A 288358-nucleotide genomic window follows, 5' to 3' on the forward strand; every position below is an offset into this window, starting at 1 on the left:
ACTCTCACCCGTGAACATTTTTGACCTACAGAACTTCGCAAAATGTCCTCTTTTACCACAAGTGTTGCACAAAGTTTTTAACACAGGGCAACTTGAAGAATTGGCTAAATGACTAAATTGTCCACATCTGAAACAAGAAAACCTATTTCCAGGATTAGCATTAAACATAAGACATAGAATTCTTCTTCTCTACATTAACATTAGATTTTTGTTTAACTTGACAAACAACTTCCTCAACTTTTTCTTCACTTTTATTTTCTACCGTAGATGTCTTCTCTTTTTCACCTTTCAATTCTTCAACACATTTAGTCATATGTTCCACTTGTTTTGCAATAACTAAAACTTCATCCAGTGGTGGTTCGTCCTTCAACCACAATTCTTTTCTTATGTTGTCATGGGCACATCTCAAAACAAATTGGTCTCTTATCCTCTCATCTAAAGTTTGACCAAAATTGCACGAAGAGGCTGATTTCCTTAAGACAGAAACATACTCTTCTACAGTTTCATCTTTCTTCTGTTTCCTTAAACCAAAATGATACCTCTCCATTATGGTACTTAGTCTTGGTAAATAGTGCCGATCAAGTTGAACAATAGCAATTTCATATTCATTTAGATTTCTTTGTTCTGCCGCACTGAGTTCAGGTAAATGTTCCAAAACTTCTTGACCCTCTCCACCCAAACAATGCAAAAGTAAGGAATGTTTACGTTCAGCACTTAAATTAGTTCCACAAACTCTTGCATAATTTGCAAAAAATGTTTTCCACTTCTTCCATTTAACATTTGGTTCACCAGGACTGGTCAAGAAAAAAGCTGGTTGCGTAACATTTTGCATCTTTCTCTTTTTTTTTTTAACCAAAAAATATATTGAATAATAACCAAATAGCTTATTAATACTTGGATTATTTCTTAACTTAGACAAAATATGTAATGTCAGAATGTATGTTCTTTTTTTTTTTTTAAAACGTAAAATCTGAGTTTTTTTTATTTCGTGTGAATGAACCTTTCCTTTATGACTCCATGGGGCATTAAATGTTCCAATTTAATCTTCAAAACGAGCGAAGCTGATTAAATAATGTGCTCAATACACATCTTTTAAAAGCTCTTCTTCAAATGCAAGCCTAAAGCCAAACAACATCACTGAAGCGCAAGTACCAATTGCTTGAACCGCCGTGAAGAGACAGGTTCAGTTGCGCTGAGACGTCACAAAGGGTGTGTCACATCACTGACACGCAGAGAAGGAAAACAATCAGTCACTGGCACGCAGCGCGGGGCACGTTCACCACGTCAAATTCTGCTCGCGCTTACACCGTTAAATGCCGCTCGTGCACACAACATTAAGGCTTGCTCGCGCAAGAGTCTTCCTTCCTCCTTAAATCCTCCCGATTTTCTTTTTTAAATAAACAAACCTCCCGCCATACTCCTCACCATTAACTCTTTGAATCAAGTTAACTTCTGATTTACTGCCGCTGGGAAGACAACGCTTCACTGGATATCAACAGCCGCTGGAGGAGCGATTACGGCAGGAGACTCAGCTTCGAGTTATCTTTTGTGTTGAGGTGATGTTTCTCCAATCGTCGCCAATTTATGTGGTGTCTTCTAGTTAATAAATTAACACACAGGAAACAGAAGATCTTCTGCGTAGGTTTTATTAAACCTCAGCCACAAACGCCCAGAGTCAACTGACTCGCGTCACGAACCACATTCCACAATACAGAACATCGGAAAAGAATCAAGAAACGTAGGTAAGAGGTAAATTAAAGAAACAGGGGAAAACAAAGAGGGAAGCATAATATAACAACAAGCTGCCTCCTGGCGAGAGCCCCGGCACTTATTCCTAACAAGTTAACTGCCACTGAGCCCGCATTCCTGCAGGAGGTGACCAGGTGACGCGAGAGAAGTGGCCAGGCGGGAACAGCTCACGCGCTGATTACTAAACGCTTCGAGGCACTGCCGCAGACGGGGCGCAGTCTGAGGACTTCCTGACCTTTGAGACGGCCTCTGCGTGGGCTCGGCATGGACTGACGCAATGCAATGCCAGTGAGGCAAGTGATGCAGAGCGCACTCAGGGCCAAGCCAGGCCAGTGGTCAGCAGCGGGGACCGCGGGCACCGAGCAGCAATTAGAACCTGTTTTCACCATGGGGTGTAACCCTCAAGTGCCCGCGAGATGCTCTGACGGAAGCTTTTGTGACCAAACTTAGTGCAAAGATCTCGTGTTGTACTACTGGCTCAGCTGTCATGCGGCCTCGCGTCAGGCCTGACTCCTTTCACCAGTCCTACCTTATCAGTCGATAAAATTCACTTGCAATAGAATGTTGCATTTTGGGGCTAGTAGTTTCACTTTTAACATTGTGTGAATGGATCATCATATCAGCACACAAAGGGTTGCCTGAAGAGCCAGTACTGCTTTGGACTGGTCAAGGGGCCACTTGAGAGTATGTACCAGGCCAGGTGTGAATATCTCGCCCAGTCCGACCTTTCCATTCTGACACATATGGTAATAGCAAAAACTAAAGTACCAGAATGCAAGAAATGTAGACATTTACGTACATGTGGATGGGGTAAAGTAATGTCTCTGCTCAGCAACTCTAATTAAACTGACCCCTACACTTCTACAACAGGTGCACTAGCCAACCAAGCTTTCTTTAAAAGGCAGATGAGCACAAGACGCTGTTAATGAGTCCCTCGTATGTAACTTTAGGGTGTTTTTTAAAACGAATCCGGGTACCATTACATATATATTTGTATATAGACATGCACACACACATACAGACCCCATATATTTTTCTCTGAAAAAATATTAGTGATATAACATAGTTAGATATCAAACTAATGTTTACAAACAAAAAACACTGAATCTCAGCAGTTATAGTTTACTGAGCTAACTAAAACTTGCAACCCTGCCATGCAGTGCGTATTATCTCACAAGACATGTTAAATTACATCACTGATGACTTCACTGAATGCACCAGTCATATACAGCATATATTTACTGAGTGAAAATGTGTGGGTGCATAGCATAGAAAAATAGCAAATCTTGGAGGTGTGTGGTTGCACGTGATGAAAGTTACATCACTGAAGTTAGGGATGCAAGCATCACTCCTTTTAATATAGCCTTATAGCCCGCCGTAGAGGGCTATACCGGCTATTAAAGGCCCTCTCCAGCGTTAAAGGCCCCGAGCCGAAGGGCTATAAGGCTATTAGAACATTCTGTCATTTTGTTCACAGCCAGAGTTGTAAGCAGGGTGTAGCCTAATGCCAAAGCCTGTTCCAAAAAGCATTGCACAGCATCGCCTATGCTGTGTGGCACAGGACCTTCTATCAGGGAGCATTGCACAGCATCGCCTATGCTGTCTGGCACAGGACCTTCTATCAGGGAGCATTGCACAGCATTGCCTACGCTGTGTGGCACAGGACCTTTTATCCAAGAGCATTAGCACAGCATTGCCTACGCTGTGTGGCACAGGACCTTCTATCCAGGAGCATTGCACAGCATCGCCTATGCTGTGTGGCATAGGGCCTTCTATCCGGGAGCATTGCACAGCATCGCCTACGCTGTGTGGCACAGGACCTTCTATCAGGGAGCATTGCACAGCATCACCTATGCTGTGTGGCACAGGACCTTCTATCCGGGAGCATTGCACAGCATCGCCTACGTTGTGTGGCACAGGACCTTCCATCAGGGAGCATTGCACATCATCGCCTACGCTGTGTGGCACAGGACCTTCTATCTAGGAGCATTGCACAGCATTGCCTACGCTGTGTGGCACAGGACCTTCTATCAGGGAGCATTGCACAGCATTGCCTATGCTGTGTGGCACAGGACCTTCTATCAGAGAGCATTGCACGGCATCGCCTACGCTGCGTGGCACAGGACCTTCTATCTGAGAGCACTGCTCAGCATTGCATATGCTGTGTGGCACAGGACCTTCTATCCGAGAGCACTGCACAGCATTGCATATGCTGTGTGGCATAGGACCTTCTATCTGGGAGCATTGCACAGTATCGCCTACGCTGTGTGGCACAGGACCTTCTATCCGAGAGAATTGCACAGCATCGCCTATGCTGTGTGGCACAGGACCTTCTATCCGGGAGCATTGCACAGCATCGCCTATGCTGTGTGGCACAGGACCTTCTATCCGGGAGCATTGCGCAGCATCGCCTATGCTGTGTGGCACAGGACCTTCTATCCGGGAGCATTGCACAGCATCGCCTACCCTGTGTGGCACAGGACCTTCCATCAGGGAGCATTGCACAGCATCGCCTACGCTGTGTGGCACAGGACCTTCTATCAGGGAGCATTGCACAGCATCGCCTATGCTGTGTGGCAGAGGACCTTCTATCAGGGAGCATTGCACAGCATCGCCTATGCTGTGTGGCACAGGACCTTCTATCAGGGAGCATTGCACAGCATCGCCTATGCTGTGTGGCACTGGAGCTTCTATCCGAGAGCATTGAGCAGCATCGCCTATGCTGTGTGGCACAGGACCTTCTATCCGGGAGCATTGCACAGCATCGCCTATGCTGTGTGGCACAGGAACTTCTATCCGGGAGCATTGCACAGCATCGCCTACGTTGTGTGGCACAGGACCTTCTATCAGGGAGCATTGCACATCATCGCCTACGCTGTGTGGCACAGGACCTTCTATCAGGGAGCATTGCACAGCATTGCCTACGCTGTGTGGCACAGGACCTTCTATCAGGGATCATTGCACAGCATTGCCTATGCTGTGTGGCACAGGACCTTCTATCAGGGAGCATTGCACGGCATCGCCTACGCTGTGTGGCACAGGACCTTCTATCCGAGAGCACTGCTCAGCATTGCATATGCTGTGTGGCACAGGACCTTCTATCCGAGAGCACTGCACAGCATTGCATATGCTGTGTGGCATAGGACCTTCTATCTGGGAGCATTGCACAGTATCGCCTACGCTGTGTGGCACAGGACCTTCTATCCAAGAGAATTGCACAGCATCGCCTATGCTGTGTGGCACAGGACCTTCTATCTGGGAGCATTGCACAGCATCGCCTATGCTGTGTGGCACAGGACCTTCTATCCGGGAGCATTGCGCAGCATCGCCTATGCTGTGTGGCACAGGACCTTCTATCCGGGAGCATTGCACAGCATCGCCTACCCTGTGTGGCACAGGACCTTCCATCAGGGAGCATTGCACAGTATCGCCTACGCTGTGTGGCACAGGACCTTCTATCAGGGAGCATTGCACAGCATCGCCTATGCTGTGTGGCACAGGACCTTCTATCAGGGAGCATTGCACAGCATCGCCTATGCTGTGTGGCACAGGACCTTCTATCAGGGAGCATTGCCCAGCATCGCCTATGCTGTGTGGCACTGGAGCTTCCATCCGAGAGCATTGAGCAGCATCGCCTATGCTGTGTGGCACAGGACCTTCTATCCGGGAGCATTGCACAGCATCGCCTATGCTGTGTGACACAGGACCTTCTATCCGGGAGCATTGCACAGCATTGCCTACGTTGTGTGGCACAGGACCTTCTATCAGGGAGCATTGCACATCATCGCCTACGCTGTGTGGCACAGGACCTTCTATCAGGGAGCATTGCACAGCATTGCCTACGCTGTGTGGCACAGGACCTTCTATCAGGGAACATTGCACAGCATCGCCTACGCTGTGTGGCACAGGACCTTCTATCAGGGAGCATTGCACAGCATCGCCTATGCTGTGTGGCGCAGGACCTTCTATCAGGGAGCATTGCACAGCATCGCCTACGCTGTGTGGCACAGGACCTTCTATCAGGGAGCATTGCACAGCATTGCCTATGCTGTGTGGCACAGGACCTTCTATCAGGGAGCATTGCACTGCATCGCCTACGCTGTGTGGCACAGGACCTTCTATCCGAGAGCACTGCTCAGCATTGCATATGCTGTGTGGCACAGGACCTTCTATCCGAGAGCACTGCACAGCATTACATATGCTGTGTGGCATAGGACCTTCTATCTGGGAGCATTGCACAGTATCGCCTACGCTGTGTGGCACAGGACCTTCTATCCGAGAGAATTGCACAGCATCGCCTATGCTGTGTGGCACAGGACCTTCTATCCGGGAGCATTGCACAGCATCGCCTATGCTGTGTGGCACAGGACATTCTATCCGGGAGCATTGCGCAGCATCGCCTATGCTGTGTGGCACAGGACCTTCTATCCGGGAGCATTGCACAGCATCGCCTACCCTGTGTGGCACAGGACCTCCATCAGGGAGCATTGCACAGTATCGCCTACGCTGTGTGGCACAGGACCTTCTATCAGGGAGCATTGCACAGCATCGCCTATGCTGTGTGGCACAGGACCTTCTATCAGGGAGCATTGCACAGCATCGCCTATGCTGTGTGGCACAGGACCTTCTATCAGGGAGCATTGCACAGCATCGCCTATGCTGTGTGGCACTGGAGCTTCTATCCGAGAGCATTGAGCAGCATCGCCTATGCTGTGTGGCACAGGACCTTCTATCCGGGAGCATTGCACAGCATCGCCTATGCTGTGTGGCACAGGACCTTCTATCCGGGAGCATTGCACAGCATCGCCTACGTTGTGTGGCACAGGACCTTCTATCAGGGAGCATTGCACATCATCGCCTACGCTGTGTGGCACAGGACCTTCTATCAGGGAGCATTGCACAGCATTGCCTACGCTGTGTGGCACAGGACCTTCTATCAGGGAACATTGCACAGCATCGCCTACGCTGTGTGGCACAGGACCTTCTATCAGGGAGCATTGCACAGCATCGCCTATGCTGTGTGGCACAGGACCTTCTATCAGGGAGCATTGCACAGCATCGCCTACACGGTGTGGCACAGGACCTTATATCAGGGAGCATTGCACAGCATTGCCTATGCTGTGTGGCACAGGACCTTCTATCAGGGAGCATTGCACGGCATCGCCTACGCTGTGTGGCACAGGACCTTCTATCCGAGAGCACTGCTCAGCATTGCATATGCTGTGTGGCACAGGACCTTCTATCCGAGAGCACTGCACAGCATTGCATATGCTGTGTGGCATAGGACCTTCTATCTGGGAGCATTGCACAGTATCGCCTACGCTGTGTGGCACAGGACCTTCTATCCGAGAGAATTGCACAGCATCGCCTATGCTGTGTGGCACAGGACCTTCTATCCGGGAGCATTGCACAGCATCGCCTATGCTGTGTGGCACAGGACATTCTATCCGGGAGCATTGCGCAGCATCGCCTATGCTGTGTGGCACAGGACCTTCTATCCGGGAGCATTGCACAGCATCGCCTACCCTGTGTGGCACAGGACCTCCATCAGGGAGCATTGCGAAGTATCGCCTACGCTGTGTGGCACAGGACCTTCTATCAGGGAGCATTGCACAGCATCGCCTATGCTGTGTGGCACAGGACCTTCTATCAGGGAGCATTGCACAGCATCGCCTATGCTGTGTGGCACAGGACCTTCTATCAGGGAGCATTGCACAGCATCGCCTATGCTGTCTGGCACAGGACCTTCTATCAGGGAGCATTGCACAGCATTGCCTACGCTGTGTGGCACAGGACCTTTTATCCAAGAGCATTAGCACAGCATTGCCTACGCTGTGTGGCACAGGACCTTCTATCCAGGAGCATTGCACAGCATCGCCTATGCTGTGTGGCATAGGGCCTTCTATCCGGGAGCATTGCACAGCATCGCCTACGCTGTGTGGCACAGGACCTTCTATCAGGGAGCATTGCACAGCATCACCTATGCTGTGTGGCACAGGACCTTCTATCCGGGAGCATTGCACAGCATCGCCTACGTTGTGTGGCACAGGACCTTCCATCAGGGAGCATTGCACATCATCGCCTACGCTGTGTGGCACAGGACCTTCTATCTAGGAGCATTGCACAGCATTGCCTACGCTGTGTGGCACAGGACCTTCTATCAGGGAGCATTGCACAGCATTGCCTATGCTGTGTGGCACAGGACCTTCTATCAGAGAGCATTGCACGGCATCGCCTACGCTGCGTGGCACAGGACCTTCTATCTGAGAGCACTGCTCAGCATTGCATATGCTGTGTGGCACAGGACCTTCTATCCGAGAGCACTGCACAGCATTGCATATGCTGTGTGGCATAGGACCTTCTATCTGGGAGCATTGCACAGTATCGCCTACGCTGTGTGGCACAGGACCTTCTATCCGAGAGAATTGCACAGCATCGCCTATGCTGTGTGGCACAGGACCTTCTATCCGGGAGCATTGCACAGCATCGCCTATGCTGTGTGGCACAGGACCTTCTATCCGGGAGCATTGCGCAGCATCGCCTATGCTGTGTGGCACAGGACCTTCTATCCGGGAGCATTGCACAGCATCGCCTACCCTGTGTGGCACAGGACCTTCCATCAGGGAGCATTGCACAGCATCGCCTACGCTGTGTGGCACAGGACCTTCTATCAGGGAGCATTGCACAGCATCGCCTATGCTGTGTGGCAGAGGACCTTCTATCAGGGAGCATTGCACAGCATCGCCTATGCTGTGTGGCACAGGACCTTCTATCAGGGAGCATTGCACAGCATCGCCTATGCTGTGTGGCACTGGAGCTTCTATCCGAGAGCATTGAGCAGCATCGCCTATGCTGTGTGGCACAGGACCTTCTATCCGGGAGCATTGTACAGCATCGCCTATGCTGTGTGGCACAGGAACTTCTATCCGGGAGCATTGCACAGCATCGCCTACGTTGTGTGGCACAGGACCTTCTATCAGGGAGCATTGCACATCATCGCCTACGCTGTGTGGCACAGGACCTTCTATCAGGGAGCATTGCACAGCATTGCCTACGCTGTGTGGCACAGGACCTTCTATCAGGGATCATTGCACAGCATTGCCTATGCTGTGTGGCACAGGACCTTCTATCAGGGAGCATTGCACGGCATCGCCTACGCTGTGTGGCACAGGACCTTCTATCCGAGAGCACTGCTCAGCATTGCATATGCTGTGTGGCACAGGACCTTCTATCCGAGAGCACTGCACAGCATTGCATATGCTGTGTGGCATAGGACCTTCTATCTGGGAGCATTGCACAGTATCGCCTACGCTGTGTGGCACAGGACCTTCTATCCAAGAGAATTGCACAGCATCGCCTATGCTGTGTGGCACAGGACCTTCTATCTGGGAGCATTGCACAGCATCGCCTATGCTGTGTGGCACAGGACCTTCTATCCGGGAGCATTGCGCAGCATCGCCTATGCTGTGTGGCACAGGACCTTCTATCCGGGAGCATTGCACAGCATCGCCTACCCTGTGTGGCACAGGACCTTCCATCAGGGAGCATTGCACAGTATCGCCTACGCTGTGTGGCACAGGACCTTCTATCAGGGAGCATTGCACAGCATCGCCTATGCTGTGTGGCACAGGACCTTCTATCAGGGAGCATTGCACAGCATCGCCTATGCTGTGTGGCACAGGACCTTCTATCAGGGAGCATTGCCCAGCATCGCCTATGCTGTGTGGCACTGGAGCTTCCATCCGAGAGCATTGAGCAGCATCGCCTATGCTGTGTGGCACAGGACCTTCTATCCGGGAGCATTGCACAGCATCGCCTATGCTGTGTGACACAGGACCTTCTATCCGGGAGCATTGCACAGCATTGCCTACGTTGTGTGGCACAGGACCTTCTATCAGGGAGCATTGCACATCATCGCCTACGCTGTGTGGCACAGGACCTTCTATCAGGGAGCATTGCACAGCATTGCCTACGCTGTGTGGCACAGGACCTTCTATCAGGGAACATTGCACAGCATCGCCTACGCTGTGTGGCACAGGACCTTCTATCAGGGAGCATTGCACAGCATCGCCTATGCTGTGTGGCGCAGGACCTTCTATCAGGGAGCATTGCACAGCATCGCCTACGCTGTGTGGCACAGGACCTTCTATCAGGGAGCATTGCACAGCATTGCCTATGCTGTGTGGCACAGGACCTTCTATCAGGGAGCATTGCACTGCATCGCCTACGCTGTGTGGCACAGGACCTTCTATCCGAGAGCACTGCTCAGCATTGCATATGCTGTGTGGCACAGGACCTTCTATCCGAGAGCACTGCACAGCATTGCATATGCTGTGTGGCATAGGACCTTCTATCTGGGAGCATTGCACAGTATCGCCTACGCTGTGTGGCACAGGACCTTCTATCCGAGAGAATTGCACAGCATCGCCTATGCTGTGTGGCACAGGACCTTCTATCCGGGAGCATTGCACAGCATCGCCTATGCTGTGTGGCACAGGACATTCTATCCGGGAGCATTGCGCAGCATCGCCTATGCTGTGTGGCACAGGACCTTCTATCCGGGAGCATTGCACAGCATCGCCTACCCTGTGTGGCACAGGACCTCCATCAGGGAGCATTGCACAGTATCGCCTACGCTGTGTGGCACAGGACCTTCTATCAGGGAGCATTGCACAGCATCGCCTATGCTGTGTGGCACAGGACCTTCTATCAGGGAGCATTGCACAGCATCGCCTATGCTGTGTGGCACAGGACCTTCTATCAGGGAGCATTGCACAGCATCGCCTATGCTGTGTGGCACTGGAGCTTCTATCCGAGAGCATTGAGCAGCATCGCCTATGCTGTGTGGCACAGGACCTTCTATCCGGGAGCATTGCACAGCATCGCCTATGCTGTGTGCCACAGGACCTTCTATCCGGGAGCATTGCACAGCATCGCCTACGTTGTGTGGCACAGGACCTTCTATCAGGGAGCATTGCACATCATCGCCTACGCTGTGTGGCACAGGACCTTCTATCAGGGAGCATTGCACAGCATTGCCTACGCTGTGTGGCACAGGACCTTCTATCAGGGAACATTGCACAGCATCGCCTACGCTGTGTGGCACAGGACCTTCTATCAGGGAGCATTGCACAGCATCGCCTATGCTGTGTGGCACAGGACCTTCTATCAGGGAGCATTGCACAGCATCGCCTACACGGTGTGGCACAGGACCTTATATCAGGGAGCATTGCACAGCATTGCCTATGCTGTGTGGCACAGGACCTTCTATCAGGGAGCATTGCACGGCATCGCCTACGCTGTGTGGCACAGGACCTTCTATCCGAGAGCACTGCTCAGCATTGCATATGCTGTGTGGCACAGGACCTTCTATCCGAGAGCACTGCACAGCATTGCATATGCTGTGTGGCATAGGACCTTCTATCTGGGAGCATTGCACAGTATCGCCTACGCTGTGTGGCACAGGACCTTCTATCCGAGAGAATTGCACAGCATCGCCTATGCTGTGTGGCACAGGACCTTCTATCCGGGAGCATTGCACAGCATCGCCTATGCTGTGTGGCACAGGACATTCTATCCGGGAGCATTGCGCAGCATCGCCTATGCTGTGTGGCACAGGACCTTCTATCCGGGAGCATTGCACAGCATCGCCTACCCTGTGTGGCACAGGACCTCCATCAGGGAGCATTGCGAAGTATCGCCTACGCTGTGTGGCACAGGACCTTCTATCAGGGAGCATTGCACAGCATCGCCTATGCTGTGTGGCACAGGACCTTCTATCAGGGAGCATTGCACAGCATCGCCTATGCTGTGTGGCACAGGACCTTCTATCAGGGAGCATTGCACAGCATCGCCTATGCTGTGTGGCACTGGAGCTTCTATCCGAGAGCATTGAGCAGCATCGCCTATGCTGTGTGGCACAGGACCTTCTATCCGGGAGCATTGCACAGCATCGCCTATGCTGTGTGGCACTGGAGCTTCTATCCGAGAGCATTGAGCAGCATCGCCTATGCTGTGTGGCACAGGACCTTCTATCCGGGAGCATTGCACAGCATCGCCTATGCTGTGTGGCACAGGACCTTCTATCCGGGAGCATTGCACATCATCGCCTACGCTGTGTGGCACAGGACCTTCTATCAGGGAGCATTGCACAGCATTGCCTACGCTGTGTGGCACAGGACCTTCTATCAGGGAACATTGCACAGCATCGCCTACGCTGTGTGGCACAGGACCTTCTATCAGGGAGCATTGCACAGCATCGCCTATGCTGTGTGGCACAGGACCTTCTATCAGGGAGCATTGCACAGCATCGCCTACACTGTGTGGCACAGGACCTTATATCAGGGAGCATTGCACAGCATTGCCTATGCTGTGTGGCACAGGACCTTCTATCAGGGAGCATTGCACGGCATCGCCTACGCTGTGTGGCACAGGACCTTCTATCCGAGAGCACTGCTCAGCATTGCATATGCTGTGTGGCACAGGACCTTCTATCCGAGAGCACTGCACAGCATTGCATATGCTGTGTGGCATAGGACCTTCTATCTGGGAGCATTGCACAGTATCGCCTACGCTGTGTGGCACAGGACCTTCTATCCGAGAGAATTGCACAGCATCGCCTATGCTGTGTGGCACAGGACCTTCTATCCGGGAGCATTGCGCAGCATCGCCTATGCTGTGTGGCACAGGACCTTCTATCCGGGAGCATTGAACACATCTGGGTCAGTAACATTCAAACTTAAGATTGGTCCTTAGAATGAAAGGGAAAACAAGTACCAGCAGAAGCCTTCAATAGAGTGAGAAAGTGAGCGAAAGGACACAAGGATTGAGTACCCACTCAGTCACAGAATGAGAAAGAGGCAGTGTTTTAACAGTACTGCAGAAAGTAGCAGTGGATGATGAAGTGAGAAGGCAGGGAGCAGCTGGTAGGCACCTTGTTGCATCCACTCACTTTGGCCAAAGTTCAGAGTATAAAATGTAGATAAGAGTTTTACAGAATCCATTTCGAAATTTCCTTTGTCATTCTGCTTAGAAAATAAAAGTGATAATATAGAGAATAATGCCTAACGTAAAGCTTCATATGGCACCTTTATTAGCCCAGAATGGAGCCGAACTTGGGCCTTAGCAAAGCCACGCCTCTCCTACTGCGGTTAAAGCCAAGTATACAGCTTAGCATGGCCACACCTCTACCAGAGCAGAAAAAAAGTATATTCTACAGCTTAATGTGGCCTCATCTCCACCAGAGCAAAATAAAGTATGGTTTTACAGCTTAGCATGGTCACGATTCCAACAGCACAGGGTAAATTCAAAAGTACAGCTTAGCATGACCGTGGCACCCTCAGAGCAGAATAACGTCTAACTTAAAGCTTACCATGACCACAACCCCCAATCTAGGATAAGGTCTAATGGTCAGCTTAGCATGGGCAGAGCTCTGCTGGTAAAGAATAAAACATTCTACAGCTGAGCATGGTCACACCTACGCCAGCACAGAATACATTCTCATCTAAAGCTTACCATGGCCATAGCCCGACAGGCCTGACCTCAAGCTTAGCATAGCCACACTCCAACAGACCTGACCTCAAGCTTAGCATGGCTACACACAGACCTGACCTCAAGCTTAGCATGGCTACACACAGACCTGACCCTAAGCTTAGCATGACTACACTCCAACAGACCTGATCTCAAGCTTAGCATGGCTACACACAGACCTGACCTCAAGCTTAGCATGACTACACTCCAACAGACCTGACCTCAAGCTTAGCATGGCTACACTCCAATAGACCTGACCTCAAGCTTAGCATAGACACAGCCCAATAGACCTGACCTCAAGCTTAGCATGGCTACACACAGACCTGACCTCAAGCTTAGCATGACTACACTCCAACAGACCTGACCTCCAGCTTAGCATGGCTACACACAGACCTGACCTCAAGCTTAGCATGGCTAAACTCCAACACATCTGACCTCAAGCTTAGCATAGACACAGCCCAACAGACCTGACCTCAAGGTCAGCATGGCTACACTCCAACAGACCTGACCTCAGGCTTAGCATGGCTACACTCCAACAGACCTAACCTCAAGCTTAGCATAGACACAGCCCAACAGACCTAACCTCAAGCTTAGCATGGCTACACACAGACCTGACCTCAAGCTTAGCATGACTACACTCCAACAGGCCTGACCTCAAGCTTAGCATGGCTAAACTCCAACACATCTGACCTCAATCTTACCATAGCCACACTCCAACAGACCTGACCTCAGGCTTAGCATGGCTACACTCCAACAGACCTAACCTCAAGCTTAGCATAGACACAGCCCAACAGACCTGACCTCAAGCTTAGCATAGACACAGCCCAACAGACCTGACCTCAAGCTTAGCATAGACACAGCCCAACAGACCTAACCTCAAGCTTAGCATGGCTACACACAGACCTGACCTCAAGCTTAGCATGACTACACTCCAACAGGCCTGACCTCAAGCTTACCGTAGCCACACTCCAACAGACCTGACCTCAAGCTTAGCATAGACACAGCCCAACAGACCTGACCTCAAGCTTAGCATGGCTACACACAGACCTGACCTCAAGCTTAGCATGACTACACTCCATCAGACCTGACCTCAAGCTTAGCATGGCTACACTCCAACGGACCTGACCTCAAGCTTAGCATAGACACAGCCCAACAGACCTGACCTCAAGCTTAGCATGGCTACACACAGACCTGACCTCAAGCTTAGAATGACTACACTCCAACAGACCTGACCTCAAGCTTAGCATGGCTACACTCCAACAGACCTGACCTCAAGCTTAGTATAGACACAGCCCAACAGACCTGACCTCAAGCTTAGCATGGCTACACACAGACCTGACCTCAAGCTTAGCATGACTACACTCCAACAGACCTGACCTCAAGCTTAGCATGGCTAAACTCCAACACATCTGACCTCAATCTTACCATAGCCACACTCCAACAGACCTGACCTCAAGCTTAGCATGGCTACACACAGACCTGACCTCAAGCTTAGCATGGCTAAACTCCAACAGACCTAACCTCAAGCTTAGCATAGACACAGCCCAACAGACCTGACCTCAAGCTCAGCATGGCTACACTCCAACAGACCTGACCTCAGGCTTAGCATGGCTACACTCCAACAGACCTAACCTCAAGCTTAGCATAGACACAGCCCAACAGACCTGACCTCAAGCTCAGCATGGCTACACTCCAACAGACCTGACCTCAGGCTTAGCATGGCTACACTCCAACAGACCTAACCTCAAGCTTAGCATAGACACAGCCCAACAGACCTGACCTCAAGCTCAGCATGGCTACACTCCAACAGACCTGACCTCAGGCTTAGCATAGACACAGCCCAACAGACCTGACCTCAAGCTCAGCATGGCTACACTCCAACAGACCTGACCTTAGGCTTAGCATGGCTACACTCCAAAAGACCTGACCTCAAGCTTAGCATGGCTACACTCCAACGGACCTGACCTCAAGCTTAGCATAGACACAGCCCAACAGACCTGACCTCAAGCTTAGCATGGCTACACACAGACCTGACCTCAAGCTTAGAATGACTACACTCCAACAGACCTGACCTCAAGCTTAGCATGGCTACACTCCAACAGACCTGACCTCAAGCTTAGCATAGACACAGCCCAACAGACCTGACCTCAAGCTTAGCATGGCTACACACAGACCTGACCTCAAGCTTAGCATGACTACACTCCAACAGACCTGACCTCAAGCTTAGCATGGCTAAACTCCAACACATCTGACCTCAATCTTACCATAGCCACACTCCAACAGACCTGACCTCAAGCTTAGCATGGCTACACACAGACCTGACCTCAAGCTTAGCATGGCTACACACAGACCTGACCTCAAGCTCAGCATGGCTACACTCCAACAGACCTGACCTCAGGCTTAGCATGGCTACACTCCAACAGACCTAACCTCAAGCTTAGCATAGACACAGCCCAACAGACCTGACCTCAAGCTCAGCATGGCTACACTCCAACAGACCTAACCTCAAGCTTAGCATAGACACAGCCCAACAGACCTGACCTCAAGCTCAGCATGGCTACACTCCAACAGACCTGACCTCAGGCTTAGCATGGCTACACTCCAACAGACCTAACCTCAAGCTTAGCATAGACACAGCCCAACAGACCTGACCTCAAGCTCAGCATGGCTACACTCCAACAGACCTGACCTCAGGCTTAGCATGGCTACACTCCAACAGACCTAACCTCAAGCTTAGCATAGACACAGCCCAACAGACCTGACCTCAAGCTCAGCATGGCTACACTCCAACAGACCTGACCTCAGGCTTAGCATAGACACAGCCCAACAGACCAGACCTCAAGCTCAGCATGGCTACACTCCAACAGACCTGACCTTAGGCTTAGCATGGCTACACTCCAAAAGACCTGACCTCAAGCTTAGCATGGCTACACTCCAACAGACCTGACCTCAAGCTTAGCATGGCCACACCTCCCTCAGCAATGTGTGACACTCAGAATGACTGGATGGCGAGGGGCGAATGAACCACAGAATCTGATAAGGCTCTCGAAGAAGCAGCCAGAGTTCACAATACATCTATTTACACACGGTCGAGGGACCGTCATGCAGAAACATACTACATTCTTTCATGAGATGGTCACAGACAATAATACAACTGATAAGGTTCGGAGGGTTCCCAAAGGGGCATCAGAGCAGCACGGTAAGATAGCCATTATATTCCAAAAATTCAATCTTTGTAAAAAGAATAAAATAACTGGCCCGCCTCTAAGCCTCACGTTATAGACTCTACATACAGAGCCTTAGTACAGAAGAGTACTGAGCCCGAAGCCGATCTCAGGTGCTGCAGCTGAAAAAAGCAACACATGTCCGAATCCGTGGGCCTCCTCTGGTGCTCCAGCGCAGTCCGCACACAGTACCCCGGGTCAGTGTCTGCTGCCCGCATACACTGCTTTGAAACTCAAATTCTTCTGTCATCCGAAAAGTTGCTCTTCATTCGGTACTTTGAACTCCTCTGAAAGACTAGCACCAATTTCTTTTTAAATGTAGCTTTGAATTGTACCTAACCCTAACACTTCGTGTTTAATCTTTCACGCTGTGATTCAAGATGTCATGAATTGGTGCAGGATGTTGCAAACAGCGACTAGAGGATGATGCAGGGCTTTTTGTCCTTAAAGGGGTTCTCCGACGTTGGTACCCCAACCAACAAGGGGTCATTCTTGGCATTCTGCTCACAGTAGTTCATGAGATCGACGGCTGCTTTGGAGACCTGTAGAAGACAGGCAAAACAGGAGCTAAGAATGACAGACAAGGAGAGATGGCCACATTCAAGGGTGAAGGCTGCAAGAAAGGAATCCATGGCAAAAGCATCACTAAGATGTTGAGAAAGGAAAATGTTACTGACCTCTTACACAAGCATCACATCTCCTCTGCTGCAGTGGATAATTCTGCCACTAGTGCTTCAGTAGAAATGGGGGCAGGAGTACTCAAGGGTGTAAAGAGCTACTCCTTAGAAGGACTCACCAGCCCGCTAGCAGTGTCCTCAGCTCTCCGCCTTGACTCGGTCCAGACTGCGATTCCACTACTGAGTTTGGAAGAGTGAAAGGCGTCGGGAGAAAAAGAATTTGGGAACCAGAGAAACATCTGTCAAAGCATGTTCCAGAGCTACAGACGTTTTTAACATGACTCCATCACAAATATAATATTTCTAACTGTTATTAGATTTTTTTTGTTGTATTTAGTTTGGACAAAGACGTTTAAATGTTGCCCCTGGCGGAAAAAGTGGTGCCAATGTATAGACTTACACACCGGGTGTCATCTAGATTTTCTATGGCGAGACAATGATGATATCTGATACAAAATCTGTGTCCTTCCTGGGCCAAGATACTGAAATCACGATAAGAAAAAGCCTGTGCTGCACATGCCTCAGTGTCGGGCAGAGATCCACCCTCAACTCTGCCTCAGTGTCGCCCAGAGATCACCTGCCTCAGTTTCAAACAGAGATACTCCCTCGACTCTGCCTCTGTGTCGGTCAGAGATACACCCTCGACTTTGCCTCAGTGTCGGTCAGAGATACACCCTCGACTCTGCCTCAGTGTCGATCAGAGATACACCCTTGACTCTGCCTCAGTGTCGATCAGAGATACACCCTCGACTCTGCCTCAGTGTCGGCTAGAGATCACCTGCCTCAGTTTCAAACAGAGATCCTCCCTCGACTCTGCCTCAGTGTCGGTCAGAGATCGTCCCTCGACTCTGCCTCAGTGTCGGTCAGAGATCCTCCCTCGACTCTGCCTCAGTGTCGGTCAGAGATCCTCCCTCGACTCTGCCTCAGTGTCGGTCAGAGATACACCCTCGACTCTGCCTCCGTGTCGGTCAGAGATACACCCTCGACTCTGCCTCAGTGTCGGTCAGAGATCCTCACTCGACTCTACCTCAGTTTCGGTCAGAGATCCTCCCTCAACTCTGCTTCAGTGTCGGTCAGAGATCCTCCCTCGACTCTGCCTCAGTGTCGGTCAGAGATCCTCCCTCAACTCTGCCTCAGTGTCGGTTAGAGATCCTCCCTCGACTCTGCCTCGGTGTCGGTCAGAGATCCTCCCTCGACTCTGCCTCAGTGTCGATCAGAGATACACCCTCGAATCTGCCTCAGTGTCGGTCAGAGATCCTCCCTCGACTCTGCCTCAGTGTCGGTCAGAGATCCTCCCTCGACTCTACCTCAGTGTCGATCAGAGATACACCCTCGACTCTGCCTCAGTGTCGGTCAGAGATACACCCTCGACTCTGCCTCAGTGTCGGTCAGAGATACACCCTCAACTCTGCCTCAGTGTCGGTCAGAGATACACCCTCGACTCTGCCTCAGTGTCGGTCAGAGATACACCCTCGACTCTGCCTCAGTGAATTTGAATTTAAAGGGATTTGTATAGCGCTCGTACACCTGGGGGTTTCTTGGCGCTAGTGTCGGTCAGAGATACACCCTCGACTCTGCCTCAGTGTTGGTCAGAGATACACCCTCAACTCTACCTCAGTGTCAGTCAGAGATCGTCCCTCAACTATGCCTCAGTGTCGATCAGAGATCCTCCCTCGACTCTGCCTCAGTGTCGATCAGAGATACACCCTCGACTCTGCTTTAGTGTCGATCAGAGATACACCCTCGACTCTGCTTCAGTGTCGATCAGAGATACACCCTCGACTCTGCTTTAGTGTCGATCAGAGATACACCCTCGACTCTGCTTCAGTGTCGATCAGAGATACACCCTCGACTCTGCCTCAGTGTCGGTCAGAGATCCTCACTCGACTCTGCCTCAGTGTCGGTCAGAGATCCTCCCTCGACTCTGCCTCAGTGTCGGTCAGAGATCCTCCCTCGACTCTGCCTCAGTGTCGGTCAGAGATCCTCCCTCGACTCTGCCTCAGTGTCGGTCAGAGATCCTCCCTCGACTCTGCCTCAGTGTCGCCCAGAGATCACCTGCCTCAGTTTCAAACAGAGATACTCCCTCGACTCTGCCTCTGTGTCGGTCAGAGATACACCCTCGACTTTGCCTCAGTGTCGGTCAGAGATACACCCTCGACTCTGCCTCAATGTCGATCAGAGATACACCCTTGACTCTGCCTCAGTGTCGATCAGAGATACACCCTTGACTCTGCCTCAGTGTCGATCAGAGATACACCCTCGACTCTGCCTCAGTGTCGGCCAGAGATCACCTGCCTCAGTTTCAAACAGAGATCCTCCCTCGACTCTGCCTCAGTGTCGGTCAGAGATCGTCCCTCGACTCTGCCTCAGTGTCGGTCAGAGATCCTCCCTCGACTCTGCCTCAGTGTCGGTCAGAGATCCTCCCTCGACTCTGCCTCAGTGTCGGTCGGAGATGCTCCCTCAACTCTGCTTCAGTGTCGGTCAGAGATCCTCCCTCGACTCTGCCTCAGTGTCGGTCAGAGATCCTCCCTCGACTCTGCCTCAGTGTCGGTCAGAGATCCTCCCTCGACTCTGCCTCAGTGTCGGTCAGAGATCCTCCCTCGACTCTGCCTCAGTGTCGGTCAGAGATCCTCCCTCTACTCTGCCTCAGTGTCGGTCAGAGATCCTCCCTCGACTCTGCCTCAGTGTCGATCAGAGATACACCCTCGACTCTGCCTCAGAGTCGGTCAGAGATACACCCTCAACTCAGCCTCAGTGTCGGTCAGAGATACACCCTCGACTCTGCCTCAGTGTCGGTCAGAGATACACCCTCGACTCTGCCTCAGTGAATTTGAATTTAAAGAGATTTGTATAGCGCTCGTACACCTGGGGGTTTCTTGGCGCTAGTGTCAGTCAGAGATACACCCTCGACTCTGCCTCAGTGTTGGTCAGAGATACACCCTCGACTCTACCTCAGTGTCGGTCAGAGATCGTCCCTCAACTATGCCTCAGTGTCGATCAGAGATCCTCCCTTGACTCTGCCTCAGTGTCGATCAGAGATACACCCTCGACTCTGCTTTAGTGTCGATCAGAGATACACCCTCGACTCTGCTTCAGTGTCGATCAGAGATACACCCTCGACTCTGCCTCAGTGTCGGTCAGAGATCCTCACTCGACTCTGCCTCAGTGTCGGTCAGAGATCCTCCCTCGACTCTGCCTCAGTGTCGGTCAGAGATCCTCCCTCGACTCTGCCTCAGTGTCGGTCAGAGATCCTCCCTCGACTCCGCCTCAGTGTCGGTCAGAGATACACCCTCGACTCCGCCTCAGTGTCGGTCAGAGATACACCCTCGACTCCGCCTCAGTGTCGGTCAGAGATCCACCTTCGAGTCTGCCTCAGTGTCGGTGAGAGATCATCCCTCGACTCTGTGTCGGATGGAGGTCCTCCCTTGACTCTGCCTCAGTGTCGGTCAGAGATACACCCTAGACTCTGCCTCAGTGTCGGTCAGAGATCGTCCCTCGACTCTGCCTCAGTGTCGGTCAGAGATCCTCCCTCGACTCTGCCTCAGTGTCGGTCAGAGATCCTCCCTCGACTCTGCCTCAGTGTCGGTCAGAGATCCTCCCTCGACTCTGCCTTAGTGTCGGTCAGAGATATACCCTCGACTCTGCCTCACTGTCGGTCAGAGATACACTCTCGACTCTGCCTCAGTGTCGGTCAGAGATCCTCCCTGCACTCTGCCTCAGTGTCGGTCAGAGATCCTCCCTCGACTCTGCTTCATTGTCGGTCAGAGATCCTCCCTCGACTCTGCCTCAGTGTCGGTCAGAGATCCTCCCTCGACTCTGCCTCAGTGTCGGTCAGAGATCCTCCCTCGACTCTGCCTCAGTGTAGGTCAGAGATCCTCCCTCGACTCCGCCTCAGTGTCGATCAGAGATAAACCCTCGACTCCGCCTCAGTGTCGGTCAGAGATCCACCTTCGAGTCTTCCTCAGTGTCGGATGAAGATACTCCTTTGACTCTGCCTCAGTGTCGGTCAGAGATACTGTGAGAAGTTGGCCTGATATGCAGTGCTCACTATTCTAGTGATCACTATGTATCAGTCCAAACAACCCTTATTGATGATTGGTTGTAAGTCAACCTGATAGACCAGCTATCCTAGTAGCATGGATACGAGCAGTCTTCGGGCTAAACTCTAGAGGGCGTGTTAAGCCAGCTGTTATACCATCACATATACCCCTTGAACACCAAGTGAAAGGACACCACAAAAGTGTTATGAAAATAAACAGTGTATTTATTTAGATCACAACAGCCCTGTACTCTTTATGAGGACAGGGTACTAAGCACACAACAAAACTCTTACGAAAATACTTAAGTTAGCACAGTTTACACAAATGCCCGAGGGGCACACAAAACCATATACTATGAAAGTGGAATGCGAAATTACTAGCAGGTAAGTACTGGACTAATAGGCTTTGGAATCGCTAGGACTTGACTACTGAACCTTCAGATTACGAATAGGAGGCCTAGGGGACTCGGGTGCAGAGTGTGCACTCTCACGCGGGATGCGGGTTGCTCCTCTTTTGGAAGGGAGCAAGGGCCAGTCTGGAGCAACCAGACTAGCAGTGGTGATGTCGTCGGTCGTCGTCGGGAAGGCCACAAGCCAGCGGGCTAGTAGCCAGACAATGCGGTGAGCAGCAAAAAGCAGAAGGGCCCCACGCAGATCGTGAAGATGCTGGGGGGCTGGACTTCGGTGCTGGAGCTGCTCAGGGTCGGGGCTTCTCGGACCCCAAAGCACTCACCAGAGGATCCCTCGGCGGTCGTGCTGGATAGAAGTCGTGCAGTTCTGATGATAGCCGGTCCCTCGAGGTCTCGTCGCACCTACGGGTCTCAGCTTAGCTGTAGATGTAGGTAGAGGTCAGAGGTGCCAGGGAAGCCGGGTCTCGTCGAGCTGGTCAGTCGGATTCCGGAGGAAGGACTTGCAGCAAACCGCAGTGTTCTTTAGATGGTGCCTGCGGGTGCAGGGTGACTACTCCTTAGCCACAAGGGAGAAATCTTGAGCAGAGTCTTGAGTTCCTTTCGTAGAAAGTAGTTCTTGATTCAAAGATGATCTAATTTGGAAGGGGGCCCGCTCCTAACTTTGTACTAGGAAAAGGGGTTGACCCGGTGACTAGGTCCTGCCTGTGGGTGGGACTAGGTGGGGGGTGGTTACACCCCTTTCCCATGCCGGGCTTTCCCCAGCTCAGGGGCTGGTGTGCCCCTGGAACTGGTTCTAGCCGGCCTATGCACAGTGAGCACCGGGGTGCCACTTGCAGTCACCTTCCTGTAAAGCCCTGCCTACCCAGGATACACAAAACCCTGTCTGGGATGGTGCTAGCACCGCCCCTGACAGGAAACCCTTTGTCCAAGCTCCCCTCGCTGGAAGGACTCCCAGCTGTAGGGGGTCAGACTTGTGTCTGTGGTGGCTGTAGGAGAGTAGGGTCTGCAATCCTATGATCACCCAGATTTTTTGCTTTTGTTTCACTGGTTTACGACTTTGTCTGGCTGTGGGCCTGCCAATCAGACCCACAGCCTGGCTGTTCTCTCTCTAAATTACAACATGTACCCTAGGTGCATTTACCAATTGGTACTGGGCCACCTTATCAGACCCTGTAACTCAGGGCATAGGTGTACCCAGGGCTGCCAGGGGCTGCAGCATGTATTATGCCACCCCTGGCTGGCCTCCTAAATTTGACACAACTGGCTGCATGACAGCCGGGGCAAAGTCGTGTAATCACCCTTTGCTGTAGGTGTAGTATACCTATACCTAACCCTAAAATGGACACACAGATTCCTATCAGTCACTCCTATGGCAGGCCTTAACAATCCTGAAGGCAGAGTGCTTGGAATCGTGTGAGCTGGTGCTCTGGCATGAGCTGAGCCTGTCTGCAGCTTGCGGAACCAAGTCCTAATAGCTGTTCCATGATATCGCATACCATATACTCTTAAAGTGCATTATAATCCTCGCGGTTAAATGCTAACTTTGGTATTGCTTTATCAAAACATGTCGAGTAAGGTGTCATACGATTTGGAATACTAACCCCTCGCCAATTCTGGCGACGGGGTTAGCATTCCACCCTTCTAGAGGGACACGACATGTATGTAACTGTGAACCCCGGTTAAAGTTAACTAAAGCCTCAGCTCCACAAAATGGATGCTGCCACCACAGACACGAGTCTGACCTCCTGCTGCTGGGAGTCCTTCCAGCGAGGGAGGCTTGGACAAAGGGTTTCCTGTCCGGGGCGGTGCTAGCACCATCCCAGACATGGTTTTGTGTATCCTGGGTAGGCAGGGCTTTTCAGGAAGGTGACTGCTGAGTGGCACCCCGGTGCTCACTACGCATAGGCCAGTCAGAACCAGTTCCAGGGGCACACCAGCCCCTGGCCTGGGGAAGTCCGGCAGGGGAGAGGGGTGTAACCACCCCCCTCCTGGTCCCACCCATAGGCAGGACCTAGTCACCGGGTCAGCCCCCTTTTTTAGTATAAAGATGGGAGCGGCCCCCCTGTTCAAATTAGATCATCTTTGGAATCAAGACACGACTTTCTGCGAAAGACATCAAGATTTCTTCATCAAGATTCTCCCTTGTGGCTAAGGAGTAGTCACCCTGCATCCGCAGGCACCATCCTAAGAACACTGCGGTCTGCTGCAAGTCCTTCATCACGAATCCGACGACCCAGCTCGACGAGACCCGGCTTCCCTGGCACCTCTGACCTCTACTCACCTCTACAGCAAAGCTGAGAACTGTGAGTGCGACGAGACCTCGAGGGACCGACGATCGCCAAGACTGCACGACTTCTTTGTAACAAGCCCACCGAGTCTTCCACTGGTGAGTGCTTTGGGGTCCGAGAAGCCCCAACCCTGCGCAGCTCCAGCACCCAAGATCAGCCTCCCTGCATCTCCACGATCTGCGTGGGGCCCTTCTGCTGTTTGCTGTGCACCGCGTTGTTTGGCTACTAGCCGGCTGGCTTGTGGCCTTCTGAACGACGCCCGACGACATCACTGCTGCTGGTCTGGTTGCTCCAGACTGGCCCTTGCTTCCTTCTTCAAGAGAGGCACCCCGGACCCTCCTGGTCCACTCCAGACGCCATTTTAGGTCCACCGCGTGGGCTTGAATTTGCCAAGGCTTTGTTGCCCAATCCTGGGTCCAGCGACGCCGACAGCTTCAATCTTCGTGGGACAGCTCGCTCCTCCATCCTGGTCGCAGACAACGCCTCCTGGTCCGTGAGATCTGCGAGCACAGCGTCACCCACTCACCTAGTCGAGGTGGCTACCCTCCGGTGCCCTCCTGGTGCCCACTGACTACTGGCTAGTAGTCTCGAACTTGGTCCCCTCTGCTTTCAAGTGTCATCTTCCATCGATCCAGGCTTGGATCCACCGAACTTTCTTCACTGGTCGCCTGCCAGCAACTTCTTTCTTCCTGGCTCCTGGTCCGTCTACGAGGATTCCCGACGTCTTTTCAGACCTATGCAGCTGCAGCCCCTGGGCTAGGTAACTTCGGCATTTCGGTGCCCCAGCATAGCCTCACTATCCAAGGGTCCGAATCCACTTTCGTTTTCCTCCTACCAGGTCGGGTTCACCCGAGAACACTAACTTTGTCATTACTAGCTACCATAGACTTTGTCCCGCATCCCGCGTGAGAGTGCACACTCTGCACCCGAGTCCCCTGGGTCTCCTAGAAGTAATCTGAAGATTCTATAGTCAAGATCTAGCGATTCCAAAGCCTATTAGTACTGTACTTACCTGCTAGTAATTTCGCATTCCACTTTCAGAGTATATGGTTTTCCGTGCCCCTCGGGCATTTGTATATACTGTGCTAACTTAAGTATTTTCGTAAGAGTTTTGTTTTGTGCTTAGTACCCTGTCCTCATAAAGAGTACAGGGCTGTTGCGATTCTTAATAAATATCTTGTTTATTTTCATAACACTTGTGTGGTGTCCTTTCACTGGGTATTCAAGGGGTATATGTGTGGTATAACAGCTGGCTTAACACGCCCTCTCGAGTCTTTAGCCTTAGACTGCTCGTATCCACGCTACTAGGATAGCTGGTCTATAAGGTTGACTTACAACCAATCATCAATAAGGGTTGCTGGACTGATACATAGTGTTCACTAGAGTAGTGAGCACTGCTTATCAGGCCACCTTCTCACAGTGGCAGCATCCATTTTGTGATGCTGAGGCTCTAGTTAACTTTAACCGGGGTTCAGGGTTACATACATGTCGTGTCCCTCTAGAAGGGTGGAATGCTAACTCCGTCGCCAGAATTGGCGAGGGGTTAGTATTCCAATTCGTATGACACCTTACTGGACATGTTTTGATAAAGCGATACCAGAGTTGGCATATAACCGCGAGGATTATAATGCACTTAAGAGTATATGGTACGCGTTATCATGGAACAGCTATTAGGACTTGATTCCACAAGCTGCAGACGGGCTCAGCTCATGCCAGAGCACCATCTCACATGATTCCAAGCAATCTGCCTTCAGGATTGTTAAGGCCTGCCATAGGAGTGACTCACAGGAATCTATGTGTCCATTTTAGGTTTAGATATAGGTATACTATATCTAAAGCAAAGGGTGATTACACCACCCTGCCCCAGCTGTCAAGCAGCCAGTTGTGTCAGATTTAGATGGCCAGCCAGGGGTGGCATAATACATGCTGCAGCCCCTGGTAGGCCCTGGGTACACCTATGCCCTGTGTACAGAGTCTAATAAGGTGGCCCAGTACCAATTGGTAATGCACCTAAGGTAGATGCTTACAATTTAGTGAGAGAACAGCTAGGCTGTGGGTCTGATTAGCAGGCCCACAGCCAGGGAAAGTCGTAAACCAGTGAAACAAAAGCAAAAAAATCTGGGTGATCATAGGATTGCAGACCTTACTCTCCTACATGACCCCCCCCCCCAAACTTTGGGACAATAAACTAACCTTGACCAGGTGAGTCTTCTTGCTCTAAGTGGAAATACCTGGAGAGCCCATCTGCATTGCCATGATCAGTGCCAGGTCTATGCTCCACTGTAAAGTCCATCCCCTGTAGGGAAATGGACCACCTAAGCAGTTTGGGGTTTTCACCCTTCATCTGATTTAGCCACAAGAGGGGCTTATGGTCTGTCTGAATCTTGAAATGAGTGCCAAACAAGTATAGCCTCAGTTTCTTCAGGGCCCAGACCACAGCAAAGGCCTCCCTCTCAATAGCTGACCAATTTTTCTCTCTGGGGGTCAGCCTTCTGCTAATGAAAGCAATTGGCTGGTCCTGACCATCAAAATTCAGTTGAGATAGAACAGCTCCCACACCCAACTCAGAAGCATCTGTTTGGACAATGAATGGTTTGGAGTAGTCTGGACTCTTGAGGATAGGTGCTGTGCACATGGCCTGCTTTAGGTCATCGAATGCTTTCTGACAGCCTGCTGTCCACTGAACCTTTTTTGGCATTTTCTTACTTGTCAGTTCATTAAGTGGAGTCACAATTAATCCATAATTTCTGACAAACTTTCTGTAGTAACCAGTCAGGCCCAAGAAAGCTCGAACCTGAGTCTGGGTGGTTGGAGGAGCCCAGTCCCTGATTGACTGTATTTTACTCTCCAGTGGTTGAACTTGGCCTCCACCTACAAGGTGGCCCAAGTACACAACCTGTGTCTGCCCTATCTGGCACTTTGTGGCCTTGATAGTGAGACCTGCTGCTTGCAGTGCCTCTAACACTTTCCTCAGGTGGACCAGGTGATTCTCCCAGGTGGAACTAAAGACAGCTATATCATCTAGATATGCTGCACAGAAGTCATCCAGCCCAGTGAGAACATGATTCACCAACCTTTGGAAGGTGGCAGGTGCATTTTTCAAACCAAAGGGCATTACCACAAATTGATAATGCCCACCAGGGGTAGAAAATGCTGTTTTGGGCTTGGCATCCTCAGCTAACCTGATTTGCCAATACCCAGCTGTCAGGTCAAATGTACTTAAGTAGTTGGCAGAAGCCAATCTATCTATAAGCTCATCTGCCCTTGGTATTGGGTGGGCATCAGTCTTAGTGACTGCATTGAGACCCCTGTAGTCTATGCAGAACCTCATCTCTTTCTTACCACCCTGGGTGAGAGGTTTTTGCACTAGAACTACTGGACTAGCCCAAGGGCTATCTGAGGGTTCAATGACTCCCAACTCCAACATTTTCTGCACTTCTGTTTTGATGCAGTCTCTAACATGATCAGGCTGCCTGTAGATTTTACTCTTAACTGGCAAGCTGTCCCCAGTGTCAACCTCATGGGTACACCAATTGGTTTGGCTGGGTGTTAGAGAGAACATATGCCTGAAAGATTGAAGAACTTGTTTGCAATCTTTCTGTTGATGTTCAGAGAGGCTGCCACAAAAGACAACACCATCTACTGATCCATCATCAGGATTCTGAGTGAGCAGGTCTGGGAGAGGGTCACTCTCTTCCTCCTGTCCCTCATCTATGGCCATGAGCAAGCTCATGTCCTTCCTGTCGACATATGCTTTGAGCCTGTTAACATGGAGCACCCTGTGGGGGCTCCTGGGAGTTCCAAGGTCCACCAGGTAGGTGACCTCTCCCTTTTGCTCAAGGATTGTGTGGGGCCCAGACCATTTGTCTTTGAGTGCTGCTGGGGCCACTGGCTCCAACACCCACACCTTCTGTCCAGGCTGATACACAGTCAGGACAGCCTTTTGGTCATGCCAAGCTTTTTGGAGTTCTTGGCTTGCCTTAAGGTTTTCAGATGCCTTCTCCATATACTCAGCCATCCTGGAGCGGAGACCAAGTACATAGTCCACTATGCTGGTTGCAGGCTTTTTGAGAGGTCTCTCCCATCCTTCCTTCACCAAGCACAGGGGTCCTCTTACAGGATGCCCATACAAAAGTTCAAAAGGGCTGTAGCCAACCCCCTTCTGTGGGACCTCTCTGTAAGCAAACAGAAGGCAGGGAATCAGGACATCCCATCTACGCCTGAGCTTTTCAGGTAGTCCATGAATCATCCCTTTTAGGGTCCTGTTGAACCTTTCAACAAGCCCATTGCACTGTGGGTGATAGGGTGTGGTGAACTTGTAGTTCACACCACATTCCTTCCACATAGCAGTTAGATAGCTTGACATGAAGTTTGCACCTCTGTCAGAGACAACCTCCTTAGGGAAGCCCACTCTGGAGAACACTCCAACTAGGGCCCTTGCCACTACAGGTGCTGTAGTGGTCCTAAGTGGAATAGCTTCAGGATACCTGGTGGCATGATCCACTACCACCAGTATAAACTTGTGCCCTGATGCCGTCTGGGGTTCCATTGGACCAACAATGTCAATCCCCACTCTTTCAAAGGGCACCCCCACCACATGCATTGGTATAAGGGGGGCCTTTGTTGTGCCACCTGACTGACCACTGGCTTGGAAAGTGACACAGGAGCGACAAAACTCCTTGGTATCTTCATTCATATGAGGCCAGTGAAAGTGTGAGACAAGCCTGTCCCAAGTCTTTGTCTGGCCTAAGTGTCCTGCTAAGGGAATCTCTTGGGCCAAGGTAAGAAGGAAACCTCTCTGAGACAAGGGGATAACCAGCCTCCTGGCCATGCCAAGCTTGGGGTCTCTTGCCTCAGTGTACAGGAGTCCATCATCCCAGTATACCTTGTGGGTACCTGTGGCGTTCCCAGCAGCCTCAGCAGCAGCCTGCTGTCTGAGGGGTTCAAGGGAAGGGCAGTCTAACTGGTCCTTCCCCAGGTCTTCCCTTGAGGGGCCACCTGAACCCAGAAATTCAACTTGATCAAGTTCGAACTCTTTAGGCTCAGTTTCCCTCAATGCCTGTAGGTCAGCCTCCTCTGAGACTTGATCCACAACCTGGGGCAAGGGGGAAGGCAATGCCTTAACCCTACTGCTCTTCTTCTTGGAAGGTGGCTGGTCCATTGTTCCAGGATCCAGCACCTGTTCAGTGGGGCATCTTCTGGCCTGTGACCTAGTCACAGCAAGCACATGTGCTGGCAAGCCTAACATCTCCATGTGAGTCCTATGCTCCACTTCTGACCATTGTGATGACTCCAAATCATTGCCCAACAAACAATCCACTGGGAGGTCTGAACTAACTACAACCTTCTTTTGGCCACCTACCCCTCCCCAGGAGAAAGCAACAATTGCCATACTATGGCTGGTAGTGACATTGCTTGCATTGGTCACCAGGAAATCTGTACCTGGCATGATCTGTCCAGGGTCCACAAAGTTAGGTGTCACTATTGTGACACTGGCACAAGTGTCCCTATAGGCCTGAGCCATTTTGCCATTGATAAAAGGTGTCTGTCTGTATTTGCCCAAAGTATTGGGACTTACATCAGGGGATATATCCACATCCCCTGTACAAACAAGGACAGCCTGAGTGAGTGTGCCAACTAAGTTGTCATACCCCTCAGAACCCAAGGTTAACCCAACTAGTCCCTTGGGAGGTGCACTACCACTGCTGACTGTACTAGGGGGCACAGGTGCCTTAGGGGCTGCAGTGGCAGGAGTCTGCCCTCCTCCTTTCTTGGTGCACTCACTAAACCAGTGAGTTTTACTTTTACAGTACTGGCACCACCTTTTAGACTGGCCTTCTTGAGTCTTCTTCTTCTGGGAAGCCTGACCCCCACCCTCTTTGGATTGTTGGGGACCTGTCGAAGACTTCTGGTCATTTTCACCTTTAATATCTTTACCCTTCTAGTCTGCTTTCTTCTAACCACCCTGGTTCTGGCCCTGGTTCTGCTTAACTCTTGTTCTGACCCATCTGTCTGCCTTCTTTCCCAATTCTTGGAGAGAGGTCAGATCTGAGTCAACAAGATGCTGATGCAACAACTGGTTCTGACAATTGTTTAAAATTTGTTCTCTCATGATCGAATTGTACAATCCTGTATAATCAGTAACCTTACTGCCCAGCAACCAGCCCTCCAAAGCCCTAGTGGCACAATCTACAAAATCAGACCAATCCTGAGACTGAATTTTCTGGGTATCCCTGAACAGCAACCTGTACTGCTCAGAGGTTAGGCCAAACCCATCAATCGCTGTGTTCTTCAGGACATGGTAATTGTTAGCATCCTCAGCTCTAGTAGTGAGGAGCTTATCTCTACCTTTACCTTCAAAGGAGAGCCACAAGATAGCTTCCCACTGACTTTGGGGAACACCCTGCACAGTGCAGGCCCTCTCCAAAGCAGTTATCCATTTGTGGATGTCATCCCCTTGTTTAAAAGGGGGCACTATCTTACTCAGGTGTCTTGTATCAAAACTCCTGTCCCTATTACTAGGTATAATGCTGCCACCAGTGGGTTTTGTCCCACTCAATTCTTGCTCTCTAGCAAAGGCAAGTCTCTCTTTGGCCAGGGCAAGTTCTTCCCTTTCAATCCTCAGATTGACTTCACTCACTTTAGCTTCATACACTCTCCTCTGAGGGGATGTCATCCCTCTGTGAGAAGATGTCTGAGAGCCATTGGTTCGAATGGATCTGTTAGAGCCTCTGGAAAGAGACCTAACTCGTCCATTCCCAATGTTAAGCTGGCCTGAGAGTGGGCCTGGGGGTCCCCCAAATCCATTCTCATGCCAACTTAAGTTGGACCTGGTTAGTCTACTGACCTCTCCCTGTCCTTTGTCTGCCTCATCCTCAGATGGCTCTGGATCCTCATCCTCCTCTTCACCTTCTGCAGAGAGATGAATGAGGTCAGGGTCACCTGTGGTTCCCTCTAGGGCAGGCATAGTCCCATCTGGATTAGAAGGGTCTGGGTTACCAGCCCTCCTGGCATCATAAGTCTCTAAGAGACCAATCAGAAATGGGATTGTAGGGTTAGAACCCTGTTTCAGCTTCCTGGAGGTACACACTTGTCTCATCTCCTGGAAGCAAGAGCAGCATATCTGGAAGTGACCAGTGGAAGGTCGACTGACACAAGGGGAGACTCAGAGTTTCCTCCTTTGTCTGACATGCTGATTCTAGTGTGGTGTAAGTGATGCACCTACCTACACTATATGTTTGCCTACTGATCCCTTGCTAAGAGTTGTAGCCAAGGTGTGCTAAGCCTTGAGGAGCTACAACAGCTGGTTCAGTAGAACTCAGAGTATTCTAAGCGAAGTTATATGTACCTGGAGTACCTATGTGATCTTTCACAAGATATTCTTAGGATACGTGTGGTAAAACAACAGCAAGCTCAAATCCCAACCGCTGCTCACCAATGTGAGAAGTTGGCCTGATATGCAGTGCTCACTATTCTAGTGATCACTATGTATCAGTCCAAACAACCCTTATTGATGATTGGTTGTAAGTCAACCTGATAGACCAGCTATCCTAGTAGCAAGGATACGAGCAGTCTTCGGGCTAAACTCTAGAGGGCGTGTTAAGCCAGCTGTTATACCATCACATATACCCCTTGAACACCAAGTGAAAGGACACCACACAAGTGTTATGAAAATAAACAGTGTATTTATTTAGATCACAACAGCCCTGTACTCTTTATGAGGACAGGGTACCAAGCACCCAACAAAACTCTTACGAAAATACTTAAGTTAGCACAGTTTACACAAATGCCCGAGGGGCACACAAAACCATATACTATGAAAGTGGAATGCGAAATTACTAGCAGGTAAGTACTGGACTAATAGGCTTTGGAATCGCTAGGACTTGACTACTGAACCTTCAGATTACGAATAGGAGGCCTAGGGGACTCGGGTGCAGAGTGTGCACTCTCACGCGGGATGCGGGACAAAGTCTATGGAGGCTAGTAAAGCAAAAGTTAGTGTTCTCGGGCGAACCCGACCTGGTAGGAGGAAAACGAAAGTGGATCTGGACCCTTGGATAGTGAGGCTATGCTGGGGCACCGAAATGCCGAAGTTACCTAGCCCAGGGGCTGCAGCTGCATAGGTCTGAAAAGACGTCGGAATCCTCGGTGACGAACCAGGAGCCTGAAGAAAGAAGTTGCTGGCAGGCGACCAGTGAAGAGAGTTTGAGTGATCCAAGCCTGGATCGAAGATGGATGACACCTAAAAGCAGAGGGGACCAAGTTCTTATTCACTAGCCAGTGAATAGGTGGGCACCAGGATGGCACCGGATGGTAGTCACCTCGACTAGGTGAGTGGGCGACGCTGGGCTCTGCCGTCTCACGGACCAGGAGGCGTTGTTGGCGACCAGGATGGAGGTGCGAGCTGTCCCACGATGGTTGATGCTGTCGACGTCGCTGGACCCAGGATTGGGCAACAAAGCCTTGGCAAATTCAAGCCCACGCGGTGGACTCAAAATGGCGTCTGGAGTGGACCAGGAGGGTCCGGGTTGCTCCTCTTTTGGAAGGGAGCAAGGGCCAGTCTGGAGCAACCAGACTAGCAGTGGTGATGTCGTCGGGAAGGCCACAAGCCAGCGGGCTAGTAGCCAGACAACGCGGTGAGCAGCAAAAAGCAGAAGGGCCCCACGCAGATCGTGGAGATCCTGGGGGGCTGGACTTCGGTGCTGGAGCTGCTCAGGGTCGGGGCTTCTCGGACCCCAAAGCACTCACCAGAGGATCCCTCGGCGGTCGTGCTGGATAGAAGTCGTGCAGTTCTGATGATAGCCGGTCCCTCGAGGTCTCGTCGCACCTACGGGTCTCAGCTTAGCTGTAGATGTAGGTAGAGGTCAAAGGTGCCAGGGAAGCCGGGTCTCGTCGAGCAGGTCAGTCGGATTCCGGAGGAAGGACTTGCAGCAAACCGCAGTGTTCTTTAGATGGTGCCTGCGAGTGCAGGGTGACTACTCCTTAGCCACAAGGGAGAAATCTTGAGAAGAGTCTTGAGTTCCTTTCGTAGAAAGTAGTTCTTGATTCAAAGAGGATCTAATTTGGAAGGGGGCCCGCTCCTAACTTTATACCAGGAAAAGGGGCTGACCCGGTGACTAGGTCCTGCCTATGGGTGGGACTAGGTGGGGGTGGTTACACCCCTTTCCCATGCCGGGCTTTCCCCAGCTCAGGGGCTGGTGTGCCCCTGGAACTGGTTCTAGCCGGCCTATGCACAGTGAGCACCGGGGTGCCACTTGCAGTCACCTTCCTGTAAAGCCCTGCCTACCCAGGATACACAAAACCCTGTCTGGGATGGTGCTAGCACCGCCCGGACAGGAAACCCTTTGTCCAAGCTCCCCTCGCTGGAAGGACTCCCAGCTGTAGGGGGTCAGACTTGTGTCTGTGGTGGCAGCATCCATTTTGTGATGCTGAGGCTCGAGTTAACTTTAACCGGGGTTCAGGGTTACATACATGTTGTGTCCCTCTAGAAGGGTGGAATGCTAACCCCGTCGCCAGAATCGGCGAGGGGTTAGTATTCCAATTCGTATGACACCTTACTCGACATGTTTTGATAAAGCGATACCAGAGTTGGCATATAACCGCAAGGATTATAATGCACTTAAGAGTATATGGTACACGTTATCATGGAACAGCTATTAGGACTTGATTCCGCAAGCTGCAGACGGGCTCAGCTCATGCCAGAGCACCAACTCACATGATTCCAAGCACTCTGCCTTCAGGATTGTTAAGGCCTGCCATAGGAGTGACTCACAGGAATCTATGTGTCCATTTTAGGTTTAGATATAGGTATACTATATCTAAAGCAAAGGGTGATTACACCACCTTGCCCCAGCTGTCAAGCAGCCAGTTGTGTCAGATTTAGATGGCCAGCCAGGGGTGGCATAATACATGCTGCAGCCCCTGGTAGGCCCTGGGTACACCTATGCCCTGTGTACAGAGTCTAATAAGGTGGCCCAGTACTAATTGGTAATGCACCTAAGGTACATGCTTACAATTTAGTGAGAGAACAGCTAGGCTGTGGGTCTGATTAGCAGGTCCACAGCCAGGGAAAGTCGTGAACCAGTGAAACAAAAGCAAAAAAATCTGGGTGATCATAGGATTGCAGACGCTACTCTCCTACAGATACACCCTCGACTCTGCCTCAGTGTCGGACGGAGATCCTCCCTTGACTCTGCCTCAGTGTCGGTCAGAGATCCTATCTCGACTCTGCCTCAGTGTCAGTCAGAGATCCTATCTCGACTCTGCCTCAGTGTCAGTCAGAGATCCTCCCTTGACTCTGCCTCAGTGTCGGTCAGAGATCCTCCCTTGACTCTGCCTCAGTGTCGGTCAGAGATCCTATCTCGACTCTGCCTCAGTGTCAGTCAGAGATCCTATCTCGACTCTGCCTCAGTGTCGGTCAGAGATCCTATCTCGACTCTGCCTCAGTGTCAGTCAGGGATCCTCCCTTGACTCTGCCACAGTGTCGGTCAGAGATCCTCCCTTGACTCTGCCTCAGTGTCGGTCAGTAATCCGCCCTCGACTCTGCCTCAGTGTCGGTCAGAGATAGACCCTCGACTATGCCTCAGTGTCGGTCAGAGATCCTCCCTCGACTCTGCCATCAGTGTCGGTCAGAGATACACCCTCGACTCTGCCTCAGTGTCGGTCAGAGATACACCCTCGACTCTGCCTCAGTGTCGGTCAGAGATACACCCTCGACTCTGCCTCAGTGTCGGTCAGAGATACACCCTCGACTCTGCCTCAGTGTCGGTCAGAGATACACCCTCGACTCTGCCTCACTGTCGGTCGGAGATACACTCTCGACTCTGCCTCAGTGTCGGTCAGAGATCACCTGCCTCATTGTCGGTCAGAGATCCTCCCTCGACTCTGCCTCAGTGTCAGCCAGAGATCCTCCCTCGACTCTGCCTCAGTGTCGGTCAGAGATCCTCCCTCGACTCTGCCTCAGTGTCGGTCAGAGATCCTCCCTCGACTCTGCCTCAGTGTCGGTCAGAGATACACCCTCGACTCTGCCTCAGTGTCGGTCAGAGATACACCTTCGACTCTGCCTCAGTGTCGGATGGAGATCCTCCCTTGACTCTGCCTCAGTGCCGGTCAGAGATACACACACGACTCTGCCTCAGTGTTGGACGGAGATCCTCCCTCGACTCTGCCTCAGTATTGGACGGAGATTCTCCCTCGACTATGCCTCAGTCGGAGATCCTCCCTCGACTCTGCCTCAGTGTCGGTCAGAGATCCTCCCTCGACTCTGCCTCAGTGTCGGTCAGAGATCCTCCCTCGATTCTGCCTCAGTGTCGGTCAGAGATACACCCTCGACTCTGCCTCAGTGTCGGTCAGAGATACACCCTCGACTCTGCCTCAGTGTCGGTCAGAGATACACTCTCGACTCTGCCTCAGTGTCGGTCAGAGATCACCTGCCTCATTGTCGGTCAGAGATCCTCCCTCGACTCTGCCTCAGTGTCAGCCAGAGATCCTCCCTCGACTCTGCCTCAGTGTCGGTCAGAGATCCTCCCTCGACTCTGCCTCAGTGTCGGTCAGAGATCCTCCCTCGACTCTGCCTCAGTGTCGGTCAGAGATACACCCTCGACTCTGCCTCAGTGTCGGTCAGAGATACACCTTCGACTCTGCCTCAGTGTCGGATGGAGATCCTCCCTTGACTCTGCCTCAGTGCCGGTCAGAGATACACACACGACTCTGCCTCAGTGTTGGACGGAGATCCTCCCTCGACTCTGCCTCAGTATTGGACGGAGATTCTCCCTCGACTATGCCTCAGTCGGAGATCCTCCCTCGACTCTGCCTCAGTGTCGGTCAGAGATCCTCCCTCGACTCTGCCTCAGTGTCGGTCAGAGATCCTCCCTCGATTCTGCCTCAGTGTCGGTCAGAGATACACCCTCGACTCTGCCTCAGTGTCGGTCAGAGATACACCCTCGACTCTGCCTCAGTGTCGGTCAGAGATACACCCTCGACTCTGCCTCACTGTCGGTCAGAGATACACCCTCGACTCTGCCTCAGTGTCGGTCAGAGATCCTCCCTCGACTCTGCCTCAGTGTCGGTCAGAGATCCTCCCTCGACTCTGCCTCAGTGTCGGTCAGAGATCCTTCCTTGACTCAGCCTCAGTGTTAGTCAGAGTTCCTCCCTTGACTCTGCCTCAGTGTCGGTCAGTAATCCGCCTTCGACTCTGCCTCAGTGTCGGTCAGAGATAGACCCTCGACTATGCCTCAGTGTCTGTCAGAGATCCTCCCTCGACTCTGCCTCAGTGTCGGTCAGAGATCCTCCCTCGACGCTGCCTCAGTGTCGGTCAGAGATCCTCCCTCGACTCTGGCTCAGTGTCGGTCAGAGATACACCCTCGACTCTGGCTCAGTGTCGGTCAGAGATACACCCTCGACTCTGGCTCAGTGTCAGTCAGAGATACACCCTCGACTCTGGCTCAGTGTCGGTCAGAGATACACCCTCGACTGTGGCTCAGTGTCGGTCAGAGATACACCCTCGACTCTGCCTCAATGTCGGATGGAGATCCTCCCTTGACTATGCCTCAGTGTCGGTCAGAGATACACCCTTGACTATGCCTCAGTGTCGGTCAGAGATACACCCTTGACTATGCCTCAGTGTCGGTCAGAGATCCTCCCTCGACTCTGCCTCAGTGTCGGTCAGTAATCCGCCTTCGACTCTGCCTCAGTGTCGGTCAGAGATAGACCCTCGACTATGCCTCAGTGTCTGTCAGAGATCCTCCCTCGACTCTGCCTCAGTGTCAGTCAGAGATACACCCTCAACTCTGCCTCAGTGTCGGTCAGAGATACACCCTCGACTCTGCCTCAGTGTCGGTCAGAGATACACCCTCGACTCTGCCTCGGTGTCGGTCAGAGATACACCCTCGACTCTGCCTCAGTGTCGGACAGAGATCCTCCGTCGACTCTGCCTCAGTGTCGGACAGAGATCCTCCCTCGACTCTGCCTCAGTGTCGGTCAGAGATCCTCCCTCGACTCTGCCTCAGTGTCGGTCAGAGATCCTCCCTCGACTCTGCCTCAGTGTCGGTCAGAGATCCTCCCTCAACTCTGCCTCAGTGTCAGTCAGAGATCCTCCCTTGACTCTGCCTCAGTGTCGGTCAGAGATCCTCCCTTGACTCTGCCTCAGTGTTAGTCAGAGATCCTCCCTTGACTCTGCCTCAGTATCGGACGGAGATTCTCCCTCGACTATGCCTCAGTCGGAGATCCTCCCTCGACTCTGCCTCAGTATCGGACGGAGATTCTCCCTCGACTATGCCTCAGTCGGAGATCCTCCCTCGACTCTGCCTCAGTGTCGGTCAGAGATCCTCCCTCGACTCTGCCTCAGTGTCGGTCAGAGATCCTCCCTCGACGCTGCCTCAGTGTCGGTCAGAGATCCTCCCTCGACTCTGGCTCAGTGTCGGTCAGAGATACACCCTCGACTCTGGCTCAGTGTCGGTCAGAGATACACCCTCGACTCTGGCTCAGTGTCAGTCAGAGATACACCCTCGACTCTGGCTCAGTGTCGGTCAGAGATACACCCTCGACTGTGGCTCAGTGTCGGTCAGAGATACACCCTCGACTCTGCCTCAATGTCGGATGGAGATCCTCCCTTGACTATGCCTCAGTGTCGGTCAGAGATACACCCTTGACTATGCCTCAGTGTCGGTCAGAGATACACCCTTGACTATGCCTCAGTGTCGGTCAGAGATACACCCTTGACTCTGCCTCAGTGTCGGTCAGAGATACACCCTTGACTCTGCCTCAGTGTCAGACGGAGATCCTCCCTCGACTCTGCCTCAGTGTCGGACAGAGATCCTCCCTCGATTCTGCCTCACTGTTGGTCAGAGGTACACCCTCGACTCTGCCTCAGTGTCGGTCAGAGATGCACTCTCGACTCTGCCTCAGTGTCGGTCAGAGATACACTCTCGACTCTGCCTCAGTGTCGGTCAGAGATCACCTGCCTTATTGTGGGTCAGAGATCCTCCCTCGACTCTGCCTCAGTGTCAGCCAGAGATCCTCCCTCGACTCTGCCTCAGTGTCGGTCAGAGATCCTCCCTCGACTCTGCCTCAGTGTCGGTCAGAGATCCTCCCTCGACTCTGCCTCAGTGTCGGTCAGAGATCCTCCCTCGACTCTGCCTCAGTGTCGGTCAGAGATCCTCCCTCGACTCTGCCTCAGTGTCGGTCAGAGATCCTCCCTCGACTCTGCCTCAGTGTCGGTCAGAGATCCTCCCTCGACTCTGCCTCAGTGTCGGTCAGAGATCCTCCCTCGACTTTGCCTCAGTGTCGGTCAGAGATCCTCCCTCGACTCTGCCTCAGTGTCGGTCAGAGATCCTCCCTTGACTCTGCCTGAGTGTCGGTCAGAGATCCTCCCTTGACTCTGCCTCAGTGTTAGTCAGAGTTCCTCCCTTGACTCTGCCTCAGTGTTGGTCAGTAATCCGCCCTCGACTCTGCCTCAGTGTCGGTCAGAGATAGACCCTCGACTATGCCTCAGTGTCGGTCAGAGATCCTCCCTCGACTATGCCTCAGTGTGGGTCAGAGATCCTCCCTCGACTCTGCCTCAGTGTCGGTCAGAGATCCTCTTATCTTATCTTATCTTAAGGGATTCTTGTATAGCGCACTGACACCGAAAGGTTTCCTGGCGCTGGCTGAGTGCCAATGAGATGAGGAGACGGGGGTCTAGCCAGTCTGTGTGAAGAGGTGAGTTTTCAGGAGTTTTCTGAAAGCCAGAAGGGAATTGGCAGATTTAAGAGGGAGAGGCAACTGGTTCCAGAAGGCGGGGGCAAGGTAGGCAAATCTGCGACCGCCGTTTTTTTTTAGTTTGGTAGCAGGGACAGCTAGCAAAAGGCGATGGGAGGAACGAAGATTGCGTACCGGACGGTAAGGAATGACCAGTGATTTGAGAAAGGCAGGGGAGGTCCCGAACACAGCTTTGAAGGTCAGGCAGCCGATCTTAAATGCAGTCCTCTGCTCCACCGGCAACCAGTGGAGTCTGTGAAGCAGTGGTCTCGCGGATTGCCACTTCGGGGTTTTATAGGCCAGCCTTGCTGCTTGATTCAGTACAATCTGGAGCCTATTAAGGAGGAATTTAGGTAGGCCGTAGTACAGGGAGTTTGAAAAATCCAGGCGGGAGAGCACCAGGGCAATCAGGACTTGTATCAGGGCCTCTGGTGTCAGGAGATGGGAAACTTTCCTGATTTTTCTGAGCTGGAACATACATGAGGACACAACCGCGCCAACCTGAGGCTTAAGAGAGAGCTCCGAGTCAATTATGACCCCGAGGCTCTTTGCTGACTTAGCCGGGACGGGCGGGGAGCCGAGCTCAGTTGGCCAGAACTGTGGGCCCCAGTGAGTGAGACTGTTTCCTGGAAGGATTAACTCAGTCTTCCCCGGGTTCAATTTAAGCTGGTGGGAGTTCATCCAATGTTGGATGTGTAGCATCACTGCTTGACAATCGAGGGCTGCATTGGGGGTGTTAAGCGGGAAAATGATTTTCAGATCGTCTGCATAGTTGAATACGGTGATATTCCACCTCTTCAAGGAAAAAATGAGCGGCTGAAGATAGAGATTAAAAAGCAGAGGGGACAGGGACGATCCCTGAGGCACTCCGCAGATGGATGGGACCTGTGCGGCTGTGAAGGGACCAAGCCGGACCGCCTGCATTCTGCCCGACAGGAAGGATTTGAGCCAAGCAGAGGCCAGGCCTCGGATGCCGGCTTGCTCGGCACGGTGGATAAGGATGTTGTGGTCCACCGTGTCGAACGCAGCCGACAGATCCAATAAAACGAGCGCCTGTGATGTCCCTTTATCGGCATTAGCCCTAAGCGTATCCATGACTGCCAAGATCACAGCCTCGGTGGAATGGGCTGGTCTGAACCCAGCCTGATTAGGTTCGAGAAAGTTGGAACGCTCGATGAATTCAGATAGGCAGCTAGTAACTCAACTCTACCTCAGTGTCGGTCAGAGATCCTCCCTCAACTCTGCCTCCCTCAACTCTGCCTCAGTGTCAGTCAGAGATCCTCCCTTGACTCTGCCTCAGTGTCGGTCAGAGATCCACCCTTGACTCTGCCTCAGTATCGGACGGAGATTCTCCCTCGACTATGCCTCAGTCGGAGATCCTCCCTCGACTCTGCCTCAGTATCGGACGGAGATTCTCCCTCGACTATGCCTCAGTCGGAGATCCTCCCTCGACTCTGCCTCAGTCGGAGATCCTCCCTCGACTCTGCCTCAGTGTCGGTCAGAGATCCTCCCTCGACTCTGCCTCAGTGTCGGTCAGAGACCCTCCCTCGACTCTGCCTCAGTGTCGGTCAGAGATCCTCCCTTGACTCAGCCTCAGTGTTAGTCAGAGTTCCTCCCTTGACTCTGCCTCAGTGTCGGTCAGTAATCCGCCCTCGACTCTGCCTCAGTGTCCGTCAGAGATAGACCCTCGACTATGCCTCAGTGTCGGTCAGAGATCCTCCCTCGACTCTGCCTCAGTGTCAGTCAGAGATACACCCTCAACTCTGCCTCAGTGTCGGTCAGAGATACACCCTCGACTCTGCCTCAGTGTCGGTCAGAGACACACCCTCGACTCTGCCTCAGTGTCGGTCAGAGACACACCCTCGACTCTGCCTCAGTGTCGGACAGAGATGCACCCTCGACTCTGCCTCAGTGTCGGACAGAGATCCTCCCTCGACTCTGCCTCAGTGTCGGTCAGAGATCCTCCCTCGACTCTGCCTCAGTGTCGGTCAGAGATCCTCCCTCGACTCTGCCTCAGTGTCGGTCAGAGATCCTCCCTAAACTCTGCCTCAGTGTCGGTCAGAGATCCTCCCTCAACTCTGCCTCAGTGTCGGTCAGAGATCCTCCCTCAACTCTGCCTCAGTGTCAGTCAGAGATCCTTCCTTGACTCTGCCTCAGTGTCGGTCAGAGATCCTCCCTTGACTCTGCCTCAGTGTTAGTCAAAGATCCTCCCTTGACTCTGCCTCAGTATCGGACGGAGATTCTCCCTCGACTATGCCTCAGTCGGAGATCCTCCCTCGACTCTGCCTCAGTATCGGACGGAGATTCTCCCTCGACTATGCCTCAGTCGGAGATCCTCCCTCGACTCTGCCTCAGTCGGAGATCCTCCCTCGACTCTGCCTCAGTGTCGGTCAGAGATCCTCCCTCGACTCTGCCTCAGTGTCGGTCAGAGATCCTCCCTCGACTCTGCCTCAGTGTCGGTCAGAGATACACCCTCGACTCTGCCTCAGTGTCGGTCAAAGATACACTCTCGACTCTGCCTCACTATCGGTCAGAGATCACCTGCCTCATTGTCGGTCAGAGATCCTCCCTCGACTCTGCCTCACTGTCAGCCAGAGATCCTCCCTCGACTCTGCATCAATGTCGGTGAGAGATAGACCCTCGACTCTGCCTCAATGTCGGTGAGAGATACACCCTCGACTCTGCCTCAGTGTCCGTCAGAGATACGCCCTCGACTCTGCCTCAGTGTCGGTCAGAGATCCTCCCTCGACTCTGCTTCAGTGTCGGTCAGAGATCCTCCCTCGACTCTGCCCCAGTGTCAGTCAGAGATACACCTGTAGGAGAGTAGGGTCTGCAATCCTATGATCACCCAGATTTTTTGCTTTTGTTTCACTGGTTTACGACTTTCTCTGGCTGTGGGCCTGCCAATCAGACCCACAGCCTGGCTGTTCTCTCTCTAAATTACCACATGTACCCTAGGTGCATTTACCAATTGGTACTGGGCCACCTTATCAGACCCTGTAACTCAGGGCATAGGTGTACCCAGGGCCTACCAGGGGCTGAAGCATGTGTTATGCCACCCCTGGCTGGCCTCCTAAATTTGACACAACTGGTTGCATGACAGCTGGGGCAAAGTCTTGTAATCACCCTTTGCTGTAGATATAGTATACCTATATCTAACCCTAAAATGGACACACAGATTCCTATCAGTCACTCCTATGGCAGGCCTTAACAATCCTGAAGGCAGAGTGCTTGGAATCGTGTGAGATGGTGCTCTGGCATGAGCTGAGCCTGTCTGCAGCTTGCGGAACCAAGTCCTAATAGCTGTTCCATGATATCGCATACCATATACTCTTAAGTGCATTATAATCCTCGCGGTTAAATGCTATCTTTGGTATTGCTTTATCAAAACATGTCGAGTAAGGTGTCATACGAATTGGAATACTAACCCCTCGCCAATTCTGGCGACGGGGTTAGCATTCCACCCTTCTAGAGGGACACGACATGGAAGTAACTGTGAACCCCGGTTAAAGTTAAACGAAGCCTCAGCTCCACAAAATGGATGCTGCCACCACAGACACGAGTCTGACCCCCTGCAGCTGGGAGTCCTTCCAGCGAGGGGAGCCTGGACAAAGGGTTTCCTGTCGAGGGCGGTGCTAGCACCGTCCCAGACAGGGTTTTGTGTATCCTGGGTAGGCAGGGCTTTACAGGAAGGTGACTGCTGAGTGGCACCCCGGTGCTCACTACGCATAGGCCGGTCAGAACCAGTTCCAGGGGCACACCAGCCCCTGGCCTGGGGGAAGTCCGGCATGGGAGAGGGGTGTAACCACCCCCTTCCTAGTCCCACCCATAGGCAGGACCTAGTCACCGGGTCAGCCCCCTTTTTTAGTATAAAGATAGGAGCGGGCCCCCTGTTCAAATTAGATCATCTTTGGAATCAAGACACGACTTTCTGCGAAAGACATCAAGATTTCCTTCTTCAAGATTCTCCCTTGTGGCTAAGGAGTAGTCACCCTGCATCAAGCGGGCACCATCCTAAGAACACTGCGGTCTGCTGCAAGTCCTTCCTCAGGAATCCGACGACACAGCTCGACGAAACCCGGCTTCCCTGGCACCTCTGACCTCTACTTACCTCTACAGCCAAGCTGAGAACTGTGAGTGCGACGAGACCTCCAGGGACCGACGATCGCCAAGACTGCACGACTTCTTTGCAACAAGCCCACCGTGTGCTCCACTGGTGAGTGCTTTGGGGTCCGAGAAGCCCCAACCCTGAGCAGCTCCAGCACAGAAGATCAGCCCTCCAGCATCTCCACGATCTGCGTGGGGCCCTTCTGCTTTTGCCTGCTCACCGCGCTGTGTGGCTACTAGCCGGCTGGCTTGTGGCCTTCTTCACGACGCCCGACGACATCACTGCTGCTGGTCTGGTTGCTCCAGACTGGCCCTTGCTTCCTTCTTCAAGAGAAGCACCCCAGACCCTCCTGGTCCACTCCAGACGCCATTTTGAGTCCACCGCGTGGGCTTGAATTTGCCAAGGCTTTGTTGCCCAATCCTGGGTCCAGCGACGCCGACAGCTTCATCCATCGTGGGACAGCTCGCTACTCCATCCTGGTCGCCGACAACGCCTCCTGGTCCGTGAGATCTGCGAGCACAGCGTCACCCACTCACCTAGTCGAGGTGACTACCATCCGGTGCCCTCCTGGTGCCACCTGACTACTGGCTAGTAGTCTCGAACTTGGTCCCCTCTGCTTTCAGGTGTCATCTTCCTTCGATCCAGGCTTGGATCCATCGAACTTTCTTCACTGGTCGCCTGCCAGCAACTTCTTTCTTCCAGGCTCCTGGTCCGTCTACGAGGATTCCCGACGTCTTTTGAGACCTATGCAGCTGCAGCCCCTGGGCTAGGTAACTTCGGCATTTTGGTGCCCCAGCATAGCCTCACTATCCAAGGGTCAGAATCCACTTTCGTTTTCCTCCTACCAGGTCGGGTTCGCCCGAGAACACTAACTCTGTGAAATCTAGCTACCATAGACTTAGTCCCGCATCCCGCGTGAAAGTGCGCACTCTGCACCGAGTCCCCTAGGCCTCCTAGAAGTAATCTGAAGATTCTATAGTCAAGACCTAGCGATTCCAAAGCCTATTAGTACTGTACTTACCTGCTAGTAATTTCGCATTCCACTTTCAGAGTATATGGTTTTCCGTGCCCCTCGGGCATTTGTATATACTGTGCTAACTCAAGTATTTTCGTAAGAGTTTTGTTTTGTGCTTAGTACCCTGTCCTCATAAAGAGTACAGGGCTGTTGTGATTCTTAATAAATATCTTGTTTATTTTCATAACACTTGTGTGGTGTCCTTTCACTTGGTATTCAAGGGGTATATGTGTAGTATAAAAGCTGGCTTAACACACCCTCTCGAGTCTTTAGCCTTAGACTGCTCGTATCCACGCTACTAGGATAGCTGGTCTATAAGGTTGACTTACAACCAATCATCAATAAGGGTTGCTGGACTGATACATAGTGTTCACTAGAATAGTGAGCACTGCATATCAGGCCACCTTCTCACAACACCCTCGACTCTGCCTCAGTGTCGGTCAGAGATACACCCTCGACTCTGCCTCAGTGTCGGTCAGAGATCCTCCCTTGACTCTGCCTCAGTGTCGGTCAGAGATACACCCTCGACTCTGCCTCAGTGTCGGTCAGAGATACACTCTCGACTCTGCCTCAGTGTCGGTCAGAGATCACCTGCCTTATTGTCGGTCAGAGATCCTCCCTCGACTCTGCCTCAGTGTCGGCCAGAGATCCTCCCTCGACTCTGCCTCAGTGTCGGTCAGAGATCCTCCCTCGACTCTGCCTCAGTGTCGGTCAGAGATCCTCCCTCGACTCTGCCTCAGTGTCGGTCAGAGATACACCCTCAACTCTGGCTCAGTGTCGGTCAGAGATACACCCTTGACTCTGGCTCAGTGTCGGTCAGAGCTCCACCTTCGACTCTGCCTCAATGTCGGATGGAGATCCTCCCTTGACTATGCCTCAGTGTCGGTCAGAGATCCTCCCTCGACTCTGCCTCAGTGTCGGTCAGAGATCCTCCCTTGACTCTGCCTCAGTGTCGGTCAGAGATCCTCCTTCGACTCTGCCTCAGTGTCGGTCAGAGATCCTCCCTCGACTCTGCCTCAGTGTCGGTCAGAGATCCTCCCTCGACTCTGCCTCAGTGTCGGTCAGAGATCCTCCCCCGACTCTGCCTCAATGTTGGTCAGAGATCCTCCCTTGACTCTGCCTCAGTGTCGGTCAGAGATCCTCCCTTGACTCTGCCTCAGTGTTAGTCAGAGTTCCTCCCTTGACTCAGCCTCAGTGTCGGTCAGTAATCCGCCCTCGACTCTGCCTCAGTGTCGGTCAGAGATAAACCCTCGACTATGCCTCAGTGTCGGTCAGAGATCCTCCCTCGACTGCCTCAGTGTCAGTCAGAGATACACCCTCGACTCTGCCTCACTGTCGGTCAGAGATACACTCTCGACTCTGCCTCAGTGTCGGACAGAAATCCTCCCTCGACTCTGCCTCAGTGTCGGTCAGAGATCCTCCCTCGACTCTGCCTCAGTGTCGGTCAGAGATCCTCCCTCGACTCTGCCTCAGTGTCGGTCAGAGATCCTCCCTCGACTCTGCCTCAGTGTCGGTCAGAGATCCTCCCTCGACTCTTCCTCAGTGTCGGTCAGAGATCCTCCCTCGACTCTGCCTCAGTGTCGGTCAGAGATCCTCCCTTGACTCTGCCTCAGTGTCGGTCAGAGATCCTCCCTTGACTCTGCCTCAGTGTTAGTCAGAGATCCTCCCTTGACTCTGCCTCAGTGTCGGTCAGTAATCCGCCCTCGACTCTGCCTCAGTGTCGGTCAGAGATAGAACCTCGACTATGCCTCAGTGTCAGCCAGAGATCCTCCCTCGACTCTGCCTCAGTGTCGGTCAGAGATCCTCCCTCGACTTTGCCTCAGTGTCGGTCAGAGATCCTCCCTCGACTCTGCCTCAGTGTTAGTCAGAGTTCATCCCTTGACTCAGCCTCAGTGTCGGTCAGTAATCCGCCCTCGACTCTGCCTCAGTGTCGGTCAGAGATCCTCCCTCGACTCTGCCTCAGTGTCAGTCAGAGATACACCCTCGACTCTGCCTCACTGTCGGTCAGAGATACACTCTCAACTCTGCCTCAGTGTCGGACAGAGATCCTCCCTCGACTCTGCCTCAGTGTCGGTCAGAGATCCTCCCTCGACTCTGCCTCAGTGTCGGTCAGAGATCCTCCCTCGACTCTGCCTCAGTGTCGGTCAGAGATCCTCCCTCGACTCTGCCTCAGTGTCGGTCAGAGATCCTCCCTCGACTCTGCCTCAGTGTCGGTCAGAGATCCTCCCTCGACTCTTCCTCAGTGTGGGTCAGAGATCCTCCCTCGACTCTGCCTCAGTGTCGGTCAGAGATCCTCCCTTGACTCTGCCTCAGTGTCGGTCAGAGATCCTCCCTTGACTCTGCCTCAGTGTTAGTCAGAGTTCCTCCCTTGACTCTGCCTCAGTGTCGGTCAGTAATCCGCCCTCGACTCTGCCTCAGTGTCGGTCAGAGATAGACCCTCGACTATGCCTCAGTGTCAGCCAGAGATCCTCCCTCGACTCTGCCTCAGTGTCGGTCAGAGATCCTCCCTCGACTTTGCCTCAGTGTCGGTCAGAGATCCTCCCTCGACTCTGCCTCAGTGTCGGTCAGAGATCCTCCCTTGACTCTGCCTCAGTGTTAGTCAGAGATCCTCCCTTGACTCTGCCTCAGTGTCGGTCAGTAATCCGCCCTCGACTCTGCCTCAGTGTCGGTCAGAGATAGACCCTCGACTATGCCTCAGTGTCGGTCAAAGATCCTCCCTCGACTCTGCCTCAGTGTCGGTCAGAGATACACCCTCGACTCTGCCTCAGTGTCGGTCAGAGATACACCCTCGACTCTGCCTCACTGTCGGTCAGAGATACACTCTCGACTCTGCCTCAGTGTCGGTCAGAGATCCCCTGCCTCATTGTCGGTCAGAGATCCTCCCTCGACTCTGCCTCAGTGTCAGCCAGAGATCCTCCCTCGACTCTGCCTCAGTGTCGGTCAGAGATCCTCCATCGACTCTGCCTCAGGGTCGGTCAGAGATCCTCCCTCGACTCTGCCTCAGGGTCGGTCAGAGATCCTCCCTCGACTCTGCCTCAGGGTCGGTCAGAGATCCTCCCTCGACTCTGCCTCAGTGTCGGATGGAGATCCTCCCTTGACTCTGCCTCAGTGCCGGTCAGAGATACACCCTCGACTCTGCCTCAGTGTAGGACGGAGATCCTCCCTCGACTCTGCCTCAGTATCGGACGGAGATTCCCCCTCGACTATGCCTCAGTCGGAGATCCTCCCTCGACTCTGCCTCAGTGTCGGTCAGAGATCCTCCCTCGACTCTGCCTCAGTGTCGGTCAGAGATCCTCCCTCGACTCTGCCTCAGTGTCGGTCAGAGATCCTCCCTTGACTCTGCCTCAGTGTCGGTCAGAGATCCTCCCTTGACTCTGCCTCAGTGTTAGTCAGAGATCCTCCCTTGACTCTGCCTCAGTGTCGGTCAGTAATCCGCCCTCGACTCTGCCTCAGTGTCGGTCAGAGATAGAACCTCGACTATGCCTCAGTGTCAGCCAGAGATCCTCCCTCGACTCTGCCTCAGTGTCGGTCAGAGATCCTCCCTCGACTTTGCCTCAGTGTCGGTCAGAGATCCTCCCTCGACTCTGCCTCAGTGTTAGTCAGAGTTCATCCCTTGACTCAGCCTCAGTGTCGGTCAGTAATCCGCCCTCGACTCTGCCTCAGTGTCGGTCAGAGATCCTCCCTCGACTCTGCCTCAGTGTCAGTCAGAGATACACCCTCGACTCTGCCTCACTGTCGGTCAGAGATACACTCTCGACTCTGCCTCAGTGTCGGACAGAGATCCTCCCTCGACTCTGCCTCAGTGTCGGTCAGAGATCCTCCCTCGACTCTGCCTCAGTGTCGGTCAGAGATCCTCCCTCGACTCTGCCTCAGTGTCGGTCAGAGATCCTCCCTCGACTCTGCCTCAGTGTCGGTCAGAGATCCTCCCTCGACTCTTCCTCAGTGTGGGTCAGAGATCCTCCCTCGACTCTGCCTCAGTGTCGGTCAGAGATCCTCCCTTGACTCTGCCTCAGTGTCAATCAGAGATCCTCCCTTGACTCTGCCTCAGTGTTAGTCAGAGTTCCTCCCTTGACTCTGCCTCAGTGTCGGTCAGTAATCCGCCCTCGACTCTGCCTCAGTGTCGGTCAGAGATAGACCCTCGACTATGCCTCAGTGTCAGCCAGAGATCCTCCCTCGACTCTGCCTCAGTGTCGGTCAGAGATCCTCCCTCGACTTTGCCTCAGTGTCGGTCAGAGATCCTCCCTCGACTCTGCCTCAGTGTCGGTCAGAGATCCTCCCTTGACTCTGCCTCAGTGTTAGTCAGAGATCCTCCCTTGACTCTGCCTCAGTGTCGGTCAGTAATCCGCCCTCGACTCTGCCTCAGTGTCGGTCAGAGATAGACCCTCGACTCTTCCTCAGTGTCGGTCAGAGATCCTCCCTCAACTCTGCCTCAGTGTCGGTCAGAGATCCTCCCTTGACTCTGCCTCAGTGTTAGTCAGAGATCCTCCCTTGACTCTGCCTCAGTGTCGGTCAGTAATCCGCCCTCGACTCTGCCTCAGTGTCGGTCAGAGATAGAACCTCGACTATGCCTCAGTGTCAGCCAGAGATCCTCCCTCGACTCTGCCTCAGTGTCGGTCAGAGATCCTCCCTCGACTTTGCCTCAGTTTCGGTCAGAGATCCTCCCTCGACTCTGCCTCAGTGTTAGTCAGAGTTCATCCCTTGACTCAGCCTCAGTGTCGGTCAGTAATCCGCCCTCGAGTCTGCCTCAGTGTCGGTCAGAGATCCTCCCTCGACTCTGCCTCAGTGTCAGTCAGAGATACACCCTCGACTCTGCCTCACTGTCGGTCAGAGATACACTCTCGACTCTGCCTCAGTGTCGGACAGAGATCCTCCCTCGACTCTGCCTCAGTGTCGGTCAGAGATCCTCCCTCGACTCTGCCTCAGTGTCGGTCAGAGATCCTCCCTCGACTCTGCCTCAGTGTCGGTCAGAGATCCTCCCTCGACTCTGCCTCAGTGTCGGTCAGAGATCCTCCCTCGACTCTTCCTCAGTGTGGGTCAGAGATCCTCCCTCGACTCTGCCTCAGTGTCGGTCAGAGATCCTCCCTTGACTCTGCCTCAGTGTCGGTCAGAGATCCTCCCTTGACTCTGCCTCAGTGTTAGTCAGAGTTCCTCCCTTGACTCTGCCTCAGTGTCGGTCAGTAATCCGCCTGTGAGAAGGTGGCCTGATATGCAGTGCTCACTATTCTAGTGAACACTATGTATCAGTCCAGCAACCCTTATTGATGATTGGTTGTAAGTCAACCTTATAGACCAGCTATCCTAGTAGCGTGGATACGAGCAGTCTAAGGCTAAAGACTCGAGAGGGCGTGTTAAGCCAGCTGTTTACCACACATATACCCCTTGAATACCAAGTGAAAGGACACCACACAAGTGTTATGAAAATAAACAGTTATTTATTTAAAGATCACAACAGCCCTGTACTCTTTATGAGGACAGGGTACTTAGCACAAACCAAAACTCTTACAAAAATACTTAAGTTAGCACAGTATATACAAATGCCCGAGGGGCACGAAAAACCATATACTCTGAAAGTGGAATGCGAAATTCCTAGCAGGTAAGTACAGTACTAATAGCTTTTGGAATCGCTAGGACTTGACTAGGGAATCGTTAGATTACTTCTAGGAGGCCTAGGGGACTCGGGTGCAGTGTGTGCACTCTCACGCGAGATGCGGGACAAAAGTCTATGGTAGCTAGGAAATAGAAAGTTAGTGTTCTCGGGCGAACCCGACCTGGTAGGGAGAAAACGAAAGTAGATTCTGACCCTTGGATAGTGAGGCTATGCTGGGGCACCGAAATGCCGAAGTTACCTAGCCCAGGGGCTGCAGCTGCATAGGTCTGAAAAGACGTCGGGAATCCTCGTAGACGGACCAGGAGCCGGAAGAAAAGATGCTGGCCGGTGACCAGTGAAGAAAGTTCAGTTGGATCCAAGCCTGGATCTCGAAGATAGATGACACCTGAAAGCAGAGGGGACCAAGTTCGAGACTACTAGCCAGTAGTCAGTGGGCACCAGGAGGGCACCGGATGGTAGCCACCTCGACAAGGTGAGTGGGTGACGCTTGACTCGAAGATCTCACGGACCAGGAGGCGTTGTCGGCGACCAGGATGGAGGATCGAGCTGTCCCACGAAGATGGAAGCTGTCGGCGTCGCTGGACCCAGGATTGGGCAACAAAGCCTTGGCAAATTCAAGCCCACGCGGTGGACCTAAAATGGCGTCTGGAGTGGACCAGGAGGGTCCGGGGTGCCTCTCTTGAAAAAGGAAGCAAGGGCCAGCCTGGAGCAACCAGACCAGCAGTCGTGAAGTCGTTGGGCGTCGTTCAGAAGGCCACAAGCCAGCCGGCTAGTAGCCAAACAACGCGGTGCACAGCAAACAGCAGAAGGGCCCCACGCCGATCGTGGAGATGCAGGGAGGCTGATCTTGGGTGCTGGAGCTGCGCAGGGTCGGGGCTTCTCGGACCCCAAAGTACTCACCAGTGGAGGACACGGTGGGCTTGCAGTAAAGATGTCGTGCAGTCTTGGCGATCGTCGGTCCCTTGAGGTCTCGTCGCACTCACGGTTCTCAGCTTGGCTGTAGAGGTGAGTAGAGGTCAGAGGTGCCAGGGAAGCCGGGTCTCGTCGAGCTGGGTCGTCGGATTCGTGATGAAGGACTTGCAGCAGACCCCAGTGTTCTTTAGGATGGTGCCCGCTTGATGCAGGGTGACTACTCCTTAGCCACAAGGGAGAATCTTGAAGAAGAAATCGTGAAGTCCTTTCGAAGAAAGTGGTATCTTGATTCCAAAGATGATCTAATTTTAACAGGGGGCCCGCTCCCATCTTTATACTAAAAAAGGGGGCTGACCCGGTGACTAGGTCCTGCCTATGGGTGGGACTAGGTGGGGGGTTGTTACACCCCTCTGCCATGCCGGACTTCCCCAGGCCAGGGGCTGGTGTGCCCCTGGAACTGGTTCAGACCGGCCTATGCGTAGTGAGCACCGGGGTGCCACTCAGCAGTCACCTTCCTGTAAAGCCCTGCCTACCCAGGATACACAAAACCATGTCTGGGACGGTGCTAGCACCGCCCCTGACAGGAAACCCTTTGTCCAGGCTCCCCTCGCTGGAAGGACTCCCAGCTGCAGGGGGTCAGACTTGTGTCTGTGGTGGCAGCATCCATTTTGTGGAGCTGAGGCTTCAGTTAACTTTAACCGGGGTTCACAGTTACATACATGTCGTGTCCCTCTAGAAGGGTGGAATGCTAACCCCGTCGCCAGAATTGGCGAGGGGTTAGTATTCCAATTCGTATGACACCTTACTCGACATGTTTTGATAAAGCAATACCAAAGATAGCATTTAACCGCGAGGATTATAATGCACTTAAGAGTATATGGTATGCGATATCATGGAACAGCTATTAGGACTTGATTCCGCAAGCTGCAGACAGGCTCAGCTCATGCCAGAGCACCATCTCACACGATTCCAAGCACTCTGCCTTCAGGATTGTCAAGGCCTGCCATAGGAGTGACTGATAGGAATCTGTGTGTCCATTTTAGGGTTAGGTATAGGTATACTACACCTACAGCAAAGGGTGATTACACAACTTTGCCCCAGCTGTCATGCAGCCAGTTGTGTCAAATTTAGGAGGCCAGCCAGGGGTGGCATAATACCCGCTGCAGCCCCTGGCAGCCCTGGGTACACCCATGCCCTGAGTTACAGGGTCTGATAGGGTGGCCCAGTACCAATTGGAAATGCACCTAGGGTACATGGAATCCATTTTAAAGAGAGAGCAGTAGGCCTGGGGTCCTGAATGGCAGGGTCCCAGGTCGACTATGTCCAAAACCAGCTAAAACACAGGGCAAAAAGTTGGGGGCAACCATAGTCAGGATGTACCTTCCTACACCGCCCTCGACTCTGCCTCAGTGTCGGTCAGAGATAGACCCTCGACTATGCCTCAGTGTCAGCCAGAGATCCTCCCTTGACTCTGCCTCAGTGTCGGTCAGTAATCCGCCCTCGACTCTGCCTCAGTGTCGGTCAGAGATAGACCCTCGACTATGCCTCAGTGTCGGTCAAAGATCCTCCCTCGACTCTGCCTCAGTGTCGGTCAGAGATACACCCTCGACTCTGCCTCAGTGTCGGTCAGAGATACACCCTCGACTCTGCCTCACTGTCGGTCAGAGATACACTCTCGACTCTGCCTCAGTGTCGGTCAGAGATCCCCTGCCTCATTGTCGGTCAGAGATCCTCTCTCGACTCTGCCTCAGTGTCAGCCAGAGATACACCCTCGACTCTGCCTCAGTGTCGGTCAGAGATCCTCCCTCGACTCTGCCTCAGGGTCGGTCAGAGATCCTCCCTCGACTCTGCCTCAGTGTCGGATGGAGATCCTCCCTTGACTCTGCCTCAGTGCCGGTCAGAGATACACCCTCAACTCTGCCTCAGTGTAGGACGGAGATCCTCCCTCGACTCTGCCTCAGTGTCGGTCAGAGATCCTCCCTCGACTCTTCCTCAGTGTGGGTCAGAGATCCTCCCTCGACTCTGCCTCAGTGTCGGTCAGAGATCCTCCCTTGACTCTGCCTCAGTGTCGGTCAGAGATCCTCCCTTGACTCTGCCTCAGTGTTAGTCAGAGATCCTCCCTTGACTCTGCCTCAGTGTCGGTCAGTAATCCGCCCTCGACTCTGCCTCAGTGTCGGTCAGAGATAGACCCTCGACTATGCCTCAGTGTCGGTCAAAGATCCTCCCTCGACTCTGCCTCAGTGTCGGTCAGAGATACACCCTCGACTCTGCCTCAGTGTCGGTCAGAGATACACCCTCGACTCTGCCTCAGTGTCGGTCAGAGATCCTCCCTCGACTCTGCCTCAGTGTCGGTCAGAGATCCTCCCTTGACTCTGCCTCAGTGTCGGTCAGAGATCCTCCCTCGACTCTTCCTCAGTGTCGGTCAGAGATCCTCCCTCGACTCTGCCTCAGTGTCGGTCAGAGATCCTCCCTTGACTCTGCCTCAGTGTCGGTCAGAGATCCTCCCTTGACTCTGCCTCAGTGTTAGTCAGAGATCCTCCCTTGACTCTGCCTCAGTGTCGGTCAGTAATCCGCCCTCGACTCTGCCTCAGTGTTGGTCAGAGATACACTCTCGACTCTGCCTCAGTGTCGGTCAGAGATCACCTGCCTCATTGTTGGTCAGAGATTCTCCCTCGACTCTGCCTCAGTGTCGGTCAGAGATCCTCCCTCGACTCTGCCTCAATGTCGGTGAGAGATACACCCTCAACTCTGCCTCAGTGTCGGTCAGAGATACACCCTCGACTCTGCCTCAGTGTAGGACGGAGATCCTCCCTCGACTCTGCCTCAGTATCGGACGGAGATTCCCCCTCGACTATGCCTCAGTCGGAGATCCTCCCTCGACTCTGCCTCAGTGTCGGTCAGAGATCCTCCCTCGACTCTTCCTCAGTGTCGGTCAGAGATCCTCCCTCGACTCTGCCTCAGTGTCGGTCAGAGATCCTCCCTTGACTCTGCCTCAGTGTCAGCCAGAGATCCTCCCTCGACTCTGCCTCAGTGTCGGTCAGAGATACACCCTCAACTCTGCCTCAGTGTCAGATGGAGATCCTCCCTTGACTCTGCCTCAGTGGCGGTCAGAGATACACCCTCGACTCTGCCTCAGTGTCGGTCAGAGATACACCCTCGACTCTGCCTCAGTGTCGGTCAGAGATACACCCTCGACTCTGCCTCAGTGTCGGTCAGAGCTCCACCTTCGACTCTGCCTCAATGTCGGATGGAGATCCTCCCTTGACTCTGCCTCAGTGTCGGTCAGAGATACACTCTTGACTCTGCCTCAGTGTTGGACGGAGATCCTCCCTCGACTCTGCCTCAGTCGGAGATCCTCCCTCGTTTCTGCCTCACTGTCGGACAGAGATCCTCCCTCGACTCTGCCTCAGTGTCGGTCAGAGATCCTCCCTCGACTCTGCCTCAGTGTTAGTCAGAGATCCTCCCTTGACTCTGCCTCAGTGTTGGTCAGTAATCCGCCCTCGACTCTGCCTCAGTGTCGGTCAGAGATAGACCCTCGACTATGCCTCAGTGTCGGTCAGAGATCCTCCTGTGAGAAGGTGGCCTGATATGCAGTGCTCACTATTCTAGTGAACACTATGTATCAGTCCATCAACCCTTATTGATGATTGGTTGTAAGTCAACCTTATAGACCAGCTATCCTAGTAGCGTGGATACGAGCAGTCTAAGGCTAAAGACTCGAGAGGGCGTGTTAAGCCAGCTGTTTACCACACCTATACCCCTTGAACACCAAGTGAAAGGACACCACACAAGTGTTATGAAAATAAACAGTTATTTATTAAGAATCACAACAGCCCTGTACTCTTTATGAGGACAGGGTACTAAGCACAAACCAAAACTCTTACAGAAATACTTAAGTTAGCACAGTATATACAAATGCCCGAGGGGCACGGAAAACCATATACTTGAAAAGTGGAATGCGAAATTACTAGCAGGTAAGTACAGTACTAATAGGCTTTGGAATCGCTAGGACTTGACTATAGAATCGTTAGATTACTTCTAGGAGACCCAGGGGACTCGGGTGCAGTGTGTGCACTCTCACGCGAGATGTGGGACAAAGTCTATGGTAGCTAGGAATTGCAAAGTTAGTGTTCTCGGGCGAACCCGACCTGGTAGGAGGAAAACGAACGTAGATTCTGACCCTTGGATAGGGAGGCTATGCTGGGGCACCGAAATGCCGAAGTTACCTAGCCCAGGGGCTGCAGCTGGATAGGACTCAAAAGACGTCGGGAATCCTCGTTGACGGACCAGGAGCCTGGAAGAAAGAAGTTGCTGGCAGGCGACCAGTGAAGAAAGTTCGGTGGATCCAAGCCTGGATCGATGGAAGATGACACCTGAAAGCAGAGGGGACCAAGTTCGAGACTACTAGCCAGTAGTCAGTGGGCACCAGGAGGGCACCGGATTGTAGCCACCTCGACAAGGCGTGTGGGTGACGCTGGGCTCGGAGATCTCACGGACCAGGAGGCGTTGTCGGCGACCAGGAAGGAGGATCGAGCTGTCCCACGCAGATAGAAGCTGTCGGCGTCGCTGGACCCAGGATTGGGCAACAAAGCCTTGGCAAATTCAAGCCCACGCGGTGGACCTAAAATGGCGTCTGGAGTGGACCAGGAGGGTCCGGGGTGCCTCTCTTCAAGAAGGAAGCAAGGGCCAGTCTGGAGCAACCAGACCAGCAGCAGTGATGTCGTCGGGCGTCGTTCAGAAGGCCACAAGCCAGCCGGCTAGTAGCCAAACAACGCGGTGCACAGCAAACAGCAGAAGGGCCCCACGCAGATCGTGGAGATGCAGGGAGGCTGACCTTGGGTGCTGGAGCTGCGCAGGGTCGGGGCTTCTCGGACCCCAAAGCACTCACCAGTGGAGGACACGGTGGGCTTGTTGTAAAGATGTCGTGCAGTCTTGGCGATCGTCGGTCCCTCGAGGTCTCGTCGCACTCACGGTTCTCAGCTTGGCTGTAGAGGTGAGTAGAGGTCAGAGGTGCCAGGGAAGCCGGGTCTCGTCGAGCTGGGTCGTCGGATTCGTGATGAAGGACTTGCAGCAGACCGCAGTATTCTTTAGGATGGTGCCTGCGGATGCAGGGTGACTACTCCTTAGCCACAAGGGAGAATCTTGATGAAGAAATCTTGAAGTCCTTTCGCAGAAAGTCGTGTCTTGATTCCAGAGATGATCTAATTTGAACAGGGGGCCCGCTCCCATCTTTATACTAAAAAAGGGGGCTGACCCGGTGACTAGGTCCTGCCTAGGGGTGGGACTAGGAGGGGGGTGGTTACACCCCTCTGCCATGCCGGACTTCCCCAGGCCAGGGGCTGGTGTGCCCCTGGAACTGGTTCAGACCGGCCTATGCGTAGTGAGCACCGGGGTGCCACTCAGCAGTCACCTTCCTGTAAAGCCCTGCCTACCCAGGATACACAAAACCATGTCTGGGATGGTGCTAGCACCGCCCCGGACAGGAAACCCTTTGTCCAAGCCTCCCTCGCTGGAAGGACTCCCAGCAGCAGGAGGTCAGACTCGTGTCTGTGGTGGCAGCATCCATTTTGTGGAGCTGAGGCTTTAGTTAACTTTAACCGGGGTTCACAGTTACATACATGTCGTGTCCCTCTAGAAGGGTGGAATGCTAACCCCGTCGCCAGAATTGGCGAGGGGTTAGTATTCCAATTGGTATGACACCTTACTCGACATGTTTTGATAAAGCAATACCAAAGTTAGCATTTAACCGCGAGGATTATAATGCACTTAAGAGTATATGGTATGCGATATCATGGAACAGCTATTAGGACTTGGTTCCGCAAGCTGCAGACGGGCTCAGCTCATGCCAGAGCACCATCTCACACGATTCCACGCACTCTGCCTTCAGGATTGTCAAGGCCTGCCATAGGAGTGACTGATAGGAATCCGTGTGCCCATTTTAGGGTTAGGTATAGGTATACTACACCTACAGCAAAGGGTGATTACACAACTTTGCCCCAGCTGTCATGCAGCCAGTTGTGTCAAATTTAGGAGGCCAGCCAGGGGTGGCATAATACATGCTGCAGCCCCTGGCAGCCCTGGGTACACCTATGCCCTGAGTTACAGGGTCTGATAAGGTGGCCCAGTACCAATTGGTAAATGCACCTAGGGTACATGTTGTAATTTAGAGAGAGAACAGCCAGGCTGTGGGTCTGATTAGCAGGCCCACAGCCAGAGAAAGTCGTAAACCAGTGAAACAAAAGCAAAAAATCTGGGTGATCATAGGATTGCAAACCCTACTCTCCTACAATGAGGACCAGTTGTCAGGGGATGAGGCAGATAAGGGACAGGTAGAAGTCAGAAGACTAACCAGGTCCAACTTAAGCAGGCATAGGAATGGTACTAGGGGACCCCTGGGGCCACTCTCAGGCCAGCTTAACATTGAGAATGGACGAGTTAGGTCTCTATCAAGAGGCTCTAACAGATCCCTTCAAACCAATGGCTCTCAACTCTTCTCACAGAGGGATGAATTCCCCTCAGAGGAGAGTGTATGAAGCTGAAGAAAGGGCAGTCAAACTGAGGATTGAAAGGGAAGAACTTGCCCTGGCCAAAGAGAGACTTGCCTTTGCTAGAGAGCAAGAATTATGTGGGCTACAGCCCACTGGTGGCAGCAATAAACCTAGCAATAGGGAAAGGAGTTTTGATACAAAGCACCTGAATAAGATAGTGCCCCCCTTTAAAGAAGGGGATGACATCCACAAATGGATTACTGCTTTGGAGAGAGCCTGCACTGTGCAGGGTGTTCCCCAAAGTCAGTGGGCAGCTATCTTGTGGCTCTCCTTTGATGGTAAAGGTAGAGATAAGCTCCTCACCACAAGGGTGGAGGATGCTAACAATTACCAAATCTTGAAGAATACACTGGTTGATGGGTTTGGTTTAACCACTGAACAATACAGGATGCTGTTCAGAGACACCCAGAAAACTCAGTCTCAAGATTGGACTGACTTTGTTGATTGTGCCACTAAGGCTTTTGAAGGCTGGCTACTGGGTAGTAAGGTTACTGATTTTAAAGGATTGTATAATCTAATTATGAGGGAGCAAATCTTAAATAATTGTCAGAACCAGTTATTACACCAGCACCTGGTAGACTCTGATCTGACCTCTCCACAGGAATTGGGTAAGAGGGCAGACAAATGGGTCAGAACCAGGGTTAGGCCTAAAAACCAGGGTGGTGACCAGAAAAAGGAATCAACCAAGGCTCAAGAGAAGGGTGGGGATAAATCCACAGAGAAGACTTCCCAAGGGCCCCAAAACTCCAACAAGGGTGGTGGGTCCCAGAACACTCCTTCAGAACAGAAGAAACCTTATTGCCATACCTGTAAACAGGTGGGTCACTACAAAAGTGATGCCAGTTGCCCTAAAAATGGTAATAAGGGAAATATACCCCCAGGTAATACTCCTAAACCTCCTGTTACCACTAGTGGTAATCCCCCAGGTGGTGGGAGTGCCCCCAAGAATGTGGTAGGCATTACTTTGGGCAATCAGGAGGACTATGGCCTAGCCACGTTCCCTGACCACACTCTTGTCTGTGAGACTGGCATGGGGTTTGCCAACTTCACTACTGGACTCCACATTTTGGGAAAGTATAGACAGGAAGTTTTAGTGAATGGTCAGAAAGTTGAGACACAGGGGCCAGCCTCACCATGGTGAGTGACCATCTGGTCCCCTCTGCTCAACTGACCCCTGGTTTTACTTATCAGGTGACAGACATTCATGGAGTGAAGAGAAGGCATCCCATGGCAGTAGTCAAGCTCAGCTGGGGTAATGTCACAGGGCCCATGAGAGTGGCAGTGACAGATAACCTACCTGTAGATTGCTTACTGGGGAATGACCTGGAACTCTCAGCATGGGCTGAGGTGGAGCAAGAAACTCACTCCAGAATGATAGGCCCATCCAGACAGGTTAGTGGGGCAGTAATAGCTACAGCCCCAGTCCAAGCACCATTCCTCCCTGAAAAGGGTGGAATGGCAGTGGTAGCCACTGTCCAGGCTCAGACAGACTTTCCAGAACAGGATAGGAGGGCTGTGACAGTCACAGCCCAAACACAAACTGAGTGCCCTCCTGAAAAGGTTGGCAAGGTTGAAATGGTCTCAGCCTCTACTCAAACAGACAGTGAGTGTTTGAAGCCTAAAACAATGGATCACTCCACTCAAACAGAGAGCATTGAGGAGGAAGAAGAGTCTTCCCCCTCCCAGACACTAGGTGAGAGCCAGCCTCCTCAGGGAACTGACTCTACCCCTGTTGAAGGAACTGCCCCAGAGGTAGTCAGGCCTAGCCTGGCAGAGCCCCTGATGGCAGTGGACCCTTCCCAGGTGGGACCCAGTCTGGAGCAGGTAACCTGCACCTCTCTACCCTGCCACAGTCAGCCCAGGGCTGAAGAGGTCAGGGAGGCCAGTGGTGGACCCCAAAGGGCCCCCTGTCCAAAAGAACCCCTTAATCAACAGATTAGGATCACTGAAGCTGGTAAACCTAGCCCAGTGAAAATAAAACAGACTCCTGAGGGATCCCCCTTAAAAGTAGTTAGGGACCTCCCACAGCTGGACACTGTTGGGCACAGCCAAACATGGGGCCTAAAAACCCCCGACCTGACCTGTCCCTCCGGTAAGCCAAACAGAGGGACTCAGCCTCCAGCTTTAGGTAGCCAGAGGCTGACCCTGAGAGCTCAGTGCATCTCAGCTAAAGAAAGGAAGGCACACATGATGGATGGTGATTGGAGGAAGTTGAGCCCAAAGGTAGAGGAGCCTCACTTCAGCACTCCATCCCAGCATCAGCCTTCTTCTTTCCCAAGACACACCAGAGACAGAGATTCCCTATGGTGGAGACCCTCAGATACCCTTAGGGTGAGGGGTTGCCTAGTGGACCATGACACAGGGGGAAACCAAGCCAGAGCTGGTCCTTCCTTATATGGCCACTTAGGTAATAGAGGCTTACCTGGACAAGGATAGCCTTATCTCCTTTCGTAATGGGGGGGGGGGGGTTGTGTAGGAAGGTACCTCCTGACTATGGTTGCCCCCAACTTTTTGCCCTGTGTTTTAGCTGGTTTTGGACATAGTCGACCTGGGATCCTGCCAATCAGGACCCCAGGCCTACTGCTCTCTCTGTAAAATGGATTCCATGTACCCTAGGTACATTTCCAATTGGTACTGGGCCACCCTATCAGACCCTGTAACTCAGGGCATGGATGTACCCAGGGCCTACCAGGGGCTGAAGCATGTATTATGCCACCCCTGGCTGGCCTCCTAAATTTGACACAACTGGCTGCATGACAGCTGGGGCAAAGTCGTGTAATCACTCTTTGCTGTAGATATAGTATACCTATATCTAACCCTAAAATGGACACACAGATTCCTATCAGTCACTCCTATGGCAGGCCTTGACAATCCTGAAGGCAGAGTGCTTGGAATCGTGTGAGATGGTGCTCTGGCATGAGCTGAGCCTGTCTGCAGCTTGCGGAACCAAGTCCTAATAGCTGTTCCATGATATCGCATACCATATACTCTTAAGTGCATTATAATCCTCGCGGTTAAATGCTATCTTTGGTATTGCTTTATCAAAACATGTCGAGTAAGGTGTCATACGAATTGGAATACTAACCCCTCGCCAATTCTGGCGACGGGGTTAGCATTCCACCCTTCTAGAGGGACACGACATGTATGTAACTGTGAACCCCGGTTAAAGTTAACTCAAGCCTCAGTTTCACAAAATGGATGCTGCCACCACAGACACGAGTCTGACCCCCTGCAGCTGGGAGTCCTTCCAGCGAGGGGAGCCTGGACAAAGGGTTTCCTGTCCGGGGCGGTGCTAGCACCATCCCAGACATGGTTTTGTGTATCCTGGGTAGGCAGGGCTTTACAGGAAGGTGACTGCTGAGTGGCACCCCGGTGCTCACTACGCATAGGCCAGTCTGAACCAGTTCCAGGGGCACACCAGCCCCTGGCCTGGGGAAGTCCGGCATGGGAGAGGGGTGTAACCACCCCCCTCCTAGTCCCACCCATAGGCAGGACCTAGTCACTGGGTCAGCCCCCTTTTATAGTATAAAGATGGGAGCGGGCCCCCTGTTCAAATTAGATCATCTTTGGAATCAAGACACAACTTTATTCAAAAGGACTTCAAGATTTCTTCATCAAGATTCTCCCTTGTGGCTAAGGAGTAGTCACCCTGCATCCGCAGGCACCATCCTAAAGAACACTGCGGTCTGCTGCAAGTCCTTCATCACGAATCCGACGACCCAGCTCGACGAGACCCGGCTTCCCTGGCACCTCTGACCTCTACTCACCTCTACAGCCAAGCTGAGAACCGTGAGTGCGACGAGACCTCGAGGGACCGACGATCGCCAAGACTGCACAACATCTTTACACCAAGCCCACCGTGTCCTCCACTGGTGAGTGCTTTGGGGTCCGAGAAGCCCCAACCCTGCGCAGCTCCAGCACCCAAGATCAGCCTCCCTGCATCTCCACGATCTGCGTGGGGCCCTTCTGCTGTTTGCTGTGCACCGCGTTGTTTGGCTACTAGCCGGCTGGCTTGTGGCCTTCTGAACGACGCCCGACGACATCACTGCTGCTGGTCTGGTTGCTCCAGACTGGCCCTTGCTTCCTTCTTGAAGAGAGGCACCCCGGACCCTCCTGGTCCACTCCAGACGCCATTTTAGGTCCACCGCGTGGGCTTGAATTTGCCAAGGCTTTGTTGCCCAATCCTGGGTCCAGCGACGCCGACAGCGTCTATCTTCGAGGGACAGCTCGATCCTCCTTCCTGGTCGCCGACAACTCCTCCTGGTCCGTGAGATCTTCGAGCACAGCGTCACCCACTCACCTAGTCGAGGTGGCTACCATCCGGTGCCCTCCTGGTGCCCACTGACTACTGGCTAGTAGTCACGAACTTGGTCCCCTCTGCTTTCAGGTGTCATCTTCCATCGATCCAGGCTTGGATCCACCGAACTTTCTTCACTGGTCGCCTGCCAGCAACTTCTTTCTTCCAGGCTCCTGGTCCGTCAACGAGGATTCCCGACGTCTTTTGAGTCCTATGCAGCTGCAGCCCCTGGGCTAGGTAACTTAGGCATTTCGGTGCCCCAGCATAGCCTCACTATCCAAGGGTCAGAATCTACTTTCGTTTTTCTCCTACCAGGTCGGGTTCGCCCGAGAACACTAACTTTGCAATTCCTAGCTACCATAGACTTTGTCCCGCATCTCGCGTGAGAGTGCACACACTGCACCCGAGTCCCCTGGGTCTCCTAGAAGTAATCTAACGATTCTATAGTCAAGTCCTAGCGATTCCAAAGGCTATTAGTACTGTACTTACCTGCTAGTAATTTCGCATTACACTTTTCAAGTATATGGTTTTCCGTGCCCCTCGGGCATTTGTGTATACTGTGCTAACTTAAGTATTTTTGTAAGAGTTTTGGTTTGTGCTTAGTACCCTGTCCTCATAAAGAGTACAGGACTGTTGTGAATCTTAATAAATAACTGTTTATTTTCATAACACTTGTGTGGTGTCCTTTCACTTGGTGTTCAAGGGGTATATGTGTGGTAAACAGCTGGCTTAACACGTCCTCTCGAGTCTTTAGCCTTAGACTGCTCGTATCCACGCTACTAGTATAGCTGGTCTATAAGGTTGACTTACAACCAATCATCAATAAGGGTTGCTGGACTGATACATAGTGTTCACTAGAATAGTGAGCACTGCATATCAGGCCGCCACCTTCTCACAGGTGCATTTACCAATTGGTATTGGGTCGCTCTTGTAAGTCCTTGTACAGTGTACCATAGGTACCCAGAGCATAAGTGAACCCAAGGCCTACCAGGGGCTGCAGCATGTATTATGCCACCCCTGGCTGGCCATCCAAATCTGACACAACTGGCTGATCAGTGGAGAAGTGTGGCTCAGGGGTTAGAGGCGGCAGACCCGGAAGCTGAGATCGGCCCTGGACCAGGGTTCAATTCCCCGCCCCGACGGGGGTTGGGCTCAATAATTCCACGGACTCGATAATTCTCGCTCCGGTGCCTACTCGACTCACGGGTTCACACTCTGCGACTCTGGGCAATAGCTTGCTTAATCTCCACAACGGCCCCTCGCGGCGGGATGCCTGGCTTTCACCTTGTGGATACCCTGCCGGGGTATCTCACAGGGGAATACCAGGACGGGTTCCCTAAGCAAGCGCATAGATGCCTGCGATGTGGGCGATTTGCGCTAAATAAATACATGTACATTTACATTTACATCAATCAGCTGGGGCAAGGTGGTGTAATCACCCTTTGCTTTAGATATGGTATACCTATATCTAAACCTAAAATGGACACATATACTCCTATAAGTCACTTCTATGGCAGGCCTGAACAATCCTGGAGGCAGAGTGCTTGGAATTATGTGAGATAGTGCTCTGGCATGAGCTGAGCCTGTCTACAGCTTTCGGAACCAAGTCCTTTAGCTGTTTCGATGATAACGCTATACCATATACTCTTAAGTGCATTATAACCTCACGGTTATTGCTAACTTTGGCATAGCATTATCAAAACATGTCGAGTAAGGTGTCATACGAATTGGAATACTACCCCCTCGCCAATTCTGGCGACGGGGGTAGCATTCCACCTTTTTAGAAGGACACGACATGTACCTAACTGTGAACCCCGGTTAAAGTTAACCCGAGCCTCAGCATCACAAAATGGATGCTGCCACCACAGACACAAGTCTGACCTCCTGCTGCTGGGAGTCCTTCCAGCGAGGGAGGCTTGGACAAAGGGTTTCCTGCCTTGGGAGGTGCTAGCACCACCCCAGACAGGATTTTGTGTATTGGGTAGGACAGGGCTGAAAGGAATGAGACATGCCCGGGGCACACAAGGTGTCCCTGTGCATACACCGGTCCAAACCAGTTCCTGGGGCTCTCCAGCCCCAGCTCTGGCGCAAGACCGGACAAAGGATAGGGGGTGTAACCACCCCCCTTCCTGGTCCCACCCATAGGAGGGACCTAGTCGTAGTACAGCCCCCTTTAGCAAGATAAAGGTAGGAGCTGGTCCCATTCCAAATTAGATTAATCCTGAACTGAAATTCTGCAAGAAGAAACTCTGGACTTCGACATTCTGCTAAGAGGACTGAAGAAATCTCCCTTGTGGGCAAGGAGTGTCCACCCTGCACAAGCAGGCACCATCAAGCGTCCAGCGGCTTCACTTTGTCGTCTTCTCTCGAGGATCCAGACTTCAGAGCCAGACGAGACCCGGATTCCCAGACCTCTCCGACCTCTACCTACATATGCAGCACAGCTGAGATCCGTGGGTGCAACGAGACACGTGGGACCGGCCATCTTGGAAGAAACTGCAGCTCGCTTCCAGCACGACTTCCGAGGTAACCTCAACAAAGTGCTTTGGGGACTGAGAAGCCTCAGCCCCGAGCAGCTCCTGCACCGAAGACCAGCCCTCCAGCGTCCACGAGATCTGCGTGGGGCCGTTCTGCCGGTTTGCTGCTCGGCGCGTTGTCTGGTCACTTGCCGGCTGACTAGTGGCCTCCTAGATGACGATCCACAACATCAACACCGCTGGTCTGGTTGCTCCAGACTGGCCCTTGCTTCCTTCCAAAAGAGAAGTACCCCGGACCCTCCTGGTCCGCACCAGACGTCCTTTCCACTCACCGCGTGGGTTGCCTTTGCCAAGGCCTGTTGACTCCAAATGTGGATCCAACACCGCCGACAGCGAAAGCCTGCGTGGGACAGCTCGTGCCTCCATCCTGGTCGTCGAAGACACCTCCTGGTCCACGTGGCTGCAGAGTCAAGCGTCCACTCTTCACCTGATCGAGACAACGACATCTGGTTCCTTCCTGGTTCCACTCCAGTCACTGGCTAGTGACTTTGAACATTGTCCCCTCTGCTTTCAGGTCTTCAGCATCTCTGATCCACCCTTGGATCACACCGGACATCTTCCTCCTGGTCGCCTGCAGCATCTTTTCTTTCAGGCTCCATAGACTTCAACGCAGAAACCAGACACGACTTCGCACCTATGCACCCGCAGCCCGTGGGTGAGGTAACAAGAGCATTTTGGTGCTTAAGGGTAGATAGACTCTCCTAGTGTCAAGTTCCACAGTCATTTTAGTCCTATCTAGTCAGGATTGTCCGTACTCACCTTTTTCTTGAACTGTACTGTCCATAGCATCTCGCGTGTGAGTTCACACTCTGCACACGCGTTCCGTGGGCCTCCTATTACTTACCTAAAGTTAGGATAGTGTAGTCCCAGCGATCCTACAGCCTCTGGACAGCTCCATTCCTACTATCGACTTTCACAATCCACTTACTTAGTATATGGTTTGTTGTGCCCCTAGGGCAACATTGTAATTGTGCAACTTAAACATATTTTTCTTAAGAGTCTTGTCATGTGCTTAGCCCTCTGATCTCATAAAGAGTTCAGAGGTGTTTGTTAGTTAATAAATATCTTGTTTATTTTCATAACTACCTGTGTGGTGTCCCTTCATTTGGTATTCAAGGGGTTATATGTGGTAAAACAGCTGGCTTCACATGCCAAAAGAGTTTAGCCTAAGACTGCTTTGTCCATGCTACCATTAGGATAGCTGGTCTATAAGGTTGACTTACAACCAATCACCATAAGGGTTGTTTGGACTGATACAAGGTGATCACTAGAATTAGTGAGCATCATATATCAGGCCAACTTCTCACACTAAACTTGACTGTCTACCATGCTCTCTGAGTCTACTGGGATTATAGAGTGTAATAATTCCAGTAGCCCATTCTGGCCTATGGAGAGTAAGTAGCCTTACAAGAGTGAAAAACAAAAATGGCTGTAACACACTATTAGGTCATGCCACACACACCAGGGCATGTCCTACCTTATGCTTACAATGCACCATGCCCTTGGGCCTACCATAGGGGTGACTAACATGAAGTTAAGGGAAGGTTTAGGGACTGGCAAGTAGGTGTACTTGAGCAGTTAGCATGACAGTACCAGACTGCACGCAGGTTCTGCAATGGCAGACCTTAGCCACATTTTACTAGGCCGCTTTTGTGGGTGGTGTAGGAGAGTAGGGTCTGCAATGCTATGATCACCCCAGATTTTTGCTTTTTGTTTCACTGGTTTACGACTTTTCCTGGCTGTGGGCCTGCTAATCAGACCCACAGCCTAGCTGTTCTCCCACTAAATTGTAAGCATGTACCTTAGGTGCATTACCAATTGGTACTGAGCCACCTTATCAGACTCTGTACACCGGGCATAGGTGTACCCAGGGCCTACCAGGGGCTGCAGCATATATTATGCCACCCCTGGCTGGCCATCTAAATCTGACACAACTGGCTGCACGACAGCTGGGGCAAGGTGGTGTAATCACCCTTTGCTTTAGATATAGTATACCTATATCTAAACCTAAAATGGACACATAGATTCCTATAAGTCACTCCTATGGCAGGCATTAACAATCCTGAAGGCAGAGTGCTTGGAATCATGTGAGATGGTGTTCTGGCATGAGCTGAGCCTGAATCAAGTCCTAATAGCTGTTCCATGATAACGCGTACCATATACTCTTAAGTGCATTATAATCCTCGCGGTTATATGCCAACTCTGGTATCGCTTTATCAAAACATGTCGAGTAAGGTGGCATACGAATTGGAATACTAACCCCTCGCCAATTCTGGCGACGGGGTTAGCATTCCACCCTTCTAGAGGGACACAACATGGTAGTAACTGTGAACCCCGGTTAAAGTTAACTCGAGCCGCAGCATCACAAAATGGATGCTGCCACCACAGACACAAGTCTGACCCCCTACAGCTGGGAGTCCTTCCAGCGAGGGGAGCTTGGACAGAGGGTTTCCTGTCAGGGGCGGTGCTAGCACCATCCCAGACAGGGTTTTGTGTATCCTGGGTAGGCAGGGCTTTACAGGAAGGTGACTGCAAGTGGCACCCCAGTGCTCACTATGCATAGGCCGGCTAGAACCAGTTCCAGGGGCACACCAGCCCCTGAGCTGGGGAAAGCCCGGCATGGGAGAGGGGTGTAACCACCCCCCTCCTAGTCCCACCCATAGGCAGGACCTAGTCACCGGGCCAGCCCCTTTTCCTAGTATAAAGTTAGGAGCGGGCCCCCTTCCAAATTAGATCATCTTTGAATCCTGAAACTACTTTCTACGAAAGGAACTCTCGACTTCTTCTCAAGATTTCTCCCTTGTGGCTAAGGAGTAGTCACCCTGCACCCGCAGGCACCATCTAAAGAACGCTGCGGTTTGCTGCAAGTCCTTCCTCCGGAATCCGACTGACCAGCTCGACGAGACCCGGCTTCCCTGGCACCTCTGACCTCTACCTACATCTACAGCTAAGCTGAGAACCGTAGGTGTGACGAGACCTCGAGGGACCGGCCATCATCAGAACTGCACGACTTCTATCCAGCACGTCCGCCGAGGGATCCTCTGGTGAGTGCTTTGGGGTCCGAGAAGCCCCGACCCTGAGCAGCTCCAGCACCGAAGTCCAGCCCCCCAGCATCTCCACGATCTGCGTGGGGCCCTGTTATGGTCGACTTTTCCGACCCTTTTTAGAAAGAGGATGATGGAAGATGACTCCAGCCTATTACCCTTGTAGTATAGGGATTAGGACTATAAGTAGGACCTATCCATGAGGCACAGTAGTGCATTTTCGTACACTTTTCTTTAGATCAGGGCTTATAAACTTAAGCTAGGGGATAGATATATAAGTGTTAGTGATGATCCATCCTTTTGCAAGAGTGTTAGTATATCTTCTATGGGGTTATGCGTATTTTGGGCCTTGTAGGCCTTAAACGGGACAGACTCCATCTTGCCCTCTGCCTGGTAGCTGGAGAGGCTTTCTAGGACAAGTGTAATGTTTTAGTTTCGAGGTGTTGTTCGCTTGGAGAGAACCGGTTCAGGCTGGCCCTTATCGAAAGACTGTATTTTTCTCCACTCCGAAGACACAACTCCAGGCCGGCCGGCTGGGAACATGTCCTTGGTACGGGGAGGTACAAGAATTTGGTGGGCGGCAGGTTACTGGCCGTAACTTTCCATGAAGGGACAGGTTTTGATATTAGCGAAAGTGTTAGGCAATGAGTCAGTTAGTCTGTAGGCGGTGTAGGAAGGTACCTCCTGACTATGGTTGCCCCCAACTTTTTGCCCTGTGTTTTAGCTGGTTTTTGACATAGTCGACCTGGGGCCCTGCCAATCAGGACCCCAGGCCTACTGCTCTCTCTGTAAAATGGATTCCATGTACCCTAGGTGCATTTCCAATTGGTACTGGGCCACCCTATCAGACCCTGTAACTCAGGGCACGGGTGTACCCAGGGCTGCCCGGGGCTGCAGCATGTATTTTGCCACCCCTGGCTGGCCTCCTAAATTTGACAAAACTGGCTGCATGACAGCTGGGGCAAAGTCGCACTATCCAAGGGTCCGAATCCACTTTCGTTTTCCTCCTACCAGGTCGGGTTCGCCCGAGAACACTAACTTTGTCATTACTAGCTACCATAGACTTTGTCCCGCATCACGCGTGAGAGTGCACACTCTGCACCCGAGTCCCCTGGGTCTCCTAGAAGTAATCTGAAGATTCTATAGTCAAGATCTAGCGATTCCAAAGCCTATTAGTACTGTACTTACCTGCTAGTAATTTCGCATTCCACTTTCAGAGTATATGGTTTTCCGTGCCCCTCGGGCATTTGTATATACTGTGCTAACTTAAGTATTTTCGTAAGAGTTTTGTTTTGTGCTTAGTACCCTGTCCTCATAAAGAGTACAGGGCTGTTGTGATTCTTAATAAATATCTTGTTTATTTTCATAACACTTGTGTGGTGTCCTTTCACTTGGTATTCAAGGGGTATATGTGTGGTATAACAGCTGGCTTAACACGCCCTCTCGAGTCTTTAGCCTTAGACTGCTCGTATCCACGCTACTAGGATAGCTGGTCTATAAGGTTGACTTACAACCAATCATCAATAAGGGTTGCTGGACTGATACATAGTGTTCACTAGAATAGTGAGCACTGCATATCAGGCCACCTTCTCACAGGCGGCAGCTAGCCGTTAGCATCTATGCCATTAATTATTTTCAAGGCAGACAATCGCCATTTTGAAGTCCGAGAAAGATTTTGAAACCGAGACTCTCTGAGAAAGACTGAAGGAGAAATAGCGTGGAGCGCACAGAGACAGAGAGAGAGAGAGACGGTAGCTAATAGCGAGCAAGATTCCAGTGACTTGGAGGGAAGCAGAGGAGATTGAGCATAGCGGTGCAGACGTGTACCCGTGACTGCTGAGGTGTGATTCCGAGACGAGCCAAGACACAGAGACGAGAAGGGAACCTAGATGACTGCAGAACCCCGACTTCATATTAACCAGGTGATCTCTGCCCTTTCCTTGTTAAGCGCGCGTTCTAACCTTTACTTTTCTTTGCAGAATATACATTGTGTAGTATTGTGTTTATTTTTATTGTAATAAAACACCCCAGTTCTTAGTGAACCGACATGTGCCTTGTATTCTTGTTCAATCGGGGTAACCTTGTCTTCTAGTCAAACATTATTTTCATGAACGGATGCGAATCCCGATCAGGTAAGAGATGATTGAGAAATGAGGGAGAAAGGGGACATTTGATGTCAGGAGCAGAAGGTACATATTGCAATTTGGAAAACCATACCCATTTTTATTATCGTAGTTTTATCCCGAGTAGATAATAAAAGACTTCATCCCTAAGTGTTCATAGGAAAGTGATTGTCGTTGGTACACGGCGTTAATGAGAGCACCTAAGATAGATGGTGTGTAGGTCTGCCGGATTGCGGACCGTGTGTGAATGAGAACACCGGAAGGATACGGTGTGGAGGTCTGCAGGATTGCGGACCGTGTGTAAATGAGAGCACCGGAAGGATACGGTGTGTAGGTCTGCCGGATTGCGGACCGGGTGTAAATGAGAGCACTGGGACTGCAGGCCCATGTGTGTAGACACGCCGGATTGCGTGTCGAGTGAGCACTGAGGGAGATCAGTGTGTAAGAGTATATAATCAGACCTGCCCCAGGGTAGATTAGTCTGGGCCTAAGTGGCCGCGAGACTAGTTGGTGTGAATAGGATATTGTAGAAAACCTATGCATGTTTATTGCTATTTTCCCCATCCTTAGGTACGAGATGTACATACATATATCTATACCCAGTGTAAATACGTTCTAAGGAGGGAGGTGGTTACTTTCCGGCTGGGTTAGAGGGGCTCCTAGGAGCTGATCCCATCTGGTCCGAAAATCTGGTCGGTACAACTGGTGTCACGAACTGTTTACGAAGCCTGTGTGCGCTGTATTGTTTTCATCTTGCTGGTTTTCGCTCGGCTCGTACGTGTTTTCTTTGTTTATAATTGTGTATATATTTTTTGTGTGTCAAAATGTTTTCGAAAAAATCGAAATCTACTTTCAAGTTGCCTATGGATATTCCCGGCTGGGAATCAACGCCTTATGAGGCTTTGGCCCGTGTGTGGGCCGATTCTACTGGTTTGAGTGAGAATTGGACTTCTTGTTTGGAGCAGGCGGAGCCCGCTGATGTGGTTTCTTGCTTGCAAAAAGCGCCAGTAGTGAAGGGTGATGAGCTTCCTATTTTAGAACGCAGAGGTTGGATTGTGCTGACTGCATACAGAATGCTTCATGAGAAGTTTGTTAAATTGCAGAAGCGGTTTGTGGATATGGAAGAAAAGTTTGTTGAAGTGCAGAATGCGCATACTCTTTTGCGATGTCAGAATAAGTTGCTTGCCGACAAACTTGAGACTCATCAAACTATAGCCGAAAGGGCTGCAGTGCGCATTGCGAAATATAAATACAGACACCGTCGTGGTCGTGTGTCTACACGGAAAGTGCGTCTGGTCGTGGCTAAAGCCGGACTGGATTGGAACCCCGACGAGTGGGATGGTAATATCTGGGATTCAAATGATTCTGGCTCCTCGGCTGAGGAGAGTGACAAGCGCGAGTCTTCTCGCTCCGGTCGTGATTGTAAATATGCTTCTTGTGACAAAGACGACTTTTCTGGCGACCGTGGTCGCTCTACCCATTCTGATGACGTATTACGCTCTGATTGTTCTTCTAAATCTAAGGATCGGGCTTCCTCTGAGGCTCTTCCGGAGGTTTCTGCTCACCCTGTGTTTCGACGCAAATTACAACAGGCTCCTGGTATGCCGAATGGTATTCATTTGGATAGTATTGAAGATTTTACTCAACAGGAAGTTAGTGACATTTTACAACGATTTCGACAACGGCCCGGTGAAACTTTGTTTACTTGGATGGTGCGCCTTTATGAACTAGGTGCGGCCGGTATTATGCTTGATGCTGGTGATTGTTTAAGTTTTTGCTCTTTGAGTTCCGATTCTACTGTACAAGATCATTTTCGAAATTATAATGGTGCTGGCCAAATTAGTTTGCTCCAGCTTGCGAATGATGGCTGTAACCATAAATACCCTACTGAATCTGATTGGCCTGCCAATGACAAGCCATGGTACACTTTGCGCGATGCGTCGCAACGTTTGAAAGAGGAAGTGATGAAAACTGCGATTTTTCTCAGTACTTCTGATAGATTGTTGGATGGTCTTTTAACATCTTCTGTGCGCAATCGCATTATCCGATCTTCGCCTGTTGCTTACAAGCAGGTTATGATGACTTTGTTGATTAATCAAACTGGCAATCCTTTATCTATGGTGCTTGAATCTGTTCGTCAACTTGGTGAGTTGGGTGAATGGTTTAAACCTGAGAGGCAATCTCGACCCGAGGGTCGTACAGCTGGGGATTATAAATTCTCTAGACGTGATATGTTTCTTGCACTTTTGGCTGATGGTATGAAAAGGGAGGACATTGACGGTGAACCTAATAATCGCTTATGGGAGTTGTTTCGTAAGCGTGGTTTAGATCGGAAGGAGGGTGCCCGTCGTGTACGAAAGAATGATTGTGATCGTGGGTCCGATGGCAGTGGTGATGAGAGGCGTCGTGTGGATGCTGATCGCCGTGATGACCGGCACTATGAGCGTGATGTTTCTCCCCGCCGTGAAAGCATAAGGGTGAGAGAGGGAGAGAGAGACAGGGGGAGAGATGATCGTGTGAGAAGGTGGCCTGATATGCAGTGGTCACTATTCTAGTGCCCACTATGTATCAGTCCAGCAACCCTTATTGATGATTGGTTGTAAGTCAACCTTATAGACCAGCTATCCTAGTAGCATGGATACGAGCAGTCTAAGGCTAAAGACTCGAGAGGGCGTGTTAAGCCAGCTGTTTACCACACATATACCCCTTGAATACCCAGTGAAAGGACACCACACAAGTGTTATGAAAATAAACAGTTATTTATTAAAGATCACAACAGCCCTGTACTCTTTATGAGGACAGGGTACTAAGCACAAACCAAAACTCTTACAAAAATACTTAAGTTAGCACAGTATATACAAATGCCCGAGGGGCACGGAAAACCATATACTCTGAAAGTGGAATGCGAAATTCCTAGCAGGTAAGTACAGTACTAATAACTTTTGGAATCGCTAGGACTTGACTAGGGAATCGTTAGATTACTTCTAGGAGGCCTAGGGGACTCGGGTGCAGTGTGTGCACTCTCACGCGAGATGCGGGACAAAAGTCTATGGTAGCTAGGAAATAGAAAGTTAGTGTTCTCGGGCGAACCCGACCTGGTAGGGAGAAAACGAAAGTAGATTCTGACCCTTGGATAGTGAGGCTATGCTGGGGCACCGAAATGCCGAAGTTACCTAGCCCAGGGGCTGCAGCTGCATAGGTCTGAAAAGACGTCGGGAATCCTCGTAGACGGACCAGGAGCCGGAAGAAAAGATGCTGGCCGGTGACCAGTGAAGAAAGTTCAGTCGGATCCAAGCCTGGATCTTGAAGATAGATGACACCTGAAAGCAGAGGGGACCAAGTTCGAGACTACTAGCCAGTAGTCAGTGGGCACCAGGAGGGCACCGGATGGTAGCCACCTCGACAAGGTGGGTGGGTGACGCTGTAGCGCGAAGATCTCACGGACCAGGAGGCGTTGTCGGCGACCAGGATGGAGGATCGAGCTGTCCCACGAAGATAGAAGCTGTCGGCGTCGCTGGACCCAGGATTGGGCAACAAAGCCTTGGCAAATTCAAGCCCACGCGGTGGACCTAAAATGGCGTCTGGAGTGGACCAGGAGGGTCCGGGGTGCCTCTCTCGAAGAAGGAAGCAAGGGCCAGCCTGGAGCAACCAGACCAGCAGAAGAGATGTCGTCGGGCGTAGTTCAGAAGGCCACAAGCCAGCCGGCTAGTAGCCAAACAACGCGGTGCACAGCAAACAGCAGAAGGGCCCCACGCAGATCGTGGAGATGCAGGGGGGCTGATCTTGGGTGCTGGAGCTGCGCAGGGTCGGGGCTTCTCGGACCCCAAAGCACTCACCAGTGGAGGACACGGTGGGCTTGCAGTAAAGATGTCGTGCAGTCTTGGCGATCGTCGGTCCCTTGAGGTCTCGTCGCACTCACGGTTCTCAGCTTTGCTGTAGAGGTGAGTAGAGGTCAGAGGTGCCAGGGAAGCCGGGTCTCGTCGTGCTGGGTCGTCGGATTCGTGATGAGGGACTTGCAGCAGACCGCAGTATTCTTTAGGATGGTGCCTGCGGATGCAGGGTGACTACTCCTTAGCCACAAGGGAGAATCTTGAAGAAGAAATCGTGAAGTCCTTTCGAAGAAAGTGGTATCTTGATTCCAAAGATGATCTAATTTTAACAGGGGGCCCGCTCCCATCTTTATACTAAAAAAGGGGGCTGACCCGGTGACTAGGTCCTGCCTATGGGTGGGACTAGGTGGGGGGTGGTTACACCCCTCAGCCATGCCGGACTTCCCCAGGCCAGGGGCTGGTGTGCCCCTGGAACTGGTTTAGACCGGCCTATGCGTAGTGAGCACCGGGGTGCCACTCAGCAGTCACCTTCCTGTAAAGCCCTGCCTACCCAGGATACACAAAACCATGTCTGGGACGGTGCTAGCACCGCCCCTGACAGGAAACCCTTTGTCCAGGCTCCCCTCACTGGAAGGACTCCCAGCTGCAGGGGGTCAGACTCGTGTCTGTGGTGGCAGCATCCATTTTGTGGAGCTGAGGCTTCAGTTAACTTTAACCGGGGTTCACAGTTACATACATGTCGTGTCCCTCTAGAAGGGTGGAATGCTAACCCCGTCGCCAGAATTGGCGAGGGGTTAGTATTCCAATTCGTATGACACCTTACTCGACATGTTTTGATAAAGCAATACCAAAGATAGCATTTAACCGCGAGGATTATAATGCACTTAAGAGTATATGGTATGCGATATCATGGAGCAGCTATTAGGACTTGATTCCGCAAGCTGCAGACAGGCTCAGCTCATGCCAGAGCACCATCTCACACGATTCCAAGCACTCTGCCTTCAGGATTGTCAAGGCCTGCCATAGGAGTGACTGATAGGAATCTGTGTGTCCATTTTAGGGTTAGGTATAGGTATACTACACCTACAGCAAAGGGTGATTACACGACTTTGCCCCAGCTGTCATGCAGCCAGTTGTGTCGAATTTAGGAGGCCAGCCAGGGGTGGCATAATACATGCTGCAGCCCCTGGCAGCCCTGGGTACACCTATGCCCTGAGTTACAGGGTCTGATAAGGTGGCCCAGTACCAATTGGTAGATGCACCTAGGGTACATGAGGTAATTTAGAAAGAGAACAGCCAGGCTGTGGGTCTGATTGGCAGGCCCACAGCCAGAGAAAGTCGTAAACCAGTGAAACAAAAGCAAAAAATCTGGGTGATCATAGGATTGCAGACCCTACTCTCCTACATGACCCCCCCCCAAACTTTGGGACAATAAGCTAACCTTGACCAGGTGAGTCTTCTTGTTCTAAGTGGAAATATCTGGAGAGCCCATCGGCATTGCCATGATCAGTACCAGGTCTATGTTCCACTGTAAAGTCCATCCCCTGTAGGGAAATGGACCACCTAAGCAGTTTGGGGTTTTCACCCTTCATCTGATTTAGCCACAAGAGGGGCTTATGGTCGGTCTGAATCTTGAAGTGAGTGCCAAACAAGTATGGCCTCAGCTTCTTCAGGGCCCAAACCACAGCAAAGGCCTCCCTCTCAATAGCTGACCAATTCTTCTCTCTGGGGGTCAGCCTTCTGCTTATAAAAGCAATGGGCTGATCCTGACCATCAAAATTCAGTTGAGAAAGAACAGCTCCCACACCCAACTCAGAAGCATCTGTTTGGACAATGAATGGTTTGGAGTAGTCTGGACTCTTAAGGATAGGTGCTGTGCACATGGCCTGCTTTAGGTCATCGAATGCTTTTTGACAGCCTGCTGTCCACTGAACCTTTTTTGGCATTTTCTTACTTGTCAGTTCATTTAATGGTGTCACAATGGAACCATAGTTCCTGACAAACTTTCTGTAGTATCCAGTCAGGCCCAAGAAAGCTCGAACCTGAGTCTGGGTGGTTGGAGGAGCCCAGTCCCTGATTGACTGTATTTTGCTCTCCAGTGGCTGAACCTGGCCTCCACCTACAAGGTGGCCCAGGTATACAACCTGTGTCTGCCCTATCTGGCACTTGGTGGCCTTGATAGTGAGGCCTGCTGCTTGCAGAGCCTCTAACACTTTCCTCAGGTGGACCAGGTGATCCTCCCAGGTGGAGCTAAAGACAGCAATATCATCTAGATATGCTGCACAGAAGTCATCCAGCCCAGTAAGGACTTGATTCACCAACCTTTGGAAGGTGGCAGGTGCATTTTTCAGACCAAAGGGCATTACCACAAATTGATAATGCCCACCAGGGGTTGAAAATGCTGTTTTGGGCTTGGCATCCTCAGCTAACCTGATTTGCCAATACCCAGCTGTTAAGTCAAATGTACTTAAGTAGTTGGCAGAAGCCAATCTATCTATAAGTTCATCTGCCCTTGGTATTGGATGGGCATCAGTCTTAGTGACTGCATTGAGACCCCTGTAGTCTACGCAAAACCTCATCTCTCTCTTACCATCTTGGGTGTGAGGCTTTGGCACTAGAACTACTGGACTAGCCCAAGGGCTATCTGAGGGTTCAATGACTCCCAATTCCAACATTTTCTGCACTTCAGTTTTTATGCAGTCTCTAACATGATCAGGCTGCCTGTAGATTTTACTCTTGACTGGCAGGCTGTCACCAGTGTCAACCTCATGGGTGCACCAATTGGTCTGACTGGGTGTCAGAGAGAACATATGTCTGAAAGACTGAAGAACCTGTTTACAGTCTTTCTGTTGATGTTCAGAGAGGCTGCCACAAAAGACAACACCATCTACTGACCCATCATCAGGATTCTGAGTGAGCAGGTCTGGGAGAGGGTCACTCTCTTCCTCCTGTCCCTCATCTATGGCCATGAGCAAGCTCATGTCCTTCCTGTCGACATATGCTTTGAGCCTGTTGACATGGAGTACCCTATGGGGACTCCTGGGAGTTCCAAGGTCCACCAGGTAGGTGACCTCTCCCTTTTGCTCAATGATTGTGTGGGGCCCAGACCATTTGTCTTTGAGTGCTGCTGGGGCCACTGGCTCCAGCACCCACACCTTCTGTCCAGGCTGATAAACAGTCAGGACAGCCTTTTGGTCATGCCAAGCTTTTTGAAGTTCTTGACTGGCCTTAAGGTTTTCTGATGCCTTCTCCATATACTCAGCCATCCTGGAGCGGAGACCAAGTACATAGTCCATTATGTTGGTTGCAGGCTTTTTGAGAGGTCTCTCCCATCCTTCCTTCACCAAACACAAGGGGCCTCTCACAGGATGCCCATACAAAAGTTCAAAAGGGCTGTAGCCAACCCCCTTTTGTGGGACCTCTCTGTAAGCAAACAGAAGGCAGGGCATCAGGACATCCCATCTACGCCTGAGTGTTTCAGGTAGTCCATGAATCATCCCTTTTAGGGTCCTGTTGAACCTTTCAACAAGCCCATTGCATTGTGGGTGATAGGGTGTAGTGAATTTGTAATTGACACCACACTCCTTCCACATAGCAGTTAAATAGCTTGACATGAAGTTTGCACCTCTGTCAGAGACAACCTCCTTAGGGAAGCCCACTCTGGAGAACACTCCAACTAGGGCCCTTGCCACCACAGGGGCTGTGGTGGTCCTAAGTGGAATAGCTTCAGGATACCTGGTGGCATGATCCACTACCACCAGTATAAACTTGTGCCCTGATGCTGTCTGGGGTTCCATTGGACCAACAATGTCAATCCCCACTCTTTCAAAGGGCACCCCCACCACAGGCATTGGTATAAGGGGGGCCTTTGTTGTGCCACCTGACTTACCACTGGCTTGGCAAGTGACACAGGAGCGACAAAACTCCTTGGTATCCTCATTCATGTGAGGCCAGTGAAAGTGTGAGACAAGCCTGTCCCAAGTCTTTGTCTGGCCTAAGTGTCCTGCTAAGGGAATCTCATGGGCCAAGGTAAGTAGGAAACCTCTCTGAGACAAGGGTACAACCAGCCTCCTGGTCATGCCAGGCTTGGGGTCTCTTGACTCAGTGTACAGGAGTCCATCTTCCCAGTATACCTTGTGGGTACCTGTGGCGTTCCCAGCAGCCTCAGCAGCAGCCTGCTGTCTGAGGGGTTCAAGAGAAGGGCAGCCTAACTGGTCCTTCCCCAGGTCTTCCCTTGAGGGTCCCCCTGAACCCAAGAATTCAACTTGATCAAGTTCAAACTCTCTAGGCTCAGTTTCCCTCAATTCCTGCAGGTCAGCCTCCTCTGAGACTTGATCCACAACCTGGGGCAAGGGGGAAGGCACAGCCTTAACCCTACTGCTCTTTTTCTTGGAAGGTGTCTGGTCCATTGTTCCAGGATCCAGCACCTGTTCAGTGGGGCATCTTCTGGCCTGTGACCTAGTCACAGCAAACACATGTGCTGGCAAACCTAACATTTCCAGATGAGTCCTCTGCTCCACTTCTGACCATTGTGATGACTCCAAATCATTGCCCAACAAACAATCCACTGGGAGGTCTGAACTAACTACAACCTTCTTTTGGCCAGTTACCCCTCCCCAGGAGAAAGCTACAATTGCCATACTATGATTGGTAGTGACATTGCTTGCATTGGTCACCAGGAATTCTGTACCTGGCATGATCTGTCCAGGGTCCACAAAGCTAGGTGTCACCATTGTGACACTGGCACAAGTGTCCCTATAGGCCTGAGCCATTTTTCCATTAATAAAAGGTGTCTGTCTGTATTTGCCCAAAGTATTGGGACTTATGTCAGGGGACATATCCATATCCCCTGTACTGACAAGGACAGCCTGAGTGAGGGTGCCAACTAAGTTGTCACTCCCCTCAGAACCCAGGGTTAACCCTACTAAACCCTTGGGAGGTGCACTACCACTGCTGGCTGTACTAGGGGGCACAGGTGCCTTAGGGGCTGCAGTGGCAGGAGTCTGCCCTCCTCCTTTCTTGGTGCACTCACTAAACCAGTGAGTTTTACTTTTGCAGTATTGGCACCACCTTTTAGATTGGCCTTCTTTCTTCTTTTGGGGAGCCTGACCCCCACCCTCTTTGGGTTGTTGGGGACCTGTCGAAGACTTCTGGTCATTTTGTTCCCCTTTCGAATCCTTACCCTTCTGGTCTGCTTTCTTCTGACCACCTTGATTCTGGCCCTGGTTCTGTTTAACTCTTGTTCTAACCCATCTGTCTGCCTTCTTTCCCAATTCTTGGGGAGAGGTCAGATCTGAGTCAACAAGATGCTGATGCAACAACTGGTTCTGACAATTGTTTAAAATTTGCTCTCTCATCATCAAATTGTACAATCCTTTATAATCAGTAACCTTACTGCCCAGCAACCAGCCCTCAAAAGCCTTAGTGGCACAATCTACAAAGTCAGCCCAATCTTGAGACTGAGTTTTCTGGGTATCCCTGAACAGCACCCTGTACTGCTCAGTGGTTAGGCCAAACCCATCAACCAGTGCATTTTTCAAGACTTGGTAATCATTAGCATCCTCCACCCTTGTGGTGAGGAGCTTGTCTCTTCCTTTACCCTCAAAGGAGAGCCACAAGATAGCTGCCCACTGACTTGGGGGAACACCTTGCACAGTGCAGGCCCTCTCCAAAGCAGTAATCCATTTGTGGATGTCATCCCCTTGTTTAAAGGGGGGCACTATCTTACCAAGGTGTTTTGTATCAAAACTCCTTTCCCTATTGCTAGGTACAATGCTGCCACCAGTGGGGACTGTCCCACTCAATTGTTGCTCTCTAGCAAAGGCAAGCCTCTCTTTGGCCAGGGCAAGTTCTTCCCTTTCAATCCTCAGATTGGCTGCCTTTTCCTTAGCTTCATACATTCTCCTCTGGGGAGATGTCATTCCCCTTTGAGAGGAACGTTGAGAGCCATTGGTATGAAGGGATCTGATAGAGCCTCTTGATAGAGATCTATCTCGTCCATTCCCAATGTTAAGCTGACCTGAGAGTGGCCCCAAGGGTCCCCTAGTGCCCATCTCATGTCTGCTTAAGTTGGACCTGGTTAGTCTGTTGACTTCTACCTGTTCCTTTTCTGCCTCATCCCCTGATACCAAATCATCATCCTCATCATCAGCATCATCTGCTTCCTGAAGAGGATGGTCCTGGGCATCAAAGGGACCCTGTAAGGAGGGCATGTTGCCATCTGAATTAGAAGGGTCTGGGTTACCAGCCCTCCTTGCATCATGAGTCTCTAAGAGACCAATCAGAAAGGCAGTTGTGGGGTTAGACCCCTGCTTAATCTTCCTAGAGGTACACACTTGTCGTAACTCATGGAAGCTAAGCGCAGTATATCTTGAAGAGATGACCTGTGGAGGGTCAACTGACACAAGGGGAACCTCAGTGTTTCCTCCTTTGTCCGACATACTGTTTCTAGTGTGGTGTAAGTGATGCACCTACCTACACTATGTGTTTACCTACTGATCCCTTGCTAAGAGTTGCAGCCAAGGTGTGCTAAGCCTTGAGGAGCTACAACAGCTGGTTCAGTAGAACTCAGAGTATTCTAAGCTTTAGTTATGTGTACCTAACAGTACTTATGTGATCTTTCAACAAGATATTCTTAGGATACGTGTGGTAAAACAACAGCAAGCTCAAATCCCAACCGCTGCTCACCAATGTGAGAAGGTGGCCTGATATGCAGTGGTCACTATTCTAGTGCCCACTATGTATCAGTCCAGCAACCCTTATTGATGATTGGTTGTAAGTCAACCTTATAGACCAGCTATCCTAGTAGCATGGATACGAGCAGTCTAAGGCTAAAGACTCGAGAGGGCGTGTTAAGCCAGCTGTTTACCACACATATACCCCTTGAATACCCAGTGAAAGGACACCACACAAGTGTTATGAAAATAAACAGTTATTTATTAAAGATCACAACAGCCCTGTACTCTTTATGAGGACAGGGTACTAAGCACAAACCAAAACTCTTACAAAAATACTTAAGTTAGCACAGTATATACAAATGCCCGAGGGGCACGGAAAACCATATACTCTGAAAGTGGAATGCGAAATTCCTAGCAGGTAAGTACAGTACTAATAACTTTTGGAATCGCTAGGACTTGACTAGGGAATCGTTAGATTACTTCTAGGAGGCCTAGGGGACTCGGGTGCAGTGTGTGCACTCTCACGCGAGATGCGGGACAAAAGTCTATGGTAGCTAGGAAATAGAAAGTTAGTGTTCTCGGGCGAACCCGACCTGGTAGGGAGAAAACGAAAGTAGATTCTGACCCTTGGATAGTGAGGCTATGCTGGGGCACCGAAATGCCGAAGTTACCTAGCCCAGGGGCTGCAGCTGCATAGGTCTGAAAAGACGTCGGGAATCCTCGTAGACGGACCAGGAGCCGGAAGAAAAGATGCTGGCCGGTGACCAGTGAAGAAAGTTCAGTCGGATCCAAGCCTGGATCTTGAAGATAGATGACACCTGAAAGCAGAGGGGACCAAGTTCGAGACTACTAGCCAGTAGTCAGTGGGCACCAGGAGGGCACCGGATGGTAGCCACCTCGACAAGGTGGGTGGGTGACGCTGTAGCGCGAAGATCTCACGGACCAGGAGGCGTTGTCGGCGACCAGGATGGAGGATCGAGCTGTCCCACGAAGATAGAAGCTGTCGGCGTCGCTGGACCCAGGATTGGGCAACAAAGCCTTGGCAAATTCAAGCCCACGCGGTGGACCTAAAATGGCGTCTGGAGTGGACCAGGAGGGTCCGGGGTGCCTCTCTCGAAGAAGGAAGCAAGGGCCAGCCTGGAGCAACCAGACCAGCAGAAGAGATGTCGTCGGGCGTAGTTCAGAAGGCCACAAGCCAGCCGGCTAGTAGCCAAACAACGCGGTGCACAGCAAACAGCAGAAGGGCCCCACGCAGATCGTGGAGATGCAGGGGGGCTGATCTTGGGTGCTGGAGCTGCGCAGGGTCGGGGCTTCTCGGACCCCAAAGCACTCACCAGTGGAGGACACGGTGGGCTTGCAGTAAAGATGTCGTGCAGTCTTGGCGATCGTCGGTCCCTTGAGGTCTCGTCGCACTCACGGTTCTCAGCTTTGCTGTAGAGGTGAGTAGAGGTCAGAGGTGCCAGGGAAGCCGGGTCTCGTCGTGCTGGGTCGTCGGATTCGTGATGAGGGACTTGCAGCAGACCGCAGTATTCTTTAGGATGGTGCCTGCGGATGCAGGGTGACTACTCCTTAGCCACAAGGGAGAATCTTGAAGAAGAAATCGTGAAGTCCTTTCGAAGAAAGTGGTATCTTGATTCCAAAGATGATCTAATTTTAACAGGGGGCCCGCTCCCATCTTTATACTAAAAAAGGGGGCTGACCCGGTGACTAGGTCCTGCCTATGGGTGGGACTAGGTGGGGGGTGGTTACACCCCTCAGCCATGCCGGACTTCCCCAGGCCAGGGGCTGGTGTGCCCCTGGAACTGGTTTAGACCGGCCTATGCGTAGTGAGCACCGGGGTGCCACTCAGCAGTCACCTTCCTGTAAAGCCCTGCCTACCCAGGATACACAAAACCATGTCTGGGACGGTGCTAGCACCGCCCCTGACAGGAAACCCTTTGTCCAGGCTCCCCTCACTGGAAGGACTCCCAGCTGCAGGGGGTCAGACTCGTGTCTGTGGTGGCAGCATCCATTTTGTGGAGCTGAGGCTTCAGTTAACTTTAACCGGGGTTCACAGTTACATACATGTCGTGTCCCTCTAGAAGGGTGGAATGCTAACCCCGTCGCCAGAATTGGCGAGGGGTTAGTATTCCAATTCGTATGACACCTTACTCGACATGTTTTGATAAAGCAATACCAAAGATAGCATTTAACCGCGAGGATTATAATGCACTTAAGAGTATATGGTATGCGATATCATGGAGCAGCTATTAGGACTTGATTCCGCAAGCTGCAGACAGGCTCAGCTCATGCCAGAGCACCATCTCACACGATTCCAAGCACTCTGCCTTCAGGATTGTCAAGGCCTGCCATAGGAGTGACTGATAGGAATCTGTGTGTCCATTTTAGGGTTAGGTATAGGTATACTACACCTACAGCAAAGGGTGATTACACGACTTTGCCCCAGCTGTCATGCAGCCAGTTGTGTCGAATTTAGGAGGCCAGCCAGGGGTGGCATAATACATGCTGCAGCCCCTGGCAGCCCTGGGTACACCTATGCCCTGAGTTACAGGGTCTGATAAGGTGGCCCAGTACCAATTGGTAGATGCACCTAGGGTACATGAGGTAATTTAGAAAGAGAACAGCCAGGCTGTGGGTCTGATTGGCAGGCCCACAGCCAGAGAAAGTCGTAAACCAGTGAAACAAAAGCAAAAAATCTGGGTGATCATAGGATTGCAGACCCTACTCTCCTACAATCGTGTCTCTAATAGACACAGAGATGAGAGAAGTTATTCCCCTGACTTCAGAAGAAGGGAGGATCGTCACAAGCTTTCTGATCGCAATTCTCAATTCTTTGAACATGACAATAATCCATTTCGTAATAGGGATGGATATGAGCAAGATATTCTGATCCCAAAGAAAGTTGAAAACATTTATCCTGATTTGTCTTGGCTGACTGACCACGGTAAAAATGACTAGGAAATAGGTCAAGCTCCGGTACGCAGGTGGGCTCACAAAGACAATAGACCCTATGTAGATATTGAAATTTTTGGGAAAAATCGTAATATCCAAAGGGCCCGAGCATTGGTAGATACTGGAGCGGAGGCCACTTTGATTCATGGTAAATCGAAGAAATTTAAAGGACAGTTTTTTACAATTACTGGTTTGGGTGGTAAAGAAACCCCGGCAGTGCAAACAACGCTTGAGATGAAAATTGGCAGAATTCCCCGTAAAGAATATTCTGTGTTGGTTGTACCTCTTTTGGAATATATCATTGGAATTGATATTTTGAAAGGAATGACTTTGCATTTGGATGATGGTTGCTATCAATTTGGAACAAGGCATTACATTTCGTCCAGACCCGTACGGGTTGGTCGTTTGCGTATGCCCCCCATTAAAATTCCCCAAGCTACGAAAGTTGTTTCTCAGAAACAATACCGTATTCCAGGTGGTCACGAAGAAATTAGTGCCACAATTCAGGATTTGGTTGACGCAGGGGTTATAACTCCAATCACTTCTGCTTGGAATAATCCCGTGTGGCCTGTGCGCAAGAGTGATAATTCTTGGCGCATGACTGTTGATTATCGAGAATTGAACAAACACACACCACGTTTAGCTGTTGCAGTGCCAGATATGGTTACTTTGATTCAGAGAATTCAGAAGCATCCAGGTACATGGTATGCGTCCATTGATATTGCTAATGCTTTCTTTTCGATTCCAATTGCCCCCGAGTGTCAGGAACAATTCAGTTTTACCTGGCATGGACGTCAAATAACGTTTAGGAGTCTTCCTCAAGGTTATGTACATAGTCCTACGATCTGTCACCGGCTGGTGGCGGAACATTTATCTGAAGTGCCCGTACATCCCCAGATTCAGGTGTGTCACTATATTGATGACATTTTGATTCAAGGTGAGACGCAAGACCAGGTCCAATCCCATTTAGATCAGATTCTTGACTGTTTACGTGCTAAAGGTTGGGAAATTAATGCCGATAAATTGCAGGGCCCTTCCCAGAATGTTACATTTTTGGGAATTAATTGGCATGAAGGTCACAGAGAAGTGATCCCGCAGGTGAGGCGAAAAATTTTGGATTTTGCTGTTCCGAAGAACAGAAAAGAGGCTCAAAGTTTCATTGGCCTGTTTGGTTTTTGGCGTCAGCATATTCCCCATTTGAGTCAGATTTTGGCTCCATTGTATCGAGTCACCCGTAAAAAGAATGCGTTTGAATGGGGTGAACCACAACAAAATGCATTTAATTTGGCGAAAGAAGCAATTCAGTATGCCTTGGATTTATGGCCTGTGGGCGAGGGTGATGTGGATTTGAATGTTTCTGTGGATGGTCTGTATGCCAATTGGAGTCTGTGGCAAAAGCAAGGCAGACAAAAAGTGCCATTAGGTTTTTGGACCAAAAAGTTACCTGAGGCTGGTGAGCGTTATACACCTTTTGAAAAACAACTACTTGCATGTTATTGGGCTCTGGTGGATACCAAGCAATTGACGTTGGGTCATACTGTGATTTTGAGACCTGAAATTCCTATCATGCAGTGGGTTTTGAGTTCGCCGAAATACCATCGAATTGGACATGCTCAAGAGGCGAGTGTGATTAAATGGAAATGGTACATTCAGGACAGAGCGCGTGTGGGTCCGAAAGGTGTGGCTGTGTTGCATGAACGAGTGGCGCAGGCGCCCTCGAATGAGACTGGAAATGATTTTTCTGTGCCTGTAGTCCAGGAATCTCCTGTCAGGTGGGGTAAGCCATTTGATGATTTGTCCGCGGAGGACAGGAAACATGTGTGGTTTACCGATGGTTCAGCGAAATTCATTGGTGAGAAACGGCATTGGAAAGCAGTGTCCTATAAACCGATCACGCTAAAATTATTGAGTACAACTGGTTTATCTAAAATAATTCCTACTTCTAACGGGTTAAAGCAAGGTTGGCTTTTGGCTCCTTTGCTGTTTTCCCTCTATACAGTTGATTTACCCGTTGTCCTCTCAGCCTGCGCTGGTATTGCCCCGTCTTTGGGTGGAGTTCCAATTGCATGCCTTATGTATGCAGATGATATCTTGATTTTGGATCTTACCCCGAAAGGCTTGAATAATCGTTTGCAAGCGCTTTCTGAATACGCTGAAAACCATTACCTATTGATAAACACGGCAAAAAGTAAAGTGATGTGTTTCTCTGGTAGAAAGAAACCTAAATTCCCTAACTTTCCTTGGGTTGTGGGGGGACAAAAATTGGAAATTGTGAAATCCTACACCTTCCTTGGCAAAATTGTCACAAATAATCTAAGTGACAAAGCACATATAGACAATAACTCCCGGAAGGCTATTTCACAGGGAAAGAGTTTAGTATCCTTGTATAAAGCCACAGGTAGAAGGCATTTTTCTATTCTTTTAGATGTATTCAGAGCGAAAGTTCCTGCCTCCCTGTTATACGGAATAGAGTTAATTGATCTAAAAAAGTGGAGTTTTTTAAACTCCGCGGAAGGGAAAATTTTGCGTAGTTTATTATCTGTTAGTACAGCAAATTCGACTGCTTCCTTGAGACAGGAACTTGGTATACGCAGTAGCTGGGTTCAAGGTTTTTTCATAACCAATTTTATTGAGCAGAAAAGTATCAAGAATGTGGTACCTTCACATACCAAGATCCCCACGACAGTATCAATGCAACAGTGATATACTCGGCAATCCATGAATCAGATGATGAAGCTCAGCTTTAAAGACGCCCTAACTGCCCACCCCAACCCCAACTACCCCCCCCCCCCTTACCCAACCCCCCCCCACCACACATGTACAGAGGCAACATAAAGACGGTATACATATAAGAATCAGGTATAATGCAACCAGGACTTTGCCATTCGGGCCAGGAATGTCACTGCGATCAAATGTCCTCCTCCTGCTCCGCTGGGGGTTCCAAGGACAAGCCGCGGTAGTCGGCCCACCGCTTCCAAATTTTGAAATGTTTGCGCGGGCAACCCCGCGCCTCAAAGACTGGTTTCTCAAGGCCCATGAAGTAGTCCAGCCCAGCCTTCCATGCAGACAGGGGGGGAGCCCTTACAGATTTCCAGGCCCGAGCCAGGTCACGCTTGGCCACGACCAGGCCCAGGAGCAACAGGTGGCGCTTATACACGTTACCCCCAACCCCTTCCATAATGTGCAGCAGGCCTAACCGGTGGGTACGAGGAAGATCCCACCCCAGGACCTCAGCCAGGCAACTCCATACCCCCCGCCAGAATCCAGCCAGGCGACCACACAACCACACGGTATGCAGCAGGGAGCCAGGCACCTCCCCACAACGCAGGCACTCCGAGGACGCAATCAAACCAGCCTTCCACAGGCGTTCACGTGTGTAATAGGCACGATGCAGGTATTTGAATTGTATCAGGCGGAGCCGAACCGCAACAGCAGTGCCACGTGGGGACTCCAGTGCTTCCCTCCAATCGTCCTCGTCCAGGGCGCCCACATCCACCTCCCACGCCTCCCGAAGGGAGCTGAGAGTGGAGGAGCAGTGTGTAACGAGGGACTGATAGATCCTAGAAACCTTCTTGTCTCCCAAGTCTCCCATAAACACTTTCGCCTCAATGGGGCTGAACTCGGGCAGGGGGTCGAGGCCGGCGATGCTCGGGACTAGGGCATGCCTCAGCTGGAGGTAGCGGAAGAACTGGGAGTGAGACATCTGGAACTCCGCACGAAGGTCCTCAAAGGACTTGAGGGTGGTGCCCGATACGACCTGGCCCAGTTGTGTAATTCCAATAGCCTCCCAGCCCTCAAACCCGGCCAAAGCCGCCAATTCCGGGAGCATGCCATTGTGCCACAGCGGTGTCTCGGCTGTCAGTTTGCCCCACCAACCCATACGGCGCAGAGACTGCCCCCACACGGCAAAGACCACTTTAGTTACCGACGGCAACCCACGGCGTATACGAGCTGAATAGAGAATGGTGTGAAGTGTACGGTCTCCCATTAGGTGTCTCTCCAGGGCATAGGCCGGATCACTCCTATCTCCATACCACCAGTCATTGAGGACAAGGAGGTGTGACGCCTGATAGTAGGAGAGGAGGTCGGACGTGGCCAAGCCCCCACCGTATGTGGACAGAAAGCACGTTCTCAGGGCTACCCTGGCTGCTCCGCCATCCCACAGGAAGCGGCTCAGCACAGAGTTCACCTGGTGGAACCATTCCATGCCAATAGGGTGTGGGAAGTTCTGGAGTTGGTACAGCAGCCTCGGCAGCGCCACCATCTTAAAGATGGCCGACCTCCCAAACATTGTAAGGGGCATCCTGGACCATGTTTTGACATCGGTCTGGACTCGGTCCCATACCGGTAAGATACTACGTGTCCAGGCCACGGCCCGCGAGGTCGAGAGGAAGACGCCCAGGTATTTCAGGCCGTCTGTCGCCACGCGCAAGTCGGCGGCCCAAGGGTCGGCAACCATTCCGCCACGCAGAACCCACAGGGTCGATTTAGACAAATTAAGATGAAGCCCCGAGACCTCGCCAAACCCCCGCATGATCTCCAAGACTCGGGGGCCCGAGCGCCGCAAATCAGTAAGGAACAGGAGGACGTCGTCTGCATAGAGTGCGATCCTATCAGTTAGGTGGTCGTTCCAGACAAAGCCACGTAGATGGGCATCCATTCGGACCCGCGCCGCCAGGGGCTCCATGGCCAGGGCAAACAAGTAGGGGGAAAGTGGACAACCCTGTCGGGTACCACGGCCAATCCGGAAGCGCCCAGAGACCGCACCGGCGACACGGACCGAGGCCGTGACATTGGTGTACAGAAGGCGAATATAGGACAGGAAGACCGGCCCTAGATTGAGGCGGGCCAGCAAGGTGAACAGATATGTCCAACTCACCGAGTCGAAGGCCCGGTCCATGTCCGCAAGAAGGAGTGCCGCCTGTTCGTCCCTGGCTCCCATGGCGTCGATCGCTGCCTGTGCCCGCCGGATATTATGCCGGGTAGCCCTGCGCGGCATGAACCCGGCCTGATCAGGGTGGACCAGGTCGGCGATGTGGGGTAGCAAGCGGTTCGCAAGGGCTTTCGCCAAAACCTTGGCCTCAATGTTGAGGAGGGAGATCGGCCTGTAAGAGTCGTGCCGATCCGGCGCCCTGCCCGGTTTCAAAAAGACCACAATCTCGGCGTGGCGCCAGTCAGGTGGCAGCTCGCCCCGAGACCTCGCCGCCTCCAGGGCGTTGCGGAAATGGGGTCCCAGTTGAACGTGGAACTTCTTATAGAATTCGGCAGGATAACCGCTCGGGCCGGGTACCTTCCCCGTGTTCAGCTGGCCGAGGGCCTCCCCAAGTTCCTCGGAAGTGAGAGGGGCCTCCAGGGCCGTTCTAGTCTCATCCGGGACTGCCCGTGGGAGTAGGTCATCCAAATATGAGGCTATGTCGCTCTCCACTACTGGGTCCCGAGGAGCATATTGTGCCGCGTAGTAGCGGGCAAAGCTCGCCGCCAGCAAACCCGGGTCGGACATGACCGACCCGTCATCCGCCGCAAGGCCGGGCAGTTCTAGGGGTTGGAAGGTCGCCTGACAAAGCCTATGTAACATGGTGCAGGACTTGTCGCCCCACTGGTACACCCTGCTACGCGTGGCGAGCCACGCCTGCCGGGCCTCCTCGTATAGAACCGAGGCATATGTCTGCTGGGCCTGCAGGAGCCGTCGCACGACGCCCTCGTCGCCCCCGAGTCGGCTACGCTGTTCCAGGTCCTCCACTCGGGCCGCGGCGGTCACAATGGCCTCCCGACGCTCCCGCCGAGCGGCCGCACACCAAGCTATATCGATGCCCCGTATCGTAGGCTTTAGCGCTTCCCACACAACAATGGCATCGACACCCCCCACCAAGTTCTCGCGCCAAAAATGATCGATCGCTTGGCGTATATGCGTCACGTATTCCGGCCGCTGTAGCTGCCAGGCGGACATGCGCCATCGAAATGGCTGCCGTTTAGAGGGGAGGGTCACGGTGGCCAGGACAGGGGAATGATCCGAGAGGCCCCTGGGGAGGATCGCTGCATCCCTGACATGGCTCAGACAGGCACCCGGCACAAACAAATAGTCGAGCCTAGAGAAGGACCCATGCACCGCCGATACATACGTGTAGGCCCGCTCCGCGGGGTGGAAATGCCGCCACACATCAATCCAGCCCAGACCACGCACTGTCGCACACAACCGGGTGGGAGAAGCCGCGGGGGGGGGGGTCAGGCACCACATGCACTCGTCGCTGGCGGTCCAGGCTCACATCCATGACTTCATTCCAGTCACCCCCAACCATGGTCAGGACCTCGGGAATGTCTTCCCACAGCGCAAACAACCGCTCAGACAGTGCCCACTGCAGGGGGGGAGGGGCGTAAACACTTCCAAAAACCACCGGCTCGGAACCCAGCAGGCCTTGAATAAAACAAACCTACCCTGAGGATCGATCCACTGTTTCTCATGAGCATATGCCACCCTACGATGTACCAATATGGCCACCCCCCGTGAACCCCTCACAAATCCAGCATGGTAAACCTGTTGATAACCAAACCTTTGGAGGCTGAGGGCCTTGGAGCCCAGCATATGAGTCTCCTGGAGCAGGAGTACATCCACCACCTCCCTCTTCCCCCACCGCAGCACAGCCCCACGCTTGATCTTATCCAGAATGCCCCGCACGTTCCATGTCACTACCCGCAGAGTTTTCGAAGGAGACATAAGCGCAGTGTCAGCCATTATCAACACCTAGTCCAACATCCGGCCCTCCCTCCCACCCTGGTGCAACCCGCAAACCGACAAAAATCAAAGCCTCAGACATGTGTGGACCCCCCCCCCCAACCCACAAACACAGCGCTCCCTTCCCGACCCAGAACCCCCCCAACAAGTACAACTCCAAAACACCCCCCGCGCCCCACACCCACCACCCCAATACCTCAGAAAACATTGAAGTACCTGTCGCGGCATGGAGAGACCCGGGTCCCAAACAGAGGACCTAGGACCCACCATACCAATGGATCCCAACAACCCCACAATGACACACACCCCCCCCCCCCAACAACACTCACATCTGTGAGGGTCTGAGGCCCGCAAGTGGTACCCCCCAAGCCCCACTGCATCCCCATGGCAACAACTGAAGTCTTCACAAGGGAACTGACCGGCTCATCAAGGACAGAATGAAACAGTCTCACCGGCCAAAGCAGGGCAGTTCAGTATGCAGCATACAAAGTGCGTGTAGAACCAGCAATGTTCAGCTGCCCGCGTCGGAGTGCTCCGAGTCCCGGGCATCGCCCGGCCGCGTCGCGCTGGCAGAGGCCGATCTCTTCTTGGAGCGGGACCTCCGATGGCGGCCCTTCCTGTTCGGGCGATCTGTTCGCTCCGGCGACGAACCCTGGGACCTGCCTGGATCCAGCCCCGGCTGGGCATGGGGCCTGAGCCGCACCGATTCATCCGTCCAGCGGAACACCTCCTCCGGCGAATCGAAGAAATGGGTTCGAGACTGATATATGACTCGCAGGCGAGCTGGATACAGAAGCGAGTACTGAATCTTGAGGCCCCTAAGCTTAGCCTTAGCGTCCATGAAAGATTGCCGCTGTTGCTGAACCATCTTCGTGTAGTCCGGGAAAATCATGATATTGTGATTCTCGAAGGCGAGGGAGCCCTTGTTCCTTGCCTCCCGGAGGATAACATCACGGTAATGGTAGTTCAGCAGCCGAGCGATAACAGGCCGTGGGCGCTCGCCTTCCGGTGATGGCTGGGTCAGAGCCCTGTGTGCCCTCTCGACCACGAAGCACGTAGACAGTGTCCCTTCGGGGAGCCAGCTCTCCAACCACCCGGTCAGGAACCGCTCCATGTTGTCCTTCTCGCATCGTTCTGGAAAACCGATGAAACGGAGGTTGTTGCGCCGCGCGCGCCCTTCCGCATCTTCCACGCGGGCCGCCAGTGTCTTTTGAACGCTCTCCACCTCCGGCAGGCGCTTCTTTAGGCCACGAATGTCCGCCTCGGTCTCCGTTATACGGGTCTCAGCCCCAGCAATCCGCTCCACTGCGTTGCGGAGGTCTTGGCGCAGGAGCGTGACATCCGCCCCAACCGCCCCAATCTTGGCATCGAGCGTGTCTCGGGACTGGGTGATGGCCGCCAGTAGAGCTGCATTGTCCGGCCCAGGGCCACCGCTGCCACCGGCCGCCCCGGCGCCACCACTCGGCCCAGTGAATTTGTCGATAGGGCCATGTTTAGGTGGGCCACCTCCTCTGTCTCTGGTCATGGCACACGCCAGGCAGGGCGGACACCACCTCCGAACCTTCGGATACTGTCACAAGTTCCTAACGGGACGGCCCAGATGAGGCCCCAGAGAGAAACGCGGGCCGGCCACAGTAGTCGGGCGTCACGAAAATCGAGGTCCCGGCGTCACCCAGGCGGGACAGGCCGCACCCGCGCTCGTCCCCACGGGCAGCTGTCCAAAGTACCAAATGAAGAAGCTGTGGGTCCGTGGTCTGTGGGCCGCCGCAGCAATGGGCCAGGCCAGGATGAGCAGATCCGATGCCACTGTCGTCCGCCAGGTCGCCGCCGGCCGCCTCGGGGCTCAGGGACCTCCGCCCCTAGACTGTCGCGGGGCCACACCTCGCCGCCTCCGCTCGTCGGTCACACAGGGAACGAACCGATGGGTAGGATCCGATGGCACCGTCTCGATCCTTCGGGTGAGTGCAGTCAATGAGACGAGCCAAAGCCGGCGCGGCGGATGCCACCCGCACACGCCAGATCGCTACCACCGCCAGGCGTCGCGAAACTCGAGGACCCCGGCCTCCGGCCGGCAACCAGGCCGCACTTCGTCGCCGCTTCCCTCCGATCACAGGAAGGGTAGAAATGCAGGATCGGCACACCAAAGTAGGCAGTAGATCCCACCAGATCGAAAGCAATCACTGGGTACCAGCAGCGGGCTCGGGGGTCAGGATAAATGATCGGATTAAGTCCGGGCCGGCGGGAGCTCTACAAGGCTGCGACCGCCATCTTCGCCCGCCAAGCCACGCCCCCGCTGGGTTCAAGGTTTGGCCAGTATTATACGTTGGGTAGTAGGTATAGCAAAAAGTGAGTCTAACACCTTAAGACATCTTATAAAAAATGAATTACTGGGAAACTTTAATGACTATTCCTTGATTGTAAAAAAATTCAGATTTGCCGTGGCTCAAATGAAACTGGATAAAGAGACTTTATTTTCTTTATCCTCTTATCAATTAAAAACCATCTTGAAGTCTGCCACATGGGAACTGGGGTTTAGTCAGGACAGAGATTCCCGGCTGCTGAAAAAAGGTTGTACTCCTGTTATTGAGTCCTGTATTTTGCGGAAAGCTCAACCTTATATGTACTGGAACATCTCTCATGGCGTTAGACGCTTAGTGTACTTAATAAGACAAAATCTGCTTCCGTAGAAAGTTCTTTGTGCCAGATGGTATGGCCATTCGGCACTCTGTGATCTTTGTCAGATGTATGACCAGGACTTAGATCATGTTATTTTTGTTTGTCCTGCCCTGATGCCTTTCAGGCGTAGATGGTTAAGACCAATTTGCCTACAACTCAACATTCTATCAGCTTCTTCATTTCAGGCGGCCTTGATTAACCCACCTAATGAAATGTTTTGTTTTAAACTGTACAGTTTCTTTAAATGTTTTTTGGACCTGTATTAAGATGTTAATTTTTTTATTTTTTGTTCTTGTTGTTAAATGACATCTTACGTGCTTCTTGCTTTTGTATGTGTATTTCGGCTTTTATGTGGACCTCATAAAGAGTTCCTTTATCATAATAAAATAAACTTGTAAACTTGAGTTCAACTGGTGATGGAAAGAGTAGTCAATATGCTGAATTGTATGCAGTTTACCAAGTTTTGAAACAAGAACTACCAGGCACATGTCACATTTTTACTGATTCCTGGTCCACTGCTAATGGACTGGCGGTATGGTTACCAACTTGGCATTCTCATAATTGGGAATTGAATTCAAAAGAACTGTGGGGAAAAGAATTATGGCAAGAAATTTGGGAATTGCTCCCACAGAGTACTGTGACAATCTTTCATGTGGATGCTCACACCCCGATAGACTCCCTTGACAAATTCTTTCATAATATTGCAGATGAAAAGTCTAAAATTTCTGAGGCAGTGGTGGACATGCAGGATTCTGATTTGGCGGGATTGGCGAAATGGGCCCACCAAAAAGCGGGACATTTTGGAGAAAGAGCCACTAGCAGGTGGGCTTCCGATCGAGGAATCATATTCCTTTGAATTTGATTAAAGATGTCATTCTGCATTGTCCTATCTGTCAGCATGCTAGAAAGAGAACAGTGCCTCATATTGTTAAAGGCCATTTACATCGAGGAAAAATGCCCGCCCAAATTTGGCAGATTGATTATATTGGCCCGCTCCCTATGAGCAAAAATTGCCAGTATGTTTGCACAGCTGTTGATACCTATAGTGGCCTATTGGTCGCTTTCCCTTGCAAACAAGCTACCCAAGTAAATACCATTAAGACTCTGGAATTGCTTATTTTGTATTATGGTGTTCCATTCCAAATTCAATCTGATAATGCATCCAATTTTCGTGGAAGATTGGTGCAGGAATTCTGGGTGGAAAATAACATTGAATGGGTGTTTCATATTCCATATTATCCGCAGGCCTCGGGCCTCATTGAGAGGATGAATGGTTTGCTAAAAGAACAACTACGTAAATTGACTGATGAACATTACAAAAACTGGAGAGATTTTTTGCTCCAGGCATTATTAATATTGAATAATCGCCCCTTGTTGCATGCTGAATCTCCTTTAATGTGTTTGTTTCCTCCAACTGTTGATGCAAAGCCCAACTCCATGTCCAATACTGTTATGTACTGGGAAATTACCCCCGGAGATTTGGCTCCATGCAGAGCGACCCCAGGTTCCGCAGGCTTGGACCTGCATGCTATGAATGACGCAATTCTGAAAGGTAGAGACCGAATCATTGTTGAAACTGGCGTTGGTGTCTGTATACCAGCCGGTAGCTTTGGACTGATTGCCCCTAGATCGGGCCTTGCCTTAAAAGGTATTCAAATTCTCGGAGGAGTGATTGTCAGCGATTATCAGGGAGAGATTAAAGTTCTCCTGCTTAATAGCAGTGAGATTGATTTATCAATTAAAAAATCTGACCGTGTTGCTCAGTTGCTGATTATGCCTGTTTTCAGTGGTGAGATTAAGAAAGGCACTGCCCCGACTTTGCTAACAATACGAGGCCAAAAAGACTTCGGATCCACCGACAACCCTGGTGCGAAAATATGGGTGCAATCGCCTAAACATCCCCCTGAACAGGCTGAAGTTATTGCGACCGGTCATGACAACACCATTTTGGTAATGAGACCAGGGAAAGATAGCTGGGAAGCTGTCCCGGCTGACAAATGTTACTTACGAGAATGATTAAGGCCTGTGTTTGTATTCTTTCAGATCATTCTCTGGACTGCTGCTGCAGGATGTGCCGGCGTTGACTCCTTTTGGTCTGCTTTGCCGGGAGAGGAGAGAACCCGCCGACTTCGGTTGATTGGAGAACCGGAGTTCCGCGTTCCTTCTCTGCGTGGGATTCCTCATCGAACTTTTGGATCACCCTTGCTAAACGGGTTACTAACTCTCCGCATTTCTGCCTCACTCCCATGAGGTCTGTGACTGATATCCTAGCGACCTGCTTGGTTGCTGTCCCTGCCTCCACTGAAACGTTGCGGCACATTTTCAATATTTCGAGTGCCCGACCCAATATTATTCTGGGCGATTTTGCGGCCCATGAATTTTGCCCTTTGTATACTATCCTTTCTGACTCCATTCCCTCGATTCATTCCCAAATTACTACTTACAATATCACGCACGGTGATTTATGTTTCATTTTGACATGTGATCCCAAAGCCATTTCAGAATGTATTAAATTGAAGTTGCAGGCTGCCACTTCTTTTTCAGCTCATCAATGATTGTTGTGTTTACAAAGACTTCCAAGTTCATGTATTTCCGTTAAGAACAATATGACATGTAAACGTATATTGGTTGCTCCTAGTTATTACAGTGCAATGTTGCTGCCATCTGGATGGCTGTTCTCCTGTGGGAATTCCTCCTGGCCCTATATTCCCGCAAATATTTCTGGAGGTCCATGCGCTATCCCTAGATTAAACTTGTTAATGTTTTCCTCGCACCCTGGTTCCCATTCCCGTGTAGTACGAGACTCTATGACATTACATGAAGACTGTGATTCCTCCATTCATCTTTATTCTAAATCTGAATATCTCAGTTTAGCTGTTTCTATTATTGGTGTCCCGGCGTTAGCCGTTTACAATGCTAAAACAATTGGCAAGATGGCTTGCTGGATGGTTAAATCCATTAATCAGACTTCTACTGTATTATCTGACCTGTTATTAGATGCCCAGGGTGAACGTCGAGCTATTCTGCAAAACCGCGCAGCGATTGACTATCTCCTGTTAAAACATGGACATGACTGTTCTGACTTTGAGGGTCTTTGTTGTTTTAACCTCTCTGACCATTCTAAATCGATTCAGGCCCATATTGACAAACTTCACGACTTGACTGCAGAAGTTAGAAAACATATCGATCAGGGCTGGTTCGACTGGCTCTTTAATTGGTTGCCTGACTTACATTCTTTACGACAGATTCTAGGGGGTGTTGTTATTTCTATTTGTATTTTAGTGGCCATTTGCTGCTTTATTCAGTGCATTCCTTCTCTATTCCAATTTTGTAGATTTGGTAAGAAGAGTAGATCGGTTAATTTTGTTTCTTATTATTCTTCCACTGATGTTAGTTCTATATAGAACATGGCTAATAGACTGGAGTCAAGGGTGAAGTGTTATGGTCGACTTTTCCGACCCTTTTTAGAAGGAGGATGATGGAAGATGACTCCAGCCTATTACCCTTGTAGTATAGGGATTAGGACTATAAGTAGGACCTATCCATGAGGCACAGTAGTGCATTTTCGAACCCTTTTCTTTAGATCAGGGCTTATAAACTTGAGCTAGGGGATAGATATATAAGTGTTAGTGATGATCCATCCTTTTGCAAGAGTGTTAGTATATCTTCTATGGAGTTATGCATATTTTGGGCCTTGTAGGCCTTAAACGGGACAGACTCCATCTTGCCCTCTGCCTGGTAGCTGGAGAGGCTATCTAGGTCAAGTGTAATGTTTTAGTTTCGAGGTGTTGTTCGCTTGGAGAGAACCGGTTCAGGCTGGCCCTTATCGAAAGACTGTATTTTTCTCCACTCCGAAGACACAACTCCAGGCCGGCCGGCTGGGAACGTGTCCTTGGTACGGGGAGGTACAAGAATTTGGTGGGCGGCAGGTTACTGGCCGTAACTTTCCATGAAGGGACAGGTTTTGATATTAGCGAAAGTGTTAGGCAATGAGTCAGTTAGTCTGTAGGCGGCAGCTAGCCGTTAGCATCTATGCCATTAGTTATTTTCAAGGCAGACAATCGCCATTTTGAAGTCCAAGAAAGATTTTGAAACTGAGACTCTCTAAGAAAGACTGAAGGAGAAATAGCGCGGAGCGCACAGAGACAGAGAGAGAGAGAGACGGAAACTAATAGCGAGCAAGATTCCAGTGACTTGGAGGGAAGCAGAGGAGATTGAGCATAGCGGTGCAGACGTGTACCCGTGACTGCTGAGGTGTGATTCCGAGACGAGCCAAGACACAGAGACAAGAAGGGAACCTAGATGACTGCAGAACCCCGACTTCATATTAACCAGGTGATCTCTGCCCTTTCCTTGTTAAGCGCGCGTTCTAACCTTTACTTTTCTTTGCAGAATATACATTGTGTAGTATTGTGTTTATTTTTATTGTAATAAAACACCCCAGTTCTTAGTGAACCGACATGTGCCTTGTATTCTTGTTCAATCGGGGTAACCTTGTCTTCTAGTCAAACATTATTTGCATGAACGGATGCGAATCCCGATCAGGTAAGAGATGATTGAGAAATGAGGGAGAAAGGGGACATTTGATGTCAGGAGCAGAAGGTACATATTGCAATTTGGAAAACCATACCCATTTTTATTATCGTAGTTTTATCCCGAGTAGATAATAAAAGACTTCATCCCTAAGTGTTCATAGGAAAGTGATCGTCGTTGGTACACGGCGTTAATGAGAGCACCTAAGATAGATGGTGTGTAGGTCTGCCGGATTGCGGACCGTGTATGAATGAGAACACCGGAAGGATACGGTGTGGAGGTCTGCAGGATTGCGGACCGTGTGTAAATGAGAGCACCGGAAGGATACGGTGTGTAGGTCTGCCGGATTGCGGACCGGGTGTAAATGAGAGCACTGGGACTGCAGGCCCATGTGTGTAGACACGCCGGATTGCGTGTCGAGTGAGCACTGAGGGAGATCAGTGTGTAAGAGTATATAATCAGACCTGCCCCAGGGTAGATTAGTCTGGGCCTAAGTGGCCGCGAGACTAGTTGGTGTGAATAGGATATTGTAGAAAACCTATGCATGTTTATTGCTATTTTCCCCATCCTTAGGTACGAGATGTACATACATATATCTATACCAAGTGTAAATACGTTCTAAGGAGGGAGGTGGTTACGTTCCGGCTGGGTTAGAGGGGCTCCTAGGAGCTGATCTCATCTGGTCCGAAAATCTGGTCGGTACAGGCCCTTCTGCTTTTTGCTGCTCACCGCTGAGGTTCTGTGAGATTCGTAATGATGTTTTGGGTTTGATCGAATATGGATGAATTTGGTACCTATGAACCGCAAATGACGAGTTCAGTGGGTGTACGTGTTTTCGTTACACTACTTAGAAGGGTTCGTCTTATTTTCGGGTTTCTTCATCTGTACCCTCGGGTTCCATTTTAGATACGGCATCCATTTTGTTTCTTGCCCTCACGTAGTCAGCGAACGGACAGTGTTCGCTTCATGACCCTGGGATTCCCAAGCTCTTGCGGAAGATGCATGTTCCTTTGAGTGTGTCTTTATGACTAGGGGGATGACACGGCAAAGGCAGATGGCTCCGCTCGAGGCTCATCTTGCCGTGCTGGTCTATTGTTTCAGCCTTGCATGCATTAGGCATGAATCCTTTGATCCTGTGATCATGCTTCCGATATTGCCCCCACACTCTTTTTGATCTGTTGTCTGTCTTTCCTTGCACCTGTTTCTGTTTCTTCTCTTAGCTCGTTTACAACTAGAGTGGAATGTGCCTAATGGTGAGATAATGTGCTTTTACAGTTGGGAACCGGCAATGTTACTGTAATTATGTTCCGGGCTTCTGAAACATGAATGAGACCCTTTTGAAATTTACTGTGGGAACTGAGTTGTAACCTTTTGTTCGTTGTGTTGTGCAATGACGAAAATGTGTATAAAAGGAGCGATCCACTTTTGCAATTTGAAGCAGTCTCTCAGAACCTACACTTCGTGTACTTCTTGCGATCTCTGTATCCCTGCAGTAAATAAACGCTGATCTTTGACGCCGAAGGAAGTGTCCCGTGTCTCTGTAATTGTACGCCGGAACAGGTATCCCACGAAGGTTTCAGGTGTTGTCCCTGGCACCGCTGGACCTTAAAATAGTCCAGTCCTTCAGTTGGCGCCCCACGTGGGGCGACATCAGCGGTACCGGTCCAAAGCCCGATGATCGTGAGGAACTTCGTGTGAAATCTCCGAGGAAAGGTGCACCCCGCTTCATCGATCCTGTTGTCGAAATAAGTGGTCCGAAGACTTTTCCCGCGAAGATTCCCGCCTCCAGACGGCTGCGACAGACTGATGCCCTGACTGTCGACCTGTTTTTGCACCTGGCGTAGTCCTTTGTACGGCGAGACGATAGACGGGCCTTCCTGGTGACGCCATTGTTCTTTCAGTTAAGTATTTGTGGGTCGCTCCCAGTCCTTTGGTCCTTCGTATTGTTGATACTTGGTTGTTTGCATGGTTCCATTGCATTTGTGGTCCTTAGTTGTTGGTTCTTAGTTGTTGGGTTTTTATTTGACGATTGCAATTGCCAAAAACCGAGGGTCTCGTATTTTTGCGGGGACATCGTAATTCGATAACCCTTGAAGTTTGTAAACTCAGTTAGCGTGCGCGATGCCTGGCCGCAGTACTTGGTTTGGTTTTCTTAAATGTTGCAACACAGATTTCCGGTTGGAGGACTCGTGTCCGATACCTCCAGTTGGAACTCAGATTTATGAGCTTTACAGTCGACACGGAGTGGGTCCTATTGTATATAATGATTACTGGACCCGTTATACGAAAAAAGATGGTGTCCTTAGTTGGCCACCCCATGGTAGTTTTGAAACTGAGATTTTAGATAATCTCGAAGCAAAATTGTTTAAAAAGAAAGCTAGGCCGGCAATGTTTGATTCCTTTCGGTTATGGCGTAAAGAGGCCAAGCAGAAAGAAATCAAGCAGATAAAGAAAAATAAGAGAGACGGTATTATTACGATGATGCAAAGTGCAGAACAATATCAGCGAGATAATGACGAGAAGGAAAAGGAAGTTTTCACTAGATTGCATCGTATGGCGGTGGATAAATGTTATCCGGTTTTACCGTCAAGTTCTGATAAGAAGTGTGAGGAATTGACAGAGGATCCTTTGTTGTCCTACCTATTAAAATCACCACCTCCTTATGCACAGGGCACTACAGCCCCTGTGGGTCCTCCTGTTCCTCCGAATGTTGTTCCGGCGGCTGCTGGTCAGCCTGTCGTTAATCCTGTTCCTCCGAATCCTCTTGTTCCCCAAGTTGTTCCTACTCCCTTACCTGCCCTTCTTCCTACAGCTCCATTGCCTATACCTTCTCAGTCTACTGTTCCTACTACCTCTGCTGTTTTGGCTACTCCTACTGCTCCTACGTTTAGTTCTCACGTTGTTGCTCCTGTACTTCTCTCCTCTTCTCCTTCTGTTCGTAGTCGTATACCTAATGCTGTTGCTAATCTCTATTCTCCACTTTCCGGACCAATACTTGGGTCCGCTGTCTCTGATGTCTCTCAGAGACGAAGCCAAATGCCTGGAGGTAGGGAGTGTGAGACGTTGATCACTATGGCGCGTAGGTGGATAAGACACCCTGCTAGGTACACTTCGCGCATAATTTTCGATACATTCTCTCAATTCAACGAGCCCACACAGAGATTTGTGTTTGAGGAATTGTGCAACTCACTGAGAGAAGAGTGGGATGATGATGAGTTAGATATTGTACCGCCTGATCTGGCTGACCTTCAGAGTCAGTTTTCGAAAGGTATGATCGTGGGCGGAGATGTACGGCATGCACTAGACCGTTTGTTAGCATTTCGGTCCGCCGTGCCTTCTCGTGTGTCGTTTGATAACGACTCAGATGATCCAAAGGAGAAACCTGGTCAGTATCCTATGCGAGAGGTTCCCCCAGTGTGGATGCCAGGTAATCCTGCTGCCAATCCTGCGATTTTGCCACACTTTCAGAGGGTTTGGATACACCTCCCCTGGAAGCGATCAGAAGTTTTGCAGGTGAAACAATCATTGCCTGACCCCCGTAAAAATCCGGCAGGTTATTATAAGGAATTATCCCAACTCGTGGATGCTACTATTATGAACCTTGCCGATATTGACATGCTTTTTGGTAACGTAGTACCGCAACCGATTTGGGCGAAAATCTGTCGAGAGAATCACATAGCTGAGTTAGGTGGTGATTGGGCTGCACTTGTAGCGGCTGACGCACTACAAGTTGGTGGGGCTAAGCCTGAACAGCTGATTACGGATCTGCCACAAAGGATTATTACGCTCATGAAAACACTTATGCCAGCAATGAGAGTTAACTGGGATAAATTGTCTGCTTGCAAACAAAAGAAAGACAAGAGTGTCTCCGTTTTCTTTACTAGATTTGAGGAGGCATTTATCGATCATAGTGGTCAGGATATGAGCACTGAGGGAGGTCAGCGGTTGTTTGTTGATAGGTTTGTGTTGAATGTATTACCTGAGCTATGTAACAAATTGAAAAATTCAGAAAGTGCATGGGCTGTTTCGACCACGGCTCAAATATTAGCGACGGCTCAATACTACGAGAATAGGGAAAAAGAAGAGAATGATCGTGCAGATAAGAAAACGAAGGAGCTTAAAACTGAGGTCTTGTTGCAGCAAGCGTATCCTCCGCGCTCGAATCAGAATGACTCGCAACAGCAGTATCGACCACAGGCACAGTCGTCTAGGGTGCAGCCACACTCTGACTCTCATGCATCCAGACCTATGCTCGGGTACAATCAGTGTGCGTACTGTAGACTTGAGGGCCATTTAAAGTTTAATTGTCCCGTTTTACGCGACTGAAATAATGGTGTTTCGGCTCGAGGAGGTCGTAGTGGTCCTCAGCAGGCATCCCGAGGTAGAGGTCGTGGTACCTCTCAAAATCACAATGAGCGTCCTATTGCTTCATCGGACGCAAACAATTGTTTTGACCAGCGCAATGCATCGTCTGGTAGATCTGCACAGTATCATGTGGATGACTATTATGTCGAGCATGACATTATTGCAGATGACAATTACTAGGCCAGCCATGGACAAAGAGAGGGAGTAGTATCAGTTCCGGTTGATCAGAGAGGGCCTTACGTCGCAGTTGCCACATCGGGCGTAGTTGAGCCTTTTCTGTTGGACACTGGTGCAGCAAAAAGTTCCATCATGCATTCGAAACTCCCTGGCGCACCTTTGTCTGGCTTAACGAATGTTTCCGTTGGATTCTCTGGCGCCCCGGTTAGCAATTCAGTCTCTAGCCCTCTGTCTCTTACAATCGGGCCACGTGAGCTAGAGGCTCCTTTGATTTTAACTACTGGTTGTGGTGAGAATCTTTTGGGTTTGGATTTGTTGAAGCGGTTATATGCGACTCTGTACTGTTCTCCTATGGGAGTGGAGCTTACATTAGGTCAGAGAGTGATCTCTCCTATGTACTTATCAACTGATAAGCTCCCGCCGGAATTGAATTCTCTTCCCGAGTCTTTGTGGGCAACAGGTCCCAATGACATGGGCCTGCTGGACATATCACCTTATGTCGTCCAATTGAAATCGAATGTGCGATTACCACGCATTCCCCAGTATCGTATCTCTCTTGATGGCGAGCGAGCGCTATTAGCGATCATTTATGATTTGATCAAAAAGGATGTTATTGAGGAAACTCGGGGTAATGTGTGTAATAGTCCTGTGTTATCAATTTTGAAAAGGACTGATCCATCCAAGCCTCCTGTGTACCGTTTTGTAATTGATTTGAGAGAGGTGAACAAAATAGTGATCCCACAGTTTCCCGTGGTGCCTGATATTACGGATTTGCTGACCCTGATTCCAGCCTCTGCCTTCTGGTTCTCGGTGATCGACCTAAAGAATGCTTTCTTTAGCATTCCGATCGCTGAGGAAAGCAGAGATCTCTTCGGCTTCTCATTAGGTGGTCGCAGTTTTAGGTTTAAACGTGCACCACAGGGCTACTGTGAGAGTCCATCGATCTACAGTCAGGCCCTTAAGAGTCAACTTGATGCATTTGTGTTACCGACTGGTGCGGCCTTGATTCAATACGTTGATGATTTGTTAGTGGCTGCTGACACTGAGCAAATTTGTAAAACTGCTACAGTGGCACTGTTAAAGCATTTATGTGACTTACATCACAAGGTGTCACCTTCTAAGCTACAGTATTGTTGTCAAGAAGTAACCTATTTAGGTCACTTATTGTCAAAGGAGGGAAGAAGGTTGACCCCAGAGAGAATTGCAGCGATTGCTCGAATGACTGTGCCAACAACTCAGAGAGATGTACGTGCCTTTCTAGGTATCACGTCATACTGTAGGCAATGGATTCCAAACTTTTCATTGTTAGCGAAGCCATTGTTAGCTCTCACGTGCAAGGATGTTCCGACTCCTTTGGACTGAAGATTGTCAGAAAAGTTTTTTCTGAATTGCGTGATGCGTTGTGTTTGGCTCCTGTGTTAGGTACTCCTGATTACAGTAAGCCGTTTACACTATAAGTTCACGAGAGAGAAGGTTGTGCGTTGAGTGTCTTGACGCAACAATTTGGTGGTAAACAGCGTCCATGTGCATATTTTTCCTCAACCTTAGATCCAGTAGCTAGAGCGTTGCCGAGTTGTTTAAGAGCGACAGCGGCAGCTGCGGTGTCCATTCGACAATCCGCAGGTCTGGTTATGGATAATATGCTTACAGTAATGGTTCCGCATGCAGTTGATACTCTTTTGAATCGGACAAAGACTCAACATCTGACGAGTGCGAGGTTGTCCGGTTATGAGTTGATGCTTTTGGCAAGTCATATACAGATAAAACGTTGTAATGTGTTGAACCCAGCAACGTTGTTGCCGATTAATATGGAATCAGGTGATGTAGCACCACATGATTGTTACCTAAGAACTGAAGACGAGACGAAAGGTCGTGTTGACCTGAAAAACACTCCATTGGTAGATCCCGATGGTACTTTGTATGTTTATGGTTCATGCTTTAAGTTGCCGAATGGTGATGTGACGACTGCGTATGCTGTGGTGATGTTGAGTACGGTTGTGGAAACTGCGAGACTGAATCAGAATTCAGCTCAAGCGGCAGAGTTGATTGCGTTGACGAGAGCGTGTGTTTTGTCTAAAGGAAAGCGAGTGAATGTGTTTACTGACAGCCAGTATGCATTTGGCGTAGCGCATAGTTTTGGTCGACTGTGGAGAGAAAGAGGATTTATGACATCGCATGGTACGAAGATCCAACACGGACAGCTCGTGAACGATCTTTTGGATGCACTTACGTTGCCTAAGCAGGTGGCAATCATTAAATGCAGCGCGCATCGGAAAGTTACAGATGATGTTGGTCGTGGTAATGCGTTTGTGGATGAGATTGCTAAAGAAACGGCCAAGAATTTGATGACTCGAATGTACGTTACGAGTCCGGTAAGGTGGCCGATGGAGACTGGTATGTGTGAGGACACAGTCGAGAGCGTGAAAGCGATCCACAATGAGGCCACCGAAGCTGAAAAGACTAAGTGGAAAGAAAGCACGGGAAAGTTAGACGTGAATGGATGTTGGGTTGATTTGTCAGAATGTCAGAGATGGATGTTACCGAATGCATATGTGCTTGTCGTTGTTACTATGGCCCACGGCTTGTCACATATTAGTCCGAAAGGTATTTACAAGTTGTTGTCTCCTGTATGGAAGAATGATGGGATTGCTAAATGTGCGGAGAGAGTGGTTAAGAATTGTATGGTATGTTTGATGTATAATCCTGGCAAGGGCACCCCCACTCCACCTGGTCATTTTGCTCCTCCTACATGTCCCTTTGAAGTTATCCAGTTGGATTTCATCCATATGGAGAGATGCAATAACTTGAAATATGTCTTGGTTGTGGTTTGCGCGTTCTCCAGATGGATTGAGGCCTACCCTCTTAAGGATAATACTGCCCTGTCCACAGCAAAAGTCCTACTGAAGGAATACTTTCCTCGGTACGGAATGCCACGGATCGTATGGTCAGATAACGGAAGTGAGTTTGTGGGAAGTGTAATGAAGAGTGTGTGTAAGGGCCTTGGAATTCATCAAAAATTCCATAGCGCCAATCATCCTCAGTCAGCGGGTCTAGTGGAGGGGTACAATGGTACTCTGAAACTGAAACTTGCCAAAATTCAGGCCATGACTGGTTTGTCTTGGCCTGATGCACTGCCTCTTGCTCTCTTATCGACCAGGGCGACTGTGCACTCTCGAGTAGGGCTTAGCCCATGTGAGATTGTGTTCGGCCGTCCTGCGAACATTTGGGGAGTCCCGAGGCCTAAACAATTTGACAGTCTTGAATACCCAATGTTGATTGACTATCTTTATGATCTGACTGCTAAATTGAGTTGGATTCATCAACAGGTTTTTGAAGCTCTACCGGCACAAACAGAGGGACCTGGACATCGGCTACAACCTGGTGACTGGGTTGTCACCAGGAACTTTGGGAGAAAACGTAGTCTCGAGCCAAGATTTGTGGGACCCTGCCAAGTCCTGCTGGCGACAAGAACTGCAGTTCGGTTGGAAGGCCGGAAGCACTGGGTGCATGCCAGTCATACAAAGAAAGTTCCACTTCCTTTGCCAGCAGATAACTGGATCAAGCAAGGAATTGCCCCAACGGAGACCGATGCCCCTCTACGCTACGTGCCATTTAGCGATGCTCAACCTGTAGAGAACGATTTAGTTCAGTCAGATACACCTGTTGAATCATCTGGAACTGTACCTTCGTCTTCAGCATTGGAGAATTCAAGTTCTGAACTGTCATCTGAACAATCGAACACTGTTTTGCCATCTGACCCGTTGTTTGAAGAGCAAACTCGACCTGGAAAATGTCAATATTTTCTTCGATCGCGTGATAAGGACTAATAAAAATTCCCCTTTTTTTGTTTTTGAATTCACGTTACCCCCCTCACAGTTGCTCTGAACATTGTGAACATTTGCATTTTCCCTTGATTTTTGAGTTCTTATATATATCACGTGTGCACCTTTTTCTGTGCAGCTAGGAGACTTACATTAAACTGAATGGTCAATTGATTAAAACCTACCATCTGGGTTGACCGTAGGGCCGTGCGGGTACCTCCTTCTGTTTAGCAGGTTTCTGACACTAGGTCGGTTACTTTTGTCGGTTTCTGGGAACTCCTGGAAACTGATAATCGCTACTCAGAACGAAGTGCGCCAAGAACGTTGCGGACGGTCTTTTAGAGGATGGAGTTTTCTAAGCTGTCGGAAATAGAGAGGATGTCGGCGCAAAGATCCAAATTACATAAGATTTTGCGAACAAAATGTTTTTTGTTTCAGGTTTTTATCTTGTTTCTGACTGTATCCATGTTACTGGTGGGTGGAGTGTATTTAGGGATTCAGTCGTTAATGCCTTCTACTTCACCTACTCCTCCTTCTCATCTGAATTCTGTTCCCACTATTTCTCCACATTCCTTTAATCTTTTGCCCCAACATGAACAGGTTAGACGTGCGGAATTTATGAACAATTCCTTTGTCCAACTTCTGCATCAACATCAGTTGGTGATGAATACTACCAACTGTTGGGTGTGCGGGTTAATGCCACATACCATGGATAAGGGTATTCCGTATTTGGTTCTTCCCTATAGCTCCCAGGGGTCAGCTCGAGCATTCCAAACCATGTTCCGTAGTGCACTAGATTCCTACCCTCCTCGAGAGCCACGCTCTTCAGACCTTGGTCCCGGCCCGTACCACAAGTCTTTGGCAATAGCGATTGCTGATCTAGATAGAGACATTTTCGATGCATCGCTTATTCCAGAGGAAGAGGTGCGAGCATACAGGGATCTGAGTGAGGCCGAATATGATATGTCAGTGGGTGATAGACAGCTCAAGAGCTCGTCTCCGATCTGGATCGTACCCCACCTCGGTAATTTCTGCTTGAAAGGTCTTGGTTATAATCCGAGAGCTCAGCTTGGGAAGAGTGCTTGTACTGAGACGTACGTTCTACCGATGCTCTCTTCCCCTGTCTTCCTGACTGCCAAGGGTACCTACTTGGTATGTTATGATCGCGCATATACATGGTTGCCCCGTGACTTCTCGGGCACGGGTTATATTGCGAATCTTTTGCCACCGACTTTTACAGTCGCCTCAGATTATCACAAGACTAGAGTTGTGAGAGGCGTTGTTAGCAGAGAGGATACTGCCGGTCAAGAAGCAGGAGACTTCTTTAAGGGTTTCCTGCCGTTTTGGGGACCTATGGTTAATAGTAGGAACCTGAGACAGTTGACTTGTGTGGTAGAATCAACTGCTAACATAACTGCAAGTGCTCTTGGTAATCTGACAGCAGAGCTTCAGGCGGATAGACTTATGACGTTACAGAACCGAATGGTTCTAGACGTTGTTCTCGCAGATAGAGGTGGTGTGTGAAAGGTGATCCATTCGAGCTGCTGTATTTTCATTCCTGATAACGCTCCAACTGTCTATCAAGCCATCTCGAAGTTGCATAAAATTTCCGAGTCCATACACGTGACGAAGGCGATTGGACGCTTCTAGGATGGTTTTGGGGTCTGATGTCGACTTGGGGTTGGAAGATTCTGATGATTGTAGGGGTTGTTGTGACATTTCTGTTCACGTGTTGTCTTTGTGTACAGTGTGGTCCTGCCTTATGTAGCCTCTGTGCTACAGCGTGTATAAGAAGGCCATCTGTTACCAGAGAGACATTGATGGATAAGATAATGTTCCAGCAACATCTGAACGATCTGATGAATATCGATATTGATGCTGATATCGACTAGTGCTTGCCTACATGAGGGCAAAAGGAGCCTCTGAGGTTCTGTGAGAATCGTAATTACATTTTGGGTTTGATCGAATATGGATGAATTTGGTACCTATGAACCGCAAATGACGAGTTCAGTGGGTGTACGTGTTTTCGTTATACTATTTAGAAGGGTTCGTCTTATTTTCGGGTTTCTTCATCTGAACCCTCGGGTTCCATTTTAGATACGGCATCCATTTTGTTTCTTGCCCTCACGTAGTCAGCGAACGGACAGTGTTCGCTTCATGACCCTGGGATTCCCAAGCTCTTGCGGAAGATGCATGTTCCTTTGAGTGTGTCTTTATGACTAGGGGGATGACACGGCAAAGGCAGATGGCTCCGCTCGAGGCTCATCTTGCCGTGCTGGTCTATTGTTTCAGCCTTGCATGCATTAGGCATGAATCCTTTGATCCTGTGATCATGCTTCCGATATTGCCCCCACACTCTTTTTGATCTGTTGTCTGTCTTTCCTTGCACCTGTTTCTGTTTCTTCTCTTAGCTCGTTTACAACTAGAGTGGAATGTGCCTAATGGTGAGATAATGTGCTTTTTACAGTTGGGAACCGGCAATGTTACTGTAATTATGTTCCGGGCTTCTGAAACATGAATGCGACCCTTTTGAAATTTACTGTGGGAACTGAGTTGTAACCTTTTGTTCGTTGTGTTGTGCAATGACGAAAATGTGTATAAAAGGAGCGATCCACTTTTGCAATTTGAAGCAGTCTCTCAGAACCTACACTTCGTGTACTTCTTGCGATCTCTGTATCCCTGCAGTAAATAAACGCTGATCTTTGACGCCGAAGGAAGTGTCCTGTGTCTCTGTAATTGTACGCCGGAACAGGTATCCCACGAAGGTTTCAGGTGTTGTCCCTGGCACCGTTGGACCTTAAAATAGTCCAGTCCTTCACCGCGTTGTCTGGCTACTAGCCCGCTGGGCTGCATGTAAAGCATGCAGTTTAGTTGTCAATTCATGCAAATAGTCAAACAGTGCAGGGTACTCGATTTCACTGAGCTTTCTTGGCCTCGGTACTCACCATATATTTGCTGGGCGCCCGAACACGATCTCGTGTGGGCTAAGTCCTAACCTGGAATGGACAATCATTCTGGTAGACAGGAGTGCTAAAGGCAAGGCGTCTGGCCACTTGAGACCTGTGCTGGCTTGGATTTTGGCCAATTTCAATTTTAACGTGCCATTATAGCACTCCACCAATCCTGCCGATTGGGGGTGGTTTGCAGCGTGGAACTTCTGGCGGATGCCTAGACACTCACACACTCTCTTCATTACTCGTCCCACAAATTCACTTCCATTATCACTCCAGACAATCCTAGGCATGCCGAATCTAGGGAAGAATTCTTTGACAAGGGCTTTGGCAGTTGACAATGCAGTGTTGTTCTTAAGGGGGTACGCTTCTACCCACCTGGAGAAAGCGCAAACGACAACAAGGACATATTTTAGGTTATTGCACCTCTCCATGTGAATGAAGTCGAGTTGCAAGACCTCGAACGGATACGTTGGAGGTGCAAAATGACCAGCTGGGGTTGGGGTTTCTCTACCGGGATTGTGCTTCAAACACACCATACAATTTCTGACCAGATTCTCTGCACATTTTGGGATACCACTATTCTGCCATACTGGGGCCAACAACTTACATATTCCTTTCACACTGACATGTGCCATTCCATGGGCCATCGTTACCACTGCGAGCACATAAGCATCCGGTAACAACCATCGCTGATGTTCTGACAGTTCGACCCAACAACCATTCGCGTCTAACCTACCCTTGCTTTCTCTCCATTCATTCACCTCTTTCTCAATCGCGTCAGCTTGTATGGACTTCACGCTTTCGATGGTGTCCTCACACATACCCACATCAGGGGTCCATCTAGCAGGACCTACAACATACATCCGACTCATTGTGTTCCTTGAAGTCTCTTTCGCGACTTCATCGGCAAATGCATTCCCTCGACCAACATCATCTCGGATCTTTCTATGCGCGCTACACTTCACGATCGCAACCTGTAGGGGCAAGGTCAGTGACTCGAGAAGGTCGTGTACTAGCTGGCCGTGTTGAATCTTTGCACCATGCGACATCAGGAACCCACGTTCACGCCACAATCTTCCAAAACTGTGGGCTACGCCAAAGGCGTACTGACTATCAGTGTACACATTCACTCGTTTTCCTTTCGCCAACACGCACGCTCTTGTGAGTGCGACTAACTCTGCTGCTTGCGCAGAATTGTGGGGGATGCGAGCTGTCTCTACAATCGTGTGTAATGTTGTCACGGCATATGCTGCAGTCGTATCACCATTCGGCAACTTGAAACATGAACCATCAACCCATAAATTATTATTACATTCAGAGAGAGGAGTGTCCTGTAAGTCTACTCTCCCTTTCGTCTCTTCCTCTGTCCTAAAACAGCAATCATGTTTATCGACCTCATCTGTTTTTGCTGGAATAGGTAATAACGTAGCGGGGTTGAGTGTATCACACCTTTTTATGTGAATGTGACTTGCTAACAGGGTCAATTCATAGCTGGACAGTCGAGCACTAGTCAGATGTTGTGTCTTCATTCTGTTTAGTAAAATATCTACTGCATGTGGGACCATAACGGTCAGAGTATTATTCATGACTAACCCAGCGGACTGTCGAATACAGACAGCCGCTGCGGCAGTGGCCATCAAGCAACTCTGTAATGCCTTAGCTACGGGATCTAGAGTCGCGGAGAAATATGCACATGGGCGTTGTTTGTCCCCAAAGTGCTGCGTCAAGACTGATAATGCGCAACCTTCCTTCTCGTGGACGTATAATGTAAACGGCTTGCTGTAGTCTTGGTTGCCCAACACAGGAGCCGAACATAATGCCTCACGCAACTCATGGAAACTCGCCTGACAATCTTCAGACCAAGACAAAGGATTGGGTGTGTCTTTACGCATTAATGCCAGCAGAGGTTTGGCCAACAGTGAGAAGTTCGGTATCCATTGTCTACAGTACGATGTAATGCCCAAGAAGGCACGCACTTCTCTTTGTGTCCTTGGGACACTCAGTTCTGCAATCGCCTGTATTCTTTCTGAGGTCAGTCTCCTTCCCTCCTTCGATAAGATGTGACCTAAGTAGGTTACTTCTTGTCGGCAAAATTGTAGTTTGGAAAGCGAGACTTTGTGCTTCATGTCACATAAATGACGCAACAATGACAACGTGGCTTGCTTGCATATTTCTTCAGTATCTGCAGCGATCAGTAGATCGTCTACATACTGGATCAGAGTCGCGCCACCAGGTAGAATAATCGTATCTAGTTGTGTTTTCAGAGCTTGACTGAATATTGATGGGCTCTCACAGTAGCCCTGAGGAGCGCGTTTAAAGTGGAAGCTTCGTCCTCCTAGATTGAAGCCGAAGATATCTCTGCTCTCCTCGGCAATCGGGATGCTGAAGAAAGCATTCTTCAGGTCAATCACCGAAAACCAATTGGCTGAGGCTGGAAGCATTGTCAATAAGGCAGTAATGTCGGGAACGACTGGAAACTGCGGTACAACGATCTTATTCACTTCCCTTAGATCGATCACAAATCGGTACACAGGGGGCTGTGAAGGATCGGTACGCTTAAAGACAGGCAAAACAGGACTGTTACAAATGTTGCCTGTAGTTTCTTCGATGACATCTTTCGCAATCAGATCATAGACGATCGCTAACAAAGCCTTTTCACATTCGTTTGATATTCTATATTGGGGAATACGTGGCAACCTAACATTATCTTTTAATGTTATGACATACGGTGCTATCTCTAAATGACCCACATCATTAGAACCATTCGCCCAAAGTACATCTGGAAGAGATGACAACTCAGTCGGAATTCTTTCTTTTGACAAATACATCGGGGAAATCACTCTCTTACCAAGCGTAAGTTGTACTCCCGAAGGAGAACAGTACAAGGTCGCATATAGTCTCTTCAGTAAATCCAAAATTAACAAATTTTCGCCACAACCTGTGGTAAGAATGAGGGGTGCTTCTAATTCGCATGGGCCAACAGAAAGGGGCATGGGACTGGAGATCGGGTTTCTAACAGGGGCGCCAGAAAAACCTACTGAAACATTCATTTCGCCAGACAAAGGTGCGCCAGGAAGTTTTGAGTGCATAATCGAACTTTTTGTAGCACCAGTATCCAGCAGAAATGGCTCCGACACTCCGGATGTAATCACCTCGACATAAGGTCCATTCTGGTCTACTGGAACTGAAACAACTCCCTCTCTTTGTCCATGGCTGTCCTAGCAACTATTACCCTCATTCTCGTTTTCTGCGTAATAGTCATCTGCATAGTACTGAGCTGACCTGGAAGACGCATTATTCTGTTGGTCCAAGCTATTCATAGAATTCTGAGGCGGAAAAGAAGTGGTGTTCTGGGAGAAATTTCCACGGCCCCTACCTCTAAGAACCTGTTGAACACCTCTACCTCTTGCGCCGGAAACACCGCTTAAGCGTCGCTCAAGAGCTTGACAATTACTTTTGAAATGACCCTCTTCCTTGCAATATGCACATTGATCCGGGCCATACGGAGAACGCTGGTGGGAAAACTCGTTCCCTTGCGCGTTTCTCGAATACTGCTGTGGTTGCTGATAATTGGGTTGACTAGGAGTGCGAGGCGGATACGCTTGCTGGAGAAGAACTTTAGTCTTTAGTTCTTTAGTCTTCTTCTCTGTCTTATCTAGCTCGTCTTTGTGCCTATTTTCGTAGTACTGGGCTGTGGCTAAAATCTGTGCTGACGTGGAGACAGCCCAAGCACTCTCTGAATCTTTCAATTTATTGCACAGTACAGGAAGCAGATTATGTACAAATTTGTCTACAAACAATCTTTGGCCACCCTCGGTAGCCATGTCCTGCCCACTATGATCAGTGAAAGTCTCCTCAAATCTCGTGAAAAAGTCACAGACACATTCTCATCCTTCTTCTGCTTGCACGCAGATAGCTTGTCCCAATTTACACGTAATTCAGGCATTAATGTTTTCATGTACGCGATCATCCTACCGGGAAGGTCTGCTATTAAGGGCTCGGGTTTAGAACCACCAATTTGTCTAGCATCAGTAGCAGTAATATTAACCCATGAGTCACCTAGTTCTTGATCGTGATCTGTATGACGAATTTTACTCCATAAAGGATGCGGAACAACATTCCCAAACAACATGTCTATATCTGTTAAATTCATTATACATGAGCTGGCAGTCTGTGACAACTCCTTGTAATATCCTGCTGGGTTTTTACGTGGATCAGGTAATGTCTGTTTGAGTGCTAAAACTTCGGATCTTTTCCAGGGGACATGTACCCATACTCGCTGGAAATGCAGTGGAACAGGTGGTTGTGCATTCGCATCACCTTCCCTCCATACTGGAGGAACCTCTCTCATGGGGTATTGTCGCGCCTTTTTCCTACCAGACACATCATCCTCATCAAATGATCTAGAGCTGTTTCCCTGACTCCTATAAGATAACAACAGATCCATTGCTTTTTCAACATCGGCACCTACAATCATGCCTTCGTAAAATTTGAATCGCATGCGGGCTAGTTCCTGCATTCTGCGTTTTGGGTCATTGTCTTGTAAATCTTCCCAGAGGTACACGCACATCTCCTCAAACACATATCTCTGAGTGGACGGATCCCACTGACTGAAGACTTTCATGACAGACTGAACATCATACCTTACAGTATTAGTAACCCATTTGCGTGCAAACTCGTTCAGCACTTCTCTCTCCTCGTAGTCGGGTAGTTGACTACGCAACTGTCTACGTTCTGCTTTAGGGGTCGTTTTGGGCGACCCGAAGAAAGGCGATAATAGACCAGTGACAGTACTTGTCACTCTCTGTCTGACAGAAGGAGAAGCTTGCGGCAAGGCAGATGCGCCAGAAAAGACAGGCTGATGTAAAGAGGAAATCGAAGCAACAGCAGAGGAAGTTGAAGCAGTAGCAGACGTAGTATCATAGTTAATAGTTGGAGCGGTAGGCAAAGTTGTAGAAGTAGATGGAGTGTGGAGCAAAGGCGGCGGCCCTTGAGAAGGCTGCGCCGGAGAAGTAGGAACCAGCTGAAGAGGAGCTGGTGCTTGTGCAAGAGCTGCTTTTCGTGCGCCAGGGCGCGGTATAACAATACGTCTCGGGGGTCCCACAACACTTAATGTATATGGGGGTGGTGAGTTCAATAAATGGGACATTAGTGGATCTTTCTCGGATGTAACCTTTGAGTCTTGTCCCTCATGTGGTAACATCGGGTAGCATTTATCTATTGCTAGTTTCTTGCTTCTGAGCATTTGTTCACTTTCCTGCTCTTCCTCATTATCCCTGTATGCGATGGCAGCTTGTACCATCGACATACCTCTTTTGTTTTTCTTTGCTAATTTTATTTCTTTCTGTTTGGCTTCTTTGCGCCATAAGCGAAAAGAGTCAAACATCGCCGGCCGGGCTTTCTTCTTGAACAATTTGACCTCGAGGTTGTCTAATATTTCCGAGTCAAAACTACCATGTTGGGGCCATTTTAAAACACCATCCTTGCGGGTGTATTTTATCCATACCTCATTATACGCGATAGGACCTACTCCGTGCTTTATATATAACTCATATGTTGGAGTTCCAATCGGAGGAACCGGACACGAATCCTCTAATCGGGAGTCCTTACTACAACCAAGACAAAACAAGTTTCCAAGTCTGCTGAGACCAGGCATCTTCGCTCACTAGTCTAGCTTCAAACTTCAAGGGATTATCTAATTATGATATTGTCATGAATACACGAATCCCTCGGTTTTGGTGCTTGCAAGTACCAATACAAACCGTATCTCTGGGATACCAAGACTAAGAACCAAACTAAGAACCAAACTAAGAACTGGGAGACGCTCCACTTATACTTAACTGAGTATTGAAGATCGGTGACGTCACTAGAAGACTCGTCTATCGTTTCGCTCTACCAAGGATCACTGGGTCCAAAACAGGGCGATAGTCAGGGCAGCAGTCCTTCGTAGCCGTCGGGATGCGGGGAACCTCGCAGCAAAGACCTTCGGAACCACGTCGACATGCAGGGGTCGCTGAAGTGGCTGGCCGTCCTCCGGAATTTTCACACAAAGCTCCTCACGAACATCTGGCTTGGACAGTCACCGCTTGATATCGCCTCGAGTTGGGCGCCAACTGAGGTGCCGGGTTTTTAGAGACCCGGTGGTGCCAGGGGACCACACCCGAAGACCTCTAGGTTCTCCCTGTTCTGGACTTACAGAAACACAGAGTCTTCTAGTTGAAGTCAGAGATCGAGTTTTATTGGCTGCAACCAAGTAACATGCGTCCTAGAAGTACGACAGCACGGGCCGTAAGTTCTCAGGAGACTGTTCGTTTTTACAGAACCAGACTTCTCCTTATATACATAAATAACAGCTGCAGGCAAGAATTCTTGAGTTTACGATATGGCAATACAAATATTTCCACAATAATACAAAGAGCGAAGTCATGTTGGTCAGCACATATTTCAGATGTCCAGTTGGTGATGGATTACCCCGCCAGATCCAGAACTCCCATCAGATATCGATGAAATGCCAATAAGGTCGAGCACCCTCCCATCATAAAACGGGTCATAAACAAGAATCATGGACAGGTGTGTGTGTGTATGGGAAAACAGGGTCTGTATGTAGTGAAAGGTTTATGACATGTTGTGCCTTGATGATATCTGGCTCGGCCACTGGGCGAGGAGCTGCCCAAACAGGCTTGGCTGGAGGCAGTGGAGTCAGCTCGGCCGGGTCATGGGGAAGTCAGCTACGGTGGATGTGTCCTTTCAGATCAAACTCGGCCTTAATCAATTGACTATATGAGGGCAAGCTATAAGATGGATGCCGTTCACAAAATGGCGTCTGAGGGTTCGAGACGGAAACCACGATTTAAGGGTCTCAGCATCACTCGATCAGGACGCAAATGCATAGGGATGATGTCCTAATCATTACCGGTCCGTCGATACCAAATTCGTCATGGTACGACGACATTTGCGATACGAGTGTGTGGACCCCGAGGCTGGTGAAATGGCAGGGTCCAGAAATGCAGTACCACATCAGCCATAGATCCACCCTGGACTCCCCCTCAGTGTCAGTCAGAGATCCACCCTTGACTCTGCCTCAGTATCGGACGGAGATCCTCCATTGACTCTGCCTCAGTGTCGGTCAGGGATAAACCCTTGACTCTGCCACAGTGTCAGTCAGAGATCCTCCCTGGACTCCGTCTCAGTGTCGGTCAGAGATCACCTGCCTCATTGTCGTTCAGAGATCCTCCCTCGACTCTGCCTCAGTGTCGGTCAGAGATCCTCCCTCGACTGTGCCTCAGTGTCGGTCAGAGATACACTCTCGACTCTGCCTCAGTGTTGGCCAGAGATCCACCCTGGATTCTGCCTCAGGGTCGGCCAGATATCCACCCACGACTACCTCAGTGTCGGTCAGAGATCCTCCCTCGACTTTGCCTCAGTATCGGCCATAGATCCACCCTGGACTCTGCCTCAGTGTTGGCCAAAGATCCACCCTGGACTTTGCCTCAGTGCCGGTCAGAGATCCACCCACGACTCTGCCTCAGTGTCGGGCAGAGATCACCCCTGGACTCTGCCACAGTGTCGGTCAGAGATCCATCCATCCACCCACGACTCTGCCTCAGTGTTGGCCAAAGATCTTCCCTGGACTCTGCCTCAGTGTTGGCCAGAGATCTACCCTGGACTCTGCCGCAATGTTGGCCAGAAATCACCACTAGATTCTGCCTCAGTGTTAGTCAGAGATCCTCCCTCGACTCTGCCACAGTGTCGGCTAGAGATCCTTCCTGATCTCTGCCACAGTGTCGGCCAGAGATACTCCCTGAACTCTGCCTCAGTGTCGGCCAGAGATGCATCCTCTACTCTGTCTTGATGTCGGGCAGAGTTCCACCCCAGACTTTGCCACAGTGTCAGCCAGAGTTTCACCCCCTACGCTGCCTCTGTCGACCAGATTTCCACCCTCAACACAAAATGGATGCTGCCGACCCGAGACACATTTATGTCCCCCAGCTACTGAGGAAGGCAGCATAATAGGTATCCTGTCACAGGGAGGTGTGGCCACCTCCCAGACAGGATTTAGTGTATTGGAGCTGGGTGGGTGCACTCTGAGCTCCTGAAAGTCTGCACCTGGGGTGCATTTGGTGTCCCTGTGCATAGTCCAGTTCAAAGCAGTTCTGGTAGCCATTGCCTCCTGCTCTGTTGCGAAACTGGACAAAGGACACGGGAGTAAACTCCCCTCTCTCCTGCTCCTCCCCCAGTAGGGTCCCCAGAATCTGTCACACAGAGTGCTCCGTGGGCTAGTACTTTCCAATCTTGCTTGAGGTCCCCTCGCGACTCCTGGTCATTGGTCCTCCTGAGGGACATCTTGATTCCTGTTGGGCTTTTCTGGTTGCTCCAGACGTGCCCTGACTCCACATTGCTTGGTGACTCCCCTGGACCCTGCTGGTCCAAACCGTAACCTGCTTGACATTTCTGTGTGGGTTGCAGTTGCCAAGGCTTGTTGGTGCTCCAGCCGCACATGACCCCTCAGCACTCAACATCCTTCATGGGACAGCTCGCATCTGGCTCCTGTTCGTCATTGATATCGCCGGGTCCTCGTGGCTGCAGGGTCAAGCATCCCTTCTTCGCACCTGAAGCACTCGACATCGGTGGGCATTCGTCTAACGAACCCTGGTCACTCTGAAGTGACCCAGACTCTGTCCCCTCTGCTTTCAGGTTCCTCCCTTCTGGAATCGAGGCTTGGATTCCACAGGACCCTTTTCACCTTCACGGCAGCAGTACTTCTTCATAGCCTCCATTGAGAACGACTGCGCTTTTCGACACCACTCCAGACCTATGCACCCGGCTCCTCTGGGATAGGTAACTTGGGTACTATGGTATCCACAGGTGGGGTGGCTCTCCAACCTCTTAAGATCGAAAGTGTTTGCTCGAAGCCCTCCTAGAAGGGTCCTTAAACTTTAAAATTGCAACTGCGACTTCCCAATAGAATTGTCCGGAGCCCATGGTCGTGTTAGCACACTGCACCTGTCCTCCGTGGGGTCCCTATCTTCTCACCCTGGGTGGTTCCTTGGGGTCCCAAGGACTCTACGCGCTCCAGACCTTGTCTTGACTCAAATCATGAATGTTATACCACGATTTTAGTATATGGTTTGGTGTCCCCCTGGAGCCCAATGTGTATTGTTCTACGTTATCTTTGACCTCATACATCATAGGGTGGTTTGGACTGGTGCAAGGTGCCCACTTTAATTAGTGGACAGCATATACCAGGCCAACTTCTCACAGTCCTCATACAAATAGATATCACCCACTGTAGCTGAAAGAGTTTAGGTGAGTTTGAGGTAGTTAGTTTAACTTTGGACTCGTAAACAATGCCCACGTATCCACTGCTTGAGAGGCTGGTGAACATGCTTGTGATACAAATGACTGGAGTGGTGGAAATGGTTGTTTGCAAACCTTGTTTTTGAAGGTTCTGGAAACCACTTGTAATAATCAGTCAACAGAAGACAAGCCCCCAACTAAAGCTCTAGGGACCTCCATAATTCCAACTGATATCACATGTAATAATGCAGAACTTTCCCCACCTCAGTCTGGGGTAGTAAATAAGTAGGCCTGGGTAGCGGTTGCAAATTCTGCAAAGTGACCAAAAACTTGACTTGCCTATGCGGTGTTCCCCAAGCGGTCGAGTGCATTAGGTCACGCCCTTCACGTCGATATTTGGCGCCATGTGTTTGTCCCACGTTGGAAAATCAGCACGAACGGCACCATGCACAGCACAAGAGGGCGCTGCTTCTGTGTGTCGCTCAAATAGAATTTTCTACCTGAGTGGCAGCTTCCTCAAAGGAATGGATGGTTTCTCAACGTAAGCGGTCGTGAGCATCCGCTACTGCATGTATTGAAAAATCTCGCTGGAAGGTGGTCTAGCGTCGGATTTTCCTCACTTGCCAAATTAACGTTAGCCAGCGCGAGAAAGGAACGGAGCAGAGTTTTTCAGAACTCCACGGAGCACATAAAATTCTGCAAACTTTGCTAACAGAACGGAGCTCACCGCCCAGGCCTATAAATATACAGACCTTACTCGGGAACAGACTTTGAGCATATCACACATCAAAAGGAAAGCCATTTACCACAGCCCTCATCCAGGGCGCAATGCTGTCCCCAGCAGTGCAAGCGGGCCCCAACCATCCAGGCACCTCTCCACCCTTTCAAGAGGGCCCCATTCAACCCAAGCTCAGGGAATATATGTGAGATATGGGAGACTCAGGGGCCCCTCATCACATTCAATAAGGGGACATCATTTTATGTCACACCGCTGCCCACATCAGCTCCTGAGCTCAGCATTCAGTGGGAGGTGCAATTGTCCCATGGCCTCTAATTCTCTCTCCTTTGGTGCAACAGGCAGCACTTGCTATCATTTTTTTAGGTCTCGCTCGAGACCTATTGCTGAGGAGTCGGCTCCCAAGGGAGACAGACCGGGGCACACGCAGAGATTGGGTTCTGTGAACTCGCACACAGCCCCTGCTTCCGCTTGGCTTGCATGCAATAACGACGCGTGCACACGCGCACACACACAGCCCCCCCTGCACACGCACACAGACACTCACGCACGCGCACACACACACGCACACACAACACCAATCCCCTCCCCCTCCCCCTGTGCTTACCTCGACTCCTCGGCTCTGCTTGCTGCTCAAGCCCAGCTCGCCCGGCACTCTACTGCCTTCCTCCGCCATCCTTTCCGGAAGGAAATCTCGCCCGCCACCGGCTCCTACAGCACCGGAAAACACTGCACAGGCTGAAAATGAAACTTAGTCTGCGATTGGGTGACCAATAGATGTCATTGGCTGTCGAGCCTTGTGATTGGAGACAGGCCCTCACCATAGTAGTTTCCGATTGGTTGGTGGAGCTTCTGTTCATTGACTCGTGCTGTGTTCCGGAGGGCGCACGTGCTGTCACTGCGTTTCCACGGTACGTGTCCCGCCCCCGCAGTGAGCGTCCTCTAGGCTCTCCCTGGCCCTCTCAGTGACAGAGGGGGCCGCGTGGCACGGGAGACCCGTGAGCGGCCCCGCCGCCGGATTCTAACCTCTGTCCTCGGGTGGTATGAGTCTTGTAGAAATCCGTAACTGGCAGCCACCCGGGCTGTACATACCGCCTAACGTCACTTCCTGGTCTTTCTTTCCCATCACCACAGCGCCTCTGCACTGGTGTCTAGGAGGCATAGCGCCCCCCCGGCGTGAGGGGCTGAACGTGCGCCCCGGGCCCTGCAGGATCTCCTGGGGCCCGGTAACCCGCCGGGCGTCAGTGAGTGGAGCGTGCGAGGCTGCCATGCTCGTCAGGGCTCCCCTCTACAGAGCCTGGGGTCGGCTGTCCCTCCGTACCCATCAGATTTCTATTGCCGTTAATGATAGCCCAAGATTATTAGGGGCAGCGGAATGTCATTGTGGCCATTTACTTATTTAAGCCTTAAATTGACAAGACGGTGCATTGTGGGAGATGTAGTCCTGGCTCAGTTGCATTCAGATTCTGTGTTCCAGTGTAAGGAAGGAGAGACTGCACAGGATGGCGGGCCTGCGGTGCACAAACGACACCTCATTGTAATGCGCTGCAACAAACTTTTACTGTAGTGCTGCTGATTCTTCTCACTGTATGTAATAGGCTTTGCTCTCCTCCAGTGTGATAGTACTTGATTTAATATACCTGATTTGCTGTGTCACATTCAAGCTGTTGGCATTAGCGTAGCAAGAATGCAATGGGCCCTGGTCCAAGCAAGGAAAATGGCCACTTTGACTGTGGTTGGGGTAGTAATATACAGCAAGTATCAGGGTTCAGTGGGCTCCGGGCCCAGGCGCCTATGCACCTGCAGCACCAGTTGTAGCTAAGCCCCTGGCTCTTGGGGACAGTTGGGGTGTCTCTGGGGTGAATGCAGCCCCCTGCATCTGGAGAGAGGTTCTGTGAGTAATGGCAATACTGAACGCAGTCTCACTCTTTGCCCACTGATGCTATACGTTTTTAGTGCGGACACTAAGTTCTTATCGTACATTATCTTGGTACGATGAGCATGTGTAGCAAACATCTGTGAATCCTTACAGCTTGACTTACTAACTCCATCTCTCTAGGACGCTTCATTTGCAGTCCTGGGCTTCATTTACCCAATGACCGCATTTTGCAGTTGGTAGTATTTGAGCAGTTCAGTTTAGCCAGATCAACTAATGTACCTAAAATCGTTCATTAGCAAACGGTAAGCCATTGTGCTGGCTACACCACACACAGAGTCAAGTCTCTGCACGGGCACCTCATTCTTTCCCTCTTGAGGTGTAAAAATGAGTGCTGTTGATATTGATAGTCAAGGCCGTTGTTTAACATTCCGGATCCTTAGGTGTTTGTTGAATGCAGGACGTAAAACCACATACGTCTCCATTCAACTTTTTCACGCTATTGTCCAAGTTAGATGTTGTTTTACTCTGGCCTTTGGGTAATAAGTTACTCCATTGATTCATCCGAAAATAGCAACTGGAATGGGAGAGAAGGGTCCCTTGCTATGATCAGTAGAGGATTTGAAAGTCCCAGAAAAGGTAAAAGTTGTATTATGCACCATGTGCCAATATTCGAAAGGGACCCATGTCTAATTTTGTTGTGCTTGCGTTTGTAAGTACATATCAAAGCTCCAAATTCATTTGGGGCACTTATGATTTTTCAAGACAAAAATGATATTCAGGCAGGAAACTCCTGATTTTTCCACACAGAACGTATGTTATCTTAGTTTTGTCTCAAGATTGCTTCAACTCTAATGCAAGCAAACTCCCTGTAATTTTTATCTGTATTCTAAATCTCGCTCTCTTGGATGTTACCAACTCTTGGCATGTATGTTTATATTTTCAGATTTCTAAACCCCATTCTGAACGACAAAGCCTGAATGGAATGATCATATTTAAATATGTGTATATTTATAATATTTCTATAGCCTGGAGCTACTTAAAATGCAGTGTGTGACTGTTATTTCGTCTTTCTGTATTGGGAGCACCGTCCTGTGAGCTTCAGAAGCGGTCGCTCCCCTCCCAGCTGCCTGCACCATAGCGGTATCGTTAAGATTGCATTGCCTGTCCGCACTAGACCTGCCTGAGACGTCGCAGTACAGCGTAGCGCTTAATTGTTTAAACGCGCATTTGTGCCTGCCTGCTGCTCGTTGTACTCGGTGTGGTAGCAAAGTTATATACTTAAAGCGCGCTCCCTTTTGCAATGTGTTACGGTATATCTTATGTGCTGAATTTACTCTCCTCTGAGTATTGCATTTAGTGTATTTGAAATTGAGATCTGTTGTTTTAATTGTGCCTCGCGTGCACTTTCGCTTCTGCCCCAATTCCAATTGTGATTTTGGCCTGAAGCCAGCCATTTTGTTGTTGTTTTCCCTCCCTGCCCGGACCTCCCCCCACGATACCGCCTCCCTGCTGCTCCTCCCTCGCCCCTCCCCTCCACTATCCGCATATGACAGAAGCATTCTCGCACAGCGTTCACACGCAGCGGTCGCGCCCCATGCGCGCCAAAGGTAAGCTCGTCTACGCCCGTCCGCCCCTGGTCCTCGCAAAACGCACCCATCCCGCATAACGTATGACGCTGCCACCCTCCTAGCCCTTAACCCCAGACGCACACCACAATGTTGCGTAGCTGCCCCAGGACACACCCACGGACCCTTTGCCTGCCACTTCTGCAAATTTACCTGCATCAAGACCCATACCACATCCACTAACCCCAAACACAGCTCCGACTCTAACCACCTGAAGTGCATCCTGCTGAACACCCGCTCCGTCCACAGACACGCCACCGAACTCTGGGATCTACTCGACACTACATCACCGGACGTCGCCTTCCTTACAGAAACATGGATGAACGCATCATCAGCGCCCGACATCGCCATAGCCATCCCGGACAATTACAAGATTATCCGCAAAGACCGCACCGTCCAAACAGGAGGAGGCATCGCCATCGTCCATAAGAACACCATCAAAATCACGACCAGCTCCGACGATCACCTTACAACCGCCGAACACCTCCACTTCCAGGTCCACACCGACCCTAGAACCACACTCAGAGGCACCCTCATCTACAGGCCTCCAGGAACCCGCAAACAATTCAGCGAAGACATCACGGACTTCATCAGTCCACATGCCCTCGCCTCCGAGAACTACATTCTATTAGGAGACCTCAACTTCCAAGTGGACAAGAAAAACGACAGCAACACCACCCCCCTTCTTGACAACCTGGCCAATCTCGGCCTCAAACAACTTGTTGACACCCCGACCCATGTAGCCGGACATACGCTCGACCCTATCTTCACCTCCAGCAAACACATCTCCTTTGATCGCACCACAGCTCTCCACTGGACGGACCACAGTTGTGTCCACTTTAGCTACAAAACCACCTCGACCCACAACGTCCCACAACCTATCCCCCATAGAAAATGGAACAAAATCACCACCGAACAACTCCTCACATCTCTCAACCAAAACCCATCCACCTTCTCATCGGACCCAAACCAAGCTGCCATCAAATTCAAACAATGGATCACTCACAGCGCTGACGAATTAGCACCCTTGAAAAACCATCACACCAAACAAGACAGCAAAAAGGCCCCCTGGTTCAACGATGACCTTAAGAAATCCAAAAAGCTATGCCGCACTCTCGAGAAAACATGGAGAAAAAACCCAACCACCGACAACATGACCACCTTCAAAGCAGCCAACCGCAAACACCACCAGCTGATCCGATCCACCAAGAAATCAGCACTCAAGAATCGACTCGATAATAACGCCCATAACAGCAAGGAACTATTCAACATCGTCAAAGAATTCACCAACCCCACCGCAGCCTCAAACGACATCACTCCATCCCAAGACCTCTGCAATTCATTATCCTCCTTCTACAACAAAATCGCCGACATACACAACAGCTTTGAGAACACTTCCAATGAACCGTCCACTCCACCCACCTCCGAACCTAAACCGACCTCTAACAACCTTAGCGCCTGGAACCCTATCAACACGGAAGACACCATCCGCCTAATGAACTCCATCCATTCAGGCTCACCAACCGACCCCTGTCCCCACCACATCTTCAACAAAGCAGACTCCATCATCGCACCCCATCTCCGCGATATCATCAACTGCTCCTTCAACTCCGCTACCTTTCCAGAAAGCTGGAAACACGCCGAACTCAGCGCCCTCCTGAAGAAACCCACAGCAGACCCTTCGGAACTCAAGAACTACCGCCCCATCTCCCTCCTCCCATTTCCCGCCAAAGTCATTGAGAAAGCCGTCAATAGCCAACTTGCCGCCTTCCTTGAATCCAACAACTCTCTCGACACTTCACAGTCCGGATTTCGAGCCAAACACAGCACCGAAACCGCCCTCATCGCAGCAACAGACGACATCCGAACGCTACTGGACAACAGAGAAACAGTTGCCCTCATCCTACTCGACCTCTCTGCCGCCTTCGACACTGTCTGGCATAGCACCCTCATACAACGCCTCAGCAACATCGGCATACAAGGAAAAGCCTTAGACTGGATCATCTCGTTCCTCGCCGGAAGAACCCAGAGAGTCCGACTCCCCCCATTCAAATCAGAAAGTACCGAAGTCATCTGCGGAGTACCACAAGGATCATCACTTAGTCCCACCCTCTTCAACGTATACATGAGCCCCCTCGCATCCATCGCGCGCCAACACAACCTCAACATCATCTCCTACGCTGACGACACACAACTGATCCTTTCCCTCACCAAAGACCCTAACACTGCCAAAACCAATCTTCACGAAGGAATGAAGGAAGTTGCCGAATGGATGAAAAACATCCGCCTCAAACTTAACTCAGACAAAACGGAAGTCCTCATCCTAGGATCATCCCCCTCTGCCTGGGACGACTCATGGTGGCCATCGGCCCTGGGCACAGCACCCATACCCACAGACCATGCACGTAACCTAGGTTTCATCCTAGACTCCTCCCTCTCGATGACCAGACAAGTGAACGCCGTCTCATCCTCCTGCTTCAACATACTCCGCATGCTCAAAAAAATCTTCCGTTGGATACCCACCGAAACAAGAAAGACTGTCACCCACGCACTGGTCACCAGCCGACTGGACTATGGAAACACCCTCTACGCCGGAACCACGGCCAAACTACAGAAAAAACTCCAACGCATCCAAAACGCATCAGCCAGACTCATATTAGACATCCCTCGCCAAGCTCACATTACCGCTCACCTGAAGGACCTCCACTGGCTTCCCGTTAACAAGAGAATAACATTCCGCCTCCTCACCCACGCTCACAAGGCTCTCTACAAACTTGGGTCAGAATGCCTCAACACACGACTGTCCTTCTACACACCCACCCGCCAACTAAGATCCTCCAATCAAGCCCTCGCCGCAGTTCCGCGCATCCACAGATCCACCATGGGAGGAAGATCCTTTTCCTACCTGGTGGCCAAGATCTGGAATTCTCTCCCCTCTCACCTCCGCCTCACACAGAACTACATTTCCTTCAGAAAGGAACTCAAAACCTGGTTATTCGATAAATAATGCACCCATCCCCAAGCGCCTTGAGACCCTCTGGGTGAGTAGTGCGCTATACAAATTCCAGAACTTGAACTTGAACTTGAACTATCCATAGTATATTTGAAGGTGCCTGATGATAATTTAAGAGGTGTGCATTTATAATCCTAGGTAGGATATGTTCTGTGCAGACTACCACAGTAGAAGCCATATTCAAACCCACCTTCCAGATTACAGAACCGTCATGGGCGTCCGCAGGGGGGGGCAAGGAGAGGCGCTTGCCCCCCCCCCTGGAGCGACCCTCCTTGCCCCCCCTGCGGACGCCCATGAAAACTGTGACTTCAAGACGGGGTTCTCACTCTCTTTCCTCTCCTTTCTTTTATTTGCTTCCCTGTGAAATGGATCCAAAAAAGAAAGTTGCTTTTGCTGGAAATGTAGTATTTTTCTGACATTGTAATTCCAAAGTGCAGCATTGGGAATAAAAGGCTAAACATATGAAAAATAGATAAATAACTAAGCAAAGTAAGACAGAATGGTAGCAAACTGGCCAAACTGATTTTATTCACACTGAAACACATTAGCGCCACTTTTACAGAGTTTGCCAGTGAAGCGCTAATTTTGTTTTCTTGTCTTTGTTTTCCCTGGACTTGGAACTAGTGCACCATTCATGGAGGTACCAAAATGTGTGGATTGGAAAACAATGTGTGCTGCGGCTCTGTGTCCAGGGATGTGGTCTTCTTACCATACTGCTTACGTTTTGTAAGGATATAAGCAATTGCCATTGAAATGGGTCCATTCAGGGCCCTGTAGCTGTGTCCTTAACGTTTCAGGTGAAAGCACTCACTGATTTCTGAATAGTGAGTGTAAAAGCATAAAAGCATTGCTGTAACCATGTCGTTCCTGCTTACATTTCCCATGGTTTGATAAATTTTGCATTCCCTATAAGTGTTTGCTTCTTCCAGGATGTTGTTCCTTTTTTTTTTCCGGCCGCATATTGATCTTGTCTAGTGCGTAATTTAAATTGCGCATCCAGGTGTTTATCGGGCAACAATTGGGTTGTAGTTGAAAACAGTGGGAGTTTCTCTCAGTGGGGCAGTACGGTGTTCAGTGGGGGAGAGGATGTGGCAGTATGGTCAGAGCTGCTGAATTTGGAACTGGGAACCTGGTTCAGCCTTAATAACCAACCCACCGGACCACTCTCTTGCGAGAGCACAATCACATGCTAGACCTTAGAAGGCTTCGCAACACCTTAGAAGTCCTGGTGTCTTCGTACCAGCAGGTGGACCCTAGCATGACAAGTGTAGGTTAACCTTCAAGGCTTGTCCACCACTATCCATACTGAAGTTCACCTCCAGTCTTGCGGGCAGGCCTATGAAGCAGCACACCCTAGAACAACAGTCACTGAGGTCACAGGACCCTTGAGAAGGGCCAGATCTAGGGCAGTGCAACCAGTGTGACCGCACCGGGTGTTGACTTTAGGTGAAAGCATCATGTTTGCAAGTATATTATGGTTTTAGAAACGCTTGCTGCCTCCTTCCTGGCTTCCAGTAATTTTCGGCAACAATAAAAATGTCATGATGACTCTGGTGATTAATGTTCTTCCTAGAGAGAGATCAGAATTTTGTCTAGTGGAAGTTTTGACACATGGAAAGGTAGCTCAGATAGTTAATGTACCGGCTGCAAAGAACATGCACCTTGCAGATCACAAAGTGCACATAATGTACATAGGACAGTGGGCTACTGCTTTTGTCAGAGATCCTTTTGTTACTTGCAGTTTATAAGTTAAAATCCTAACTTAGAACGTGAGCAATTAACTGTGATCTAAGAGCTGCATACAAAGTGCAAGGTATAATTTCGAGCGTTATGTTGTCGCCCCCCCCCCCCCCCCCCCCCCTCCTGGCCCCCAGTCTTTGATTATCCTAATGTCCCAAAAAGTGTTCTTTTGGACAGAAATCAATTCTGATTATTAAGGAGAACCCCCAGCCATGGTATTACGTTTTAAATTCCGGGTATTGTGTTTCTCCAGACCAATCACTATAAAACTATACGGGCTACTAGTATGGTTGTCATGTGACTCCTACACCTTGTAGTCCTTAGTATTATGTAACATTTTCTATACAGTGACAGGCAGTCAGTCAAATATCTTTATTTCGGTTAATAAAAACCATAAAAGCAATGCAAAATTCATTATACATATTAAAATTATACAGATATACACATGATTACAGTTCATTATGGACAATCTAAAACAGTTAAAATCTTTGATACAAAGAGCACATACAATAAAATCAATATCATAATCCAATTAACCCACCCCAGTTTGACACTATCCTCAATACATTGCGTGTTAAAAACTTTTGGGGGGAGAAGATCATCCTGGTAATGTATTCATCTGGGTGAGTCTTATTTTATTTATACGCGCTGCCGCTACCAAAAAACTGGCTACACTGTATGTGACCTGAACAGAGTCAAGCATTTGTAAATGTAGGAGGGCAGGCCTTACCTAGACAAATTTTAGTTCCTTCAGGATTGGGTATAAAAAAAATTTGCGAACCACTAGGTAGTGCTCACAGAACGTCACTAAGTGAAGCGTATCCTGTGTGGAAAAACTATTGCAGGTGCAGGGTGGGGTATTTTCTGGGGTCCCCCACTTCGGATAGTTACCAAGCGTGAGGTGAATGAGGTTGAACCTAAATCTGACTAAGAGGAAACGATGGTAGGGTTTAGTCACGAACTTCAAATAAGGTTCCATGACTGCCAGTTGATAAATTGATCTCACCATAGGTTTCCTGAGTTCAACCTCCTCCCTTTCTAACTCCAGCAGTGTGAGGAAATTTCGCTTGATCCACCCTACATCCTCATTCCTGAGGCCCAGTGGTGATAGATACATGTCCGGACGCCCCAGCCTCACGCAAGCCGCTCTAACATACGCAAGCCAGGGTATTCTATCCGGTCTGTCCAAGGCCATACAGTCCTTGAGTATCAGCTGGTTCAGCGTGATCTCCTCATTTAGCCAGGTTTTGACCCATCGTAACAGAGGGGCCATTTTTAAGTAATCAGAAATATACCCCAAACCCTCTTCACAGTGAATTGAATATGTAGGGGATGATTGTGGGAGTGACAAAAGGGATCGTATAAAGTTATTTTCTATAATTTGGATCCCTGATGTTGGGGCATAGCCCCAAATATCGGCCCCATATGAGGCAATCGCTATGCACTTTGATTTGTAGATGCGGATCATGGCCTCCATGGGTCTCGAACCCAATATTTTAGAGAAATTCATACGGGCTGTGGTAGATCTTGCAACCACATTGCCCTTAAGTTTTAACTGGGGGCCCCAGTTCCCCCTTTCATCGAATAGAACACCTAAATAACAAAAGAAGGGTACCCTTGAAATTGGTGTTCCATTACATCTAAAAGTTTTGATCTTCATAGTTTTCCTGCGTAGACCAGTCACCATTACATGGGATTTCGAGGTATTGATTTTTAAATCCAGGGCTTCCATAAAGGAGCCAAAGTGATCTAGCAGTCTTTGTAATCCCGTACCTGTACGTACGAGTTAATATAGAGCGTGAATAGGAGAGAGATTTACACACATATTGATTGTCTCTGTGTAATGTGTGTGATGTAAAGTGCTCTGACACCCTACAATGGTATGAGTGGCACTGTAAATCAAATTAAATGCATCTGAGAGAGAGTGGTTATGGAGACTTGGGGGGCACAGTTAACACCTTCGACGCTCATGACGAGCTCAGCTCGTCATGAGGCACGAGTGAGCTGCACTCATGACGAGCTGAGCTCGTCATAAAACAATAATAATCGAAAAAGTCAGCACAGGAGGGGAAAACACCTAGCAGCCAAGGTGTTAAAGGGTGGTAGTGAGGGAATCCATGGCAGAGGTGGTCATTGGGGGGCACTAACAAACATTACTGCACAGGACACCACCTGTGCTATGGCTGGACCTGCCCATGAGGCCAGTCTGCCTCACCCAAAGGTACCTCCATTGACCTTGTTTCATGCAGCAGTAGCTGCAATTCACCAGGGATTGGCAATGCAGGATGTTCACACACCAAACTAAGTTCGCAAACTTCACAGTCTCTCTGCTTCATTCACAAGCACTTTTAACATGTGCTGCCTGCTGTGGGGCCACTGATATTAATTATGCAGCAAAGGATGACAACATTATGCCGTAGTGTTGACTAAATTATGCATTACAAAAAAAACGGCTGCAGCGTAATGCAGTATATTTTCAGATATTTTATTATTTTGACGTGTGTACACATGCTAACAATCTCTAGAAAGATTTTGCCTTATTAGTACCACTGTAACATACAAATGCAGCAGTGAGAAAGGTTACCAGTCAACCTTTACAATAGGCCATCCACTCCGCAGCAACACAAGTCACATTTTATATTACCTTTTGATATGTTTGAGCTACAAACAATTTATTAGTTTAAATGGTCAGATCATGCAGCAGATCTTGCATTATGAGGCAAATATGGCAGAGCCATAATTTTAGAGAAAACATTTGCAAACTAGGATATTTTGCCATTCATGTTTGAACTGGTGTTGTGGAAAAAGGGAGAAGTGCTGATGACAGAAACTCCATGGCTCGGAGACAAATGGCTTGTGTTGCGCTATATAAATCGAAACACATTTACATTTACATTTGTGTTTCCACATTTTATCGTATTTGGTCCATTCTGTGATTAGAAGCATATCCCAATTTGTGAATATATTTTAATGTCAATAACTCATTATAACCTTAAATTATCATGTGTATCCATTGGTTGATTAAACTGGGCAGTGAAATGCCAAACAAATACTAAAAATTGGGATGTCTGCGCATTCTGGCCACACCTCTGGCTCCACCCACAGATCCAATCCTTGGGTTATTCCCGCCCTCTGATTCTCCGCCCACTGTTCCCCTACTTTTTCCCCCCCCCCCACTCCGACCACTGTGTAAGACTCAGCATCCCTGGACCTGTGATGTGGCGCAGCTGCGGGTGCCGCATGTGCCACACATTTACGGTGCCGGGCTTCCGCATAAGGGAGCTGGCCATTATTGTATCTCTAAACGTGCGCACTATGTCAGTTTGACATTGACTACACGTAGAGGGACTTTAAGTTTCTTTTAAAAAATATAGCTCACATTTGGACCTATACATTTTATTTTGTATAAATTAATTGAATGTGTGTAAAATTTAGCAATGCCCGGGGAATTCTAGTAAAGGGAGCACCCATTGGCGAATCACTAGCGGGTGTGGTTGCTGCAATATTTATTACTAACTTTGACGTTGTGCTTTAACTTTGGATAAAAGTTATCATGAATTCTAGCACCAAGAAGCCAATATTGGTAAATATGTGTGCTACAAATAATCCCTAACATACACTGTGCATACAGTTTTTTTAATCTGGTGCTTTAATCCTAGGCTGTTTTAAAGTATTCTGATAAAAATCGAATCGTGCTGAAGACAGCCTTGATTGGTGTTGGATCGAGGACCCAGAAGTCTGCACACCTAGCAGACAGAGATAAAGCACCTTGTCAGAAAGTTTAGCGTTTTCCCTACAGGTGGTGTTTGTTGGCCCGAGGCAGGGTCAGTCACATGTCCTGGATTCCTGGCATTTAATTGAGTCTATCCTAGTTCTGCGCCCCAGTGTTTTGTGTACCCCACCTGGCACACATCATGTCGGAGGATGGTGATCACGTTAACATTTTGCCTCCCCCTGGAAAAATTTCTGCAGACACCCATGAGAACCGTACACAAAGAGATCCAAAATTCGTCCTAAGGTAAGCTTTTTGCCCGTTCCAGTCTGTCACGAGTGCATCAACTTTCAGGTATATATCTTTAATTCTACAAGAAGCTGAAGACCTGGCCATTCAATTAGTCTTCTTGCAGGACCTTCGAGATTGCCTGCATTTAGACCCAGCTTTACCCTCACCTGCTCAGCCCGTGGATACCCTCATGGGTGACAAGCAGCGCTCTACAAATCCACCTTATATTTCATTACAATGTGCTCGCCTTGTCGTAGAAACTCCACTGTAGTGGTATCTAAGATAAGTGTGTGAAGATGATACCCAAGCCAGATTTTCAAAATGTCTGCATTACATTTTTTGTTGTTGCTGGAAATCTAACTGTCCTGAGCATCTGAAATGTTGTTTCCCGGAGACTCAAGGAGCTGCCCTGTGCTTTCAGTTTTTCCCTTTTAAGAGAAGGGTATCTTTTTAATCTTCTCTCCTTAAGCTACATGACTCAGGCCTTCGCTTTTCTCACCACAATGAAAGGAGAATGCTTGGCCGGTTTACTCATTGTTATTCATGTCCTTCAAGCCATACTTTTCTGATGAAATCAATATTATTATTATAAATGTTATTATTATTATTTCTATTTTGGAGAAAGGTAACTACAGATCCCTATAATCCACCTTTAGATAAAAGGCCGATCGTGTCGCTGAGGACGCATGCTATTCGCCGTTGGATGTTTGGGACTACAACCCATGTGTCCAGAGAATGGCAAGTGCTGCTTAGAGGTGTAGAATTTCGTACACAAGGATCTCAATACAAAAGGTTCCACTGGTAGTGTTAGTTCTTTACTTTATTCATGCAGTATTCGCTTACCTTCTACGCCGATGATACATAGATGGTGGGTTCTATGACTAAAGCTGAGCAGAACACTTGCTCCAGGTTTTATGACTGTATGCTGGCAGTCAGCGACTGGATGGCAAAAAATTGGCAACAACTGAACTCTGAGAAAGCAGAGGCAATTCTTTACGGTAACCAAATCTACTTTTGGTCTCCTTCTTTGTGGCTTCAGGAGCTGGGACCTATCCCAACCCCAGTTAGGAAAGTACGCAACCTGGAAGTTCTAGTAGATGACCAGCTTATGGGCCCAAGTAAATGTGGGTACTTCAAGCTCTTTTTACATTTTTAGGACATTTAAAAAAAGTCTTGCCCTGTATTTCTTCCAAGCTTCAAAAACAGTAGTCACATCTATGGTCCTTACGAAAATGGACCACTGTAATGCTCTTCATATTAATATGCAACAGCGACATAAATAATTTGCAGATCCTGCAGAATGCTGCAGCACGACTATTGTTGAGAATTTCCAAGTTTCAATCTACATCAGTGGCACTAAAACAGTTGCATTGGCTGCCTGTTAGACAGAGAATCGCATTCAAGGCCCTCTGCATTACTTTTAAGGCCCTTCATGGAATAGGACCTGCCTACTTGAATTTGAAATTCAACCGGTATATGCCATTGAGAATACTATGCTCTTCCACAGCCAAAAATGACGGGGTTGTAAGATTTAAACGTTCCTTGGAGGGTGGAGGAGGGGGCGAGGGGTTGTAAGTTGTGCTTCCAAATCCCGTAACACCTTGCCACTTCACATCAAAAGCATGAATTCTCTACTCCCTTTCAGGAAAGGTCTCAAAACTTCCCTTTTCACAAACCAGTAAGCACCAGGTTTTTAGGCTACAGTCTGACGTAACCGCCAAGACAACACCCGGTATATGTGCGCTCTAGAAATTAATTTAACTTAACATATTGTACATTTGCAGTGTTGTTGCTCCACCTCGAAAGCTATGTCCAATGCAAGCCCTCTGCAGCCTGAGTTGGAAGAGCAAAGGGGGGTGTATTGAGGTACTTCAACGATGTTTCTAAAATGAAATGCTATCTGGCGTAAACAAAGCGTCTGTACTGTAGTGTTAACAGTATAAGTAAGGCGCTGCGCTGTTCTGACTCGTTCCTCTTCCACAGTTGCAACCCACCCTGAAGCATGCCCAAGAAGTTCCAGGGCGAGAACACCAAGTCCGCCGCTGCCCGGGCACGCAAGGCAGATGCTAGGCAGGAGCAGGAGGATGCTCTCTGGAAGGATGAGGACAAACATGTCTTGAGAAAAGAGCAAAGAAAGGGAGTGGGTTTAAAGAGGTGAGGGACCGTTTTGTCGGCTGATTTATATTGTCTTTGTACTCTGGAGTGTGCACAGTGGGGCTGTTGGTTGGGAGTATCAGGAGTGGTCCTCTTGCTTTGGAGTTGTTGATGGACCACATTCGTGGGGAGATGCTTGTGGGTGAATGGATATACTATGGGGATCGGTGTGAGTGGCTAGTGCTCAGACCTAGGTGTCGTTTATTGGTGCAGGCACGAATGCAGCCTTTTTGTGAAGGTTCATGAGGGGAGTCCGCTTTGGAGGATGCGTTGGGAAGGCAAGTGTCATCGGTGGTGTGTATTGCCTGCCTAGGCCTGTTGCCCAGAGCAGTGTGTGTTTATTAATGATCAGTAATACAATGACATTGCACTTCTGCTGCTTTTCTGGTCATTGGTGTTAATTATCACCCATCTCAGTGGTGCCAATTTAACAGCCTCGGAATGTATATCACCCATTTTGATCCTCATCAATCGCTTCTGCCTTCTTCGTTTTAGATTGTGAAACCCCCTCTCGCGGTCTCGGACTAGGAGAGAACTTGGTAGGCTGCAGGAAAAAGACATCTACCTTTCTCTTAAAACTTGTGAGTTTCCTTGTGGGCTGTCGAGTCTGAAGGGCTGTTGGTGTGGTTGCTTTTCAAGTTACTTTACTGTCAGTTGCAGCTAAAAGGGCTGTGAACTGTGCTGTAGTGTGACCTTGAGAATGAACAATGGATTTGTGACCAGTGTCTGCCCAATGGGAGGTTGGTGGCTATGTAATGGGTATATGTAAGAAGGTTATGCCACCTATCTTCATTCTCTCTGTTGTCTTGCTCTTATTTATGCTTTCTAGAGTGTGTTTACATCCCCCTCTCCTCCTTGTATCACAGCTAGTTGTCATAGGCGTGTCCTGGGCCTCCGATATTTATAGCCTAGTGGAGGCCACACCAAAGAATTGTATTTTGTTATGATTTTGGCAGAACGCTACTTTGTATCAGATTATCTGAACATTTTCATTTTTGATGTAGGAGGCTCACTGTTATCTGCCTAGTATGGATGCTTAACGCACTCATGCATTCAGAACCCACTCGATTAGCACCTGTTTCTTTCCTAGAATTCTCATAACTCTGAATTACTGTCAATTTGAGTTTCCGAAACATCATGCGCGGCACGTCTCCCGCTGTTCACTATCAGGTGTCCCTAGCTATTCATTACATAAAGGTCGCCACCACATACAATGGGCAGATAGGTGTTTTCCACATTAAGGATGACCTACCATGAGATATTTGAACGCAAGGCTTTGTGACTGACAACAAATGTGTGCATTTTGCAACCAGAAAAAGTCACCTGAAGTCTGAAGTCACCAGTTAGACGATTGGAAAATGTCCTGTTGTGAGACTGATGAGAAGCGTGTGTCCTTCATTGCCAATGATCCGAGCAGGTAAGAGGTCTTGGAGGCTGTATTTCGTCTCTCGGTGACTGCTGGCAATGACTGTTCCCTTTCAAGGATGGACGTCAAGGTTATGTGAAAGTACTACTTTTGCGTCTTTAATAGAAAGGAAAATAAAACACTTCATGGCCATGTTGGCCCTTTGCGTAACTAGCCTGTTGCTTCAAATCGCTGTAGAATGTATTGTGGTGGGAATTGTGTGTAAAATAAAAGGCCAAAATGGCGGTTTGTGCCCACACGAAAAGCCTCCTGCAAATGTGCTAGAGGATGGCTTGAGCATTGCGTGGCAGCAGCTTGCCGGGATCAACAGGGGCACATATGAAGATGCAGATGCTTTTCAATATTCTGCATATATATTTTACTCAGTAAGGCTACAATGTGTATGTGAAAGGCAAAAGACACCACTTTCTATTTCCTTCTGTTTGCAATAATGCAAGCAAGAAAACATACAGTATCAAACGTACATACCTAGGCACACTGTAAAGTATTTGAAACAGACAATGCTGCAATCAAATCAGCAAGTGTCTGCGGAAATAATAAACCCAAAGGGAAATTTAAAATTAAGCACCAGTGAAAGGGTTGGCAACAGTAAGTGTGACCATGTACAGGAGATAAGAAAGGGAATCTGTAAACGAAAATACACTCCTGTAAAATGCAAGCATTGAACTCATTTGTGGTAGGAGGGATTGGCGTTGACTAATCAACTAATCAAGGAGTCTTTCTCTTGAGCAGGGGTCTCCAACCTTTTCTGTAATGAGAGCTACTTTTAGATCCGTGAAAATTGTAGTGAGCTACTGCGGGCCAAGTTACCAGACATTCCCTCACCCAGCTTCATTGACTTTAAACCTAATGTCCATAGAGCCCGATACTATGGTTTGAACAAAATACTGTTACTTCTGGCACCATGATAGGGCTGCTATGTGCGTCAGTGAGCACATGGTCTGTGAGGATGTATGAACATGTGTGTGAATTAATGAGAAATATGTTGATGGGTGACTGGAAGCCTGTGTCATATGTACTTGTGGCTCAGGACACATCTTTTGCCATATTTGACACCCTTACATGTACAATGCAAACATTTTTTTTAAATAGAAACAACGTGCAGAAAAATGTTGGGCAAAAATATTGATAAAAATAAATATTTCTCTGCACTTGATGAAACATTTTTCTGCAGTTGAAACTTTTCCCATAAAAAAAGGCTGTATTTTTCAGTTATAAATATGGCAACGTGTCTACCAACCGCTGGGAGCAAGATGCGTGCCATGTGTAAATGCGACGATTTGAAATGGGAGGAAATTGAACTCAAGAGATAACTTCATTTTTAAATGCATTTCATAAAACTAATCATTTTAATTTCTATTCAAGTCAAAGTGTCTCTACGAACAGTAGGCTTATTACTCCCAGTGGCCTGTAGACATGGTGCCATTTTTATAACCCGAAAATAGTCATTTGTTTAAATGTGAGGAATTTAAAATTAAGAAACATGCTTCATAAAACATTGGGACTTAATTTGCTTAATTTAAAGTAGAGAAAAATATTAAGGTAATGTTTCATAGGATAATTTTTCTTCACTTTAAATGTCTCCCATTTAAAAGAAAAGGACTGTATTTTTTAGTTATAAAGATGGCACTGTTGCTACCAGGCACTGGGAGCGAGATGCCTGCTGTTTGTAAACGTGACACTTTGTTAAAAGGGGGGGAAATTAAAATGAGGCGTTATCTTAATTAATAAGTTAATTCTTCATTGTAATTTTCTCTCATTTAAAAGCATTCACAAATATAATTTTGTTCTCATGCTCCAGTAATGAGTTGAGAAGAACTTTTATTTAAGAGTTAAATACCTCAGTGCTTCAATTCTGAACCGCTGTGACCCACATGGTTCATAAATCTGAGTGGAGCACTGTTCATAATCTGGCTTTGCTATCTACAGCCTGATCATAACGTAAAATAAACATAAACATGGCCTTGCCTTAACTTAAAAAGGAAAATTCAACAGTAATTGCAGTTCTTAGTTAAAAATGAACCCAAGGCTAGGAGCTACTCTGAAGTTTTTTGCCAGCTACTGATAGCTGGGGATCGATTGGCTGGAGACACATTGCCCAGAGTAAGGTGACCAGACACAAATAAGTAGCATATATGCCATTGCTCATCAGCATTTACTAGATAGGCCCAAAATAATTTGAAATGCTCGGGTGTGATAAGAAAAATATTGTGGTGAGGGGACAGAAAAATTAAAAGTGCTGGAAATAAAGTGATATAAAGCTCATTCTCCCTCGTACAGTTTTCATGTGATCTAAGCCGTGAAGATAGTGTTTTATTTAACTATTTAGAGTCGCTTTAACAGGGGGGGGGGGGGGGAGGAGGGCAAATCAACAATATGTCCTGTCCTCCACCCGAGTTTTTTACATGGTTTGTACTTTACATTCTGCACCCACCCATGCCGTGCGGCGCGGGGGTGACCCACTTGTGGGACACCCCCGCGCCGCACGGCCACCAGCTGCTGCATGTGCCCCTGTGCCTGCTTTCTGCCTCAGCGCCGGCCTCGCTGCCGCCTGAGCGCTCCCCTTGGTTTTCGCCGGTTTTTGACCGAAATTTGTGCTTGTTTGCTGTGTATGCCGTATGATCGCTGTTTAACTGTTTTTCCCCCGTTTTGACCTGCATTTGTGCCTGTATTTTATTGTGCCGTTTTGCCTCGTGTTTTGCCCTCCATTTGTGTATTGGTGCTTGTCTCCTTCCTGATTGCCCGCCTACCTCGCCGCCCTCCGCTCTCCCTCCCCGCTCCCGCTTCCCGCCACCGCCATTAGCCCCGCCCCTTTTCTCTTCTGTTCCCTCCCCGCTCCCGCCTCCCAGCTGCTCCGCCCACCCGCGCACTTCGCCTTAAATGGCGACCGTGCGAACGCGCAGCGGTCACGCGCAGCGGGCGCGCCGATTGTGCGCCGAAGGCGCGCCAAAGGTAAGCCCGTCTGCGCCCGTCCGTGACCGGATCGCGACCAGCGCCAGGACCCCTGGCCCACGAAGACCCCGACCGACCCGCCTGACGTACTCCGCCGCCACCCTCATCGCACTCAACACCGGCCGACTCCCAGAATGCCACCAGGCCACACCACGACGCACCCACGGACCTTTCAGCTGCCACGCCTGCAAGTTCTCCTGCATCCGGACCAGCCTCGCACCAGCACCCGCCAAGTCGAACACCAGCAGCACCCACCTCAAGTGCATCCTGCTCAACACCCGCTCCGTCCCCAGACACGCCATTGAACTCTGGAACCTTCTAGACACCACAGCCCCTGACGTTGCCTTCCTCACGGAGACCTGGATGAACGCCTCTTCAGCTCCCGACATCGCCATCGCTATCCCAGAGGGCTACAAGATCGTACGGAGGGACCGAAACGCCAACCAGATGGGAGGAGGCATCGCCATCATCCACAGGAACACCATCCGTCTCACGACCAGCACCGACAACACCCTGACCAGCGCCGAACACCTGCATTTCCAGATCCACACCAACCCGAACACCACCCTCAGAGGCACACTGATCTACCGACCTCCGGGACCACGCACTCAATTCAGCGAGGACATCGCCGACTTCGTCAGCCCGCATGCCCTCCCCTCCGCTGACTACATCCTCCTGGGAGACCTCAACTTCCATCTGGAGAACAACAACGACCGCAACACCAGCACCCTGCTCGACAACCTCGCCAACCTTGGACTCAAGCAACTGGTGTCCACCCCCACCCACCTCGCCGGACACACACTCGACGTAGTCTTCTCTTCCAGCACAGACATCGACTTCAGCCACGCCACAGAGCTTCAATGGACGGACCACAGCTGCGTCCACTTCACCTTCAAGAGAACGACGACCCACCAACACCAGCAACAGGCCGCCCGCAGAAGCTGGAACAAGATCACAGCAGACCAGCTCGCCACCTCCCTGATCCAGCACCCTCCTGCCAGCTCAGCGAACCCCAGCCAGGCCGCCGACAACCTCACGAAGTGGATAAGCAACTGCGCGGACGAACTCGCCCCACTGAAGACCCCGCCTAGCAGACCCGGCAGCAAGAAGGCCCCATGGTTCACCGACGAACTCAAGAGCTCCAAGAAGAATTGCCGAGCCCTCGAGAAAGTCTGGAGAAGGGAACCGACACCGGACAACAGGACCTCCTTCAAACTTGCCACCCGGAAACACCACCAGCTGATCGGCGCCGCCAAGAAAACAGCTTTCAAGGACCGGTTGGACAACAACGCACACAACTGCAAGGAACTCTTCAACATCGTGAAAGAGCTTTCCAACCGCAGCGCAGGAAACAACGACATCACCCCATCGCAAGACCTCTGCAACTCCCTCGCCTCATACTTCCACAACAAGATCGCGGACATACACAACAGCTTCAACAACCAACCAACGCACACCATGACCGAACAACCACCCCCCACCACCACCCTCCACGCCTGGACCCCGATCAGCACCGAAGACACCATCCGCACGATGAACTCCATCCACTCCGGATCACCAACCGACCCCTGCCCTCACCACGTCTTCAACAAGGCCGACGCTGTCATCGCACCCCACCTGCGAGACATCATCAACACATCCTTCGACACCACCATCTTCCCTGAGAGCTGCAAACACGCCGAACTCAGCGCTCTACTCAAGAAACCAACAGCAGACCCCACCGACCTCAAGAACTACCGCCCCATCTCGCTCCTCCCGTTTCCAGCTAAAGTCATCGAGAAGACCGTCAACAAGCAGATGGCCGCCTTCCTCGAGACGAACGGATCCCTCGACCCCTCACAGTCCGGCTTCCGAGCCAATCACAGCACCGAGACCGCCCTCATCGCCGCCACCGATGACATCCGAGCCCTGATGGACAATGGAGAAACAGTGGCCCTCATCCTCCTAGACCTCTCCGCGGCATTCGACACGGTCTGCCACCGCACCCTAGTACGGCGCCTCAGCAACATCGGAATCCAGGACAAGGCGCTGGATTGGATCATCTCCTTCCTCGACGGAAGAACACAGAGAGTCCGCCTACCACCGTTCAAGTCAGAGGCCTCCGAAGTCATCTGCGGCGTCCCTCAAGGATCATCTCTGAGCCCCACCCTCTTCAACGTCTACATGAGCCCCCTCGCGGCCATCGTACGCAAACACAACCTCAGCATAATCTCCTACGCCAACGACACCCAGCTGATCCTCTCCCTGACCAACGACCCCGCCGCCGCCAGAGCCAACCTGCACGAAGGGATGAAAGAGGTGGCCGAGTGGATGACGACCAGCCGCCTGAAACTGAACTCGGACAAGACGGAGGTCCTCATCCTGGGCTCCTCGCCCTCCGCCTGGGACGACTCCTGGTGGCCTCCCGCCCTGGGCACCGCACCCAAACCGACAGACCACGCACGCAACCTGGGCTTCATCATGGACTCCTCCCTCTCCATGACCAGGCAAGTCAACAACGTCTCCACGGCGTGCTTCAACATCCTACGCATGCTACGGAAGATCTTCTGGTGGATCCCCACCGAGACCAGGAAGACCGTCACCCAGGCCCTCGTCACCAGCCGACTGGACTACGGCAACGCCCTCTACGCCGGCACCACCGCCAAGCTCCAGAAGAGACTCCAGCGGATCCAGAACGCCTCAGCCAGACTCATCCTCGACATCCCACGAACCAGCCACATCTCCGGACATCTGAGAGACCTTCACTGGCTCCCCGTCAACAAAAGAATCACCTTCCGCCTCCTCACCCACGCACACAAAGCCCTACACGACCAAGGCCCGAGCTACCTCAACAGCCGACTCAACTTCTACGCTCCCAAACGCCACCTCCGATCAGCCAACCACGCCCTCGCCGCCGTCCCCCGCATCCGAAGAGCGACTACGGGAGGAAGGTCCTTCTCCTACCTGGCCGCCAAGACCTGGAACTCCCTCCCTCCCGACCTGCGCCTGACCCAAGACCACCTCTCCTTCAGGAAGAAGCTGAAGACCTGGCTGTTCGAGCAGTAGCGGCTTGCCCCCCCATCCCCCCCCCCCCCAGCGCCTTGAGACCCTACGGGTATGTAGCGCGCTTTATAAGTGTCACTGATTGATTGATTGATTGACCCATCTTCTTACTTTTGTCAGACACAACTTTCTATACGGGGCAGTCCAGCTCTACTGACAACTAAAAATGTACAACATCCAAGGTGGACTTAGTGTAGACTTCAATTAAGAAACAACATAGAGTAAGTCGTAACAAGCCAGTAGGGTGTAGTAATATGGCTTTTCCAGTCACAGCGAGAGCTTTTTGCTTAAGCTTATCACCTGGTGCTACATTCAAGACCCATTCGTCTTGTTACATCGTGTCATCCTGTATTGTATTGTAAATAACAATGCCTTGTATTTATGTTTTAAAACCCAAAACATAAATAGAAGGCATTGTAATTTACAATGCCAATAGCTCAAAATCGTGTGAATGCGAGACCTATTGCATTGCAAATGCTTGTTGTATATTGCCTGCTCCTAAAATGCTTTAAGCTTGCTGGCACTACCTCAAACTCTCACCTTGATCCTTTCGATGCCGGCCTCGATGCGGAGTTGCTCCACCAGTTTCCTGGCCTGTGCTATGTTGTTACTGGTTGACATTGTTTGCCATCGGTCTCAAGCCGGATCAATGCGGAGAAAGCTGCAGAGGGAAAGAAGAAGAAAGGGTGAGAGACCGCAGAGGAGGAAGGACATGTTCAACCTTCTCAAGGTCATGACCTTCAGGCCCTCTCTTTTTAAAAAAATGTGGAGACAACTGACATCTTATCACAACTGACATCTTATCACACATGACTCTTCTCCATCCCAGCACCCCACACCTACACTTTGTCACTGCACTGCAATTAAGGGTCATAATCCTCCCCCAATACGAAACCTTAACTCTCCACCAAATTCTGCATCTTATCCCTCCTCTCTTCCAGTAGCTTGCCCCTCCATCTTCTTCTCAGAACATATCTATGGATCTTCATACCAGACCTCATATGTCCATGCTAGCCTAGGGTCATTTTCCAAGCTCCACTTCCAGGACATTATCCCTCCGTCCCATTCCAGTAACTTATGGTTCATCCCCTTTGAGGACCTTACCCCACATTTCCTTCGAGGACCTTATAGGTCGCGCCCCTTCCGTGGCCTTACCCCTTCTTCTCATTCCAGGACCTTGTCCCTCAATGCATTTCCAGGACATGTGCTCAGTGCAGCACCTGCTCCCTCTGTGCCTGTCCAATACTTTGTATGTCGTTCCAATGCAAGTCAAACTCTCTTTACATCCAGAGCATATCTCTCAATCCCTATCAAGGACCCAACCCCTCCATCCCGGTCCCAGACCAACATCTACAATCATCAAGGATCTTAATCCTTCGTCTTAATCCAGCCCGCATCCGATCATGGATGGATGATACTCTTGCCCCAAAGCCTCTTACCCTAACCTTGGAAGGCAGGCACTGGTGGTTAGCACTCGCGGTTCATTTCCACATAAGGTATATTGAGAGATGCTCACCGCAGAAGTCTAGAACCGGATAGTCAAAAAGTAAAGAATTCACGAGGATTCAAAAGGTAGAACCTATTATTCTACAATGTTAGTTCAACTATATCAGTATTGTTCATGATTTTGCTGACTGAAGTTGGTGTCTACAATATCACTCTCTTCCTCTGTGTCATGTTCTAACATCCATGTCCACAAAACCGAAAAGTGCATTAATAAGTCAAATAAACTTCTCCACCGCAACTTAGATGTCCTGCTTGTAGGAGAGTAGGGTCTGCAATCCTATGGTCACCCCAGATTTTTGCTTTTTACTTCACTGGTTTACGACTTTCCCTGGCTGTGGGCCTGCTAATCAGACCCACAGCCCAGCTGTTCTCTTTCTAAATTGACATCCAGGTACCTTAGGTGCATTTACCAATTGGTATTGGGTCACTCTTGTAAGTCCTTGTACAGTGTACCATAGGTACCCAGAGCATAAGTGAACCCAAGGCCTACCAGGAGCTGCAGCATGTATTATGCCACCCCTGGCTGGCCCTCCAAATCTGACACAACTGGCTGATCAATCAGCTGGGGTAAAGTGGTGTAATCACCCTTTTGCTTTAGATATAGTACACCTATATCTAACCTAAAATGGGCACATATACTCCTATAAGTCCCTTCTATGGCAGGTCTTAACAATCCTGGAGGCAGAGTGCTTGCAATTATGTGAGATAGTGCTCTAGCATGAGCTGAGCCTGTCTACAGCTTTCGGAACCAAGTCCTTTAGCTGTTTTCATGATAACGCTATACCATATACTCTTAAGTGCATTATAATCCTTGCGGTTATTGCTAACTTTGGCATAGCATTATCAAAACATGTCGAGTAAGGTGTCATACGAATTGGAATACTACCCCCTCGCCAGTTCTGGCGACGGGAGTAGCATTCCACCCTTTTAGAGGGACACGACATGTACCTAACTGTGAACCCCGGTTAAAGTTAACCCGAGCCTCAGCATCACAAAATGGATGCTGCCACCATAGACACAAGTCTGACCTCCTGCTGCTGGGAGTCCTTCCAGCGAAGGAGGCTTGGACAAAGGGTTTCCTGCCTTGGGAGGTGCTAGCACCACCCCAGACAGGATTTTGTGTATTGGGTAGGACAGGGCTGAAAGGAATGAGACATGCCTGGGGCACACAAGGTGTCCCTGTGCATACACCGGTCCAAACCAGTTCCTGGGGCTCTCCAGCCCCAGCTCTGGCGCAAGACCGGACAAAGGATAGGGGGTGTAACCACCCCCCTTCCTGGTCCCACCCATAGGAGGGACCTAGTCGTAGTACAGCCCCCTTTAGCAGGATAAAGGTAGGAGCTGGTCCCATTCCAAGTTAGATTAATCCTGAACTGAAACTCTACAAGAAGAAACTCTGGACTTCGACTTTCTGCACAGAAGACTGAAGAAATCTCCCTTGTGGGCAAGGAGTGTCCACCCTGCACAAGCAGGCACCATCAGCGTCCAGCGGCTTCCCTTTGTCGTCTTCCCTCGAGGATCCAGACTTCAGAGCCCGACGAGACCCGGATTCCCAGACCTCTCCGACCTCTACCTACATCTGCAGCACAGCTGAGATCTGTGGGTGCGACGAGACACGTGGGACCAGCCATCTTGGAAGAAGCAGCACTTCGCTCCAGCGCGACTTCTGAGGTAACCTCGACCAAGTGCTTTGAGGACTGAGAAGCCCCACCCCCGATGTGGCTCCTCCCCGTCACACCCAAGCAGCTCCTGCACCGAAGACCAGCCCTCCAGCATCCACGAGATCTGCGTGGGGCCCTTCTGCCTGTTTGCTGCTCGATGCGTTGTCTGGTCACTTGCCGGCTGGCTAGTGACCTCCTAGACGACGAACCTTGAAATCCAATCTGCTGGTCTGGTTGCTCCAGACTAGCCCTTGCTTCCCTGCAAAGGAGAAGCACCCCGGACCCTCCTGGTCCACACCAGACGCCGTTTCCACTCACCGCGTGGGTTGCCTTTGCCAAGGCCTGTTGACTCCAAATCCGGACCCGACACCGCCGACAGCGAGAGCCTGCGTGGGACAGCTCGTGCCTCCATCCTGTTCGTCGAAGATACCTCCTGGTCCACGTGGCTGCAAAGACAAGCGTCCACTCTTCACCTGATCGCGACGACAACATCTCGTTCCACTCCTGGTTCCACTCCAGTCACTGGCTAGTGACTTTGAACATTGTCCCCTCTGCTTTCAGGTCCTCCTCTTCACCGATCCACCCTTGGATCGCACCGGACATCTTCCTCCTGGTCGCCTGCAGCATCTTTTCTTTCAGGCTCCATAGACTTCAACGCCGGAACCCGACACGACTTCGCACCTATGCACCCGCAGCCTGTGGGTGAGGTAACAAGCATTTCGGTGCGAAAGGGTAGATTGACACTCCTAGTGTCTAGTTCCACAGTCGTTTTAGTCCTAACTAGTCAGGATTGTCCGTACTCCCCTTTTTCTTGAACTGTACTGTCCATAGACGTCGTTACGCATCTCGCGTGTGAGTTCACACTCTGCACACGTGTTCCGTGGCCTCCTATTACTTACCTAAAGTTAGGATAGTGTAGTCCCAGCGATCCTACAGCCTCTGGACAGCTCCATTCCTTCTATCGACTTTCACATTCCACTTACTTAGTATATGGTTTGTTGTGCCCCTAAGGCAACATTGTAATTGTGCAACTTAAACGTATTTTTCCTAAGAGTCTTGTCATGTGCTTAGCCCTCTGATCTCATAAAGAGTTCAGAGGTGTTTGTTAGTTAATAAATATCTTGTTTATTTTCATAACTACCTGTGTGCTGTCCCTTCATTTGGTATTCAAGGGGTTATATGTGGTAAAACAGCTGGCTTCACATGCCAAAAGAGTTTAGCCTAAGACTGCTTTGTCCATGCTACCATTAGGATAGCTGGTCTATAAGGTTGACTTACAACCAATCACCATAAGGGTTGTTTGGACTGATACAAGGTGATCACTAGAATTAGTGAGAATCATATATCAGGCCAACTTCTCACACTGCTCTCCTGCTAAACACCTTGCATGGCCCGCGCCTCAGCATTACACATAACATTACACGCCCTCCAACTCGTACGTACACCTTGCATGACCCGCACTCCAGCAATACACATAACGTGACATGCCTTTCACACCTTGCATGGCCCGCGCCTCAGCATTACACATAATGTTACAAGCCCTCCAACTCATACGAACACCTTGCATGACCCATGCCCCAGCGACACACGTAACATTTCATGCCCTCCAACTCATACAAATACCTTGCATTACCTGCCCTCCAGCGATACACGCAACATTACATGCCCTCTAACTCATACGCACAGCTTGCATGACCCGCCCTCCATCGATACACGTAACATTACATGCCCTCCAACTCATACGCACACCTTGCATGACCCGCTCTCCAGGGATACATGTAACATTACATGCCCTCTGTTGGACCCAGCCTCGTGGCGTGGTCCCACTCCTCCCGCATGGCGGGCCCTGGACGACATCGACCCCTGTCCTCCGGCCTGAAGCGACCCCCTCCAACCTTCACGAGAGCCGTCACTCCTGGCGACCCCCGGCTCTCCCCCTCCGGAACACGGCAACCCCTACTCGCCCCACTCTGCTGGTCCGACCCCTATCCCGGGCCACCATCTCAGGCCCGACTCCATTTTGGACCCTCCACGTCCGGGCCCCGTGACCTCGGCCTCGGACCCAGCGAAGCTCCGACATCGAGGCACCAAGATCCGACCAGGTGGTAAAACGGCCACTTGACGGATCAATGAGGAGAAGAGTTCGATGGCCCTCCAGCCGTCCCCCGACGCCTGGTTTCGATCGCCCTCCGGCCTCCCTGGGCGCTGGCTCCAACCCCCTGCTGGGTGTCTGGACACTCGCACCCCGGCCCCTCTGACCCCCAGGCGCGAGGGTCCGGAGATCAAAGGACTCCAAACCTATATCTGGGGCAGCTCTGGAACGGGTCGGGAGTTATATCCTGGAGTCGAGAGCCCTGCAGGTTAAATCGCGGCTGACCCTGAGAAGAACTCGCTACTTTGAACCCTGAACCATCTTCGGAGCCCTGCTGGCGCTGCCGCGGCCCGACCTCGCTGAACCATCTTCGGAGCCCTGCTGGCGCTGCCGTGGCCGACCTCGCTGAACCATCTTCGGAGCCCTGCTGGCACTGCCGCGGCCCGTCCTCTCTGAACCATCTTCGGAGCCCTGCTGGCACTGCCACGGCCCGACCTTGCGGAACCCCCCGGCTCGAGGATTGAGAGCTGAGCGTAGGGTATCCCTGTGCCCGGCTGGTACTTAAGACTGTCCCGCTACCCCATTTCCCCAGTTACTGAATCGTTAAGGATCCCTCGATCCGTTTGTATATATATGGCTGAGAGAACCTGCCTTTATTGCTGATAAAGACTCTAAGAATCTATCCTTGTGTGGTGTCCATTTGTAGTGGTGTGATTGCTCGGCTGTACGATTCTAGGAGAGGAACCTCGCCAGGAGGCCTCTCGACGGCGCTCGGCCAACTCCAGAAGGAGAGGTGGGTCTCGGGGTGGTCGGCCAGACAACTTCTGCCTCTCCCTAGGATCACCTTTCTAACATCGGTGGCAGGCGGTGCGATCCGAGATGACGCAAATCGTACAGAGAGTGACTCACCCACTACCGACAGAAACAAACCACAACCACAAATAAACCAGACCGACCGCAGAGTTCCAGAAGGAACGATTGGAAGACTATAACCTCAAAGAATTTAAACAATTCTGCAAGGACCTGGGCATCGCTACCACTGGACTAAGCACCAAGGACGATTTCAAGCAGGACCTACAAACATGGGTAGAGGCAGGAGCGACGCCATCCCAGAACGAAGATAACACGGTCCCAGATATGCAACCAGAAACCAGCACAACCCCCGCAGAGGAAAGAAATGCCAACGTAAACACGGGCCTCTCCCACGAAGACGCCCTAGAGCGAGAAAGGAGCCGGCTCCACGAATTGGAGCTCGCCCGACTCCGTCTGGACGGAGAGCTACAGCTGGCCGAGAAAAAGATAGCCCTTGAGCAACTACGGATGCAAGGGGACCTGGAGGAGAAACGAAGGCAGAGGGACTTGGAGGAGAAGAAGCTCACGTTCGAGCATTAGCGTGGCTTAAATGAACTTGAGTTCAAGGCCAAAAACGGGGAGACCGGCGCCTCCGGGAACCGGAGCCCACCTCCTCCTACGGACACGAAGGTCCACATCCCCAAAGATGTCGTCAAAGAATACTATAAAAACGACGACATCCAACAATGGTTTAAGGCCTACGAGGTAGCCATGACCTCTCATCGAGTACCCCAAAAAGACTGGGGTGCCGGCTTGTGGGGGAAGTTCGTCAGCGAAGGGAGAGACGCCCTGCTGGAGCTCCCAGACGCCGAGATGACCTCTTACGAACATATGAAAGCCGCCCTCCTTACTCGCTATGGACTCACCCCCGAGATGTACCGGCAGCGATTCCGAGACTGTAAGAAAATCCCTGGTACTACCTGGGTGGAGTATGTGACTTTCTATAGTAGAGCCCTAGAGGGGTGGATCAAAGGCAGCCAGGTCACCACCTACGAGCAGCTGTTCAACCTCATTGTATGGGAGCACCTCTCCAACAACTGTTTCGTCGAACTCAGGCAGCATCTCCTCGACAGCAAGCTGACCGAGCCACGTAAACTCGCCATCGAGGCCGATCGATGGGTAAGCACACGGGTCCCTCGGAACTCGACGGGAGACTACGGCCGAGCGCTGCAGGGGCACCACCGTCCGCGAGGTGGCGGAGGAGGCCAGAACAGGAACAGAGACTTCCCCGCGGCATCTCCCCCGACCAGCACTTCGCCATCCCTGGCCGGAAGAGGGGGCCCCCCCAGCACAGCCGGGGCCCCGCTCGAACGTCGTCTGCCACAAATGCCAGCGACCCGGTCACTATGCCAATGATCACAACTGCCCGATGAACCAGCGACCCAGCTCCACCGGTCTGCCACACCGCCAGATCGCGGCCGCCTCCCTGGGAGAGGAAAGAGGCGAAGAAGAGAACTATTGTGAGAAGTTGGCCTGATATATAATGTTCACTATTCTAGTGAGCACTGTGTATCAGTCCAAACAACCCTTATTGATGATTGGTTGTAAGTCAACCTTATAGACCAGCTATCCTAGTAGCATGGATACGAGCAGTCTTCAGGCTAAGCTCTAGAGGGCGTGTTAAGCCAGCTGTTATACCATCACATATACCCCTTGAACACCAAGTGAAAGGACACCACACAAGTGTTATGAAAATAAACAGTGTATTTATTTAGATCACAACAGCCGTGGACTCTTTATGAGGACAGGGTACTAAGCACACAACAAAACTCTTACGAAAATACTTTAAGTTGCACAATTTACACAAATGCCCGAGGGGGACGAAAAACCATATACTCTAAAAGTGGAATGCGAAATTACTAGCAGGTAAGTACTAATCTCATAGGGTTTGGAATCGCTAGGACTGGACTACTGAACCTTCAGATTACTAGCAGGAGGCCTAGGGGACTCTGGTGCAGAGTGTGCACTCTCACGCGGGATGCGGGACAAAGTCTATGGTTGCTAGAATTTACAAAGTTAGTGTTATCGGACAAATCCGACTAGGTAGAGCTGAAACGAAAAAGGATCTGGACCCTTGGATAGTGAGGCTATGCTGGGGCACCGAAATGCCGAAGTTACCTAGCCCAGGGGCTGCGGATGCATAGGTCTGGAAAGACGTCGGGAATCCTTGTTGCAGTCTATGGAGCCTAAAAGAAGAAGTTGCTGGCAGGCGACCAGTGATGAAGTTCGAAGTGATCCAAGCCTGGATCGAAGATGGAAGACACCTGTAAGCAGAGGGGACCAAGTTCTGAATCACTAGCCAGTGATTATGTGGGCACCAGGATGGCACCGGACGAAGTCACCTCGACCAGGTGAGTGGGCGACGCTAGGCTCTGCAGTCTCACGGACCTGGAGGCGTTGTCGGCGACCAGGATGGAGGTGCGAGCTGTCCCGCGATGGTTGCTGCTGTGGACGTCGCTGGACCCAGGTTTGGGGCAACAAGTCTTGCCAAATGCAAGCCCACGCGGTGGACTTAAAATGGCGTCTGGAGTGGACCAGGAGGGTCCGGGGTGCTCCTCTGTTGGAGGGGAGCAAGGGCCAGTCTGGAGCAACCAGACCAGCAGTGTTGATGTCGTCGTTCGTCGTCGGGAAGGCCACAAGCCAGCGGGCTAATAGCCAGACAACGCGGTGAGCAGCAAAGAGCAGAAGGGCCCCACGCAGATCTCGTGGATGCTGGGGGGCTGGACTTCGGTGCTGGAGCTGCTCAGGGTTGGGGCTTCTCGGACCCCAAAACACTCACTCGAGGATCCCTCGGCGGTCGTGCTGGATAGAAGTCGTGCAGTTCTCATGATGGCCGGTCCCTCGAGGTCTCGTCGCACCTACGGTTCTCAGCTTAGCTGTAGATGTAGATAGAGGTCAGAGGTGCCAGGGAAGCCGGGTCTTGTCGTGCTGGTCAGTCGGATTCCGGAGGAAGGACGTGCAGTAAACCGCAGTGTTCTTAGAAGGTGCCTGCGGGTGCAGGGTGACTACTCCTTAGTCACAAGGGAGAAATCTTGAGAAGAAGTCGAGACGTTCTTTCGTAGAAAGTAGTTTCAGGATTCAAAGATGATTTAATTTGGAAGGGGGCCCGCTCCTAACTTTATACTAGGAAAAGGGGCTGGCAAGCGACTAAGTCCTGCCCAAGGGTGGGACGAGGAAGGGGGGTGGTTACGCCCCTCTCCCATGCCGGACTTTCCCCAGCTCAGGGGCTGGTGTGCCCCTGAAACTGGTTCTAGCCGGCCTATGCATAGTGAGCACCGGGGTGCCACTTGCAGTCACCTTCCTATTCAGCCCTGCCTATCCAGGATACACAAAACCCTGTCTGGGATGGTGCTAGCACCGCCCCTGACAGGAAACCCTTTGTCCAAGCACTCCTCGCTGGAAGGACTCCCAGCTGCAGGAGGTCAGATTTGTGTCTGTGGTGGCAGCATCCATTTTGTGATGCTGAGGCTCAAGTTAACTTTAACCGGGGTTCACAGTTACTACCATGTCGTGTCCCTCTAGAAGGATGGAATGCTAACCCCGTCGCGAGAATTGGCGAGGGGTTAGTATTCCAATTCGTATGACACCTTACTCGACATGTTTTGATAAGGCGATACCAAAGTTGGCATATAACCACAAGGATTATAATGCACTTAAGAGTATATGGTACGCGTTATCATGGAACAGCTATTAGGACTTGGTTCCGCAAGCTGCAGACAGGCTCAGCTCATGCCGGAGCACCATCTCACATAATTCCAAGCACTCTGCCTTCAGGATCGATAAGGCCTGCCATAGGAGTGACTGATAGGAATACATGTGTCCATTTTAGGTTTAGATATAGGTATACTATATCTAAAGCAAAGGGTGATTACACCTCCTTGCCCCAGCTGTCGTGCAGCCATTTGTGTCAGATTTAGATGGCCAGCCAGGGGTGGCATAATACATGCTGCAGCCCCTGGTAGGCCCTGGGTACACCTATGCCCTGTGTACAGGGTCTGATAAGGTGGCCCGGTACCAATTGGTAATGCACCTAAGGTACATGTTACAATTTAGTGAGAGAACAGCTAGGCTGTGGGTCTGATTAGCAGGCCCACAGCCAGGGAAAGTCGTAAACCAGTGAAACAAAAAGCAAAAATCTGGGGTGATCATAGGATTGCAGACCCTACTCTCCTACATGATCCCCCCCCCCCCCCAAACTTTGGGACAATAAGCTAACCTTGACCAGGTGAGTCTTCTTGCTCTAAGTGGAAATACCTGGAGAGCCCATCTGCATTGCCATGATCAGTGCCAGGTCTATGCTCCACTGTAAAGTCCATCCCCTGTAGGGAAATGGACCAGCTAAGAAGTTTGGGGTTGTCACCCTTCATCTGATTTAGCCACAAGAGGGGCTTATGGTCGGTCTGAATCTTGAAGTGAGTGCCAAACAAGTATGGCCTCAGCTTCTTCAGGGCCCAAACCACAGCAAAGGCCTCCCTCTCAACAGCTGACCAATTCTTCTCTCTGGGGGTCAGCCTTCTGCTAATGAAAGCAATGGGCTGGTCATGACCATCAAAATTCAGCTGAGATAGAACAGCTCCCACACCCAACTCAGAAGCATCTGTTTGGACAATGAATGGTTTGGAGTAGTCTGGACTCTTAAGGATAGGTGCGGTGCACATGGCCTGCTTTAGTTCATCGAATGCTTTTTGACAGCCTGCTGTCCACTGAACTTTCTTTGGCATCTTTTTACTAGTCAAGTCATTAAGTGGAGTCACAAGTGATCCATAATTTCTGAAAAATTTCCTATAGTAACCAGTCAGGCCCAAGAAAGCTCGAACCTGAGTCTGGGTGGTTGGAGGAGCCCAATCCTTGATGGATTGTATCTTGCTCTCCAGTGGCTGAACCTGGCCTCCACCTACAAGGTGGCCAGGTATACAACCTGTGTCTGCCCTATCTGGCACTTTGTGGCCTTGATAGTGAGACCTGCTGCTTGCAGTGCCTCTAACACTTTCCTCAGGTGGACCAGGTGATCCTCCCAGGTGGAACTAAAGACAGCTATATCATCAAGATATGCTGCACAGAAGTCATCCAGCCCAGTGAGAACTTGATTCACCAGCCTTTGGAAGGTGGCAGGTGCATTTTTCAAACCAAAGGGCATCATCACAAATTGATAATGCCCACCAGGGGTAGAAAATGCTGTCTTGGGCTTGGCATCCTCAGCTAACCTGATTTGCCAATACCCAGCTGTCAGGTCAAATGTACTTAAGTAGTTGTCAGAAGCCAATCTATCTATAAGCTCATCTGCCCTTGGTATTGGGTGGGCATGAGTCTTAGTGACTGCATTGAGACCCCTGTAGTCTACGCAAAACCTCATCTCTTTCTTACCACCCTGGGTGTGAGGCTTTGGCACTAGAACTACTGGACTAGCCCAAGGGCTATCTGAGGGTTCAATGACTCCCAACTCCAACATTTTCTGCATGTTAGACGGACCGGGAGGGTCGGCCGAGGACAAGGGGAGAGGTCTCCGGGGAGAGCCGTCTCCAGCAATCGTACAGACGAGTAACTTCCCCCCCACAGATGTACACCACACCAAGATAAGGTTTAACGTTCTTTATAAGCAATCTTTAGGTACGGTAGAATGGTACAAGGAGGTCTGGACTCAGGGGTCCCCTCGATTCTAGTCTCTTAGATGGGAAGGGGGTAGCGGGACAGTCTTGTTACCAATCTGGTAGAGGCGATGATTTGATGGATAGCTCACAATCCTCGAGCTCGGCGTTCTAGATGGACGGGCCGCGGCAGCGCCGACAGGTCCCGAGAGGATCGAAGGTAGCGATGGTCCGCGGCGGCGCCAGCAGGTCCCGGTGAAGGTGGTAATTACAACGGTCCGCGGCAGCGCCAGCAGGTCCCGACGAGGATGAAGGATGCAGAAGGTTGCGGCAGCGCCAGCAGGCAAGACAATAGTTCGCAAGGCAGGACTACGGCAGCGCCAGTAGTCCGTCAAGGATGAGTTCTTCACGGTGTCTCTCGACTCCAGGATACAACTGCCTTCCTGCTCTGGAGCTGCCCCAGTTATAGGTCTGGCGCCCTTTGATGTCCGGACCCTCGCACTTGGAGGTCGGGGGGTCCGGGATGAGGGAGTCCAGACACCCAGCAGGGGGGTGGAGCCAGCGCCCGGGGGAGCTGGGGGGCGATCGGCACCTGGCGGGGGAGAGCCATCGACACTTCTTTCTCCCATTGACCTGCCAAGTGGTCCGTTCACCTCCTGGGTGGATGGTGGTGCCGGGATGTCGGGGCCTGGCCAGGCCCAGGGTTAGGGTCGATCTGAGGCCACGCGGCCTCGTGGTGCAGTGTCCAAGATGGCGGCCGGGCCAGGCGAGGGAGCCGGTAGTGATTTGGCGCCATGATGCAGAGATGTCCGGGGGCCGGAGTCCCGTATGAGACGGGGTGCGGGTTGCTTCTGTGGGTAACACCTGGAGGGCCGGGGTTCGGGCCCTGTCATGCGGGGAGGGAGCAAGGCCTTCATGTGGCCTGTCCAACATGCGTCCCCCCCAGCTGAAGGCGGGGAGAGTCACCCATCCTCTTGGGGACTCTCCTCGTCGAGGCGGAAAAAGCGGGACAGGCCATCTGTGTTGGCGTGGTCTTGGCCAGGTCAATGTTCCACAGTGAAGTCCATCCCCTGCAGGGAGATGGACCAACGTAATAGTTTTGGGTTTTCCCCCCGCATCTGCATTAGCCACTGCAGGGGCCGATGATCTGTCTGCACCCGGAAGTGGGTACCGAAGAGATATGGCCGGAGCTTTTTGAGGGCCCACACCACTGCGAAGGCCTCCCTCTCGATGGTGCTCCAGCGTTGTTCTCGGGCCAGGAGACGTCTGCTGATGAAGGCCACTGGTTGGTCAAGTCCTTCGGGGTTCAACTGGGAGAGGACCGCCCCAATGCCATGGTCGGAGGCACCCGTTTGTACGATGAATTCCCGACTGTAGTCGGGGGCCTGGAGCACAGGGGCAGTGCACATGGCGGCCTTCAGCTTCTCGAAGGCCGCTTGGCAGTCTGGGGTCCAGTTGACCTTCTTCGGGTGGTTTTTAGATGTGAGTTCCGTGAGGGGCCCCACAATGCTGCCATAGTCCCTCACGAACCGCCGGTAGTAGCCTGTGAGCCCCAAGAAGGCTCCGACCTCAGTCTGCGTGACGGGGGGCTGCCAGGACTGGATGGCAGCGATCTTGAGTTGAAGAGGGGCCACCAGACCGCTTCCCACCTGGTGTCCGAGATAGGTCACGGACTTCCTGCGAGAGACCCGTTCTTCGCTCCTCGGGAGCCGTGGTTTTCCTCTCTGATGCTGCAACATTTTGGTCCGGGGGTCTGACGGCCCCGGTTTCTGCCCACGACTCGATGGCGTGCTTGAAATCGTCTTTAGTACTCAGACCGGTGGTAGCAATGCCTAGTTCAATGCAGAATTGTTTCAATTCACGATGGCTGTACTCTTCCAATTTCTGCATCTGGAATTTCTCGGTGGATCCGCTCTCTTTGGTTGTCATTGTGGTTTCGTCGTGGGGTGAGCTACTCTCTGTACGATTACGCGTTGATTCGGATCGCGCCGCTGGCCACCAATGTTAGACGGACCGGGAGGGTCGGCCGAGGACAAGGGGAGAGGTCTCCGGGGAGAGCCGTCTCCAGCAATCGTACAGACGAGTAACTTCCCCCCCACAGATGTACACCACACCAAGATAAGGTTTAACGTTCTTTATAAGCAATCTTTAGGTACGGTAGAATGGTACAAGGAGGTCTGGACTCAGGGGTCCCTCGATTCTAGTCTCTTAGATGGGAAGGGGGTAGCGGGACAGTCTTGTTACCAATCTGGTAGAGGCGATGATTTGATGGATAGCTCACAATCCTCGAGCTCGGCGTTCTAGATGGACGGGCCGCGGCAGCGCCGACAGGTCCCGAGAGGATCGAAGGTAGCGACGGTCCGCGGCGGCGCCAGCAGGTCCCGGTGAAGGTGGTAGTTACAACGGTCCGCGGCAGCGCCAGCAGGTCCCGACGAGGATGAAGGATGCAGAAGGTTGCGGCAGCGCCAGCAGGCAAGACAATAGTTCGCAAGGCAGGACTACGGCAGCGCCAGTAGTCCGTCAAGGATGAGTTCTTCACGGTGTCTCTCGACTCCCGGATACAACTGCCTTCCTGCTCTGGAGCTGCCCCAGTTATAGGTCTGGCGCCCTTTGATGTCCGGACCCTCGCACTTGGAGGTCGGGGGTTCCGGGATGAGGGAGTCCAGACACCCAGCAGGGGGGTGGAGCCAGCGCCCGGGGGAGCTGGGGGGCGATCGGCACCTGGCGGGGGAGAGCCATCGACACTTCTTTCTCCCATTGACCTGCCAAGTGGTCCGTTCACCTCCTGGGTGGATGGTGGTGCCGGGATGTCGGGGCCTGGCCAGGCCCAGGGTTAGGGTCGATCTGAGGCCACGCGGCCTCGTGGTGCAGTGTCCAAGATGGCGGCCGGGCCGGGCGAGGGAGCCGGTAGTGATTTGGCCCCATGATGCAGAGATGTCCGGGGGCCGGAGTCCCGAATGAGACGGGGTGCGGGTTGCTTCTGTGGGTAACACCTGTAGGGCCGGGGCTCGGGCCCTGTCATGCGGGGAGGGAGCAAGCCCATCATGTGGCCTGTCCAACACTGCACTTCTGATTTGATGCAGTCTCTAACATGAGCAGGCTGCCTGTAGATTTTACTCTTAACTGGCAAGCTGTCCCCAGTGTCAACCTCATGGGTACACCAATTGCTTTGGCTGGGTGTCAGAGAGAACATATGTCTGAAGGATTGAAGAACTTGTTTACAATCCTTCTGCTGATGTTCAGAGAGGCTGCCACAAAAGACAACACCATCCACTGACCCATCATCAGGATTCCTAGTGAGCAGGTCTGGGAGAGGGTCACTCTCCTCCTCCTGTCCCTCATCTGTGGCCATGAGCAAACTCATGCCCTTCCTGTCAACATATGCCTTGAGCCTGTTTACATGGAGCACCCTGAGGGGGCTCCTGGGAGTTCCAAGGTACACCAGGTAGGTGACCTCTCCCTTTTGCTCAATGATTGTGTGGGGCCCAGACCATTTGTCTTTGAGTGCTGCTGGGGCCACTGGCTCCAACACCCACACCTTCTGTCCAGGCTGATACACAGTCAGGACAGCCTTTTGGTCATGCCAAGCTTTTTGGAGTTCTTGGCTGGCCGTAAGGTTTTCAGATGCCTTTTCCATATACTCAGCCATCCTGGAGCGGAGACCAAGTACATAGTCCACTATGTTGGTTGCAGGCTTTTTGAGAGGTCTCTCCCATCCTTCCTTCACCAAACACAGGGGTCCTCTCACAGGATGCCCATACAGAAGTTCAAAAGGGCTGTAGCCAACCCCCTTCTGTGGGACCTCTCTGTAAGCAAACAAAAGGCAGGGAATCAGGACATCCCATCTACGCCTGAGCTTTTCAGGTAGTCCATGAATCATCCCTTTTAGGGTCCTGTTGAACCTTTCAACAAGCCCATTGCACTGTGGATGATAGGGTGTGGTGAACTTGTAGTTGACACCACATTCCTTCCACATAGCAGTTAGGTAACTTGACATGAAGTTTGCACCTCTGTCAGAAACAACCTCCTTAGGGAAGCCCACTCTGGAGAACACTCCAACTAGGGCCCTTGCCACTACAGGTGCTGTAGTGGTCCTAAGTGGAATAGCTTCAGGATACCTGGTGGCATGGTCCACCACCACCAGTATAAACTTGTGCCCTGATGCTGTCTGGGGTTCCATTGGACCAACAATGTCAATCCCCACTCTTTCAAAGGGTACCCCCACCACAGGTAGTGGTATAAGGGGGGCCTTTGCTGTGCCACCTGACTTGCCACTGGCTTGGCAAGTGACACAGGAGCGACAAAACTCCCTGTTATCTCCATTCATGTGAGGCCAGAGAAAGTGTGAGACAAGCCTGTCCCAAGTCTTTGTCTGGCCTAAGTGTCCTGCTAAGGGAATCTCATGGGCCAAGGTAAGAAGGAAACCTCTCTGAGACAAGGGGATAACCAGCCTCCTGGCTGCACCAGGTTTGGGGTCTCTTGCCTCAGTATACAGGAGTCCATCATCCCAGTACACCTTGTGGGCACCTGTGGCGTTCCCAGCAGCCTCAGCAGCAGCCTGCTGTCTGAGGGGTTCGAGGGAAGGGCAGTCTAACTGTTCCTTCCCCAGGTCTTCTCTTGAGGGGCCCCCTGAGCCCAGAAATTCAACTTGATCAAGTTCAAATTCTTTAGGCTCAGTTTCCCTCAGTTCCTTTAGGTCAGCCTCCTCTGAGACTTGATCCTCAACCTGGGGCAAGGGGGAAGGCAATGCCTTAACCCTACTGCTCTTCTTCTTGGAAGGTGGCTGGTCCATTGTTCCAGGATCCAGCACCTGTTCAGTGGGGCATCTTCTGGCCTGTGACCTAGTCACAGCAAGCACATGTGCTGGCAAGCCTAACATCTCCATGTGAGTCCTCTGCTCCACTTCTGACCATAGGGATGACTCCAAATCATTGCCCAACAAACATTCAACTGGGAGGTCTGAACTAACAACAACCTTCTTTTGGCCACTTACCCCTCCCCAGGAGAAATCAACAATTGCCATACTATGGTGGGTAGTGACATTGCTGGCATTGGTCACTAGGTACTCTGGACCTAGCATGATCTGTCCAGGGTCCACAAAGTTAGGTGTCACCATTGTGACACTGGCACAAGTGTCCCTGTAGGCTTGAGCCATCTTTCCATTTATAAAAGGTGTCTGTCTGTATTTGCCCAAAGTATTGGGACTGACATCAGGGGACATATCCACATCCCCTGTACAGACAAGGACAGCCTGAGTGAGTGTGCCAACTAAGTTGTCATACCCCTCAGAACCCAAGGTTAACCCAACTAATCCCTTGGGAGGTACACTACCACTGCTGACTGTGCTAGGGGGAACAGGTGCCTTAGGGGCTGCAGTGGCAGGAGTTTGTCCTCCTTTCTTGGTGCACTCACTAAACCAGTGAGTTTTACTTTTACAGTATTGGCACCACCTTTTAGACTGGCCTTCTTGAGTCTTCTTCTTCTGGGAAGCCTGACCCCCACCCTCTTTGGTTTGTTGGGGAACTGTTGAAGACTTCTGGTCATTTTGTTCACCTTTGGTATTACTACCCTTCTGGTCTGCTTTCTTCTGACCACCCTGGTTCCTGCCCTGGTTCTGCTTAACCCTTGTTCTGACCCATCTGTCTGCCTTCTTTCCCAATTCTTGGGGAGAGGTCAGATCTGAGTCAACAAGGTGCTGATGCAACAACTGGTTCTGACAATTATTTAAAATCTGTTCTCTCATGATCAGATTGTACAATCCTGTGTAATCAGTAACCTTACTGCCCAGCAACCAGCCCTCCAAAGCCTTAGTGGCACAATCCACAAAGTCAGACCAATCCTGAGACTGAATTTTCTGGGTATCCCGGAACAGCAACCTGTACTGCTCAGTGGTTAGGCCAAACCCTTCAATCAATGTATTCTTCAGGACTTGGTAATTGTTAGCATCCTCAGCTCTAGTAGTGAGGAGCTTATCTCTACCTTTACCTTCAAAGGAGAGCCACAAGATAGCTGCCCACTGACTCTGGGGGACACACTGTACAGTGCAAGCCCTCTCCAAAGCAGTCATCCATTTGTGGATGTCATCCCCTTGTTTAAAGGGGGGCACTATCTTACTCAGGTGTCTAGTATCTAAACTCCAGTCTTTTTATCTAATAATAATGCTGCCACCAGTGGGGTCTGTCCCACTCAATTTCTGCTCTCTTGCAAAGGCAAGCCTCTCTTTGGCCAGGGCAAGTTCTTCCCTTTCAATCCTCAGATTGACTTCCTTCATCTTAGCTTCATGCTCTCTTCTCTGAGGGGATGTCATCCCTCTGTGAGAAGAGGTCTGAGAGCCATTGGTTCAAATGGATCTGTTAGAGCCTCTGGATAGAGACCTAACTCGTCCATTCCCAATGTTAAGCTCGCCTGAGAGTGGCCCCAGGGGTCTCCTAGTACCATTCTCGTGCCTGCTTAAGTTGGTCCTAGTTAGCTTACTAACTACTGTCTGACCTTTGTCTGCCTCATCCTCAGATAACTCCTGATCCTCTTCCTCCTCTTCACCTTCTGCAGAGAGATGGATGAGGTCAGGGTCACCTGTGGTTCCCTCTAGGGGAGGCATGGTCCCATCTGGATTAGAAGGGTCTGGGTTACCAGCCCTCCTGGCATCATAAGTCTCTAAGAGACCAATCAGGAATGGGATTGTAGGGTTAGAACCCTGTTTTAGCTTCCTGGAGGTACACACTTGTCTCATCTCCTGGAAGCTAAGAGCTGCATATCTAGACATGACCTGTGGAGGGTCAACTGACAAGGGGAGACTCAGAGTTTCCTCCTTTGTCTGACATGCTTTTCTAGTGTGGTGTAAGTGATGCACCTACCTACACTATATGTTTGCCTACTGATCCCTTGCTAAGAGTTGTAGTCAAGGTGTGCTAAGCCTTGTTGAACTACAACAGCTGGTTCAGTAGAACTCAGAGTATTCTAAGCTAAGTTATATGTACCTGGGTACTTATGTGATCTTTCACAAGATATTCTTAGGATACGTGTGGTAAAACAACAGCAAGCTCAAATCCCAACCGCTGCTCACCAATGTGAGAAGTTGGCCTGATATATAATGTTCACTATTCTAGTGAGCACTGTGTATCAGTCCACACAACCCTTATTGATGATTGGTTGTAAGTCAACCTTATAGACCAGCTATCCTAGTAGCATGGATACGAGCAGTTTTCAGGCTAAGCTCTAGAGGGCGTGTTAAGCCAGCTGTTATACCATCACATATACCCCTTGAACACCAAGCGAAAGGACACCACACAAGTGTTATGAAAATAAACAGTGTATTTATTTAGATCACAACAGCCCTGGACTCTTTATGAGGACAGGGTACTAAGCACACAACAAAACTCTTACGAAAATACTTTAAGTTGAACAATCTACACAAATGCCCGAGGGGCACGTAAAACCATATACTCTAAAAGTGGAATGCGAAATTACTAGCAGGTTAGTACTAATCTCATAGGGTTTGGAATCGCTAGGACTGGACTACTGAACCTTCAGATTACTAGCAGGAGGCCTAGGGGACTCGGGTGCAGAGTGTGCACTCTCACGCGGGATGCGGGGCAAAGTCTATGGTTGCTAGAATTTACAAAGTTAGTGTTATCGGACGAATCCGACCAGGGAGAGCTGAAACGAAAAAGGATCTGGACCCTTGGATAGTGAGGCTATGCTGGGGCACCGAAATGCCGAAGTTACCTAGCCCAGGGGCTGCGGATGCATAGGTCTGGAAAGACGTCGGGAATCCTCGTTGCAGTCTATGGAGCCTGAAAGAAGAAGTTGCTGGCAGGCGACCAGTGATGAAGTTCGAAGTGATCCAAGCCTGGATCGAAGATGGAAGACACCTGTAACCAGAGGGGACCAAGTTCTGAATCACTAGCCAGTGATTATGTGGGTACCAGGATGGCACCGGACGAAGTCACCTCGACCAGGTGAGTGGGCGACGCTGGGCTCTGCAGTCTCACGGACCAGGAGGCGTTGTCGGCGACCAGGATGGAGGTGCGAGCTGTCCCACGATGGTTGCTGCTGTCGACGTCGCTGGACCCAGGTTTGGGGCAACAAGTCTTGGCAAATGCAAGCCCGCGCAGTGGACTTAAAATGGCGTCTGGAGTGGACCAGGAGGGTCCGGGGTGCTCCTCTGTTGGAGGGGAACAAGGGCCAGTCTGGAGCAACCAGACCAGCAGTGTTGATGTCGTCGTTCGACGTCGGGAAGGCCACAAGCCAGCGGGCTAATAGCCAGACAACGCGGTGAGCAGCAAAGAGCAGAAGGGCCCCACGCAGATCTCGTGGATGCTGGGGGGCTGGACTTCGGTGCTGGAGCTGCTCAGGGTCGGGGCTTCTCGGACCCCAAAGCACTCACTCGAGGATCCCTCGGCGGTCGTGCTGGATAGAAGTCGTGCAGTTCTCATGATGGCCGGTCCCTCAAGGTCTCGTCGCACCTACGGTTCTCAGCTTAGCTGTAGATGTAGGTAGAGGTCAGAGGTGCCAGGGAAGCCGGGTCTCGTTGTGCTGGTCAGTCGGATTCCCGAGGAAGGACGTGCAGCAAACCGCAGTGTTCTTAGAGGGTGCCTGCGGGTGCAGGGTGACTACTCCTTAGTCACAAGGGAGAAATCTTGAGAAGAAGTCGAGAGTTCCTTTCGTAGAAAGTAGTTTCAGGATTCAAAGATGATCTAATTTGGAAGGGGGCCCGCTCGTAACTTTATACTAGGAAAAGGGGCTGGCACGCGACTAAGTCCTGCCCAAGGGTGGGACTAGGAAGGGGGGTGGTTACGCCCCTCTCCCATGCCAGACTTTCCCCAGCTCAGGGGCTGGTGTGCCCCTGAAACTGGTTCTAGCCGGCCTATGCATAGTGAGCACCGGGGTGCCACTTGCAGTCACCTTCCTATTCAGCCCTGCCTATCTAGGATACACAAAACCCTGTCTGGGATGGTGCTAGCACCGCCCCTGACAGGAAACCCTTTGTCCAAGCACTCCTCGCTGGAAGGACTCCCAGCTGCAGGAGGTCAGACCTGTGTCTGTGGTGGCAGCATCCATTTTGTGATGCGGAGGCTCGAGTTAACTTTAACCGGGGTTCACAGTTACTACCATGTCGTGTCCCTCTAGAAGGGTGGAATGCTAACCCTGTCGCCAGAATTGGCGACGGGTTAGTATTCCAATTCGTATGACACCTTACTCGACATGTTTTGATAAAGCGATACCAAAGTTGGCATATAACCGCGAGGATTATAATGCACTTAAGAGTATATGGTACGCGTTATCATGGAACAGCTATTAGGACTTGGTTCCGCAAGCTGCAGACAGGCTCAGCTCATGCCTGAGCACCATCTCACATAATTCCAAGCACTCTGCCTTCAGGATCGATAAGGCCTGGCATAGGAGTGACTTATAGGAATACATGTGTCCATTTTAGGTTTAGATATAGGTATACTATATCTAAAGCAAAGGGTGATTACACCTCCTTGCCCCAGCTGTCGTGCAGCCAGTTGTGTCAGATTTAGATGGCCAGCCAGGGGTGGCATAATACATGCTGCAGCCCCTGGTAGGCCCTGGGTACACCTATGCCCTGTGTACAGGGTCTGATAAGGTGGCCCAGTACCAATTGGTAATGCACCTAAGGTACATGTTACAATTTAGTGAGAGAACAGCTAGGCTGTGGGTCTGATTAGCAGGCCCACAGCCAGGGAAAGTCGTAAACCAGTGAAGCCAAAAGCAAAAATCTGGGGTGATCATAGGATTGCAGACCCTACTCTCCTACAACTATGACGAAGACCAGACCGAGTGGGAGCCCGCCGCCATGTCCTTGGTATGTCTAGGCGAGAGAGACATGGTCCCCCGGGCCCCGATCCCGGGCAACACCCAGAAGTACCGCCAGTGGGTCACCATTAATGGGCGCCGGGCCGAAGCCCTCCGCGACACCGGAGCCAGCGTGACGGCCGTCCGTTGCCACTTGGTGACCCCATACCAGATCCTGACCAATGTGCTGTGCCCCATGCGGTCGGCGGACAGTTCAGAAAGCCTGTGCCAGATGGCTCGAATACCCTTCGAGTGGGGGGGGGGGGGAGGTTGGTGTCGGGCCTGCTGAAAGTGACCGTCCGAGACGATGCCCCCGTGGACTGCCTCCTCGGGAACGACCTGGAGAGTTCCCCCCTGGGCCGACGTCGAACGGAGAGAGCATCTGGGGATGCTAGGCCTTCCCGAGTGGGTCTGTGCGACCACCCGATCCATGACCGCCCGGGCCACCGCCCCAACCGAATCCGCCCCGACCGAGGAACCGGAGACGCCGACCCTGAGCCTGGTCCGCTGGGGCCCAACCGTGAGGAAATTGCAACGCTCGGCGACCTCCCGGAACTGGCCCAATGGCGCCAAGAATGTGGCCCCACACGAGAGCAGTTCCGTCAAGAACAGAAAGTGTGTCCCTCCCTCGAGGGGACCCGACAATAAGCCGCCTCTCAAGCCGCCGGAGACTCATCGGGGTCCCACTGGGTCTATTCGGACAACGATCTCCTCTACAGCGAACAAAAGATTGCCGAACTGGGGGCCAGCCGGGTGCTGGTGGTCCCCCTCCGGTTCAGAGACTTCCTCCTGAACCTGGCACAAACATACAGCCGCCTGGTGACCCATTTCTAGTGGCCGAAAATGAGGAATGATGTGAGCAATCGCTGCCGGACTTGCCCAACCTGCCAAGCCAGCGGGAAGAGCGGCGGGAAGAACAAGGCCCCCCTTCAACCATTCCCCGTCGTCAACACCCCCTTCGAGCGGGTGGGGATCGACATTGTGGGACCCCTGGAGCCCAGAACCTCTCAAGGTCACCGTTTTATTCTCGTCCTGGTGGACCATGCCACCCGCTATCCCGAAGCCATCCCTCTCCGAACCGTGACGGCCCCCGTGGTGGGTCGGGCGCTGATGGGGATCTTCTCCCGGGTGGGCTTCCCCCGAGAGGTCGTCAGTGACCGGGGTACGTACTTCATTTCCCGATACATGAAGTCCCTGTGGCAACAATGCGGAGTCACATACAAGTTTAGGACCCCCTACCACCTCCAAGGGGACGGAGTGGTGGAACGTTTCAATCGCACACTCCAGGGGATGATCATGGGCCTGGAAGAGCCCTTGCGACGCCAATGGGACGTGTTGCTGCCCTGCCTCCTCTTCGCCTATCGGGAGATTCCTCAGAAGTCCCTGGGGTTCAGCCCCTTCGAACTATTGTACGGACACCCCGTCCGGGGTCCCCTCAGCCTGGTCAAAGAAGGCTGGGAGGTTGCAGTCAAAGATGCTCCCCCAGACGTCTACCGGTACCTCCTGACCCTCCGAAACCAGACTCAGCGGTTCCGGGAACTTGCCAAAGACAACCTCGAGGCCAGCCAAGAAGAGATGAAACGCTGGTATGATCAAAACGCCTCTTCCATTGAGTTCGAGCCGGGCCAACAGGTCTGGGTCAAGTCCCCGGTCGAACCATGTGCCCTCCAGGACAAGTGGACGGGGCCCTTCAAAGTGGTGGAGCGCAAGAGCCCTGTCACCTACCTGGTGGACATGGAGTCCCCCAGAAACCCCCTCCGGGTCCTCCACACCAACAGGCTCAAACCTCACTTTGTCCGAACAGAACTCAGCCTCCTAATGGCTACTGATGGCGGGGCCGAAGACGACTCCGAGCCCCTAACGGACCTCCTGAACACCTCCGAGAAAGACGGCTCCATGGAAGGAGTCACCCTCTCCTCCGCCCTGACGCCAGAACAACGCCAAGACTGCCAAAAACTGCTGGGTCAATTTGCAGACTTGTTTTCCCTCACCCCCGGAGTCACCCCTTGGTGCGTCCACGATGTCGACACCGGGAACAGCCCGCCTGTGCGACACTGGGCCTACTGAGTTCCCGATCGAGTTCGGACCTGCATTCAATCCGAGGTCTCCAAGATGCTGGCCCTGGGGGTAGTCGAACCCTCTGGCAGTCCGTGGGCCAGCCCCGTCGTCCTAGTTCCAAAAGCCGCCGCCCCTGGCGCCTCTCCCGAACTAAGATTCTGTGTAGACTACCGGGGATTGAACGCCGTCGCCCGGACCGATGCCCACCCCATTCCCTGGGCTGATGAACTGATCGACCGCCTGGGGGGCGGCCCGCTACCTGAGCACATTCGACCTATCGTCCGGCTACTGGCAGATCGGACTCACACCTGGCGCCCAGGAGCGCTCCGCTTTCTCAACCCCAGATGGCCACTACCACTTCAGGGTGATGCCCTTCGGGATGAAGAACGCCCTGCAACGTTCCAGAGGCTGGTGAATAAGGTGATGGCAGGGCTAGAAGAGTTCAGCGCAGCCTATCTGGAAGATATTGCAGTGTACAGCCTCCACTGGGTCGAACACCTCCAGCACCTCAGGCAGGTCTTGGCGGCCCTCCGCCGGGCCGGACTGACCATAAAAGCAAGCAAATGCCAGTTCGGCCAAGGTACCGTAACCTATCTGGGACACCAAGATCGACGCCATCTTGGCCTGGGAGCCCCCAGTCACCCAGACAGCAGTCAGAGCCTTCCTGGGGCTCACTGGGTATTACCAGCGCTTTGTAAAGAATTATGGAAGCATTGTGGGCCCCCTCACCGAACTCACTTCCAAGAAGCAGCCACAGAAGGTGCACTGGACACCCGAGTGTCAGGCCGCCTTTGAGACCCTAAAGACAGCGATGTGTTATGTTATATTTGTTATGTTATGTTATATTATATTTGTCTTTTATAGCGCACGGCTACTCCAAAGAGTGTCCCAGCACTTTATTGCAGACCTGTGCCAAGAAAATAGCAGGAAATAAAAGAGCAAAAAGCAGAAAGCCAAGACTCATATCTAAAGAGTAAAAAGCCAGGTTTTCAGGCCCTTCCTGAAAGCCAGCAAGTTGGAGGTACTGCGCAGTGCCACTGGCAAAGTATTCCAAAGCTGTGGTGCCAGCAACCTGAAAGACCGGCCCCAAATACGTGCCCTTTTTACACGGGGGACCACGGCGAGAAACAAAGACTCAGATCTCAGGGAACGGGCAGGGCGATAGAAAGCTAGCCTCTTTTGGAGATATTTTGCTCCAGAAGCATGAAGAGCCTTATGGGCCAAGGTCAAGGCCTTAAAAACTATCCGCTTCCGGATGGGCAGCCAATGAAGTGACTGCAGGAGGCCCCAAGTTCTAGCTCGGCCAGGCAGGCCGAAAATGGCCCGTGCTGCCGAATTCTGGACCACCTGCAGCCGTTGCAAAAGATACTCCGGCAAGCCGAGATAAAGGACGTTAGAATAGTCCATTCTCGAGCCAATTAAGGCCTGGACCGTGGTCTTCCTATGATCCTCCGGGAGCAGAGGAAGAAACTTGCGGAGCATCCTGAGGAGGCCAAAGCAGGTACCAGTTAGGCCCAGGATCTGGGATCTCAACGTCAGGCCATTATCGATCTTGATCCCCAGATTCTTGGCTAGCTGGGAAGAGCCTGCTGGAGGAAACATATTAACAGGCCACCATTTCTGCCAATCTGGATCCAATCTGCAGCCGTAGAAGAGTACCTCCGATTTATCCGAGTTGCACTTGAGGCTGTTAAGCTGGAACCAGTTAAACAGCCCCCAGGCACCCGTGGATACTCTCTCCGTCTGCTCCTTTCCCGCACGTAAAGAGGAGCTGGCTATCATCGGCGTAGGAAACGATCTGGGCCCCGAAAGACTCCGCCAGTGCCGCCAGAGGGGTCATAAAGATGTTAAAGAGAGTCGGGCTCAGCACTGAGCCCTGCGGGACTCCGACTCCCAAAGGCGGCATCTCGGCAGAGCAAGGAGTGGCCCAGACCGTTTGTCGGCGGCCAGCCAAAAAAGATCTAAACCAGCTGAACACCGTCCCCCTCAGACCGATCTCATAAAGTCTGGCGAGGAGACCCTCATGGGGGACGGTGTCGAAAGCCGCCGACAGATCGAGCATCACAAGCATCGCTTTGCCTCCTGAATCCAGTACCTCCTTTATTGCCTCCGAAACTTCCAAGAGTGCCGTTTCGGTGCTCAAGTTGGTGCGGAAGTCGGATTGGGTGGAATGCAGCAAATTGTGGGATTCCAAAAAGTTGGAGAGCACAATATGCGCATGCTTCTCCAAGATCTTGGCAAAAGCGGGCAGGAGAGAAATGGGCCTGTAGTTGGCCAGAACCTCCGGGTCTAAGCCAGGCTTCTTGAGTAGAGGAATGATCATCGCCTGCTTCCAGGCCTGCGGGACCACCCCCCCCCCCACTCAAGGAGCGGTTGAAAATGGGATTCACAATGGGATTGATGACTTCCGCCACCTTTGCCAAGAACTTGGCAGGGCACGCGTCAAGAGGCGATCCAGATTTAAGGTTGGCCATAAGTTCCAAGGAGGAGGACACAGAGTGGCAGAAAGTCTGCCAGAACCGGATCCGCACATGCTGTTACATCTGAGACACCCTCAGTGCAGGGAGATGAAACAACCACCCTCAGGGGGAAAGAGTCCTGGATCGATTTAATCTTGGTGGTAAAAAAATTGGCAAGGGCGCTAACCCATGCCTCAGAAGGGGGTGCCTGGGTCGAAAAAGTACGTGGGGGCCGTAAATTCCCTCACGATAGCGAATATCTCTTTGCACGAATTAGAGGCAGTTTCAATCCTCCTCGCAAAATAACCTCTTTTTTCAAAGAGGATGTCACGATGGTAGGCTTTGACAGAAGTCCTGTAAGCAAGCTTTGCCGCGGAATCGTACTGCGAGCGCCAAGCCCTCTCTGCCACCTTGCACTGCCGCCGCGAAGCCGCCAGCGCTTCGGTAAACCAAGGGGCGGAAACCCGTTTAGCTGTTTTGCGGGGGGCATTACAGGGGCAAGATCCTCGATCCTGTCCGTCAGCCACGCTTGCAGCGATTCTAAATCCCTTTCCAGGTCTCCTGTCATAGGACAGGGGTGAGCTAGGCATGCCTGTGCCAGCAGTTCCGGAGTCACCCGATGGTACGCCCTCGATACTTGACATAACTGCCGAGGAGCAGCACTAGATGTTCTTTTTGCCTCTGACACATAGTATTTGACCAGCCTATGATCCGACCAGAGCACCTGCAAAGGCACCAGCATCTCTATAAAAGTAGTAGAGAAGACCTGATCCAGGGTATGGCCTTTTTCATGCGTCGGTCCAAAGAGATACGGAGAAAGGCCTAGAGGAGCCGTAACATCAATCATTTTGATCGTGTCTGGTCCAGTCCATCGTCCATATGGAGATTGAAGTCACCGGCCAATATACAGTGCTCGGACCTCAGCACCAATTCCGAGACTATCGACTGGAGCTCTTCAAAGAAGGAGCCTGTCGGTCCAGGGGGCCTATAGACTAAAAGTCCTTTAAAGGATTGATGAGGCGATAGTGCTATAGAAAAGGCAAGAGATTCCCATCCCATGATGACATCCGTAGGAATAGTGGAACAAGTGACACGTTTGTTTACCACAAGTGCCACACCACCTCCCCGCCCTTTCAATCTATCTTGCCTAAAGATATTGTTATCGGAGGGAATCGCTGTGGCGATATCGGGATTAGAGAACACCCCTAACCACGTCTCAGTCAACATCAAGCAAAGAGGCTTTTCCGTTACCAAGAGATCATAGATATCCAGAGCATGTCTGCTCAGTGATCTAGTGTTTAAGAGCAGACAGAGATGCTTCACGCTGCCTTCCTCCCTGTCTAATACGGTGGTCCGGGCCTTATGTGGCAACCATCCACAGCCAGGACACCGTCTCTTATCCTTGTAACGACCCGGAAAAACTTTGTGACAAGAGCCCCCCACCTTTTGTAGGGACCGGAGCTCCACCGACGTATATCGGAGCATAATGGCGACAAGAGTGGAAGAGCCCCCTACACCAGCCCAACCCGTCGCACCAGGCGCCTCCGGGACGCTGACGGGCGCAGACGGGCTGGACTCTGGCGTGACTCCGGCGTGACTCCGGCGTGACTCCGGCGTCACTACAGCAAGAACGCTGCGCGAGAATGCTGCGCGTAAGATGGATCGCTTTATATGCAGGCTAAGGTGTCCTTGCCACAACTGCTAGCACAACTGGCGCCCCCAGGCATCCAGGAAACTACCCCCGATATGGCGCCCAAAGTTAGAAGAAGACCGGGGAATCCAGGGTCCCGCCAAGAGCGGTGCAACAACAATTATAGTGCAAGTGAGGGACGACACTGCTGGCTAAGAACAAGGTAAAATGCAAACACAAACAAAATAAAATGGAAAAACGGGATCAATTAAAAAACGCTGCTGTGTTAATCACTGCTATGCGCTACAAAGCAATCTTAGTATCCCAGGTAGCTGTAGGTGTTGTTAAAGAGCGAGCCCGCCTAGAATGCCCTCCTTATATGCAGGCCAGCGTGTCCTTGCGACAGCTGGTCTGCTAGCACAACTGGCGCCTCCAGGCGTCCAGGAAACTACCCCCCATATGCACCGCCCCCGTGCTCCAAGCCCCCGACTACAGCCGGGAATTCGTAGTCCAAACGGATGCCTCAGAGCACGGTGTCGGGCGGTTCTTTCCCAAATCAACGCCGAAGGAGTTGATTAACCGGTGGCCTTCATCAGCCGACGTCTGCTGGCCCGAGAGCAACTCTGGAGCACTATTGAACGAGAGGCCTTCGCCGTGGTGTGGGCCCTCAAGAAACTCTGACCCTATCTCTTCGGCACACACTTCCGGGTGCAAACTGACCACCGACCCCTGCGGTGGTTGATGCAGATGCGAGGGGAGAATCCGAAGTTGCTGCGTTGGTCCATCTCCCTACAAGGGATGGACTTCACTGTGGAGCATCGCCCCGGCAGCGACCACGCCAACGCCGACGGCCTGTCCCGCTTCTTCCGCCTCGGCGAGGAGAATACCCAAGAAGATGGGTGACTCTCCCTGCTTTCAGCTGGGGGGGACGTGTGTTGGACCCGGCCTCGTGGCGTGGTCCCACCCCTCCCGCATGGCGGGCCCTGGACGACATCGACCCCGGTCCTCTGGCCTGAAGCGACCCCCTCCAACCTTCACGAGAGACGCCACTCCTGGCGATCCCCGGCTCTCCCCCTACAGAACATGCCGAGCACAGCCCTCCCCAGAGTGACCCTAACAGCATAAGCATCAGAGGGCACTGAGGGGACAGAATAAACCCGACCCCTGTAACACATGAGGCCCCCAGCTCCACGGCCATCCCTTGGCACACTACTGCTGTGAGTGCCACTCACATGGGCAGTGACATGCCAAGCACAGCCACCCCCAGAGTGACCTTACCAGCATAGGCATCAAAAGCCCAAAGAGACTGATCCAACCCCGACCCCTGTCACACATGAGGACCCCAGCTCCTCGCCATTCCTTGGCACACTACTGCTGCGAGTGCCACTCAAATGGGCAGTGCCATGCCAAGCACAGTCCTCCCCGCAGTGCCATGCCAAGCACAGCCCTCCCCACAGTTACCCTACCAGCATAAGCATCAGAGGGCACTAAGAGACAGATCCAACCCCCGACCCCTGTAACACATTAGGCCCCCAGCTCCACGGCCATCCCTTGGCACACTACTGCTGCTAGTGCCACTCACAGGGGCAGTGCCATGCCAAGCACACCCCCTTCCAACAGTGACCTTACCAGCATAAGCATCACAGGGCACTAAGAGACAGATCCAACCCCGACCCCTGTCACACATGAGGACCCGAGGTACACGGCCATCCCTTGGCACACTACTGCTGCTAGTGCCACTCACACGGGCAGTGCCATGCCAAGCACACCCCCTTCCAACAGTGACCCTACCCAGCATAAGCATCAGAGGGCACTAAGAGACAGTTCCGACCCCGACCTCTGTCACACATGAGGGCCCCCAGCTCCTCGGCCTTCCCTTGGCACACTAATGCTGTGAGTGCCACTCACATGGGCAGTGCCATGCCAAGCACACACCCTTCCAACAGTGACCCTACCAGCATACGCATCAGAGGGCACTGAGGGGACAGATCCAACCCCGACCCCTGTAACACATGAGGCCCCCAGCTCCACGGCCATCCATTGGCACACTACTGCTGTGAGTGCCACTCACATGGGCAGTGCCAGGTCAAGCACAGCCCTCCCCACAGTCACCCTACCCAGCATAAGCATCAGAGGGCACTGAGGAGACCGCTCCAACCCCGCCCTCTGTCACTCATGAGGGCCCCCAGCTCCTCGGCCATCCCTTGGCGCACTACTGCTGCGAGTGCCACTCACATGGGCAGTGCCATGCCAAGCACAGCCCTCCCCACAGTGACCCTACCAGCATAAGCATCAGAGGGCACTGAGGGGACAGATCCAACCCCCGACCCCTGTAACACATGAGGCCCCCAGCTCCACGGCCATCCCTTGGCACACTACTGCTGCTAGTGCCACTCACATGGGCAGTGCCATGCCAAGCACACCTCCTTCCAACAGTGACCCTACCAGCATAAGCATCAGAGGGCACTGAGGGGACAGATCCAACCCCGACCCCTGTCACACATGAGGACCCGAGGTACACGGCCATCCCTTGGCACACTACTGCTGCTAGTGCCACTCACACAGGCAGTGCCATGCCAAGCACACCCCCTTCCAACAGTGACCCTACTCAGTATAAGCATCAGAGGGCACAAAGAGACAGCTCCGACCCCGATCCCTGTCACACGAGGGCCCCTAGCTCCGCGGCCATCCCTTGGCACACTAATGCTGTGCGTGCCACTCACATGGGCAGTGCCATGCCAAGCACACCCCCTTCCAACAGTGACCCTACCAGCATAAGCATCAGAGGGCACTGAGGGGACAGATCCAACCCCAACCCCTGTAACACATGAGGCCCCCAGCTCCACGGCCATCCCTTGGCACACTACTGCTGTGAGTGCCACTCACATGGGCAGTGCCATGCCAAGCACAGCCCTCCCCACAGTCACCCTACCAGCATAAGCATCAGAGGGCACTGAGGGGACAGATCCAACCCCCGACTCCTGTCACACATGAGGCCCCCAGCTCCACGGCCATCCCTTGGCACACTACTGCTGTGAGTGCCACTCACATGGGCAGTGCCATGCCAAGCACACCCCCTTCCAACAGTGACCCTACCAGCATAAGCATCAGAGGGCACTGAGGGGACAGATCCAACCCCGACCCCTGTAACACATGAGGACCCCAGCTCCACGGCCATCCCTTGGAACACTACTGCTGTTAGTGCCACTCACATGGGCAGTGCCATGCCAAGCACAGCCCTCCCCACAGTGACCCTACCAGCATAAGCATCAGAGGGCACTGAGGGGACAGATCCAACCCCGACCCCTGTAACACATGAGGCCCCCAGCTCCTCGGCCATCCCTTGGCACACTACTGCTGTGAGTGCCACTCACATGGGCAGTGCCATGCCAAGCACAGCCCTCCCCACAGTGACCCTACCAGCATAAGCATCAGAGGGCACTGAGGGGACAGATCCAACCCCCGACCCCTGTAACACATGAGGACCCCAGCTCCACGGCCATCCCTTGGCACACTACTGCTGTGAGTGCCACTCACATGGGCAGTGCCATGCCAAGCACAGCCCTCCCCACAGTGACCCTACCAGCATAAGCATCAGAGGGCACTGAGGGGACAGATCCAACCCCGACCCCTGTCACACATGAGGACCCGAGGTACACGGCCATCCCTTGGCACACTACTGCTGCTAGTGCCACTCACACGGGCAGTGCCATGCCAAGCACAGCCCTCCCCACAGTCACCCTACCAGCATTAGCATCAGAGGGCACTAAGGAGACAGATCCAACCCCCGACCCCTGTAACACATGAGGACCCCAGCTCCACGGCCATCCCTTGGCACACTACTGCTATGAGTGCCACTCACATGGGCAGTGCCATGCCAAGCATAGCCCTCCCCAGAGTGACCCTACCAGCATAAGCATCAGAGGGCACTGAGGGGACAGATCCAACCCCGACCCCTGTAACACATGAGGCCCCCAGCTCCTCGGCCATCCCTTGGCACACTACTGCTGTGAGTGCCACTCACATGGGCAGTGCCATGCCAAGCACAGCCCTCCCCAGAGTGACCCTACCCAGCATAAGCATCAGAGGGCACTGAGGGGACAGATCCAACCCCGACCCCTGTAACACATGAGGCCCCCAGCTCCACGGCCATCCCTTGGAACACTACTGCTGCTAGTGCCACTCACACGGGCAGTGCCATGCCAAGCACAGCCCTCCCCAGAGTGGCCTACCAGCATAAGCATCAGAGGGCACTAAGGAGACAGATCTAACCCCGACCCCTGTCACACATGAGGCCCCCAGCTCCACGGCCATCCCTTGGCACACTACTGCTGTGAGTGCCACTCACATGGGCAGTGCCATGCCAAGCACACCCCCTTCCAACAGTGACCCTACCAGCATAAGCATCAGTGGGCACTGAGGGGACAGATCCAACCCCGACCCCTGTAACACATGAGGACCCCAGCTCCACGGCCATTCCTTGGCACACTACTGCTGTGAGTGCCACTCACATGGGCAGTGCCATGCCAAGCACACCCCCTTCCAACAGTGACCCTACCCAGCATAAGCATCAGAGGGCACTGAGGGGACAGATCCAACCCCGACCCCTGTAACACATGAGGGTCCCAGCTCCTCGGACATCCCTTGGCACACTACTGCTGTGAGTGCCACTTGTGAGAAGGTGGCCTGATATGCAGTGGTCACTATTCTAGTGAACACTATGTATCAGTCCAGCAACCCTTATTGATGATTGGTTGTAAGTCAACCTTATAGACCAGCTATCCTAGTAGCGTGGATACGAGCAGTCTAAGGCTAAAGACCCGAGAGGGCGTGTTAAGCCAGCTGTTATACCACACATATACCCCTTGAATACCAAGTGAAAGGACACCACACAAGTGTTATGAAAATAAACAGTTATTTATTAAGAATCACAACAGCCCTGTACTCTTTATGAGGACAGGGTACTAAGCACAAACCAAAACTCTTACAAAAATACTTAAGTTAGCACAGTATATACAAATGCCCGAGGGGCACGGAAAACCATATACTCTGAAAGTGGAATGCGAAATTCCTAGCAGGTAAGTACAGTACTAATAGCTTTTGGAATCGCTAGGACTTGACTAGGGAATCGTTAGATTACTTCTAGGAGGCCTAGGGGACTCGGGTGCAGTGTGTGCACTCTCACGCGAGATGCGGGACAAAAGTCTATGATAGCTAGAAATGACAAGTTAGTGTTCTCGGGCGAACCCGACCTGGTAGGGAGAAAACGAAAGTGGATCCTGACCCTTAGATAGTGAGGCTATGCTGGGGCACCGAAATGCCGAAGTTACCTAGCCCAGGGGCTGCAGCTGCATAGGTCTGAAAAGACGTCGGGAATCCTCGTAGACGGACCAGGAGCCGGAAGAAAAGATGCTGGCCGGTGACCAGTGAAGAAAGTTCAGTCGGATCCAAGCCTGGATCTTGAAGATAGATGACACCTGAAAGCAGAGGGGACCAAGTTCGAGACTACTAGCCAGTAGTCAGTGGGCACCAGGAGGGCACCGGATGGTAGCCACCTCGACAAGGTGAGTGGGTGACGCTTGACTCGAAGATCTCACAGACCAGGAGGCGTTGTCGGCGACCAGGATGGAGGATCGAGCTGTCCCACGAAGATAGAAGCTGTCGGCGTCGCTGGACCCAGGATTGGGCAACAAAGCCTTGGCAAATTCAAGCCCACGCGGTGGACCTAAAATGGCGTCTGGAGTGGACCAGGAGGGTCCGGGGTGCCTCTCTTGAAGAAGGAAGCAAGGGCCAGCCTGGAGCAACCAGACCAGCAGCAGTGATGTCGTCGGGCGTCGTTCAGAAGGCCACAAGCCAGCCGGCTAGTAGCCAAACAACGCGGTGCACAGCAAACAGCAGAAGGGCCCCACGCAGATCGTGGAGATGCAGGGAGGCTGACCTTGGGTGCTGGAGCTGCGCAGGGTCGGGGCTTCTCGGACCCCAAAGCACTCACCAGTGGAGGACACGGTGGGCTTGCAGTAAAGATGTCGTGCAGTCTTGGCGATCGTCGGTCCCTTGAGGTCTCGTCGCACTCACGGTTCTCAGCTTGGCTGTAGAGGTGAGTAGAGGTCAGAGGTGCCAGGGAAGCCGGGTCTCGTCGAGCTAGGTCGTCGGATTCGTGATGAAGGACTTGCAGCAGACCGCAGTGTTCTTTAGGATGGTGCCCGCTTGATGCAGGGTGACTACTCCTTAGCCACAAGGGAGAATCTTGAAGAAGAAATCGTGAAGTCCTTTCGAAGAAAGTCGTGTCTTGATTCCAAAGATGATCTAATTTGAACAGGGGGCCCGCTCCCATCTTTATACTAAAAAAGGGGGCTGACCCGGTGACTAGGTCCTGCCTATGGGTGGGACTAGGAGGGGGGTGGTTACACCCCTCTGCCATGCCGGACTTCCCCAGGCCAGGGGCTGGAGTGCCCCTGGAACTGGTTCAGACCGGCCTATGCGTAGTGAGCACCGGGGTGCCACTCAGCAGTCACCTTCCTGTAAAGCCCTGCCTACCCAGGATACACAAAACCATGTCTGGGACGGTGCTAGCACCGCCCCTGACAGGAAACCCTTTGTCCAGGCTCCCCTCGCTGGAAGGACTCCCAGCTGCAGGGGGTCAGACTCGTGTCTGTGGTGGCAGCATCCATTTTGTGGAGCTGAGGCTTCAGTTAACTTTAACCGGGGTTCACAGTTACATACATGTCGTGTCCCTCTAGAAGGGTGGAATGCTAACCCCGTCGCCAGAATTGGCGAGGGGTTAGTATTCCAATTCGTATGACACCTTACTCGACATGTTTTGATAAAGCAATACCAAAGTTAGCATTTAACCGCGAGGATTATAATGCACTTAAGAGTATATGGTATGCGATATCATGGAACAGCTATTAGGACTTGGTTCCGCAAGCTGCAGACAGGCTCAGCTCATGCCAGAGCACCATCTCACATGATTCCAAGCACTCTGCCTTCAGGATTGTCAAGGCCTGCCATAGGAGTGACTGATAGGGATCTGTGTGTCCATTTTTAGGGTTAGGTATAGGTATACTACACCTACAGCAAAGTGTGGTTACACGACTTTGCCCCAGCTGTCATGCCGCCAGTTGTGTCAAATTTAGGAGGCCAGCCAGGGGTGGTATAATACATGCTGCAGCCCCTGGCAGCCCTGGGTACACCTATGCCCTGAGTTACAGGGTCTGATAAGGTGGCCCAGTACCAATTGGAAATGTACCTAGGGTACATGGAATCCATTTTAAAGAGAGAGCAGTAGGCCTGGGGTCCTGATTGGCAGGGTCCCAGGTCGACTATGTCCAAAACCAGCTAAAACACAGGGCAAAAAGTTGGGGGCAACCATAGTCAGGATGTACCTTCCTACACCACTCACATGGGCAGTGCCATGCCAAGCATAGCCCTCCCCAGAGTGACCCTACCAGCATAAGCATCAGAGGGCACTGAGGGGGCAGATCCAACCCCGACCCCTGTAACACATGAGGACCCCAGCTCCACGGCCATTCCTTGGCACACTACTGCTGTGAGTGCCTCTCACATGGGCAGTGCCATGCCAAGCACACCCCCATTCAACAGTGACCCTACCCAGCATAAGCATCAGAGGGCACTGAGGGGACAGATCCAACCCAGACCCCTGTAACACATGAGGACCCCAGCTCCACGGCCATTCCTTGGCACACTACTGCTGCTAGTGCCACTCACATGGGCAGTGTCATGCCAAGCATAGCCCTCCCCAGAGTGACCCTACCCAGCATAAGTATCAGAGGGCACTGAGGGGACAGATCCAACCCCCGACCCCTGTAACACATGAGGACCCCAGCTCCACTGCCATCCCTTGGCACACTACTGCTGTGAGTGTCACTCACATGGGCAGTGCCATGCCAAGCACAGCCCTCCCCACAGTCACCCCACCAGCATAAGCATCAGAGGGCACTGAGGGGACAGATCCAACCCCGACCCCTGTCACACATGAGGACCCCAGCTCCACGGCCATCCCTTGGCACACTACTGCTGTGAGTGCCACTCACATGGGCAGTGCCATGCCAAGCATAGCCCTCCCCAGAGTGACCCTACCAGCATAAGCATCAGAGGGCACTGAGGGGACAGATCCAACCCCCGACCCCTGTAACACATGAGGCCCCCAGCTCTACGGCCATCCCTTGGCACACTACTGCTGTGAGGGCCACTCACATGGGCAGTGCCATGCCAAGCACAGCCCTCCCCACAGTCACCCTACCAGCATAAGCATCAGAGGGCACTGAGGGGACAGATCCAACCCCGACCCCTGTAACACATGAGGCCCCCAGCTCCTCGGCCATCCCTTGGCACACTACTGCTGTGAGTGCCACTCACATGGGCAGTGCCATGCCAAGCACAGCCCTCCCCAGAGTGACCCTACCAGCATAAGCATCAGAGGGCACTGAGGGGACAGATCCAACCCCGACCCCTGTAACACATGAGGACCCCAGCTCCACGGCCATCCCTTGGCACACTACTGCTGCTAGTGCCACTCACATGGGCAGTGCCATGCCAAGCACAGCCCTCCCCACAGTGACCCTACCAGCATAAGCATCAGAAGGCACTGAGGGGACAGATCCAACCCCGACCCCTGTCACACATGAGGCCCCCAGCTCCACGGCCATCCCTTGGCACACTACTGCTATGAGTGCCTCTCACATGGGCATTGCCATGCCAAGCATAGCCCTCCCCAGAGTGACCCTACCCAGCATAAGCATCAGAGGGCACTGAGGGGACAGATCCAACCCCGACCCCTGTAACACATGAGGACCCCAGCTCCACGGCCATCCCTTGGCACACTACTGCTGCTAGTGCCACTCACATGGGCAGTGCCATGCCAAGCACAGCCCTCCCCACAGTGACCCTACCCAGCATAAGCATCAGAGGGCACTGAGGGGACAGATCCAACCCCGACCCCTGTCACACATGAGGACCCCAGCTCCAAGGCCATCCCTTGGCACACTACTGCTGTGAGTGCCACTCACATGGGCAGTGCCATGCCAAGCACACCCCCTTCCAACAGTGACCCTACCAGCATAAGTATCAGAGGGCACTGAGGGGACAGATCCAACCCCGACCCCTGTCACACATGAGGACCCCAGCTCCACGGCCATCCCTTGGCACACTACTGCTGTGAGTGCCACTCACACGGGCAGTGCCATGCCAAGCACAGCCCTCCCCACAGTCACCCTACCAGCATAAGCATCAGAGGGCACTGAGGGAACAGATCCAACCCCGACCCCTGTCACACATGAGGACCCCAGCTCCACGGCCATCCCTTGGCACACTACTGCTGTGAGTGCCTCTCACATGGGCAGTGCCATGCCAAGCACAGCCCTCCCCACAGTGACCCTACCAGCATAGGCATCAGAGGGCACTGAGGGGACAGATCCAACCCCCGACTCCTGTCACACATGAGGACCCCAGCTCCACGGCCATCCCTTGGCACACTACTGCTATGAGTGCCACTCACATGGGCAGTGCCATGCCAAGCACACCCCCTTCCAACAGTGACCCTACCAGCATAAGCATCAGAGGGCACTGAGGGGACAGATCCAACCCCGACCCCTGTCACACATGAGGACCCCAGCTCCACGGCCATCCCTTGGCACACTACTGCTGTGAGTGCCACTCACATGGGCAGTGCCATGCCAAGCACAGCCCTCCAAGAGTGACCCTACCAGCATAAGCATCAGAGGGCACTGAGGGGACAGATCCAACCCCGACCCTGTAACACATGAGGCCCCCAGCTCCACGGCCATCCCTTGGCACACTACTGCTGCTAGTGCCACTCACATGGGCAGTGCCATGGCAAGCACAGCCCTCCCCACAGTGACCCTACCAGCATAAGCATCAGAGGGCACTGAGGGGACAGATCCAACCCCGACCCCTGTAACACATGAGGACCCCAGCTCCACAGCCATCCCTTGGCACACTACTGCTGCTAGTGCCACTCACATGGGCAGTGCCACGCCAAGCACAGCCCTCCCCACAGTGACCCTACCAGCATAAGCATCAGAGGGCACTATGGAGACAGATCCAACCCCCGACCCCTGTAACACATGAGGACCCCAGCTCCACGGCCATCCCTTGGCACACTACTGCTGCTAGTGCCACTCACATGGGCAGTGCCACGCCAAGCACAGCCCTCCCCACAGTGACCCTACCAGCATAAGCATCAGAGGGCACTGAGGGGACAGATCCAACCCCGACCCCTGTAACACATGAGGCCCCCAGCTCCTCGGCCATCCCTTGGCACACTACTGCTGTGAGTGCCACTCACATGGGCAGTGCCATGCCAAGCACACCCCCTTCCAACAGTGACCCTACCAGCATAAGCATCAGAGGGCACTGAGGGGACAGATCCAACCCCGACCCCTGTAACACATGAGGACCCCAGCTCCACGGCCATCCCTTGGCACACTACTGCTGTGAGTGCCACTCACATGGGAAGTGCCATGCCAAGCACACCCCTTCCAACAGTGACCCTACCAGCATAAGCATCAGTGGGCACTGAGGGGACAGATCCAACCCCGACCCCTGTAACACATGAGGACCCCAGCTCCACGGCCATCCCTTGGCACACTACTGCTGCTAGTGCCACTCACATGGGCAGTGCCATGCCAAGCACAGCCCTCCCCACAGTGACCCTACCAGCATAAGCAGCAGAGGGCACTGAGGGGACAGATCCAACCCCGACCCCTGTAACACATGAGGCCCCCAGCTCCTCGGCCATCCCTTGGCACACTACTGCTGTGAGTGCCACTCACATGGGCAGTGCCATGCCAAGCACAGCCCTCCCCACAGTGACCCTACCAGCATAAGCATCAGAGGGCACTGAGGGGACAGATCCAACCCCCGACCCCTGTAACACATGAGGACCCCAGCTCCACGGCCATCCCTTGGCACACTACTGCTGCTAGTGCCACTCACAGGGGCAGTGCCATGCCAAGCACACCCCCTTCCAACAGTGACCTTACCAGCATAAGCATTACAGGGCACTAAGAGACAGATCCAACCCCGACCCCTGTCACACATGAGGACCCGAGGTACACGGCCATCCCTTGGCACACTACTGCTGCTAGTGCCACTCACACGGGCAGTGCCATGCCAAGCACACCCCCTTCCAACAGTGACCCTACCCAGCATAAGCATCAGAGGGCACTAAGAGACAGTTCCGACCCCGACCTCTGTCACACATGAGGGCCCCCAGCTCCTCGGCCTTCCCTTGGCACACTAATGCTGTGAGTGCCACTCACATGGGCAGTGCCATGCCAAGCACACACCCTTCCAACAGTGACCCTACCAGCATACGCATCAGAGGGCACTGAGGGGACAGATCCAACCCCGACCCCTGTAACACATGAGGCCCCCAGCTCCACGGCCATCCATTGGCACACTACTGCTGTGAGTGCCACTCACATGGGCAGTGCCAGGTCAAGCACAGCCCTCCCCACAGTCACCCTACCCAGCATAAGCATCAGAGGGCACTGAGGAGACCGCTCCAACCCCGCCCTCTGTCACTCATGAGGGCCCCCAGCTCCTCGGCCATCCCTTGGCGCACTACTGCTGCGAGTGCCACTCACATGGGCAGTGCCATGCCAAGCACAGCCCTCCCCACAGTGACCCTACCAGCATAAGCATCAGAGGGCACTGAGGGGACAGATCCAACCCCCGACCCCTGTAACACATGAGGCCCCCAGCTCCACGGCCATCCCTTGGCACACTACTGCTGCTAGTGCCACTCACATGGGCAGTGCCATGCCAAGCACACCTCCTTCCAACAGTGACCCTACCAGCATAAGCATCAGAGGGCACTGAGGGGACAGATCCAACCCCGACCCCTGTCACACATGAGGACCCGAGGTACACGGCCATCCCTTGGCACACTACTGCTGCTAGTGCCACTCACACAGGCAGTGCCATGCCAAGCACACCCCCTTCCAACAGTGACCCTACTCAGTATAAGCATCAGAGGGCACAAAGAGACAGCTCCGACCCCGATCCCTGTCACACGAGGGCCCCTAGCTCCGCGGCCATCCCTTGGCACACTAATGCTGTGCGTGCCACTCACATGGGCAGTGCCATGCCAAGCACACCCCCTTCCAACAGTGACCCTACCAGCATAAGCATCAGAGGGCACTGAGGGGACAGATCCAACCCCAACCCCTGTAACACATGAGGCCCCCAGCTCCACGGCCATCCCTTGGCACACTACTGCTGTGAGTGCCACTCACATGGGCAGTGCCATGCCAAGCACAGCCCTCCCCACAGTCACCCTACCAGCATAAGCATCAGAGGGCACTGAGGGGACAGATCCAACCCCCGACTCCTGTCACACATGAGGCCCCCAGCTCCACGGCCATCCCTTGGCACACTACTGCTGTGAGTGCCACTCACATGGGCAGTGCCATGCCAAGCACACCCCCTTCCAACAGTGACCCTACCAGCATAAGCATCAGAGGGCACTGAGGGGACAGATCCAACCCCGACCCCTGTAACACATGAGGACCCCAGCTCCACGGCCATCCCTTGGAACACTACTGCTGTTAGTGCCACTCACATGGGCAGTGCCATGCCAAGCACAGCCCTCCCCACAGTGACCCTACCAGCATAAGCATCAGAGGGCACTGAGGGGACAGATCCAACCCCGACCCCTGTCACACATGAGGCCCCCAGCTCCTCGGCCATCCCTTGGCACACTACTGCTGTGAATGCCACTCACATGGGCAGTGCCATGCCAAGCACAGCCCTCCCCACAGTGACCCTACCAGCATAAGCATCAGAGGGCACTGAGGGGACAGATCCAACCCCCGACCCCTGTAACACATGAGGACCCCAGCTCCACGGCCATCCCTTGGCACACTACTGCTGTGAGTGCCACTCACATGGGCAGTGCCATGCCAAGCACAGCCCTCCCCACAGTGACCCTACCAGCATAAGCATCAGAGGGCACTGAGGGGACAGATCCAACCCCGACCCCTGTCACACATGAGGACCCGAGGTACACGGCCATCCCTTGGCACACTACTGCTGCTAGTGCCACTCACACGGGCAGTGCCATGCCAAGCACAGCCCTCCCCACAGTCACCCTACCAGCATTAGCATCAGAGGGCACTAAGGAGACAGATCCAACCCCCGACCCCTGTAACACATGAGGACCCCAGCTCCACGGCCATCCCTTGGCACACTACTGCTATGAGTGCCACTCACATGGGCAGTGCCATGCCAAGCATAGCCCTCCCCAGAGTGACCCTACCAGCATAAGCATCAGAGGGCACTGAGGGGACAGATCCAACCCCGACCCCTGTAACACATGAGGCCCCCAGCTCCTCGGCCATCCCTTGGCACACTACTGCTGTGAGTGCCACTCACATGGGCAGTGCCATGCCAAGCACAGCCCTCCCCAGAGTGACCCTACCCAGCATAAGCATCAGAGGGCACTGAGGGGACAGATCCAACCCCGACCCCTGTAACACATGAGGCCCCCAGCTCCACGGCCATCCCTTGGAACACTACTGCTGCTAGTGCCACTCACACGGGCAGTGCCATGCCAAGCACAGCCCTCCCCAGAGTGGCCTACCAGCATAAGCATCAGAGGGCACTAAGGAGACAGATCTAACCCCGACCCCTGTCACACATGAGGCCCCCAGCTCCACGGCCATCCCTTGGCACACTACTGCTGTGAGTGCCACTCACATGGGCAGTGCCATGCCAAGCACACCCCCTTCCAACAGTGACCCTACCAGCATAAGCATCAGTGGGCACTGAGGGGACAGATCCAACCCCGACCCCTGTAACACATGAGGACCCCAGCTCCACGGCCATTCCTTGGCACACTACTGCTGTGAGTGCCACTCACATGGGCAGTGCCATGCCAAGCACACCCCCTTCCAACAGTGACCCTACCCAGCATAAGCATCAGAGGGCACTGAGGGGACAGATCCAACCCCGACCCCTGTAACACATGAGGGTCCCAGCTCCTCGGACATCCCTTGGCACACTACTGCTGTGAGTGCCACTTGTGAGAAGGTGGCCTGATATGCAGTGGTCACTATTCTAGTGAACACTATGTATCAGTCCAGCAACCCTTATTGATGATTGGTTGTAAGTCAACCTTATAGACCAGCTATCCTAGTAGCGTGGATACGAGCAGTCTAAGGCTAAAGACCCGAGAGGGCGTGTTAAGCCAGCTGTTATACCACACATATACCCCTTGAATACCAAGTGAAAGGACACCACACAAGTGTTATGAAAATAAACAGTTATTTATTAAGAATCACAACAGCCCTGTACTCTTTATGAGGACAGGGTACTAAGCACAAACCAAAACTCTTACAAAAATACTTAAGTTAGCACAGTATATACAAATGCCCGAGGGGCACGGAAAACCATATACTCTGAAAGTGGAATGCGAAATTCCTAGCAGGTAAGTACAGTACTAATAGCTTTTGGAATCGCTAGGACTTGACTAGGGAATCGTTAGATTACTTCTAGGAGGCCTAGGGGACTCGGGTGCAGTGTGTGCACTCTCACGCGAGATGCGGGACAAAAGTCTATGATAGCTAGAAATGACAAGTTAGTGTTCTCGGGCGAACCCGACCTGGTAGGGAGAAAACGAAAGTGGATCCTGACCCTTAGATAGTGAGGCTATGCTGGGGCACCGAAATGCCGAAGTTACCTAGCCCAGGGGCTGCAGCTGCATAGGTCTGAAAAGACGTCGGGAATCCTCGTAGACGGACCAGGAGCCGGAAGAAAAGATGCTGGCCGGTGACCAGTGAAGAAAGTTCAGTCGGATCCAAGCCTGGATCTTGAAGATAGATGACACCTGAAAGCAGAGGGGACCAAGTTCGAGACTACTAGCCAGTAGTCAGTGGGCACCAGGAGGGCACCGGATGGTAGCCACCTCGACAAGGTGAGTGGGTGACGCTTGACTCGAAGATCTCACAGACCAGGAGGCGTTGTCGGCGACCAGGATGGAGGATCGAGCTGTCCCACGAAGATAGAAGCTGTCGGCGTCGCTGGACCCAGGATTGGGCAACAAAGCCTTGGCAAATTCAAGCCCACGCGGTGGACCTAAAATGGCGTCTGGAGTGGACCAGGAGGGTCCGGGGTGCCTCTCTTGAAGAAGGAAGCAAGGGCCAGCCTGGAGCAACCAGACCAGCAGCAGTGATGTCGTCGGGCGTCGTTCAGAAGGCCACAAGCCAGCCGGCTAGTAGCCAAACAACGCGGTGCACAGCAAACAGCAGAAGGGCCCCACGCAGATCGTGGAGATGCAGGGAGGCTGACCTTGGGTGCTGGAGCTGCGCAGGGTCGGGGCTTCTCGGACCCCAAAGCACTCACCAGTGGAGGACACGGTGGGCTTGCAGTAAAGATGTCGTGCAGTCTTGGCGATCGTCGGTCCCTTGAGGTCTCGTCGCACTCACGGTTCTCAGCTTGGCTGTAGAGGTGAGTAGAGGTCAGAGGTGCCAGGGAAGCCGGGTCTCGTCGAGCTAGGTCGTCGGATTCGTGATGAAGGACTTGCAGCAGACCGCAGTGTTCTTTAGGATGGTGCCCGCTTGATGCAGGGTGACTACTCCTTAGCCACAAGGGAGAATCTTGAAGAAGAAATCGTGAAGTCCTTTCGAAGAAAGTCGTGTCTTGATTCCAAAGATGATCTAATTTGAACAGGGGGCCCGCTCCCATCTTTATACTAAAAAAGGGGGCTGACCCGGTGACTAGGTCCTGCCTATGGGTGGGACTAGGAGGGGGGTGGTTACACCCCTCTGCCATGCCGGACTTCCCCAGGCCAGGGGCTGGAGTGCCCCTGGAACTGGTTCAGACCGGCCTATGCGTAGTGAGCACCGGGGTGCCACTCAGCAGTCACCTTCCTGTAAAGCCCTGCCTACCCAGGATACACAAAACCATGTCTGGGACGGTGCTAGCACCGCCCCTGACAGGAAACCCTTTGTCCAGGCTCCCCTCGCTGGAAGGACTCCCAGCTGCAGGGGGTCAGACTCGTGTCTGTGGTGGCAGCATCCATTTTGTGGAGCTGAGGCTTCAGTTAACTTTAACCGGGGTTCACAGTTACATACATGTCGTGTCCCTCTAGAAGGGTGGAATGCTAACCCCGTCGCCAGAATTGGCGAGGGGTTAGTATTCCAATTCGTATGACACCTTACTCGACATGTTTTGATAAAGCAATACCAAAGTTAGCATTTAACCGCGAGGATTATAATGCACTTAAGAGTATATGGTATGCGATATCATGGAACAGCTATTAGGACTTGGTTCCGCAAGCTGCAGACAGGCTCAGCTCATGCCAGAGCACCATCTCACACGATTCCAAGCACTCTGCCTTCAGGATTGTCAAGGCCTGCCATAGGAGTGACTGATAGGGATCTGTGTGTCCATTTTTAGGGTTAGGTATAGGTATACTACACCTACAGCAAAGTGTGGTTACACGACTTTGCCCCAGCTGTCATGCAGCCAGTTGTGTCAAATTTAGGAGGCCAGCCAGGGGTGGCATAATACATGCTGCAGCCCCTGGCAGCCCTGGGTACACCTATGCCCTGAGTTACAGGGTCTGATAAGGTGGCCCAGTACCAATTGGAAATGTACCTAGGGTACATGGAATCCATTTTAAAGAGAGAGCAGTAGGCCTGGGGTCCTGATTGGCAGGGTCCCAGGTCGACTATGTCCAAAACCAGCTAAAACACAGGGCAAAAAGTTGGGGGCAACCATAGTCAGGATGTACCTTCCTACACCACTCACATGGGCAGTGCCATGCCAAGCATAGCCCTCCCCAGAGTGACCCTACCAGCATAAGCATCAGAGGGCACTGAGGGGGCAGATCCAACCCCGACCCCTGTAACACATGAGGACCCCAGCTCCACGGCCATTCCTTGGCACACTACTGCTGTGAGTGCCTCTCACATGGGCAGTGCCATGCCAAGCACACCCCCATTCAACAGTGACCCTACCCAGCATAAGCATCAGAGGGCACTGAGGGGACAGATCCAACCCAGACCCCTGTAACACATGAGGACCCCAGCTCCACGGCCATTCCTTGGCACACTACTGCTGCTAGTGCCACTCACATGGGCAGTGTCATGCCAAGCATAGCCCTCCCCAGAGTGACCCTACCCAGCATAAGTATCAGAGGGCACTGAGGGGACAGATCCAACCCCCGACCCCTGTAACACATGAGGACCCCAGCTCCACTGCCATCCCTTGGCACACTACTGCTGTGAGTGTCACTCACATGGGCAGTGCCATGCCAAGCACAGCCCTCCCCACAGTCACCCCACCAGCATAAGCATCAGAGGGCACTGAGGGGACAGATCCAACCCCGACCCCTGTCACACATGAGGACCCCAGCTCCACGGCCATCCCTTGGCACACTACTGCTGTGAGTGCCACTCACATGGGCAGTGCCATGCCAAGCATAGCCCTCCCCAGAGTGACCCTACCAGCATAAGCATCAGAGGGCACTGAGGGGACAGATCCAACCCCCGACCCCTGTAACACATGAGGCCCCCAGCTCTACGGCCATCCCTTGGCACACTACTGCTGTGAGGGCCACTCACATGGGCAGTGCCATGCCAAGCACAGCCCTCCCCACAGTCACCCTACCAGCATAAGCATCAGAGGGCACTGAGGGGACAGATCCAACCCCGACCCCTGTAACACATGAGGCCCCCAGCTCCTCGGCCATCCCTTGGCACACTACTGCTGTGAGTGCCACTCACATGGGCAGTGCCATGCCAAGCACAGCCCTCCCCAGAGTGACCCTACCAGCATAAGCATCAGAGGGCACTGAGGGGACAGATCCAACCCCGACCCCTGTAACACATGAGGACCCCAGCTCCACGGCCATCCCTTGGCACACTACTGCTGCTAGTGCCACTCACATGGGCAGTGCCATGCCAAGCACAGCCCTCCCCACAGTGACCCTACCAGCATAAGCATCAGAAGGCACTGAGGGGACAGATCCAACCCCGACTTCTGTCACACATGAGGCCCCCAGCTCCACGGCCATCCCTTGGCACACTACTGCTATGAGTGCCTCTCACATGGGCATTGCCATGCCAAGCATAGCCCTCCCCAGAGTGACCCTACCCAGCATAAGCATCAGAGGGCACTGAGGGGACAGATCCAACCCCGACCCCTGTAACACATGAGGACCCCAGCTCCACGGCCATCCCTTGGCACACTACTGCTGCTAGTGCCACTCACATGGGCAGTGCCATGCCAAGCACAGCCCTCCCCACAGTGACCCTACCCAGCATAAGCATCAGAGGGCACTGAGGGGACAGATCCAACCCCGACCCCTGTCACACATGAGGACCCCAGCTCCAAGGCCATCCCTTGGCACACTACTGCTGTGAGTGCCACTCACATGGGCAGTGCCATGCCAAGCACACCCCCTTCCAACAGTGACCCTACCAGCATAAGTATCAGAGGGCACTGAGGGGACAGATCCAACCCCGACCCCTGTCACACATGAGGACCCCAGCTCCATGGCCATCCCTTGGCACACTACTGCTGTGAGTGCCACTCACACGGGCAGTGCCATGCCAAGCACAGCCCTCCCCACAGTCACCCTACCAGCATAAGCATCAGAGGGCACTGAGGGAACAGATCCAACCCCGACCCCTGTCACACATGAGGACCCCAGCTCCACGGCCATCCCTTGGCACACTACTGCTGTGAGTGCCTCTCACATGGGCAGTGCCATGCCAAGCACAGCCCTCCCCACAGTGACCCTACCAGCATAGGCATCAGAGGGCACTGAGGGGACAGATCCAACCCCCGACTCCTGTCACACATGAGGACCCCAGCTCCACGGCCATCCCTTGGCACACTACTGCTATGAGTGCCACTCACATGGGCAGTGCCATGCCAAGCACACCCCCTTCCAACAGTGACCCTACCAGCATAAGCATCAGAGGGCACTGAGGGGACAGATCCAACCCCGACCCCTGTCACACATGAGGACCCCAGCTCCACGGCCATCCCTTGGCACACTACTGCTGTGAGTGCCACTCACATGGGCAGTGCCATGCCAAGCACAGCCCTCCAAGAGTGACCCTACCAGCATAAGCATCAGAGGGCACTGAGGGGACAGATCCAACCCCGACCCTGTAACACATGAGGCCCCCAGCTCCACGGCCATCCCTTGGCACACTACTGCTGCTAGTGCCACTCACATGGGCAGTGCCATGGCAAGCACAGCCCTCCCCACAGTGACCCTACCAGCATAAGCATCAGAGGGCACTGAGGGGACAGATCCAACCCCGACCCCTGTAACACATGAGGACCCCAGCTCCACAGCCATCCCTTGGCACACTACTGCTGCTAGTGCCACTCACATGGGCAGTGCCACGCCAAGCACAGCCCTCCCCACAGTGACCCTACCAGCATAAGCATCAGAGGGCACTATGGAGACAGATCCAACCCCCGACCCCTGTAACACATGAGGACCCCAGCTCCACGGCCATCCCTTGGCACACTACTGCTGCTAGTGCCACTCACATGGGCAGTGCCACGCCAAGCACAGCCCTCCCCACAGTGACCCTACCAGCATAAGCATCAGAGGGCACTGAGGGGACAGATCCAACCCCGACCCCTGTAACACATGAGGCCCCCAGCTCCTCGGCCATCCCTTGGCACACTACTGCTGTGAGTGCCACTCACATGGGCAGTGCCATGCCAAGCACACCCCCTTCCAACAGTGACCCTACCAGCATAAGCATCAGAGGGCACTGAGGGGACAGATGCAACCCCGACCCCTGTAACACATGAGGACCCCAGCTCCACGGCCATCCCTTGGCACACTACTGCTGTGAGTGCCACTCACATGGGAAGTGCCATGCCAAGCACACCCCTTCCAACAGTGACCCTACCAGCATAAGCATCAGTGGGCACTGAGGGGACAGATCCAACCCCGACCCCTGTAACACATGAGGACCCCAGCTCCACGGCCATCCCTTGGCACACTACTGCTGCTAGTGCCACTCACATGGGCAGTGCCATGCCAAGCACAGCCCTCCCCACAGTGACCCTACCAGCATAAGCAGCAGAGGGCACTGAGGGGACAGATCCAACCCCGACCCCTGTAACACATGAGGCCCCCAGCTCCTCGGCCATCCCTTGGCACACTACTGCTGTGAGTGCCACTCACATGGGCAGTGCCATGCCAAGCACAGCCCTCCCCACAGTGACCCTACCAGCATAAGCATCAGAGGGCACTGAGGGGACAGATCCAACCCCCGACCCCTGTAACACATGAGGACCCCAGCTCCACGGCCATCCCTTGGCACACTACTGCTGTGAGTGCCACTCACATGGGCAGTGCCATGCCAAGCACAGCCCTCCCCACAGTGACCCTACCAGCATAAGCATCAGAGGGCACTGAGGGGACAGATCCAACCCCGACCCCTGTCACACATGAGGACCCGAGGTACACGGCCATCCCTTGGCACACTACTGCTGCTAGTGCCACTCACACGGGCAGTGCCATGCCAAGCACAGCCCTCCCCACAGTCACCCTACCAGCATTAGCATCAGAGGGCACTAAGGAGACAGATCCAACCCCCGACCCCTGTAACACATGAGGACCCCAGCTCCACGGCCATCCCTTGGCACACTACTGCTATGAGTGCCACTCACATGGGCAGTGCCATGCCAAGCATAGCCCTCCCCAGAGTGACCCTACCAGCATAAGCATCAGAGGGCACTGAGGGGACAGATCCAACCCCGACCCCTGTAACACATGAGGCCCCCAGCTCCTCGGCCATCCCTTGGCACACTACTGCTGTGAGTGCCACTCACTTGGGCAGTGCCATGCCAAGCACAGCCCTCCCCAGAGTGACCCTACCCAGCATAAGCATCAGAGGGCACTGAGGGGACAGATCCAACCCCGACCCCTGTAACACATGAGGCCCCCAGCTCCACGGCCATCCCTTGGAACACTACTGCTGCTAGTGCCACTCACACGGGCAGTGCCATGCCAAGCACAGCCCTCCCCAGAGTGGCCTACCAGCATAAGCATCAGAGGGCACTAAGGAGACAGATCTAACCCCGACCCCTGTCACACATGAGGCCCCCAGCTCCACGGCCATCCCTTGGCACACTACTGCTGTGAGTGCCACTCACATGGGCAGTGCCATGCCAAGCACACCCCCTTCCAACAGTGACCCTACCAGCATAAGCATCAGTGGGCACTGAGGGGACAGATCCAACCCCGACCCCTGTAACACATGAGGACCCCAGCTCCACGGCCATTCCTTGGCACACTACTGCTGTGAGTGCCACTCACATGGGCAGTGCCATGCCAAGCACACCCCCTTCCAACAGTGACCCTACCCAGCATAAGCATCAGAGGGCACTGAGGGGACAGATCCAACCCCCGACCCCTGTAACACATGAGGGTCCCAGCTCCTCGGACATCCCTTGGCACACTACTGCTGTGAGTGCCACTTGTGAGAAGGTGGCCTGATATGCAGTGGTCACTATTCTAGTGAACACTATGTATCAGTCCAGCAACCCTTATTGATGATTGGTTGTAAGTCAACCTTATAGACCAGCTATCCTAGTAGCGTGGATACGAGCAGTCTAAGGCTAAAGACCCGAGAGGGCGTGTTAAGCCAGCTGTTATACCACACATATACCCCTTGAATACCAAGTGAAAGGACACCACACAAGTGTTATGAAAATAAACAGTTATTTATTAAGAATCACAACAGCCCTGTACTCTTTATGAGGACAGGGTACTAAGCACAAACCAAAACTCTTACAAAAATACTTAAGTTAGCACAGTATATACAAATGCCCGAGGGGCACGGAAAACCATATACTCTGAAAGTGGAATGCGAAATTCCTAGCAGGTAAGTACAGTACTAATAGCTTTTGGAATCGCTAGGACTTGACTAGGGAATCGTTAGATTACTTCTAGGAGGCCTAGGGGACTCGGGTGCAGTGTGTGCACTCTCACGCGAGATGCGGGACAAAAGTCTATGATAGCTAGAAATGACAAGTTAGTGTTCTCGGGCGAACCCGACCTGGTAGGGAGAAAACGAAAGTGGATCCTGACCCTTAGATAGTGAGGCTATGCTGGGGCACCGAAATGCCGAAGTTACCTAGCCCAGGGGCTGCAGCTGCATAGGTCTGAAAAGACGTCGGGAATCCTCGTAGACGGACCAGGAGCCGGAAGAAAAGATGCTGGCCGGTGACCAGTGAAGAAAGTTCAGTCGGATCCAAGCCTGGATCTTGAAGATAGATGACACCTGAAAGCAGAGGGGACCAAGTTCGAGACTACTAGCCAGTAGTCAGTGGGCACCAGGAGGGCACCGGATGGTAGCCACCTCGACAAGGTGAGTGGGTGACGCTTGACTCTAAGATCTCACGGACCAGGAGGCGTTGTCGGCGACCAGGATGGAGGATCGAGCTGTCCCACGAAGATAGAAGCTGTCGGCGTCACTGGACCCAGGATTGGGCAACAAAGCCTTGGCAAATTCAAGCCCACGCGGTGGACCTAAAATGGCGTCTGGAGTGGACCAGGAGGGTCCGGGGTGCCTCTCTTGAAGAAGGAAGCAAGGGCCAGCCTGGAGCAACCAGACCAGCAGCAGTGATGTCGTCGGGCGTCGTTCAGAAGGCCACAAGCCAGCCGGCTAGTAGCCAAACAACGCGGTGCACAGCAAACAGCAGAAGGGCCCCACGCAGATCGTGGAGATGCAGGGAGGCTGACCTTGGGTGCTGGAGCTGCGCAGGGTCGGGGCTTCTCGGACCCCAAAGCACTCACCAGTGGAGGACACGGTGGGCTTGCAGTAAAGATGTCGTGCAGTCTTGGCGATCGTCGGTCCCTTGAGGTCTCGTCGCACTCACGGTTCTCAGCTTGGCTGTAGAGGTGAGTAGAGGTCAGAGGTGCCAGGGAAGCCGGGTCTCGTCGAGCTAGGTCGTCGGATTCGTGATGAAGGACTTGCAGCAGACCGCAGTGTTCTTTAGGATGGTGCCCGCTTGATGCAGGGTGACTACTCCTTAGCCACAAGGGAGAATCTTGAAGAAGAAATCGTGAAGTCCTTTCGAAGAAAGTCGTGTCTTGATTCCAAAGATGATCTAATTTGAACAGGGGGCCCGCTCCCATCTTTATACTAAAAAAGGGGGCTGACCCGGTGACTAGGTCCTGCCTATGGGTGGGACTAGGAGGGGGGTGGTTACACCCCTCTGCCATGCCGGACTTCCCCAGGCCAGGGGCTGGAGTGCCCCTGGAACTGGTTCAGACCGGCCTATGCGTAGTGAGCACCGGGGTGCCACTCAGCAGTCACCTTCCTGTAAAGCCCTGCCTACCCAGGATACACAAAACCATGTCTGGGACGGTGCTAGCACCGCCCCTGACAGGAAACCCTTTGTCCAGGCTCCCCTCGCTGGAAGGACTCCCAGCTGCAGGGGGTCAGACTCGTGTCTGTGGTGGCAGCATCCATTTTGTGGAGCTGAGGCTTCAGTTAACTTTAACCGGGGTTCACAGTTACATACATGTCGTGTCCCTCTAGAAGGGTGGAATGCTAACCCCGTCGCCAGAATTGGCGAGGGGTTAGTATTCCAATTCGTATGACACCTTACTCGACATGTTTTGATAAAGCAATACCAAAGTTAGCATTTAACCGCGAGGATTATAATGCACTTAAGAGTATATGGTATGCGATATCATGGAACAGCTATTAGGACTTGGTTCCGCAAGCTGCAGACAGGCTCAGCTCATGCCAGAGCACCATCTCACACGATTCCAAGCACTCTGCCTTCAGGATTGTCAAGGCCTGCCATAGGAGTGACTGATAGGGATCTGTGTGTCCATTTTTAGGGTTAGGTATAGGTATACTACACCTACAGCAAAGTGTGGTTACACGACTTTGCCCCAGCTGTCATGCAGCCAGTTGTGTCAAATTTAGGAGGCCAGCCAGGGGTGGCATAATACATGCTGCAGCCCCTGGCAGCCCTGGGTACACCTATGCCCTGAGTTACAGGGTCTGATAAGGTGGCCCAGTACCAATTGGAAATGTACCTAGGGTACATGGAATCCATTTTAAAGAGAGAGCAGTAGGCCTGGGGTCCTGATTGGCAGGGTCCCAGGTCGACTATGTCCAAAACCAGCTAAAACACAGGGCAAAAAGTTGGGGGCAACCATAGTCAGGATGTACCTTCCTACACCACTCACATGGGCAGTGCCATGCCAAGCATAGCCCTCCCCAGAGTGACCCTACCAGCATAAGCATCAGAGGGCACTGAGGGGGCAGATCCAACCCCGACCCCTGTAACACATGAGGACCCCAGCTCCACGGCCATTCCTTGGCACACTACTGCTGTGAGTGCCTCTCACATGGGCAGTGCCATGCCAAGCACACCCCCATTCAACAGTGACCCTACCCAGCATAAGCATCAGAGGGCACTGAGGGGACAGATCCAACCCAGACCCCTGTAACACATGAGGACCCCAGCTCCACGGCCATTCCTTGGCACACTACTGCTGCTAGTGCCACTCACATGGGCAGTGTCATGCCAAGCATAGCCCTCCCCAGAGTGACCCTACCCAGCATAAGTATCAGAGGGCACTGAGGGGACAGATCCAACCCCCGACCCCTGTAACACATGAGGACCCCAGCTCCACTGCCATCCCTTGGCACACTACTGCTGTGAGTGTCACTCACATGGGCAGTGCCATGCCAAGCACAGCCCTCCCCACAGTCACCCCACCAGCATAAGCATCAGAGGGCACTGAGGGGACAGATCCAACCCCGACCCCTGTCACACATGAGGACCCCAGCTCCACGGCCATCCCTTGGCACACTACTGCTGTGAGTGCCACTCACATGGGCAGTGCCATGCCAAGCATAGCCCTCCCCAGAGTGACCCTACCAGCATAAGCATCAGAGGGCACTGAGGGGACAGATCCAACCCCCGACCCCTGTAACACATGAGGCCCCCAGCTCCACGGCCATCCCTTGGCACACTACTGCTGTGAGGGCCACTCACATGGGCAGTGCCATGCCAAGCACAGCCCTCCCCACAGTCACCCTACCAGCATAAGCATCAGAGGGCACTGAGGGGACAGATCCAACCCCGACCCCTGTAACACATGAGGCCCCCAGCTCCTCGGCCATCCCTTGGCACACTACTGCTGTGAGTGCCACTCACATGGGCAGTGCCATGCCAAGCACAGCCCTCCCCAGAGTGACCCTACCAGCATAAGCATCAGAGGGCACTGAGGGGACAGATCCAACCCCGACCCCTGTAACACATGAGGACCCCAGCTCCACGGCCATCCCTTGGCACACTACTGCTGCTAGTGCCACTCACATGGGCAGTGCCATGCCAAGCACAGCCCTCCCCACAGTGACCCTACCAGCATAAGCATCAGAAGGCACTGAGGGGACAGATCCAACCCCGACCCCTGTCACACATGAGGCCCCCAGCTCCACGGCCATCCCTTGGCACACTACTGCTATGAGTGCCTCTCACATGGGCATTGCCATGCCAAGCATAGCCCTCCCCAGAGTGACCCTACCCAGCATAAGCATCAGAGGGCACTGAGGGGACAGATCCAACCCCGACCCCTGTAACACATGAGGACCCCAGCTCCACGGCCATCCCTTGGCACACTACTGCTGCTAGTGCCACTCACATGGGCAGTGCCATGCCAAGCACAGCCCTCCCCACAGTGACCCTACCCAGCATAAGCATCAGAGGGCACTGAGGGGACAGATCCAACCCCGACCCCTGTCACACATGAGGACCCCAGCTCCAAGGCCATCCCTTGGCACACTACTGCTGTGAGTGCCACTCACATGGGCAGTGCCATGCCAAGCACACCCCCTTCCAACAGTGACCCTACCAGCATAAGTATCAGAGGGCACTGAGGGGACAGATCCAACCCCGACCCCTGTCACACATGAGGACCCCAGCTCCACGGCCATCCCTTGGCACACTACTGCTGTGAGTGCCACTCACACGGGCAGTGCCATGCCAAGCACAGCCCTCCCCACAGTCACCCTACCAGCATAAGCATCAGAGGGCACTGAGGGGACAGATCCAACCCCGACCCCTGTCACACATGAGGACCCCAGCTCCACGGCCATCCCTTGGCACACTACTGCTGTGAGTGCCACTCACATGGGCAGTGCCATGCCAAGCACACCCCCTTCCAACAGTGACCCTACCAGCATAAGCATCAGAGGGCACTGAGGGGACAGATGCAACCCCGACCCCTGTAACACATGAGGACCCCAGCTCCACGGCCATCCCTTGGCACACTACTGCTGTGAGTGCCACTCACATGGGAAGTGCCATGCCAAGCACACCCCTTCCAACAGTGACCCTACCAGCATAAGCATCAGTGGGCACTGAGGGGACAGATCCAACCCCGACCCCTGTAACACATGAGGACCCCAGCTCCACGGCCATCCCTTGGCACACTACTGCTGCTAGTGCCACTCACATGGGCAGTGCCATGCCAAGCACAGCCCTCCCCACAGTGACCCTACCAGCATAAGCATCAGAGGGCACTGAGGGGACAGATCCAACCCCGACCCCTGTAACACATGAGGCCCCCAGCTCCTCGGCCATCCCTTGGCACACTACTGCTGTGAGTGCCACTCACATGGGCAGTGCCATGCCAAGCACAGCCCTCCCCACAGTGACCCTACCAGCATAAGCATCAGAGGGCACTGAGGGGACAGATCCAACCCCCGACCCCTGTAACACATGAGGACCCCAGCTCCACGGCCATCCCTTGGCACACTACTGCTGTGAGTGCCACTCACATGGGCAGTGCCATGCCAAGCACAGCCCTCCCCACAGTGACCCTACCAGCATAAGCATCAGAGGGCACTGAGGGGACAGATCCAACCCCGACCCCTGTCACACATGAGGACCCGAGGTACACGGCCATCCCTTGGCACACTACTGCTGCTAGTGCCACTCACACGGGCAGTGCCATGCAAAGCACAGCCCTCCCCACAGTCACCCTACCAGCATTAGCATCAGAGGGCACTAAGGAGACAGATCCAACCCCCGACCCCTGTAACACATGAGGACCCCAGCTCCACGGCCATCCCTTGGCACACTACTGCTATGAGTGCCACTCACATGGGCAGTGCCATGCCAAGCATAGCCCTCCCCAGAGTGACCCTACCAGCATAAGCATCAGAGGGCACTGAGGGGACAGATCCAACCCCGACCCCTGTAACACATGAGGCCCCCAGCTCCTCGGCCATCCCTTGGCACACTACTGCTGTGAGTGCCACTCACATGGGCAGTGCCATGCCAAGCACAGCCCTCCCCAGAGTGACCCTACCCAGCATAAGCATCAGAGGGCACTGAGGGGACAGATCCAACCCCGACCCCTGTAACACATGAGGCCCCCAGCTCCACGGCCATCCCTTGGAACACTACTGCTGCTAGTGCCACTCACACGGGCAGTGCCATGCCAAGCACAGCCCTCCCCAGAGTGGCCTACCAGCATAAGCATCAGAGGGCACTAAGGAGACAGATCTAACCCCGACCCCTGTCACACATGAGGCCCCCAGCTCCACGGCCATCCCTTGGCACACTACTGCTGTGAGTGCCACTCACATGGGCAGTGCCATGCCAAGCACACCCCCTTCCAACAGTGACCCTACCAGCATAAGCATCAGTGGGCACTGAGGGGACAGATCCAACCCCGACCCCTGTAACACATGAGGACCCCAGCTCCACGGCCATTCCTTGGCACACTACTGCTGTGAGTGCCACTCACATGGGCAGTGCCATGCCAAGCACACCCCCTTCCAACAGTGACCCTACCCAGCATAAGCATCAGAGGGCACTGAGGGGACAGATCCAACCCCCGACCCCTGTAACACATGAGGGTCCCAGCTCCTCGGACATCCCTTGGCACACTACTGCTGTGAGTGCCACTTGTGAGAAGGTGGCCTGATATGCAGTGGTCACTATTCTAGTGAACACTATGTATCAGTCCAGCAACCCTTATTGATGATTGGTTGTAAGTCAACCTTATAGACCAGCTATCCTAGTAGCGTGGATACGAGCAGTCTAAGGCTAAAGACCCGAGAGGGCGTGTTAAGCCAGCTGTTATACCACACATATACCCCTTGAATACCAAGTGAAAGGACACCACACAAGTGTTATGAAAATAAACAGTTATTTATTAAGAATCACAACAGCCCTGTACTCTTTATGAGGACAGGGTACTAAGCACAAACCAAAACTCTTACAAAAATACTTAAGTTAGCACAGTATATACAAATGCCCGAGGGGCACGGAAAACCATATACTCTGAAAGTGGAATGCGAAATTCCTAGCAGGTAAGTACAGTACTAATAGCTTTTGGAATCGCTAGGACTTGACTAGGGAATCGTTAGATTACTTCTAGGAGGCCTAGGGGACTCGGGTGCAGTGTGTGCACTCTCACGCGAGATGCGGGACAAAAGTCTATGATAGCTAGAAATGACAAGTTAGTGTTCTCGGGCGAACCCGACCTGGTAGGGAGAAAACGAAAGTGGATCCTGACCCTTAGATAGTGAGGCTATGCTGGGGCACCGAAATGCCGAAGTTACCTAGCCCAGGGGCTGCAGCTGCATAGGTCTGAAAAGACGTCGGGAATCCTCGTAGACGGACCAGGAGCCGGAAGAAAAGATGCTGGCCGGTGACCAGTGAAGAAAGTTCAGTCGGATCCAAGCCTGGATCTTGAAGATAGATGACACCTGAAAGCAGAGGGGACCAAGTTCGAGACTACTAGCCAGTAGTCAGTGGGCACCAGGAGGGCACCGGATGGTAGCCACCTCGACAAGGTGAGTGGGTGACGCTTGACTCTAAGATCTCACGGACCAGGAGGCGTTGTCGGCGACCAGGATGGAGGATCGAGCTGTCCCACGAAGATAGAAGCTGTCGGCGTCGCTGGACCCAGGATTGGGCAACAAAGCCTTGGCAAATTCAAGCCCACGCGGTGGACCTAAAATGGCGTCTGGAGTGGACCAGGAGGGTCCGGGGTGCCTCTCTTGAAGAAGGAAGCAAGGGCCAGCCTGGAGCAACCAGACCAGCAGCAGTGATGTCGTCGGGCGTCGTTCAGAAGGCCACAAGCCAGCCGGCTAGTAGCCAAACAACGCGGTGCACAGCAAACAGCAGAAGGGCCCCACGCAGATCGTGGAGATGCAGGGAGGCTGACCTTGGGTGCTGAAGCTGCGCAGGGTCGGGGCTTCTCGGACCCCAAAGCACTCACCAGTGGAGGACACGGTGGGCTTGCAGTAAAGATGTCGTGCAGTCTTGGCGATCGTCGGTCCCTTGAGGTCTCGTCGCACTCACGGTTCTCAGCTTGGCTGTAGAGGTGAGTAGAGGTCAGAGGTGCCAGGGAAGCCGGGTCTCGTCGAGCTAGGTCGTCGGATTCGTGATGAAGGACTTGCAGCAGACCGCAGTGTTCTTTAGGATGGTGCCCGCTTGATGCAGGGTGACTACTCCTTAGCCACAAGGGAGAATCTTGAAGAAGAAATCGTGAAGTCCTTTCGAAGAAAGTCGTGTCTTGATTCCAAAGATGATCTAATTTGAACAGGGGGCCCGCTCCCATCTTTATACTAAAAAAGGGGGCTGACCCGGTGACTAGGTCCTGCCTATGGGTGGGACTAGGAGGGGGGTGGTTACACCCCTCTGCCATGCCGGACTTCCCCAGGCCAGGGGCTGGAGTGCCCCTGGAACTGGTTCAGACCGGCCTATGCGTAGTGAGCACCGGGGTGCCACTCAGCAGTCACCTTCCTGTAAAGCCCTGCCTACCCAGGATACACAAAACCATGTCTGGGACGGTGCTAGCACCGCCCCTGACAGGAAACCCTTTGTCCAGGCTCCCCTCGCTGGAAGGACTCCCAGCTGCAGGGGGTCAGACTCGTGTCTGTGGTGGCAGCATCCATTTTGTGGAGCTGAGGCTTCAGTTAACTTTAACCGGGGTTCACAGTTACATACATGTCGTGTCCCTCTAGAAGGGTAGAATGCTAACCCCGTCGCCAGAATTGGCAAGGGGTTAGTATTCCAATTCGTATGACACCTTACTCGACATGTTTTGATAAAGCAATACCAAAGTTAGCATTTAACCGCGAGGATTATAATGCACTTAAGAGTATATGGTATGCGATATCATGGAACAGCTATTAGGACTTGGTTCCGCAAGCTGCAGACAGGCTCAGCTCATGCCAGAGCACCATCTCACACGATTCCAAGCACTCTGCCTTCAGGATTGTCAAGGCCTGCCATAGAAGTGACTGATAGGGATCTGTGTGTCCATTTTTAGGGTTAGGTATAGGTATACTACACCTACAGCAAAGTGTGGTTACACGACTTTGCCCCAGCTGTCATGCAGCCAGTTGTGTCAAATTTAGGAGGCCAGCCAGGGGTGGCATAATACATGCTGCAGCCCCTGGCAGCCCTGGGTACACCTATGCCCTGAGTTACAGGGTCTGATAAGGTGGCCCAGTACCAATTGGAAATGTACCTAGGGTACATGGAATCCATTTTAAAGAGAGAGCAGTAGGCCTGGGGTCCTGATTGGCAGGGTCCCAGGTCGACTATGTCCAAAACCAGCTAAAACACAGGGCAAAAAGTTGGGGGCAACCATAGTCAGGATGTACCTTCCTACACCACTCACATGGGCAGTGCCATGCCAAGCATAGCCCTCCCCAGAGTGACCCTACCAGCATAAGCATCAGAGGGCACTGAGGGGGCAGATCCAACCCCGACCCCTGTAACACATGAGGACCCCAGCTCCACGGCCATTCCTTGGCACACTACTGCTGTGAGTGCCTCTCACATGGGCAGTGCCATGCCAAGCACACCCCCATTCAACAGTGACCCTACCCAGCATAAGCATCAGAGGGCACTGAGGGGACAGATCCAACCCAGACCCCTGTAACACATGAGGACCCCAGCTCCACGGCCATTCCTTGGCACACTACTGCTGCTAGTGCCACTCACATGGGCAGTGTCATGCCAAGCATAGCCCTCCCCAGAGTGACCCTACCCAGCATAAGTATCAGAGGGCACTGAGGGGACAGATCCAACCCCCGACCCCTGTAACACATGAGGACCCCAGCTCCACTGCCATCCCTTGGCACACTACTGCTGTGAGTGTCACTCACATGGGCAGTACCATGCCAAGCACAGCCCTCCCCACAGTCACCCCACCAGCATAAGCATCAGAGGGCACTGAGGGGACAGATCCAACCCCGACCCCTGTCACACATGAGGACCCCAGCTCCACGGCCATCCCTTGGCACACTACTGCTGTGAGTGCCACTCACATGGGCAGTGCCATGCCAAGCATAGCCCTCCCCAGAGTGACCCTACCAGCATAAGCATCAGAGGGCACTGAGGGGACAGATCCAACCCCCGACCCCTGTAACACATGAGGCCCCCAGCTCCACGGCCATCCCTTGGCACACTACTGCTGTGAGGGCCACTCACATGGGCAGTGCCATGCCAAGCACAGCCCTCCCCACAGTCACCCTACCAGCATAAGCATCAGAGGGCACTGAGGGGACAGATCCAACCCCGACCCCAGCTCCTCGGCCATCCCTTGGCACACTACTGCTGTGAGTGGCACTCACATGGGCAGTGCCATGCCAAGCACAGCCCTCCCCAGAGTGACCCTACCAGCATAAGCATCAGAGGGCACTGAGGGGACAGATCCAACCCCGACCCCTGTAACACATGAGGACCCCAGCTCCACGGCCATCCCTTGGCACACTACTGCTGCTAGTGCCACTCACATGGGCAGTGCCATGCCAAGCACAGCCCTCCCCACAGTGACCCTACCAGCATAAGCATCAGAAGGCACTGAGGGGACAGATCCAACCCCGACCCCTGTCACACATGAGGCCCCCAGCTCCACGGCCATCCCTTGGCACACTACTGCTATGAGTGCCTCTCACATGGGCATTGCCATGCCAAGCATAGCCCTCCCCAGAGTGACCCTACCCAGCATAAGCATCAGAGGGCACTGAGGGGACAGATCCAACCCCGACCCCTGTAACACATGAGGACCCCAGCTCCACGGCCATCCCTTGGCACACTACTGCTGCTAGTGCCACTCACATGGGCAGTGCCATGCCAAGCACAGCCCTCCCCACAGTGACCCTACCCAGCATAAGCATCAGAGGGCACTGAGGGGACAGATCCAACCCCGACCCCTGTCACACATGAGGACCCCAGCTCCAAGGCCATCCCTTGGCACACTACTGCTGTGAGTGCCACTCACATGGGCAGTGCCATGCCAAGCACACCCCCTTCCAACAGTGACCCTACCAGCATAAGTATCAGAGGGCACTGAGGGGACAGATCCAACCCCGACCCCTGTCACACATGAGGACCCCAGCTCCACGGCCATCCCTTGGCACACTACTGCTGTGAGTGCCACTCACACGGGCAGTGCCATGCCAAGCACAGCCCTCCCCACAGTCACCCTACCAGCATAAGCATCAGAGGGCACTGAGGGGACAGATCCAACCCCGACCCCTGTCACACATGAGGACCCCAGCTCCACGGCCATCCCTTGGCACACTACTGCTGTGAGTGCCTCTCACATGGGCAGTGCCATGCCAAGCACAGCCCTCCCCACAGTGACCCTACCAGCATAAGCATCAGAGGGCACTGAGGGGACAGATCCAACCCCGACCCCTGTCACACATGAGGACCCCAGCTCCACGGCCATCCCTTGGCACACTACTGCTGTGAGTGCCACTCACATGGGCAGTGCCATGCCAAGCACAGCCCTCCAAGAGTGACCCTACCAGCATAAGCATCAGAGGGCACTGAGGGGACAGATCCAACCCCGACCCTGTAACACATGAGGCCCAAAGCTCCACGGCCATCCCTTGGCACACTACTGCTGCTAGTGCCACTCACATGGGCAGTGCCATGCCAAGCACAGCCCTCCCCACAGTGACCCTACCAGCATAAGCATCAGAGGGCACTGAGGGGACAGATCCAACCCCGACCCCTGTAACACATGAGGACCCCAGCTCCACGGCCATCCCTTGGCACACTACTGCTGCTAGTGCCACTCACATGGGCAGTGCCACGCCAAGCACAGCCCTCCCCACAGTGACCCTACCAGCATAAGCATCAGAGGGCACTATGGAGACAGATCCAACCCCCGACCCCTGTAACACATGAGGACCCCAGCTCCACGGCCATCCCTTGGCACACTACTGCTGCTAGTGCCACTCACATGGGCAGTGCCATGCCAAGCACAGCCCTCCCCACAGTGACCCTACCAGCATAAGCATCAGAAGGCACTGAGGGGACAGATCCAACCCCGACCCCTGTCACACATGAGGCCCCCAGCTCCACGGCCATCCCTTGGCACACTACTGCTATGAGTGCCTCTCACATGGGCATTGCCATGCCAAGCATAGCCCTCCCCAGAGTGACCCTACCCAGCATAAGCATCAGAGGGCACTGAGGGGACAGATCCAACCCCGACCCCTGTAACACATGAGGACCCCAGCTCCACGGCCATCCCTTGGCACACTACTGCTGCTAGTGCCACTCACATGGGCAGTGCCATGCCAAGCACAGCCCTCCCCACAGTGACCCTACCCAGCATAAGCATCAGAGGGCACTGAGGGGACAGATCCAACCCCGACCCCTGTCACACATGAGGACCCCAGCTCCAAGGCCATCCCTTGGCACACTACTGCTGTGAGTGCCACTCACATGGGCAGTGCCATGCCAAGCACACCCCCTTCCAACAGTGACCCTACCAGCATAAGTATCAGAGGGCACTGAGGGGACAGATCCAACCCCGACCCCTGTCACACATGAGGACCCCAGCTCCACGGCCATCCCTTGGCACACTACTGCTGTGAGTGCCACTCACACGGGCAGTGCCATGCCAAGCACAGCCCTCCCCACAGTCACCCTACCAGCATAAGCATCAGAGGGCACTGAGGGGACAGATCCAACCCCGACCCCTGTCACACATGAGGACCCCAGCTCCACGGCCATCCCTTGGCACACTACTGCTGCTAGTGCCACTCACATGGGCAGTGCCATGCCAAGCACAGCCCTCCCCACAGTGACCCTACCCAGCATAAGCATCAGAGGGCACTGAGGGGACAGATCCAACCCCGACCCCTGTCACACATGAGGACCCCAGCTCCAAGGCCATCCCTTGGCACACTACTGCTGTGAGTGCCACTCACATGGGCAGTGCCATGCCAAGCACACCCCCTTCCAACAGTGACCCTACCAGCATAAGTATCAGAGGGCACTGAGGGGACAGATCCAACCCCGACCCCTGTCACACATGAGGACCCCAGCTCCACGGCCATCCCTTGGCACACTACTGCTGTGAGTGCCACTCACACGGGCAGTGCCATGCCAAGCACAGCCCTCCCCACAGTCACCCTACCAGCATAAGCATCAGAGGGCACTGAGGGGACAGATCCAACCCCGACCCCTGTCACACATGAGGACCCCAGCTCCACGGCCATCCCTTGGCACACTACTGCTGTGAGTGCCTCTCACATGGGCAGTGCCATGCCAAGCACAGCCCTCCCCACAGTGACCCTACCAGCATAAGCATCAGAGGGCACTGAGGGGACAGATCCAACCCCGACCCCTGTCACACATGAGGACCCCAGCTCCACGGCCATCCCTTGGCACACTACTGCTGTGAGTGCCACTCACATGGGCAGTGCCATGCCAAGCACAGCCCTCCAAGAGTGACCCTACCAGCATAAGCATCAGAGGGCACTGAGGGGACAGATCCAACCCCGACCCTGTAACACATGAGGCCCAAAGCTCCACGGCCATCCCTTGGCACACTACTGCTGCTAGTGCCACTCACATGGGCAGTGCCATGCCAAGCACAGCCCTCCCCACAGTGACCCTACCAGCATAAGCATCAGAGGGCACTGAGGGGACAGATCCAACCCCGACCCCTGTAACACATGAGGACCCCAGCTCCACGGCCATCCCTTGGCACACTACTGCTGCTAGTGCCACTCACATGGGCAGTGCCACGCCAAGCACAGCCCTCCCCACAGTGACCCTACCAGCATAAGCATCAGAGGGCACTATGGAGACAGATCCAACCCCCGACCCCTGTAACACATGAGGACCCCAGCTCCACGGCCATCCCTTGGCACACTACTGCTGCGAGTGCCACTCACATGGGCAGTGCCATGCCAAGCACAGCCCTCCCCACAGTGACCCTACCAGCATAAGCATCAGAGGGCACTGAGGGGACAGATCCAACCCCGACCCCTGTAACACATGAGGCCCCCAGCTCCTCGGCCATCCCTTGGCACACTACTGCTGTGAGTGCCACTCACATGGGCAGTGCCATGCCAAGCACACCCCCTTCCAACAGTGACCCTACCAGCATAAGCATCAGAGGGCACTGAGGGGACAGATGCAACCCCGACCCCTGTAACACATGAGGACCCCAGCTCCACGGCCATCCCTTGGCACACTACTGCTGTGAGTGCCACTCACATGGGAAGTGCCATGCCAAGCACACCCCTTCCAACAGTGACCCTACCAGCATAAGCATCAGTGGGCACTGAGGGGACAGATCCAACCCCGACCCCTGTAACACATGAGGACCCCAGCTCCACGGCCATCCCTTGGCACACTACTGCTGCTAGTGCCACTCACATGGGCAGTGCCATGCCAAGCACAGCCCTCCCCACAGTGACCCTACCCAGCATAAGCATCAGAGGGCACTGAGGGGACAGATCCAACCCCGACCCCTGTCACACATGAGGACCCCAGCTCCAAGGCCATCCCTTGGCACACTACTGCTGTGAGTGCCACTCACATGGGCAGTGCCATGCCAAGCACACCCCCTTCCAACAGTGACCCTACCAGCATAAGTATCAGAGGGCACTGAGGGGACAGATCCAACCCCGACCCCTGTCACACATGAGGACCCCAGCTCCACGGCCATCCCTTGGCACACTACTGCTGTGAGTGCCACTCACACGGGCAGTGCCATGCCAAGCACAGCCCTCCCCACAGTCACCCTACCAGCATAAGCATCAGAGGGCACTGAGGGGACAGATCCAACCCCGACCCCTGTCACACATGAGGACCCCAGCTCCACGGCCATCCCTTGGCACACTACTGCTGTGAGTGCCTCTCACATGGGCAGTGCCATGCCAAGCACAGCCCTCCCCACAGTGACCCTACCAGCATAAGCATCAGAGGGCACTGAGGGGACAGATCCAACCCCGACCCCTGTCACACATGAGGACCCCAGCTCCACGGCCATCCCTTGGCACACTACTGCTGTGAGTGCCACTCACATGGGCAGTGCCATGCCAAGCACAGCCCTCCAAGAGTGACCCTACCAGCATAAGCATCAGAGGGCACTGAGGGGACAGATCCAACCCCGACCCTGTAACACATGAGGCCCAAAGCTCCACGGCCATCCCTTGGCACACTACTGCTGCTAGTGCCACTCACATGGGCAGTGCCATGCCAAGCACAGCCCTCCCCACAGTGACCCTACCAGCATAAGCATCAGAGGGCACTGAGGGGACAGATCCAACCCCGACCCCTGTAACACATGAGGACCCCAGCTCCACGGCCATCCCTTGGCACACTACTGCTGCTAGTGCCACTCACATGGGCAGTGCCACGCCAAGCACAGCCCTCCCCACAGTGACCCTACCAGCATAAGCATCAGAGGGCACTATGGAGACAGATCCAACCCCCGACCCCTGTAACACATGAGGACCCCAGCTCCACGGCCATCCCTTGGCACACTACTGCTGCGAGTGCCACTCACATGGGCAGTGCCATGCCAAGCACAGCCCTCCCCACAGTGACCCTACCAGCATAAGCATCAGAGGGCACTGAGGGGACAGATCCAACCCCGACCCCTGTAACACATGAGGCCCCCAGCTCCTCGGCCATCCCTTGGCACACTACTGCTGTGAGTGCCACTCACATGGGCAGTGCCATGCCAAGCACACCCCCTTCCAACAGTGACCCTACCAGCATAAGCATCAGAGGGCACTGAGGGGACAGATGCAACCCCGACCCCTGTAACACATGAGGACCCCAGCTCCACGGCCATCCCTTGGCACACTACTGCTGTGAGTGCCACTCACATGGGAAGTGCCATGCCAAGCACACCCCTTCCAACAGTGACCCTACCAGCATAAGCATCAGTGGGCACTGAGGGGACAGATCCAACCCCGACCCCTGTAACACATGAGGACCCCAGCTCCACGGCCATCCCTTGGCACACTACTGCTGCTAGTGCCACTCACATGGGCAGTGCCATGCCAAGCACAGCCCTCCCCACAGTGACCCTACCAGCATAAGCATCAGAGGGCACTATGGAGACAGATCTAACCCCGACCCCTGTCACACATGAGGCGCCCAGCTCCACGGCCATCCCTTGGCACACTACTGCTGCTAGTGCCACTCACATGGGCATTGCCATGCCAAGCACAGCCCTCCCCACAGTGACCCTACCAGCATAAGCATCAGAGGGCACTGAGGGGACAGATCCAACCCCGACCCCTGTAACACATGAGGACCCCAGCTCCACGGCCATCCCTTGGCACACTACTGCTGCTAGTGCCACTCACACAGGCAGTGCCATGCCAAGCACACCCCCTTCCAACAGTGACCCTACCCAGCATAAGCATCAGAGGGCACTGAGGGGACAGATCCAACCCTGACCCCTGTCACACATGAGGACCCGAGGTACACGGCCATCCCTTGGCACACTACTGCTGTGAGTGTCACTCACATGGGAAGTGCCATGCCAAGCACACCCCTCCCCAGAGTGACCCTACCCAGCATAAGCATCAGAGGGCACTGAGGGGACAGATCCAACCCGACCCCTGTCACACATGAGCCCCCCAGCTCCACGGCCATCCCTTGGCACACTACTGCTGTGAGTGCCACTCACATGGGCAGTGCCATGCCAAGCACACCCCCTTCCAACAGTCACCCTACCAGCATAAGCATCAGAGGGCACTGAGGGGACAGATCCAACCCCGACCTCTGTCACACATGAGGCGCCCAGCTCCACGGCCATCCCTTGGCACACTGCTGCTGCTAGTGCCACTCACATGGGCAGTGCCATGCCAAGCACAGCCCTCCCCACAGTGACCCTACCAGCATAAGCATCAGAGGGCACTGAGGGGACAGATCCAACCCCGACCCCTGTAACACATGAGGACCCCAGCTCCACGGCCATCCCTTGGAACACTACTGCCGTGAGTGCCACTCACATGGGCAGTGCCATGCCAAGCACACCCCCTTCCAACAGTCACCCTACCAGCATAAGCATCAGAGGGCACTGAGGGGACAGATCCAACCCCGACCTCTGTCACACATGAGGCGCCCAGCTCCACTGCCATCCCTTGGCACACTGCTGCTGCTAGTGCCACTCACATGGGCAGTGCCATGCCAAGCACAGCCCTCCCCACAGTGACCCTACCAGCATAAGCATCAGAGGGCACTGAGGGGACAGATCCAACCCCGACCTCTGTCACACATGAGGCGCCCAGCTCCACGGCCATCCCTTGGCACACTACTGCTGTGAGTGCCACTCACATGGGCAGTGCCATGCCAAGCACACCCCCTTCCAACAGTCACCCTACCAGCATAAGCATCAGAGGGCACTGAGGGGACAGATCCAACCCCGACCTCTGTCACACATGAGGCGCCCAGCTCCACGGCCATCCCTTGGCACACTACTGCTGCTAGTGCCACTCACATGGGCAGTGCCACGCCAAGCACAGCCCTCCCCACAGTGACCCTACCAGCATAAGCATCAGAGGGCACTGAGGGGACAGATCTAACCCCGACCCCTGTAACACATGAGGCCCCCAGCTCCACGGCCATCCCTTGGCACACTACTGCTGCGAGTGCCACTCACATGGGCAGTGCCATGCCAAGCACAGCCCTCCCCGCAGTCACCCTACCAGCATAAGCATCAGAGGGCACTGAGGGGACAGATCCAACCCCGACCTCTGTCACACATGAGGCGCCCAGCTCCACGGCCATCCCTTGGCACACTGCTGCTGCTAGTGCCACTCACATGGGCAGTGCCATGCCAAGCACAGCCCTCCCCACAGTGACCCTACCAGCATAAGCATCAGAGGGCACTGAGGGGACAGATCCAACCCCGACCCCTGTAACACATGAGGACCCCAGCTCCACGGCCATCCCTTGGAACACTACTGCTGTGAGTGCCACTCACATGGGCAGTGCCATGCCAAGCACACCCCCTTCCAACAGTCACCCTACCAGCATAAGCATCAGAGGGCACTGAGGGGACAGATCCAACCCCGACCTCTGTCACACATGAGGCGCCCAGCTCCACGGCCATCCCTTGGCACACTGCTGCTGCTAGTGCCACTCACATGGGCAGTGCCATGCCAAGCACAGCCCTCCCCACAGTGACCCTACCAGCATAAGCATCAGAGGGCACTGAGGGGACAGATCCAACCCCGACCCCTGTAACACACGAGGACCCCAGCTCCACGGCCATCCCTTGGAACACTACTGCTGTTAGTGCCACTCACATGGGCAGTGCCATGCCAAGCACAGCCCTCCCCACAGTCACCCTGCCAGCATAAGCATCAGAGGGCACTGAGGGGACAGATCCAACCCCGACCCCTGTCACACATGAGGCCCCCAGCTCCACGGCCATCCCTTGGCACACTACTGCTGCGAGTGCCACTCACATGGGCAGTGCCATGCCAAGCACAGCCCTCCCCACAGTCACCCTACCAGCATAAGCATCAGAGGGCACTGAGGGGACAGATCCAACCCCGACCTCTGTCACACATGAGGCGCCCAGCTCCACGGCCATCCCTTGGCACACTGCTGCTGCTAGTGCCACTCACATGGGCAGTGCCATGCCAAGCACAGCCCTCCCCACAGTGACCCTACCAGCATAAGCATCAGAGGGCACTGAGGAGACCGCTCCAACCCCGACCCCTGTAACACATGAGGCCCCCAGCTCCACGGCCATCCCTTGGCACACTACTGCTGCGAGTGCCACTCACATGGGCAGTGCCATGCCAAGCACAGCCCTCCCCACAGTGACCCTACCAGCATAAGCATCAGAGGGCACTGAGGGGACAGATCCAACCCCGACCCCTGTAACACATGAGGACCCCAGCTCCACGGCCATCCCTTGGCACACTACTGCTGCGAGTGCCACTCACATGGGCAGTGCCATGCCAAGCACAGCCCTCCCCACAGTGACCCTACCAGCATAAGCATCAGAGGGCACTGAGGGGACAGATCCAACCCCGACCTCTGTCACACATGAGGCGCCCAGCTCCACGGCCATCCCTTGGCACACTACTGCTGTGAGTGCCACTCACATGGGCAGTGCCATGCCAAGCACACCCCCTTCCAACAGTCACCCTACCAGCATAAGCATCAGAGGGCACTGAGGGGACAGATCCAACCCCGACCTCTGTCACACATGAGGCGCCCAGCTCCACGGCCATCCCTTGGCACACTACTGCTGCTAGTGCCACTCACATGGGCAGTGCCACGCCAAGCACAGCCCTCCCCACAGTGACCCTACCAGCATAAGCATCAGAGGGCCCTGAGGGGACAGATCCAACCCCGACCCCTGTAACACATGAGGCCCCCAGCTCCACGGCCATCCCTTGGCACACTACTGCTGTGAGTGCCACTCACATGGGCAGTGCCATGCCAAGCACACCCCCTTCCAACAGTCACCCTACCAGCATAAGCATCAGAGGGCACTGAGGGGACAGATCCAACCCCGACCTCTGTCACACATGAGGCGCCCAGCTCCACGGCCATCCCTTGGCACACTACTGCTGCTAGTGCCACTCACATGGGCAGTGCCACGCCAACCACAGCCCTCCCCACAGTGACCCTACCAGCATAAGCATCAGAGGGCACTGAGGGGACAGATCTAACCCCGACCCCTGTAACACATGAGGCCCCCAGCTCCACGGCCATCCCTTGGCACACTACTGCTGCGAGTGCCACTCACATGGGCAGTGCCATGCCAAGCACAGCCCTCCCCACAGTCACCCTACCAGCATAAGCATCAGAGGGCACTGAGGGGACAGATCCAACCCCGACCTCTGTCACACATGAGGCGCCCAGCTCCACGGCCATCCCTTGGCACACTGCTGCTGCTAGTGCCACTCACATGGGCAGTGCCATGCCAAGCACAGCCCTCCCCACAGTGACCCTACCAGCATAAGCATCAGAGGGCACTGAGGGGACAGATCCAACCCCGACCCCTGTAACACATGAGGACCCCAGCTCCACGGCCATCCCTTGGAACACTACTGCTGTGAGTGCCACTCACATGGGCAGTGCCATGCCAAGCACACCCCCTTCCAACAGTCACCCTACCAGCATAAGCATCAGAGGGCACTGAGGGGACAGATCCAACCCCGACCTCTGTCACACATGAGGCGCCCAGCTCCACGGCCATCCCTTGGCACACTGCTGCTGCTAGTGCCACTCACATGGGCAGTGCCATGCCAAGCACAGCCCTCCCCACAGTGACCCTACCAGCATAAGCATCAGAGGGCACTGAGGGGACAGATCCAACCCCGACCCCTGTAACACACGAGGACCCCAGCTCCACGGCCATCCCTTGGAACACTACTGCTGTTAGTGCCACTCACATGGGCAGTGCCATGCCAAGCACAGCCCTCCCCACAGTCACCCTGCCAGCATAAGCATCAGAGGGCACTGAGGGGACAGATCAAACCCCGACCCCTGTCACACATGAGGCCCCCAGCTCCACGGCCATCCCTTGGCACACTACTGCTGCGAGTGCCACTCACATGGGCAGTGCCATGCCAAGCACAGCCCTCCCCACAGTCACCCTACCAGCATAAGCATCAGAGGGCACTGAGGGGACAGATCCAACCCCGACCTCTGTCACACATGAGGCGCCCAGCTCCACGGCCATCCCTTGGCACACTGCTGCTGCTAGTGCCACTCACATGGGCAGTGCCATGCCAAGCACAGCCCTCCCCACAGTGACCCTACCAGCATAAGCATCAGAGGGCACTGAGGAGACCGCTCCAACCCCGACCCCTGTAACACATGAGGCCCCCAGCTCCACGGCCATCCCTTGGCACACTACTGCTGCGAGTGCCACTCACTTGGGCAGTGCCATGCCAAGCACAGCCCTCCCCACAGTGACCCTACCAGCATAAGCATCAGAGGGCACTGAGGGGACAGATCCAACCCCGACCCCTGTAACACATGAGGACCCCAGCTCCACGGCCATCCCTTGGCACACTACTGCTGCGAGTGCCACTCACATGGGTAGTGCCATGCCAAGCACAGCCCTCCCCACAGTGACCCTACCAGCATAAGCATCAGAGGGCACTGAGGGGACAGATCCAACCCCGACCTCTGTCACACATGAGGCGCCCAGCTCCACGGCCATCCCTTGGCACACTACTGCTGTGAGTGCCACTCACATGGGCAGTGCCATGCCAAGCACACCCCCTTCCAACAGTCACCCTACCAGCATAAGCATCAGAGGGCACTGAGGGGACAGATCCAACCCCGACCTCTGTCACACATGAGGCGCCCAGCTCCACGGCCATCCCTTGGCACACTACTGCTGCTAGTGCCACTCACATGGGCAGTGCCACGCCAAGCACAGCCCTCCCCACAGTGACCCTACCAGCATAAGCATCAGAGGGCCCTGAGGGGACAGATCCAACCCCGACCCCTGTAACACATGAGGCCCCCAGCTCCACGGCCATCCCTTGGCACACTACTGCTGCGAGTGCCACTCACATGGGCAGTGCCATGCCAAGCACAGCCCTCCCCACAGTCACCCTACCAGCATAAGCATCAGAGGGCACTGAGGGGACAGATCCAACCCCGACCCCTGTCACACATGAGACCCCCAGCTCCACGGCCATCCCTTGGCACACTACTGCTGCGAGTGCCACTCACATGGGCAGTGCCATGCCAAGCACACCCCCTCCCCAGAGTGACCCTACCCAGCATAAGCATCAGAGGGCACTGAGGAGACCGCTCCAGCCCCGACCCCTGTAACACATGAGGCCCCCAGCTCCACGGCCATCCCTTGGCACACTACTGCTGCTAGTGCCACTCACATGGGCAGTGCCACGCCAAGCACAGCCCTCCCCACAGTGACCCTACCAGCATAAGCATCAGAGGGCACTGAGGGGACAGATCCAACCCCGACCTCTGTCACACATGAGGCGCCCAGCTCCACGGCCATCCCTTGGCACACTACTGCTGCTAGTGCCACTCACATGGGCAGTGCCACGCCAAGCACAGCCCTCCCCACAGTGACCCTACCAGCATAAGCATCAGAGGGCACTGAGGGGACAGATCCAACCCCGACCCCTGTAACACATGAGGCCCCCAGCTCCACGGCCATCCCTTGGCACACTACTGCTGCGAGTGCCACTCACATGGGCAGTGCCATGCCAAGCACAGCCCTCCCCACAGTCACCCTACCAGCATAAGCATCAGAGGGCACTGAGGGGACAGATCCAACCCCGACCCCTGTAACACATGAGACCCCCAGCTCCACGGCCATCCCTTGGCACACTACTGCTGTGAGTGTCACTCACATGGGCAGTGCCATGCCAAGCACAGCCACCCCCAGAGTCACCCTACCAGCATAAGCATCAGAGGGCACTGAGGGGACAGATCCAACCCCGACCCCTGTAACACATGAGGCCCCCAGCTCCACGGCCATCCCTTGGCACACTACTGCTGTGAGTGCCACTCACACGGGCAGTGCCGTGCCAAGCACACCCCTCCCCAGAGTGACCCTACCAGCATAAGCATCAGAGGGCACTGAGGGGACAGATCCAACCCCGACCCCTGTAACACATGAGGACCCCAGCTCCACGGCCATCCCTTGGCACACTACTGCTGTGAGTGCCACTCACACGGGCAGTGCCGTGCCAAGCACACCCCTCCCCAGAGTGACCCTACCAGCATAAGCATCAGAGGGCACTGAGGGGACAGATCCAACCCCGACCCCTGTAACACATGAGGCCCCCAGCTCCACGGCCATCCCTTGGCACACTACTGCTGTGAGTGCCACTCACATGGGAAGTGCCATGCCAAGCACACCCCTTCCAACAGTGACCCTACCAGCATAAGCATCAGTGGGCACTGAGGGGACAGATCCAACCCCGACCCCTGTAACACATGAGGCCCCCAGCTCCTCGGCCATCCCTTGGCACACTACTGCTGTGAGTGCCACTCACATGGGCAGTGCCATGCCAAGCACAGCCCTCCCCACAGTGACCCTACCAGCATAAGCATCAGTGGGCACTGAGGGGACAGATCCAACCCGACCCCTGTAACACATGAGGCCCCCAGCTCCTCGGCCATCCCTTGGCACACTACTGCTGTGAGTGCCACTCACATGGGCAGTGCCATGCCAAGCACACCCCCTCCCCAGAGTGACCCTACCCAGCATAAGCATCAGAGGGCACTGAGGGGACAGATCCAACCCCCGACCCTGTAACACAGTGAGGACCCCAGCTCCACGGCCATCCCTTGGAACACTACTGCTGTGAGTGCCACTCACATGGGCAGTGCCATGCCAAGCACACCCCCCTTCCAACAGTCACCCTACCAGCATAAGCATCAGTGGGCACTGAGGGACAGATCCAACCCGACCCCTGTAACACATGAGGCCCCCAGCTCCTCGGCCATCCCTTGGCACACTACTGCTGTGAGTGCCACTCACATGGGCAGTGCCATGCCAAGCACACCCCCTCCCCAGAGTGACCCTACCCAGCATAAGCATCAGAGGGCACTGAGGGGACAGATCTAACCCCGACCCCTGTCACACATGAGGCCCCCAGCTCCACGGCCATCCCTTGGCACACTACTGCTGTGAGTGCCACTCACATGGGCAGTGCCATGCCAAGCACACCCCTTCCAACAGTCACCCTACCAGCATAAGCATCAGTGGGCACTGAGGGGACAGATCCAACCCGACCCCTGTAACACATGAGGCCCCCAGCTCCTCGGCCATCCCTTGGCACACTACTGCTGTGAGTGCCACTCACATGGGCAGTGCCATGCCAAGCACACCCCCTCCCCAGAGTGACCCTACCCAGCATAAGCATCAGAGGGCACTGAGGGGACAGATCTAACCCCGACCCCTGTCACACATGAGGCCCCCAGCTCCACGGCCATCCCTTGGCACACTACTGCTGTGAGTGCCACTCACATGGGCAGTGCCATGCCAAGCACAGCACTCCCCACAGTGACCCTGCCAGCATAAGCATCAGAGGGCACTGAGGGGACAGATCCAACCCCGACCCCTGTAACACATGAGGCCCCCAGCTCCTCGGCCATCCCTTGGCACACTACTGCTGTGAGTGCCACTCACATGGGCAGTGCCATGCCAAGCACACCCCCTCCCCAGAGTGACCCTACCCAGCATAAGCATCAGAGGGCACTGAGGGGACAGATCCAACCCCCGACCCCTGTAACACATGAGGACCCCAGCTCCACGGCCATCCCTTGGAACACTACTGCTGTGAGTGCCACTCACATGGGCAGTGCCATGCCAAGCACACCCCCTTCCAACAGTCACCCTACCAGCATAAGCATCAGTGGGCACTGAGGGGACAGATCCAACCCGACCCCTGTAACACATGAGGCCCCCAGCTCCTCGGCCATCCCTTGGCACACTACTGCTGTGAGTGCCACTCACATGGGCAGTGCCATGCCAAGCACACCCCCTCCCCAGAGTGACCCTACCCAGCATAAGCATCAGAGGGCACTGAGGGGACAGATCTAACCCCGACCCCTGTCACACATGAGGCCCCCAGCTCCACGGCCATCCCTTGGCACACTACTGCTGTGAGTGCCACTCACATGGGCAGTGCCATGCCAAGCACACCCCTTCCAACAGTCACCCTACCAGCATAAGCATCAGTGGGCACTGAGGGGACAGATCCAACCCGACCCCTGTAACACATGAGGCCCCCAGCTCCTCGGCCATCCCTTGGCACACTACTGCTGTGAGTGCCACTCACATGGGCAGTGCCATGCCAAGCACACCCCCTCCCCAGAGTGACCCTACCCAGCATAAGCATCAGAGGGCACTGAGGGGACAGATCCAACCCCGACCCCTGTCACACATGAGGCGCCCAGCTCCACGGCCATCCCTTGGCACACTACTGCTGCTAGTGCCACTCACATGGGCAGTGCCATGCCAAGCACAGCACTCCCCACAGTCACCCTACCCAGCATAAGCATCAGAGGGCACTGAGGGGACAGATCCAACCCCGACCCCTGTAACACATGAGGCCCCCAGCTCCACGGCCATCCCTTGGCACACTACTGCTATGAGTGCCACTCACATGGGCAGTGCCATGCCAAGCACAGCCCTCCCCAGAGTGACCCTACCAGCATAAGCATCAGAGGGCACTGAGGGGACAGATCCAACCCCGACCCCTGTAACACATGAGGACCCCAGCTCCACGGCCATCCCTTGGCACACTACTGCTGTGAGTGCCTCTCACATGGGCAGTGCCATGCCAAGCACAGCCCTCCCCACAGTGACCCTACCAGCATAAGCATCAGAGGGCACTGAGGGGACAGATCCAACCCCCGACCCCTGTAACACATGAGGACCCCAGCTCCACGGCCATCCCTTGGCACACTACTGCTGTGAGTGCCACTCACATGGGCAGTGCCATGCCAAGCACAGCCCTCCCCACAGTCACCCTACCAGCATAAGCATCAGAGGGCACTGAGGGGACAGATCTAACCCCGACCCCTGTCACACATGAGGCCCCCAGCTCCACGGCCATCCCTTGGCACACTACTGCTGCGAGTGCCACTCACATGGGCAGTGCCATGCCAAGCACAGCCCTCCCCACAGTCACCCTACCAGCATAAGCATCAGAGGGCACTGAGGGGACAGATCCAACCCCGACCTCTGTCACACATGAGGCGCCCAGCTCCACGGCCATCCCTTGGCACACTGCTGCTGCTAGTGCCACTCACATGGGCAGTGCCATGCCAAGCACAGCCCTCCCCACAGCCACCCTAATAGCATAAGCATCAGAGGGCACTGAGGGGACAGATCCAACCCCGACCTCTGTCACACATGAGGCGCCCAGCTCCACGGCCATCCCTTGGCACACTACTGCTGTGAGTGCCACTCACATGGGCAGTGCCATGCCAAGCACAGCCCTCCCCACAGTCACCCTACCAGCATAAGCATCAGAGGGCACTGAGGGGACAGATCTAACCCCGACCCCTGTCACACATGAGGCCCCCAGCTCCACGGCCATCCCTTGGCACACTACTGCTGTGAGTGCCACTCACATGGGCAGTGCCATGCCAAGCACAGCCCTCCCCACAGTGACCCTACCAGCATAAGCATCAGTGGGCACTAAGGGGACAGATCCAACCCCGACCCCTGTCACACATGAGGACCCCAGCTCCACGGCCATCCCTTGGCACACTACTGCTGTGAGTGCCTCTCACATGGGCAGTGCCATGCCAAGCACAGCCCTCCCCAGAGTGACCCTACCAGCATAAGCATCAGAGGGCACTGAGGGGACAGATCCAACCCCGACCCCTGTAACACATGAGGCCCCCAGCTCCACGGCCATCCCTTGGCACACTACTGCTGTGAGTGCCACTCACATGGGCAGTGCCATGCCAAGCACAGCCCTCCCCAGAGTGACCCTATCCAGCATAAGCATCAGAGGGCACTGAGGGGACAGATCCAACCCCGACCCCTGTCACACATGAGGCCCCCAGCTCCACGGCCATCCCTTGGCACACTACTGCTGTGAGTGCCACTCACATGGGCAGTGCCATGCCAAGCACAGCCCTCCCCACAGTCACCCTACCAGCATAAGCATCAGAGGGCACTGAGGGGACAGATCCAACCCCGACCCCTGTCACACATGAGGACCCCAGCTCCACAGCCATCCCTTGGCACACTACTGCTGTGAGTGCCACTCACATGGGCAGTGCCATGCCAAGCACAGCCCTCCCCAGAGTGACCCTATCCAGCATAAGCATCAGAGGGCACTGAGGGGACAGATCCAACCCCGACCCCTGTAACACATGAGGCCCCCAGCTCCTCGGCCATCCCTTGGCACACTACTGCTGCTAGTGCCACTCACACGGGCAGTGCCATGCCAAGCACAGCCCTCCCCAGAGTGGCCTACCAGCATAAGCATCAGAGGGCACTGAGGGGACAGATCCAACCCCGACCCCTGTAACACATGAGGCCCCCAGCTCCTCGGCCATCCCTTGGCACACTACTGCTGCTAGTGCCACTCACATGGGCAGTGCCACGCCAAGCACAGCCCTCCCCACAGTGACCCTACCAGCATAAGCATCAGAGGGCACTGAGGGGACAGATCCAACCCCGACCCCTGTAACACATGAGGACCCCAGCTCCACGGCCATCCCTTGGAACACTACTGCTGCTAGTGCCACTCACATGGGCAGTGCCATGCCAAGCACAGCCCTCCCCACAGTCACCCTACCAGCATAAGCATCAGAGGGCACTGAGGGGACAGATCCAACCCCGACCCCTGTCACACATGAGGACCCCAGCTCCACAGCCATCCCTTGGCACACTACTGCTGTGAGTGCCACTCACATGGGCAGTGCCATGCCAAGCACAGCCCTCCCCAGAGTGACCCTATCCAGCATAAGCATCAGAGGGCACTGAGGGGACAGATCCAACCCCGACCCCTGTAACACATGAGGCCCCCAGCTCCTCGGCCATCCCTTGGCACACTACTGCTGCTAGTGCCACTCACACGGGCAGTGCCATGCCAAGCACAGCCCTCCCCAGAGTGGCCTACCAGCATAAGCATCAGAGGGCACTGAGGGGACAGATCCAACCCCGACCCCTGTAACACATGAGGCCCCCAGCTCCTCGGCCATCCCTTGGCACACTACTGCTGCTAGTGCCACTCACATGGGCAGTGCCACGCCAAGCACAGCCCTCCCCACAGTGACCCTACCAGCATAAGCATCAGAGGGCACTGAGGGGACAGATCCAACCCCGACCCCTGTAACACATGAGGACCCCAGCTCCACGGCCATCCCTTGGAACACTACTGCTGCTAGTGCCACTCACATGGGCAGTGCCACGCCAAGCACAGCCCTCCCCAGAGTGACCCTATCCAGCATAAGCATCAGAGGGCACTGAGGGGACAGATCCAACCCCGACCTCTGTCACACATGAGGCCCACAGCTTCACGGCCATCCCTTGGCACACTACTGCTGTGAGTGCCACTCACATGGGCAGTGCCATGCCAAGCACACCCCCTTCCAACAGTGACCCTACCAGTATAAGCATCAGAGGGCACTGAGGGGACAGATCCAACCCCGACCCCTGTAACACATGAGGCCCCCAGCTCCTCGGCCATCCCTTGGCACACTACTGCTGTGAGTGCCACTCACATGGGCAGTGCCATGCCAAGCACAGCCCTCCCCAGAGTGACCCTATCCAGTATAAGCATCAGAGGGCACTGAGGGGACAGATCCAACCCCGACCCCTGTAACACATGAGGCCCCCAGCTCCTCGGCCATCCCTTGGCACACTACTGCTGTGAGTGCCACTCACATGGGAAGTGCCATGCCAAGCACAGCCCTCCCCAGAGTGACCCTACCCAGCATAAGTATCAGAGGGCACTGAGGGGACAGATCCAACCCCGACCCCTGTAACACATGAGGACCCCAGCTCCACGGCCATCCCTTGGAACACTACTGCTGTTAGTGCCACTCACATGGGCAGTGCCATGCCAAGCACAGCCCTCCCCACAGTGACCCTACCAGCATAAGCATCAGAGGGCACTGAGGGGACAGATCCAACCCCGACCCCTGTCACACATGAGGCCCCCAGCTCCTCGGCCATCCCTTGGCACACTACTGCTGTGAATGCCACTCACATGGGCAGTGCCATGCCAAGCACAGCCCTCCCCACAGTGACCCTACCAGCATAAGCATCAGAGGGCACTGAGGGGACAGATCCAACCCCGACCCCTGTAACACATGAGGCCCCCAGCTCCTCGGCCATCCCTTGGCACACTACTGCTGTGAGTGCCACTCACATGGGCAGTGCCATGCCAAGCACAGCCCTCCCCAGAGTGACCCTATCCAGTATAAGCATCAGAGGGCACTGAGGGGACAGATCCAACCCCGACCCCTGTAACACATGAGGCCCCCAGCTCCTCGGCCATCCCTTGGCACACTACTGCTGTGAGTGCCACTCACATGGGAAGTGCCATGCCAAGCACAGCCCTCCCCAGAGTGACCCTACCCAGCATAAGTATCAGAGGGCACTGAGGGGACAGATCCAACCCCGACCCCTGTAACACATGAGGACCCCAGCTCCACGGCCATCCCTTGGAACACTACTGCTGTTAGTGCCACTCACATGGGCAGTGCCATGCCAAGCACAGCCCTCCCCACAGTGACCCTACCAGCATAAGCATCAGAGGGCACTGAGGGGACAGATCCAACCCCGACCCCTGTAACACATGAGGCCCCCAGCTCCACGGCCATCCCTTGGCACACTACTGCTGCGAGTGCCACTCACTTGGGCAGTGCCATGCCAAGCACAGCCCTCCCCACAGTGACCCTACCAGCATAAGCATCAGAGGGCACTGAGGGGACAGATCCAACCCCGACCCCTGTAACACATGAGGACCCCAGCTCCACGGCCATCCCTTGGCACACTACTGCTGCGAGTGCCACTCACATGGGTAGTGCCATGCCAAGCACAGCCCTCCCCACAGTGACCCTACCAGCATAAGCATCAGAGGGCACTGAGGGGACAGATCCAACCCCGACCTCTGTCACACATGAGGCGCCCAGCTCCACGGCCATCCCTTGGCACACTACTGCTGTGAGTGCCACTCACATGGGCAGTGCCATGCCAAGCACACCCCCTTCCAACAGTCACCCTACCAGCATAAGCATCAGAGGGCACTGAGGGGACAGATCCAACCCCGACCTCTGTCACACATGAGGCGCCCAGCTCCACGGCCATCCCTTGGCACACTACTGCTGCTAGTGCCACTCACATGGGCAGTGCCACGCCAAGCACAGCCCTCCCCACAGTGACCCTACCAGCATAAGCATCAGAGGGCCCTGAGGGGACAGATCCAACCCCGACCCCTGTAACACATGAGGCCCCCAGCTCCACGGCCATCCCTTGGCACACTACTGCTGCGAGTGCCACTCACATGGGCAGTGCCATGCCAAGCACAGCCCTCCCCACAGTCACCCTACCAGCATAAGCATCAGAGGGCACTGAGGGGACAGATCCAACCCCGACCCCTGTCACACATGAGACCCCCAGCTCCACGGCCATCCCTTGGCACACTACTGCTGCGAGTGCCACTCACATGGGCAGTGCCATGCCAAGCACACCCCCTCCCCAGAGTGACCCTACCCAGCATAAGCATCAGAGGGCACTGAGGAGACCGCTCCAGCCCCGACCCCTGTAACACATGAGGCCCCCAGCTCCACGGCCATCCCTTGGCACACTACTGCTGCTAGTGCCACTCACATGGGCAGTGCCACGCCAAGCACAGCCCTCCCCACAGTGACCCTACCAGCATAAGCATCAGAGGGCACTGAGGGGACAGATCCAACCCCGACCTCTGTCACACATGAGGCGCCCAGCTCCACGGCCATCCCTTGGCACACTACTGCTGCTAGTGCCACTCACATGGGCAGTGCCACGCCAAGCACAGCCCTCCCCACAGTGACCCTACCAGCATAAGCATCAGAGGGCACTGAGGGGACAGATCCAACCCCGACCCCTGTAACACATGAGGCCCCCAGCTCCACGGCCATCCCTTGGCACACTACTGCTGCGAGTGCCACTCACATGGGCAGTGCCATGCCAAGCACAGCCCTCCCCACAGTCACCCTACCAGCATAAGCATCAGAGGGCACTGAGGGGACAGATCCAACCCCGACCCCTGTAACACATGAGACCCCCAGCTCCACGGCCATCCCTTGGCACACTACTGCTGTGAGTGTCACTCACATGGGCAGTGCCATGCCAAGCACAGCCACCCCCAGAGTCACCCTACCAGCATAAGCATCAGAGGGCACTGAGGGAACAGATCCAACCCCGACCCCTGTAACACATGAGGCCCCCAGCTCCACGGCCATCCCTTGGCACACTACTGCTGTGAGTGCCACTCACACGGGCAGTGCCGTGCCAAGCACACCCCTCCCCAGAGTGACCCTACCAGCATAAGCATCAGAGGGCACTGAGGGGACAGATCCAACCCCGACCCCTGTAACACATGAGGACCCCAGCTCCACGGCCATCCCTTGGCACACTACTGCTGTGAGTGCCACTCACACGGGCAGTGCCGTGCCAAGCACACCCCTCCCCAGAGTGACCCTACCAGCATAAGCATCAGAGGGCACTGAGGGGACAGATCCAACCCCGACCCCTGTAACACATGAGGCCCCCAGCTCCACGGCCATCCCTTGGCACACTACTGCTGTGAGTGCCACTCACATGGGAAGTGCCATGCCAAGCACACCCCTTCCAACAGTGACCCTACCAGCATAAGCATCAGTGGGCACTGAGGGGACAGATCCAACCCCGACCCCTGTAACACATGAGGCCCCCAGCTCCTCGGCCATCCCTTGGCACACTACTGCTGTGAGTGCCACTCACATGGGCAGTGCCATGCCAAGCACAGCCCTCCCCACAGTGACCCTACCAGCATAAGCATCAGTGGGCACTGAGGGGACAGATCCAACCCGACCCCTGTAACACATGAGGCCCCCAGCTCCTCGGCCATCCCTTGGCACACTACTGCTGTGAGTGCCACTCACATGGGCAGTGCCATGCCAAGCACACCCCCTCCCCAGAGTGACCCTACCCAGCATAAGCATCAGAGGGCACTGAGGGGACAGATCCAACCCCCGACCCCTGTAACACATGAGGACCCCAGCTCCACGGCCATCCCTTGGAACACTACTGCTGTGAGTGCCACTCACATGGGCAGTGCCATGCCAAGCACACCCCCTTCCAACAGTCACCCTACCAGCATAAGCATCAGTGGGCACTGAGGGGACAGATCCAACCCGACCCCTGTAACACATGAGGCCCCCAGCTCCTCGGCCATCCCTTGGCACACTACTGCTGTGAGTGCCACTCACATGGGCAGTGCCATGCCAAGCACACCCCCTCCCCAGAGTGACCCTACCCAGCATAAGCATCAGAGGGCACTGAGGGGACAGATCTAACCCCGACCCCTGTCACACATGAGGCCCCCAGCTCCACGGCCATCCCTTGGCACACTACTGCTGTGAGTGCCACTCACATGGGCAGTGCCATGCCAAGCACACCCCTTCCAACAGTCACCCTACCAGCATAAGCATCAGTGGGCACTGAGGGGACAGATCCAACCCGACCCCTGTAACACATGAGGCCCCCAGCTCCTCGGCCATCCCTTGGCACACTACTGCTGTGAGTGCCACTCACATGGGCAGTGCCATGCCAAGCACACCCCCTCCCCAGAGTGACCCTACCCAGCATAAGCATCAGAGGGCACTGAGGGGACAGATCTAACCCCGACCCCTGTCACACATGAGGCCCCCAGCTCCACGGCCATCCCTTGGCACACTACTGCTGTGAGTGCCACTCACATGGGCAGTGCCATGCCAAGCACAGCACTCCCCACAGTGACCCTGCCAGCATAAGCATCAGAGGGCACTGAGGGGACAGATCCAACCCCGACCCCTGTAACACATGAGGCCCCCAGCTCCTCGGCCATCCCTTGGCACACTACTGCTGTGAGTGCCACTCACATGGGCAGTGCCATGCCAAGCACACCCCCTCCCCAGAGTGACCCTACCCAGCATAAGCATCAGAGGGCACTGAGGGGACAGATCCAACCCCCGACCCCTGTAACACATGAGGACCCCAGCTCCACGGCCATCCCTTGGAACACTACTGCTGTGAGTGCCACTCACATGGGCAGTGCCATGCCAAGCACACCCCCTTCCAACAGTCACCCTACCAGCATAAGCATCAGTGGGCACTGAGGGGACAGATCCAACCCGACCCCTGTAACACATGAGGCCCCCAGCTCCTCGGCCATCCCTTGGCACACTACTGCTGTGAGTGCCACTCACATGGGCAGTGCCATGCCAAGCACACCCCCTCCCCAGAGTGACCCTACCCAGCATAAGCATCAGAGGGCACTGAGGGGACAGATCTAACCCCGACCCCTGTCACACATGAGGCCCCCAGCTCCACGGCCATCCCTTGGCACACTACTGCTGTGAGTGCCACTCACATGGGCAGTGCCATGCCAAGCACACCCCTTCCAACAGTCACCCTACCAGCATAAGCATCAGTGGGCACTGAGGGGACAGATCCAACCCGACCCCTGTAACACATGAGGCCCCCAGCTCCTCGGCCATCCCTTGGCACACTACTGCTGTGAGTGCCACTCACATGGGCAGTGCCATGCCAAGCACACCCCCTCCCCAGAGTGACCCTACCCAGCATAAGCATCAGAGGGCACTGAGGGGACAGATCCAACCCCGACCCCTGTCACACATGAGGCGCCCAGCTCCACGGCCATCCCTTGGCACACTACTGCTGCTAGTGCCACTCACATGGGCAGTGCCATGCCAAGCACAGCACTCCCCACAGTCACCCTACCCAGCATAAGCATCAGAGGGCACTGAGGGGACAGATCCAACCCCGACCCCTGTAACACATGAGGCGCCCAGCTCCACGGCCATCCCTTGGCACACTACTGCTATGAGTGCCACTCACATGGGCAGTGCCATGCCAAGCACAGCCCTCCCCAGAGTGACCCTACCAGCATAAGCATCAGAGGGCACTGAGGGGACAGATCCAACCCCGACCCCTGTAACACATGAGGACCCCAGCTCCACGGCCATCCCTTGGCACACTACTGCTGTGAGTGCCTCTCACATGGGCAGTGCCATGCCAAGCACAGCCCTCCCCACAGTGACCCTACCAGCATAAGCATCAGAGGGCACTGAGGGGACAGATCCAACCCCCGACCCCTGTAACACATGAGGACCCCAGCTCCACGGCCATCCCTTGGCACACTACTGCTGTGAGTGCCACTCACATGGGCAGTGCCATGCCAAGCACAGCCCTCCCCACAGTCACCCTACCAGCATAAGCATCAGAGGGCATTGAGGGGACAGATCTAACCCCGACCCCTGTCACACATGAGGCCCCCAGCTCCACGGCCATCCCTTGGCACACTACTGCTGCGAGTGCCACTCACATGGGCAGTGCCATGCCAAGCACAGCCCTCCCCACAGTCACCCTACCAGCATAAGCATCAGAGGGCACTGAGGGGACAGATCCAACCCCGACCTCTGTCACACATGAGGCGCCCAGCTCCACGGCCATCCCTTGGCACACTGCTGCTGCTAGTGCCACTCACATGGGCAGTGCCATGCCAAGCACAGCCCTCCCCACAGCCACCCTAATAGCATAAGCATCAGAGGGCACTGAGGGGACAGATCCAACCCCGACCTCTGTCACACATGAGGCGCCCAGCTCCACGGCCATCCCTTGGCACACTACTGCTGTGAGTGCCACTCACATGGGCAGTGCCATGCCAAGCACAGCCCTCCCCACAGTCACCCTACCAGCATAAGCATCAGAGGGCACTGAGGGGACAGATCTAACCCCGACCCCTGTCACACATGAGGCCCCCAGCTCCACGGCCATCCCTTGGCACACTACTGCTGTGAGTGCCACTCACATGGGCAGTGCCATGCCAAGCACAGCCCTCCCCACAGTGACCCTACCAGCATAAGCATCAGTGGGCACTAAGGGGACAGATCCAACCCCGACCCCTGTCACACATGAGGACCCCAGCTCCACGGCCATCCCTTGGCACACTACTGCTGTGAGTGCCTCTCACATGGGCAGTGCCATGCCAAGCACAGCCCTCCCCAGAGTGACCCTACCAGCATAAGCATCAGAGGGCACTGAGGGGACAGATCCAACCCCGACCCCTGTAACACATGAGGCCCCCAGCTCCACGGCCATCCCTTGGCACACTACTGCTGTGAGTGCCACTCACATGGGCAGTGCCATGCCAAGCACAGCCCTCCCCAGAGTGACCCTATCCAGCATAAGCATCAGAGGGCACTGAGGGGACAGATCCAACCCCGACCCCTGTCACACATGAGGCCCCCAGCTCCACGGCCATCCCTTGGCACACTACTGCTGTGAGTGCCACTCACATGGGCAGTGCCATGCCAAGCACAGCCCTCCCCACAGTCACCCTACCAGCATAAGCATCAGAGGGCACTGAGGGGACAGATCCAACCCCGACCCCTGTCACACATGAGGACCCCAGCTCCACAGCCATCCCTTGGCACACTACTGCTGTGAGTGCCACTCACATGGGCAGTGCCATGCCAAGCACAGCCCTCCCCAGAGTGACCCTATCCAGCATAAGCATCAGAGGGCACTGAGGGGACAGATCCAACCCCGACCCCTGTAACACATGAGGCCCCCAGCTCCTCGGCCATCCCTTGGCACACTACTGCTGCTAGTGCCACTCACACGGGCAGTGCCATGCCAAGCACAGCCCTCCCCAGAGTGGCCTACCAGCATAAGCATCAGAGGGCACTGAGGGGACAGATCCAACCCCGACCCCTGTAACACATGAGGCCCCCAGCTCCTCGGCCATCCCTTGGCACACTACTGCTGCTAGTGCCACTCACATGGGCAGTGCCACGCCAAGCACAGCCCTCCCCACAGTGACCCTACCAGCATAAGCATCAGAGGGCACTGAGGGGACAGATCCAACCCCGACCCCTGTAACACATGAGGACCCCAGCTCCACGGCCATCCCTTGGAACACTACTGCTGCTAGTGCCACTCACATGGGCAGTGCCATGCCAAGCACAGCCCTCCCCACAGTCACCCTACCAGCATAAGCATCAGAGGGCACTGAGGGGACAGATCCAACCCCGACCCCTGTCACACATGAGGACCCCAGCTCCACAGCCATCCCTTGGCACACTACTGCTGTGAGTGCCACTCACATGGGCAGTGCCATGCCAAGCACAGCCCTCCCCAGAGTGACCCTATCCAGCATAAGCATCAGAGGGCACTGAGGGGACAGATCCAACCCCGACCCCTGTAACACATGAGGCCCCCAGCTCCTCGGCCATCCCTTGGCACACTACTGCTGCTAGTGCCACTCACACGGGCAGTGCCATGCCAAGCACAGCCCTCCCCAGAGTGGCCTACCAGCATAAGCATCAGAGGGCACTGAGGGGACAGATCCAACCCCGACCCCTGTAACACATGAGGCCCCCAGCTCCTCGGCCATCCCTTGGCACACTACTGCTGCTAGTGCCACTCACATGGGCAGTGCCACGCCAAGCACAGCCCTCCCCACAGTGACCCTACCAGCATAAGCATCAGAGGGCACTGAGGGGACAGATCCAACCCCGACCCCTGTAACACATGAGGACCCCAGCTCCACGGCCATCCCTTGGAACACTACTGCTGCTAGTGCCACTCACATGGGCAGTGCCACGCCAAGCACAGCCCTCCCCAGAGTGACCCTATCCAGCATAAGCATCAGAGGGCACTGAGGGGACAGATCCAACCCCGACCTCTGTCACACATGAGGCCCACAGCTTCACGGCCATCCCTTGGCACACTACTGCTGTGAGTGCCACTCACATGGGCAGTGCCATGCCAAGCACACCCCCTTCCAACAGTGACCCTACCAGTATAAGCATCAGAGGGCACTGAGGGGACAGATCCAACCCCGACCCCTGTAACACATGAGGCCCCCAGCTCCTCGGCCATCCCTTGGCACACTACTGCTGTGAGTGCCACTCACATGGGCAGTGCCATGCCAAGCACAGCCCTCCCCAGAGTGACCCTATCCAGTATAAGCATCAGAGGGCACTGAGGGGACAGATCCAACCCCGACCCCTGTAACACATGAGGCCCCCAGCTCCTCGGCCATCCCTTGGCACACTACTGCTGTGAGTGCCACTCACATGGGAAGTGCCATGCCAAGCACAGCCCTCCCCAGAGTGACCCTACCCAGCATAAGTATCAGAGGGCACTGAGGGGACAGATCCAACCCCGACCCCTGTAACACATGAGGACCCCAGCTCCACGGCCATCCCTTGGAACACTACTGCTGTTAGTGCCACTCACATGGGCAGTGCCATGCCAAGCACAGCCCTCCCCACAGTGACCCTACCAGCATAAGCATCAGAGGGCACTGAGGGGACAGATCCAACCCCGACCCCTGTCACACATGAGGCCCCCAGCTCCTCGGCCATCCCTTGGCACACTACTGCTGTGAATGCCACTCACATGGGCAGTGCCATGCCAAGCACAGCCCTCCCCACAGTGACCCTACCAGCATAAGCATCAGAGGGCACTGAGGGGACAGATCCAACCCCGACCCCTGTAACACATGAGGCCCCCAGCTCCTCGGCCATCCCTTGGCACACTACTGCTGTGAGTGCCACTCACATGGGCAGTGCCATGCCAAGCACAGCCCTCCCCAGAGTGACCCTATCCAGTATAAGCATCAGAGGGCACTGAGGGGACAGATCCAACCCCGACCCCTGTAACACATGAGGCCCCCAGCTCCTCGGCCATCCCTTGGCACACTACTGCTGTGAGTGCCACTCACATGGGAAGTGCCATGCCAAGCACAGCCCTCCCCAGAGTGACCCTACCCAGCATAAGTATCAGAGGGCACTGAGGGGACAGATCCAACCCCGACCCCTGTAACACATGAGGACCCCAGCTCCACGGCCATCCCTTGGAACACTACTGCTGTTAGTGCCACTCACATGGGCAGTGCCATGCCAAGCACAGCCCTCCCCACAGTGACCCTACCAGCATAAGCATCAGAGGGCACTGAGGGGACAGATCCAACCCCGACCCCTGTCACACATGAGGCCCCCAGCTCCTCGGCCATCCCTTGGCACACTACTGCTGTGAATGCCACTCACATGGGCAGTGCCATGCCAAGCACACCCCCTTCCAACAGTGACCCTACCAGCATAAGCATCAGAGGGCACTGAGGGGACAGATCCAACCCCGACCCCTGTCACACATGAGGCCCCCAGCTCCTCGGCCATCCCTTGGCACACTACTGCTGTGAATGCCACTCACATGGGCAGTGCCATGCCAAGCACAGCCCTCCCCACAGTGACCCTACCAGCATAAGCATCAGAGGGCACTGAGGGGACAGATCCAACCCCGACTCCTGTCACACATGAGGACCCCAGCTCCACGGCCATCCCTTGGAACACTACTGCTGTTAGTGCCACTCACATGGGCAGTGCCATGCCAAGCACAGCCCTCCCCACAGTGACCCTACCAGCATAAGCATCAGAAGGCACTGAGGGGACAGATCCAACCCCGACCTCTGTCACACATGAGGCGCCCAGCTCCACGGCCATCCCTTGGCACACTACTGCTGTTAGTGCCACTCACATGGGCAGTGCCATGCCAAGCACAGCCCTCCCCACAGTGACCCTACCAGCATAAGCATCAGAGGGCACTGAGGGGACAGATCCAACCCCGACCCCTGTCACACATGAGGCCCCCAGCTCCTCGGCCATCCCTTGGCACACTACTGCTGTGAATGCCACTCACATGGGCAGTGCCATGCCAAGCACGCCCCCTTCCAACAGTGACCCTACCAGCATAAGCATCAGAGGGCACTGAGGGGACAGATCCAACCCCGACCCCTGTCACACATGAGGCCCCCAGCTCCTCGGCCATCCCTTGGCACACTACTGCTGTGAATGCCACTCACATGGGCAGTGCCATGCCAAGCACACCCCCTTCCAACAGTGACCCTACCAGCATAAGCATCAGAGGGCACTGAGGGGACAGATCCAACCCCGACCCCTGTCACACATGAGGCCCCCAGCTCCTCGGCCATCCCTTGGCACACTACTGCTGTGAATGCCACTCACATGGGCAGTGCCATGCCAAGCACAGCCCTCCCCACAATGACCCTACCAGCATAAGCATCAGAGGGCACTGAGGGGACAGATCCAACCCCGACCCCTGTCACACATGAGGACCCCAGCTCCACGGCCATCCCTTGGCACACTACTGCTGTGAATGCCACTCACATGGGCAGTGCCATGCCAAGCACAGCCCTCCCCACAGTGACCCTACCAGCATAAGCATCAGAGGGCACTGAGGGGACAGATCCAACCCCGACCCCTGTCACACATGAGGCCCCCAGCTCCTCGGCCATCCCTTGGCACACTACTGCTGTGAATGCCACTCACATGGGCAGTGCCATGCCAAGCACAGCCCTCCCCACAGTGACCCTACCAGCATAAGCATCAGAGGGCACTGAGGGGACAGATCCAACCCCGACCCCTGTCACACATGAGGACCCCAGCTCCTCGGCCATCCCTTGGCACACTACTGCTGTGAATGCCACTCACATGGGCAGTGCCATGCCAAGCACACCCCCTTCCAACAGTGACCCTACCAGCATAAGCATCAGAGGGCACTGAGGGGACAGATCCAACCCCGACCCCTGTCACACATGAGGCCCCCAGCTCCTCGGCCATCCCTTGGCACACTACTGCTGCTAGTGCCACTCACATGGGCAGTGCCATGCCAAGCACAGCCCTCCCCACAGTCACCCTACCAGCATAAGCATCAGAGGGCACTGAGGGGACAGATCCAACCCCGACCCCTGTAACACATGAGGCCCCCAGCTCCACGGCCATCCCTTGGCACACTACTGCTGCTAGTGCCACTCACATGGGCAGTGCCATGCCAAGCACAGCCCTCCCCACAGTCACCCTACCAGCATAAGCATCAGAGGGCACTGAGGGGACAGATCCAACCCCGACCCCTGTCACACATGAGGACCCCAGCTCCCTATATAACCCCCCTCGCCCCCTACCCCCGTGGCCCCCCCTCTCTCACGGGTTTCATTGACCTCGGTGGGAGGGTTGAGGTCCCCCCCCCCCGCCCCCCTGGTCTCAGATATGAAGCTCGGGGCTCTCGGCCCCCGATGTGCCCCCCAAGCACAAGAGCCCTGGACCAGAGGAGTGTGACCCCCCCAGGCCACCACTCAAGACACCACCAACCTGAACCCCCCCCAGTCCGAGACCGGCCCCCAGCATGGGACCCCCCTATAATCACCACATGTCGCGCCCCCCGCTCTGGGGGGGGTGCTATCAGCACTCTGAGGCCGAGCCCCCCTCCCCCCTGTAACGCCTCGTGCCGGCCCCCGTGCTCCCCCCCGCGCCCCCTCCTCACCGGCTCGGCTCTCTCCGGGTCTCGCGGGCGTGCGTCGGGAGCGCGCACCAACGGCAGAGCAGCGGAGCACCGGCGTCACTGACGCGTCACGTGACGGAGCGCAGCGCGAGCGCGCACAGCTGACAGTGGCGCGAGCCAGCGCAGGTAAGCAGGGGCGGGGTTTGTGATGACGAAGACAAGAATAAACCAATGGAGCGCGACTCTTTACCGGGAGGCGGGTAGAAGGATAGCCGCTCGGTGACAGCTCCTGAGACACAGGCTTTGTCGGGAGGCGGGAGTGCGTAAGACAGACTGGAACGTCACCCAATGGAAAGCCACACTTTACAGCGACATGGTGTGAGGATATAGTCTAACCTTAGACTGCCGACTTTGGAGCTGGGAAACCAGGGTTCGAGCCTCAGGGTCGACTCCACTGCCTGTGATTCTGGGCAAATCACTTAATCTCGCCATGCTTACATTAAAAAAACAAGCATTGAAAATGCAATAGATCTCGCCCTCGTTTAGGTTAAAGCATTTCTATCTGTAATTAGGTGTTTTTTTAAGCTTTGCTTTTATAAGTGTTCTTCAAACTTTCAGGTACATAACATGCATATATATGCATACATGTGTATGTATATGTATGCATGTATTTATATAGATATACAGATGTATATATATCTATATATGTTTACATATGTTTGTATATAGACACACACACACACACATATATATATATATATATATATATATATATATATATATATATATATATATATATATGTGTGCATATGTGTGCGCATAGAGAGAGATAGAGAAAGATAGAGAGGTAGAGAGTGAGTGGTAGAGAATGTAATGTGTAGTAGAGAGTGAGTGGTAGAGAGTAGTAGAGTTAGTACTAGAGAGTAGTAGAGAGTGAGTAGTGCAGAGTAGTACAGAATGAGTAGTAGAGAGTAGAGAATAGTAGAGAGTGAGTAGTAGAGAGTGAGTAGTAGAGAATAGTAGAGAGTGAGTAGTAGACAGTGAGTAGAAGAGAGTAATAGAGAATGAGTAGTTAGAGTGAGTAGTAGAGAGTGGTAGAGAATGTGTAGTAGAGAGTGAGTGGTAGAGAGTAGTAGAGTTAGTGATAGAGAGTAGTAGAGAGTGAGTAGTGCAGAGTAGTACAGAATGAGTAGTAGAGAGTAGAGAATAGTAGAGACTGTGCAGTAGAGAGTGAGTAGTAGAGTTAGTAGTAGAGAGTGAGTAGTAGAGAATAGTAGAGAGTGAGTAGTAGAGAGTGAGTAGAAGAGAGTAAAAGAGAGTGAGTAGTTAGAGTGAGTAGTAGAGAGTGAGTAGTAGAGTGCCCTCTGTTCCATTCATTTTTGGTGCCCTTCTGCCCTCTGTCCCACTCATTTTTCCCTCATGTTTTGTGCCCTTCTGCCTTCTGTTCCACTCGTTTTTTGTGCCCATCTGCCCTCTGTTCCACTCGTTTTTTTTGTGCCCTTCTGCCCTCTGTGCCACTCGTTTTTCCCTTGTTTTTGTGCCTCTTTTGCCTTCTGTTCCACTCGTTTTTGTGTGCCCTTCTGCCCTCTGTGCCACTTCTTTTTCCCTCCTTTTGTGCCCTTCTGCCTCTGTTCCACTCGTTTTTTTGTGCCCTGCTGCCCTCTGTGCCACTAGTTTTTCCCTCGTTTTTTGTGCCCTTCTGCCCTGTGCCACTTGTTTTTCCCTCGTTTCTGTGCCCCTTTTTAGGTCTCGACTATTCTATCCCGCAGGGATAAATAGACAAGAGTAATGTAGTTGAAACAAACTCTCTGACCAAGCAGATTCCATGCAGATTTATCACAATGCATGTTAACTCTTGAAGCGTGACGCATCTCCAGCGTGCGCTTGGCCTCCCACACCCCATCAAAGGCTTCTGCTCCCCCTCACTCACCCCATCCCCATATGCCTCTTTTCTTCCCTCCCACTCACTGGCTCCCCCGCCCTCCCCCGCCAGGCTCTTGAACGCACGACGCTTCACCAGCGCTTCCCTCCCACACGCTCACTCCCCTTCTCCCCCGCCCCCCGCCCCCCACCCCAACCGACTTGTTTTTTGTGTTCTCTTTCCCCTTCAAATGCAAAAACAACAGTTGATGGACAGAATGCAGAACAATGTCATACATTCACCCCAGTACAGAGATCTGGGCCTGAATCCATTGTTTCTTTGCACTCCACACCACCCCAGTTCAGACATGGCCATATGCAAATCAGCCTTGACCCTGTGCCTCATGGGAACAGTCCAACACGAACTGCCAAGCCATGTCTTTCCTGGACCGGAATCAAGCATCCTAGGACCGGTTTCTGGCTATCAGCCATCTTCAGCCAGGATAGCTTGACTCCAGTGGTGTGGAGAGCATGGGACTCACGTCTGAGCATACCCATCCCACTCGGGGTGACAAATGCAAAAACAACAGTTGATGGACAGAATGCAGAACAATGTCATACATTCACCCCAGTACAGAGATCTGGGCCTAAATCCATCTTTTTTTTGCACTCCACACCACCCCAGTTCAGACATGGCCATATGCAAATCAGCCTTCACCCTGTGCCTCATGGGAACAGTCCAGCCCAAACTGCCAAGCCATGTCTTTCCTGGACCAGAATCAAGCATCCTAGGACTGGTTTCTGGCTATCAGCCATCTTCAGCCAGGATAGCTTGACTCCAGTGGTGTGGAGAGCATGGGACTCACGTCTGAGCATACCCATCCCACTCGGGGTGACAAATGCAAAAACAACAGTTGATGGACAGAATGCAGAACAATGTCATACATTCACCCCAGTACAGAGATCTGGGCCTAAATCCATCTTTTTTTTGCACTCCACACCACCCCAGTTCAGACATGGCCATATGCAAATCAGCCTTCACCCTGTGCCTCATGGGAACAGTCCAGCCCAAACTGCCAAGCCATGTCTTTCCTGGACCAGAATCAAGCATCCTAGGACTGGTTTCTGGCTATCAGCCGTCTTCAGCCAGGATAGCTTTCGAACAATATAGATTGCCACCGTTATATTATATTTTTTATATGTATATTGTATGTAGTACATGAATATCGTTTAGCTTGTTTCTTGTATTATTGATTTGAATTTATGTTTTTTATTAATTGTTTTTAACATGAACATTTATATACTCATTAAATGATACTTGGTTTTTTATATATATTGAGTTCTGTTTCCTTTGTGCAGTTTCTCCCTCCCATTGTGTTGATATTATGCCAAATATTTTTTACACTGTATCAGCCGTCTTCAGCCAGGATAGCTTGACTCCAGTGGTGTGGAGAGCATGGGACTCACGTCTGAGCATACCCATCCCACTCGGGGTGACAAATGCAAAAACAACAGTTGATGGACTCTTTCCCCTTCAGACACCCATACTCACGGCACCTCTAGCAGCCTTCTCCCTCCGTCTACTCTACAGCCGTCTCCAGCAGAACAGCCCCTCCTTCCTCGCGATTGCTTTTTTTTCCCCGCACCTCCAGCAGCCTTCTCCCTCCGTCTACTCTACAGCCGTCTCCAGCAGAACAACCCCTCCTTCCTCGTGAGCGCTTTTTTTTCTCGCTCCTCCAGCAGCCTTCTCCCTCTTTTGTCAGGCTTTTCCTCTGCCATCATGTCTTTAGCAGCGGTAATCTAGTTTCCTTCGGAATAGAGCCAGCAGCAGTTCTTGTGTTTTTTTCTCCTTTGGGTGAGGGCTTGTTTTCCTTACATCGCGTGCGTGCGTGCACACCACTCGCAGCTGCCATACTGCCAGACTTTCAACGCTTGAGGGGAGCCTATGTCGAAATGGGTTTCCAGGCACAGTGCAGCTAATGGCTGTCTTTCCTTTTGATTTAATTTTTATTTTTAGTAGACCACCTCGGAGCATCAAAATATGTGCTCTCATGCTGTGCTTTCACTTTCGGGCCGCGAATAAAAGAGCAATTTAACTGGCTAAGGCCGAAGCAATTGAGAAAGTCTCTCAAAAACAGTCTGGCCCGGCGTTGCACATTCAAGAACGCATGGCTGACTGAGAAAACAGGATGGCCCCTAAATGGGGGAGATTCCACCTTCAGATTAGACAGAGTTGTAAATACTTGGGAGCCCCTGGGGCTCCCGGCAATCACAGCATCACTCAACGACACAGCACCACTAAACGCCACAGCACCACTCAACGTCACAGAACCACTCAACACCACAGCACCACAGCACCACTCAACACCGCATCATCACTCAACGCCACAATCACTCAGTGCCACAGAATCACTCAGTGCCACAGAATCACTCAGTGCCACAGAATCACTCAGCACCACTGAATGCCACAGAACCCCTCAACGCGACAGCACCCCTCAACGCCACAGCACCACTCAATGCCACAACACCACTCAACGACACAGCACCACTCAGCGCACAGCATCCCTCAACACCACAGCATCACTCAATGCCACAGCATCACTCAACGCCACAGCATCACTCAACGCCACAGCATCACTCAATGCCACAGCATCACTCAACGCCACAGCATAACTCAGCAACACTCAACGCCACAGCACCACTCAATGCCACAGCACCACAGCACCATTCAACACCACAGCACCACTCAACACCGCATCATCACTCAACGCCACAATCACTCAGTGCCACAGAATCACTCAGTGCCACAGAATCACTCAGTGCCACAGAATCACTCAGCACCACTGAATGCCACAGAACCCCTCAACGCGACAGCACCCCTCAACGCCACAGCACCACTCAATGCCACAACACCACTCAACGACACAGCACCACTCAGCGCACAGCATCCCTCAACGCCACAGCATCACTCAATGCCACAGCATCACTCAACGCCACAGCATCACTCAACGCCACAGCATCACTGAATGCCACAGCATCACTCAACGCCACAGCATAACTCAACAACACTCAACGCCACAGCACCACTCAATGCCACAGCACCACAGCACCATTCAACACCACAGCACCACTCAACACCGCATCATCACTCAACGCCACAATCACTCAGTGCCACAGAATCACGTTGCCAATAAGGCTTTTTTTCAAACAAAGAAATACAATTGAATGTTACTTAGGATGTCTGCCTTTGCGCTATCAGGCCTAACATAGAATAACAGTTGCATCCTAGTGGCCTGATACAGAAATAGTGGACAGGGTACTTTCGCAAAAATGAAATTTGTTTGTTGAATGTTTTTGTTTAAAAATGTTTGAAATGTTGAATTTTTTTGTTTCACAGTAAAGTATGCTTGTAGTATTTGTAAATATAATTGTCTATGTGTAGGACAGCAAGTAAACCTTCGGACTGTCACAATCTTGTAAAAATTGATTTATATACTGTTTGATCAATCCTAATGAATAAAAAATATACACCTAAGGATTAAACACCTTAGTGTACATTTCTGCACTAAATAAAAAAGATAGCAGAATCAAACCAGTGACCGGGTCCTCCCTTCTTTTTGAAACAACACCACTCAACGCCACAGCACCACTCAATGCCACAGCACCACAGCACCATTCAACACCACAGCACCACTCAACACTGCATCATCACTCAACGCCACAATCACTCAGTGCCACAGAATCACTCAGTGCCACAGAATCACTCAGTGCCACAGCATCACTCAGCACCACTGAATGTCACAGCACCCCACAACACCACAGCACCACTCAATGCCACAGCACCACTCAATGCCACAGCACCACTCAACGCCACAGCACCACTCAGCGCACAGCATCACTCAACGTCACAGCATCACTCAATGCCACAGCATCACTCAACACCACAGTCACTCAACGCCACAGCGACACTCAACGCCACAACATCACTCAACGACACAGCATCACTCAACGAAACAGCATCACTCAGCATCACTAAACGCCACAGCACCACTCAATGTCACATAACCACTCAACGCCACAGCATCACTCAACGCCACAATCACTCAGTGCCACAAAATCACTCAGCACCACTGAATGCCACAGCACCCCTCAACGCCACAGCACCACTCAACGACAAAAAAATTATCGGCTGATAGCACTCCTGGATATCGAGGCCAAATATTTTGCGGGGCTCCTACTGACCCACCTGTGCGAATGGGCAACACACCACAATATAATTCCTCCAGCAGAGAAACGGGAACTACGACAAACTTGCTGGCAATTTCGCAACTTATCGACAAAGCAAGGGTGAATAAACAGGCTCTTCACCTTTGCTTTGTCGACTTTAAGGCGGCGTTTGATAACGTTAACCGGGGTCTCCTCTGGCAAAAACTGGCCTCCTGGGGGATCCCTGATCCCCTATTGCACCTTTTGATCGAACTGCACACCAACACGTGGGTCCAAGTAAAACTCGGCAACGGCACACACCTCTCCAGGCGCATCCCGACCACCAACGGTCTAAAGCAAGGGTGCGTCTTAGCACCGACCCTCTTCAACTTATTTACAGCCGACTTACCACCTGCCCTAGAAACCTGCAATGGGCACGCCCCACGCTTGGGAGGCAAAGCGTTGTCCAGTATATCTTATGCAGACGACGTGGTCCTGGTCAGCCACACCAAAATAGGTCTCCAAAACCTCATCAACGCACTGCAAGGATATGCCGAAGCGAACCTGTTAGAAATAAATCTTGACAAGACCAAAGTTCTGTCTATAAATGGGAACAAAAAGCTGCATACTTGGTTCCTTGGAACAAAGGTTGTCGCAAACTGTTTGGAATATAAATACCTCGGAATATTGTTCGATAAAGGAGGTCGCTTCTCGAACCAACTAGAGGGAATCAGGAGGAAAGGGATGCTGATAGCGACCACGCTCAAACAGCTAAAGTCTAATCTAAATGGTCCTACTCTACTCCCACTGCTCCGTGTGGTACAAGTTAAGCTAGAGTCATCTATTACATACGGCAGTGAGGCTCTAAAAGGCAAAGACGCGAAACTGCTGGATACAACAATTGCAAAGGCCTATCGACTTCTCTTTAACCTGCCAACCTATACCTCTCAGGCCCAGATCCGGCTAGAGTTTGGACTGACCTCCCAAAACCTTGCAAGAAGAGGCTCGTACATAAAGTGCTGGCAGAAAATCAAGAACTCGCCAGAAAATTCACTCATCCATCTGCTATGGCTAGACTTAAGCAGCTCTCTTCAATTGCCGGCGAAAACTTTCCTAGAGGAATCCCTGACTGTCACAGGTCTTAAAGAACTATGGGAAACTCCTTTACCGCATGTGCAGTTCAAGCGTGTTGTAAACAAGAGCATAAAAAGTCAATCGCACTTGGAAGATAAAGCGACTTTTTCACAAAGGCGACACGCATGGATGACTCTGTCCACATACAAATCGCCTGGGCGACAGGCATACTTTGGTCTGGGGTACGGCAGGAAATCAAAAGAAGCCTTTTTAAAATACAGGCTAGGAATTTTACCCTCTATTCCACATCTGCAACCATGGTTGAGAAGGGACTGTGGGACTGTTAGACGGACCGGGAGGGTCGGCCGAGGACAAGGGGAGAGGTCTCCGGGGAGAGCCGTCTCCAGCGATCGTACAGACGAGTAACTTCCCCCCCACAGATGTACACCACACCAAGATAAGGTTTAACGTTCTTTATAAGCAATCTTTAGGTACGGTAGAATGGTACAAGGAGGTCTGGACTCAGGGGTCCCCTCGATTCTAGTCTCTTAGATGGGAAGGGGGTAGCGGGACAGTCTTGTTACCAATCTGGTAGAGGCGATGATATGATGGATAGCTCACAATCCTCGAGCTCGGCGTTCTAGATGGACGGGCTTCGGCAGCGCCGACAGGTCCCGAGATGATCGAAGGTAGCGACGGTCCGCTGCGGCGCCAGCAGGTCCCGGTGAAGGTGGTAGTTACAACGGTCCGCGGCAGCGCCAGCAGGTCCCGACGAGGATGAAGGATGCAGAAGGTTGCGGCAGCGCCAGCAGGCAAGACAATAGTTCGCAAGGCAGGGCTACGGCAGCGCCAGTAGTCCGTCAAGGATGAGTTCTTCACGGTGTCTCTCGACTCCAGGATACAACTGCCTTCCTGCTCTGGAGCTGCCCCAGTTATAGGTCTGGCGCCCTTTGATGTCCGGACCCTCGCACTTGGAGGTCGGGAGGTCTGGGATGAGGGAGTCCAGACACCCAGCAGGGGGGTGGAGCCAGCGCCCGGGGAAGCTGGGGGGCGATCAGCACCTGGCGGGGGAGAGCCATCGACACTTCTTTTTCCCATTGACCTGCCAAGTGGTCCGTTCACCTCCTGGGTGGATGGTGGTGCCGGGATGTCGGGGCCTGGCCAGGCCCAGGGTTAGGGTCGATCTGAGGCCACGCGGCCTCGTGGTGCAGTGTCCAAGATGGCGGCCGGGCGAGGGAGCCGGTAGTGATTTGGCCCCATGATGCAGAGATGTCCGGGGGCCGGGGTCCCGTATGAGACAGGGTGCGGGTTGCTTCTGTGGGTAACACTTCGAGGGCCGGGGCTCGGGCCCTGTCATGCGGGGAGGGAGCAAGCCCTTCATGTGGCCTGTCCAACAGGGACAAAATGCAGGCTGTGCGGGGCAGAAAAGGAAGATCTCGAACACCTATTATGTATCTGCCCAAGGCTGAAAGAGGAAAGAGTAGCCCTGTTAAAAACTGCCTTCAACGAACAAAAAATCCGCACTCGTAGACAAGCGGTTCTTGCTTGTTTTGACCCAGGCCTTCCACTAAACGGGATGTTGGTAAAATTCTTGAAATGTCTAGAACTGAAACTAAAAAATCTGGCAGAGAGCACCAGACCGGACTAGTTGAAAATTGGCCAAGACTTTATACTATGACCACACACCCGTACCAAATTGTTTTTATTAAGTTCTCTTGTTTAAAAAAAATAATAATAATAATATATCTTTCTTACAATCTTTTATCTGAATGCATGAGCTATCAATGTACTTTTGTAATGGTTTTAATTAACCTAAAAACAATAAAAATACTTACTTACTTACACTCAACGACACAGCACCGCTCAGTGCACAGCATCCCTCAACGCCACAGCATTACTCAATGCCACAGCATTACTCAACGCAACAGCATTACTCAATGCCACAGCATCACTCAATGCCACAGCATCACTCAGCACCACTGAACGCCACAGCACCACTTGCCACAGAACTACTCAATGCCACAGCACCACTCAACGCCACAGCACCGCTCAAGGCAACAGCACCTCTCAACACCACAGCACCAATCAACACCACAGTACCACTCAACGCAACAGCACCACTCAACGCCACAGCATCACTCAACGCCACAGCATCACTCAGAACCACTGAATGCCACAGCACCCCACAACACCACAGCACCCCACAATGCCACAGCACCACTCAATGCCCCAGCACCACTCGATGCCTCAGCACCACTCAACACCACAGCACCACTCAATGCAACAGCACCACTCAACGCCACAGCATCACTCAGAACCACTGAATGCCACAGCACCCCACAACACCACACAACGCCACAGCACCACTCAATGCCCCAGCACCACTCAATGCCCCAGCACCACTCAACGCCACAGCACCACTCAACGCCACAGCACCACTCAACGACACAGCATCACTCAACGACACAGCATCACTCAACGACACAGCATCACTCAGCACCACTAAACGCCATACCACCACTCAACATTACAGAACGACTCAACACCACAGCACCACTCAACACCACAGCACCACTCAACGACACAGCACCACTCAGCGCACAGCATCCCTCAACATAACAGCATTACTCAATGCCACAGCATTACTCAATGCCACAGCATCACTCAACGCCACAGCATCACTCAACGCCACAACATCACTCAATGCCACAGCATCACTCAGCGCCACAGAATCACTCAGCACCACTGAATGCCACAGCACCCCACAAGGCCACAGCACCACTCAATGCCACAGCACCACTCAATGCCACAGCACCACTCAATGCCACAGCACCATTCAACGCCACAGCACCACTCAGCGCACAGCACCACTCAACGCCACAGCACCACTCAATGCCACAGCACCACTCAATGCCACAGCACCACTCATCGCCACATCATCACTCAACGCAACAGCATCACTCAGCGCCACTGAATGCGACAGCACCCCACTATGCCACAGCACCCCACAATGCCACAGCACCACTCAATGCCCCAGCACCACTCAACGCCACAGCACCACTCAACGCCACAGCACCACTCAACGCCACAGCACCACTCAACGCAACAGCACCACTCAACACCACAGTACCACTCAACACCACAGTACCACTCAACGCCACAGCATCACTCAACGCCACAGCATCACTCAGCGCCACAGAATCACTCAGCACCACTGAATGACACAGCACCCCACAACGCCACAGCACCACTCAATGCCACAGCACCACTCAATGCCACAGCACCACTCAACGCCACAGCACCACTCGGCACACAGCATCACTCAACGTCACAACATCACTCAACGTCACAGCATTACTCAATGCCACAGCATCACTCAATGCCATAGCATTTCTCAATGCCACAGCATCACTCAACGCCACAGCATCACTCAGCACCACTCAACGCCACAGCATCACTCAGCACCACTGAATGCCACAGCATCACTCAGCACCACTGAAGGCCACAGCATCACTCAGCACCACTGAAGTCCACAGCATCACTCTGTGCAACCATTCAACAACAACTGTTTCTAATATGTTCTCTCAATGTTTCAAGCTTTATTACAAATGTCACAAAAAGATGTTAATATTTCACTTCTGTTCTTGGATTTTCATCACAATAAAATACACTGAACATAATCTTCCCAAAAGTTATTTACAAAAGTTTAAGCTATTGCCATTATAAATTACAATAACTTTTATTTATGTATTAGTTATTAAAAAAAATAAAAGCCATTGTTACTTGTAATAATAATACATCTAAGTCATGTAAATACAACACATATTGCATTACAAATGCTAAAGGTGTCACGTTTGCGAAAGTTAAAACTATTGGCATTGTAAATGACAAAGCTATTAACTTCGCTATTTTCAAAATTAACACATAAATAAAAAAATTGTCATTTACAATACCAATAGCTCAAACTTTCCTAATGCGAGACCTATTGCATTGCAAATGCTTGTTTCCTTCTGTTACCTTTGTTGTCCCTCACCGCCCCTGCCTCTGCGTCCCCGCTCCCCTGACTGCCCACTGCCCATTCGCTGCCCCCGCCTCCCGCCTCCCAGCTACCTCTCTCTCCCACCTCCCCATATATGCCGGCCACTGCTCGGTGAGGAGAGCGACCCTTGACCCTACCAGGCAGGTGTAGTGTGAGTGGTGACCGCTAGAGTGCAGCAGAGAGCCGTAGCAGCAGTGAAACAGAAGCCGAGTTGAACGACAGCCGTCGGACGCGACTCGACTTTCTCCACAGACCGAATTGCCGAGAAAAAGCTCCCGCTTTGAAAAATTAAAGCTTTAAGGCTTTAAGGAATCAAGGTCCCCACCCCAGATGCTCGACGAGGACGGCGGCAAAGGTCAAAGGGTGAGCCGAGGGCAGAAAGGAGGAGGAGGAGGCGGTGATCCGACGGAGCTGGCGGAGCAAACGCCCAAGCCAAGCGGCGTCTCCCTGCGTCTCCCTGTGTCCAGTCTTCCGGTGTCTTCTGCCACCACACAGTTTCTTAGCCCTGCGGTGCCCGTGGGGGGGCCAGGCTACGGACAAAAGCGGACAGGACCCACAGGACCTCAGCATGCAGTGCTACTGGTGAGAGGGGTCAGCATTGGTGTTTCTGCAGTATCGGCGCAATGTATTCTTAAAGCATTCCCAAACATTAACAAACCGCCAGCAATTGCTCATTTCAAACGTCTATCTATGAATGCTAGACAAAGTTGATTAACGGCAGCGAAAGAAGGACAGCGTACTATCAAAGTATTAACGACTCATGCAGGGGTTGAGCTCCATTACATATTGGTATATACTTGGTGAAACTTGGTGAAACTTGAGTAACTTACGACCAAGCGCTTTTTGCAACACTAGAGAGAATAGTCATTCCGTCACACCGCAACAACACCACGCTATTTCTCCCTGACGGCAGCTGCTCCAACTCTGAGGGGGTAGACAGGCTTGGGAGGTGGAGTGGAAAGTATAACGGAGGGTTGCGGAGTATGTTGCGGGGGTGGTGGGGAAGAATGAGGGGCACGGAGACTGGAGCGTGGTATATAGGGCTTTATTTTGATAAAGGTCTTTTTTTCCCTTTGGGAAGTTCTTTCTCTGGCTAGTATAGCCGGGTTGATGCTTCCTCCTCCGGTCTTCGTGTGGGGATTACTTTTCTCTGTGCCATGGTCCTGCGCTTCCTCGGTTGCTCCACCGAAGTACATGCGGGAAAATAAAAATGAAGTCTAACATTAGGAAGGGACCTTTAATACTGAATACCCATAGGGGCCCTGGGGTGTGAAGGGATCACCGTGACTCATGCACCTAAATCCTTCGAGTGCTTAGTGAGGGGTTTTTTCTAGGACATCAGACCAGTTAAACTAGGCAAGGGCATAACGGCAGGCTCTTCGAGTTCTTATGTGGTATCGTCCCGCTTCCCAAACCACCCAGTAACGCGCTGCCGTACCTGGTGGAGCCACACTCCCTGGTGAGTGTGGCTGGGCGGCTCGTGATGTCGGTGGCCTCCTGGCTTTCCCTTTTCCTCTGTCCGGGTTACCGGCTGCGTATCTTCTGTTCCTCTCGCCTCAGTTCTACGGTCAGCGTCTCCTCGGTCCTCCGATACGTCTCTCTGCTTCCAAACCTGCTCGCACTCCTCCGTCTTTGCTCCGGTGACGTGACACGCCATCCTCTCTACTTCCTGGGTTTTAACCAATCCGGTGGTGAAGACGTCAGTCCGGGTCGTGGCTTCGTCCTGGACAGACTCCCAGTTAAAGGCGCCTTCACCTTCCTCCGCATACTCGTCAGGCCAGCTGATCGCCGAGTTGTAACATGAGTCGTCCTGGTTTGGGGAACAAGAGGGAGGAGTATGTGTGTCAGCGACCCACCAGTCCACTATAGGGGACCCTTCTACTGAGGGGATGTCCTCCCTGCTACACACCTCCCCCTCTGGTTTCTCCCGATCGTGGAGAAAACTGGAACGTGAAAGGTAGTCAGCGTTCCCATGTTCACTTCCTTTTTTGTGTTTTACTTCAAAGGCGAAGGATTGTAGGAACAAAAACCACCTGAGTACACAGGGGTTAAGGGTTTTGTTCCAGTGCATCCACTGTAGTGGAGCATGGTCAGTAAAAAGGACAAAACGCCTGCCCTCCAGATAATATCTAAGTTTTTCTACTGCCCACCGTATGGCCAGTCCCTCTCTTTCCACTGTGGGGTATTTCATCTCTCTTGGGTGCAATTTTCGGCTAATGAATAGGATGGGGTGTTCCATCTCATCGGGCCCTATCTGGGATAACACCGCTCCAACACCTGGGATTGATACATCCGGCGCTAGATAGAAAGTTTTAGTGAAGTCGGGTGCTATTAGAATGGGGCTGGTGGTTATGGCTCTTTTTAGGTCTTCAAAGGCTTGTTCTGCTAGGTCTGGGGGTCTCTGTATGTGTTGTGGGCGGATCTCTTTTTTAACAGATCTGTAAGGGGACTTGCCACTTTCGCAAAGCTTGGTATAAACCTTCAGTAATACCCTATTAAACCAAGGAAGGCTCGTAGGTCCTTCTTGGTAGCAGGGAAGGAAGTTCCCAGTATGGCTTTCACCTTCTCTTTCTGAGGGGCTATGACACCGTTTCCTAGCAGGTAACCCAAGTATTTTACGGTGGAGAATGCTGCTCTTGACTTCTTGGCATTGATATGTAGTCCAGCTGCTTCCAGAGCTTGGAGTACTGTTTGGAAGTGTATCAAGTGCTCCGGCCAAGTTTTGCTGAATATAACAATATCGTCTAGATAAACGGAGCAAAAAGCTTTATGCGGTTGTAACACTTTGTTCATTAGACGCTGGAAAGTGGCCGGGGCTCCATGAAGCCCAAAGGGTAGCACATTGAATTCGAAAAGGCCTTCATCGGTAACAAAAGCTGTCTTGCATCTATCCTCTTCTCGTAATGGCACCTGCCAATAGCCTTTGGTCAGGTCCAGTGTTGTTATGTAGCGGGGTTCCCCTATCCTCTCCACCAACTCATCCACCTTAGGAATGGGGTAGGCATCGAAGAATGAAATGGCATTTAGGGCTCTAAATTCCATACAAAATCTGGTTGAGCCGTCATAACTATAGGAGAAGACCAACTACTCCTGGAGGGACGTATAACCCCAAGACGCAACATTTCCTGCACTTCTCTTTTTACATCCTGTTGTCTTGCCTCTAGGATTCTATATGGTCTTATTCTTATCTGTTTTCCAGGTTCAGTATCTATTGTATGCTCAATCATGTGGGTGTACCCAGGGGTATCTGAGAAGATGGATTCAAAGGGTTTTAACATCGTCACTAGTTTGTGTTTCATTGGAGGGGACAGTTCACTGTTAATAGGTAATTGCTCTAGGGTGGTGGAGTAGGGAGCTGTGGGTAATCCAAACTGATTATTTTTAGGGATGGGACCCAACCACTTCTTCAGGAGGTTTATATGAAAACATTGTTTCCTGGTTGGAGACATTTGTACCCTGTAGGTGGTGTTTCCTATCACTTCAATGACTGGATAAGGGCCCATCCATTCGCTTTGAAATTTGTGGGTGGAAGAAGGCAAAAGTACCAAGGTCCAATCTCCCACTACTAGCTTCCTCCACTTCTTTCCTTCGTCATAATTGGCTGTTTGTCGTAGTTGACTTTTTTCTAGATTGGAATATGCTAGGTCCCTTAGTTTCCCTAGCTTACTTTTCAATTGCTGAGTGTATTCTAAGAAGGTTTTGGTGGCATTAACCTCCTATTTTTCCCAGGCCTCTCTCGTGATTTCTAGTAGGGACCTAGGTTGTCTCCCGTATAGTAGTTCAAAAGCTGAGTATCCTGTGCTAGTTTGGACCTGGGCTCTTAAAACATACAAAGCTAAAGGCAACAGTAGGTCCCATTCTTTATGCTCGACAGACAGCATCTTCCTTAAGGTGGATTTCAAGGTACGGTTATAGCGTTCCACCAGCCCGTCCGTCTGGGGGTGTGTCACGAAGTCGAGCTCCCTGACTTGGATGAGCTCCCTGACTCGGACGGACGGGGTGTACCTGCTAACGTTTCTTCCTTTCCACCCCATCCGCAGGATCCCTTGGACGTGTCCTGAGTTTCTCCGGCCCTGCCTTCATTGCATCCGTCAATGCATCGGCCTTCTGTGACGCTGGGGGTGTGTTCTCCGGCATCTCCCGCAGTCGACCAATCGGGTGAACGGACGTCATCCGCAACTATCCAATCGAACGAGCTGGGGGCGTTTAAGGAAGCCCCGTCTTGGATTGTCGCCGCGGAACCTCTTGGACGCCAGCCGACTCACGAGGAGAACGCCAAGGACGAAGAAGGAGGAAGTGCTGCGGAACCGCTTCTGGGACCCCTGGAGCAGAGACTCGACAAGCCAGGAGGCCCACGTTACCACGAGCCGCCCTGCCACACTTCCAGGGGAGAAGTGTGGCTCCACAAGGTACGAGGGCGTTTCCAGGGATTGTTTAAATCACGGGGTGGGACAGAGTAGCCTGAGGGTGGTCACTATCGCCGTACCCTGCCGTCTGCCTACACTTATAGACTGTTAAAGATGGTGGTAGTATCCTGGTGATTCCTCACTACCCTACCCTCCTCTCACTCGTTATACATAGCGACCCCAGCCCCTAACGTGGCTGTTTCTTTTCTTTGTTTTCAAGTTTACCTCTGGACCAGCGCCCATCCCTGGTTAAGTCAAGACGAGTAACGAAGACCCCGGAAGTTCAACCACGGAGAGACTCCAAGCTCGTGTTGTATGCCCTACTGGACATTGTGTTGTTTAACCCCCCCCTGAGACTACACCGGTACTGTCAAACCGAATAAAAATACGGTTGTGCATAGACTCCAATTCGTGGCGACTCTCATTATCCCAACCCCATTCCCCACAAGTGGTGCCGTGACTCGGATCCTTCAGGGAACCACGCCATCCGATAAAAAATGGAAAATATATTAACCCAAATGGAAGCAGACCGAACTGCGTTTTCCCAAGCCATTCAGAGCCAGTAAGACAACATACTAAAATTGGCAGAGGGACAAACACAACTAATGACCGTGTTGGGTCAAGGAAGGGCTACAGCACCACCCCCAGGCACAGTTGTTCCGCTACAGAAGTTTAGTCCAGGAGAGGACCCCCTTGCTTTCTTTTTGAACTTTGAGAGAGCTGCAAGAGCCAGTTCTTGGCCTGGGGATAGGTGGCCTTTCTATTTGGCACCTTTGTTGGTTGGTGAGGCCCAGGCCGCATATCAGACAGTGAATCGGGATGGAACCACTGCTTATGCGGTCGTGAAACAGTACATCCTCGACAGGTTGGGGGTAGATGAGGAAACACATCGGCTACGGTTTCGTCAAGAAAAAGGGTCTCCCGGGGATTTACCCAAGACTTTGTTTTTCAAGTTAAAAGAGTCTGCTGACTTATGGCTAAAGCCCCATGAAGGTAACATCGATGCCATCATGAACAAAGTATATCTTGAACAGTTCATCGAGGCCCTTCCGTATAGCACTCAGAGGTGGCTTAAACAACATGCGGGTTTAACGTTGGAGCATGCCATAGAAATGGCGACCTGTTACGCCCGGGCTCAGGGAAAGCCCTACATGAGGGAACCTGAGAAAGCCACTAAAATAGTGCCACTTATCAAACCTGAGAAAAAGTTCCAAAAACCAATACCAGAACCACCAAGGGTGCGGTTCCGACCCGTGAACTGCCAAATGCAGGACCTCAATGTTATGACTGTGGAGAGTGGGGTCATATTGCTCGATTCTGTAGGAAAAAGAAAGAAAGAGAAGACAAACCCATGGACGTGAGCTATGCCCCCAGGTCCATCCTGTATGCTCAAGAAACGGGAACCACTTTCTATGTACGGGTTTCTCTGAACGGTACTAGTATAAGAGCTTTGTTGGATTCCGGCTGTAAACACTCAGTTATAAGAGAAGAGTTGGTAGACCAAAGCTCTCTCATTTCGGGGAAACAGGTCAGCATTCGTTGTGTCCATGCGGACGTTAAGGAGTATCCTGTAGCCAAAGTCACGTTGTACACACCCTCAGGGAAAAGCATGGAAGTCGTCGTCGGGGTTATGGCTGGTCTCCCAGAACCCATAATCATAGGGACAGATAACCCTTCCTTTAATGCTCTGTTGTTAGATACTCGCTTACCTCCGGACCAGCGCCCATCCCTGGTTAAGTCAAGACGAGTAACGAAGACCCCGGAAGTTCAACCACGGAGAGACTCCAAGCTCGTGTTGTATGCCCTACTGGACATTGTGTTGTTTAACCCCCCCCCCCTGAGACTACACCAGTACTGTCAAACCGGATAAAAATACGGTTGTGCATAGACTCCAATTTGTGGCGACTCTCATTATCCCAACCCCATTCCCCACAGGGTGATATGCTGACGTACAAATCTGATTTTCTCCCAACATTTTACAGACTTCTTTTATTAGTCTGGAGACGAGGGGGGTTCCCTGGTCTGTTAATATTTCTTTGGGAAACCCCACTCTTGAAAAGAATTCCAAAAACTTCTCTGCTATGAGTTTGGAAGTAGGGGCTCGTAGGGCGAAGGCTTCTGGGAATCTAGTCGTATAATCGACTATTACTAAAGCATATGTGTTCCCTTTTGCTGCTTTGGGCAAGGGCCCGATTAAATCCATACCCACCCTCTCGAATGGATTACTGATGACAGGTAAAGGTTGTAGGGGAACAGTAGGGGGTTTGTACAAATTCTTTTTCTGGCACACCTCGCAGGTCCGACAGTAGTCGGTGCCCTCTTTATGTATGCCTGGCCAGTAGAACCATTTTAGTATATTTTGTATGTTTTTTTCAGAACCCATATGCCCTGCAGTTAGGTGAGAGTGTGCATAAAAAAGCACCTGTTCTCTAAAGGACTTGGGCACCAATAACTGTCGTGTTTCTCCGGGTTTCCCTTCTCTGTACAAGAGATCATTGTCGATAATAAACCGGGGATAGGGTGTATCTGCGCTATTGGAGGTTCTATGTGCCATCTCCCAGCATTAAAAAGAGTGGCGTCATTAGCTTGGGCAAATTTTAAATTTCTGTCTAGGACCCATGGCTCTGAAGTGGTTAGGGCGGACTTGGGTTTTTCGCTACCTTCCTTCTTAATTTCGGCCTGGAATAAGGCTAAGAAATCCGGGTTGTCTACCCCAATGATGAGGTCCTCCGGCAGCGATTCTATTGCACCTACTCTGACAGTACAAGGGGTTCTTCCTTCGGGGTGTATGTGTATTTCTGCTATGGGGTAAGGTTTTACGTCCCAGTGGACACACCTTATGTGTACTTCACTATTAGGTAGTAGCTGATCTGGATGGAGAAGGGACTTTTGTATTACTGACTGTCGACACCCTGAATCCAGCAATGCTCTTATCGTTTTTTTGTTAAGCAAAACACGTCCATAGAAGGAGGGTCCCATTTCGGCGGTATACAGCACAGTCCTGGGATTATACCCCACCTCCATCGGTTCTTCAGTCTGCTTTCTTTTTGGACATAGGCGGGCAATATGGCCCCACTCCCCACAGTCGAAAAAAGTGTGGTCCCTTCATTATGGGAAACTTAACTTCTTGATGCCGGATTTTAACAGGCTCAGGTCCTTGCTTACACTTTTTGTCAGTTTTCTGTCCAGGGGTCTGTTTATTTTTTTCAGTGTCCCAAGGGAACGTTCGGGGCTGAGCTCTAGAATAATTGGCAGCCATTTCTATTGCCTGTGCTGGAGTCAGTCGTGAATGCTGTCTTAGCCACCTTTGTGTCCCATAAGGCAGAGCCTCCATGAACTGTTCCAAGTAAATACACTCCATGATTTCTTGTTTAGTCTTGTTCTCCGGTTTTATCCATTTATCTGCGGCAGCTTTAAGTCGGAAATACAAAGTTTTAGGGTTTTCCCCAGGGGTTCCTCTCTCTTTTCTAAATCTGACTCTATACGCTTCCGCATCCAACCCTAGAGTGTCCAGTATTATCATTTTTATATCCTGGTAGGGAGTTACCCCATTGTCATTGGCTACCTGGGCCTCCCCAGTGAGCAAGGGAGCTAGAAAAAATGGCCACTTATCTTCAGGCCACCCACACGCTCTTGCTGCTCTTTCAAAGTTAGTCAGGAAAGCCGTCTGGATCCTCCCCTGGCATATATTTCTGTAGCGCTATGCCCGATTGATGGGGGTCTTCTATCTGCTACAGCTATAGCTCCTGGCTCTTTCATTGCTTTTTGCAGTCCATCTAACTGAGCTGTCATTGCGTTCTTGAATACTTCACGGTCTTCATGGGCCGAAGTCCTCTGGCGTTCTACCGCCCACTCCAGCTTCTCCTGCCCTTTTATCAAATGCTGCTCCATCTCGGTTGCTGAGATGAGGGGAGGGGATCCCACTTCTGACACCACTTGTTGCGGGGGTGGTGGGGAAGAATAAGGGGAACGGAGACTGGAGCGTGGTATATAGGGCTTTATTATGATAAAGGACTTTTTTTTCCTTTGGGAAGTTCTTTCTCTGGCTAGTATAGCCGGGTTGATGCTTCCTCCTCCGGTCTTCGTGTGGGGATTACTTTTCTCTGTGCCATGGTCCTGCGCTTCCTCGGTTGCTCCACCGAAGTACATGCGGGAAAATAAAAATGAAGTCTAACATTAGGAAGGGACCTTTAATACTGAATACCCATAGGGGCCCTGGGGTGTGAAGGGATCACCGTGACTCATGCACCTATATCCTTCGAGTGCTTAGTGAGGGTTTTATTCTAGGACATCAGACCAGTTAAACTAGGCAAGGGCATAACGGCAGGCTCTTCGAGTTTTTATGCAGTATCGTCCCGCTTCCCAAACCACCCAGTAACGCGCTGCTGTACCTGGTGGAGCCACACTCCCTGGTGAGTGTGGCTGGGCGGCTCGCGATGTCGGTGGCCTCCTGGCTTTCCCTTTTCCTCTGTCCAGGTTACCGGCTGCGTATCTTCTGTTCCTCTTGCCTCAGTTCTTCGGTCAGCGTCTCCTCGGTCCTCCGATACGTCTCTCTGCTTCCCGACCTGCTCGCACTACTCTGTCTTCGCTCCGGTGACGTCACATGCCATCCTCTCTACTTCCTTGGTTTTAACCACGTCAGTCTGGGGCGTGGCTTCGTCCTGGACAGACTCCCAGTTAAAGGCGCCTTCACCTTCCTCAGCATACTCGTCAGGCCAGCTGATCGCCGAGTTGTAACATGAGTCGTCCTGGTTTGGGGAACAAGAGGGAGGGGTATGTGTGTCAGCGACCCACCAGTCCACTATAGGGGACCCTTCTACTGAGGGGATGTCCTCCCTGCTACAGAGCACTAGTGGCAAAAGGCGCGAAAATCAGGGCTCGGAGTGGATGCTCAAGACTTTAGCCGCATTGGTATTGTGGCGGGCCCGGTAATCAAATAATTTTACGACAACCCTCCTAAATCAGAAGAGAGACAATAAAAGACAATAAAATAAAAAATAAAAAATCCTGAGAGCCGGAGGCCCGGGAAGACGTAACCTGTTGGATCTTACCAAACAAACTGTAAAGAATGAGATCTGGGAAAGTGCGGCCTAATATAAGTGCAAGGTCACAAGGAAATGAAGAAGACAAAAACCAGGGCACGCAAAAGTCAGGTAGAAAAAGGAAGAGGGTTGTGCAACAAAGAGAGAGATTAGTGTCGGCACCTGATCTAGCAATACCAAGTTCCAAACAAAGTAATATTGGGATCTAAAAATTCTTCTACTTATAGGATCCCATGGCGGCCGTCTATGGGCAAACGCAGGAACAAAATCTCCAACCCAGCCCAATTACACCAGCATCAAGGGTAAAAGAGAATGTGCAGCCGCAATCAAACAGCAAGAAGGAGGAAAAAAATGAAGTACAAGGAACTCACAGTGAGAGTACTCCAACAAATACTCCAATAGACCAGCTACAAACCTCTCGGACCCTTGCCAAGCAAAATAGCAACACTGGCCCTGGCAAGTTTGTTGTAATACAAGCCCAGATAAACAGGAATGACTCCCAAACTCCCGAGGAAGATAAGGAAACAATGATCAAGGTCAAGGACAAAGGCAAGTCCAAAGAAAAAATAACGGGAAATAAATTGGAGGCTGGGCACTTTGCCTCACAGAAGATCACATGGCTAACCTCCCTTTCCCTACCTAACGACATAAGTTTGAATATACAAAAAGGAATAGAAAAACTCACCCAATCTCAGTCTGAAGAATATCTAAAGACCAACCAAGGTCAGCAAGAACACAGAGTAGAAGAAGACCAGGAAAACAGGCTAGGTGGCAAAGAAAGGCTGGAATCTACACCATTGCAGTCATACGACAATCCCGACGAACAGGGTAAAGGACAAAAAGAAACTAAAGGATGGTCAAAAAACAATCTAAACCTAGAATCTCCAATCACGATATCATCCATGAGTAGGTCAGAAGAAGAACCAGATGTCCTGGAAATACTGCCCAGAGAGGACTACAAGGCCCCCTGGAGTAAAACACTATTAAACACCCTGGACCAGGCAATTAAGGCCTTGAATTTCCAGTCAGATAAAATGGACGTTCAAATTGACTTAATAACCCTTATTGCGGGCCACATATCAGGCATAAATACCAGGCTGGATCACATGGCAACCCTGCTCCTAGGGAGGATAGATAAGGGTCTACACACAGAGACCATCCAGCCAAGTTGTGTAAGCGGCAAACTTGTGGACAACATGTCAAATCTGCCAGTCATACTAAAAGACATCCTAGGGCAGTTCAATCATCAGTGGTAACAAAACAAAACATCAAAACCACGAGCCCCACCGGGGAAACAAAATCTGAAGTGGAAATCGGGAGTCAGCACATAGTAAGAAACCCCAACCAAAACAGCGACCCAGAAGAAGAGATAAGTAAGACAAGTGAAGAAAATTCAGATCACGGAGCTGGCCAAATAGAGGAGGCACAAAGCGCAACGATCTATACAAAAGTCAAGTTAACAAAAAGACAAAGAAAGCACGCTAGGAAAGGGAGGGCACAACTTAAATTCCAACCTTCAGCTCACATGCATACGTATCCCATCTTTCATCACCTCAAAAAAAGTGAAACCAGTCTCGGAAGTAATCGTTTTAACCTCTTAAGTGCTTCGAACGTTCGGCGGCCGTCAGCACCACTACCTCAGGAGTGTTGCCGTCGGCCATTGAACGTTCGAACCTCATAGCTGCAATGGAACGTCCAGCACTGGAGCTGGATGTTCCATAGCCGTTATGAGGTTAAGGCATACAGTCAATACCCCAGACCGACCAGCTCAGTCAAGTGCAGTGAATGGGAATAGCCCTATCACAGAATCATCAACCTGCCCTATCTCTGAAATACTAAAACGCACACAAGGGAGTAAAAATTTAAATACCCAAGAACAAAAAACTAAACGTCCCCAGGACAAAGACAAGACCCAAAATGAGGTTAATGAAAGGGTTTTAGTCCAAGAGGACTGTGTAAATCGGATAGTCAGATGAAACCCAAATACCTGAAGACAAGTTAGCAAATCAAGATATGCGATCCCAAAATGTCGCAACCGACGTGGATATAAAACAAAATGTAAGTGATACATTTAACCAAAGGCAATCCTTAAAAAAAGTCGACGAAAAAGACAACAAAAGAACACTGATAAAAATCAACTCAAACGACCATGGACGAATTTGCAGCATTCAACAAACAGATAAACATACAGCGTGCACACAGATATTTCAACATACAAACAATGATAAAATGAAGGATAAAAAAATAACAAAGAGCATAAGCAGAGTACGGTCAAGATAAATGAATCCATCCCCCACCATAAAAGAACAGCTAAATCAATCGAAGAAATAACAATAATTACACAGAACCAAGGGAGAATAATAAACGTAAAGGGTGAAACAATTCCAGAACCAAGATCGGAAGAAGATAATAAAGCAAAATTGGGACCTCAAATACAAGCAGAATCTAACGAAAAATTGTCATTTATACCCGAATACCAGACAACAGGGGGTCAAGATTCTTTGAACAGAGGTAATATAATGCGACTGCTGAGAGAAATACCTGAACTGGACGACATAGAATCTCAAGATCTCCTGTCCGTAGAATTTAAACGCACAAAATACAATCCAGAGGTAGAAGAGTCCCTAACCACCTGGTCGTCAAAAGACATAGTAGATAGAATACCTGCTATGAGTATGTCCTTTGAAGCCTGGGGCATAGAACTAAGGTGGTAACAACGGAAAAAATATCCATTTCCCCTATTAAAAAGCAAAAACATAGGAAAAACGAAAACGGAAGAGGGGAATACCCAAGAATCATGCCTAAAGAGTGCATGTTCAGTAACTCTGCAAAAAACATCACAAAACATAAGGAAACAGGTAAATGCAGCGGAGCAAGGAGGGTTCCAGGAACAGATCACCGACTGGTCTTGGGTAGCAAAGGTTCTGAGCAATAAGTGTCCCAAGCAAGTTCGGACATCTAAAGGAGGATAATATATTACACCTACAGATAACAGCTGATAACCAAAAGGAATCCATCACTTCACTCACACATACGATCAGCCTCTGCTCCTGGAATGTCCATGGTTTTAACAGCATGGGGCATGAATATGAAACCGCAATATTCTTGGAACAACACTAATATTATTACAAGAAACCTGGAACCTGTGCCAAGTTTCCATCCCCGGCTACATAGAGTTTCATGTCCTCGCAGAAAAATTCTCAAAATTCGGACACCCGAGAGGAGGCTTAACAACGTACATCGCCCAACAATACAGATGGCAAGCGGAAGAAGTAGACACTGGGGTAAAATGGATACAAGCAATAAAACTTACAGAGAAGCTGGACTTAAGTTCACGCATTCACAACCTATTGGTGCTTAATGTTTACATACACCCTGTTAGACGGACCGGGAGGGTCGGCCGAGGATAAGGGGAGCGGTCTCCAGGGAGAGCCGGCTCCAGCGATCGTACAGACAAGTAACTTCCCCCCCACAGACGGACACCACACAAGGGTAAGGTTCAACGAGATTTTATAGGCAATTCTGTGAGTACGATAAAATGGTACAAGGAGGTCTGGACTCAGGGGTCCCCTCGATTCTGGTCTCTGGTTTGGGGAAAGGGTAGCGGGACAGTTCTTGGTTACCACAAGATGGAAATAGCTCTCAATCCTCGAGCTCGGCGTTCTAGATGATCGGGCCGCGGCGGAGCCAGCAGGTCCCGAGATGGATGAAGGAAACGACGGTCCGCGGCGAGCCAGCAGGTCCCGATGAAGATGATGGTTACAAACGGTCCGCGGCCACGCCAGCAGGTCCCGACGACGAGGAAGGATACGAAGGTTACGAAGGTTGCGGCAGCGCCAGCAGGTACGACGATGGTGCACAAGGCAGAGCTACGGCAGCGCCAGTAGTCCGTCAAGGATGAGTTCTTCTTTGCGTCTCTCGACTCCAAGATACAACTGCCTTCCTGCTCTGGAGCTGCCCCAGTTATAGGGCTGGTGATCTTTGATGTCCGGACCCTCGCACTTGGGGATCGGGAGGTCCGGGATGAGGGAGTCCAGACACCCAGCAGGGGGGTGGAGCCAGCGCCCGGGGAGGTGATGGGCGAGCGGCACTCGGCGAGGGAGAGCCATCGACACCTCTTTCTCCCATTGACTTGCCAAGTAGCCCGCTCACCTCCTGGGTGGATGGTGGTGCCGGGATGTCTGAGGCCTGGCTATGCCCAAGGTTGAGGTCGATCGGGGGCCAGGCGGCCTCGTGGTGGGTTGTCCAAGATGGCGCCCAGGTTGGGCGCGTGGGCCAGCAGTGGGTCGGGCCCACGAGGTCGATATGTTCGAAGGCAGGGGTCCCTGAAGGGACGGAGAACGTGCAGTGGTGGTGGGTGGCATATGTGTGACCGGGCTCGGGCCGGGTCGGGCCGGGGGGAGAGCGGCCCTTTAGGTGGCCTGTCCAACATGCGTCCCCCCCAGCTGAAGGCGGGGAGAGTCACCCATCCTCTTGGGGACTCTCCTCGTCGAGGCGGAAAAACCGGGACAGGCCATCCGCGTTGGCGTGATCTGGCCCAGGCCGGTGTTCAACAGTGAAGTCCATCCCTTGGAGGGAGATGGACCAGCGCAGTAACTTCGGGTTTTCCCCCCGCATCTGCATCAGCCACTGCAGGGGGCGATGGTCGGTCTGCACCCGAAAGTGTGTGCCAAAGAGGTAGGGCCGGAGTTTTTTGAGGGCCCATACCACAGCGAAGGCCTCCCTCTCTATGGTGCTCCAGCGTTGTTCTCGTGGTAGGAGCCGTCTGCTGATGAAGGCCACTGGCTGATCAAGGCCTTCGGTGTTCATTTGAGACAGGACTGCCCCAATGCCATGGTCGGAGGCATCCGTCTGGACGACGAACTCCCGGCTGTAGTCGGGGGCCTGGAGCACAGGGGCGGAGCACATGGCGGCTTTCAATTGTTCGAAGGCTGCTTGGCAATCTGGGGTCCAGTTGACTCTCTTGGGTTGATTTTTGGACGTGAGTTCCGTGAGGGGCCCCACTATGGTACCATAGTCTTTCACGAACCTTCGGTAATAGCCCGTGAGGCCCAGGAAGGCTCGTACCTCGGTCTGGGTGATGGGAGGCTGCCAGGACTGGATGGCGGCAATTTTGAGCTGCAGAGGGGCCACCAGGCCGCTTCCCACCTGGTGCCCGAGGTAGGTTACAGACCCTTGGCCAATCTGACATTTGCTGGCCTTGATCGTGAGGCCAGCTCGCTGAAGGGCTTGTAGCACTGCTCGGAGGTGGTGGAGGTGCTCGGGCCAATGGTGGCTGTATACAGCGATGTCGTCTAGGTAGGCGGCGCTGAACCCTTCGAGCCCCGCCAGGACCTGATTGACGAGCCGCTGAAAGGTTGCTGGAGCATTCTTCATGCCGAAGGGCATGACCTTGAAATGGTAATGGCCATCGGGGGTGGAAAAAGCAGAACGTTCTTGTGCCCGGGGTGTGAGGCCGATCTGCCAGTAGCCCGCCGTCAGGTCGAAAATACTGAGGTAGCGGGCAGCCCCCATGCGGTCGATTAGTTCATCTGCCCGGGGGATGGGATGTGCGTCTGTTCTGGTGACCGCATTCAAGCCCCGGTAGTCGACGCAGAACCGGAGTTCCGGTGTGGTGCCGGGGGCGGCCGCTTTGGGGACCAGTACCACAGGGCTGGCCCAGGGGCTGTCTGAGGGCTCGATGACTCCGAGCGTGAGCATTTTGGTTACTTCCTCCTGGATGCAGGCCCGTACCCGATCTGGCACGCGGTAGGCCCGGTGGCGGATAGGGGGGCTGTCCCCCGTGTCCACATCGTGCACGCACCAGGGAGAGACACCGGGGGTCAGGGAGAACAGGCTGGCGAATTGCACCAGAAGGGCTCGACACTCCTGGCGTTGTTCCCGGGTGAGGGCCTCCGAGAGTCGGACCCCATCCACGGAGCCGTCTTTCTCCCTAGTCCGCAGGAGGTCAGGGAGGGGCTCGGAGTCCTCTTCAACCCCATTGTCTGTGGCCATCAGGAGACTGAGTTCTGAACGCACAAAGTGGGGTTTCAGCCTGTTAGCGTGGAGGACCCGGAGGGGGTTCCGGGAGGATTCCATGTCGATGAGATAGGTGGCAGGCCCCTTGCGCTCGACTACTTTGAAGGGCCCTGTCCATTTGTCTTGCAGGGTGCAGGGTTCGGTGGGGGACATCACCCATACCTGTTGCCCAGGTTCAAATTCGATGGAGGAGGCATTCCGGTCATACCACTTTTTCATGTCCTCTTGACTGGCCTCTAGGTTGGCTTTTGCCAGCTCTCTGAACCGTCGGGTCTGGTTGCGGAGGGTTAGGAGGTACCTGAAGACATCTGGTGGGTTTTTCAGAGGGGGCATCTCCCAGCCTACTTTGACTAGGCTGAGGGGCCCTCGTACTGGGTGTCCATACAGCAGTTCAAACGGGCTGAAGCCGAGGGACTTCTGGGGGACCTCTCGATATGCGAAGAGGAGGCACGGCAGCAGCACATCCCACTGGCGACGGAGGGGCTCTTCCAACCCCCCGATCATCCCTTTGAGTGTGCGATTGAACCGCTCAACGAGTCCGTTTCCTTGAGGGTGATAGGGGGTCGTGAATCGGTAGGTGACCCCGCACTGTTGCCAGAGGGACTTCATATATTTCGAAATAAAGTTCGTGCCCCGGTCGCTGACGAATTCTCGGGGGAAGCCCACACGGGAGAAGATCCCCATCAGAGCCCGGCCGACTACCGGGGCTGTCACAGTTCGCAGGGGAACAGCCTCGGGGTAGCGGGTGGCGTGGTCCACTAGCACCAGGATGAACCGATGGCCTTGTTTTGTACGGGGGTCCAGGGGCCCCACAATGTCTATCCCGACCCTCTCGAACGGGGTGGTGACCACGGGAAAAGGTTGCAGGGGGGCTTTTAGTTTGCGGCCGCTCTTTCCACTGGCTTGGCACGTGGGGCAAGATCGGCAATGCTGGTGTACATCGTTCCTCATTTTGGGCCAGAAGAAGTGGGTTACCAGACGACTGTAGGTTTTATCTTGACCCAGGTGTCCCGCCAGGGGGACATCGTGGGCCAGGTTTAGCAGAAAGTCTCTAAAACGGAGGGGCACCACTAGCACTCGGCTGGCCCCCAGTTCCGCGATTCTTTGCTCGCTGTACAGCAGATCATTGTCCCAGTAGATCCAGTGGGTTCCGGAAGTATCCCCTGTGCTTTGGGCGAGCGCTTGCTGGCGGAGTCCCTCGAGGGAGGGACAGGTCTTTTGTTCTTGGCGAAATTGTTCTTGCGTGGGCCCCCCCTCTTGAGGCCACTGGTCGAGGTTAGCGAGGTCTGGAGGTTGAGCTGATTCTGGGGGGACGTCATGGTCGGTGGTTTCTGTTGGAGTGACCGGGGGCGGTGGCGCCGGCCATTCGGGTTCCTCTGGTCGGGGGTTGGCACGGGCGGCCATGGACCGGGTGGTGACACACGCCCAGTCCGGGACGCCCAACATCCCCAGGTGTTCCTTTCTCTCTACGGCTGCCCACGGAGAGCTTTCAAGGTCATTCCCCAGGAGGCAGTCTACGGGGGCATCGTCCCGGACCGTGACTTTCAACATGCCGGAGACCCCTCCCCATTCGAAAGGGACGCAGGCCATCCGACACAGACTTTCCGAGTTATCGGCGGAACGTACAGGGCAGAGAATGTTTGGTAGATACTGTTCTGGGGTCACCAGGTGACAGCGGACGGCTGTTACACTGGCCCCGGTGTCACGGAGGGCTTCGGCCTGGCGTCCATTGATGCTCACCCATTGGCTGTACTTCCGGGTGTTAGCGGGTAGGGGGACCCGCGGGACCATGTCTTTCCCCCCTAAGCAGGCTAGAGCCATGGCGGCTGGCTCCCATTCTTGATGCTCTTGCTCATATTCTTCTTGCTCCTCGGAGATCTGTTCTTCCCCCAGGGCAGCAGCAGCCACCTGGCGGGGTCTTGGGCTCTGGTACTGTGGGCAATTTGGGTCGTTTGCATAGTGGCCGACTCGTTGGCATCGATGGCACGTAACGTTGGCTCGGTATCCCGGCCGCGCCGGGGTGCTGCCCCGGTTGGCCGGGGGGGTGGTGCTGGTAGCGGGGGCGGCCGGAGCGTTGTCTCTTCCGCGTCCTTGGCCTCCTCCTCCTCGGGGACGGTGCTGACCATTGTTGTTCCGGTTCTGTTCGTAGGACCCATTCCGGCCCACTCTGGTGATTTCCCATCGGTCAGCTTCGGCTGCGAGCTGCCGGGGATCGGTTAACTTGCTGTCAAGGAGGTGCTGGCGGAGTTCAATAAAGCAATTGTTCGATAGGTGCTCCCATACCATGAGATTAAACAGTTGTTCGTAGGTTGAAACCTTGCTACCTTTGATCCAGCCCTCGAAGGCTCGGCTAAAGTATGTTACATAGTCCACCCAAGTTGTCCCCGGGATGCGGGTACAGTCTCGGAACCTCTGACGGTACATTTCGGGTGTGAGGCCATAGCGGGTGAGGAGGGCAGCTTTCATATGGTCATAGGAGGTCATCTGGTGGTCCGGGAGCTGTAGCAGGGTGTCGCGGCCCTCATTGAGGAATCTCCCCCATAGACCGGCTCCCCAGTCGTTCCTATCGATCCGGTGTGCAGTCATAGCGATTTCGTAGGCCTTAAACCATTGCTGGATGTCGTCCTCTCGGAAGTATTCTCGAACGACATCCTTGGGGATGTGTACCTTTTTCTCCGTTGTCCCTGGGGTGTGGGGTTGCTCGAACACCCCTACTTCTTTATTCTGCTTGCGTAGATCAATCTCAGCTAGTCGTCGCTCGTGTTCATATGCCAGTTTCTTTTCCTCGAGCTCCCTTTGTCTCTGTTTCTCTTCTCTTTCTTCTCGGAGACGCAGGTGCTCTAAGTTTATTTTCTGTTCGGCCAACTTAAGTTCAACGTCCATTTTGAGCCGAGCCATTTCTAGCTCGTGTAGTCGGGTTTTTTCTCGTTCCTGGATCTCGTCTTGCGAGAGACCCGTTCTTTGCTCTTCAGGGGCCATGGTGGTTTTTGCTGCGATGCTTCGATCGGGGGTTCCGGCAGCCCCGGTTTCTGCCCAAGATTCTAGGGCATGCTTAAAATCGTCTTTGGTACTTAGTCCGGTGGTAGCGATACCTAGTTCGATGCAGAATTGTTTTAGTTCACGATGGTTGTACTCGTCCAATTTCTCCATCTGGAATTTCTCAGTGGATCCGCTTTCTTTCGTTGTCATCGTGATTTCGTCGTGGGGTGAGCTACTGTCTGTACGATTATGCGGTGATTCGGATCCCACCGCTGCCACCAATGTTAGACGGACCGGGAGGGTCGGCCGAGGATAAGGGGAGCGGTCTCCAGGGAGAGCCGGCTCCAGCGATCGTACAGACAAGTAACTTCCCCCCCACAGACGGACACCACACAAGGGTAAGGTTCAACGAGATTTTATAGGCAATTCTGTGAGTACGATAAAATGGTACAAGGAGGTCTGGACTCAGGGGTCCCCTCGATTCTGGTCTCTGGTTTGGGGAAAGGGTAGCGGGACAGTTCTTGGTTACCACAAGATGGAAATAGCTCTCAATCCTCGAGCTCGGCGTTCTAGATGATCGGGCCGCGGCGGAGCCAGCAGGTCCCGAGATGGATGAAGGAAACGACGGTCCGCGGCGAGCCAGCAGGTCCCGATGAAGATGATGGTTACAAACGGTCCGCGGCCACGCCAGCAGGTCCCGACGACGAGGAAGGATACGAAGGTTACGAAGGTTGCGGCAGCGCCAGCAGGTACGACGATGGTGCACAAGGCAGAGCTACGGCAGCGCCAGTAGTCCGTCAAGGATGAGTTCTTCTTTGCGTCTCTCGACTCCAAGATACAACTGCCTTCCTGCTCTGGAGCTGCCCCAGTTATAGGGCTGGTGATCTTTGATGTCCGGACCCTCGCACTTGGGGATTGGGAGGTCCGGGATGAGGGAGTCCAGACACCCAGCAGGGGGGTGGAGCCAGCGCCCGGGGAGGTGATGGGCGAGCGGCACTCGGCGAGGGAGAGCCATCGACACCTCTTTCTCCCATTGACTTGCCAAGTAGCCCGCTCACCTCCTGGGTGGATGGTGGTGCCGGGATGTCTGAGGCCTGGCTATGCCCAAGGTTGAGGTCGATCGGGGGCCAGGCGGCCTCGTGGTGGAGTGTCCAAGATGGCGGCCCAGGTTGGGCGCGTGGGCCAGCAGTGGGTCGGGCCCACGAGGTCGATATGTTCGAAGGCAGGGGTCCCTGAAGGGACGGAGAACGTGCAGTGGTGGTGGGTGGCATATGTGTGACCGGGCTCGGGCCGGGTCGGGCCGGGGGGAGAGCGGCCCTTTAGGTGGCCTGTCCAACACACCCGGAAAAAAAACAGAAAAAGGAAAAGTTGATAACATTATTAACCGTAATCAGGGCATTGCAAAGCACTCACGAATCGCACTCCATGATCATCTCAGGGGATTTCAATAGTAACCTAACAAAAGATGACAAAATAACTCAAGCTCTCGGAGACCTGGGCCTTTCAATTACGAACAAGAAAGAAAAAGGGGACAGAGGCATACCTATAGCCTTTGTAAGCGGCAATCGGAAGTCATTAATAGACTTTACAATAATGAACAAAAACTTGATATCGATGGTGAGCTCGTTTTCAGTTGGGCAACGCCCAGAAAGCGATCATCTCCCATTAATCACCAAAAAAAATATGTTGGTCAACAAGACTGAAAAACAAAATACCGTCACTCAGTACACTGAAAAATTCTATCTTCGTAAACTAAAAAGGGGTGGGAAAGACATAAAACCAACAATGGACAAGTTCAAAAAAGAATTGCTCAGATTAACACCAGAGGAAAAAGAAAACCCGATAAAACATGGGAATATTTATGTGAAGCCCTAACTAGAAACCCCCCAACCACAAACAGAATGCGAGAAGAATTGATATTGGGGAAAAGCCTTGGTATAACATTACCTTGCGAGAGGAAAAAAGGAAAATTACACGTGAAGTCCGGAAGCAGGTAACAACGTTAAAAAGTGGGAAAAAAACAGATAAGACAAAATTAAAAGTTATGCAGAAAAGTTACAAGCGCATGCTGAGTAATGCAAAAACAATATACCAAACTGGAATCTGGACAAATTTATCAACTGCCGGAAACACAAAAATGCCCAAACATTTTGGGGTATCATTAATAGATTGACAAAAGGCAATAACCTAAGACAGGAGGCAGGCATTGAGGAAAATAAGTGGATCCAGCACGTTAAAAACATGTTTATCGACAGGGAGGACGCACAAAAGTGGCACTGTAAATCAGAATGCAAATTATGCACTAGAAACTCTGAACATGCGGGAAACATTCTAGGAAAAGGAAATAGTTCACCGGAAGATACTTTAAAGCCACCGGCGGGCTGCGAAAATCAGAATAAAGGGAAATCAGTAAATATACTCGCTATAAAATCAGAAAAATCAGAAGATATAGCACCAGATACCCTAGTAACAACTGCCCAGCTAAAAGCCATATTAAATCGACTGAAAAAAGAGGGTGCAGCAGGTCCAAACGGGCTTCCAAACGCTATCTTTAAATACTCCCCTGAATTCTGGGCAGAATATCTAACACAACTTTTTAATTCAATTTACAGCCAGAACAAACTGCCCAAGTCCTGGAACGGGAGCATAATCCACCCTATTTTTAAACAAGGTGATCACAATGAGCCGGGGAATTAAAGGCTGATATCGCTGATGGATGTGGAGGCAAAACTATATGGGTCATGCTTATTGTCACACCTTCAAGACTGGATGGAAGACAAAAAAATAATCCCAATGTTCCAAACAGGTTTCCGGCCAAGGACCGGTACACTAACAAATTTGATAACCCTGGCTCTCCTGAAGGAAAAAGCAGACAAAAGGAAGACGAGACTATAAGCTTGTTTTATAGACCTGCGTGCAGCTTTTGACAGGGTGAATAGAACCCGACTATGGGAAAAATTAAGAACATGGGGCCTACCGAAGAATCTACTGGAGGCAATTATAAGCTTGTATAGTAACATCTGGGCACAAGTTAAATTGGGAGATGGAAGCAGCATCACGGCTGAAATTAATACACAACAGGGCTTAAAACAAGGCTGCGTACTGGCCCCAAGCTTATTTAACCTTTATATGGCAGACATCGTCAGTCACTTGGAGGTCGGGGAAGGTCATCCACCATACCTGTCAAAAACTCCGATCCTCTTCCTGCAGTATGCGGATGACATTGTTGTTCTGAGTCAAACGCCAATCGGCCTGCAAAGGATGATCAACAATTTGGTAACTTATTTGGAACACAAATGTTTGGAACTGAATAAAGGCAAAACCAAAGTGATACGCATTGTGGATCCGAAAAAGCAAACATTCAAATGGTATGCAAATAGTACCCCAATAAAGGAGGAAACATCATATAAGTACCTAGGCTTGAAATTGGGGCGAGGCCCAACGAACAAAGAACACAAATTAGACCTAAAGGCAAAAGCACAGTCCCTGATCTACGCATACCGGCAATTACAAAAAAAATTAAGCTGCCCAAACTATACACACCTCCTGAAAGTGATAAAAGCGCAAACCCTACCCACCTTGTCATACGCATTGGCCACCTGGTGTGGCAAAGAGGCGGGGCTGTTAAACCGCCTACAAACAAAGGTATATAAGGCAGCTTTAAACCTTCCAAAATCAGCAACACCAGCGCAGGTTCGTTTGGAATTCGGCCTGCTGAATCAGAAGTTTCGCAGTATGGGAACTTTTGTGAAACTCTGTCATAAAATACGTATGTCTGAAGAGGGCACACTGGACAACCTGTGTTGGAAAGGAATCGGTACCCAGCAGAAACAGCACTTGCCAAACAGTTGGGGAGATTTCTTGTCCCAATCCTTGAATGGTATAGGAATCGAAGCAACATGGGACTTGATGCCAGATAGAAATAGCTTCGACAAAATTATAAACAATGCAGTCAAATGGGAATCCTATCTGGAAGATAAAACAACTACCGCAAAACGACGACACGGGTGAACCGTGATAAACTCATATTCCGGGGTAAAGTCACAGACTTATCTGGGAAGTCACTTTAGTAGGCCACTAAAACAAAGATACATAGAACATCGACTGGGCCTACAGTTTTCAAAGTACCTGCTACCATCCGGGAAAGGTAGTCACGCTGACCCTAATTGTCGCCTATGTGGATATCAAAATGAAACATTAACCCACTTACTATGTGCTTGCCCAGCACTTACAGATTTGAGGAGACGGCTTTTAAAGTCCATTTTTAACAAACTGAACATCCGAACATGCAGGCAAGCTGTAATTCGATGGTTGGATGGATCATCTCCTATGTTGGCATGTAGGGGGGTTAAATATATGAAGACAGTACAATCACTCCTACAACAAGCGGAACAAGGAATCATAGTACCATACTGAAATATATGAGCTCAAATTATTTGTATGGTCTATTCATTTTAATTGTTCATTTAATTGTTAGTATTTACTTACTATTTTTAACGATGATTCAAATACATTTTGTAATAATTTTTATTAATTTTATACAATAAAATTGAATTGACTTGACCCTACCAGGTAGGTCGCTCCCCCACCGCACAGCACCGCCTGTGCCTCCCTGCCCTAGCTGCCGCTGCTGAGGACGTTTGAGGCCCTCCACCACCCGCAGGCTACCACCTGCGCCTCATCCCTGGTGGTCAGTGGTAGGCCTTAGGTAGGTTTTTTAATCCTCCGCTTTATTGCTTTTATTGTATTGCCTGTATTTTCATTGTTGTGTCTGTGACTGCTGTTTTGTCTTCCCCCGCTGCCTGTACGTGGTCCGTGCCCCTTTTTCTTCCCTCTGTTCCCCTCGCTGTCCCCTTGCTCTCTCTGCCTGGTCTTTCCTTCTGTTCCCCTCGCTGCCTCCGTGCCTCTCTGCCCGTTCTGCCATCTGTTCTCAGCTGCCCCTGTATTTCTGTATTTTACCTCTGTGCCACTCGTTTTTCCAGTATTTCTGTGCCCTTTTTGCCTTCTGTGCCACTCGTTTTTCCCTAGTTTTTGTGCCCCTTTTGCCTTCTGTTCCACTCGTTTTGTGTGCCCATCTGCCTTCTAAACCACTTGTTTTCCCCTCGTTTTTGTTTTTTTTTGCCTTCTGTTCCATTCGTTTTTTGTGCCCTTCTGCCCTCTGGAACCAGAACTGAAAACCTCTTGACAGCAGTCCAAACCTTGTGTTAAGAAATAGATCAGCAGGCTACCACTCTTCACCAGAACAGTTGATTTGTGATAGGCATGCCAGCGAACCGTTTTTTATAATCAGAAGTTTGCCGTGAAATCAGCGGTGCTCATTTAGAGCAACACCTCTTTTTACACTTCACTAAGCCCTAGGGATACCTATATTGCTCACTGCATAACTAGCTGGCGATCAAAAATAATTTTTTTAGTATATCCAACTATTACACCATGGACACCTGAGTGTAACCTACAGCTGTTTATTGCACCCTACAGAAAGATGACAAAATCAACCAATCCCTAATATCTTTACAGACATCTGGAAGCACCCGAGTGGCACCGTCTAATCTATTATTGTAGGTGAGATGCCCTTTTTAGGTCTCGCCCTGCGAAGCGATTTCACAGCGAGACCTATAGCCGTCCGCTTTTTTACACAGAGGCAAGAGGAGACAAGAGATGTGCACGCGCCGCCCGCCGTAATCGGATCAGGTCGCGCGCGCGTTCACCATCTCCTGTCTCCTTTAGCCTCCAACACACACAGCCACACCTCCCCCTGCTTTTGCACATGCACATGCACACACACAGAGACACACACACACGAGCGCACACACGCACACAGAGACACCCCCCGCCGCCCTGCCCGCACATACACGAGCGCACACATACAGAGACCTCCCCCTACAACTAACCCCACTCACCGCATCGGCGCCACTCTGGAATCTGCAGCCTCCGCGGGGCTCTCCCTCGGGCATGGGAGCCTCGCGTCACCACTGCTCCTCTATGGGCCAGCCACTCCGTGGGCGCGGGCTCTTCAGCAGACGGAAGTCCCGCCCCACGACAGGTTTCGGTTTTGCTCACTCAATGCCTTAGAAACATTGGAAAAACTAACAGCTTGTCTTTCAGAACGGACATGGGATACGGAATCGCTTTTGCCCTGTGTTTATTTATGGAAGGATGTGTGATTTCTGTCTAACAATGGCTCATGTTCGTGTTGTGAATCTCATCCACACATGGCACTTCTAACAAGCTAGCGGGGCTCGTCGTGTACACTTTTCGTTATTTCGTGATTTTTGGTTTGGAACAGCCGTCCAGCAAGGCTTAGGAATTTGCCTGTGTCTTGTGCTCCAAATTTCAGAAGCACAACAGCCCACACACAGTTGCATATGTAAAGTTGTCACGTGCACATCCGGCAGCCATCTACTTTAGTATATATAGGGCAGTAATACCACCGCTGTACATTTTATTGACACTTCAAATAAAGCACAGAGGGTCACGCCTGCGGCGTTCGTGCAGTGCCATTGTAGGGTAAGAGACTTCCATAGACCAGGAGCTCCTGTTTGTATCCGCCTGTGCTGCATAACTAAAAGCTAGCGGTGGATTTAGCTCAGATGCTTGCCAGCTCGGAGCTCTTTGTGATCGGAATTCCCCTTTTTTTGCTCACAGCTTTCAAACTATTCACTAGCTGACCACCGATACAAAGGGTCTCCCGTGCTTTAGAATAATATAATACAGAGCATGCACAAATGCAAGGACTCTCAATGTCCACATTCCTGCACAATTATTATTTATTTCTTCGGTCCTTTGGTTTGACCCGCCAATTATACCTATTTATCTCGTTAACCCCCTGTCCGTTAGCAAAGGATTGCCGAATTCCTAATTTATCAGCTGTGCATTAAAGGAAACATAAACACAGAACCTACAGGGGCGACGAGGTTTCTGGCTTGCTCCTGTAGAATGTGAGTAATTGGGCGCATGATGCCTTTGATGTTGTTCAAGAGAAAGGACATTCCTGATAAACAATGCAAGTGTGAAATTTGAAAGCTTGCAACGTAGGTGCTTGTGGCTTATGGGAATCTGAAATATCTAGTAGCCTCCTAGTGTGCATTTTGGTGTGTGATAAACCAGTTATGTAGGTGCCTGCTCTGCGTTTTTCCCTCTCGTACATAATTGCATACCGCCTTGACGTCTTGGCTCCAGTGGCCAGACCGTGAATGCACAACTTGACACGTCCTTTATTAACTGTCTCATCTTAGTGCTTCAAGTGTTGTGAGGTCAGTGGCCTCATTCTTGGTTCCTGCAGCCTGTCTTTTGTTGAGACGCCTCGATCGTCAAAGGTATGTAAGTGTTGCTTTTATTGCGGATGGTCAGCTGCCGTTAAGACGTTTTGTGGAGGAGTGAGTTGAGAATGGAGCTGATATTTTTTTTGCAAGGCTGGACCAAGCAGTGGAATTCTCTTCGAGTCCAGGAACTGTCTTAGAATTTTGCTTAAGGACTATTGAGTTTTGACTAAAGTCCATTTCGGCACATAGTTCTAAACTTGGCTTTGTTTCACAACTTTCTTTTTTTTGCTGAAGTGTACATTCTTTTGATGTTTTGGTATAGCAGGTGGGCCTTTATATCAGCAAGTTGAGTTGCTGCACTCTCCGGTTAATTTCCTCCATATGGCTTGCTGGATGGATCTCCCACTGCAGAAGAGTTAGGTCAAACTAACAAACATTAGGAATGCTGATTTCCTAATTGTGATTATCTCTGAATTGCAAATAGGAAATCGGTATTCCTAATGTAAGAATTTGGACTATTTCCAGATAATTCATCCTGGTAGTTTGCAAATCGAACTACCTCATGAATATTTGCGGTTGGTTGGAATTTGTGACCCATTAGGAATCTCTGCTATCACAGGGGGTGGTACCCTGTGTAGTCCTCAAGCCACCATGTCTGTTATTGATTTTTAATACATCGATCTATATATTTTTTTTAAATTAAAGTAGCATGTTGTCCTTCAAAGTAAAGTGGTTGTGTTTTGAAAAAGAAAATGAAAGGTTTCATTTTGTAAGAGCAGGCAGTGGTCCCTTGACCTCTGCCTACTCTTATTTTTTTTGTTTAACATTCTCAATTCCCATGGGGGCCCCTTCCCATTTGGAAATCGGTTACCGCCATGGGCTGCGGCAGCACACACTGCTCTATCACGTGGTCTCCCCAGTCCTGTCCTGAAGTGAGCTAGCTCTCTCAGGCTCCATTCCCATTCAAGTCCTGGCCTCTCGTCTGAAACCACAGTGGCACAAGCCAAAGTGTGTAAAATCCGGTGAGGACATAATACAAGCATTTGCAATGCAATAGGTCTCGCATTTACACGAGTTTAAGCTATTGGTATTGTAAATGACAATGTCTTTTATTTATGTTTTAAAAACCAAAATATAAATAAAAGGCACGGCCATTTACAATGCCAATAGCTCAAACTTGCGTAAATGCGAGACTTATTGCATTGCAAATGCTTGTTTATTCTTATTAGCTCCAGTTGCTCCCCTGCTGAGAAGACAGTACTGATTCTATGTGAACTTATTTTACAGCCATATACAAGGTTTCAAAGTACTACACGTGACCTCTGACTCGCATGCCCCGGTGCAGAAAACTTTCTCTGCAAAGAGCGGCCCCATCGATCTATTCTTCTATTAAGATACTCAGTAGGTCTCCTAGGCCTAGATGTAGGTAATAGCAATTTACCGAATGGTAAATACCGAATTTTACAGATTCGGTATTCACTATTCGGTAATTGCTATGTAGGTAGAATATTCGGTAAAAATACCGAATCTGTAAATAAAATGCCCCCCTACATCTCAAAAGCAAAATACCGGTCGGAAACGGCCGAAATCGGCCGTTTCCGACCGGTATTAAGGCTCCTACATCTGGCCCTTAGACTGCTAATCTGATTCCCAGACTTTAGCCTTCAGATCTAGACGCACTTGACTCATACATGGATATTTCATTTCTCCTTGATAATTTTTGGCCCCTTGGACCACCTGGCATAACTAGGCTAAGATCCTACCCTTCAGCGACTTTGCACTGTTAGAACCAGGTTATTATCATTCTAAATATTCTCTTTCTCTTCCGTGTTTGGAATTTGGTGAAGGTTTAGCTGATTTTATCCATGTCACGATGTACTACTTCCCCTGCACCTTCAGTGAAGTTTTCCAGATTCATTCTCTCCTCTGCATTGACTGATCCCCAGCCCTATGCTTTTTCAACTCATTTCTTTCACAATGGTCTGGTCACAATGTCTAGCACAGATTTATCTCTATTTCTTCCTTAACTACCCTTAGCAAGTTGCATATACAGTACAGACATTTAATAAATGTATTCTTTTTTTTTTTAACAACTCTTTTTATTGACAGATCGCACAAAAGATGCAGCACTCCGTACCCCGGAGGGACCCCAAACAAGCATTTCGTATCATAAGCAGCGATTTATACAGCATCTTAGAACATAACCCCTAACCCCCCGCCCACCTACCCCACCCCTTCCGCCAACACCCCCCCAACCCGGATCCACGCCTCCCCCCCGGCACAATGTCATTTCCGTCCTGTAGAGAAAAGAATAAGGTTACATACATAAAGCAATGTGTACTATGTCGCCCCCATGACCCCATCACATCAGCCCCTCGGTGTCTCTTGACAGCGCTGGCGGTTCCAGCCATATACCTCTGTAGTCCGCCCATCGCTTCCATATTTTGTAATGTTTCCTAGGGCAGCCCCTGGCTTCAAAAACTGGCCGCTCCAACCCCATACAAAAACCAAGGCCCTTTTTCCACACCACAACCTTAGGAGCCTGGGGGTCTTTCCAGGCTTGAGCCACATCTCGCTTCGCAACCGCAAGACCCAACTGGAAGAGATGTCTCTCATATAAATTGCCACCTACTCCTTCCAAGACGTGAAGAAGCCCCAGTTTGGGAGTACGAGGAAGGTCCCAGCCCAGCACTTCGGGTAAGCAATCCCACACCCCAGTCCAAAATCTAGCCAAATTACCACAGCTCCACACCGTATGCAGGAAAGTGCCCACCTCATGACCAGATCACAAGCATCCATGGGATTCAATCAGTCCAGCCCGCCACAATCTCGCCCTGGTGTAGTAAGCCCTATGTAGGTACTTGAATTGGATAAAGCGCAGGCGCATAGCAATAGCCGCTCCTCTTGGGGCCTCGAGGGCTTCTCGCCAATCTTCTTCCTCTTGCTCCCCCACATCCCTTTCCCAGGAATCCTGCAGCTTCTGCAGTGAGGAGGAGCAATGTGTGACCAGTGTTTGGTAGATGTGGGATATTTTCTTCTCCTCCAGGTCTCCCATGAACACTTTTGCCTCTATCGGGCTAAACTCGGGCAAGGAGTCTAGTCCCTCCACGGTAGGTGTAATGGCATGACGGAATTGCAAGTACCTAAAGAACTGCGTTCGGGGCATGTGAAACTCCTCGCTGAGCTCTTGAAAGGATTTAAGTGACGTGCCTTTAAAAACGTGCCCTAATGTGGAGATTCCTATAGAATTCCAACCCTGAAAGCCCCCCAGTGACGCCAGTGCCGGCAGTCGACCATTTTGCCAGAGTGGGGTCTCCTCCGTCAGTCTACCCCACCATCCCATGCGACACAATGCCTGCATCCAAATCTGGAAGACCACCTGGGTAACCCTGGGCAGCCCTTTCCTCAGCCGTGCTGAGTATAAGATGGTGTGTAGCGTATCAGGCTCCATGAGGTATCGCTCAAGGGCATACGCCGGGTCCCCCCTATCCCCATACCACCATTCATTCAGAATGAGGAGGTGGGAGGCCTGGTAATAAGACAGAATATCCGATGTTGCCAGCCCTCCGCAGTATGTGGACAAAAAGCAAGTGCGCAAGGCCACTCTCACAGCCCCCCTGCCCACAGGAACTGACCCAGAGCCGAATTTACTTGCCGAAACCATTGCAACGAGATCGAATACGGGTGGTTCTGCAACTGGTACAGCAGGCGTGGAAGGGCAACCATCTTAAAAATAGCCGACCTGCCGTAGATATTGAGGGGCATGCGAGACCAAGATTTCATATCTGTCCGAACCCGGTCCCAGACCGGCACTATGTTGCGCTCCCAAGAAATAGCGGGTGAAACCGTTAAAAACACACCCAAATACTTGAGGCCCCCAGTTGCTACCTGCAGTGGCGATGCCCACGAGCCAAACCCTTCAAAATCCCCCAGCACCCACAGAGTGGATTTACGCAGGTTCAGGTACAATCCCGACACTTCGCCGAATACTCTCATGATCTCCAGGACTCGAGGCCCCGACCTATTCACATCTGTAAGGAAGAACAGGACTTCATCCGCATACAATGCGATTCTGTCCGATGGACCAGCATCCCATTCAAAGCCCTGTAGTTGTGCGTCCGCTCGGACCCACACGGCCAGCGGCTCCATAGCGAGAGCAAACAGATACGGCGAGAGGGGGCATCCCTGTCGGATGCCCCGCCCTATGGAGAAGGCCGCAGACGAAGCCCCCGCCACCCTCACCGAGGCCGTCAAATCAGTATACAATAGCTTCAGGTAGGACATAAAGTGTGGCCCAAAGTTAAGGTGTGAGAGGAGTGCAAAGAGGTAGACCCAGCTCAGGGAGTTAAAGGCCCTGTCAATGTCAGCCAGTAACAGCGCCGCCTGGGCCCCCAATCGCCTCTACCGCTACATGCGCGCGTCTGATGTTGTGTCTTGTTGCCCTACGGGGCATAAACCCGGCCTGGTCCGGGTGGATCAGTTCCGTTATAAGGGGGAGGAGCCGGTTCGCGAGTGCCTTGGCCAGTATCTTGGCCTCGATATTTAGAAGGGAAATCGGTCGATATGACTCATGTCTGTCCGGGGGTCGTCCGGGCTTGCAGAACACTACAATCTCAGCATGTCTCCAATCTGCCGGCAGGAGTCCGTGCTCTCTCGCCGCCTCTAAGGCTTTCTTATAGTATAACCCTAATTGGAGATGGTATTTCTTGAAGAACTCGCTCGGAAACCCATTAGGCCCGGGGGCCTTGCCAGTGTTAAGTTCCCCTAGGGCCGTGCGCAGTTCCTCGGCCGACAGCGGAAGTTTGAGGCGCTCTCGCACGTCCCCTGGGAGTGCGCGTGGTGGGAGATCTGCAATAAATCTATCTATTTTCGGCGCAGATAGACACTCCTGTGGGGCATACTGGGCCGCATAATACTGAGCGAAGCTGTCCGCCAGCTTCTTTGGGGCCGAGATCGAGGCCCCAGCTTCATCTCTAAGGCCCGGCAGCACCTGCGCCCGGAATGTGTTTTGGCAGAGTCTATGCAACATTGTGCTCGATTTGTCGCCCCATTGATAAATTCTACTCCGTGTCGCCAACCACATTTGCCTGGCCTCGTCGAGCAGCAGGGACGCATAAGACTGCTGTGCCAAGAGCAACTGCCCCACCTCCCTACCGTCCCGGGCCACCCCGCATTGAGTCTCCAGCAACTCCACCGTTGCTGCGGCCTTCACCAACTCTTCCTTACGCTTCCTACGAGCACCGAGCACCAGGCAATGTCCACTCCACGGAGCGTGGGCTTTGGGGCTTCCCAGAGCATCAATACATCCGTCACTGAGCCTAGATTATCCTCCCAGTAATGAGCTATGGCCTCCCCCATATGGTTCTGATAATCCTCCTGCTGTAGGTTCCACGCTGATAGGCGCCATCAAAATGGTTGTTTCACCCTGTCTAGAGTAATGAATGAATGAAATGGGTCTGATAAGGCGCGACTTAGCCCAAGGGCATCATGTCTACCGTGACTGGAGAATGGTCAGATAGCCCCCGTGGTAGGATAGATGCCGAGCCAACTCTCCCTATCACTGCAGTGGGGACAAAGATGTAGTCAAGTCTAAAAAATGATTTATGGACCGCTGAAACATATGTATACTCCCGACTATGTGTGTGCAGATAACGCCACGCGTCTACCCATCCCATTCCCTGCACCATATTTCCCAGTTTAGTGGGTGTGTCTGCAACTTGTCCACCACCGGGCCTACATCGATCCACTCGACAATGCATAACATCATTCCAATCGCCCCCAACCACAGCCAGTCCTTCCGGAATCTCCGCCCACACTGTAAACAGCTTCTCCACTAGTGACCACTGTAAAGGGGGCGGGCGTACACACTCCCGACCACTAGGGATTCCGCACCAATCATCCCCCTAATAAACACATATCGGCCCTGTGGGTCAATCTGATGGAGCAAGGATTTGCCCATAAAACGCCTTGCTCGTATGCAAAACCCTTGTCTAAACTGCATAATAATATTAACCTCGTTATTCATCATTTATAAAGCGTTTTCCCAACACGCGGGTGTCCCCAGGATGCTTGCTTGTTTGTCTTTCCGTACTAAAACGAAGCTTGCACTGAAAATGGCTGCTTTGCCGAAATTCAGTCTGCGCATGCGTCGGTCATACCCATGTGATGTGACGCACTCGCATTCTGGAGGGATTCTGTGCTCATGCGCATTGATGCTAAATATGGCCGCTTGTCTCTCACCACGCTCTCTGCTCACTGCAGCCGCTTTAGCCTATCTGTCTTTTCGCACTAATCTTTAACGCTATAGTCATTATAAAGTAAGGGTTGGTTAAGTTTTAGCTTGGTATACAGTGCGATCATTTTTATGTATGATTTTAATTTGTTTTCGCTTACTTTTCATGTACCGCGTCTTTGTGGGCTGGGGCAATCATGAGCGGAGCCATACTTGAAGCTCTGCTGGGCACCGTCACATGACCGGAGAAAGTTCCAACCGCGCAGAAGCTAAATCTAGCCAGCTGGCTCCTGAAGCACAATGCGCCTGGGAACATCGCTGGGAATACGGAGTCTTACCTTGAAAGAAGCAATACTGTTGCTACCTATTGTAAACTGTCCTGTACTGCTGTATTCTATGCATGGGAACGTGAACCCGGGGGGCGGGTGTGTAAATTGAATATTAAACATGTGAAAACTGAATTCTAGGAGGTGGTAATGACCGCGCCACCTCTCCTGACCAATCACAATGTGGGAAACTGTCACTTGCAACATTAGTGGGTGGTCTAAGGGTCCCCAAAACCGTATAACTGCCCTAGTTTAGCTTAGGAAAATTGTCCGACTTGTCCGAGTAGCAGACCTGTCACTGACCCTACGATCTCAATAGGTGCTCATTCTGAAAGTGCTGCGGAGCACTTTGTCCATACTTTCCACAATCTCCCAAGGGGTGGAGAATCCTAAGTGCTGGCGAAGCACTTTGCTGGGGAATTCGAAAATCCAATCGGGGTTTCTGGCGGATCACTTGCAGGAGGGGGTAACGCAGGCGTTGCTGTCCGAAGCTGTGGGTGTTGGTCGTACCCTGGGAGGCCCAGTCCCTGACCTGAACCTGAGGGGTATCCTGTCCTTACTGTCCGTGAGCTGTACCTGCTCGCATTCTGGCATTCCCTGTCTGAGGGTCCCTGTCCCCGTCTTCCCAACTGACCCGTGGCCAGGGTTGGTCTTCAATCTGAACTAGGTAAATATAGATTGTGGGTTTGCGTATCTCTCTCTCTCTCTCTCTCGTCTGATCTGTTAAAGCATTCTTACCTGTGTTATTGCCTTATTGCCATTGCATTTATATGTGCCTGAATTTTAGTTGGTTCCTTCTCTCCCCCCCTCCTTTAGAAATTCATTGATTTTATAAAACCATAGCATGTTCCCGTTTTTTCCCCTTTCCTTTAGTGGGTTGCAGTGAACTTAGCAAGAATAGCTTAAATACTTAGGTTAAGTACATGTTCTAGGTCTCATCCCCAATCCTACGTTCTAGTAAGTTGCAGTGACTAGTTTGTTCTAAACTTCTACCTTTAGTTTCCCATATATTCTAATGGTCTTATTTTTGATACAAAGTTACCTATTGGTGTTGATTTTAATGTTTGATATATTACTCTGTGTATCGCTTATTATCTTGGCTTCTTCTTTTTGAAATTCTGATATAAAGTTTTAAGCTTCATCAGGTGTCTGTGGTCATTTTACAGAATTGTGGAAAGTATTTTGCTGTTTATAAAGTGTATTTGATGTTAGGCCTGTCTACTATTTTCCCTAATAGCTCCAGGTCCGTCGTAAGAATTGTGCCTGTGGTAAGTCGGGTACATGGTAAGCAGAGGTAAATCCAAACTTGATTGCTCCTAGCAGCGTGCAGGAGGAGAAATCCTCACCCGGATCACCCAAACTAAATTAGTGTGATGATAAAAAGCTTTTTCACGCCAAGGGCCCAGTGCGTGTGAAGGAATTGGTAACTCGGGTGACCTGGGGAAAACTGCGCGCTCTAGCAGTAATTTCTGGCAGCCAGAGGATGGTTTGGACTAGTTAGATTAGGTAGACAGGATAGTCATAAACAAACCTTGAATATAAAAACGTGCTGTTGATTGCTACTGTAATTTTACAAAAAAAATTATGAAATGTGTTTTTATATGTAAATGTGCATGATTTTGCATTGCTGCTATAAATATTGCATGTTGAAATTAACCCAGAATCGTTTGTAAATGTTCAGTGTAGTCCGAATCCCCGGGGAAGTATTTTAGCTAACGGTGAGCAGAATCCGGTTAGCTGTTGAAGTCACTAAGTTTGGATCATTAGTGCAGGGTTAAAGGAGTAACTGGAAGCACTAATTAGGACCTTTGTTTCTGGAGTGAATGATAGCTACGAGTCCGTTATAAAACTTTCATTGCGATATCACCTAGTAAGGGTCGCATACGGAAGGAGTAGTAGGGTCTCCGAGGCTTGTCTGGTAAGTAAAATAGTTCGCTGGTGAAATCCTGGCTCAGTACATATCCCCGACTAAGGTGGATGAGTCAGAAGAATAACGGGTTCTAGGTTACTAGTGTGAAGGGACAGGCAAAGAAGTCTATCCAGAGTGAATGAAAAGTAGACAGAAGTGGTTTACTAGTAGCGAAAGAAAAGTCTTTTCTCTCTTTAGAACACTCAGACATAGTGGCAAACGTTGTGTGTTATTGACTAAAACTTGCACTCGCACTTTAGAGAGAGTAAAAAGTTTCCGTTACCTTGTGAAGGAGGGAGTCAGTCGGAGAGCTGCTCTGACGTCACTCCGTGCCGCGCTGGTATTGGTCAAAACAGTGGGTGGGTAGCGGAGCTGAATTTGTAAAGGAGGGGTGAGTGCCGAAGCGTGAGACTCTGTCTTGCGAAAAGGCCGCGCACCCATTGGTTAACCGCAGTTGTGTTCTCTGACCTGATTGGGTGGTGCGAAATAAAAGTCGCGCTAGCATTGGAAGCACAAAAGTAAACAAAATTAATCAAGCCGAGTTAGAAGCGAGTCTGGAGAGTTGTATGTGGTATCCAGACTTCATACCGAATCCAAAGCACCTAGGATTTCATAAGGATCAGCTTATACGAGGTAGACCGCACATGATGTATGGAATAAAGAGAAAATTGTCATTCTCGGATAAAGTAAAGAATTTTTTCAAAACTGACAAACCCATTAGAACGAGGGAAGGCGTACTCATTCCCCCGCCAAATACCCCTGCCTCTTTCATGTTGTTTGATAAAGGGTATCACACTTGTGTCTGGCTAGAAAATTGGGCAAAGTATACTGTAGATGACGGAGTCCTAGCATTCCCTGTTGAAGGTACATTTAATGGTCGGATCCTGTTTAACTTGAGGACCCGCATGAACGAATTACACCCTAGACCTAGGTTGACCCAGTACGAAGCTTTGGAGGAATGGGAGATTGAGGCTGCAGAGCGAGATAAACCCCGAATGGATAAAGGAGTGAGTAAGTAGTATCCCAGACTTCCAACGCCAACCAAAGAGCAGAAAATGAAACAGTGGAGGCAGTCTATGTTAACTGAAGGGCTGTTCCCCATGATGGGGGTATTAGAGGAGAAAAGAGGAAAAAGTAAAGAAAAGACCCATCACCTAGCACCTATGGGGGACATAGAAGATGAACACCTGGAAGAATTGTTAATGAAGGATCCACCTCCCTATGTAGCAGAATCAGATTCGATGCATTCTCAAAGTTCTGTTACCAATTACCCCCGAAGTAGGAGGGAAAGTGATACAGATGGGACAGCTACAAGCAGTAAACATAGTGGAAGGGATGAGTTTTGCAGACCTAAGTCCACAGTCCCGAATTATCAGCCATTCGGGGAAAGTCCCCCTCGATTGGTTGCCCCGACTGCCCCGAGTATTTATCCATCCTTAGTACCCCAGGTATTGCATGGCAATTCTGCTGAAAGGGGGTTGCAGGAAAAAGAGAGAGAAGCCCTGACTAAACAGCGAGAGGAATTAGTCAGAACCATTGCCCAGATGCATCCCCATCCTGATTCCTTGACCATTCCGGTAACTATTGGTCCTGCTATCCCAATGTATAAAAATGACCTGACTAGTCCCCTTCCTCCTGTTATCACCCCAATACTGCCTACTCCTAGCTTCCAGACCCCGAGGAAGGAAGCATTCATAGAGGAGGATCAGGAAAGTGAATGTGAATCTGGAAGTTTGATGGATCTGCCCATAAGGGAGTCAAGGGCCAGTGTAGTAGGGACAAGAAGTCAGCCCAGACAAAAGGAAGTACTGATTGAAAGTGCAACTGGAATTAGGAACGCCTCTTTAGTTTCCCCTGAAGAATTAGACAGATGGACAAAGGAGATAGAGAAGGAGACCACTCCCCAACCTAAAGCATTGGAAATATATAAATTAAGAATAGAAATAGAAGAAATGATGGCTGGGAACGTGGGAGTTGAGCGCCTGAGCTCGTATAATGAAGAAGAGTTACTATTCATCAGTAAAAATCTTACCCGGAGTGCTAGAGTGCTCCATGAAAAGATAATGGATGCCGCCGCGGAAATGGGAGTTGATGTTAGTCGCTCCAAAATTCTTCAGAAACCTTACAGAGTAGACTTCTCAGACAAGGATTTAGAAAGCCTGAATGTGATGGGAAAGCAGATCCAAGTAAGAGAGTTGTTGAAAATCTTGCAGAAGTGGGGCGAAGTGGGGAAATGGAGAACAAGGTGGGCAAAGAAAAAGGAAGGCAGCAGGGCTGGGTCCGTAACTTCAGAATTCGTATTGAAGGAAGTAACCCCAACAGAAAAATTGTGCCCCATGAGAGAGGTCCCGGGAGGAAAATATGTCCATGTCCCTTGGTCCAGACAAGACATTGTGTCATTTACAAACGACTTCCCGAAATTACGTGAGAAACCAGTTGACTGGTACAGACAGGTGGAACGTTTCATAAAAGTTCAGAAATGTCTGCTGAAAGACCTGGATGGGTTTTTCGACATTGTGGTCCCTGTAGATCTGTGGACCGAATGTAAGATAGAAATTGATTGGCCTAATGATGAATATCCCAGAGATGAGAAAACGGGGGCCCCTTCACCCGATGTAATGAGGAAATATGACCAGGTCATACAGTACCTTAAGAAAAAGGTGCCAGCAAAGGAGACAGATTGGACCCGTATAGATAGAACCACCCAAGAACGTGATGAAACGGTGCATTCATTTTACGAAAGGTTACTGCAGGTATTCAAAACTTACAGTGGTATCGATAATGTAGACATGAAAGACATGACGCATTTCAGTTATAGGTTTGTGCTAGGATTAAGGCCTGAAATATCACAATGGATTCGGGATAACAAAATCAGTTGGCAGGGAAAACCCATAGATGATGTCCTGAAATATGCAAAATACTGCGAAGATGAGATCGAAAATAAAAAGAAAGCCCTCAAGGAGAAAGTGATGTGGGCACAGGTGAAATTAGCTGAACAGCAAGAAAAACAGTTAAGTAAAATGACTTCTGATAATAATGTTCCGAATACCAATTCTGGGGGGGGGGGAAAGCCCAGACCTAAAATGAGTCGTGAAGAGGCCATGAAAAAGTTTCCGTGCCATGGGTGCGGCCAGATGGGGCATTGGAGAGACGAGTGTCCACACCTACAGGCTGGTAATGCCCCTGTAAATGGTTTAAATCCACAGGTGCCGAAAGAGGGGACAAGAAAAACCCAGCAACAGGTAAAATTACCTCCAGTACCTCGCGCTCCTAGACAGAATTTTAAGAGTCAGGGTCAGCAGAATGAGAGGGCGGAAGTATGGGAGGTTGAGAGTGAAAGAAATGCAGTCATTCCACAGTACTTGCTAAATGATACCTTCCTTTGTGAAGATCAAGATTGACGGGGCCTGAGAGGGGAGGATGAGGAGTGCGTACTTGGCGCCTCCTTACCGGTAGACCAGACTGGACCATACATTGAAGGAAAGGTTGAAGGCAAAGACGTCACCTTTCTGTTGGACACTGGTGCTACCAGATCTACTGTAAGAACAGTGGATGTTCCTAACCTACCCCTCTCGGGAGAAGCAATCCAAGTAGTGGGCGTCTCAAATCAGATAATAAGTACCCCTGTAACTGAACCAATGGAGATTTCTATAGGAAATTTCAAGGAAATGCACAGATTTGTGGTCTGTGATTCCAGTCCTGTAAACTTACTGGGACGTGATTTGTTGTGCAAAATGCGTTGTACCATTTTCTGCACACCAAATGGCGTCGAAATTCAGACCCCCGATGAAGATGGCCTGTACAAACTGATGTTAGTCAGACAAGATGCTGATATCAAGCCTTTGACAATTGAGGATTTACCTGAGGAACTCCAGCTAAGAGTAGTACCAGAAGTGTGGGATTTCACGGGAAAAGATGTAGGCCTGATGGCAAATGTGGACCCAGTTAAAATAGCAATAAAAACAAATGCTGTATACCCCAAAACCAGACAGTACAAAATGAGTGCAGAAGTGAAGGCAGGAGTAGCGACTGAGATCACGAGGCTGCTAGAAGCAGAAATAATAGAAGAAGTGTTGAGCAGCCCCTGTAATTCGCCTATCATTGGGATCAAAAAGCCTAGTGGGAAGTACCGAGTGGTGCAAGATTTGCGCAAGGTAAACCAAATTGTTGTGCCGTGCTGTCCTATTGTACCCAACCCTGCAGTGATACTCTACCAGATTCCCTGGAACGCAGAATGGTTCACTGTCATCGATCTGTGCCACGCATTCTTTTCCATCCCATTGCATCCGGAAAGCAAATTCCTTTTCAGTTTTGAATTTGACAGTCATATCTATGTCTAGAATCGTGTCCCCCAGGGGTACACCGAAAGTCCATCGATTTTCAACCAGATACTGAAAAAGTGCCTTGAATCCCTAGTGCTGCCGAGAGAGTCTGTTCTGGTGCAGTACATAGATGACCTGTTAGTGGCATCTAAAACCCAGTCTGACTGTGTCACTGACACAATTGCCTTGCTGAATCACCTAGGAAAAGGAGGACATAAAGTGTCGCCTGACAAATTGCAATTCTGTAAAAACTCAGTAAAATATCTGGGGCACCAGATAGAAAAAGGAATCAGGAAGGTCACTACCGAAAGGATCAAAATAATTAAAGCAATGGAACTGCCCACCACCCAGAAAGAGGTGAGAATGTTCTTGGGAGTTGTGGGTTACTGCAGACAATGGATTGTAGGCTTTGCAGCTCTAGCCCGACCCCTGATAAATATGACAAAGAAAGGAGTGGAAGACCCCGTCCACTGGGACAGTGAGAGCATGAATGCTTGGGTAACTCTGAGAAACTGTCTATGTACCGCACCTGCATTGGGTATGCCTGAGTACACTAAACCCTTTGAACTGTTCTGTGACACCAGAGAAAATTGTGCTCTTTCAGTCCTGACCCAGGAGCACGGATCAGTCAGACGACCAGTAGCCTACTTTTCGGCCACCCTAGATCCAGTGTCCGCTGGATTGCCTGGATGCTTGAAAGCCGTTGCGGCTACTTGCGTCAGTCTAGAACAGAGTGAGAGCATTGTCATGGGACATCCCGTCACTGTCTATGTTCCTCATTCTGTTGTCATCCTACTGACTAGAACTAAGACCCAGTACCTCACACCTAGTCGGCTGACTAAGTATGAGAGAATTTTGATTGGTGCTGAAAATGTAACTATTTCCCGGTGCAATGTCCTAAATCCTGCGACACTGTTACCTGTCCCTCTGGATGCAGAATCTGATGAGGACGGGGAACATAATTGCATCGATCTGACTGAATACAGCACCAAGCCCCGTCCTGACATTCGTGAAATAGCACTACGTGACGGGGATAAAACAATGTTTGTGGATGGCTCGTGTTTGAGACATGAAAGTGGGAGTCTGAGTGCTGCCTATGCTGTGGTTACACTGACAGGAGTCGTCGAGGCATCTTACATGCGCGAGGTGAAATCTGCACAAGTGGCGGAGCTCATCGCGTTAACTCGAGCATGCAAGAGGGGAAAGAACAAAAGAATTACTGTTTACACAGACAGTCAGTACTGTTTCGGGGTTGTTCATGACTTCGGCCAATTGTGGTTACAAAGAGAATTCATGACTTCCTCTGGCACACCTATCCGAAATGGGAAAGTAGTGCATGACTTACTGGAAGCTATCCAATTACCCAAAGAATTGGCTGTGGTCAAGTGTGCGGCTCACAGATCTGGAACTGATGATGTGACTGCCGGTAATAGGTACGCTGACCAAATTGCACAGTTTTGTGCCCGACACCAGATGTCCCTACAAATTGCCCGGTGGGATGGAACCAGCTGCCAACTTATGTTGTTTGATAATGTGTCAACGTGGGAAGAATTAAAGGAGATACAACAAGCAACAGACAGGCAAGAGAAAGGCAGGTGGGCAGCAAAGGAATGCGAATTGCGAGAAGATGGTGTGGTGGTAAATCCGGATGGGGTGCCTGTACTGCCTGATAGCTTGATCGACCCCATGGTCAGAATGATACATGAGCCAACACATATGGGAAGAGACGCGATGTGTCGGGTGTTTGAACAAGTGTTCTGTAATTCAAAGTTCAGGGACCAGGCGGAAAGGCTTTGCCAGAGGTGCCTAGTGTGTCAGCAATTCAATGCAGGAAAGAAGACAGTAGTGAAACAGAGTACTATTGGAAAGGCAGTAGGTCCCTTCGTTAGAATGCAGGCAGACTTCATAACCATGCCTAGATGCAAAGGATATAGATATGTCTTAGTCGTAGTATGTCTATTCTCCAGGTGGGTGGAAGCATATCCAGCTAAGAAAAATGACGCTATCACCACAGCCAAATTATTGCTCAGGGAGTTGATACCTAGGTATGGGATCCCAGAGACGATCGAAACGGACCAAGGTGGGCATTTTGCCAACGATGTCCTATTGGAACTCTGTAGAGCATTCAAAATGAAGCAAAGATTGCACTGTGCCTACCACCCAGAGGCTTCTGGGGTAGTGGAACAAATAAATGGCACTCTGAAGTCCAGACTGGGAAAAATGTGTGATTCCACAAAAATGAACTGGATAGAAGCTTTACCCCTGGTGCTGATGAGTTTGAGAAGTATCCCGAATCGAAAGACTGGCCTAAGTCCCCATGAAGTGTTGATGGGAAGAGTGATGCGCCAGGCATGGGTACCCGGAAACAAACTGCTAAGCATTTCTGATGATATGGTGCTAGAATACTGCAAGCAGCTGGGTGACCAAGTGCGTTCTCTCTCTCAGCAGATTGGAGAGACGGAAGACGAGTGGCCAAAGACTCCAGCACACAATCTGCAGCCAGGAGACTGGGTGGTGTTAAAGAAACACACCCGGAGCAGTTGCCTGAAGCCAAGGTGGGGAAAGCGACGACAAGTGATCCTCGTCACTACCACTGCTGTGAAGTGCGCTGGTGTACCGAAGTGGATCCACGCCAGCCACACAAAGCGGGTATCTGGAGAAAACGCGACTGGAGCTGAAGGCAGCACAGCTGAAGAGACTTCCGAGGAGGAAGGTCCGGAACTAGCTGACATCGAACTGCCGAGCACAAGTCGAGACGTTGAATGGTATCCCGCCGACGAACCAGTTCATGATCCAATACGAACCAGGAAATATTCCTACTTAGACAGTGAGTGGGATAGTCCAGGTGAGTCAGAAATAGAAGAAGCAGGTCAGGTCAACGAAAGCCACAACACACCTGATCAGGACATAGGCCAAGTAGGGTCAGATCAAGATCTCGAGACTCCTCCTGAAACTCCGGAGCCGAGAAAGGGACAGTTAGAAATTAGAGCTGACGTTCATGCAGAAGAAAGCGAAGAGATCGAAGAGCATGAACAGGAACAGATAGAACTAGATCAAAGTGCTCAGACAACGGAAACAACAGCGACCAGAAATAAAAAGAAAGTGCGATTTGAATCTGAGCAGGGACAGATTAGCGACCAGGCAGAAGAAATAGACGAAAGACCTGGAACTAGTCAGACAGGTAGGAAAACAGAAGTGCCACAACAAAAAGTGAAAAGAGTGCACGGAGAAGGCGAAGTCTCCTCAACCACTGGGAGGCACGGAGGAAGAAGTGCACCCCGATACGTCAAGAGACTAAGGCTCAGACTAAAGACAGTCGAAGAAAACGATAAAGACCGAAAAAGGGCTCAAAGTGAAAGAAGTGCAGCCCAAGGCAAATCGCTGAGAAAAAGCGACAGAATAAAGAAACAGAACCGACTGTATCGGAGCCCTGAGTGGACGTACTTTGTGTTGGAAGAAATTGACGAGCCACACCACAGTGGCAACAGTGACAACGAGTCCATTGCTGATCGGAGTTCGGACGAAGACCCTCCGTGAGAGAACTCCTGAAGTGAGCCTTTGGTACAAAGGAACGAAGAGGGGTAGCAAAAGCCACCTGTAAGCTAAAAATGTCTGATCCGAGTGTCTCTGGGAGATCCCGGTGTGGGTGTCTCAAAACCTGTTGTAAGATATGCTTGTGTAGTGTAGCTATGCTAATAGTAATGTGGATAGGACTAACAGTTTTTCTACCCTTTATGATAAGTAGAGATCCAAACTTGTCCCCTACTGAACCCGAAGCAGTAGATGTCGGGGTTGTACAGACTGTAGAAACACCACGAAGACTAGAAAGACGCGACAAAAGAGTAGGACTGACACACACACGACCTAATTTAGAAGCACCAGATGAGGATGGACTACATTTTCACAAAATGAGAAACAGGACGCATCTGAATGTTTTTGCTAACTTGTTAGTGCATTATGTAGAAGCTATGGAAATAGAGGACTGTTATGTCTGCATGAAGCTACCAACCTCAGTGGCTGAAGGCGTGACATACCACCATCTACCTTTGACCTATGGAATCTCCTGTAGTATATTAGCTAGCTTGTTCTATAGAAGCACCTTGCAGTACTATTACTCAAATGATGACGTAGTATTTTCTGAACTTCCTGTTAGAGGACATTTGAACCGTGTACATACTACAAGTGACGTGACCCGCTATATGGGAGAATATTTCCTGACCATAGGTAACATAGACTTAGATCAAGCAAGAGAAGACAATCTGACCTGTTCACTGCAAGAGCAGGAAAAGATGTTTATAAAGATGGCAGACAGAAGGAGAGAAAAGTTTCAGAAGAAGGCAAATGACGAGAAGGATAGAATCCCTAGGTGGGCTGAGCACATGGATAACACTTCAGAAGGCGAAGCCAGTCCTGCCTTGTTGCTGGATTTTGAAAGAAAGGGGAAACTTTGTATCCATAGGGAAAAGACAGAGTACTATAACAATGTATTCATCGGTTCCAGCGAGTGTGAACATAATTATAAGGTAATTGGAGGTTGGGGTTTCAAAAATGGGTCAGAACCTGTGTTTCCCGGAATATATTATATATGTGGGAACAAGGCTTATTTCAAATTGCCGGATCACTGGTATGGAAGCTGCTACTTTGGCATTGTTTTCCCGAAAATATACCATGTGAATAATGCAGCTGGAAGCGATGATGAAACTAATGGCTTAGAGCGTAGTAGGCGCGAAAGTGTAGGTGAAATTGTAGGTGATATTTTTAGTGCACTGATACCTGGAATGGGGGTAGTTCTGAACACCCATAGAATCTGCAAACTGTCTACAGTAGTGGACCGGTTATCAACGGACACTGCTGCTGGTTTCCTGCTGGTCAATACTGAAATGGTTGCGATCAGATCAACGGTTTTACAAAACCGTCTTGCCCTTGACACCCTATTAGCAAAAGAGGGCGGAGTCTGTAGAATGCTGAAAGCGCAACATTGTTGCACCTACATTCCTGATAAAAGTATCGAATTAAAGCAATATGTGAAGAACATAACTAATTTGGAAAGGGAACTCAAACCATTGGAGGTTGACAGTGCCTGGACGAGACTGACTGGAGGTCTCTCCTCTATAGGTAGTTGGTTTACTAACTTAGGTAGGAATATTTTGTGGAAAATACTGATGCCAATAGTTATAATAGGTGTGATTGTATTAATCATTTTTATCTGCTGCAAATGTCAAAAGTGCAAAAAGAAATATACAGTCAATCCGAGGGGGGTGAAGAGAAATATTGATGATTTAGAATTAGAAGAGTTGAAGAGTGCAATTTACAAAAAGGCGAAAAATGATCACTCTCATAGAGAAGCTGCAAGAAAACTCAACGACAAATTTGTTGAAATTCGGATGAGTGATGTGGATGAATGAGAAAAAGTTGGCATCTGTTTCCTTCATGTAGTGATGATAGTAAATATCATCAAAGAGGGGATTGATGGAGCAAGGATTTGCCCATAAAACGCCTTGCTCGTATGCAAAACCCTTGTCTAAACTGCATAATAATATTAACCTCGTTATTCGTCATTTATAAAGCGTTTTCCCAACACGCGGGTGTCCCCAGGATGCTTGCTTGTTTGTCTTTCCGTACTGAAACGAAGCTTGCACTGAAAATGGCTGCTTTGCCGAAATTCAGTCTGCGCATGCGTCGGTCATACCCATGTGATGTGACGCACTCGCATTCTGGAGGGATTCTGTGCTCATGCGCATTGATGCTAAATATGGCCGCTTGTCTCTCACCACGCTCTCTGCTCACTGCAGCCGCTTTAGCCTATCTGTCTTTTCGCACTAATCTTTAACGCTATAGTCCTTATAAAGTAAGGGTTGGTTAAGTTTTAGCTTGGTATACAGTGCGATCATTTTTATGTATGATTTTAATTTGTTTTCGCTTACTTTTCATGTACCGCGTCTTTGTGGGCTGGGGCAATCATGAGCGGAGCCATACTTGAAGCTCTGCTGGGCACCGTCACATGACCGGAGAAAGTTCCAACCGCGCAGAAGCTAAATCTAGCCAGCTGGCTCCTGAAGCACAATGCGCCTGGGAACATCGCTGGGAATACGGAGTCTTACCTTGAAAGAAGCAATACTGTTGCTACCTATTGTAAACTGTCCTGTACTGCTGTATTCTATGCATGGGAACGTGAACCCGGGGGGCGGGTGTGTAAATTGAATATTAAACATGTGAAAACTGAATTCTAGGAGGTGGTAATGACCGCGCCACCTCTCCTGACCAATCACAATGTGGGAAACTGTCACTTGCAACATTAGTGGGTGGTCTAAGGGTCCCCAAAACCGTATAACTGCCCTAGTTTAGCTTAGGAAAATTGTCCGACTTGTCCGAGTAGCAGACCTGTCACTGACCCTACGATCTCAATAGGTGCTCATTCTGAAAGTGCTGCGGAGCACTTTGTCCATACTTTCCACAATCTCCTAAGGGGTGGAGAATCCTAAGTGCTGGCGAAGCACTTTGCTGGGGAATTCGAAAATCCAATCGGGGTTTCTGGCGGATCACTTGCAGGAGGGGGTAACGCAGGCGTTGCTGTCCGAAGCTGTGGGTGTTGGTCGTACCCTGGGAGGCCCAGTCCCTGACCTGAACCTGAGGGGTATCCTGTCCTTACTGTCCGTGAGCTGTACCTGCTCGCATTCTGGCATTCCCTGTCTGAGGGTCCCTGTCCCCGTCTTCCCAACTGACCCGTGGCCAGGGTTGGTCTTCAATCTGAACTAGGTAAATATAGATTGTGGGTTTGCGTATCTCTCTCTCTCTCTCTCTCGTCTGATCTGTTAAAGCATTCTTACCTGTGTTATTGCCTTATTGCCATTGCATTTATATGTGCCTGAATTTTAGTTGGTTCCTTCTCTCCCCCCCTCCTTTAGAAATTCATTGATTTTATAAAACCATAGCATGTTCCCGTTTTTTCCCCGTTCCTTTAGTGGGTTGCAGTGAACTTAGCAAGAATAGCTTAAATACTTAGGTTAAGTACATGTTCTAGGTCTCATCCCCAATCCTACGTTCTAGTAAGTTGCAGTGACTAGTTTGTTCTAAACTTCTACCTTTAGTTTCCCATATATTCTAATGGTCTTATTTTTGATACAAAGTTACCTATTGGTGTTGATTTTAATGTTTGATATATTACTCTGTGTATCGCTTATTATCTTGGCTTCTTCTTTTTGAAATTCTGATATAAAGTTTTAAGCTTCATCAGGTGTCTGTGGTCATTTTACAGAATTGTGGAAAGTATTTTGCTGTTTATAAAGTGTATTTGATGTTAGGCCTGTCTACTATTTTCCCTAATAGCTCCAGGTCCGTCGTAAGAATTGTGCCTGTGGTAAGTCGGGTACATGGTAAGCAGAGGTAAATCCAAACTTGATTGCTCCTAGCAGCGTGCAGGAGGAGAAATCCTCACCCGGATCACCCAAACTAAATTAGTGTGATGATAAAAAGCTTTTTCACGCCAAGGGCCCAGTGCGTGTGAAGGAATTGGTAACTCGGGTGACCTGGGGAAAACTGCGCGCTCTAGCAAATCCACTGTGTCGAGTGGGCATAGGACAGTCTACGATGGACCAAAATGGCCACCCTTCGAGACCCCCTCACAAACCCAGCATGGTAAACCTGGTCATAGCCGTATCTCTTCAGGCTAAGCGTTTTGTTGCCCAACAGATGCGTCTCCTGCAACAAGAGAATGTCCGCTCTCTCCCTTTTCCCCAACCTCAGAACTGCGCCTCTCTTAATTTTATCTAGCATCCCCCGCACATTCCAGCTCAACACTCGCATAGAGGCCTTAGGTGTCTTCAGTCCGAGACTCTCAACCGCCATCCAATCGCAAGCACATCACAGGGCCTAGCAACGGGCATAGTGGGCATGTACACCTCAAGAATGAGGATCTCGGGGGAGGAGCAGAGACGGCGGCCAAGATGTCCGCATAGAAGCCCGGCTCCGCCGATCGCCTTACCTCCCGCACTATCCTGACATCCATGCTGCGTCCCGATAGCGGCCCTGCACTGATGATTGCTTATGGAGCCCAGCAGTGTTTCTCCGGTTCGAGATCGGTCTTCCACGGCCGAGCTACATCGTCTCAAATTTCCCGGCCCTTGCATTGTGTGCGCCGGGACCTCGAGTGACGCAGCAGCCGGAGTACGATTGAACAACATCGGCCCCGGCCGGCCGTTTTCACCCGGTGAGTCAGATCGGGTTCATTATTGGCCTCGACCGGAGATTGCCGATTGAGGTCCAGCGCTGGCGCCCCTCGGGCTGCTCGATAACGGTTTTCGCCGGAGCCTGCTTTGCCTGTTTACTCGGCGTACCTGCTTGCCGGCCGTTCCAGCCCCGACCTGCCCTGGATACTGTCGGCGGCCGGCAGGTCTCCTCGCACCGCTGCTTTAAGGGAGCTTTTGGGCACGCCTGGGGTTGTGTGTCCTTGCCAGCATTGAGTTTCCCTGGGAGCGAGGTGCGCAATGCACACTGCTATGCACACTGGCGGACTGGATATGGAATTTACAACGTGAGACGTCCTGCTGACCCTTAAAGACCTGCACTCTGCTCTGAGCAGTGGCTGGACGATTGTGGCTTCCCCACGGGTGTCGGTGAGTTGTGCAACAGTGGATGGCTATGATATCGAGCCGGAGCCCGTCCTTTCCCGATCTGTCAGTGATGGGGACCCTCTAACGTGTGTGCAACCGGACAACGAACTTGGTGGGATTTGTGGCCGAACTGCTATGTTTGCTGATGTTTACGCTTTCTGGCTGGCTGCCTACGTTCCCGATTTGCATCGCCTGCCTTCCTCGATCGCTAGAGCGCTATGGAGTTGCTTTGCTGTGTGGACTCTTTTGCCCTGTCTTGCTGCTGCATTGGCTACAAAAGGGACTGCGGACTCATCGACTTTGTTTTTTCCCGATGCACGATGTTTTGCTGCCTTAGTTCGTACCGGCGAAGGCTGAACTCAGACTTGTTTGCTTATTGGGTGTTTCTGGTGCTGGATGAAAACATTGCTTACGATGGTGACTTGGGGTGATTGGGACGGATTTGTATTGCTGCTTGCCCTCCATTTTGGTGGGCTCACTTGGGACTTTCAGGATGGGCGGGGGGGGCGTGTCAGGGGCCGGTGCTTGGGCCCTCCTCCTATTTTCCCTTCTTTGGGTTTCTTGGGGCGACAGGCATGCCTATGGGGGGGGGTGGGCCGTGGCCTTCCGCTGCATGCAGGGTGGGGGGTGGGGGTGGGACGTGCTTTTTGTGTCTTCTTTGTCTCTATGGCCCGCTCTTTTCTTTTCCTTTTTTCCTTCTTGTTCTTCTTGGTATATTCTTCCTCTTTCTATTTTCTTATAGTTGGAGTCCGGGGTATGGGTTCCATGGGCGGAACATTGTTTGTGTCCCTTCATGCTATTAGATCCTGTTGACATTGCTTGCTTCGTGGTTGGGTCTCTGCAGATGGTGGGGTTGCTCTTGTGTTTTACTCGCCGATTGTTCTCCCATTGGTACGTTCAACTGAAGGCTGCTATCCTAGTACGTAAATAGCTTGAAACTGGTATCGTAATATTGCCTTTCGCTTGATCCTTCAACTTTATTGTAAATTGGAATCCTCATATATCCTGCTACACTGTGGGTAATTTTGGTCGCTAATTCTGCTTTAATATTGCCAGTCAGGCCTAACTACGCAGTGTAATTATCCTGTGGTGCACGATATTTTGGTATCTGTTGATAATGTGTGATGGCCCCTTGGCCTTTCTTTGATTTGCACACAATGTAATCCTGAGGTTTCCTAATAAAAATTTTATTAAAAAAAAAAAGAATGAGGATCTCAAGGACATTGTGCAGAGCAACCCCATCCCCCCCCAACTCCCATCCGCCCCCACCCCTTCCCCTCCCCCAAACTCCAAGTCCCATACCACCCCCCCAACTCCCTCTCAACCCCCCAGCCTCCCCCCCATACCTCAGCAACGTTGAAGTATCTGTCGCAGCATAGGTTATCGCCGACCCCCAACGGGAGGCCTGAGACCATCTACCCCAATGGATCCCCATTAACTGCCCACCCAATCCCCAACCTACCCCCCTTAAGGAATGAACTCCTCTGAACTCGGGGAATGCGTCCGCCCTCCATTCTGCACCCCCTACCCTCACACATCCCATGTCAGCAAACCCATAGTCGTCCAATCATGTCTGGTGATGATTCCCGAAGTCTTCGTCAATCCTCAGCTAGGAATCTCGTGACTTCTCAT

At 52.2% G+C, this 288358-nt stretch overlaps 1 protein-coding gene across 1 annotated transcript; it reads right to left on the bottom strand.

Moving 5' to 3' along the window:
* Nucleotides 1-15936: 15936 nt before the first annotated feature.
* Nucleotides 15937-228530, bottom strand: GNG7 (G protein subunit gamma 7). The gene is made up of 3 exons (XM_086947830.1): nt 228485-228530; nt 139967-140087; nt 15937-17044 (listed from the first exon to the last, which is right to left on the bottom strand). The coding sequence occupies exons 2-3, from the start codon at nt 140045-140047 to the stop codon at nt 16919-16921; spliced, it is 207 nt and encodes a 68-aa protein (XP_086803956.1). The 5' UTR covers nt 140048-140087; nt 228485-228530; the 3' UTR covers nt 15937-16918.
* Nucleotides 228531-288358: the final 59828 nt, after the last annotated feature.

Source organism: Lissotriton vulgaris (assembly GCF_964263255.1).
Source record: "Lissotriton vulgaris chromosome 12 unlocalized genomic scaffold, aLisVul1.2 SUPER_12_unloc_1, whole genome shotgun sequence".
In the NCBI taxonomy this organism is placed as follows: Eukaryota; Metazoa; Chordata; class Amphibia; order Caudata; family Salamandridae; genus Lissotriton; species Lissotriton vulgaris.

Coding starts and splice junctions, on each gene's coding strand:
- GNG7 (XM_086947830.1), bottom strand. CDS start 140,047: ATGTCAACCAGTAACAACATAGCACAGGCCAGGAAACTGGTGGAGCAA. Junction 17,045..139,966: donor CCGGCATCGAAAGGATCAAG/GTGAGAGTTTGA, acceptor TGTCTTCTACAG/GTCTCCAAAGCAGCCGTCGA.